The sequence below is a fragment of the Pelobates fuscus genome, chromosome 6 (assembly GCF_036172605.1).
Source record: "Pelobates fuscus isolate aPelFus1 chromosome 6, aPelFus1.pri, whole genome shotgun sequence".
NCBI classification, from domain to species: Eukaryota; Metazoa; Chordata; class Amphibia; order Anura; family Pelobatidae; genus Pelobates; species Pelobates fuscus.
Window position 1 is genome coordinate 117,514,548 of NC_086322.1, and position 288,358 is coordinate 117,802,905.

The following is a 288,358-nucleotide window of genomic DNA, read 5'->3' on the forward strand; positions in this document are numbered from 1 at the left end:
CTCTGTGTTACTTGAGTGTGCTGTGAGTAACACTGGAACAGTGAGATTTTACTGCTAAAGGAACATATATTGAACGTAAATAAAGCTTCTCTGAGTGCCTACTCCAAAATTCTTGGGTGGGATCTCCAATATCACTTTCACCCCAGACTGTCACCTCCACGCCTGTAACAATTGTGTCAGAACTTAGGTTTAGGTATCATAATTTTTAAATAAAATATAAAATGTTTAAAAAATAACAATAACAGGGCGGGACCTGACAGGTTAACTGAGCAGACACACGTTGAATGAACTCCTGGGCCAAATCAACGAAAATCACGATTAGCGGCAGCTAAGCAGCGGATTTTACCGCAAAACTCACGGGCTAAACAGAGGGGATCGCGGTGATCCGAACGACACCAAACCCGCTGGGGCCTACAAGCTTCTTAGGCGTCGGAGAGACGGCCGCTCGCCAGGCGCTGATGCTGAACCCCATTAATAATAGCGGACACCTGCATCCGCCCCCCCCCCCCCTTTTTGGACCGGGGGGGGTTATCCCGGTCCCAGGAGGCCCTCCACGACTATACTCGCTACCTCTTGGGCTACACTGCAGTGTAGCATCCAGGATGGCAGAGTGCACAAGCAACTTCACAACCGAGGCCTACCTAGCAGCCTCTGAAGCACGGTTGAATCTGATATTTGACAAATTTTGGGCACAATTGGCAGCACGGCAGATGGTCACACCACAACCTGTCCAACATACAGCCGAACCTGAGAACTCACAGACCTACCTGCACAGCCCTGACAAGCGCCCAAAACCGCCAAGCACCCAGATAAACCTGCAGCGCCCCCGCAAAAAGCTACGAAAGTTGAAAATACATACATTGCAAAAACCAAAAAATAAAGTGCACTGTGCCTTTAAGACCATCAACAATATAAGTGAATAATTTTCACACAAATGTTAAATAATAATAATTTTCAAAAGTTGTATAAAGTGCACTGTGCTTAAACACACTACAAATCAACTTAAGTGATATGAATACCACATACATATGCAATATCATAAAAGTGCATTAGTGACAAAACACATAAGTGCTAAATGAAAGATAAACTCACTTTTAAAAGTTTTGAGGTTGCTTCTGTTAACACTTCAGTGATATACTCAAAGAAAAAAACTGAACAAAAAAACTCATAGGGCAAGATGCTTGCAAAACCCGGGGGAAAGCACATGGCGGTGAATAGCACAGACAAGGGCCAAGCTAACGGGACTCTAACACCCACAACCCCACAAGAGGGCAGACCTATGTGCAGGAGCACCACAAAGCACTCAGGTGCAGTACAGCCTCACACCCTCAAGAAAGGTACAGACCCGCAAGACACCTACCCATAGCAACCTCCCCACAGACTGGGCATCGGATGAACAGGTGAGAAGCCGCGGACAGTCTTTTGGCATGTCCCAGCAATGACCCTGGCACGGACGACAATACAGACCCTGTTTAACCAGACGAACTCTCGTTACAACTATGCTTTCTTTTTTGGTCCCATACATACCTCTACTCTAACTTTGCCTCTGAGACTGATACATGGACGCATTCTCTGCCTAACACCCAGAACAACAAATTTCTGAGTTTTGCATGCTAAACACCAAGCCTTGAGAAATATGCATTTTGTATTACTTTCTTCTTTGCACACTCTCCATGCTCTAAATGCTGTCACGGCAGTACACCTTTCCACTGACAGTGCGCCCACCATAGCTTGTTCACCTAATGTACCATCTGCTATATTGCCAAGTCTACCTGACCGCATAGATTATCAACAGATTATCAATAGATAATATATAATGTACATATCGGGTTTATCCCTCTGTAACAGCTACTATTAAGATTCACAGCTGTCTACTCCTGTAGCTAGACATCTTAGTCTAATCTACAGATCTTCTTGTTCTTATAATACCAGAATAGATATATTCTATATGTCTAGAAGTGTTCCCGCCAGACAAGCATATTACGCACTGATCGCTTTAAGACAGGAACACTTAATCTGAACATGTTGCTTGAAAAAATTGTGCTGTTTTTTCACATGCTGACCAACTGTTAACAAATGTTTTGCCATATACTTGTCAATGCTGTTGGGGCATGACGAGATGCGTCTGGTGCGCATTCTGGTGCGTCCATTCGGCATTTCTGTTGAAATGTACTGGGGGAAGAAGATGGCTGTGGGGAGGCATGTACTGGGCGAAGAGAGTATGTACTGTGGAGAGGTATGTACTGTTGAAAAAATGTGGCTGCGGGAAGGCATGTAATGGGAGAATGATGTGGCTGTGGGGAGTTATGTACTGTGGGAAATATGTGTCTGTGGGGAGTGAAGTACTGTGGGAAAGATGTGTCTGTGGGGAGCAGGGAAATAAAATGCAGCCCTGGAAAACATTTTTTTTACCAGCCCTATAATGCTTTGCTTCAGTAAAATACGCAGATATACAAGTGGAAAGAAAAACTTGGCATTGAGAACTTGTCCTGCAACTTGAAGGACCCCCTAAAGGACTTCATCTTGCTAAAGTGCTATAGGGGTGAACTGCGTGCCTCCCAATTCAGAAAACTGGCGATTCATGCCTATGAATAAATTTGGGAACACCCGGCCAAATAAGGGAGCTATCTGCTAAACAGCTCCCTAATTTGTCATCCTGCATAAGGGTACCAATTTAGGAAGTTATCTACTAAACACATAAAAGATCAATTTAGGAAAAGCAATCTTCTTAATTTTAATCTTTCAGCAGCTTCAGAGTCACTGACCTTCAAGAGCTTTTAATTCTATTTCCACATGATTCCTGACTGAAGTAGCCCATGTGCACCCACGTACTAACTGTGTGCCTGTGCAGATTACAGGACTCCCAGACCCCAGGTAGTAGTGATTCACGTATGGGTCCCAGATCAAGCAATATAGCAACCGCCATCCTGACAAATACAAAGTAAAAAATAAATAAATACATATGTCTATTCACAAGGTTCCAAGAAGCTTTGGGCTAATTTCAAGTGTCAAAAATCCATCAATAGGTCATGTAAAAAGGAGATACCATGTCAGTTTGTGGTCAAATAGTGACAGTATGCTGTCAGCACTGGAGGGAAAAGAAGCAAAGAATTCCCATAAAAGGGCAAAGATTATTCACTTCTGTGTCTACGATAAGTGTGTATAAGTGTACATACACCCACCACACATACAGTTAGACAGATTGTGTTTGTGTTTACTAACCTTTCTCTGTAAGTGTATATTTTATATAATTAAACATCAAAACAAACAAAAATACTGTTATATTTAGCACTTTAAAAGCTAAAATTCTACTTCTTCTCCATGTTTAAGAGAGCTGGTTTAATGCATGTTTCTAAAGACATTTGTGTAGCAAATGTGACTACAAACAACCGGTTTCAAGCCGCGATAGGTGGGTTTCTGATGAGCTAGATCACATAAATAATACTGTGCTTCAAAGCAGCACAGTTTATTTGTTTTAGTCAACCTATGCTCATTATATGAGGCCTCAATAGCATTTGTTGAGGCCACATACAAAGTCTAACTTTGCATATTACAGAATTTTATTGTACCCTGTTATTTATTTATAGTACAGATTGTGGAAATCTGCCAATCTTGCCAAAATATACTGATTTTATGGGAAAGAAGTATATGTACGAACACATGATTTTGTATTTGATAACTTACTAGTTAGAGATGGGCATACAGGAACACACTGTTTATTTGACTTGGAGATATTCTAGGGTTACTGTAAGCACAATAACCACCTTATCTGATTGCCTAGAACCATGGACCAAACATGCATAAATGACTGCTCAGCCAACACTTTAACAAACCCCAGTTCATTAAAAGCAACACTGTTACGATGTACTTACCTTTCCCCAATCGTTTCCTCTTCCTACTACTTTGTAGTATGTACTTTTCCTACATCTTACTTAGAGTTACAGTGTCAATCTCGACAGCCGTCAGAGGTGCGGACTGCAGGGAATTGTCTGTATCTATAGAAGAACTTGTGGTCTCCCGAGACACTCTATAGACCTCAATAGTGTACTCTCGCACATGCTTGCAATACCGCAATGATGTCGGCTCCTGGCACCGAAGCGCCAGGAGCTGAACAGGACCCACCAGAAGAAGATAGCAGCACCTATAGGGACAGGTTGAGGTAAGTAGGACTCACCTTTCGCTGCCCATATTCTGCAAAGTATGCAAAGTCCTCAAACAGTGACAGTGTCTCTTTAAACTGATAGCAGACACAGTATGACAAGTTTATTCAGCAGTTCCACTCATCCTAAATGATTATATGATAAATTTCGTATATCAGTGGAGAACCCAATAAGCAATGCACTGAGGGACAGTTTCAAGGTGTATTACATTTTTAATTGTAATTGTAATATTTTTTACAACTTAAAGAAATAAGGAGCCATATTAAACTGTTGTTTGGATTATATTTTGTAGAATTGTAAACAAGTAATCTGTCTCCAATCTCTTTCATTTTCTGGGATAGCATACACTAGATCTTATCCCATTAAACCCATTCCAGCAGGGATTAATAAAATGTGTAGTTCAGCCCCAGGCTGCAGCTCCAATCATCACATGAATTGAACTTCTGAATAACCTGGTAGCAGCCATATAGTAACTTCTATCCATTTATTGACACAAGTGTTCTCAGATTACTGAGGGTAGCATTCATTGTTTCTGAGTAGGGCTGGGCCACACTTTGTGCACACACATAACACAATGCACAAATACTTGCATGTGCAGAGGATAACTAATAACTTCCTCCTCTGACTTTTGGAAGAAAATGGATTTATTGCTGCAGTTTTAACGAACTGTGTGGAGGGGACAGAGACAGTGGACTTTGGTGCCACATACCCTACATCGCCATGTTGTTTGTATGGTGCTTGGAGTGTACGTTTAATATGGTGGTGGGAGTGGTAGTGATTACGGACTCTACATCATTTTATTTTGAGGTCATTGGAACCTCACGTTTTTTTTTATTATTATTTATGCCGGCTAGCTTAACGTGCTGCTTAAGGGACTTTTTACCACTCCATAGAAAGATTGAGAGCTCAATGGCTCCCTCCCTGAAATATATACAAATTGGGTTTTAAATCCAGGTCAGTAAACCAGCTCAGAGACAGCTGGTGATTCATGGTGAGCTGTGCTGCATGCATTGCATTACACCTCAGGGGAATTATTGCAGTGTCTTACTTGGCTATATCTGTATTGTTCTGACCTGGCCAAGTATGATACGTTAACATTCTAGTTTGCTTTAGTGAATCCGCAAGTTGGTCTTTTTCTATTTTTAAGATGATTTTGGTCACAACTGTTGAACATAATTGTGAATATTACCTGATTCAAACACTAGTTAATCACCCCCACCCCATATAGTATAAAACTCATACTGCAGATTTAGAGCAAAGAGCCATATATTATTAAAGGACCACTCTAGTGCCAGGAAAGCATACTCGTTTTCCTGGCACTAGAGTGCCCTGAGGGTGCCCCCACCCTCATGGACCCCCTCCCGCCGGGATCTGGAAAGGGGAAAGGGGTAAAAACTTACCTTTTTCCAGCGCTGGGCGGGGAGCTCTCCTCCTCCTCTCCGCCTCCGTTCCTCCCCGTCGGCTGAATGCGCACGCGCGGCAAGAGCTGCGCGTGCATTCAGCCGGTCACATAGGAAAGCATTCATAATGCTTTCCTATGGACGCTTGCGTGCTCTCACTGTGATTTTCACAGTGAGAATCACGCAAGCGCCTCTAGCGGCTGTCAGTGAGACAGCCACTAGAGGAAATAGGGGAAGGCTTAACTAATTGATAAACATAGCAGTTTCTCTGAAACTGCTATGTTTATAAAACAATTAGTTAACCCTAGCTGGACCTGGCACCCAGACCACTTCATTAAGCTGAAGTGGTCTGGGTGCCTAGAGTGGTCCTTTAATATCATGTAGGTCAGGGGTAAAGTCAACCACTTGGCATTAGGCATTCTTAAGCAATTCTATATACATCTTCCTTTTTTACAGCATTTCCCTCCATTCACAGATGTCACGCATGAACTTTAAATATTACAGAAAACTAATTGAAGAAATAGTGGAAACACAGTTTCACAACTCACTATCTTCTACATTGCGAGTCTGTTGAATCTATGACAACATCCCTTCCCTACAAGATGTATATATATAGGGTATATATATGCCCAAGTACTTAGAACACAAGTTGACAGATACAATAGTTCAAAAGGGCCCGGCTTAGATGAGCTTAGAAGTCATACATCTATTTCCGAATACTCTTCAGAAGAGGACACAGTGATCAGGATAGACCGGCAAGGGGATGGAGGGAGGGTGCTGCACTCAAACTATCTCTAAGCTTATCTCTAACCAGTACAACTTAGCGCCTGAAACATGAATGGATGAAATTGGTGTATTACACAGTGTTACATTATACTAGAAATACTGAAACTGATCGCAATGGACCTGCGCGTCCTTGCAAAACGGTTATGATGGTCCTACGCGACCTATGAATAGTTGCTGATTTGGACCTGCATGTCCACGAGTGTTACATCGGATGCTTTCCTTTGCAATAAATAAAAATCTTATTCACAAAGAAGAGGACACATTGAGTCCAACCTCAAAACTAGCAATCACTACTCCCAACGTGAATCTAAAAACGTAACTTGCAATTCAAAATCCATTTCAGAGGGGCGTGTCCGGCAGCCGAAGAAGATGGCCGCTTAGATCCTGAGCTCCTCGTGGCGCCCGCAATAATAAACCGCACATCGGCGAAACCGGCTCTCACACACACCGCAGATGGGCCGCACAAAACGACAGGCAGACCCTGCCAGCACCCCAAGACCCTCAGGACACGGGGGAGACCACACAATCCGGTCATACCTCCAAGCTGCGCCCCGTGCACAGTCGCCGCAACGGGAGATGGAGGCTGCAAGCCAGTCTAACGAATCACCCCCATCCACACCTGCCAGATTCTCCCCAATGCTCTCAGAACCCCAGCAGAGGCAGCAATATGGTGAGTGGAGAGAAATCCTACCTAATCTACTTACCAAGTCAGATTTTGACGCCCTCTCAGACCGACTGGGCTGCGTGGTCCGCGTGGAAGTGGCCCAACTACGCATAGACATGGCGAACATGGAGGCCTGAATGGCGGTGACGGAAACTGAGACCAGGGCACTGAGGACAGACGTGGAGCAGACAAACACGGCAGTGGTGAGCCAGGAGGCAGATATAGCCTACCTTACCACATGGGTCGACGACCTAGACAACCGTGGCCGCAGAATGAACCTGCGGGTCCGCGGAGTACGGGAGGGAGGCCCCTCGGAGAACATACCAGACCTCCTTAGGCAAATTTTCAACCAAGTCTTGGGCGGCCAGCAAATACCCAGAATAGGCCTGGTCCGAGCACATAGGGCCCTGAGACCGATACCAGCACCAGAAGAACAACCCAGAGACATAATATGCTGCCTAGACAACCACCACCTCAAAGAAGAAATATTACGCACAGCCCGCCGCATGGGCACTGTCCGCATGGCAGGCCAGGCCATTTCCATTTACCAAGATTTGTCCAGATATACCCTACAAGCCAGAAGAGCCCTACGCCCAGTGACATCAGCCTCCCGGGAGCCCTACGCCCAGTGACGTCCCGGGATTCCTACGCAGCCTGGGCCTCCCGCCACAAGAGGTACCAGACTGGTTGGCGAGATCGTTCCTCCAACAACCACCGGGACCACAACAACCACGCAGACCCAACGCTGGCCCGCAAAGACCCCAGCAACAGCAACAACATGACGGGCACCAGAGCCCAGTGAGGAGGGAGCAGTAACCAAGCACCAAGCAGCGCAGCCGGGGCACGGGATGGGGGACTTAAGCACTACCGCACAGCGCATCGGAACCGTGAGTACTGACAGTGGGGATTAGCCCACTCATACCGCACATACCAACAAGAATTGGGGTGGGGGAAGGTGAGCTACGGGGCACGGGGGCACCAGCCATATCAGCCGCACACCACGGGGGACTCCACGCAAGGATAACCCCGGGGAAACGCCTAAACCGCCAACTAAGGCGAATGGGGGGCAGACAAGACACTTTGGGGAGGGGGACGGGCAGGACCATCATGGAGGGCAACGTGGGGGGCAAACGGACGCATAAACGGACACGATAGCACCCATGCAGAACTGCCACCGGAGGTGCAATTCGGACAGGAGATTGGGTCCCCACGCTTCAACACTCAACCAGAAAGGGGTGGGGGGAGAGGGTGAAATATATGGGATGACACCTGAGGAGGATGGGTAAGGGGGGCACCATACCCGCAACACCGGGAAGAGAGTAGGACAGGATAAGGGAAAGGAACGAAGGAAACGCAGCAAAGGCAGGCAGATGGGACACAACCAAGACAGATAGGTGAGGGAGGGGAGGGGGGAAGAGAGGAGGGAGGGGAGGGTTGGCGCAGGGAGCAAACAACAATATATGTTAAGAGGGGGGTAGAGAAAGGGGTAGGGAGGGGAGGGGGAGAGACAAAAAAAACAAGGAAAAAAAACAAACAAAAAAAAAAACAGGAAGTTAACATAAGTACCCTCAGCCCCCTAGATGAAGGTACACGAGTCAGGCAAAGCGGATGGGAACCCGTGTCGAGGCAAGAGGAGGTCAGGTCAGCCACCCAACCCATATAATCTGGGCCACAAGACATACACAAACGGGAGAAGGGCAACAAGAAATTGAGTATGTAATATGTGTAACTATTGTGTGTCATTGCAATAAGATATACTGCACGAAATGTTTTATCCCTGACAAAACTGAGATAAGCCAGAGCACCTGCCTCGCATAGACGTACGATATAGCAGAGCACGACACACGTCTAGGGAGACAAACACGACGATACGCAAAGCTCAGAGGCCCAGACTAAACACAACCACAGCTATAACAGAGGAAAAGTCAATACCGGGCGGCACAACACGGGGAAACCAGACCACCCACACGCCAAATAGCGGCCAGCGCCAAGACATGGTCAAAGATTTAATGAGGCCCCCCCCACACCGCATGACGTCCCCCCATAGACCCTAAGGGACACGCACAAGCATTGAATGCCAAATAGCGACATACCCCCACTCCACGATGACGATTAGCCCAACCCAGACTGATTTTCAGCTAAACAGTACACAAGACCCACCCCACATGGCACAACAGGCCAACGGCAACGCGACTTCAACACAGAGCAGATGTAGGAATGCGGCAGGGAAAACACATATACTGCCTAGCACATCACGCACTCACGGACAAAAGCCCAACACACAATGAGAGACTAAACGGACGCTACAGCTACAAAGCCACTTAGGAGACGAAGGACCACAGACTACCAATAGTACAACTTACTATTTACGCCACGCGGAGGGAAAGTCCACCACAGACGAGATACCCGACACCCCCACAGGTATAGGACACAGAAACCCCCGATACAAAGGGGACGTACAACTCCTGGGAACAACCCGAGCCCACCAATCGGTTGGGCTGACCGGTCGATCTACCGGGACGATTGTCCATTCACCAAGAGTGCACAGTTACTCTACAAAACGCACAGACCCGAGCAACACTAGCCCCTGACAAGGCCAGACACGGACCAGCACCACGCTATACAATTTCACGACCCACAGCCTTACCCACCGCCCCTCCTTGTTCCTACCCGTCTATCCACCCCCTGCGGCTGCCCAGATGATGCCGGCTCCGGGCCCCAGCGGGTTCACCCGGGAAGACCTGAGCATAGTCTCCTACAACGTACATGGCCTCAACGTCAGAGAAAAACGCACAAGACTCCTGAGGGACCTGAAACACTACAGGACATCGGTGGCGTTTATCCAAGAAACGCACTTCCAAGAAGGCAGGGCACCAGCCCTGAAGGACCGCAACTTCCGAACAGGGTACTTCAGTAACAACCCAGATAAACGCACACAAGGCGTATGCATTCTTTTTTCAAGCAGAATCCCATACACAGAACTAGCCACCCTCAGGTGCAAACAAGGCAGGTATATTTTCACTAAAGGCACAATTGTAGATCAACTCTACACATTCGCCAACGTATATGCCCCAAACACGAAACAACACCACTTCCTTCGGGACGCCCTAAGCACCTTGATGAAATCCGCGGAAGGTACCCTGATCATCGGGGGGATCTGAAACTGGCACTACACCCGGACCAGGACTCCACGTCCCCGCACGAAGAGACACCACACAACAGACACGCCAACACACTCCGCCTTCTACACCTCCACCAATTAGCGGATTGCTGGCGAGCACTACACCCAACAACCAGGGATTACACCTTCTATTCACACTCGACATACACGAGACATACACTCGACACACTCGACATATACGAGATTGAATTACTTCCTGATGTCCCATTACAATCTAAACCTGCTTCAAAACGCGGAGATCCTGCTGATGACTTGGTCTGATCACAACCCGATACGAATAAAGCTGAAATCGCCGTTGTACAGACCCAGGCAGATGTCATGGAGACTAAACGAATCTATCCTTTCAGACGTGGTGGAGACAGACAAGATAGGCAACACTATAAGGGACTACTTCCACAACAACGAGACGGGGGACGTGACGCCGCTGACATGCTGGGAAGCGCATAAAACGGTGGTCAGAGGCCAGATCATTGCCATATGCGCAACCCACAAGAAGGCGGTAGTGCAGGAGACGCTTGAACTCAGCAAAGACATAGCGGCCCTGGAGGCCAGACACAAACGCACCCTCGACATACAGACGTACAGAGAACTAACGGCCAAACGAACACAACTCAAAACACACCTCAACCGAGCAATCCACGGCTCATACCAACACTACAGACACATGATACATGAACATGGAGATAAATGCGGGAGATTGCTGGCGAGCCTTCTGAAACAACGTAAAACCCAACTATACATCCCCAAAATAAAAGACGCGCAGCAACGACTTAAACACCTCCCAGACCAGATTGCGACGGAATTTCACACCTACTACCAGGGCCTATACCACCTCCGGCGAGATGAACCGGGAGACCCGCAACCACACAAACTTCAGGCCATACATAGTTACCTGGATTCGGCTCATATGCGAGAAATTCAGGAGGCCGACCGAGAAGCACTTGAAGCCCCCATCGCGCCGGAAGAACTGGCACTCGCAATTAAGAAGGCAAAAACAGGCGGGCTCCCCCTTCAATACTACAAAGTATTTGCACAAGACATCGCTCCGAAACTACTGCAAGCCCTGAACTCCATTCAAGAAGGGGCCACGCCGACAGCCCAGTTCACCTCGGCGAACATCACCCTACTCCCAAAGGAGGGAAAAGACCCGACACTGTGCCCAAACTATCGCCCGATATCGGTGCTAAACACAGACATCAAACTCCTCGCCAGCATCCTGGCATCGCGACTAGCGCCCTTACTACCAGCCGCGATCCACCCGGACCAAACGGGATTCATCCCAGGCAGGGAGGTGAGGGACAATACAATACGGGCCCTAAATATCATAGCGCACGTCAGAACCCAACGGCACGGAACCCTTCTCCTGTCTACAGACGCTGAGAAGGCGTTCGACAGGGTGGACTGGGATATGTTAATAGAAACCATCCATACCATAGGCATAGGGCCGAAATACGGAATTTGGGTGAGGGCACTATACACCTGCCCGATGGCACGACTCAGGATCAACGGCGCACTGACGGACCCGTTTCGGATCCACAACGGGACCAGACAAGGCTGCCCACTTTCACCATTACTATTCGCGCTGATGCTGGAGCCATTCCTAAACAGGATCAGACGCAATGCAGACATCCAGGGGCTCAAGATAGGGAACACACACCACAAAACACTAGCGTACGCGGATGACATGCTATTTGTGGTCACGAACCCACAAACCTCTCTACCAGCGATACAGAAAGAATTTGAGGACTACGGGCGGGTGTCAAACCTAAAAATTAATTACTCAAAGTCGGAGATACTGAACTTAACCATCACACACGCGGATAGACTGACTCTTCAGAGGCAACACCCATATCGCTGGTGTGACCACCGCATGCGATACTTAGGGGTTTGGCTCACCCCCAACCCGGCAGACCTGTACACGCAAAACTACCTTCCCATATTGAAAAAAGCAACGGAGGATCTACATAGATGGAACGCCCTATACATCTTGTGGCTGGGAAGGATAAATGCGGTCAAGATGACACTACTGCCCAAGCTGCTGTTTGTGTTCCAAGCAGTACCGATACATGCCCCACAAACATTCTTCAGGGCACTGAAGGCAGAGGTCCGCTCGTTTGTCTGAAAAGGCAAGTCCCCACGCATAGCACACACCCAGTTAATCCTACCTAAGCTTCGAGGAGGCCTGGCACTCCCCGACTTTGAGAAATACTATCACGCAACGCACCTGACGAGAGTCGCCAGCTGGACAATAGCCAGCGGCACAAAACCATGGACCCAACTGGAATCGGACACCATTAATTGTGACCTCCGAACACTACCCTGGATACCCGCGGCAGCATACAGACGCAAACGCATCACCAACCCCTTCGTGGCAGCGACCATGAGGATCTGGCACAGGCAGGGCCACAAACAATACCTGACGACAGACCCGGGCCCGCTGCTGCCACTAAAGGGAAACCCGGACTACCCAGCGGGAGACCTTGGCCCCACACCGAGCCCAGCAGGACGCCCAGCAATCCCTCGCATGGTGGACGTCCTCGTGCACCCATTTAATATTCGGCCGTTAACAGACCTCTTCCCGGACAGACCACTCACGTTCTCACACACACTGGCCAGAGCACAACTCTCCCAATACGTCAGATCGATCCCGCAAAAGCCATCCCTGTTGAGGGAACTGACACAATTCGAACGCCTCTGCACGCAAGACGCGGAAACACCCAGAGCCATCTCACAGATATACACTATACTGATCACCAGTAGATACCTACTGGCACCGCCCTGCATAAGGAACTGGGAAGAAGACCTCGACGAGGCCATGTCAGAAGCAGACTGGGACAAATGCCTCACCCTGATACAAAAAACGCCAAGCTCAGCACGTCTACAGGAAAACTCCTACAAGATACTTACCAGATGGTATCTGGCACCAACGGCACTACACATCAGGAACCCAGACATACCAGACACCTGCTGGAGATGCGGGGAGGAAGCGGGCACATTCCTTCATGTCTGGTGGTCATGCACACGGGTACAGCCATTCTGGGACACGGTCAGAGGCATCATACATGAAGTAACAGAAGAGATGCTCCCGAGATCCCCGGCAGCCTTTCTCCACCATCACACCAGCATGGCCACACAGTTATACGGCAGATCCATAATACCGCGGTTGCTGAACGCAGCCAAAGCGATCATCCATGTCTATTGGAAGGAGGCAAGCATACCTCCGATATCAAGATGGGTGGAAAAGGTAGATAACACCAGGAAATACGAAGATATAAAGGCAAACACTCCGAAACTCAGAGACAGATACACCAAACGCTGGTTCCACTGGTTGAGAATAACCACATCAAACGACTTCCATCGACGCTTGGCCCCGCAATAGCCAGACGGGTCAAGAGGAGGGAGAGGGTGACCGGGGGACCAGACGGGGAGTGGAGAGATGTGCGAAGGGAGGCAGCAGCAGCGGATGGAGACATGCATAACCCCCCCCACCCAAACCACACTACCCACCCCCCATACCGACACCAGACCAGACGCACCACACAAGACGGACACAGAAGCAAATCTAGACTGACAGATCTAAACAGGACACCCCCGCTCAACACGGCGGACGGGAGACACTATACGTCGATACAACCCTACATAATGTCACAAGGACCCCAACCCGACGTAAGTACACAAACAACCGAGACACAGAGAGGGACACCAATGTAAGCCACCCAGGGGAGAAAAACGCACACAGGGAACAGAAACCTAACACTTCGCAACGATACACACGCACATACACTCAACTAAGGCCCGTCGAACCTAACAAAGAGAGATACCAAAATACGGGAACGGGCACCACTCACCGAACACCAATAGGCACAAGACCTCGGCTTAGCCAAACAGGAAACAGCACACGGGAACCGAATCAGCCACACAGATAGACTCACCACATTAGATTGCCATCCAGGGCCGAAGCAGCCAGCCTTAGCGGCGGAGATACCAATTCGGCTAAAGCTCGCAACGACAACCAGATACCCAAACAAGCTATAACGAAGCAGAACCTAGAGTCCCGCAGCGCCCAGAGCACACGAACTACTGAGACACTCATAGCCGTAGGTAGAGCAACATAGCCAGACACACACACAAACTACACCTATTACAAGACCAAACGAGGTTAGGGAATAGCCAAACACGACCACAACACGACAAGATACACAAGGCAGTGGATACTCAGCAGCACGGGTAACATACCAAAACACGTACTAGAGCAACACAGCACACGGTAAAAAGTTTGATACGAGCCCCTCAGAAGAGAAGGCACTGGGTAGAAACACTCTGCCAAAGATCACCAGAGTAGACATGACAACGTTGCGCCACAGGCACTAACGGGGTCAAGTGCGAACAACTGATCAAGCATAAGCAAACTGTTTTACACCTGCATGAACCAGCTGGCCTCTGCGTAGGCGACGTAATGCAAACTGACATATGCACCGAATATATGCACCCCTGCGTGGGCAACCCATGCTTAATCATACACGAAGAAGCTACACGCACATATGCTACGGCAACAATAAGAATACAAAAAACTAAAACACACAGCCATAAAACCTAATTAAGTGCATAGACCAGTTGACAATATGAACCAATATGTTATGTCTTGTTATACAGGCTAAGACTAATTCGCTTCTGCGTAAGCGACAAACTGTTTACACCTTTACTCACCAATGCTTATGCCCCTGCGTGGGCAAATAATTGCTTTACTAAGAATCAGTTCGATATATGCGTTTATATTGTGACAACAATAAAAATATTCAAAACAAAATCCATTTCAGGTGATGCTCTTGGATTATATGTCTCCAGAACACTGTTCTTAACCCCAGGAGTATATGCACCACATACAAGGGGTGTGGAGAGCTAGTACCCTGCAGCCCAGCATTCAGTAGGGAAATCTAAAGATTCCTCTGCTTGGCACAGCACCACCTAACTATAGTAAGGGAGCAAGTGGTCTGCAAATTCAGGATGTGCAGATCACTGTCACCCCCCTCACAGCTGCAGGACTTACTGAATGACTTAGGTCATTGCCATTAGGTTACCATTGCAATTCTCTGACTCATTCACTGAGCACTGTATTGGACAGCTGCAATAACAGTCATCTGCACCCAGTGGATATGCACACCACATGCTCTGCCCATGGGACCACCAATGGTGACTGCTCTCAACAGACAATGATGGATTAAACTCGGGGCAGCGGATATCTGGAAACCACAAGGGATCTTACCCTGCCCTCTGAAAGGTAAGCAGGAGGGGCAACAAAATTATATATTTTTTAATCAACACAGCCTCCATATACACACACACTCACTGCCTTTCAAACACAACACACACATTACACACCAACACACACAGCCTTCTCACACACAACACACATACAACTCTATACACATACACACAACAATACAAGCATCTGTCTACATCAGCAACCTCCAACACTCACAGGCTGGTGGAGAGACAGTGGCAAAGATTAAAGAAACAGAGAAACAAGAAACAAGAAACTATAAGAGAAATAGCTGAAAAGAGAGAAACGTTAAAGAACAGAGACATGTGTGATTTGGATAGAAAGACACAAAAAATAAACTTGGAAAAGAAGGAAAATAGTTTTGCACAGAGGGTAAATAAATGGGAAAAAAGATAGGAAAATAAACTGAAAGGAGATGTGGGCTGCATGAGGGGGCTTCAAACAAAATGTTTTACTAGGGTGGTAAAAACACATGCATCAGCATTGTACTTAGGTTATCTTTTTCAGACCTTCAGGGGTACTTCTACTCAAAAGATTGAGAAACACTGGTCTAGAGGATAGAGTTTGCTCACTGTAAGGGTCCGTCGCTCAATAAATGCCATAAACCTGTTTCCATCACAAAGGCTGGCATTAGGTGTTTCACTACAACTACTGCAATCTACGCCAATCTTCAGGCCAGCTGAGGTATGGATAATGCAACCTGTAACTTTATCCTGGTCTAAGGTGCACAATATCCCATGAAGAGCGCCAATGAGAACCAAACTCTTTGGTTTAGCCTGCCACCATCAGCAATCTTCCCTGCAAGAAGGTCTGCTACCATTCTGGGAATAAACCAGGGAGGATTGATATTTTATGGAAAGCAATATTAGCTTCTAGAGATAACATTTGTTTAGATTGCTGGATATTGAATTGGAAGATCAAAGGGAAGGAGAAATGAGAATCCATGGGTGAAAAGATTTTTCATGAATAAAGTCCTGATAAACAAATCCAATGACATGGCTGCGTGAAACTATAGAATCAATGCCAACGATTGCTAGTAGCAATGAAATGGAGATGACTTCACAAAAACTCAAAAACTCAACCAATAGTTCTGCTGTCTACCTGTGTGTGGATACTTTTGCTTATTATTATTATGTAATTATTTATGAAGCGCCAACAAATTCCACAGCACTTTACAGAGGGTGGACGAACAAAGATGTAGTTGTAACCATAAAAGTTGGACACACATGAACAGAAGGGTTGAGGGCCCTGCTCAATGAGCTTACATTCTAGAGGGAGTGGGTTAAAGTGACACAAAAGGTAAGGATAGTATTAAACTAATGACAGTTGCAAGATAGGAATCAGTCGGGAGCAGAGGCGGCTCTAGACTTTATGAGGCCTTAGGCGAAACGCAAACATGAGGCCCCACTAACAAAAAAGTGTCACATATACACATTGACGCACTGTCTACCTGTGTATGTGCCTGAGAGTGTGTCTGACAGAGAGTATCCTTGTGTGTGCGAATGTATGTCTCTGTGAGCATGTTTGTGTTTTTGTCTGAGACCCTATGTGTATGGGGTAGCTGATGGTGAGAGGGAGCGGGGGGTGTGATGGTGAGAGGGAGTGGACGGTGATGGTGAAAGGGAGCGGGGGGTTGATGGTAATGTGAGAGGGAGCAGGGGGTGATAGTAATGTGAGAGTGAGAGGGGGTAATGTGAGAGTGAGGGGGTTAATGTGAGAGTGAGGGGGTTAATGTGAGAGTGAAAGGGGGTAATGTGAGAGTGAGAGGGGGTAATGTGAGAGTGAGAGGGGGGTAATGTGAGAGTGAGAGGGGGTAATGTGAGAGTGAGAGGGGGGTAATGTGAGAGTGGGGCGCGTAATGTGAGAGTGGGGGGGTAATGTGAGAGTGGGGGGGTAATGTGAGAGTGGGGGGGTAATGTGAGAGTGAGAGGGGGTAATGTGAGAGTGAGAAGGGGGTGATGTGAGAAGGAGGGGGTGATGGTGAGTGGGGGGAAGCTGAGGGTGGTGACGGAGGGTTATGCTGAGGGTGGTGATGCTGAGGGTGGTGGGGGGTAATGCTGAGGGTGGTGAGGGGTGATGCTGAGGGTGGTGATGCTGAGGGTGGTGGGGGGTGAGGCTGAGGGTGGGGAGATGGTGGTGGGGGTGAGGCTGAGGGTGGGGTGATGGTGGTGGGGTGAGGCTGAGGGTGGTGATGGTGGGTGATGGTGGTGGGGAATGAGGCTGAGGGTGGTGATGGTGGGTGATGGTGGTGGGGAATGAGGCTGAGGTTGGTGGGGGTGATGGTGGTGGGGGGGTGAAGCTGATGGTGGTGGTGGATGTACCTGAGGGTGGTGGGGGTGATGGTGGTGGGGGTGAGGCTGAGGGTGGTGGGGTTGATGGTGGTGGGGGGTGAAGCTGAGGGTGGTGGGGGGTGATGGTGGTGGGGGGTGAGGCTGAGGGTGGTGGGGGGTGATGGTGAGGGTGGGGGTGATGGTGGTGGGGGTGAAGCTGTGGGTGGTGGGGGTGATGGTGGTGGGGGGTGAGGCTGAGGGTGGTGGGGGGTGATGGTGAGGGTGGGGGTGAGGCTGATGGTGGTGGGGGGTGAAGCTGAGGGTGGTGGGGGTGATGGTGGTGGGGGTGAGGCTGAGGGTGGTGAGGGTGATGGTGGTGGTGAGGCTGAGGGTGGTGGGGGTGAGGCTGAGGGTGGTGGGGTTGATGGTGGTGGGGGGTGAAGCTGAGGGTGGTGGGGGGTGATGGTGGTGGGGGGTGAGGCTTAGGGTGGTGGGGGGTGATGGTGAGGGTGGGGGTGAGGCTGATGGTGGTGGGGGGTGAAGCTGAGGGTGGTGGGGGTGATGGTGGTGGGGGGTGAGGCTGAGGGTGGTGGGGGTGATGGTGAGGGTGGGGGTGAGGCTGATGGTGGTGGGGGGTGAAGCTGAGGGTGGTGGGGGTGATGGTGGTGGGGGTGAGGCTGAGGGTGGTGAGGGTGATGGTGGTGGTGAGGCTGAGGGTGGGGTGGTGGGGGTGAGGCTGAGGGTGGTGGGGGTGATGGTGGTGGGGGTTGAAGCTGAGGTTGGTGGGGGGTGATGGTGATGGTGGGGGGTGAAGCTGAGGGTGGTGGGGGGTGATGGTGGTGGTGGGGGGTGAAGCTGAGGGTGGTGGGGGTGATGGTGGTGGGGGTGAGGCTGAGGGTGTTGGGGGTGATGGTGGTGGTGGGGGGTGAAGCTGAGGGTGGTGGGGGGTGATGGTGGTGGTGGGGGGGTGAAGCTGAGGGTGGTGGGGGTGATGGTGGTGGGGGTGAGGCTGAGGGTGTTGGGGGTGATGGTGGTGGTGGGGGGTGAAGCTGAGGGTGGTGGGGGGTGATGGTGGTGGTGGGGGGGTGAAGCTGAGGGTGGTGGGGGTGATGGTGGTGGGGGTGAGGCTGAGGGTGTTGGGGGTGATGGTGGTGGTGGGGGGTGAAGCTGAGGATGGTGGAGGGTGATGGTGGTGGTGGGGGGGTGAAGCTGAGGGTGTTGGGGGTGATGGTGGTGGGGGGTGAAGCTAAGGGTGGTGGGGGTGATGGTGGTGGGTGAGCCTACCGTTCCCTGGTGGTCCAGTGAGCTCCCTGGTGGTCCGGTGGCCCCTGCTCCCGGTCTGCAGCTCCACAGAGCTGCAGGCCGTGTAATCTCGCGAGATTCAGAGCGTTGCCGTGGTAACCCGCGGCAACGCTCTGATTGGCCAATTCTCGCGAGTCACATGGTCTGCAGCTCTGCACACTGCGGAGCTGCAGACCAGTGTCTGCGGTGGCCGGCCTGGCAGCCAGGAGGGGCCTCGCACCCGGCGGCATACCGGGCAAGGCGCCGGGCCCCCTCCTGGTGTCAGGTCTTCGGTCACTGACCGAGGACCTGACATACTCTGCTAACAGGCGGTTTAGGCGGCCGCGAGGCCCCCGCCAGCGCGAGGCCTTAGGCGGCCGCCTAAACCGCCTAATTAGAGAGCCGCCTCTGGTCGGGAGCTATTAACAGTTTAATTGATATGCTTTTATGAAGAAGTGGGTTTTTAACGATTTTTTGAAAGAGTGGAGACTGGGTGAGCATCTAACGCAGGAGGGAAGTGAGTTCCACAGGAACGGTGCACCCCTCGAGAAGTCTTGAAGGCGAGCATCAGAAGTGGGAGTATGGACAGAAGATAGATGTAAGTCTTCAGCAAAGCGTAAGGGCCTAGATGGGACATACTTGTGTATGAGGGAGGATAGATAGGTGGGAGTAGCATTATATAGAGATTTGAAAGCAAGAACCAGAATTTTAAATTGAGCCCTATATCTTACTGGAAACCAATGTAGGGACTGCAGAAGGGTGAGGCATGGAGGTGCGGGCGGACAGAAAGGTGAGCCTCTGCGCCGCATTTATTATGGACTGTAACAACGCAAGTTGGGAGCACGTAAGACCACTGAGAAACAGATTACAGTAGTCAAGACGAGAAAGGACCGTGGAATGGACCAGCACCTTAGTCGCATCTGATCGGATGCACGCAATGTTTTTGTGATGGAAGCGATAGGATTTGGCGATAGACTGAACATGAGGCGTGAAGACGAGATCAGAGTTAAAGAGAACACCAAGGCAGCGAGCCTGCGTGGCTGAGCTGATGGTAGCACCGTTGACTTGGAGGGAGACAGACACAGGAGTAGCAACACTTGAGGGAGGAAAGACCATAATTTCAGTTTTGGTCAAGTTGAGTTTAAGGAAATGGGCAGCCATCCAGTTAGAAATAGCAGAGAGGCAGTCAGAGACTCTAGTCAAGAGGGATGGGGAGAGATCAGGAGAGGACTGGTAGATTTGCGTGTCATCCGCATATAAATGATATTGGAAGCCAAAGGAGCTAATGAGTTTACCAAGGGAGGCAGTATAGATAGAGAACAGTAGGGGACCAAGGACTGAACCTTGTGGGACATCAACAGAGCAGAGTTGGGGAGAAGAAGCAGAACCAGAGAAAGAAACACTGAAAGAGTACTGGGAGAAGTAGGAGGAGCACCAGGAGAGAGCAATATCTTGTAGAACGATATTGCGGAGGATGAGAAGAAGCTGTTGATGATCAACAGTGTCAAAAGCCGCAGACAGGTCAAGGAGAATTAGAATAGAGTAGTGACCACGGGAATATGCAACGAGTTGATCATTGGATTAATTAAATAGTCATGATTCTGTTTTAAACATCATGACAGGATTTATAGCAATATTTTTAGAGCAAAAAAACGGAAAAACTGCAGTTTGGGAGAGGCAGAAAACCAATTATCTAAAACAGGGGAAGGCAACCTTTTAGCAGCACTGTGCCGATATAGGATTGTGATGTCCCGTAGCGTGCCGGCCCTATTTTTTTAAAATTGAGGTGTGTATGCGACCGTATTCTACTTGTGTTATTTTTACTGCAGTTGCTTTGTATCATTGTATTTGTGCGTATATGAGCTATTATATTGTATATATTCATTAGTAGTTTATGGTATTGTGTATGATACATATGCATGTGGGCTGTGTATGAGGGCTGCTTGTGGAATTGTGTGTGAAAGGATATGTCACATTGTGTGTTTGGTAGTGTTTGTGGGCTGTTTGGGGTATTGCATGTGAGAGGCTGCATGTTGGGTTGTGTGCATGTATGTGGATTGTTAGCGGGTTACGTTTGTGCAGATTGTGTTTGTGTGTGGGCTGTTCGTATTATTTGTATAAGGGGAGGGTTATTCTTCATTTCTGTGTTATGAATGTAAATTAGTGATAGTAAAATGTCTATTTACTGTGTATACCTGTATTCAATATCTACTCAAAATGGCTGCTAGAGCACCCCCTCCCACCGACTAACTACCACGTGTAACAAGATGGCGCCTTCATCCGGAGTAAAATCCCGGGATGATGGTGACATCACGCCTCGTAGGATGTGCATTAGATAAGATACTTAACACCTAACCAATTAAAGATGGATTCTCTCTGTTATCTACATTTTTGCATATGAAGTATTTTTGCCTTTATACGGGGCTTGCTGCCCCCTGATTAAACATTCCAACCTGTGTCTCAGTGTGATTTACTTCAGAGCGTGCACGCATTTATTTTAACAATTTGGAAACGAGCAGATACTCAGATAAACACTTGGTTTGATCCACAATATCTGTGTATATCTAGCAGTATGGTTGGGTTCCAGTGGGGACCAGGCTGGCCTGGTACAGGTCAAAGACAGTTGCTGCAACAGCAGCTGCAGGCTGCTCTACTACAGTGTGGTTTCCCATTCATAAGTGCTTGGAGGAAGTGATCTGAGATGATATGATCTATGTGATCTATGTGCTGCAATGCTTAAATTGAGGATTGTCCTTCACCATCTTTTCGTATTAGCAGATATTTGAAGTTTTACTGGGACTCCTGATAGGCCAGAGCCTGTTTGGCTCTAGCAGCCTTGAGTGCCATGCAAAGACAACTCGAGTGCCATGTACGGCACTAGTGCCGTAGGTTGCCTACCCCTGATCTAAAAGGTAAAGTAGATTATTAAAAAGAATAAAACACCCAGAACAACTAACAGTTGTCTAAACGACACATTGCAGCTAACAAGTGTAGCTTTTTGGAGTGACCTTTTAAGCAATTGTTTTACCACTTTTTAACTACTGTGATATGGCCCTAAAGCAGCACTATCGTGCCCCTTGAAAAAATATGAATTTCATAAAGATAGATTCTTTATGAAATACTAATTTCTCAATTCTTTGTGTTTTCACTGAAATTGCAACCCAGTCAAGATATATACATATTCTAACAGACACCAGTTTAGGAGGTTTTTCAGCCGCTGAAGAAGGAAGTAGTCCCTACTTTGTCTAATGTTTTTAGTTGTAAATAAGTTGTGCTTGGGAGAGAATTGCGTTAAAGACTGGTTAGCTAACTATCAGGACCAGCCAATTTCCATCATGCCAAATAATTCTTATTGATTTTTTTTGATTGGATAACTAAAATAATAGATCAGGGTGGTGTAGTAGGCATTGCTTATCTAGATTTCAGTAAGGCTTTTGACACTGTTGCACATAGAAGGCTTATCAATAAACTGCAAGCTTGAAATTGGATTCCAATATTGTTGAACGAGTAAGGTAGTGGCTGAGTAACAAGCAACAGAGGGTTGTAGTCAATAGTATATATTCGAAGAATGTTCTTGTCACCAGTGGGGTGCCTCAGGGATCTGTACTTGGACCCATTCTCTTTAATATTTTTATTAGTGATATTGCAGAAGGTCTTGATGGTAAGGTATATCTTTTTTGCTGATAATACTAAGATATGTAACAGGGGGGATAAGCCAAATGGCAAATGATTTAGGTAAAATAGAAAAATGGTCAGAGCTGTGGCAGCTGACATTTAATGTGGATAAGTGCAAGGTAATGCATATTGGATGTAAAAACCCAAGGGCAGGGTATAAAAAATTTGATAGAGTCCTAACCTCCACATCTGAGGAAAAGGATTTAGGGGTGATTATTTCTGATGACTTAAAGGTAGGCAGACAATGTAATAGAGCAGCAGGAAATGCTAGCAGAATGCTTGGTTGTACAGAACACTGGTGAGACCTCACTTGGAGTATTGTACGCAGTACTGGAGACCGTATCTCCAGAAGGATATTGATACCTTAGAGAGAGTTCAGAGAAGGGCTACTAAACTGGTTCATGTATTGCAGGATAAAACTTACCAAGAAAGGTTAAAGGGTCTTAACATGTATAGCTTGGAGGAAAGACGAGACAGGGGGGATATGATAGAAACATTTAAATACATAAAGGGAATCAACACAGTAAAGGAGAAGACTATATTTAAAATAAGGAAAACTACCACAACAAGAGGACATAGTCTTAAATTAGAGGGGCAAAGGTTTAAAAATATCAGGAACTATTACTTTACTGAGAGGGTAGGTAGTGGATGCATGGAATAGCCTTCCAGCTGAAGGAGTTTAAGCATGCGTGGGATAGGGATAAGGCTATCCTAACGGTAAGATAAGGCCAGTGACTAATGAAAGTATTTAGAAAATTGGGCAGACTAGATGGACCGAACGGTTCTTATCTGCCATCACATTCTATGTTTCTATGCTTCGCGCATAAAGCACACCAGCAAGGTAACATGCTTTATGGGTCTGCAGCAAGGGTCAGCAACCTATGGCACGTAGCCATGCACGGCACTCAAGGTTTCTTTGCATGGCTCTCAAGGCTGCCAGAGACAAACAGACTCTAACCTATCAGGAGTCCAAGTGGGACCTCAGATATCTGCTAGTGCAACCTGAGCAGTCCTCAATCTTCAATATCACTTTCTTTCTCCCAGCATTTGTGAATGGGAATCTGCACTGGAGTAGAGCAGCCCACAGCAGCTATTGCAGCTTCTGCCCTTGACCTGTACCTGGCCAGCCACCCACACTGCTAAATATACACAGAGCTTCATACCATGTCTCTCTCTTATACAAGTAATACAAACAGCTCACACACGAACACATACACACAGTCCCCACAAACACAACACTACTGACAATCAAACATGCACACAACACCAATCACACCATGTGACATATCATACACACACACACAATTCCACAAGCCTTCGCCATACACAGCCCATATAAGCATCATATACAATACCCTAAGCTACACTGGAACAGCCCACATACGCACAAATATAACACTACAAAGCAACTGCAGCCCCAATAAATCATGGAAAGCAAAATACGGCAACATACATACCTCAATTTTTAAAAATAGGACCGGCACTCCAATATTAATATCTCGTTTTGGCACAGTACTACTAAAAGTGTGCCTACACCTGGTCTAGAATGTCCCTTTAATTTCATATTAATTTATTCACATCTTTTTGTGGAAGCCTCAGACTCAGCAAACTTTTTTCATAGTCTTTTCTCTATAAACTCCCCCTTGTCAGATAGTCTCCTTTAGCCTGTCAAAAGGCAGAGATAAAACTCTATTAACTTGGTCTATAACACTGAAAGCGTATCACTGTTATACTGTGGCACGTGATGAGACATCTTCCATAGAACTACTTGTGTGGTGCGAAATTAGAAAATAAAAAGATCCTCCAGCACAATCTAAACAGGTGTTACTTTATTACTCTCAAAATGGCAGAAAGTATTATATCAGGTTTTTTTTTGTTTTTTTTTAAACTTGTGATTTATTTACAATATATTTTGAAGTGCTCTTGTGGCAAGGCTTATGGAGGAGTGCCTGTCCACAGCACAAAGGACCGCATAGTAAGTCATAAATCCACTATTAGGACCGCTAATGTGGATTTACCTGTCCATAAACATTTAATTGACGTTCGACATAGTGTTGCTGAAATGTGCTTCCATTTGATTGAGCAAGTCCCAGTACCAAGAAGAGGTGGTGATAGAGTTAAACTTTTAATGAAAAGGGAACTCTTCTGGATACATAAGCTTATTTGTCTTGAACCCTGTGGCACGAATAGGGACTATGTTTTGTGAATATTCCTTTAATCTTTTAATCTTTTTTACTTTTTTTAGTTTTTTGCTCTACGGATTATTTCTGATATACGTGTCACTGAATATTACCAGGGAGCCTGGGATCAATGGCATGTTCTGGGATTCCATTACTGTCAAAGTATTTTCCATCTTTAATGCCATCTGTTATGCTAATTTATTTCAGCATTGTTTCTCAGATCTAGTTTTGATGTTACATATATACTACACAGAATTATGTAGAGTATCATGTTTAATAATATAGAAAACATTGTATGCAGCATTGTTAGCACAGTATCATATTGGCTCATTGTAGCATTTCTCACGTAGCACTTTATGTAATATTTTGCACTTTTCATATTTGATATGTAGATTTGCACTTACATTTACATGATGTTTGTCATGGATTTATGTATTTTTTTAAGCAGTTTTGAGCTCCTCCCTCCTCAATCATGAGCCTATTTATATGCAATAGATACGTTTGTGTGTTAGTTTTGATTAAGGCCCTTAGGGGTGGAATCACCACCCATTGTAATTGGCACTCCAATAAAGGAAGACCTACTTTAAATAAGGATTGTGCTGGAGGATCCTACATTGAACTGGCTGTTGGTGGAGCTGTGGTCCGTTCACCCCGGGGCTAAATTGTGTTCCCTTCCCTTATCATACATTGGGAATAGACAAAATGTCATGGTAGAAGCTCTGCTTTTTATCAAATTTTGTCCATTTTGGCATTGACCATAAGAATAAAAGGGTTATTTACTAACCTGAAAATGGTTCAGGGGAATTTCCAATTTAAAGCCAAAGTAGCTAAAAGAAAACATAGTTGACTTGGAATATATTCACAGTTTCGCTATTTTGGACCTAAATTGGAAATGAATGGCAAATTTATGATAATTCTCAATTTAGTAAATAACCCTCAACATAGTCCCTACTTTGTCTTACAGTAATCGTTTATTTTCATGTTATAAAAATACTAAATCACAACAGGCTTTCATTTCAGTAGACAGTACACAAAAGCTGTGTGATAAATAGCTCCTTGAAATATTTTTGGAGAATATACATTTAGCAATATCCCAAAATACCATGTATATTATACATGGTATATGGTATATCATACATGGTATTTGTACATGGTATATGGTATATTATACGTGGTATTTATACATGGTATTTATATATGGTATATTATACATGGTATTTATATATGGTATATTATACATGGTATTTATACATGGTATATGGTATATTATACATGGTATTTATACATGGTATATGGTATATCATACATAGTATTTATACATGGTATATGGTATATTATACATGGTATATCATACATGGTATTTATACATGGTATATGGTATATTATACATGGTATTTATACATGGTATATTATACATGGTATTTATACATGGTATATGGTATATTATACATGGTATATTATACATGGTATATGGTATATTATACATGGTATATGGTATATCATACATACATGGTATATGGTATATTATACATGGTATATCATACATGGTATTTATACATGGTATATGGTATATTATACATGGTATTTATACATGGTATATTATACATGGTATTTATACATGGTATATGGTATATTATACATGGTAATTATACATGGTATATGGTATATTATACATGGTATTTATACATGGTATATGGTATATTATACATGGTATATTATACATGGTATATTATACATGGTATATGGTATATTATACATGGTATATTACACATGGTACATGGTATATTATACATGGTATATTACACATGGTACATGGTATATTATACATGGTATATGGTATATTATACATGGTATATGGTATATTATACATTGTATATGGTATATTATACATGGTATATTATACATTGTATATGGTATATTATACATGATATATTATACATGGTAGTTTGGAGATATTGCTAAAATATTTTCTGCTTAGACAAGTGCAAGACTGATTTCTTTGTAATCTAGATACAGTATGAAATGTTGTATCTGGATGAAGAAGATAAGATTTCACATACATTTGTACTATTGTTCACGCTTTTTGCTTATTTTTAGATTGTCTAGTAGAGACGTCACTTGCTGAACACATTCTTTCCTAGAAAATAAAATTGTCTGTTTCTGTTCACACTAGTTAAAGAAAAGGAGGTTGTCAAGGTAACAACTGATTGTACTGAAATAATTCATAGGTGAAAATGTAGAAGAAATGCTAATTTAAAATAAAGGGAGTGAATGGGTTGTGAATTGATTACTTAAGGGGAAAATATCTCTTTAAAATTAGTCACGCAAAGAGTTAATAAACCCATCTGTATTCTTTGCTTTAAAAAGGAATATGTTTTTTAATGCTAGAGGTGCCTTTGTTTTAAATCAGTGTTTATTTAGACAGATATAACAGTCAAAAGAATAACAGCCAAGACAGATATTATCAAATCATAGATCAGCCTATATAACACAGAGAGCTCAACAAGTACAAGTAGTAAGGAACTCTTCATAACATACCAGGAATTCTTAATACAGAAAACTAGACATGGTGCGTCAATTCACATAAAGAATTGATACCGGAGAAACTGACGGAAGCCAAGCACAGAAAGATGGACACAGGTTTCTTCAGGAAGGAAGAGATTCTTTATTCGGTTCACCGATCGGGACTCAGAGGGACTAATGTCACCAAAATACAACAAGTTCTGAGCCCCGGACAATAGTGCAGGCTCCTTATATAGGCACATAACTCCTCCCATATTAAGCTCCACCCGCACATTCTCTTGACCAATCAATACAAATAAGAATTAACTTCCTGCTTGACCGCATGGCCTGTCCAGCACAATGGAGGAGGGGAATACTACATCCTGTATTCTTGCACATGCTCCGTACACTACTGATCGTATCTTGCCGCGGGCAACTAACTGATCGATACGTCAGCATATGTACGTACACATGCCACGTGGTAATCTCGGCCTACTAAATTTATTTTTACCGAGATTCCACCACAGAATAATCAGCATCCGAAGGAGGCTTACAAGATTCCAGCACTCAATGGGACAACAGTTATCTCAAAAGCCAACTGCATCTTGGTTCAAAGAGAGTGAAATGGGCAGGCTTATAAACAATACAAATGGAGGTGCCTTTCTAATTTTAGATCTGATTGGAAATATTAGTAGGTGCCAATACTAGTAACCCATTGAAAATATATGAGCTTTTCAGTAAAAAGTAACAAATAAATTAAATTTATACAAGAGAAGTCAGCAAATACATTTAAGGTGGAGGATGATTAAATTAGGTGGCCTGGGGTATTGGCATCAAAGATACCCAAATATGTTTGACAAGTGCTCTGATATCAAAATGTATACACCGGGGGGCGGGGCCAAGCAGCCGAGCTGAATGGTCGCACATTCTCTGAGCTCCTACCACGGAACCCACAAATAAATCACAATAAAACCACAAAAGACCCTAAAATCGAGCTATCCGCAACTGGGGAACCCCCCACGAGACATAAAACTTAATATGGGTCGCAAATCTAAAAAGATTAAGCCTGATAAGCCTCGGATGGGCTTGGATATCGGAGACATGCTGCGGCAGGTGAGCGGAACGACAAGGCCAAAGATGGCCGACCACCCGGTACTGTACTCTGACCTCTCAGATGATCTGTCCCCTGATGAGGAGAACGAGTATCCCCCTACGAACCCAAGGGCAGTACACAGGCACAGCGAACAAGACGGGACACCAGTGACGGCGGCAGTGTGTAACGAGTATATACCCCTACACGCAGGATCCAGCCTAACAGAAGACAGTACAGAGGAGAGATACGTCTACCGGACCTTAGAGTGGCCGGACTCGACGTAATAGGCTAAGACAGAGTCAGGAACGATCCGAGGTCAAGGGCACAAAGAGACAGCGTAAACGAAAACTAGCCGGGGACTGGTACACAGGAATCAGCAAGCCGGCAAACAGTACAGAATAGGATAAAGCGAAAACGAAGTCAGAATACAAAGCCAAGGTCAAATACGGAGAAACACAACTGAACACAACAAGCACTAAAGGGAACTGTAGCAGAAACCACGATAGGGCAAGGAACTAAGGGAAAAGGGTAAGTATAAGTAGCCTTCAAACTAATGTGATTGGCTCCTGTCACTTCCACTCCCCCAACAGGTAAGTGTATGGGGTGATTGGCATGACAGGAGCCAATGGGAGCCTTTTTGCAATTTAGGCTCCCACTGTCTCTTTAAGAGCGCGCCCGAGATTCGCGGCGCGCTCTTAGCTGCAGGCGGGACACGTGACCGCTTCCCGCGGTCACTGCCCGCCTTCCTGTCTGAACAGTCGGACGAGCCGCGCGCGGCTCGTGCAGCCGCAGGACCGCGCGCGGCTTGAAGAGAGGACCGCGTCCGGCCCCCGGATAAGGTAAGTACCGCTACAGTACCCCCCCCTGAGGACACGCCCTCCGGGCGGGCAGGACCAGGCCTGGCAGGAAAACGCGAATGGAAAGAACGTACAAGGCGGGGAGCATGAACAGCATCCGCAGAAATCCAACTGCGCTCCTCAGGCCCATAACCCTTCCAATGTACCAAGTACTGAAGCCGACCCCTAAGAAAACGAGAGTCAATAACAGCAGATACTTCGAACTCCTCATGACCCTCCACAGAGACAGGAGGGGGAGGGGGAGTATGCCGGGTATAGCGGTTGCGTACGTAAGGCTTCAACAAAGAGGTGTGAAATACATTGGGTATACGCAGATTCTTAGGCAGACCCAAGGCATAAGAAACGGGATTAACCTTATGTATAATGCGATAAGGACCAATGAAGCGGGGAGCCAATTTCATAGAAGGCACCCGGAGGCGAATATTCCGTGTGGAAAGCAAAACCCTGTCCCCCACAACATAGGAAGGAGCCGCTCTGCGATGCTTGTCAGCCTGAGCCTTCTGGCGGGCAGCAGAGTCCACCAAAGAACGCTGAACCTGCTCCCAAGTACTACGCAAACCAGCCAAATGCTCATCCAGAACTGGCATGCCCTGAGAGGAGAATGCAGCCGGAAGAACAACGGGATGCTGGCCATAGACAACGTAAAAAGGGCTTTTGCCGGAAGAATCATGAGTGGCATTATTCCGAGCAAATTCAGCCCAAGGAAGCAGGTCAGACCAATTGTCCTGATGGTGAGACACAAAACAACGGAGGTACTGCTCAAGAGACTGGTTGGCACGTTCAGCAGCTCCATTAGACTGGGGATGGTAAGCGGAAGAAAATGAGAGGGAAATACCCATCTCCGAACAAAAGGCTTTCCAGAACCTGGAAATAAATTGGCTACCCCTATCGGATACAATAGATAAGGGAATACCATGTAATCGAAACACTTCTCTAGCGAAGATAAGAGCCAATTCCTTGGAAGTGGGCAACTTGCGAAGAGACACAAAGTGAGCCATTTTGGAAAACCGATCTACTATCATTAGGATGACCGTGTTACCATTCGAAGGGGGTAATTCAACAATAAAATCCATTGATAGATTAGACCAAGGTCTCTCGGGAACGGGCAACGGATGCAACAGCCCACAAGGAACTCTACGAGAGGTTTTCATACATGCACAAGTAGTACAAGCACTTATATAGTCAGTAACATCCTTACGTAAGGTATCCCACCAGAAATACCGAGAAACGGCTGACACTGTTTTGGAAATACCAGGATGTCCAGCAGTCTTAGTATCGTGATAAAGTGACAGAATATCCCGTCTCTCGGGAATGTCAACGAACAATTTATCATTAGGCCTCTCGCTGGGTGCCATGCCTTGTTTCGCTTGTATGGCCTGCAAGAGGGACGAGGAAATAGACAATATAGTAGTTGCTATTATCCTGTCTGGGGGAATGACAGGAGTGACATCAATCTCCTGTTTGTCAATAGTCTCGAATTGTCTGGACAGAGCGTCCGCTTTGGTGTTCCGGTCACCTGGCCTATAGGTGATTATATAATTAAAATGAGACAAGAACAGTGACCACCTAGCCTGCCTTGAAGACAATCTTTTAGCTTCGCTAAGGTAGGATAGGTTCTTGTGATCTGTAAATATGAGAATAGGATCCTTAGTTCCTTCTAGCAAATGTCTCCATTCTTTGAGTGCTAAAATGATAGCAAGGAGTTCGCGATTACCCACATCATAATTCCTCTCTGCCTTGGACATTTGTTTAGAAAAGAAGCCACAAGGATGCAATGGCTTGTCAGGAGACTCTCTTTGGGATAAGACAGCACCTACCCCTATATCGGAAGCATCAACCTCAAGTATATATGGCAATGAGGGGACAGGATGCTGTAAAATAGGGGCAGAGGCGAACGTAGTTTTAAGAAAGTCAAAAGCCTGAAGTGCCTCAGTAGACCAGACACGTGTATTGCCATCCTTTTTAGTCATACGAGTAATAGGCGCTACTATAGACGAAAAACCTTTGATAAAACGTCTATAATAATTAGAGAAACCCAGAAAACGCTGGATGGCTTTCAGACCTTGCGGCAGAGGCCATTCTATGACTGCAGCGAGCTTCTGGGGATCCATCCGAAAACCCTCGGCGGAAATCAAATACCCTAAAAACTGGACCTCGGACTGGTCGAATAGACATTTTTCTAATTTGCAATAAAGACCATTAGCAAGAAGGGTCTTCAGAACTGTTGTAACATGTCTGTGATGAGCGTGAATGTCAGTAGAATATATTAAAATGTCATCCAAGTACACAATAACAAATGAGTGAATAAAGTCCCTTAAGACATCATTAATAAATTCTTGGAACACTGCTGGGGCATTGCAAAGCCCAAATGGCATGACGGTATACTCATAATGACCTGACCGAGTGTTAAAGGCTGTCTTCCATTCGTGGTCCTTTTTAATACGTATCAAATTGTATGCTCCTCTAAGATCTAATTTGGTGAATACCGTAGCATGTTTGAGCCTGTCAAACAATTCTGTTATTAGAGGTATAGGGTAAGCATTTTTGATGGTGATCTTGTTAAGACCTCTATAATCAATGCAAGGTCTTAAATCACCTTCTTTCTTTGATACAAAGAAGAACCCCGCTCCAGCCGGAGAGGAGGATCTTCTAATAAATCCCTTGTCTAATGACTCTTTAATGTACTCCTCCATGACACGGTTTTCTTGAACCGATAGGGGGTACACCCTGCCCTTAGGAGGTATAGTACCAGGCAACAAATCAATAGCACAATCGTAGGGTCTGTGAGGCGGTAATTTGTCAGCCTCTCTTTTATCAAAGACAGTCTTTAAAGTTAAATACTGAGAGGGTATTGTCGTAGATAAAGGAGGAACAGTAGGAACGTTAATAGAATTCACAGGCGTGACTTCAATAGTACATGACTCATGGCAGGCTTCACTCCATGATTTTATCTGCCCTGTCTCCCAGTCAAAAATGGGATTGTGGGCACGTAACCATGGATACCCTAACACCAACTGTGAAGAGGGAGAGGTGATGACCTGGAACCGAATGGTTTCATAGTGTAGAACCCCTGTGTACATGTGTAGCGGTGCAGTCTCGTGAGTAACAACAGGAGATATCAATGGTCTACCATCTATGGCCTCAACGGCCAAGGGTATCTCCTTCTCTCTGATGGGAATATTGTTTCTCTTTACAAAACCAGAGTCTATAAAGTTCTCGGCTGCCCCAGAATCAACCAGGGCGTCTATGTTTTCAACTATACAACTCTCTCCCATATGTAAAGAAACAGGGAGAAGCAGTCGGTTAGGAGGCAATGTAGGAGACTTAGAAATCACACCCAAGGCCAGTCCCCTATAAGGTCTTAGGTGCGAGAGTTTTCCGGGAGCAGAGGACACTCCTTTACCATATGGTCTCTCTTACCACAATATAGGCAGAGTCCCTCCCTTCTCCTATGTAATTTCTCAGTATCTGAGAGTTTGGCAACCCCTAATTGCATAGGTTCCTCTTCAGATACTTTAACACTCTCCGGTATATTAACTCTGGGTTGAATAGGTGTAACAAAACGTCTATTCCTGTTCTTAGTATAGAGCCTGTCACGAATCCTATTATCTATATCGATGAGGTAGTCAATAAGGTCCTCTAAGGCAATAGGAAGCTCCTTAGCTGCTACCTCATCCAATATAGAGTCTGATAAACCTTCCATGAAGGCCGTAGTTAACCCATTATTGGTCCAATCGACCTGTGAGGCAAGGGTACGAAACTGTATAGCGTAATCAGCCACAGACCTAGAACCCTGTTTAACCCTCATTAATGCTCTAGCGGCATTCTTAGACCTTTTCATAGTATCAAAAGTTCTGCGAAAAGCTGTTAGGAAACTGTGAAAGTTATGCACCATAGGTCCATTAGCCTCCCAAATAGGGTTTGCCCATTCAAGTGCTTTGTCGGTAAGTTGGTGCATAAAGAACCCAACTTTAGACCTCTCTGTGGGAAATGAACGTGGATACATTTCAAAATGAAACTCTATTTGGTTAATGAACCCTCTGCATGTCTTAGAATCCCCTCCATACCTAGGAGGAGGCGTTAAATGTGCTGTAGCGTTAGGCATAGTCGATACTTCAGGAAGCAGGGGTGCAGGAGGGTTAGGTGCGGTTGCTGGAATGGTTCTAGCTAAGAGCGTCTGGAGAGCCTGAGCTATTTGATCCATACGGTGATCCTGCTCTACAAATCTAGCCTCATGGGTCGCCATCTGTTGAGCTAAATCTGCGGGGTCCATGGCCCTATCGTAATGTAACGAGTATATACCCCTACACGCAGGATCCAGCCTAACAGAAGACAGTACAGAGGAGAGATACGTCTACCGGACCTTAGAGTGGCCGGACTCGACGTAATAGGCTAAGACAGAGTCAGGAACGATCCGAGGTCAAGGGCACAAAGAGACAGCGTAAACGAAAACTAGCCGGGGACTGGTACACAGGAATCAGCAAGCCGGCAAACAGTACAGAATAGGATAAAGCGAAAACGAAGTCAGAATACAAAGCCAAGGTCAAATACGGAGAAACACAACTGAACACAACAAGCACTAAAGGGAACTGTAGCAGAAACCACGATAGGGCAAGGAACTAAGGGAAAAGGGTAAGTATAAGTAGCCTTCAAACTAATGTGATTGGCTCCTGTCACTTCCACTCCCCCAACAGGTAAGTGTATGGGGTGATTGGCATGACAGGAGCCAATGGGAGCCTTTTTGCAATTTAGGCTCCCACTGTCTCTTTAAGAGCGCGCCCGAGATTCGCGGCGCGCTCTTAGCTGCAGGCGGGACACGTGACCGCTTCCCGCGGTCACTGCCCGCCTTCCTGTCTGAACAGTCGGACGAGCCGCGCGCGGCTCGTGCAGCCGCAGGACCGCGCGCGGCTTGAAGAGAGGACCGCGTCCGGCCCCCGGATAAGGTAAGTACCGCTACACAGTGCTGAAGGCTCTCCTGGCGGATGTCCAGAAGAGCATCCAAGCAGACGTCGCCTTGCTCCGCACGGACCTGCAAGGCCTTACGGGCAGGCTAGCAGTAGTGGAGGTCTCGTCCGACAGCCAAGCCCAACAGATAACCGCACTACAGGAGGCGGTCAGGGGACTCCAGCGACACAGCGAGCAGTCGGAGCGCCGCTTCTCCGCCTTCGAGGACTGGAGGAGGAAAAATAATATTAAAATTAGGGGCATCTTGGACGAAGTGCCGACAGCGGAACTACTCCTCCTAAGGCGCCTATTGGGCACTATCCTCAACCCACGACAAGGCAAACTAGTGGGTATAGAAGGATTCTTCCGGGTGCCAAAATCCCCACGAGCACCAGAAAAAGTGCCAAGAGACCTGGTCCTCCAACTGATGAGCGGGAAAGACAAAGCAGCGGTGATGGCGGCAGTTAGAAACCACACGCCATACAAATTCGAAGACATGTCTCTTACCTTCTTCCCGGACCTGTCGGGGAGCACGTTGGCTTGGAGAAGATCACTCCGACCGTTTACGTCAATCCTCCAGCAGAAGCAGATTCTATACCAGTGGCGGCAATTCCGTACCCTACAGTTCCAACATGGAGGAATCAAGTTCCAGATAAGGGACCTCGAGGAGGCAAAGGCCGCACTGCCCACTCTTAACTTGCCCCCTGACGCTCTGACACCGGCCGGGGCAGGAGCGGCGACCCGCACTCCACACCAGTGGAATCTGGAAACGGTGATCCCCTTCTCCCCCAGACGCCTAAATAAGGGAGGATACACAGCAGCCACCACCTGAAGACACAGCTGTCCGATGCCAGGTCCACAAACACTGCCTAGGGCAGCAGCGAACTTTTCTGACTCCTCTGTTCATTCGTTATATTTAACTTTTTACAAGTTTTGGTTTTAGCATAGATAGAGCATACACCTATGGGAGCTCACTCATATACACATATATAGCGTACCCAAAGCTCGACAGGCTACCTTGAGCCGCACACATCCCCCCCCACAAGCCTCTGGCACCCGGTAAACGCAAAATACCTCCCTGATTAGCGCTGGGGGCACACAACAGTGAACCATGCAACATCTCTGCACCCGAGTTAGAACCAGGGCACAGCACTCCAGTGACAAATACTAGGGTATGGAGATCGACAGCCAGCAAGGAATCATTACACATAGCCTGCTACACATAATTCTCTACCACAGCGATAATACCAAAAAATTTAAAATGTGCTATAAATATGCAATTTATGCCAATGTTGTTCTTTGAATGTTCCTCAAACGTTTGGTATAGCTATTGTGGCATACCGAATTTATCTGTTAATATGTGCACAACATAAATAAAGAATTAAAAAAAAAAAATTTATACACCCAATACCATCCTGTGCTGCTCTTATAATTCTTCTTTCTACATAGTTTATTACACAAACTCCCTAATTCCAGTTAATCTGGAATTTGGGCTCTTTATCACTGGCTGACAATACCGAGTGTTGTCTGCAACTCAATGTGAACAGGATTCCTTAGCTCATCTCACCACCTCAGCCATGTCAGCCTAAAATATTAAGGCAGAAATCAAAGAGGCAGAGCTATTTCCAAAATAGGTGATCCCAGAATATATAGGACTTATTCTTCAGACCTCAGATGACACCTCAAGTCTCAAGATGACAACCACTCCAAGATGACACCTCAATGGGACAACCACTCCACCATACCAAATGAAAGAACCTTAGACATGATGGACAAAGTTCTGCAATGTGGAAGATTACACCAAGAGTCTTGTGATGAGGTCAAAATGATTCATTGAACATGGTTTTAAGATGATATATCCATTATATGGAAGGGTATACCTCTTTGGCGGTAACCTAATGTACTGTAATTTGGCTACAAAGATCCTCTCATTACACAAACATTGCTGTCAACTAAGAATATTGTTGGAAGTTCGTAAGAACAAAATATTAGCAAAGCGGACTAAGTGAAATTTGTATTTTAACAACCAGTTAATGATAGATGTATTAGGTGTCAGTATGATAATGTATGAGTTTAATGTGTTTGTGTTTTTAAAGGACCACTAAAGGCACCCAGGCCACTTCATCTTAATCAAGTAGTCTGGGTGCAGTGAAGCTGTCGTATTAACCCATTAATGTAAAAATTGGCATTTTTACATTAACTTCTGGGGCTAAGCTCTGTTATAACAAACTGCCCTTTAAATATAATAATGATATTCCACAATGTATACATTTAAAACATTACTACTAGCAAGTTGTGTTTTAGGTGTCCCCATTAAACAAGGTGATGCTGACATTACACTTTATCTGTTTGATCACAGAAGCATTAAAGGGACACTCCAGACCCCTTAGCACTTGAGCTTGCTGAAATGCTAATGTGAAGAGAGTGTGTCTTTCATTTTACAAAAAGTGCAGATTTCAACAGAAATTGGCACTTTTAGAAATGAAGCTTGTTAATCGCACCGAGCGGTCAATCAGACATTCAGTCTTGTTACTTCCTGATGCTTAAGCTAAAGTAGTGGAGCTAAACTAAAAAGTCAGATAATTGCTTCAAGTACCTGCCTTGCAAAGACTTTTCATTGAGCTGCATTGGGAAGTCTGTGATTGAAAAGCCGCAGAAAGTCTGGGCAGGAAAAGAAGAGCAGGGCCGGACTGGCCCACAGGGATACCGGGATATTTCCCGGTGGGCCACGGCACATGGGGGCTCCGCATGTAGGTGCCACCGGGTGGCCGATCCAGTGGCACACTCTGAGGGGGCCGGACGCGTTCCATGCTGGTGCCGCCGGGCCGAGTGGCCACCTAGCCGGTCCAGTGGCACACTCCCTAATGCTGACAGCAGTGAGCTGTCAGCATAGGAGGACTGAAGGAGGGAGCATGTCTCTCTATGATGCTCCCTCGTGGTTCCCACAATTCCCATCATTCAGCATTTAACATTCACAGTTACCACGGCAATGCTCCAAGGATCTTGTGGGAGGACTGAACTCTGCCTGCAGCCAGAGGAGCTGCAGGCAGAGTAGTGCTGCTCAACTCCACCAGACCACCAGGGCAATGTCCCCTCTCCCTGGGGAAAAGGTAAGAAGAGGGGAGAGGGGACACACAGTTTATTTATAAATTATTATTTTTTTATAGTATTTTTTTTTTATGAATTTCTCCTATTCCCTCGTAATATATAGGCACCCACGCCCACACACACACAATGCCCATCACCCACACACTGCACCCCTCACACAGACACACAGCACCTCTCACACAGACACACAGCACTCCTCGGAAATTCAGCATCTCTCAGAAATACAGCACCCCTCACACACAGCATCCCTCAGAAATACAGCACCCCTCACACACACACAAACACAGCATCCCTTTAGAAATACAGCACCCCTCACACAAACAAACACAGCATCTCTCAGAAATACAGCACCCCTCACATACACAAACACAGCATCCCTCAGAAATATAGCACCCCTCACACACAAACACAGCATCTTTCAGAAATACAGTACCCCTCACATACACAAACACAGCATCCCTCAGAAATATAGCACCCCTCACACACAAACACAGCATCCCTCAGAAATACAGCACCCCTTACACACACAGCATCCCTCAGAAATACAGCACCCCGCACACATACAGCATCCTTTAGAAATACAGCACCCCTCACACACACAAACACAGCATCCCTCACGAACACTGCACCCCTCACACACAAACACAGCATACCTCACGAATACTGCACCCCTCACAGACAGCACCCCTCACACAGAGCACTCTTCACACACACAGCGCAATGGGGGGTGGGGGCCTAAAAAAATGTGTGTGCACACACAGCACCCCTCACACACAGCTCCCCTAACACACACACAGAGCACCTATCACACACATAGAACATCCCTCACACACAGCACAGTGTCTGTGACAATGTGTGTGTATCTCTGTGTATCTGCATGTGTGTGTTAATGTGTGTATCTGTCAGGATGTGTATCCTTAAGTGTGTCATTGTATGTATCTATGTGTCTGCCTGCATGTTTGTCAGTATAGGTGTGTGGGTGTGTCTCTGTGTATGTGCATGTGTGTCTGTGTATCTGCATGTGTGTCAGGGTGTCCATCTGTGTGTCAGGGTATGTATCTGTATGTGTGTCAGAGTATGTATCCTTAAATATGTCAGAGTATGTATATATGTGTCTGTGTTTCTGCATGTGTGTCAGTGTATGTATCGCGGTGCATCTGCATGTGTGTCTGTATTTGCATGTGTGTCTGGGTATGTAAGGGTATCTGTTTGCAAGGGTGTGTATCTGTATGTGTGTCAGGGTATGTATCTGTGTGTATCTCTGTGTATTTGCATGGGTGTCAGAGTGTGTATTTGTTTGTCAGTGTGTCTGTGTGTCAGGGTATGTGTATGTGTCAGTGTATATATCTGTGTCTTTGTATCTGCATGTGTGTCAAGGTCTGTATCTGTGTGTCAGGGTGTGGATCCTTAAGTGTGTCAGTGTGTGTCTATGTGTCTGTGAATCTGCTTGTGTGTCTGTGTATCTGCATGGGTGTCAGAGTGTGTATCTGTTTTTCATTGTTTCTGTGTGTCAGGGTATGTGTCTGTATGTGTGTCAGCGTATGTATATATGTGTTTTTGTTTCTGCATGTGTGTCAAGGTATGTATCTGTGTGTCAGAGTATCTCTGTTTCAGGGTGTGTATCTGTCTATGTTTCAGGGTGTGTATCTGTATGTGTGTCAGGGTATGTATCTGTGTGTCTGACACAGTGCATAATTACAGTGTAAAGGAAGCTTGGCAAAATGATACATACACACACACATATATATATATATAGTGCAAGGGTAGGCAACCTTTGGCACTCCAGATGTTGTGGATTACATCTCTCATAATGCTCCTACAGACATAATACTGGCAAAACATCAGGAGGTATGTAGTCCACAACATGTGGAATGCCAAAGGGTGCAACTTTTGGGAACTCCAAATGTTGTGCACTGAATTACCCATAATGCTCTACAGTTAAGAACCTGTGACGATGTAGTCCACAACATGTAGAGTGCCCAAGGAGTACCTACCTTATATATATTTAAATAGTGAAATTGTAGTGTAGCGCTTAAAAAGTTACAAGATTAAATAACCAATGTGCAAAATTTTGCTCTTAAAGTGTTGCAGTTCCTCGGGAGATAAACTGCAACAGGTGAAACGCGTTTTTATCAAGGAAGCTTCCCCTGTGGACTTTGTCACATTAATTAAGGACTATTTTATTACATATTTATGTATACTTTTTAAATTTTGGATCTAATAAATAATACTTTTAATTTGTATCCGGTTTGGCTATTTACCTTCATTGGAAGTACTAGGGTGGCATCCCCCCTATAATTAGGTGCACTGCGATAAAAGTAGAGCCTACTAAAAGGCTCTATAACACGTGAGTATATTTTTACATTTTTACATCTTTTCATGTTGTTTTGATATACTACATGAGATTGTGTTTTCTATTTGTTTTATTCCTGGAGGTTGAATTTACCAGACACAAGAGGGAAGGAGTCCCCCCATAAGAGAGACTCCGAGGCGCACAAAATAGAGCCAAGTCTTAGGCTCTAGTAAATGTGAGTGGAGGTCTAAAGGGAAAGTTTGGGAAGTCACCTCATATATTGTTCTAAACTGTCTTCACTATTGTGTGTTTTTCTATTTTTGAGGTATCCTTCATCCAGAAAACTGCTGCTAAGTATTTATAATTTTGGCTTTGGCACAGAAATTGAATTGATTCGCACTTTGGTCACAAAGATACGTTTGTAACATCTTTATAAATTTGCACATAAAAAGTTTTTTCCTCATAAGTACACTAAGCACTTTAAAATATTTTACATCACGTTTTAATGTTTTCTAAGTGTACACTATTATCTGCATATTTTGCACGAGCACATAAAAGAGTGTTTTGTAAGGATTGATATGGGTAACTAGACACTTTAAGAGCTAAATTTTGCACATTGGTTGTTTATTTAATCTTTGGATTTTTTAAGCGCTACACTACAATTTCACTATTTATGTGCGTTTGTAAGTGTTTAAAGGTTTTACACTAAGTAGTGGTCAGCAGCTAAGGAAATTTTATTGAACTAAAATTTTAATTTTTTTAATCTTTTAAACTTTTATAAGCGCCTTTATACACACCAACACTAGAGCCTACCTTATATATGTATAGTGCAATGTGTCCAGGTGTAAGGTAGCTTCGGGACTCTCTCAATATAGTGCAACATGGGACGTGACTGGAGGAGCGTGGGATAGGCGCTTGTAAAAGATCAGTACACCCACAGGCAGATTAACAGGTGGGGCCCTGGGGAAACATGTTCTCAAGAGGCCCCTGTAATATTTATGTAATTAGTCAGCAGCCGAGGTGCTTGAGTGTCAAGAGCTTTCACAAAAATGTGAACATTGGAAAAAATACTCCTTAGTGTCTTTTGGCGATTATTACTGTTCAGTGTGAATACCTAAGCAAACACATGTTTATACTGACAGACAGGGAGCAAATGTTTCACAATATAGAAAATATGGGATACAGCTGAATGCATAGAAAAAAATAACAAATAATAGAACAACACTGTGTATATTGGAGAGCAGTGTCCCACTTAATATGGAACTCACAGACTCCAAGTATCAAAGTGCATTAAATTTGCCTTCCCTATGAGGGAGGTCAGGATCCTCTGTTTGCTCATACCACTCCGGATTGAAATCAGGAACCAGGTCGGCAGGTATAAACGGATTTATTGACTTCAAATGGATAAAAAGTATATGAACTATCAAAGCAATAATAGATCACTGGTCCTACGCGTTTCGTTTCATAGAAACTGCCACAGGGACCAATATTGAACAGTTACAGTAATAAAAACATTCTCAGTAAAAATCAGTTGTTACTTTGATACTTGGAGTCTGTGAGTTCCATATTAAGTGGGGGCACTGCTCTACAATATACACAGTGTTGTACTATTATTATTTTTTTTTCTAAGCATTCAGCTGTATGCAGTGGTGTATCCTGGTTTTGTGCTGCCCTAGGCAGGACAAAACTCAGGCGCCCCCCCTCCCCCCGCGCCACCCCTCCCCCCGCGCCACCCCCACCCAACCTTTCCCCCTGCCCCGCATTCTAAATACACACACACACACACTCGCTAACAGAAACACACACACACTAACAGACACACTCACTAACAGACAAACACACTCACTCACTAGCAGACACAAACTAACATACACACACTCACAGGCAAACACACACTAACAGACACACACACTAACAGACACAGACACACACTAACAGACACACACACTAACAGACACAAACACTAACAGACACAAACACTAACAGACACACACACTAACAGACACACTAACAGACACTAACAGACACAAACACTGACACACACACACACACTAACAGACACACACTCACCCACCCACATTAACCCTTTTTTTTAAATTTATTTTTAACACATTAACACATTTTTTTTTATTTATTTTTAACAAATTGTTTTTTTTATTTTATTTTAACACGTTTTTTTATTTTATTTTTAACACTTTTTTTTTAAATTAATTTTTAACACGTTTTTTTTATTTTATTTTTAACACTTTTTTTTTTAAATTAATTTTTAACACATTTTTTTTTTTTTAATTTAACACCCCCCTCCTTACCTTTGGGAATGCTGGGGAGAGGGGTGTCTCTTCCTCCCTGGTGGTCCAGTTACTGCTGGGTGATCGGGCGGCACTGCCTGGCGGGCGGGCGGGCGGCCGGCTGGCCGGCGAGGGAGCACTTCCCCTGAGCTGTCTGCTCAGCTCCCTCGCCAGCCGCAGAGTGAGGCTGGGAGGCGGAGCCGGAATATGACGTCATATTCCGGCTCCCAGACTCACTCTGCGGCTGGCGAGGGAGCTGAGCAGACAGCTCAGGGGAAGTGCTCCCTCGCCGGCCAGCCGCCCGCCCGCCAAGCAGTGCCGCCCGATCACCCAGCAGCCCGCCGGCATGTCTGTTAGCCGCAAGGCTAACAAGACATTTGCCTTGGGCATTTGGGGGCGGCTTTTTTTGCCGCCCCCTGGAAAATGCCACACAAGGCAAATGCCTTGTTTGCCTCGCGGGTAATACGCCCCTGGCTGTATGCCATATTTTCTATATTGTGGTATATTTGTATGAGGTCACCAACAGGAAAGGGACCTTGGGAAGCTGCACTTTCAAGCTAAGTAGCTTTATCCTTATTATACACTTGTGTGGTGTGAAGAGATAACCTTCACAAATGTTGTCTGTGGCTAATCATCCACGTGTTGTGGCCATTCCAGCCATACAAGCAAAATGACTGTCTAGACTTCAGGCAATACCGTTGTTGGATACTGTAGCTCTCTAGTAGTTAATCATTTACAATTCTCATAACCCCAGTATTGCCTGAGGGCGATAATATTTGTTGTTCATCTACTGATGAAGTAGAGAAAGATCCTACTCTCAAATCTTTGCACAACAAACAGGTTTTATTCATAATGTTAAATTTTGTGCAAAATAGCTGGTAAAAAATAGTTTAGTCAACTTTTTGGTCTTTGTGTTCCAATACAGTTGTCAATAATGCTATTGATAGCACTGATATATATATAAAATCTTATAAAGCTGTGTGTCTGTATTAAAAATAGTAAAGAAACCAGAAAAAAAAGAAAAAAAAAAAGGGTCACTCTGAGTGAGGGGAAAAGTCTGATTATCGATATAAGTATAATTATAACATAGTATAAGTGTGAGTCAAATCATCCCTAATGTCAACTCCGACATGAGTCCCCTTGAAGAGCCCAGTATCGGGTGTAACGCACATCGGGACTGTTGTCCCTGTGTGTGTCAGAGCTGACATTAGGGATGATTTGACTCACACTTATTTTATGTTATGATTATACTTATATCGACCATCTGACTTTTCTATTTTTAAGCTTTAAATATTGTATTCAAATAGGGGTTACCCCCAATATCTTTCCAGAATTACACTTTCTCATTTTATGTATTTTTTTTGTTTTATATTGTATAAATATATATCTTTCCGGGGGCGGGGCCGGACCGCCGTACTAGCTGGTCACACGCAGGACCAGCTCCTGCAACCCAAGAGGAAATAATCTACAAACCTCACGATTTTTGCCTCGAAACAGACCAGCAACGGCGGCCCCCACCGGGCGGAGTACCCTGGGACCAGGGCGAGGCTGGCCTGATAGGCTTCAGTCCCCTGGAAGGGAAGGCCGATCTGACTTCATTGCGGCCTATCCCGGAGGCGAGTGGGGCGGACGGCCGCTGCCCTGCCGCACACCATCCAGCACTCAAAGTCAGACCCACGGAGACACCGGCCCCGTACCCCCCCCTATGGACCGGGGGGGTGATCCCAGTCTACACCCTCGGGACCCGACCACTGACAGGTACAACCGGCGAAACAGCAGGGCCATTACAGCCAGCGCCCCAGTCACAGACACCAAGATGGCGGAGGCCACGCGGGATGGAGTCCTGTGTACCTTCCCAAACCGCTCATCCACAGTGGCAGCACCTAACAGTCACATGTCCTTGTCGAAATCGCACGCTTGCAAGCACTCCTTTATGTGAGGCTAAACTTGACACTCCACATTGCCGTCGTCAGAAAGCTCTCCACGAGCAGATCGGGCACAGCGGAGGTCTCGCCCAACATTACAGCCTGTGCGCCCTGATACCACACACCAGTGGCTGCGGAGGTGAGACATATCCTGACAGTCCGAAGAAGGACTTGTGATAACTGACAGACTTACCTTTCGCCACCTCTCCCTCAAGAACTCTGTACCATCAAGGCCTGAGATATGATGCCTGGAGCTATACCCCAACACTTAGCCTGCCTATGGACCACACCATAATTAACACCCAGCTTGTCGATCTCGCTGGCTTGCCTCTAAATGACTGTCACTAATTGCAATCACAAAAGCATGTTTAAACGCTGTTCAACCAGATAAATGACAAATGCACTTGATTGATCTACGAAACGCGACTTAACTAGAGACTGACACAGTAATCAACACATGACCAGCCTGTTTCTTTTCTTTACTTTAAGACTAGAATGGTCAGACCGCCTGTCATTTTCACTGCCACGTGGAACATACACGCCATACTAGAGCACAGTTAAGCGAGAAAAATCAGACTACACTTAGGGCCTGAGGTTAAAACGACGACATTCAACACATCTATTACACTTAAGCTACTGTAACTAAACGACTGACATATTCACTATTGCTAACCTGCTTGCACCCAGCTTGACTCTGCTATTATTATTTGACAATCACATACCTACTCTAGCTTACACTCTCGCATGTTTCAACCACAACGTAATTTCATGATAAGAAATGTCTCACTTTTAATTGCGTGTATGCCCAGTGGTCTCATAGCTCACTGGTGTACAGTTGTAATTTAGCTTGTTGCTCGCACTACATAGAATTAACGTGTTTTATCAGCATAACTTAGACTGCCTCTACCGTGAAATTCTGTTTAAAGCTGTTAAACCTTATAAGCTCCTGACGTTAACTAAAATGTCTATCCTACCTTTTAGTAACTATCAGCCTGATTGAAACTAATGTTGTAGACATTTATATCTAGCCTGACTCCTTTTAAAAATTGTGCTGTCAATGTTCGCCATGAAACTGTTTATTCTTTGTTATACCATCGACTTGTATCTGCTGTCGTGGCGATATAAGCATGTCTGTAACTCTAAGCACTACAAAAATAAAGAATTAAAAAAATATATATATATATATCTTTCCATCATCAATTTATGAAATGAACAACTGTTTAAAGATACACTAAAGTCACCAAAACAACTTTAGCTAAATGAAGCAGTTTTGGTGTATAAATCATGCCCCTGCAGTCTCACTGATCAATTCTCTACTATTTAGGAGTTATATCACTTTGTTTATGCAGCCCTAGTCACACCTCCCTGCATGTGACTTACACAGCCTTCCTAAACACTTCTTGTAATGAGTCATCTAATGTTTACACTTTCTTCATTGCAAATTATGTTTAATTTAAAATCTCGTGTTCTGTTAATAGATTGCTAGAACCTACAGGAGCCTCCTGTATGTGATTAAACTTCAGTTTACAAAGAAGGAGATAAAAACATCTGGAGAAATGTAACATCTAGAAAAGAAAACATTTTTGTTCATGCAGGCTGTGTCAGTCACAGTCAGAGGAGGTGTGGCTAGAGCTGCATAAACAGAAACAACAGTCATTTAACTCCTAAATAGCAGAGAATTAGGCAGTGAGAGTTCAGAGGCATGTTCTGTACACAAAAACGGCTTCATTAAGCTAAAGCTGTTTTGGTGACTATAGTGTCCCTTTAACAAACAACTTGTAAACCAGATTTCCCATTAATTTATCCTTATACTGAGCTTTAGCCCTATCTGTCCAAGACAAACTGAATTCTCAAATTGTTGCTGACTTACAGATAATCTATACAACAAGAACATTGTATAGTATAACACATTTAATGAAGTTTAAATACACATTACTGTGAGAATTATTGCTGTGAAGCTCAATTATACACTCAGACACACGAACAATAAAGAGTTCCTAGAAAAGAGGGACATTAGGACAGAAAAGAGGGACAGAGGGATTTGGGTCCAAAATAGGGACCATCCCCCCTATATAGGGACACTATGGGAGATATGTCCTACGGAGTGATATCAACTCTTTATACATGAAAGGTTTTTTAAAATGTGCCTTCTTCAGGAGTTTAGAAAATCAGAGGTAGGCAGTCTTTAACAATAATCCCAGCCCCACATAGGCATCATACATTAAACCAGACAATTTTCTGTCCTGCTTTTAGATGGAAAGTCTCTTTTTTGGGGTTCTGTCTCAGGCAGCACAGTGCAAGTACATCATTACACTGGCACTACGACCATGCAGAGAGCACTTCAGCTGGGTTGTCGGCATGGTCCTGTATGTAGGGGGCCAGACAGAATGCTGTCTGTCAGTCTAGCACGCCTGCAGCCCATTATTGGAATAGCCAGTGAAGCAAGTTGCATCGTTGCTGACACCCCCTGAAAGCCTTAACACCCTCCCGATTCCATACCTCCCAAAATTGGGAGGTATACTACAGGCAAAATTATATATTATCACTAGAAGACCATTAGTGGAATGGGATAACCAACTCTTTTAACATATGTTTTGTTTTTCTTATCTTTTCTGAACAGTGAAACATATGATTTAAAAAGCTGCTTCAGGTTTTCTGTGGTGGATTTGCTCCCCCACCACCCTGTTTGATTTCCTACACTTTAATGTCTTTAATAGTGCAATAGTTTCCATAGAGTCTCGATCTATGCATTATGTACAATCATCCCTGATATATATTGCCATATCTGCAGCTTGTTTTATCTGTGTTGTACATATTCTTATGATATTTGTATCTGTAGCTTGTTTTATCCATATTGCAAATATTATTATTTTACCCAAACAGTGTTTTATCCAGGTTAAGCATATATATATTTTTTCTATTATTTTATATTTACTGTCTGTGATTGTATATCTTTTTAAACGTGAGATGGCTGTTATTACAGTATTTTATGATTTTGTGCAAATTGTATTATGTAACACCATTGCTAAGTAAACTTGTGTCAAAGGACAGATAAAAAAAAAATATGTTGTGGCGAAAGTAAAACATGATAAAACTGTGGAATATCCTGGCCCTTTATACATACTATTAAATAATAATAATATTAATTCACTAGTCTGGGAATTGTGGACAATTGACAGTAGAATTGCAGCTGGAAAAATGCTGACATGAACAATTTTCCGATTCAGCAACTACAGACTAAAATGTACCATTCCCTTGTCAATACTATTAAAATCCCAGTTTAGTACATTAATTGAATATAGTAAACGGTGTAGTAAAATTTACGCTATATTACAGAATTCCTCTTTTACAAGACTACTTAATTAGGCATAGTTTAATTTGACATACAATTGATTTATTTATTCAAAATCATCAAGAGCTATCTCTGGACTGTAAGCTGATTTAAGCAGGGTCCTCATCAACCCATTGTTCCTTTAACGTTTTGTTATTGTCTCATTTATTGTTACATTTCCTACTTTTATTATATTTTAAAGAGCTACGGAATAAGTTGGCACTATAAAAATGCCAAAAACTATAATATTCTATTGACTACTACAGTGTTTATTTCTTCTTAGAACTATTTTTTCAGCATGGCTTTAAACTTTGTATATATATATATATATATGTATTAAGGCCTTTTGGCCTGTAATTGTGGGAGGGGCGTATGACTCACCTTCTACCTACTTAAGGGACACCCCTTACCTGGCTCCATACCGTCCGAGGTCAGCGCTGCATCCTGAATCCACTTCCGGTTCACGGACGGCGCCATCTTGCTTTCGGGAAAACTCCGCGTTTCGTTGGTGTTAGCTGTGTCCAGGAACTCCTTTCAGGTCTTTCCTCCCGGCCAGCCACGCACAAAAACCCGGTCTTCATTGTTGATTGAGTCCTCAGGACTTCAAAAACGTAAGTCCGTCGCCCGGATCACTTCCCACGGCGTCGTGATTTTTCACGGCCTTACTTTACGGCCGCACGCTTTACGGCCAAGTCACAGGCGAATTAACCCTCTGGTTTCCGGAAACCTATGTACCGTGTATGTAGCAATCGTATGCATCCTTATTCAGTATTCACAGTATGTTACCATGTTTCTATTTATCCTTATCAAATTTTCTGTCAATTATCCTGGTAAATAAGCTTAATTATAGTCTTTTATTAAGTACCTCTGTATATATATTTTCATCTTGATACTTCATCTATTTTATACATACACAAACACACAAACACAGACTGTATTTTATATACATATGATGTTTAAAGCATATCCTCCCTATTTCATGTGTTATAAATTATACTTAAGTTAGGGCTCAAGATATATTATTAAATTGGGATATATTAGTATAACATCCTGTTATACAACAGTTATGGTTAGCCTACATTACGACTTCTTTTTTCTGTCATGCTCGTACAACATACCACGAGCTCAAGGACACGGTCCTATTTTCTAAGAGTATAATGGAGATATGATGTTATTACAACCATGTACATTACGATTACATGGCACTAACTATTCAGGCCATTTCTTATCATACTCATACGAAATACCACGAGTATATAAGAACACGGTCCTACCTTCCAGGGTTTCGGGTTGAATCACACGCATTGGTTCAACCACTCATACGTCACAACATTTTCTGCATAGATTGTCATTTCACATAATTTCACATGGCATTTACAAACTCAGGCCTTTTCTTGACACACTCAGACGACGTAACACGAGTATTCAAGAACACGGCATATACGTTTCACAAGACTTTCGGTTTTGAATCACACGTTCTGGTTCATACATTCATACGTCACTTTACAGCAACATTTATGATTCTGCATATTGTGATTTTCACATTAAAAAGTCCCTTACATTCCCAGATCAGTTTAGTGACATGCATATCATCTGATCACCTTCCATATATACACATTACACGGCCAATCCCCTGCTGCCAGGTATCGGACTCAGCGTAACGCTTGTCACCAAGCATGGGCAGTCATGTCACTATCCTACTCATAGACTTTTACACCTCCCACACATACTGCTAGAAGCCCTAATCCCAGCCTATACAGATTACAATGGTCTCACGGGATCCATTCTCACTCTATCCCTTTTTAGGTTTATCCAGGTTTTCATACCTGTCGATTCTTAAAACTTTATACATACTACCAGGTACGTAAGCCTGCTCACGTTGTAGTTCACATACGTTTCATTCTTCTAGGCCATAGAGTACTCGCAAGTTAGGGGTATAGGCCCAAATAGGTATCTCCCTTCTTGGCATTTCTGCCTATCGTTTAGTGGTCCGCGAGGCCAACACCCCGCCTCAACGTTTCGGAGGCAAACGCCATCGGGCCACACGTGAGTTAGCCGCCTCGCAATATTTATAGAGAGGGCCTCACCTGTCACTCCCTCCCCCTGTTTTCTTTTACTATCACCGAGAGGCCTACGATTCCTGCCACTACGACGGGTGGCCTCAATAACCCCTCGCGCCAACTCATAGACAGAGCCTCTCATAGCCACTTGGCAACTAGCAGGGCCTCACCTGTCACCAAAGAACAAGATTAATGGTTTCGCTTTACCCGGCATAATTAGCCTGCCAGTACATCCCCTAGGATTTTTCCAAAGTGTCTGGCGCATTCTCACAGTACGGGACAAGGTCCAACTGGAGCAAGATTGATACAGTTATTTTCTGCAGACACTTTGCAGGTCTGAGAACACCGGCCCGTGCATACTGCTCCTCCATGGCCATACTGCCAATTTTTGTCCTACCACTGCAAACGAACCTACTACCTCACAGGGCACTGGTTCCGCTGGTTCAGCAGAGGAAATGCCCAAAGATAAACTGGGTCGTCCTATCAAGTTTTTGGGGAAATCCCAAATATGTAATAATTTCAATGTCTGTGCATGTAATTACAGTGGATGTAGGTTATTGCATATATGTTCAAACATGCTTTAGAGCACAGGCGAAAACTATGTGTCCGAATAAAATGTACCCTAAGCAATACTTAACGGATATAAACATTTCTGTACTCACGGCATTACTGTCACAACATCCATCTAGACATCTGGTAGACTTCATCATCACTGTTCTATCACAAGGATTCCATACTGGTCTAATACACATGCCTACAGAAATCATTGAATGCCTTAATTTGCAATCTGCCCAACAAAACTCTACAGCGGTTAGCACACTTATTGCCAATGAAGTGGCAGAGGGCTTCTTATTAGGACCCTTTCAGTCCCCTCCTTTTTCCACATGGAGGACAAATCCCATTGGTATTGTCACAGGGAAATCTTCCCACAAACAAAGACTTATCATCGATCTGTCTGCACCTCACACCTCTGCCACACCGAGTCTGAACTCCCTCTGAGGAATTTTCTCTTCACTACTCCACCATAGATCACGCTATTACGGCTATCATGCAGGCAGGTGTCGGAGCACGGCTCAGCAAGACTGACATAACACATGCTTTCAAATTATTGCCTATCCACCCTACACTATGGCACCTGCATGGCATTAAGTGGGCCGGGCACTACTACTTTTTCTCACGTTTAACGTTTGGTTCAAAAGTAGTCCGGCCATTTTCGACGTATTCGCCGAAACACTATGCTGGTTATTGTTAAATGTAGCCAGATGCCCTACAGTTATACACTACTGGATGATTTCTTACTGATCAAAGAGAATATTTCTCCACCCAGTAGCCTCATAGAAACCATCAGTCTTTTTAAACAGGTGGGCGTCCCAGTTTCCCCCACCAAAACCGAAGGACCAGATACAGTTATCACTTTCCTAGGAATCATACTAGACTCAGTCACAGCCAGCAAGCCAGCAAGCCAGCCTGACACACACCAAGATAGAGAACATTCTTACCAACATCAACCTTTACTTACACCTCGGTACTTGCAACCGCAAGAATTACAATCTCTACTTGGGTCACTAAATTTTGCCATGCGCATTATACCCCAAGGCCGGGCTTTCATCTCACGACTCCTAAACATGTTCCCACTGTTTAGCATGATGCACACAGGTTACCCCTGGATACCCAGGCCACGGCAGACCTACTTATGTGGAGAAACTTTTAACCACCTGGAATGGGAAGCATGTTCCCCCCTGAATTGTCTGACTCTTCACCTACCATCTGGTCAGACGCGGGTCTACCACAGGTTTCGCAGTAATTTACGGGAATGAATGGCTTTGGGGTAGTTGGCCTCCAGAGGTTCAGGACCTGGAGAGTTTTTCAACTACTTCAGCTCTATTTGAGATATATCCCATTGTGGCAGCTGCCGTGACATGGGGGCATCTATGGGCAGGTTCATCAGTACGTTGCTACTCAGACAACCAAGCAACGTACCACATCATAAACAAAGGTCGATCCAAATCACTGACCATTATGAGGTTCTTGAGGAAACTTACCTGGCTGGCCGCGTGTCACAATTTCTTCTTGTTTTGTGTGCATGTCCCAGGTGTATGCAACACGGCTGCTGACCATTTGTCTCGTTTCATTTACAGGCTTTTCGACAAATACTTCCGTCAGCTGCACGCACAGCCACGACCACTCCACCTTTCCACCAACTAGTCATGGACTAGACGCTATAATGCAACATAGCAGGACATTGTCACAATTAGCGCTATCCGCCAATACCCGGAAGACCTATGACAGGGCTTTCCTTCTATTCAAAAGATTTCTGTCATCACACAATATCGCACAACCTTTCATTATGACATCATTGTTGGGTTTTGCTTCCTTTTTGCCACCTCAAACTCAAATTATCATACAACACAATCAAGCTATATCTAACAGGCATACAACATCACATGTTAACATTACAACCAAACAACACAAGTTTCATGTCCTCCTACCAGATCAAAAATATCCTTAGGGGTATTCAGAGATCCGAACCCCCACGTACTGCGCAAAGGCTACCCATAGACGTCAATATTTTCAAAGATCTATCCAAACTACTAGATTTAAAACCCTTTGCCAACAACACAAACCTTGTTATTAAAACCGCCATCTATATGGTTTTTATGGGTTTTAAGACCAAGAGAATTTACCGCCATCTACACAACCCAGTCCACTCACATTCTGCTTCACTCACACTTAACAAAACACATGGATTACTATATCTTGCCTCTGCATCACTCCAAAACCAATCAACACGCACCTCCGGTAGAGGTTAGATACTATCCTACCCACAACGAGTGGTGCCCCGTCACATTACTGGACACATATACCCAGGTTTTACAAGCATCACCATCTCAACCACTTTTGTCTACAAGGTTCGGTACTCACTACCACCACCTTCATGACCCACGTCAGGTCATTACTTACACAACTAGGCCTAAAATCAAATAACTATTCAGGCCACTCCTTCCGCATAGGAGCAGCCACTACAGCGTCCAGTGCAAACATTCCAGTACATGTTATCAAGTCACTAGGGCGCTGGAAGTCCTCTGCATACTCTAGATACATACCTAACCCAGTACAAGAAGTTAGAAATGCCTTTCAAGATATGTCTGGTTAAAGTATGTATATTGCTCGTTTCGTAATAAATTTTGATTTTCTACTTTTGCCCTCTTTATTTACAGGTCTACCTCATCGTCGGTTCCGGCACACCACAACCGACTTGCTCTTGTAATACCATCCCACACCTAACAGTGTTTGTATCTTCTGTACTATCAGGAGCCCTTAACACAAGTATTAAGGCCTTTTGGCCTGTAATTGTGGGAGGGGCGTATGACTCACCTTCTACCTACTTAAGGGACACCCCTTACCTGGCTCCATACCGTCCGAGGTCAGCGCTGCATCACCCTCCCACCCACTCCTCTTTATCAACTCCTTTTTCTTACATTTCTTCTTGGTGGGCCCTCTTTATTTACAGGTCTACCTCATCGTCGGTTCCGGCACACCACAACCGACTTGCTCTTGTAATACCATCCCACACCTAACAGTGTTTGTATCTTCTGTACTATCAGGAGCCCTTAACACAAATATATATATATATATGTATATGTATATATATATATATATATATATATATACATATATATGTATATATATATATATATATATATATATATATATACATGCTTGCAGGCACAATTTCTATCTCAGAGCCAATCTTCCTCCATTTGCTCCAGGTTAGCATTGAGTGGGGGATGCGTGAACGGGGCCTGATTTAGTGTCTCCTCCCTGGGGGACTTAGTAGAAGGTCAGTATCTAATAGGGATGCAACTCATTGCTGCCACAGGCACTCCTGCTGATATAGATTTCCGGCTGGAGTCATCTCATACAAATTCATGATCTCCTTCCACTTGGGTCCTGCAACCTCCAGCCTAAGATCTGAATTAAATACATACATAACAATTAGGTGCCCTGGGAACTAGAGGAGAATAAGGCAGGAATTATTGTAAAAGTGCTCAGTTGTTAATGTCACCTCTATTCCTTTCCAATTTCCTGCTATGCCTTATCCTCCCTTCATTACACACTCTTATCTCCCCATCAAATTAAGGTTCCAACTAATTATGTCTTAAATCCCTCCTGCACCTTTTATTCTCTGCCACCATTGTTATTTAAGGAGACATTCATGCAAACACAAATTAAGGTCATTTTTATCCATTCAAGGGCAAATCCCACATCCTGTTTGTTTAAAAAAAAAAAAAAAAAGACAAAACAATAATTGTTAGCTAAGAAAAATGGCAACAAGAATGGATGTATTGTTTAGCAATTATTATTAGCCTTTATGTAGCACCAACATTGTCTGCCAACTTTGCAATTTTAAATAAATAAAATGAGACTTGTCAAATCAAGTGATTATTAATAATTAAAATATTTTTTAAATAACATTAAACGTCTATTTTTCTTATTTTTATTCTTTCACAGAAATTAAAGTAAAAAAACACACACACACACACACACGGTACACGCAAAGCTATCAAGCCACTAGCTGTCACGTTATTTTTGTATCAAAAAGAGTGTATTTAACTCCACAGACGTTTGTTCAAGGCAGAGAACTACCAGTACATATGTACCAACACACTCAAACTATACTAAAAGAAACCAGTCACATAGTATCTGCTTGCATGTGTTGCTGGTTTTAAACACCCCTTTTTATTATAATAGTATTATTTATAGAACACTACCATATTCTGCAGATCTATAAATAGTCTTAAACATATCCCTGACAGACTGACCTGAAGTTCACCCCCGCGCTAGCAGTGCCCATGAGGCACGCTTCTAAGAGGCGCTGGCAATCCATTTTGCAGAACAGATTGCGCAGTCATTTAATGTAGGTATTGAACCATTTACTGATATCTTTATCAGTAAATATAACGTGCTGTGCCCTGTGCTGTTATGACCATATTGCACTATTCTGATCTGCAAGACTGAGGTCTGATAAGCACTGCATTGCAGAAGGACATCCAGTATTGCAATAGTGAATATATTTATTGAGAGAAACAGAACGACTAATAATATGTACCCCGAGTTTTAGTAAGGTTTGACAACTTACTCTGGTCCTACCAGAGGACTGTGTCACAGCCAACATTCTCCAGAATAAACCAAGCAGAGCTGACATCGGACAGTGAGCACAGTCCTGCATGGCCCTGCTTAGCTCCGTGGCACTAACTTAATTAGCTCTACTGCTGTGCCGGGGCACTTGTCAAACTATACTAAAAAGGTTTTACTAATTATCGTGGAAGGGATTCCTGTCACCACAACCACTGCATCATGCTGTAATGGTTACAGTGCTGAGAGTGTTTGCTTAACTTAGCTATCTTTATTTTTCTTTCTTGTCATTTATCCTACTTGCTACCGTCTTCCTATTTTTTTCTAGTTCTGGGTATAATGTTTTTACTCTCTGATATTTTTTTCTTCTCTTGGCTTTTATCTGGGGCTACAAAAATTATTTTCTGCTAACCCCAACCAACCAATCAGAAGAAGAAACTCATCTCCTTTTTTACTCTTACTTTGCGCCTTTTCTGATTCCTTAAACATGTGACGGGGTCCTTCACTTTCTTTGTTTTGCCTGTGAATTTCTAATATTGATGAATATTAACGGAACATTATTGCATTAGTAACACAAACCTGTATTGGTAACTTTATGTGTTTCCTGTATACATTATCCCTCCCATAGCCAGTAACCTGTGTTTATTATGCATTATCTCCCCCATAGCCAGTAACCTATGTTTATTATACATTATCCTCCCATAGCCAGTAACCTGTGTTTATTATACATTATCCTCCCATAGCCAGTAACCTGTGTTTATTATACATTATCCTCCCATAGCCAGTAACCTGTGTTTATTATACATTATCCCCCCCATAGCCAGTAACCTGTGTTTATTATACATTATCCCCCCATAGCCAGTAACCTGTGTTTATTATACATTATCCTCCCATAGCCAGTAACCTGTGTTTATTATACATTATCCCCCCATAGCCAGTAACCTGTGCTTATTATACATTATCTCCCCCATAGCCAGTAACCTGTGTTTATTATACATTATCCTCCCATAGCTGTGGTGGAATCTCGGTAAAAATAAATTTAGTAGGCCGAGATTACCACGTGGCATGTGTACGTGCATATGCTGACGTATCGATCAGTTGGTTGCACGAGGCAAGATACGATCAGTAGTTTACGGAGCATGTGCAAGAATACAGGATGTAGTATTCCCCTCCTCCATTGTGCTGGACAAGCCATGCGGTCAAGCAGGAAGTTAATTCTTATTTGTATTGATTGGTCAAGAGAATGTGCGGGTGGAGCTTAATATGGGAGGAGTTATATGTCTATATAAGGAGCCTGCACTATTGTCCGGGGCTCAGAACTTGCTGTATTTTGGTGACATTAGTCCCTCTGAGTCCCGATCGGTGATCCAATAAAGAATCTCTTCCTTCCTGAAGAAACCTGTGTCCATCTCTCTGTGCTTGGCTTCCGTCAGTTTCTCCGGTATCATTTGGTGCATTGGCCGGGAAGCTCATCGTTCAACGGTAGCTGAGAGGCAGAGGCGTGAGACGGTCTATCTTTGCCCATGTTCTCTATGGCTGCACCCCTGAACTTCTGCGTGGACCTCCCTTCGTCTCGGCGCCACTGGTCTGTTGTCCAGGAGATCATCGGCCTCTACGTAAGAAGTGCTGGGGTGTCCCCGTCGATGAGTGTGAACTCAGGTTCAGGAACGAGGAGGTAAGACAACTGCTGTTTTAGACGGCAGACCCACTAGGGGTATACCGATTGTGCGGTAGGCCCATAAGGGGTTTGAATTGTGTATGGAATCTGCCCCCTCTGTCGGAGGGAAGGAGCGAAGGCGCACCGCTCAATCGAACGCTCTTTAGTAAGACCGTTTGATTTGGTTAGTCAGGCGGGGTTCTGGTGTAAATAGCCCTAGCCCAGGGGTAGGCAACCTTCGGCTCTACAGATGTTGTGGACTACATCTCCCTTGATGCTTTGCCAGCAATATGGCTGTAAAAGCATTATGGGAGATGTAGTCCAAAACATCTGTAGAGCCGAAGGTTGCCTACCCCTGCCCTAGCCGGACACCGGTGTCTTGCCTAGACTAGCGTTCTAGGGTGTATATTTTGTTCGCTAGGTCGGAGGGACCGGGAGACTAAGCGGCGTCTGTGTAAATTCGGTTCGCTAGCTCTCAACCTATCTTGGCTAAGTGGGAAGGCGTGTAAATTTGGAACCCACTAGATTTTTGATAGTAATCGACTAAGAGGCGTCTGTGTAAATTCGGTCCTCTAGCTCGCTATATGTGGTGCTTGGGCAGTGTGGCTAACCAAAACGGATGTAGATAGTTTTAGGTAGTCCATTCAAGGTACTGGCCAATAGTTTAGTTGGGAATTGTAAATGTGTTAAAGATTGTTAGTAAAGTGTATATCTTGTTAAATAGCGCGAGCTCAGCCGTCTAGCGAGAGTGTTAATAGTGTGTTGCTGTATCATAGTGCACGGTACCATAACCCTGTATATTTACTGACACTGTATATAAGTACTAATCACTGTCGTCCATTGCATGTTTAACACCATAACCACTAATAATTGTATTGTGACCTTAAATTGTGCTTTGACCTATGCTAACCGTACTGTAACCGCTATTTGTAAAAGACGATGTTACTGGGGTGTGTTATAGACGGGTAATTCATATATAGAGAATTATAGCGTGGGTGACTGTATAGTTTCGCCAAAGGGCATAATATTGATTATCTAGTGACTGGTGTAACAGCTGTGTGTGTACGGGAATTCCCTGAGTGTTTATTGTGTTAATGTGTACGTTTCACTTGGTAACCGTACCACGTGGTGCTGTTGCCAGAGGAAACGGGTGTGACTGTTGAATAGTACGCGTGCATAGTATTCGTTGTCAACGACGTTCCATTGATAAGTATGGGCGCGTCGGAGTCAACGATTCCGGATCCCTTAGGTTGTATGGTAAAGAATTTTAAAAAGGGATTCAAAACATGTGATTTTGGGGTTAAAATGTCTCCTGTACGTTTGGTTACTTTGTGCACTAGGGAGTGGCCTACTTTGGTTGCGGCATGGCCGCCACGTGGTAGTTTGGATCCAACCCTGATACAGCGTGTACACGTGGCTGTGTCAGGTAGGCCTGAACTTTACGGGCAGTTTCCATATATTGATTGTTGGAGACAGGCCGTAAACGACTCGCCAAAATGGATTCAGATATGCCACGAGGAGCAATGTCGCCTCATGGTGGCCAGGACTTGTTTGTCCACTAGGACTGTGGTTAGGCCCATTTTGGACATGCCCCCTGAGTCCGAGATCCCTTTGCCGCCCCCTTACTTCCCTACAGGAAGAGGTAACGCGAATGCAGGAAGTTCTATACCCCTCCCCTCATTGCCCTCATCCACTTCCGCTTCCTCCTCTAGTACAGAATCCACCCCCCCTCGTATTAAACCTCCCCTTCCGGAACCAGAACCAACCCCCGTTAGATCTAAATATCCTGATTTGGCACCACTTCAAACTTCCGGTCAAGCTTCTTCTAGCTCGGCTGGGAGTATTCTATTTACTAACTTTTCCCAAAATCAAGCTCCCACATCCTCATGCCCTATTTCCCCCCGACTGGAACCCATAACTGACGCCCCTTCACGTAGCCCCATACTAACCCGACAACTGACCGGAACCCAACAATTAAAACATTATCAGATGCCTCTTCGTCTGAATCCCGGGTCAGCTTATATCGATGCCGCAGGTCAAATGGCACATGCTGACCCAGTCTTCGTATATGTCCCGTTCACGACTACCGATCTCTTGAATTGGAAGACCCACAATTCCTCGTACACTGAGAAACCACAAGCTATGACCGATCTGTTCACCTCGATAGTTCAGACACATAATCCGACATGGGCTGATTGCCAGCAGTTATTAATGACTTTGTTTAATAATGAGGAAAGGACAAGGATTAATCAAGCGGCCATTAAAGCGCTAGAGGATAGAGCCCGTGCTTTAAACCAAGCCAATCCAGCAGCATGGGCCGCAACACATTACCCTAATACCGATCCCGACTGGAATGTAAATGGCGCAGATATGGTTCAACTCAGAGCCTATAGAGACGCTATAATTGCTGGCATGAAAGCCGGAGGGAAGAAAGCTATTAACATGTCGAAGACAGTTGAGGTGATTCAGAAAAGTGATGAAGCGCCCAGTGTCTTTTATGACCGATTATTGGAGGCATACCGCTTGTATACCCCCTTTAATCCGGAAGACGCAGATATTTCCCGAATGGTGAACTCCGCCTTTGTCAGCCAAGCTTACGGAGATATTAAGCGCAAGCTACAAAAGTTAGAAGGGTTTGCAGGTATGTCTATCACCCAACTAATGGAGGTAGCGAATAAAGTGTACATGAACAGGGAAACAGAGACGAAGAAAGAGGAATAGCGCAAGATGCGTAGAAAGGCTGATATGTTAGCGGTAGCGATCGCAGGCGTAGATAGACGGGGCCCAGATAGAGGCGATAGTAGATGGAATAGGGAGCCTTTGAGTAGGAATCAGTGCGCGTATTGCAAGGAAGAAGGGCATTGGAGAAACGAGTGTCCGCAAAGAGAGCAGTACGAGAGAGACTTACCCAGGGCAGGTTACAGAAACTTTAGAGGCAGAGCGAGAGGTAGAAGAGGCCCCGGAGGGAGCAATGGTAATAGAGGGAGTAATGGGAACAGAGGAAGTGTAAGGGAAGATAGGTACTATCCAGCAGCGCAAAGGTCCCGCGATAGAGAAGGTAGGGACTTTGTAGGATTGGCTGACACGGTCATGGAGGACTATTGATACCGACCGGGCTCCATCCCCCTTGGTCGAGCGGAGCCTATGGTCGATGTATCAATAGGGGGAAAAAGGAGTGCGTTCATGATCGACACTGGTGCTGAACATTCGGTGGTGACTGACCTAGTTGCTCCTCCATCTGGAAGAACTATTACTGTAATAGGAGCAACTGGAAGAAGTGCTGCAAAACCGGTTCTTAAAAGTCGACTCTGTACATTGGGAGGCCACGTAGTAAAACATAAATTCCTTTATATGCCTGAATGTCCAGTCCAATTGCTGGGACGTGATATGCTATCTAAGTTACAAGCGCAGATTACGTTCCTACCAAATGGAACAACATCCTTAAAGTTTAATGGACCTTCAGGTATTATGACATTATCCGTACCAAAGGAAGAAGAGTGGCGACTTTATACAGCGTTGACTAGCCAAAACCCTAGGAGTGATGAGTCCTTATTCAACATACCAGGAGTTTGGGCAGAGAACAACCCACCACGACTGGCCCGCAATATTCCACCTATTAAAATCGAACTAAAACTTGGGGTTTATCCAGTGAGCCTAAGACAATATCACATCCCGCAGAAGGCTAAGAAGAACATCCAATCTTATCTGGATAAGTTCATACGGTATGGTATCCTAAAATTCTGTACTTCCCCCTGGAACACCCCATTGCTGCCTGTTCAAAAGCCCGGTACAGATGAGTATCGACCTGTGCAGGACTTGAGAGCAGTCAATGATGCGGTTGTTAGTATACATCCAGTTGTGCCCAATCCATATAACCTGCTTGCTTTAATTCCGGGCGGGGCTACCTATTTTACAGTCTTAGACCTCAAAGATGCCTTCTTTTGCCTCCGAATTGCCGCAGAAAGTCAATGTATCTTCGCTTTCCAATGGGAAAACGCTGTAACGGGCTCAAAACGCCAAATGACCTGGACAAGACTGCCCCAAGGGTTTAAAAATTCACCTACCCTATTTGGTTCAGCTCTAAGTCAAGATCTACTGGATTTCGAGTCCATCCCAGGAGAGTGTGTATTGTTACAATATGTAGATGACTTGTTGATAGCAGCAGTTACAAAGGAAATATGTCAGCAAGCAACGCACGATCTACTACACATTCTCTGGAAGGCAGGATACAAGGTGTCTAGAAAGAAGGCTCAGTTGTGTTTGCCAACTGTCAAATATCTGGGATTCCATATCTCTGAAGGTCAAAGAATCATGGGGCCAGAGAGAAAAGAAGCTGTGTGCCAAATACCGATACCCAAGAATAGAAGACAAGTGCGAGAATTCTTGGGGGCAGCAGGCTTCTGTAGGATATGGATTCCCAGCTACGCGATACTGGCAAAACCTCTGTATGCAGCTATCAAAGGTACAGAGCACGACCCCTTCTTATGGACTCAAGAACAGCAAACGGCATTTGAAGATGTGAAGAAGGCTTTGATGAGTGCCCCAGCATTAGGTCTACCTGATCACACACGACCATTCTACCTGTATGTACATGAGCAAAGAAGAATGGCTGTGGGAGTATTGACACAGTACTTGGGATCATGGCAAAGACCTGTCGCCTACATGTCTAAGCAACTGGATGCAGTGGCCAGCGGACTTCCACCTTGTCTAAGAGCCGTAGCTGCAGCCGCCCTGCTAGTAGCTGAAGCCGATAAACTCACTCTGTGTCAAGAACTTTATGTACGAGTCCCACATGCAGTACAGACGTTGTTGGATTACAAAGGAAATCATTGGTTTAGTAACAGCCGTATGACCAAGTATCAAGCAATGTTGTGTGAAAACCCAAGAGTGCATTTAGAGACTGTAAATACCTTAAATCCAGCTACCCTTTTGCCACAACCTACTGAAAGTCAACATGATTGTTTGGAAGTAATGGATGAAGTATTTTCAAGTAGACCAGATCTTCGTGATTTTCCCATCCAGAACCCCGATGTTCAATATTACACCGACGGCAGTAGTTATGTGAAAGAAGGGATCCGCTATGCAGGATATGCAGTAACAACAATAGACAAGGTGATAGAAGCTCGGCCACTGGCAAAAGGAACATCAGCACAAAAGGCAGAATTGATAGCACTGACACGGGCGTTACAATTGGCTGAAGGTTTAAGAGTGAACATCTACACGGACTCCAAGTATGCGTTTTTAACCACTCATGCCCACGGAGCTTTGTATAAAGAAAGAGGACTATTGAATTCAGAAGGCAAAGAAATCAAGTACGCAGACGAAATCCTACAACTATTGGAAGCAGTGTGGGAGCCGAGAGAAGTCGGTATTATACATTGTCGAGCGCATCTGAGAGGAGATGGTGATGTAACCAAAGGAAATCGGATGGCAGACAGTACAGCTAAGCGTGCCACTGAATCGGGAAGACAGGAGTATGTGGGGCATATAGCTGCTCTTATACCAACTCCACTGTCCCAATGGACTCCAGTTTATACAGCTCAAGAAGAGGAGTGGTTAAAGACTGAACCAGGAAAGTATTTGGAGAACAAGTGGTATCAGCTAGAAGATGGAAGAATAGTCATTCCAGCATCACTAGCGGTAGAAATTGTCCAAAACTATCACAACGGGACACATTCTGGGAGAGACAGCACAGAAGAATCTCTCAGAAAACATTTCTACATACCAAGATTGTCCAACTTGACTCAGGCCATTGTACGAAGATGTGTAACATGTGCTAAAAATAATGCAAGGCAAGGACCAGTAAAGCCACCAGGAGTCCAGTTTATGGGGGGACTCCCCATGTCCGATTTACAAATTGACTATACAGTAATGCCTAAATCTGGTGGACATCGCTACCTGCTGGTGGTTGTGTGTACCTATTCAGGCTGGGTAGAAGCATGTCCTACTCGTACAGAGAAAGCAGGAGAAGTTGTGAGATTTCTGTTACGAGAAATAATACCCCGATATGGACTACCCTGCTCTATAGGATCGGACAATGGTCCAGCTTTTGTTCATCAGTGCCTACAACAACTGACTCATATGCTTGGTATAAAGTGGAGGCTTCATACGGCATATAGACCCCAGAGTTCTGGTAAGGTAGAGAGAATGAATAGAACTATTAAGAATCAGTTGGCTAAAATGTGTCAGGAAACCCAACTTAAGTGGAATGTTCTCTTACCCATAGCTCTATTGCGAATCCGCAGTACACCTACCAGAAGGATGGGCCTCTCTCCTTTTGAAATCATGTATGGGCGACCACCTCCCGTACTTGGTAACTTAAGGGGGGATTTGAGTCAGTTGGGAGAAGGAATTACCCGGCAGCAGGTTGTAGAGTTGGGTAAGACTATGGAGGAGGTACAGAAATGGGTACAAGATAGATTACCTGTGAATATTTATCCCCCAGTTCATAGTTACCACCCAGGAGACCAAGTGTGGATTAAAGAGTGGAATAATGTACCGTTAGGGCCCAAGTGGAGAGGTCCTTATGTTGTTCTTTTGTCTACCCCTACAGCGATAAAAGTATCCAAAGTGACTCCGTGGATACATCACTCCAGGGTTAAACCAGCAGCAGTCGATTCTTGGCAAGTTACAGCAGATCCAGAGAATCCCTGCAAGATCCGGTTAAAGCGCACGACTCAGTCGGAGTGACGAGGAACTTTGTGGATTACAAATTTTATTGTTTCAGGGATTTGGTAAGTGAGTGAGAAGGCCATAATAAAGCCTGTCCGCTCACCGACGTATAGTATATAAGCCAGGAAAAGTCTCGAAGGGACCCCTGTGAAGACAAGCAGAACTCCATTCCCTGCAGCCCTTACATCCTGGAAGCTGAGGTGCCTTCGCACGGACGAAGACTGAGGATGACGACGAAAGATGTGTTTATGATAATGTTTTTATATGTGTATTTTTATATTCAGGAAGGTAGAGGTACCGACACTCCTAGCTGTGAGGTATGCATTAAGACTACAAGAACAGGTAACCATATTTCCCAAACCCTAATTTGGCATTCGCAATACGAGTGTAAAGGAGATGTATCAAGATGTAGATACCTAAATATAGAGTATAGTGTGTGCCATTTAGGAGTAGGAGAACCTAAGTGCTTCAGTCCAGAGTATCAGCCTCGTACAATTTGGTTGACTCTCAGGAATGGAGATCCTCAGGGGACCCTAATTAATAAGACGGTATTAGAATCCGTACATTCTTCGGGTGTTCTGCTATTTGATGCGTGTAAGGCAATATCAAGTGGTAGAAAGCCGTGGAATGTATGTGGGGATCTTAGATGGGAGAGGACGTATGGGTCTAACGATAAATATATTTGTCCCAGTAGTAAAAATAAATATGTGAGTCCTAGATGCCCAAATAGAGATTATAACTTTTGCCCATATTGGTCTTGTGTGGGGTGGGCAACTTGGGGACAGACAGCAGACAAGGACATGATTGTGACTAAGTTGCCTACCAGCCCATATTGTAAGTCTATGGAATGCAATCCAGTCCATATACTTATAAATAACCCCGACAAGTTCTTAGATAAATATGGTAATTTATAAGAATAAAAAGGTATAAACAATATACCAGCAAGTGGAGCGCTATAATGAATATTAATATAAATAATGAGGGGGTATACTCACCCCTCCAACATAGTGATACAATGTGTCCAAATGTACATACAAAGTAAAACAACAAAAAGAGAGAATATAGTGCAGATGGTTTACAAAAATAAAAAATGAATAATAGTAGCAATTGGTTGAAACCACTCACGTGGGTTGGAGCCTATAAGCTATTGGTAATATGGTAATTTATTTGGGTTTCAAATATATGGGACGGGTTTAGATCCTGGGACAGTATTGTTTATAGGGATAGAGACTGATACGGTATCCTCCCAGACTCATCAAGTATACCATTCCTTTTATGAAGAGATGAGCATAGATAATAAAATCCCCCATAATGCTAAAAACCTGTTTATTGATTTAGCCGAAAGTATTGCCGGTAGTCTTAATGTTACCAATTGCTATTTGTGTGGAGGTACTAACATGGGAGACCAATGGCCTTGGGAAGCAAAGGAGGTAATGTCCGGTTCTGAGGCAATTGACCAATTAATATCTACACAAGCCGATTATCATATGAGTGTTAGAGGTAAATCTGAGTGGAGATTAAAGACCTCCATCATAGGTTATGTTTGCATAGCAAGGAAAGGAATGATGTATAATACTTCTGTAGGTGAATTAACTTGTCTAGGGCAAAAAGCTTATGATGATGATACGAAGAATACAACTTGGTGGTCGGCTTCAAATGTCTCAGAACCATCTAACCCGTTTGCTAGGTACGCCAATTTAAAGGATGTGTGGTTTGATCTATCCATCACATCTACCTGGAGAGCCCCAGCAAATTTGTACTGGATCTGTGGTAAGAAAGCCTATTCGGAGTTGCCACAGGACTGGGAAGGGGCATGTGTGTTGGGTATGCTCAAACCATCCTTCTTCTTGTTACCTATTGAAACAGGTGAGACTTTAGGTGTTAAAGTGTATGATGTGAATCATAGGAAGAAAAGGGGACCCATAGAGATAGGCGCCTGGGAAGATAATGAATGGCCTCCCCAGCGTATTATAGATTACTATGGGCCAGCCACGTGGGCAGAGGACGGTACCTTTGGTTATAGAACCCCAATTTATATGCTCAACCGTATTATAAGATTACAGGCGGTAGTTGAGATCATTACTAACGAGACATCACAAGCGCTCAATCTTCTAGCGAAGCATAATACCAGGATGAGGACAGCAGTATACCAAAATAGATTAGCCTTGGATTACCTTTTGGCAGTAGAGGGAGGTGTATGTGGGAAGTTTAACCTGAGCAATTGCTGTCTTCAAATAGATGACGAAGGGCAAGCAATAGCTGAGCTTACTAGCCATATGGTTAAACTAGCGCATGTGCCTACTCAGGTATGGAAAGGGTATAATCCAAGCAGTTGGTTTGGTAGCTGGTATGAGTGGTTTGGAGGGCTTAAGGCAGTGGTAGGTGGAGTCCTACTGATTTTAATGTTGTGTCTACTCCTGCCGTGTCTTATACCCTTAGTAGTTAGGTCTGTGCAAAGCCTGATAGAAAATATAGCAGAGAGGAAGGCTGCTGCACAGATAATGGCAATTTATAAATATAAGGCTCTAGATCAGGGAGAACCAATGCAGGAAGATGAGTGTTGAAGATTCACATCATAAGATAAGTCTGGTCTGGTTCAAGGTAACTTGCGGTGTATGCAAACTAAGGTTAAGTGATGCCTCAAGTAATTGTGAAATATCAAGAGGCATCAAAGGGGAGAATGTGGTGGAATCTCGGTAAAAATAAATTTAGTAGGCCGAGATTACCACGTGGCATGTGTACGTGCATATGCTGACGTATCGATCAGTTGGTTGCACGAGGCAAGATACGATCAGTAGTGTACGGAGCATGTGCAAGAATACAGGATGTAGTATTCCCCTCCTCCATTGTGCTGGACAAGCCATGCAGTCAAGCAGGAAGTTAATTCTTATTTGTATTGATTGGTCAAGAGAATGTGCGGGTGGAGCTTAATATGGGAGGAGTTATATGTCTATATAAGGAGCCTGCACTATTGTCCGGGACTCAGAACTTGCTGTATTTTGGTGACATTAGTCCCTCTGAGTCCCGATCGGTGATCCAATAAAGAATCTCTTCCTTCCTGAAGAAACCTGTGTCCATCTCTCTGTGCTTGGCTTCCGTCAGTTTCTCCGGTATCATAGCCAGTAACCTATGTTTATTATACATTATCGTCCCATAGCCAGTAACCTGTGTTTATTATACATTATCGTCCCATAGCCAGTAACCTGTGTTTATTATACATTATCCCCCCACAGCCAGTAACCTGTGTTTATTATACATTATCCCCCCACAACCGGTAACCTGTGTTTATTATACATTATCCCCCCACAACCGGTAACCTGTGTTTATTATACATTATCCCCCCACAACCGGTAACCGAAGTTTATTATACATTATCCCCCCACAACCAGTAACCTGTGTTTATTATACATTATCCCCCCATAGCCAGTAACCTGTGTTTATTATACATTATCCTCCCCATAGCCAGTAACCTGTGTTTATTTTTTTTTTTATTTTTTTTTAATATAGTTTTTTATTAGAAAATTTTTTCCTTTACATATACAACAATATACTGGTCTCATATTTTGTTTAACAGACAAATACAGAATCACATAGCATTCTATTAAATCATATATCATCAAGATTTGTCTTGTATTCAATTATAGCACAGTATATATCACATACGGACATAGTCTACAATCACAAAAGAGAAACAAAAACACAGACAATAAAAGCCCCACACCAAATCTAGAGCAACATGATCGATTAGTTTCAATACTCGCTTATATGTATTTTATTATCACTTATCTATATTCCTCGCTTTCCATATATCAACTGCTAAATTTCGAATAATAGTATAATCAAGAAGGGCTATTGGAGGAGCAAAATAATATCTTATATTTATACAGCCAATCACCATACCATTGTTTTTTCTTCGAGTTATCATTGTTGATCATCTCGTGTTCCATAGATATTTGGAACAGGACCTGATCAATCAATAACCGTTTATTATACGGCTTAGATGATTTCCAATGTCTCGCTATGATAATTTTAACAGCAACTAAACAATGAATAGCAAAACAAATGTCTTTTTTTGCATCAAATGACAAGTTTAGATGTAAAAGAGCAGAAGCGGCATTCTCCGTAATTCTATTAGTAGTCACAGTTGTAAAAATATAAAAGGCCCAAGACCATAGATATTTGACAGCTGGACAGGCCCACCAAATATGTATGTAAGTACCTGGATGAGAACCACATCTCCAGCAAGTTGGATCGGAATTATGGAACATTCTCGCCAATCTTGCCGGAGTATAGTACCATCTGTAGAGGACTTTAAAGTGGCATTCAGACAGATTCAAACAGTGAATATATTTATTCACCAGGCTCAAAGAGACATTCCAATCATCCAGAGAAATTTGCAGTTCTAGTTCTTGTTCCCACGTCTTAATCAAGCTGTGGGGAGACTCCTTAAGAGCTTCCAACATTGATGCTGCAGCAGACATAATCTTATTAATAGATTGGGAATTAAATATGACCTCTAACTTTTTAGCAAAAATGGAAGATGATTTAATCACGTTTTTGTGAATAAAGTTTTTTATGCGGAGATAAGTAAAAATTTCTCTGCGCGGAATATGCAGAGAATCAATAATATTCTGGAAGGGTAGGATATTGTCTCCCTGCATAATTTCTGCAATTCTTATTCTATCCGCGCAGACCCAATTCTTTAACGAAAAGTCTTGTATAAGTAGTTGGAATATATCCAAGGGACATGTCTTAGGTATCATATTTATTAGGCCTAATTTTTTTTTAATTAGTATCCACTCTTCTAATATTTGCGATAGTATCGTTGAGTTATTTATAGGCGAATTTACTAAATTTTATAACCTGTGTTTATTATACATTATACCCCCATAGCCAGTAACCTGTGTTTATTATACATTATCCTCCCATAGCCAGTAACCTGTGTTTATTATACATTATCCTCCCATAGCCAGTAACCTGTGTTTATTATACATTATCCCTCCCATAGCCAGTAACCTGTGTTTATTATACATTATCCCCCATAGTCATTTATCGTTGGACCTAGGCAGCATGATGTCTTAGGCCGGCCTAGAGAGTGAGTGAGTGAGTGAATAATATAATATATATGTTAGTAATATATGTAAATCGGGTTCATGCAAAGAGGGTGAAAAGGTATTAAAGAAAAACACACTTATTGCATCAAATTTACAAAGCCAAACTTTTAAAAGCTTTCCTCATTTCTTTCTCGGGATGAGGAATATATCGGTTGTAGACTGAGGATTTCCATCTGCCCAATCTTTTAATAATATGCACTGGAGTGTCAGTGTTGAAGGAGACCGAAGCTGCCCCTATTCTAAATGAAAGACCCGAGACATGGATACAACCCAATCTTAGGAGTAGTGTTCTGATGTAGAAGATGAATTTATCCGTAGTCAGAGGGATTCACTGAGAGTAGTGGTGAAATGTGTGTGGCATGACTGAGTGTGGGTAAGTAAGAGTCAAGTATTTTAACTGGGCACTAGTTCTAGGTGGGATAAAGTGGTATAGCGGATGGATGAGTAGTTTGATTCGTTTTAGAGGTTTGTAGAGAAAGTATATAGTGATCATATAGCAAAGCCTGATAGAAAATATAGCAGAGAGGAAGGCTGCTGCACAGATAATGGCAATTTATAAATATAAGGCTCTAGATCAGGGAGAACCAATGCAGGAAAATGAGTGTTGAAGATTCACATCATAAGATAAGTCTGGTCTGGTTCAAGGTAACTTGCGGTGTATGCAAACTAAGGTTAAGTGATGCCTCAAGTAATTGTGAAATATCAAGAGGCATCAAAGGGGGGAATGTGGTGGAATCTCGGTAAAAATAAATTTAGTAGGCCGAGATTACCACGTGGCATGTGTACGTGCATATGCTGACGTATCGATCAGTTGGTTGCACGAGGCAAGATACGATCAGTAGTGTACGGAGCATGTGCAAGAATACAGGATGTAGTATTCCCCTCCTCCATTGTGCTGGACAAGCCATGCGGTCAAGCAGGAAGTTAATTCTTATTTGTATTGATTGGTCAAGAGAATGTGCGGGTGGAGCTTAATATGGGAGGAGTTATATGTCTATATAAGGAGCCTGCACTATTGTCCGGGGCTCAGAACTTGCTGTATTTTGGTGACATTAGTCCCTCTGAGTCCCGATCGGTGATCCAATAAAGAATCTCTTCCTTCCTGAAGAAACCTGTGTCCATCTCTCTGTGCTTGGCTTCCGTCAGTTTCTCCGGTATCATAGCCAGTAACCTATGTTTATTATACATTATCGTCCCATAGCCAGTAACCTGTGTTTATTATACATTATCGTCCCATAGCCAGTAACCTGTGTTTATTATACATTATCCCCCCACAGCCAGTAACCTGTGTTTATTATACATTATCCCCCCACAGCCAGTAACCTGTGTTTATTATACATTATCCCCCCACAACCGGTAACCTGTGTTTATTATACATTATCCCCCCACAACCGGTAACCTGTGTTTATTATACATTATCCCCCCACAACCGGTAACCTGTGTTTATTATACATTATCCCCCCACAACCGGTAACCGAAGTTTATTATACATTATCCCCCCACAACCAGTAACCTGTGTTTATTATACATTATCCCCCCATAGCCAGTAACCTGTGTTTATTATACATTATCCTCCCCATAGCCAGTAACCTGTGTTTATTATACATTATACCCCCATAGCCAGTAACCTGTGTTTATTATACATTATCCTCCCATAGCCAGTAACCTGTGTTTATTATACATTATCCTCCCATAGCCAGTAACCTGTGTTTATTATACATTATCCCTCCCATAGCCAGTAACCTGTGTTTATTATACATTATCCCCCCCATAGCCAGTAACCTGTGTTTATTATACATTATCCCCCATAGTCATTTATCGTTGGACCTAGGCAGCATGATGTCTTAGGCCGGCCTAGAGAGTGAGTGAGTGAGTGAATAATATAATATATATGTTAGTAATATATGTAAATCGGGTTCATGCAAAGAGGGTGAAAAGGTATTAAAGAAAAACACACTTATTGCATCAAATTTACAAAGCCAAACTTTTAAAAGCTTTCCTCATTTCTTTCTCGGGATGAGGAATATATCGGTTGTAGACTGAGGATTTCCATCTGCCCAATCTTTTAATAATATGCACTGGAGTGTCAGTGTTGAAGGAGACCGAAGCTGCCCCTATTCTAAATGAAAGACCCGAGACATGGATACAACCCAATCTTAGGAGTAGTGTTCTGATGTAGAAGATGAATTTATCCGTAGTCAGAGGGATTCACTGAGAGTAGTGGTGAAATGTGTGTGGCATGACTGAGTGTGGGTAAGTAAGAGTCAAGTATTTTAACTGGGCACTAGTTCTAGGTGGGATAAAGTGGTATAGCGGATGGATGAGTAGTTTGGTTCGTTTTAGAGGTTTTTAGAGAAAGTATATAGTGATCATGATTTTTAGCGATATCCAATATTTTTAAGGTGGTCCCAGTGCCACCACTCATATCTGGTGTCACAATAGCTTGCATTTAAAAAAACAACAACTTTTTTGACTGTAATATAATAGCAGTCAGTTTCCATCACACGTGTGCGTTTCAGGGCCTACCAGGGCAGAGTGTCACACCAGTGCAACTCATATCTGGTGTAACAGTAGTGTACATAAAAAAGGGTTAAACCTAGCTGGACCTGGCACCCAGACCACTTAATTAAGCTGAAGTGGTCTGGGTGCCTATAGTGGTCCTTTAACCCCTTAAGGACCAAACTTCTGGAATAAAATGGAATCATGACATGTCACACACGTCATGTGTCCTTAAGGGGTTAAGTGCACCCACACTTATTATATATCATTTTGTTCAGGAGAAACAGGGCTTTCATTTCAAATAAAATATTTATATATGAAACAACTGAATGTGAATAAAATCTAAAAAAGTGTGAGAAATTAAGAAAAATTGTTCTTTTTCAATGACATTTTAACTGTGAATGTCATAATTCTGTTAAGTTTTACTGCAATAAAATACACATATTTGTATTTTGGAAACTTACAGGGGTCAAATATAGTGCTTTCCCCTTTACCATTGAAATTTGCCAGATTGATTTGCTGGGCCTATGTTGCCTTTGAGACCGTATGATAGCCCAGGAATTAAAATGAACCCCATCTTGGTATACCATTTGTTAAAGTAGACAACCCAGGGTATTCAAAATGGGGTCCAGTCTTTTTTAGTCGCCACTTAGTCACAAGCCCTGGCCAAAGTTAGCATTTATATTAGTTTATTTTTTAAATTTTTCACAAATAAACTGCCCTTTCAACGATGATATCATCAGTATTATACATTTTACTGCTCTAAAACACTCATATTTGTGTAGAGTAATGTCTCACGAGTACAACAGTACCCTCCATATACAGGTTTTATGGTGCTTTGGAAAGTAATAGTGTCCAATATAAGATCTGCCAATCTCTGTTTTTGCTGATTGAAATTTGCCAGGTTGCCTTTTGAGACGGTATGGCAGTCTAGAACATATCCAATATCTATACATATCCAAAAATCACCAAGATCAGTTCAGGGGTTCAGGAATTTCCTGGAAGTCATAATTTGACTGACCACCTGCATGGTCCCATGCCCAAAACAGTTTCAGAGAGTCAGGGCTTGCAGTCGGTCTAGTTTGGTAGCTTAAAAACGAACAAACTACCGAACATATTCAATAGAACAGAGTTCCTAAGTGCTATAAAACAGAACCCATTCGATCATGGAAGCCCAGCGGTGTTTCAGTGTCCGAAAATATTTCCATGAACTCGACGACTAAACACCGCTGCCTGTTTTCATGTGAACAAGATGGCCACCACCTCTTGGTTGTCCATAGGAAACGAGGCCACCCAGACGAACACTTAGAACACTGCAGTGGAAATTGCTACAAAGTAGCAATTAGGCATAACAAGCTCCAGTGTTGTCTCCGGTTCGTATGGCTGTTCGGTTCCTGAACCAAATATAAGATCCCACAAACCAAGTCTGTTCACATGGGTTTTTAAAGGGCCCATAGTCATTTTGGTAAGAGGCTGGCCAGCAGGCCCCTCCAAGAACATGTGATGAGGTTCAGTTCGTCACAGTTATTATTTATATAGTGCCAGCTTACTCCGCAGCGCTTTACAATAAGAGAGGAATTTACCAAATGAGACAATAACAAAATGTAACAGGAACAATAGCTAGTTGAGTACCCCGCCCAAACCAGCTTACAATCTAGAGGAGGTGGGGTATAAAAACACAATAGGAAGGGTATTGAGGGAGACAGCAAGTAGACATGGTGGGAAAGCAGCACACTGGAGGTGAGAGTGGAGTGTGGCCCTTTAGGAGAGAGCAAGAGGAAGGTTTGAGAGATAAGCAATCCTGAAAAGATGGGTTTTGAGGGACTTCCTAAAGGATTAAATACTAAGGGAGAGTCTGACAGGGTCAGGCAGGCTGTTCCAAAGGAAAGGAGCAGCCTGTGAGAAGTCCTGCAGGCATGAATTTGCAGTAAGGGTGCGAGCAGCAGACAGGAGAAGGTCACCAGTAGAGCGGAGAGACCGAGAGGGGGCATACCTATAAATCAGTGAAGAAATGTAAGAGGGGCTAGAGTTGGTCAGGTAAGGGTTAATATTTTAAATTGACACCTGTAGGGTACAGTAAGCCAGTGTAAAGATTTACAGAGGGGTGAGGTGTGAGAGGAGCGACAGGAGAAAAAGATCAGCCTGGCAGCAGCATTCATCACAGATTGTAGGGGGGTAGTACGGCTTCTGGGGAGACCAATTAGGAGGGAATTACAGTAATCCATGTGAGAGATTACTAGAGCATGAACAAGCTCCTTGGCAGCATCTTGCGTAAGAAAGGGGTATATGCGGGCAATGTTTTTAAGCTGGACATGAGGCACAAAGGTGAGGCCAGAATCAAAAAATGACACCAAGACAGCGAGCTTGAAAGGATGGGGTGAGGCAGGTACCGTCAACCTGCAGGGAGAGTGAAGGAGGATGACCAGTATTATGAGGAGGAAAAATAAGAAACTCAGTTTTAGAGAGATTGGGTTTCAGAAAACGGGAGGACATCCAATCAGAGGTAGAAGAGAGGCAATAGGGGACACGTTGTAGGACAGCAGGGGAGAGGTCAGGGGAAGAGCGGTATATCTGGGTGTCGTCGGCATACAGGTGGTAGTGGAATCCATATGAATTAATGAGTTTGCCAAGAGAGGCAGTTTAGAGAGAGAACAAAAGGGGACCAAGAACTGAACCTTGAGGGAATCTGACTGAGACAGGACGAGGAGAGGAGGTGTCATTGGAAAAAGAAACACTGAAGGAGCGTTGGGAGAGATAGGAGGAGAACCATGAGAGGGCTGTGTCACAGAGACCAAGAGATTGAAGAGTCAAAGACAGCAGAGAGGTCAAGAATAATTAGTATAGAGTAGTGGCCTTTGGATTTAGCTGCAATTAGTGTCACTAGAGTGGAGGGTGCGAAAGCCAGATTGAAGAGGATTGAGGAGGGAGTTGGAATTTAGGAAGTGAGTCATACGAGTAAAGACAAGTCTTTCTAGAAGTTTTGAGGAAAAAGGAAGCAGGGATATGGGACGATAATTGGAAGGGGAAGATGGGTCTAGGGATGGCTTTTTTAGGATGAGTACGACAGTAGCATGCTTAAGAGGAACAGGGACAACACCAGATGAAAGAAAGCAGTTTAGGATGTGTGTTAAGGATGGTACAAGACAAGGGGAGAGAGATATGATAAGACGAGAAGGTACTGAATCAAGCAGACATATATGTAACTCCATAATAGACATGTGCAATTCGTTTTGGTCCGAATTTAAATTCAGATGAATTTCGGCAACTCAGACATTCGGACATTCAACATTGCCCCCCCACCCCCCTTTCTTGGTGCTGAGTACTTTACCGACATCAACTGAAGGGGGGGACCTAATGCGCATGACCGGCTAACGCATTAGGATTTTACCATAGGAAAGCATTGAATGAATCCTTGCCTATGCGGTTTTAGCTGATGCTCGATGTCCTCATGCAGAGCGTGAGGACGTCCAGCATAATTTTGCGGACCTGAAGTCCTCCTTTAGTGGTAGACAGCAACTAGAGCCATTAGAGTTTCTCAGTAACTGCAATAATTACAATTGCAGGGTTAATTGAACAGTGACACTCTACCCAGGTCTCTTCAATGAGCTGAAGTAGTCTGGGTGCCTATAAGCAGGCACAAGAGGGGAGATGGAAGACGAGACCACAAAATGACCAGGGGAAAGAAAGAGACACACAAAAGGTGTTGAAGAGTGACAAGGAATCACTCAGAGAGAGTGGGGGGAGAGACACACAAGGTGGTTGAGGAAGGGAAGAAAGAGACATACAGAGGGGCTGGGGGATGAAAGAGTGTGGCCGGCCACGTTGCCACCTGTCCTACTCAGAAAAGGACACCAAGGAACAATATTAGGACAGCAGGACTAAAGCCTGAAATTAGGACAGTCTTGCCTTAATTGGGAGAATGTAATGCTTGTTTTATTGAATAACCCTGGCATGTTAGAGTTTTAATATTAACTGCAACTAGTCTGCAATAGGACAAGCAAGGGCACGTTTATGAGAGTACATTTTATACCACTAAACAGGAAAACATGTTAGCATTGTTTTGCATTAGTTCAAAATGGTTTTTGATTAAGCTTATCCTTTTAATGTTAAATGAAGGTATGTTACCCATGCAGTGTTATTTCTCATGAGAGCAGAATGTAAAATTGTAAAATATATTACTGAGCAAATTTTATGACCTCCTGCTCCTGTTTTAGTGTAGCGTAAGGGTCTTAAATTGACCTCTGAACAGCTAACAATATACTTTTTGTTCTCTTCCACGAATATAACTAATTGCACGGATACTGAGGTCTCTCATTCACATTCTTCTTTCTATTTTTTTTTTATTAATTGTGTAAAATATATATATATATTTTTTTTAGAGGAAGTCCTTTTAGGAAATTAGGAACAGAGAAGAGAGGTTAGAATCACATATTGTATGTTAAGTCTATTCACAGGGTGGTCTTTACAGGCAATGGGACTCCAGACAAACTTCTAAGTTAAACTTCTACGAGACATAAAGTTAATAATAAAGAGGGTTATTCACTAGAAATGTGGATTGACTGGATTTTCTCCTTTCATACCTTCCAATATAAGTGTGGCAGTCTTTGGGCAGGAAGGGCAAACATACATGGTTTATTTATATAATGCTAACAAATTGTAATGGGGTATAATAAGCCATTTAATACTGATCCCTCTTCAAGACGGTAAACATCAAACTTTGTTGTAGTGGTTATGGTGATAGGGGTGTCCTGGCACACTCCCAATGTAGCCAAACCACTTAAGAATAGTCTGACAACTAACCTGGGCTCTGCCAGATTGATTCCCTATCTGGAGCCAGAAGCTCCACTGAGTGTCAGCTGAATGGCGTCAGACAATATGAACCTTTCTGCATTGCTGGGCTTAGGTCAGTGAAAGGTGTTTCCATGCTGCAGAGGAAGAGACACCCGGCCGACCTCAGTTAAGTTACAAAACCGTTTTTATACAGTTTGACTACTTGCCCTGGTCGAATGCAAGGGCACTCCTGGCACCATAACCACTACACTGGGCTGCAGTGATGATGGTGCTTTGAGTATTTCTTTAAATGAGTCAAATAAAATAATGAACTTACGTTTAAGGGACACTTTATGCACGATAACAACATGTCCCCTACATAGGTTATGGAGCAAGGAGGTTCATTGCCTCTGTCCTTGCACAAATTTCCTTATAACTGCAAATTTGCTGATAACACAAATTGCTACAACGGTAAGACCAATCTCTTATGTACAGATTCCACAAGATTCCCTTATGTACAGATTCCACAATCCTCCTCTTCCCATCCAAATATTTGAATGGTATCTTCATTGCCATACAAATCCACAAGTGGCCATGTCGTATAGCTTCACTCACAAAGCTGTGAAATAAGCAGCAGTCAGCCCTTTGTGATTAATAGAATTGTTAGAGGAAAACACTATTTTAGTGTTATAAATAAATACTTTTTGTTATAATACTGGAGTGTTGGTAAATCTCTTGGACCCCCTCTCCCTTTTAAATATTGGGTTAACGTTTATCTATTCCGGAGACGATGCTGGTCCCTATTGCTGCAGCTTTGCTTCGCCCTGTGAAATGATCATTACTGATGATCTCCTGGTAAATTGAAAGCTGAAGTATTGCGAGGTAGGGCACATGCGCAACACTTGTAGAGAAGCATTTACTCCAATAATTCTCTACTAGAAGAAGTGTTTTTCACTTTGTGCACAAAGCAATCTGAAATAACACCATCCCAGCCAGTGGTGAGCCAAGGTTTAAGCACTCATGGTGTGTCTGTGTCAGTGTATGTATATACAGTATTTATGTCTTTGTGTGTCAGTGTATGTATATATATTATGTATATGTCTGTGTGTCATTCATAGTGTATGTATATATATGTATATATAGTATGTATATGTCTGTGTGTCATTCATAGTCCAAAACTACACACATATACACCCCTGCATACAAACACAACTCTACACCCAAATATACCTTACACACACCCTACATTCAAATGCCCACACTAAACCCCAATAAATCCCTTCACTGAAAAGCCAACACTGCATACAAATACACACGTGCATTCACACAGCTTCAAGGAACACAGCTTTATGTGCTGCTTTGTCTCTGCTAGATTGACTTTGCAACACCTCTATAATATTGCACGAACATGTATGTAACTTATAGGTGACACAAAAAATTTAAATAAAAATAAGAATCCTTAAAGGTTAATGTGCAGGGAGAACAAGCAATGTATTCAAATGGCCCCCTGCTACCATCAGAGTTATTCACTAAAGTATGAATTGTTGGGAATTCAAAATGTCTTTCAAATAATAGGCCGGAATATCCAACAAAAAATGTAGCTCACATGTGGCCTAAATTTTACTTTGAATTCCTGACATTTCAAACTTTAGACAATAATTACACGATTTTGCTATTTCATGACGAAAAGTCATGATTTTCTGAAAGACACTGAGGCGAGTATTGCTTAACCGTTTGACACTGCCCCTTGGTTGTCTCATGGGAATTTTACTTCCCCTTTGCTGTCCAACAGTGCTTGCTTGGCAGGTGCATGCTCCCTCCATAACTGGAGAAAGTCCATGGCCATGTTTATTCATGGTTGGAGATTTGAGAGATTGCTACACGCAGCTCCATTCATAAAACTGGAATGAGTTGATAATAATTCATAAAACTGGAAAGAGTTGATAATAATTCATAAAACTGGAATGAGTTGATAATAATTCATAAAACTGGAATGAGTTGATAATACCCATGTTATGGCTGATTACAACTTGTTGCAAGATTCCACTCAGATATGGATTCTTAAAGCGGATCTTTCAATTCTACAAAGACCCATGAAGATGACAACTCCAGTTAGGGAGCAGTGGGGTCGCCACCATCTTATTCCTCCTTCCGCAAGAACACAACACTCTGTGGAGGATCACGCGAGACACTCTATAGATCATGTCTCGTGATAAGTGAGACGATGCCTGCATTCAACAACTGTCACTTGTGATGGCTGCTCTCCTACCTAAAAATGTCTGCTGTACATGAGTTTATGGGATAAGAAAACTTATAGTCTAGATTAAAAATATTTGATTGGTGGAACCTCTTCCGCACTGGGACAGATCTGTCTAGCTTTAAAAACTTTAAAAGTGAATATTTCCCTTCATTATCTTTTTCACTTATGTTTGCATATTTTTATAGCATTATCTATATAATGTATTATAAGATGAGGGGAATACTTCCAACTTTACAGTGTTCATTTTAACCCCTTAAGGACACATGACATGTGTGACATGTCATGATTCCCTTTTATTCCAGAAGTTTGGTCCTTAAGGGGTTAACACTGTAGCGTTAGGAATACATATGTGCGTATTCCTAATGCTAGAGTCCTGATGCCCTTTACCATTTTGTTATGACTCTCTACAGCTGTCCGTGACGGCACTGTGCATTTGCGCGTGACGTCACAGTATGTGAGACGGGAAGTAAGATTTCCAGCTTTCATATAGAGATGACTCTGAGGCGTGGCTCCAAGCCACTTCCAAGGCTTCTATTTAGTTTAATATTGGATTTTGGGGTATGACGGGTGGCACTATAACCACTTCAATAGGATGGCATTGCTATAGTGCCTACAGTGTACCTTTTAAAGCAATACTAATGCAGTCCTACGGAATCTGCTGGCGCTATATATAAATAATATAATAAAAATAATAATGCAAGATTCACTAAATTGAGAATCCACAGTGAATTTTCTCCATTTGTCCAATTCGGCAACTTTCACCTTAAATTTTAAATTCGCTTTGAATTCAGCTTGAATTCTCACTTTAGTAAATAACCCTGTAAAAGTATAGCTTGTGACACAGGCACAATCATTTCTGTAGTGATCGCTCCACTTTTAGAACGTTTCACAACTGCTCCTCACACAGAACACCTGAATTATGTCTACATTGTAGCACTTGAACGAGCGAGCTGCCCCATACATTACTTCATTCTGACAATGTACTCAGGTGCCATCAGATAACATAAGCCCAGGAACTTGGCACCATATTCGCTATTATACACTTAATAAATTATAAATCCAAGCTGCAGTAAGAGTGCCGGATCGTGCACCCATTCACCTCTATCTGGCCGCAGAAAATGTCAATAAATGTAAATGTTATTGTTCACCCCCACTCTCCATTCATTAGGAGCATGCCAATCAATCCCTGCCCCTGCCCCTCTCCCTCCTACATCCTTACCCCTCCCCTGGCCGTGACGTGCCTCCTGTCGGATGGCAGGGAGGAGGAGGAGGAGAGTCCCTGGGAGAGAGACACACAGGCACACACATAGACAGGCAGCCCGAGCACAGACACTGCCTCGGGGACAAAGGCACCAGTGACCCCCACAGCCCACTCCCTGCTTGGATTACACCTCCGCTGGCCCGGCTCCACATGCCCTGGACAAGTCTGTGCTGAGCTGGAATGTCCCTGTGCAGGTCAGTACTGTTTCGCGGTCTGAGTGCCCTGGGTTGGTATAGGATCAGGGCAGATAGATGATCAGCAGGCAGGAACTCTTGTGAATGTAAAATCAGATCCCCAGTTACGTAGAGCTTTCTGTGTGTATGTGTGTTAGGTGTAATGATGTCAAGCCGCATACACTGTTTGTGTGTCAGATTGGGTACTGCACGTTCCTGTGCTTGGCGCTGCATAATTTCTGTGCAGAGCACGTATTAACTTCTAGGATGTATCCTGTAAACACACTGTGTGTGACTTCACTCTGCGTCTGTAGGCAACACTCGGAGTATGGGCTTTATAGCTTATGTTACACTGTCTCGGGGAGTTAGATGAGAGAATCGCTCTCTCTCTCTCTCTGTGACTGTCTAATGGGTGTCAACTAGAAAGATTCATTCTTGAACAAAGTTCTAAAAGTGTAGCAGTCAGCAAGAACATTCCATTAGTTTCCATGGTGATTGCTCCATTTTAAGAACTTTGTCCCACAAATGATCATTACACATTACCCCAGTTGTATCATATTTATAAAGGAACAGCTGGGGCTATTCTTGTGTATGGTTCTAAATGTGGAGCTGTTGCCATATGAATCCATGTATTTCTCTGTTGTTTCTTCTATATTTACAATTTTGCCAGAAATGCTCTCATATTGCCTTGATAACTAGGACCCAACGTTAGAAAGGATGTTTTAGTTAATGTATAGTTTTTTGACACTACTGCATCTACCAGGAATCCTTCATCTTGTTTTCTTAATGGAGAGGCTGGTGTTATTATGCCTGTAATTCACCATGTACTGCAATGAGTGTATATATCCAGTATTATAGCAGGAAGTGTTAATTATGGCTGTCTAATCTGCACACAGATCAAAAACAAAACAATATCCACCTACAATTCAATAGGAAACCTCAATTTTGTAAAAAAAAAAAAATTAAATCCATGGGTAACCCCTCTGCTACCTGAAGGGGTGACGATTGTTTGCCAAAATAGTTTTTGATAACAAAATAATACAGAATCCATGAGTATTTGAGTAGTTGTATGGAATGTTAACAGCATTTGGTCCATCTCCTTTTCTTCTGAAAGTGGAAGACACAAGAGACACTATGTTCCCCTAATTTACAATCAGGGTATGGTTGCTTATTGTACTTAGGTGTTGGGAGAAGGGTCTTTTTTATTCGTACTGGGAGGCCTGGCTACAGGAATCCTCTTTCCAGCAACTGATTGCCATGGAAACAGCTAAATGCATTTATCTAGTCATTCTGTAGAAGCAGGGCCTATTCTCCCCCTGCCCCCATCCCATGTCGTTTGATATTCGTGTTCCAATCAGTGTCAGTCTTGGCTATGGTTTTGGCCACTGTTTTTTCCCCCACTCTCCGCATATGTTATAGAACAACACCTATCATAAATCTCAGCCAAAATTTGATTGGCTGAGAGTAGTAAGATTTTTAGTCAGGCATCAACTAGAAACAGGTGCCTTATTTAGCTGTAAATTGGCCTCAAAGGCACTGCGCTAGTGTTCCTTGGATCGCTCAGTAGTTCTTTTCAGCACACTTCTAGCTGCAGTTTGTCAAGTGTTCTGGTTTTGGAATTTGCCGAGGACCCTAATTTGGTTTTAAAATCTAACTTTGTTGTGACTTCACTATAGATAAAATTAAATATTGCAGTTTGGGAGCACACTGGGACTTTGACAAAGAAAGAGTTAAGTGTCACTGACAATACACAACGGAAACGTAAATGAAACATTCCGGGAAAAGCTGGATAGTTTAAAGAATTTAAGAATGTTGAGAGAACTTGTTGAAATTTTGCCAGAAGCACTTAAAAAAAAAAAACCAACAAAAAAAAAAAACCAACAATAAAAACCAACAAACTAATATATAATTTAGATATGAAGGTTTTATGTAATACACTGTAAATTTTTTATATTTTTCTCCTTTTTAACTAAACTGAGAATTGAGGTCATTTAAAATTTTAAGCCTACATAACCCAAATAAAAAAATGACAAAATATAGAATTATTTACCAATTGCTCCCAAGTCAGTTATTTTGGCCCAACATGCAATTTCTTTGTCAGTTCTCCACAATTCCCAATTTAGTGAATATATCCCTTAATCTCTGTTCTTGATTTGCATCTAGTCATAATGAGTTAGCCCTATCCTTGGTTTATCTACAAGATAACTTCATATAAATGTCAACCAACTTTGCAGGCTGATATTTAGATTCCTATTAACGTAACATGTTTGCTTTTTATCTCCATGAACCCAGTCTATACAATGCCACAGTGTGTGTTGTGTGTTTTGCTGTTGGCTAATAGCTGCTGTAGTGTTTGGAATAGGCCACATTAATCGCCAAGGACAAATAGAGATAACAATGACAACTGACTTGAGTATAGTTCTGTTGCATTTTTAAAATCTTATAGGTGAGCAATTGTTTAGCTTATTATGCTTGCTGTAGTCATATAGCTTCATAATCATCAGGTCATGTCTGAAATCCCAATCGCATCGCAGAGGCCTTACCACAGTGTGCATGTATTCAGTGGACCATAACTTTCTGACCAGATTAGTCATTCTAGATTTGCCATCATGACTGCTGAAAGAATTGTAATCGTAATTGTAACAGCAGGAAATACACACATACCTATGTGGCTTTAGATCAGAATTTAGAAGGCCTTAAATCTTACTTTTTTTTACAGGCAAGGCTGGACAATGAGCCAATGCTTAAATTCGTGTTTTTAAAGGCTGGCAAAGCATCATGGCAGTGGTAGTTCTACAACCTCTGAGGATCTACTACCTCTTTAACTTTTGATTCTTAAGATTCTGATGAAAAAATGGTTAGTGCAAGTGTAGGTGTCTTTCAAAGTTTTATTTAATTGTGAGGAGTTTTATTCAATTTTTAGAAGTCGTTCCCCTTTGAAGTGGCTCTGTCAACCCCACCCCCAAATAAATAGTATTTCATTAAGGTAAAATCTTTACAGAATACTAACAATGACTGTGTGGGAATTTCACAAAATGTTTTAAATCAGTCAAAATATATCATAAGACAAAATAGAGATTACTTTGTCTTATGTAAAAAGGCAGAGCTACAGCTGTCAAGCCCTCAGCTTTGTTAATGGAGTGATCCCCCATAGACATCAGTGTTGTACTCTCACACATGCACAAGAGTACAGCACTGACGTTTGGTCCTGGCAGATATAATGGCAGGAGTCAAAGAGAATCCCATGGAAGTCCACTGCACTGCCACTGGCAGAGTAACCATTGAGGGTTTTTGCAAAATGTGCAAAGGCCTCTGGAGGTGACACAGCTGCTTCACATTAAGAAGGTTTTATTTGGGACAAAACAAAAGAAGAAAATACATGCCAATATCTGTTAAGACGCTTCAATAATGCAAGCCAAAACGAGCCTTAAAATTATTTAAAGAACTACTTTTTAACTTACAGGGACTCATCTGGCATCTAAACAACTTGAATACATTTTATAGCTTTTGACCTTAATAATCACCTGCATTTTTTGCATGCCTAATATCTATACTTAGATATCTCTACATGGTACATGGTAAACCAGTATGGGACATTTTTTTTATTAAATAATTGCAATGGGATGTAAACATGCAGGAGTAGCAGTGAATTGCATTGCTTTTGACAAATGCAAAATCAATATAGAGCAGTAAGGATGGATCTAGAGTAGTCCTTTGTGTATTTAGACTTTTAAAGAGTTTATTCACTAAACAGTGAAATGTTAAAGGGTCATGGAAAGCCCCCAAAAGTCTTAGTAATGTGTATTAGTTCCACATAATGAAACCCAATGGGCACAGAAAGATTTTTTTATGTTCTGGCTGGTGTGAATTGTCTCAGATTAACAGCGAATTAAAACTTTAGTCAACAATAACCAGATCGGAACCATTCTCCATGTCTCCAAGTCAGAAATGCTTTTAGGTCAGCTATTTGGGGCTAAAATGTAAAAAACAAAATCTCTTTGAATTCCTGTCAGTGAGCAGGAACTATTTTCACTATTTCACTCTGTGAAATTATGGGACATAGAAACATGAATTAAATTCTGATGCCAAATATTTGAGCCGTAAATATACCTAAATTGTTGATTTTGTTTAAAACTAATATATATTGACTTTGCAGTTAGTTTTTAAGTTCATCACTGTTGTTTGCAGGCCCTACAGTCTATCCATGACCTGTGTATTAGAGAAGTATTCATGTAACTACCACAATGCTCTTAGATATTTTAACACTTAATTTAGCAAATGTTTTTGAATGCAATGCTGGAGTTTTGCTACAGTAATTTTGCCAGCCATTGAAACATGGCGGTGGTAATCATCTGGGAGTGTATAGAACTGAGTGTGTTTTTACTCTACTAAATGTTTTCTGACGGGAATAAATGTAGAACTGTCTTCAAGTAAAAGTTAAAGTTACCGTACTTTTAGTGTAGACTGAACCAAAATTAGAGAATTATGGCTGGTATGATAAATGTCTGTTTCTGATGACTGATAATGTATTTTCTGATCATCTTCCTTCTCTTGTCTTATTGAAGGTAAAGAATAGAGGCATGGATATCACATAACCCACACTAAGTCAACGAGGTGAACTGTGAAATTTTTACAAATGCTTGTTTCACTGCAAAACAGTGTTGACAAAACCATGGATGAGTCAGCCTTGCTGGACCTTCTAGAGTGCCCAGTGTGCCTCGAGCGACTTGATGCCTCTGCAAAGGTTTTGCCATGTCAACACACGTTCTGCAAGCGCTGCCTTCTTGGCATTGTAAGCTCCCGGAATGAGCTGCGTTGCCCGGAGTGCAGGACTTTGGTGGAATGCGGAGTGGACGAACTTCCTAGTAACATTCTACTGGTGAGATTGCTGGATGGGATCAAGCAGAGACCTAGAAAGCTTGGGGCAGTGGGCAGCACAGGAAATAGCACAAATGCATTACGAGCACAAGGAAACGTTACTACTAATTGTGGCATTGGGGAAACGCAGAGTACTGCAGGTGGACAGCAAAGAATACAAGCACGGAGCCCTCCGGTAAGGGTAAGTACTTAATTTATTTATTGTCAGCACTTCCAAGATGGAAGATTATCAGATCTTTTTGGAGAACATCAAACACAGATGTTCTAAAGAAGTATATTTGGCTATGATTTCCTCAACCTTTGAGCCAAGATATATTCCTAAAAATAGTCTTGGAAAACCAGTTATGGATCCCGACTGACAATTTGCCCTTTAACCTTTTTAGTCTACAAATGGTGAATCTCAGATCCGAATAATGAACCAAACGTCGCGTACTTTCTTTTTGCCAGGTGTGCATTTGTGAAAAACCTTAACTGTTGTTTTAACGTCTGCTTAAATTTGGAGTGGTATGATGCAGAAACCATGACATATGTCCCTCTGGGATGTTACTCTAAGATTTAGTTTAATCCATCCACCTTTGACACAGTTAATCTTGCTTCAGATATGTTTGAATATGTAAGGATTTTCTGCTAGAATGCTTTGTGAATATTGTGAGACTTTTTTTATTTTTTTTTGGTGATGCCAAACATCTGTCTTTCAATTGCACGAAGCAGAGTTTGATTAAGGTTAGCAGCTGTCTATAAATACTTTGCTGTAGCTGCTTATGTTGTCTTACGTGCTACATAATAATTTTATTTTATTAAAAGGACATTCAGGTGCTTTCTCCACTCCCTCCCCAATAAAATTAAATTTCACTTTGTGAACTCGTAACTTAGAGGTACACTATAAGCAACCATGCAAATCTTATTGAAGTGGTCTGGGTGCAGTGTCCCTGTCCACTTATACCTGCAATGTAAACACTGTAGTTTTCGAGATACTGAAATATTTGACTTACAGTGTTAAGACTGCTACTAGTGTTAAGACTGCTACAGAGTTTGACTCCATGAAATGACGATGGACGTCCTCTCACTTTGCATTAAGACATCAAGTGCCTTATAAACCCCCGTAGGAAAGTATTGAGGCAATGCTTTCCTATGGGGAAGGTCTAATGTGCACGTCACTTGCCGCACATGTACATTAAGTCCCTCCATCAGTTGTCGTTGGCGGAGGAGGAGCTCGACCTTGCGCCGTGGGTCATCCATGTTGGAATCAGGAAAGCCGGGGAGGGGGGGAGCAAGGGCAGAGGAACACTTTAGTGTTAGGAATACATATTTGTGTGTTCCTTTCACAAATCTTATAATTACTTATTTAGAAAGTACTACATTAATTTCAGTCATGCCTCTTTAAAGTGACAAAGTGATAAATGTAAGCAGGCAAAAGGCTGACCTGACCTTTAAAAGTCAGATGACCTTTTCAGTTATCCTCCTGTAAGACTCATCAGACAAAGGTTTGTGGTCTTAGTGTTTGCTGTCTTAGACTTTGAACGTCTTTCTGATCACCTTGTTTGGTCCAAGTCTAGTTATCCAAGAATATTTAAGTAAACATTTTACTGCTTGGAATCTACTATAAAATAAAAAAAAACTACAGTAATAGAATAAAAAAGGGTATACTTGTGTTGTTTTGTCTGGCACATATATGACATTTCTTAGAGGGAAACTATAGTGCCAGGAAAATAAACAGATGTCACTTACTTGGTTCCAGCGGCAAGCCCACAATCCAACCTCCCTGCTGGGGGAGACCTAATGTTTAAAAAAAACTGCAATAATTACATGCTCAGGGTAAGGGCTGAGCTGAAGTGGTCTGTTTGCCTACAGTGTCCCTTTAAATGTTCATTGCTGGCTTATTGTCAGTTAGTGGTATGTGATAGGTTATGATATTTTATTGTTATTGCCCTATAAAGGATCAACTTTTGAACTTTTCTCTGAAGGCATTCTAAACACTGTAACTACTACAACCAACTGCTGTATTGCCATAGGAGTCCCCTGGTGCCATCCTATTGTCAAATCATTTTCAAAAGGTTCTGCATTCATTAGACACTAATGCCACCCATAGCTTTTCATCTCAATGAAGTGGTCTTAGAAACTGCAACGTTTACATTGCATGTTTAATTCCTCCAGCAGTGGCTGTCACACTAACAACCACTAGAGGCTGTTCCGTTGAATTGGCCGAGTAAAACCCGATCATGTGATGCGGAAGGCCATAGGCAAGCATTGAATACAATACTTTCCTGTGGGAAAGCTTGGATGCCATCTGGTCCCCAATGCTCCTCTGTGAGATTAGGTGGGTTGGAACATCGCGGAAGAGGCAATGCCTCCTCAATAATGTTGCAGGAGGCGGAGAGGTGAGCAGCACAGGTTTTTATTCCTTTTTATTACCTTTAACCGTGGGTCTCCTAGATGAGTGCACTTCAACCGCTCATTAGAGATATTGCTAAAGTGAAAGTTACCCTTTCGTATTAGCCATATCTGTTTTGTTCAGGTGTGCAGATCTCAGTCTAAACTAATTTTGAAATTTATTGAGGGACTGGAGTGCAAGTGCCTTGGACACCAATGGTTAAAGTCAATCTGTATGAAAACTTTGACTACCCCTTTAAGCCAACATGCTTTGACTGGATGTTAACTCTTGCATTTAAAAGGGATTTCTTAGAGAGGATAAGATGCTCTTCTTTTAGGCTGTCTGTTCCAAACTATTTCAAATGTAACTGTTCACAAGTCTTCACAAAAAATATGGCAAGACTGTCATAAGTTTGTATTTGACAAAGTGTCCTTTAATTCTAAGCCCTCTTCTTGGTACAGCTTTAAAGGGCACTTCCCCATCCCTGTCTTCCTGCATTATTCCTATAGATACAGTGATTTGCCAATATTCCTGTGGCTTTACTCTTAGTGCTGGGGTTTGGTAAGTGGAGATGATGGGGAACAAGGACTGTAGTTGTGGTCAGAACGGAGTCAAAAAGACAAAGACAAGAAACAAAGACTTTTAACAATGCATGTCGCAATGTGAATGGATAGAAGTGCAGCATCAAAGGGAGTATTGTAACGGTGAATAGTAAAATGCTAAGAAGGGGTAGAAATTAATAAGAAAAAGATCTGAAAAGTATACATGATTTCATGGTGCATCAGCGTCAAGGAAGAATCTTAGAAGCATGGATTAATAAATGACCATGGCTAGATGGATTAAAAAATTAAAAAATTTACCACATTCCTGGATGGAGGTGAGCTTTAGCTTAATGGCAGGGGGAGGGGCGGGGGGCAGGGGTTCCATTAAATAGTAATTATTTAGTATACATCAGAGTGTGACTATAAGAGGTTGAGGTGTAAAGAAGAGGCCAAAAATTACATAATCTACTAAAATCAATAGTAATCAATAGCAATCAATAGTAATATCCTAGGAGCAGATATTAGGAAATTAAGTTAAGATAGTTGTAATATCTCCTGAAGTCTGATGTAAAAAGATTGCAATCTATTTGCATTTACCCTACGTGGCAAGTCTAATCTAAAACTCTGTGTATTATATTTGTGGTCCATGTGAATCCTAAGTGATTACCTTGGAATAGCAATTTGAGTTAGACCACTGCTCGTAAATGGTTAAACCGTAAAGTGAAGGCAATTGAAAAACCAGACTAAGATATCAGGGAATTTATTAGGTGCAAATAAGTTATAAAACTAATTTGTAGCACATGACTGTAATCGAGAGTGCATCTTCTCCTTTAGACAGTATAGCCATTCACTTGATGCAGACTCCGTTTAATAGTCACTTTTGTTCTGTACGCTACATTCACAGAAACACGTTGTCTGGGAAAAGCTTACTGGTAATTAGCTCGCTGATGTTTTCAACAAGGTTTTATTTTTGATCTGTTGGCTCACAAACTGCCACCACATTGTATTTTATTATCTGATGCTTTTTTTTAATGTTTTGTCCACTTAGATATTTCTGCAGCTTTTGCTGTTATACAGATATCCTGTTCCCACATGTATCCGCAAAGTGATAACATCTGAAAGGTTGTCTTGAGATTGTGTGCAATAAGATTTGGTGTTACGCTTTGCGACATTCGGAATGGTGACCATGTGTCTCCCTCACCGAGAGATCATAGCTTCTCAGTAACATTAAGAACAGATTTATAATATTTTGGAAGCATCTGTTTTTTAAAAGTTTGGCCCTGTGTGCGCGACATGCACATAGAATTGTGTTTCTCAGCATTACATGTAGGAAATTAAGCTACTTATTCACGTCCTACTACAACTGCACAAGATTAAAATTTGGCTGGAAACAAATCTACATCTAAAACAGTTGCATGCCCATTGAATATTGAGTTGTAGGCCAGGCTTGTGTTATGGGAAAAGAAAAGATCAAAGAGGAAATGGAAATTTGAACAAGAGAGCCCATTCAAAGAGAATTTAAAATTTTAGGTAAAAATCGAGAAACTGGAAACATTTTCTATAAGTCAGCTATGCTTCCAGTTTGGCTACTTTCTATATTAAATATTAAATTTACTTAAAGTTACTTTAGTGAATACACCTGTAGGTTTAATCACCAACACAGAAAGCGATAAAATAAAGTGAGATAACAAATTAAGCCCAGTCTATATAAGGGTGCTAGCTGTTACAGAATTATACCTTTCATGATGCTTTGACAGCCATTGACTTGAAAAAGAAATACAAGAGATGTGATTCTACACGTTCTGGAGAACTGCTTTAGGCAGCCCCATTTTGTTCATATCATTTGAATTTAGTGCAGCAGTGTACTAGTCAGGGTTATATACCTCGGTCTGCCCTACAGAAAAGTCAGAGTCAGGGCTATATACCCAGCTGTGCCCAACTCCAATACACTAATCAGGGCTATATACCCAGCTGTGCCCAACTCCAATACAGTAATCAGGGCTATATACCCAGCTGTGCCCAACTCAAATATAGTAATCAGGGCTATATACCCAGCTGTGCCCAACTCAAATACAGTAATCAGGGCTATATACCCAGCTGTGCCCAACTCAAATACAGTAATCAGGGCCATATACCCAGCTTTCCCAATACAAATATAATAGTCAGAGCTATATAACCAGCTGTGCCCTAAAAATATATATACAGTTGCAAGAAAAAGTATGTGAACCCTTTGGAATTATATGGATTTCTGCACAAATTGGTCATAAAATGTGATCTGATCATCATCTAAGTCACAACAATAGACAATCACAGTCTGCTTAAACTAATAACACACAAAGAATGAAATGTTGCCATGTTTTTATTGAACACACCATGTAAACATTCACAGTGCAGGTGGAAAAGGTATGTGAACCCTTGGATTTAATAACTGGTTGAACCTCCTTTGGCAGCAATAACTTCAACCAAACGTTTCCAGTAGTTGCAGATCAGACGTGCACAACGGTCAGGAGTAATTCTTGACCATTCCTCTTTACAGAACTGTTTCAGAACAGCAATATTCTTGGGATGTCTGGTGTGAATCGCTTTCTTGAGGTCATGCCACAGCATCTCAATCGGGTTGAGGTCAGGACTCTGACTGGGCCATTTCAGAAGGCGTATTTCCTTCTGTTTAAGTCATTCTGTTGTTGATTTACTTCTATGCTTTGGGTCATTGTCCTGTTGCAACACCCATCTTCCGCTGAGCTTCAGCTGGTAGACAGATGGCCTTAAGTTCTCCTGAAAAATGTCTTGATAAACTTGGGAATTCATTTTTCCTTCGATGATAGCAATCCATCCAGGACCTGACGCATCAAAGCAGCCCCAAACCATGATGCCCCCACCACCATACTTCACAGTTGGGATGATGTTTTGATGTTGGTGTGCTGTGCCTCTTTTTCGCCCAAACAACTCAACTTTGGTTTCCTCTGTCCACATAATATTTTGCCAGTACTGCTGTGGAACATCCAGGTGCTCTTGTGCAAACTGTAAACGTGCAGCAATGTTTTGTTTGGACAGCAGTGGCTTCCTCTGTGGTATCCTCCCATGAAATCCATTCTTGTTTAGTGTTTTACGTATTGTAGATTCGCTAACAGGGATGTTCGCATTTGCCAGTGACTTTTGTAAGTCTTTAGCTGACACTCTAGGATTCTTCTTCACCTCATTGAGCAGTCTGTGCTGTGCTCTTGCAGTCATCTTTACAGGACGGCCACTCCTAGGGAGAGTAGCAGCAGTACTGAACTTTCTCCATTTATAGACAATTTGTCTTACAGTGGACTGATGAATAGCAAGGCTTTTGGAGATACTTTTATAACCCTTTCCAGCTTTATGCAAGTCAACAATTCTTAATTGTAGGTCTTCTGAGAGCTCTTTTGTGCGAGGCATCATTCACATCAAGCAATGCTTCTTGGTAAAAGCAAACCCAGAACTGGTGTATGTTTTTTATAAGGCAGGGCAGCTGTAACCAACACCTCCAATCTCATCTCATTGATTGGACTCGAGTTGGCTGACATCTCACTCCAATTAGCTCTTGGAGATGTCATTAGTCTAGGGGAACACAAACTTTTTCCACCAGCACTGTGAATGTTTACATGGTGTGTTCAATAAAAACATGGCAACATTTCATTCTTTGTGTGTTATTAGTTTAGGCAGACTGTAATTGTCTATTGTTGTGACTTAGATGATGATCAGATCACATTTTATGACCAATTTGTGCAGAAATCCATATCATTCCAAAGGGTTCACATACTTTTTCTTGCAACTGTATAAGTATACATAGTCGACTGCCTCTTCACATTCTGTTTCTCTGTTACTGAAAAACTGTGCATTACAAATTTCCCTAGTAATGTCTATTACTGGTGGTGGAATTGTCGGTGGAATACATGTCTTCATTCCCACTCCTAATCAGTGTAGGACCCACCCATGTTAAAATTAGTGTAGGACCCACTGATAAGGGGTACAGTGATGTAATGGCAGGCTTAACACAATATGGCCATATGGTGGAACTGAATCTCCATATTTATTTGCTAAGATAGGTGATTTTAAGTAGCCTTCTTAAATGTAAAGCTGTATTTTTGTTTGTGTGTGCGCTGTTCCTTTAACTTCATTCCCACTCCTAAACACAATTTTTGTTTTTTTGTGCTTTCAGCTTCGCACTCTAAACCATTTCCCCCATTCCTGTGGGTAGAAGAAGCTGGCATTTCTTGTCATTTAAATAAAGTTCCCCTGATAACAATGCCACCTGATATGATATTTTTTCATGCCAAATGTTTACAAATGTCACTTTTCAAATGTGTGTGTGCCAAGTCACTATTAAGTCATTAAGCTCCCTGATCTTTTGCCGTTTTTGGCGGGTAGAGCCACATCATTTTGTGACAGTGGCACCTTAGTGCTAATGGGTTTCTCTGATGTTTACCTGAAGTGTATGTTTTTTCAAGGCAACCTGTAAAAGCTAGCTGTCAATAATTGCAGGTAGTGTAGAAGTACGTGCATGCGAGCCGCCAGACAGTATGAAATGAAGCCATTACTCATTAACTAGTACAGCTTTGTGCTAAACGTCAGCAGCCTTTCCATGATTACGTGACTGTAGAGAGTTGGATGTGTTAATGGCATTTATTCTTTTTTTTTTATAGATTAGGGACAAATGGCAAAAAAAATAACAAGAAACAAATAGAACATTTGCAAATAACACTTTCTAAATAATATGTAAAAAAAGTTTTATTCTGTGAATATTTATTCACAAATTAAAAACAAAACAAAAAAACACCCAAACCCATCAGTTTAAAGGAACACTTCATTGGATTGAAGTTGTTATGGTGAGAGGAGGTCCCTGTTGCCAGTTTATAATTAGGACCTAAAGGTGCACTAATGATTTAAAACCCAAAATTCAGCATCCAGCACCTGACCACTCTTCCAAAAAAAGTAGGTATGGTGCCAGAAGCGTTCCTTTAAAAATAAGTGTTTTTTTTTTTTTATAGACAGTTAGGGGTATGTTTACTAAAAGTCCACAAAAAAACAACACAACAATATTAAAAAATACCACGTGAATTTCTTGAAAGCTGAATTACATTTGCCGTAATCCCACATGAAGGCAAGAGTATAAAATGTGTGTGTGTGTGTGTATATGTGTCTGTCAGGTCAGCATGGAGTGTCTCTTTAAGGGATTCATAACCTCTGCCTGTGAATGTCAGCCTTTCAGCCCCTCCAGACATAAACTATTCTCCTTTCATATGCAATTAATGTGCCAGCTATGCAGGAATAGTCAGTTTCTTGTTTTACATAGGAGATTTAACGTACCTCGATGAGAAAACACAGTTCTGCTCAAGGCAAGTGTGTTAGAGTAACAGCTGAGAATGTATGTAGCAGGAATAATAATATCCTAACTAAAAATAATCTACACCACACAGTGATACACCTACTACAGCTCAATGCAAATGTAATAACAGCAATGTGAAAGGCCTCTCTATCTGTGGATGCCAGACCTTTAACAAGGAAATAAAAGGCCTCTATCAACCTCTGCTTTAAAGATGTGTATTTATTAATAATGCGTAGAGGACACACAATTACCCTCCTATTGTCCCAGAAGTGACATCTGAGTCTCTTTGTGTCTCTTACGCTTCTTGGAATAGAGCCCTGTATGTCTCTGTCACTGTTTGTAATGTTGTTTCTGCCCATTGTCCTGTACTTTAGCTGCACATTTTGATAACTTTATTTGTTTTTCATTATTGTTCAATCATTGCCTGTACATTTATGTGATTATTTTTTTTCTTTCATCAGCTGACTTGCAGATTTTGTAATGCTGTGCTGGCTTAGAAGGGTTAACACAAGGAGCTTAGGTGAACAAAGGAGAGGACAGACCAGATTGTGTAGATAATTATAATCCATTTTAATGTCCCTAAAAGACGAAAGTTGGTCTCACACGGGAACTTTGTCAGAGCTACCTTGACAATCGATGGCCCAGCTACTGAATCTCTGAATCTTTTGGGAAATTAAAATTCATGAACATTTTGAATGCAATCTGCCGTTTTTTCCCGTTTGTAACAATTCTTCTGTATTGTTGGCTGGCATTCAGATATTCATGTTCTGCCCATCTATTTGTAATTTGAATTCATTGCAGTGTTTCACTAGAGAGCCTCCAATGTTTATACGATGACATTTGGCACAATTTAGAGCGGCTGCTCCGTTTTTCTAATGTTAATAAATGCATTGTTAACAGAATGAATGGTGTCTGTTACCTTTTTAAAGGTCTTTCAAGACGAGTTAAACCTAGAATTAGGGTAAAGTTTTTTGTTTTGTTTTTCCAGGTTTCAGCTAGAAAGAGTTTATTTAGGTTGTATGAGAGATTAAATGTAGGTTTAGGAAAAAGGAGTGTTGGTGAAAATGTTACTAGCAACGTACTCACCCCCCTTACTATTGATAGTAGAAGTGCGGACACTGTTATACAGTAGGCATCACTCGGTGCCGTCGCTGCTCCTCTTGTAAGGCATTTCCTGTGTTAGAGGCTGTTATTATTTTATTATTTATATAGCGCCATCAGATTCCGTAGCGCTGTACAATTAGCGGGCATATGAAATTGAACCCCTCCTCTTCCTGTCCAGGCAGACACACACACACATACACTGAAATGGGACTGAACTGAATTTTACAACTGTTCCTGCAGCTCTGCTAAAAAGCATAGGCGGCTGGATAGACTACACTGCACAGGGCTCCTTGCGTTTATCTTCCTTCACCAGTCCACCTACCGTATATACTCGTGTATAAGTCGAGAAATTTGAGTTGTAAACTTCATTTTAAAACGCAGTCAACTAATCCACGGGTCAGTGCTAGTTTTGTACATTGAATGCGGGGCAATGTCAAGCTCCTGAACGCCGTTCTCCTAGCTGGTCGGGAAGTCGAACGGGCAGGTGTACAAGTTTTAGCGGAGTTTGCGAACTTGTGTAGCTGACTCAGAGATCCATGCCGTCGATGACCATGTAACGCTGCTTGCATTCGGGAGACAAGTTTGTTTCAACACGTGCGTTTGTATGTACGGATGGTGGCCACCCAGGAAATGCTTGTTTGTGGTTAACAGCCAGGGGTGGTCGGTGATTACGAGTTGTTAACAAGGGGTATAACACAGAGTCTGTTCGGTAACCGAACAGAAGGGCAACAATTTCATTCGAATGCAGGGGGATATCAGATGAAACAATGTACAAATAAGGTAACACATACCCTCGACTTATCCATATTTCATAGCATATTTCACATTTATTGGTCTAAAAACTGTATTCGACTTATAGACAAGATCGACTTATAGACGAGTATATATGGTAAGCTCCAAAAGGCGCGTTGTAAGAGCTGTAAATAGGCTCCCCCTGCAGGGCAGGTGTCTTCTCTGCCTAATAGAAAAGCCTTCCCTAGCTCTAGCACAAGGAAGAAAAGATTATAAATATAAATAAAGGCAAGCAGTAAAGGGGAAAGTAGAATAATTAGGATGTGGGTGAAAAAAAACTTGACAGGGCCAGTTTAAAACAAAGATCTAACAGTGCTCTGAAAGAAATCATTGGTTAAATCAGATTTTCCCCATGTGGTGGCAATTTTTAATTTACATGGAAAAAATAACATAAATAAATAAAATTGCTTATCAACTTTTTGTTCCTTGCATAGGTTATGATGCCAAGAGGTCCCCCTCTCCCTGCACACAAGGTCTTAAAACATTAGCCATTTGCAAAAAATTGCAGCACCTCTAAAACCAGCACCTTATATGGCTTATGGTTAAGGTATACTGAGCTGTGCTTCTCTCAGTTTTTACAAGTATATGTACTGTGGGAAAAAATATATTGAATTGCAGACAAATGATTTATGGTTTGATTACTTGCACTAACAAGTACGACCATGCATACCGTGTGTGTTTGTGTGTATATATTCTGCATAAAAAGGCTACATGTATAGTTACGCAGCCTAGTTAAGCAAATCTTATTTTCCTTAAAACTTTGGATAGGACATTTGTGTTGAGCATACATGAATTTGAGCAAGTCATTTGTTTACTTCCTTTCAGGGTGTACCTTTCAAGGTAGATTAAAGAGTTTTAGTTTTCAGACTTGCTAGGTGTACTGTCATTGACCTTTTGAATTGAAACTTAGAGTCTGAATACATCCTTTGTAAATTGATGAAGCAATGCATTGTTGTTGCTCATTGTACGTATTCCAAGCACACCGAAATGAAGATTTGGTTACACAGTTGTGGTTTATCGACGGTATCCTTTACCACCATAACGTCTCGAGATTGGCCTAAAATGTAAACCAATGCCTGGGAAGAAACAAAACTGCTCTGCCAAAAAAAACAAAAAAACTTCCAGTTTCGATTTTTTATTTTTTTTTGTGTATTTCTGTCTAACACATTACATCATAAATGATTGCATTTAAAATATTTTTGAATGTCTCATTCTGAACTCTATGGGTGGGTCACTCAAGGACCAGTCATTTCACTGATTTGAAGATATAAAGAAATCCTTTTGTCTGACTCTAACCAAAATAATGTTGATCTCACAATAGCCTCATGAAAGCATGAAGTTTGTAGGAAAGCAGGTGTGTCAGTCTGCATTCCAAAATGGCAGCCAGAGGGCACCATTTAAGGAATTATTTACTCTATGATGTTACTTGTAGCACCTGTGTGTCTTCAAACTCTGTTATGTTTGGTATGCAGTTTGGCCATTATAGGTCATTTACAAATAAAATCCTTCCCTTGATAACAAGTTAGGGCTTATTTGTATTTTTTTCTCCAAATGAGACATTATTAGATACTATCACCATGTAACATGTTATTATGCTGGTAAAACAATGGCTTATTGAAGCAAACATAGAGACTGGTTTAAAAATTTTTTTTAGTTGATGTGGTGTTTTTTAATGTTTATAGGCATAATTATATGTGATCTTAAATTTATGTTTGCCTTAGCATACTGAAAGAAAATGGCGACTTGCATAACTTTTACACTTAAAACAGTTTTAAAGACAACCATAAAAAGTAGTTTAGAAATGATTCTATCAAATAGCTAGGGAGTAGGACTGATCATATTGTATAGAGCAACATAACATTTATTTATAAAATTTGAAGGCTGCCTGTCAGTTGGTGTGTTGGCCCTGGTTTTGCCCCCTTTTTGGATGAGGCCACCCATTGTGGGTGTCACTAGTGACGTGTCTTGCGTAACTGGAGGTGCCCCCTCAGAACTCTGCCTACACATGCCGATTAGTGGAGGGGAGAAGTTGGTCTGTTACTGAGAATAAAGGGAGTCATTCACTAAATCCTAACAAACCATGTACCTGTAACCCTGTTCATTAGATTGGGGATACTAAATACTTGAAAATTTAGATGAAAAATTTGGATTCTGCTACAGTCAGTTGTAAACAAACTATGTAGTAATTGATACATTTGGGAACTTTAAATATTGTTTCCAATATTACCTTCCGGCTTTCCAGACCAATGAACCCTCTCAGCAAACAGATTAGTTTGTTTTTCTAAAAGAAACCAGCATTGATCCATGTCACTGATTCACTTTTTAAGTATTTAGTTTATCCAGGTGAGCTGACATAGGCCTAGATTTAATAAGCCTTCCAAAAAAATTCCATACTGCTAGAAAAACCTTTCACCAGGTTTAGCTACAAAAATTCCCATACACTTTAACAGCGGCTTCTGTAGCTGAATGGTTTGGAACGTTTTACTAACATTACTGATTCATTTGGAAAGCTTATTAAGTCGAGGCCACAGTGTGCTATATACCTGGTTTCCTGGTATGATTGTTTAGACCACTCCCTATATACATTTTTCTTCTTTCTGCTTGTAAAATAAAATTTTACAACCTACATCTGCATTAAAAGCTCTAGTAAACCTGCAGCCAAATGCATGTGACTATTGACAATAAGACATGGGCGCTCCTGGATTGGAACTGACTTTTGTTTGAACAAAGAGCCATTCTCCTTGTTAGTTTTTCAGTGTTGTTTAAATAAGTTCACATGAGGTGGATTGGGCCAAGGTACATTATCTTCCTGCTCTGAGTTAAGTGATAGTAAGCTTTCTGGCTCTGAATAATCAGCATGCTTAGGCATTCTTAAAGAACCCTCCCTATTTGCTGACAAATAAGATGCCTACTTCCTGAAAACAACGTTATCTCCCTCTACCACTGCACAACAACATATGCAATAATCACAACATGAGATCCCTTTTACAGGCACACTTTAAGAACAGGAAATTATCTGACAGCTTGATTGGCTCGTGTAATCACCACGTTTGAATTCTGTATTTCTTCATCATTGCAGAGATAGTTTATTCCGACAATAATGTGAAATGTTATAAATAATGTTCTCCTTACATTTCCTTTTTTAAAAGGGACTCTATAGTCACCATATAAAAGCAAGAAAGACAGGTCCCCCAGCCTTCCTTCTTGCTTTTATATGAACTTTCATTAATTAAAAAAAAAAATTCGGTGTTTTTATATTAAAAACTTACCTCCGTTCCAGCGCCGAGCTCCCCGCAAGGCCGCGCCCCCTTTTTCGTCAAAATGACGAAATCGCGGGGCCCAATGGGACGGCTTCGCGCTGCACCAATCGCGTTCTTCATAGAGCGGCATTGAATGCCGCCCTATGAAGAACCTGAGCGCTTTACCGCGCATGTGCGCGGAATGCGCGTTCGCAAGCTGAGCTGTCTGACTGACAGCTCAGCTCGCTTTCTAAAATTATCAATAATAAATCCATCCAATCACAGTGCTCTGTGTCATTTTACAAGCGTGGGAAAATTCCAAAGAACTTTCCCACGCTTGTAAAATGACAAAGAGCACTCTGATTGGTTTAAACCCACCAATCAGAGTGTTCTTAGCCTAATTGCAGGGCGGGGCAAGGCTTTATAAGCCTTCCCCACCCTGCGGAGCTCAGTCTGCGCGGAGCCCTCCATGGGTGAAGATGGATTATTTTTTTTGGCGCTCGTTTTTTTTTTTTTTTTTTTTTTTTTTAATTGCGTCGGTTATTATGGATTTTTATTTGGCCTTTTTTGGGCTGAAGAAAGAAGATTTTAGAAGAAAGAAAACATCGAATGGTAAGTTTTTTTTATCTCTTTTTATTTTTTTTACAGGTTTTTAGTTAATGTTCCCCCCCTCATTATTTTTAGGGTGAGGGGGGTAGGTAGGGAGATAATTTTTTTGGGGGGGGGGGGGGAGGGTTAACTAGGGTCCCCCCCCTTTGTATTTAGGGCCCCCACCCACCGCTCAGGGGTGGGGGCCGGGGGGGACAGTAGGTCCCCCCTTATTGATAATTTTAGGGCCCCCACCCGCCGCACAGGGGTGGGGGCCGGGGGGGACAGTAGGTCCCCCCCCCCTTATTGATCATTTTAGGGCCCCCACCCACCGCTCAGGGGTGGGGGCCGGGGGGGACAATAGGTCCCCCCCTTATTGATCATTTTAGGGCCCCCACCCACCGCTCAGGGGTGGGGGCCGGGAGGGGACAATAGGTCCCCCCCTTATTGATAATTTTAGGGCCCCCACCCGCCGCACAGGGGTGTGGGCCGGGGGGGGGGACAGTAGGTCCCCCCCTTATTGATAATTTTAGGGCCCCCACCCGCCGCACAGGGGTGGGGGCCGGGGGGGGACAGTAGGTCCCCCCCTTATTGATAATTTTAGGGCCCCCACCCGCCGCACAGGGGTGGGGGCCGGGGGGGGGACAGTAGGTCCCCCCCCTTATCGATAATTTTAGGGCCCCCACCCGCCGCACAGGGGTGGGGGCCGGGGGGGGGACAATAGGTCCCCCCCTTATTGATAATTTTAGGGCCCCCACCCGCCGCACAGGGGTGGGGGCCGGGGGGGGGGACAGTAGGTCCCCCCCCTTATTGATAATTTTAGGGCCCCCACCCGCCGCACAGCGGTGGGGGCCGGGGGGGGGAAGGAGAGTAGGTCTCCCCCCCCCCCCCCTTCAACCACTATTGTGGACAGTAAGCGTCCCTGTGGGTTCCGGCTTCAGCTGTCAGCTGAAGCTGTCAGCTGAAGCCACGCCCACAGCAGTGCTGACAGGCTATCAGCACACAAAGCGCGTTCACAGTGCTTTGTGTGCTGATAGCCCGTCTGATGCATTCACCCAGAATGCATCGGACGAGAGGCCTTTTTAGGGCCTCTGAACTCGGAAGTCCCTCTGGGGGCCGTCTGATTGACTGCAACAAGTGTTCCAAGCTTCCAATGTAAACACTGCATTTTCTCAGAAAATACAGTGCTTACAAGAAAAAGGCTCCGGGTAGCTGTAGCACTCACCTGAACAACCTCATTAAGCTGAAGTTGTTCAGGTGACTATAGTGTCCCTTTAATGTTTGCTGCATTTAAACACTTTCTGATAAGCATTAAATATATAAATGGTTAATATTCTAGTAAAACATTAAAGGGACTCTCTAAGCTTCATAATCACGGCAGTTTGTTATAGGGGACTTCAGGTGCTGTCCTCCCTGTTTTTGGTAGCGGTTTGGCACCTCTAGTGTTTCTAAGATGACTTCCACATCATCAATCCAAAGCCATGTAACCTTGGATAACAATGATAGGCTAGGGGACGGACCAGGGTTAGATACCATTCGATAGATTAGGCAGAAGTGAAACGTTTACATTATCTGAGTGACTGCAAAGGGTCTTGAAAGGAGTCTGACAAAAAAATGTATAATCTCGATTTTGGTGTTTTATACTGCTCTTTCTATGAGTGCTCTTTGTAATTATTCATGGTGCTCCATTTTCACATACAAATCCTTAAGCCAAACCAACATAATATATTTATAGTGATTATGGTATTTAGAGTGCCATTTCTATGAATACAAACTCAAATTATTCAAGTGGCTCAGTTTTATATGCTCATTTCTAGTTAAAATGTTTAAAGTCTTTTTGACATATTCAGGACCATCTACATTACACTGGCGAACCTCATCACGCTGGTACTAAGGAGCTATCTTATCTGTTACACCTGTCAAACAAGGTGTTCGCTACTTAAAGAAGCAATTTTAAATTTGATTGTTTAAAACATCTGACGAAAGGACCTAAGTGGTCCTGACATCTTGCACTTTAATCCCAGTTAGCCAATAGATGTGTCAGTTTTAATCTTTGGTTTTCTTACGTTTCTGAAGCTTGCACAATACGACTTAGATACGTGTTGTTTCTATTCACTAGATATAAGAAATTATATAAACCTTGTCAATTTTTCTGTTTAAAAATATATTTTTTCTGTGCCTTGCCAAGAGTTGCTAGATTTTACAATATTCTGAGTATGCAGATTTAGGCATGTTCATTATTGGCCTCTCTCTGTTGATTCATTCTACAGTCATCTTGCTGATGTGCACGAAAGGTGAAGCCTGACAGATTAGCAGTCTGAAATGTGGGCATGTCTCAACCAGATGATGAACGTCAAGTGACCCAGTGCAGGCAATGAAAACATGGGGCAGTAATGGGCCTCATAACGTCCCCAGGCGTTTCTCATTAGTGGTGTGTGGGTGTGATGAATATCTCTCGTCAATCCAGATGAAATATTTAGGATGACATTGGGAGGTGGTGAAGTTAAAAATAGTCCACCTTTTAAATGTAACCTTACACTGGAGGATATTATCATCATACTTTAATGATCCTATGGACAAAACTGTATAAAATCTGTGCTAGCATGCCTGCGCTCATGCCACATTTTCCAAAAATCACCCATTTTTATGTTGCCTCATTGGTAACATTTCCGTGAGAAACAGCATTAGGTATAATTCCGTGAAAAAGCAAGTTGTGCATAATACCAAGTAGCAGAGCCATGTTTGGTAAAACGGTACTGTAGAACCTAATTTATATAGCGCCAACATAATCTGCTGCGCTGTACAATAGATAATCCAAGACATATTTAATTCTAGCAAAACACATTTGATATATGAGAACAGTACCCCACAGGGGCACTTTAATATAGCACATTGTACTTCCATTCTATCCCCTGTTATAAAGGTGTAAAATCTATTGGACTGCAGGTACTTTTTATCAAGTGGTAATTGGTCTTTGTTGCATTTTATATAACTCACAATCATTTTGTCACTGGCATTTTGTTTTGTAGCAACTATACATCATATGGTGCTTTTTAATTAACTAATAGAACTTGCAAAGCCAGTAAAAAAAATATACAACTTATGTTGATAAACATTTTAATAGTGTTTTTTTCACATTCATTTTTAAAATGTTGTTTACCTAACATAGATTGTATGTTTAATATATCACTATTCACGATCGTCACCCATAATACACCTTTCTTTCTCTCTCTCTCTGTAATATAACCATGTTTTAAGCAATCTGTTTTACCCTCACTTTTTGTATGAAGGTATGAATAAATATCTGATATTTGTTTAAAGTGCTGATTTCAGATGACGCACCTTTATAATATTTCTAATTGTATAATTGTATGTCTCTGTAAATGTTAATTATATAAATTTCTAATAAAGATTAAATAAGGAAAATATATATATATATATATTACTATTTTAATATAATTGTGTTTTCATTAGTGCAATCAACAAACAATACGATGTTATATATTCAATTTATACTTTGCTTTTCTTGTCATTTTTATACTACTAGTGTCCTAATGCAATATTTATCTACTTACCCAGCATGCCTTGTAAACCCCGTAAAACCCAACCCCTTTAATTGGTTGAGAACTCCTTTGTTTCTCTATTCTATATAGACTTGGCATTAGTCCTCACGAACCATAGTCTTTGCCAGCTCTCCGGGGAAGGAAAAAAGCTGTGAATATCTGTCTTTGTTATTTGGTATTTTAAATAAAGCATTGGAATTTCTTTGTCATCAAAAGTAAATAATTCTTTGTAGAACAGCTCAGAGTAAAACTTTAATTTGCTTTTGCAGATTAAAATTTTAGTTTATTTTCCTTTTGCCTCAAAATAGACCTGCTATTTTAATTTAAACCTGAATAACTATTTAAAATTAATTTATCGGTACCCCTACCTATCTGTATCCGTATCCGTAAATTCCTGTGACTGCTTTTTTCTTCCTGTTATTGAAATCAGACACATTTGCCAAGGCTTGTGTTAGCACCAGGGGGTTTTCTGTATTTTTGTGCATGCAGTAGAATCAAAATATGCCTCGATAGAAGTTCATGCAAGCCGTCACTCGTATCTGAAGTAACGTTTTGTTGTACATTATGTCAATAAATGTATGCGGCATTAGCCACCAACAAATAACAGCTGACATTAGAAGGAGGTTATTTTAGCCAGAAGGGTTTCCTAAGAATTTCACAGCTCTACAAAAAGATATGCTTAAGGCCAATAGCGTGGATGTCAAGGTAATTAGAATGGTTACCAGAGATGTTGCCATGTCACTTGGAGTGGAGCTTCAGCTGTGGTATTGTTTGTTTTTACTCGTATAGTGATAAAGAACAAGGAGGTTGTCCTTTTTTGGGGTGGGGAATGATCTTTGTAGAGGTCTTCTCTCTCTCTCATTTTCCTTTTCTTTGTTCTAATTAAGCACACTTAAGATGCTTTTAATGAAGACTTTCAAGAGAAAGCAACTTAAGTTGAAAATGAGTTAAAAGTGCATGTGCTATTTCGACGTGAAACTCCCCCCAGTGCCTTCCCTCCAATAGATGTATCAGATGAGCCTTTCCTCCAATAGATGTATCAGATGAGCCTTTCCTCCAATAGATGTATCAGATGAGCAAGTAGTGTTTAACTCTTATTATTTGCCCACCAGTTGCCCTTTAATATCAAACCCATGTCTCACAATTCTATTTTCACCGTAACCCCGGGGTCCCATGTTAGGCATGACAGCTTTAGACCTTGGACTTTTTTTTTTTAAGTGCAAACTGTGAAAAGTTCCATATCAAACTGCCACATTTGCCCCAATCGCCATACTCACCAATGGAATAATATGGTGTTGAGTATATTTTGTAATCCATTCCACATGTATTGTGTGTGCTATAATTGTCAGCCCTTGGGATTGTACACAGTGGGGACATATACATAAGATTAATTCTGGCTACAATAGAGTGGCATTTAAGGGTGGAATTACCACCAATCTGTATGCATTTTATAGATGATACATAAAAATGAAAAGTACAATAATCTTGTGAATGACCCTCTTTTGCATGTTTTACAAGAGATCAAATCTGACTCTTCTGAAGCACACTTCACCTAGGAAACAAAAGATTCAGAAATAAGTTACGTCAATGCTTAACGTTAGTTTTACAAAAATCCTGCTGCTGATGCATTTAGTGCCAATAGCCCAAATCACTTCCTCTCAATGGGGTAATCCAAGTAGTGGGATACAAAAGCACACAGTGGCTCAAAAATAAAGGCTCACAGGTGCATCCCAGCTTGACACTAAGAAGAGCTAGTGTGCATTAATATTTCTTGTCTGTTTGTTTTCATGAACTGAACAACTTTGAGTATGCGTAACTGTGTTGGTTGAAAACACCCCCACCCCCACCCGCCCAGTAAGGCCTGGAATCTAGTTACATATGTAGTTAGCTTTTTCTGAGCCATTATTTTTAACACTCAGGAGTGTAATTGTGTAACATCCGTGTAATGTATATGAATGGCATAAAACACGATGTGTGACGTGAATCTGTACTTGTATAAAGGCCAATTCCCTCCTCATTGAATTGTTATTTTTATGCTTTCTGTACATGCCAAACACTAAGCCTGCTCTGTAAAGTTTTTTGTTAGTTCTATACTTAAAGAAACACTATCGTGTCAGTAAAACAGACTGTATTCCTTACCCTATGGTGTTAGAAATGCAGTTTAGCCACTTCCTCCCCTCCCCTCCCTCCCCTCCTTTACTTCCCTTAAAAATTGTTAAAACTATTCCAGCCTACATGGGTCCACCGGAACTGGCTCTTCCCCTGATCCGCTTCCTTGGCTGACATAATCAGAATTAATGATTTCAACCAATCTAATGCTTTCCCATAAGAAATGTGCAGCACTGACCCAGGATGCACCTCTAGTGGCCCTTTGAGTGACTGCCACTGGAGGTGTCCCTAAGGAGCAATGTAAACACTGCCTTTTCTCTGAAGGCAGTGTTTACATGAAAATGCCTGCAGGGACAGACTAAAGACACCAGAACACTAAGCTGTAGTTGTTCTGATGACTACTGTGACCCTTTAATTTAGTAATAACCACTTAATTCTTCACCCACATCCAAGTATTACATTAGACACTACTATTGAGTATCTGTTCAGATATTTTTTTTCTATCTCTGAACAGCAGTCTATATGCGAAATAGTTATTTGCTCAAATGTGCACAACTCACTTGTTTTTTTTTTTTGTAAATCTCTGGAGAATTGGTTGATATCCTGATGTATCCCTTCACAAGTCACTCTTATTTGTGTTCTTTAGCAGACAATATCAGATGCCAGTGTGTGATGTGTATATTATTTATGTTTAGAATACAACTTGCCTGTGTCTATAAAGCAATATTCTGTGTACTGAGTAAGTTTTTCTGCCAATGTGTATAAGACAGCTTTCCTTTTAGTATGTTATTTATGGCTTATGTCCAATGTGAGCATTTTTCCAATAGCATGTTCTCATTCCAGTCATGTTTATGACCTGATAAGTGAAAATATCACTTTAAGCATGGATACCTCATAACCTAACCACAACATCCTGTGATGATGTCATTTAATATTTAAAAGATAACAGCTGCACTAATTATTGTGGAGGGTCTGCAGTTTAATTGATAAGATACATTTAAGACAAATGGTTTATTATCAATTTATTTATCATAAATGTTGATTCTTTAATTTAATTGCCCCAGCGGAAAATAAAGGGCTCAAAAATCCTTTTTACACTTACCCCATTGTCCTTCTACCCTGGCTCTTCTGCCGACTTCTGCCGCTGAGGCGTTCTAATGCATTAGGCCTTCCCCATAGGAAAGCATTGCCGCAATGCTTTCTAATTGGGATTGTTAACATGCTGGACATCCTCATGCAAAGCGCCTTTGGGGGTTTGGCGATGATGTGGGGAGGATGTTGCCTTTGCGTTCCCCGGAAGGCCCTTGTCACTAGGTGCCGTCGTGGCGCTAGAGTCTTGTGTCTACAGTGCGTTTTGTTTATGTGGAGACCTTTCACCCTAGGGTTGGGAAAGGTCTGGATGAGAAGTGTGTGCCAGAGGCAGTTTTAACTCTTTTAATGTAAACATTGCAGTTTCTAAGAAAAAAAAAAGGGTTAAGAGAACAAGGACACTGTCCCCAGACCATTTCAATGAAATGAAGTGGTCTGTGTGCCTATAGTGTCCCTTTAAGTTGTCTCTCCTTTTCTCATGCATATCAATTGAGTGTCTGGGATTTTCAGAGAAATTTTATCACAGCAACAAAAAAAAGCTCTTTGTAATGATTTTATCTGTCAGAAGTGACAGATTTTTAAGCATTGTAACTTTTTGTTTTTTGGTACTGAGATGGAATAAATTAAAGGTTCCTTGTTGCAGTACAAAACACAAGGGCCTGGACTTGCATTAATAACAATAACATTGAGATTCTAATGTTTACAGTAAAAATATTACCCCCCAGGGATCACTTGCTATTACCCCTCCCCCATTATTCATATTACAATTTGGAAGCTTAAAGGATCACTATAACTATAGTGTCAGGAAAACAAACTAGTTTTCCTGACACTATACAACCCTTAGGTGTGTCCCCCTCCCCCCCCCCCTTACCCTCAGGGCCCCCCTCCCTTGGCGCTGAAGGGGTTAAAACCCCTTCAGTTACTTACCTTAATCCAGCACTGGTGACCTCTCCTCCCACTCCCACATCGGCTCCCTTGTGGAGCGGAATGCGCATGCGTGGCAAGAGCAGCACGCGCATTCAAACATTCTCAATGCTTTCCTATGGACGTTCTGCACGCTGAAGACAGCCACTAGAAGACAGCCACTAGGGGTTGGATTAACCCTGCAATGTAAACATAGCAGTTTCTATAGAAGTTTCTATGACTATAGTGTCCCTTTAGTTATGTTGGGTATCCACTACCAATATGTTTGAAAATATTTTGGTGAACAAATATGTGTCTTTTGCACTATTTATAGCACTTAATTTGACTGTATTTTGTACTACCACTGTTCATTGTTGCAAAGTTATCAGCATTTAGGAACGCTCTAGTGTGCTTGGAGGAACGTTTATTGTTTGCTAAAGTTGAAAAACTATTCTATAGTTTATTATATTTTAATAAATTATTTTAATACAATAAATAAAATGTAATAAAAAATATATGAGCTGCCCCTACAAGTTAGGAAGTTGCATATATCTGAGAGCAAATGTCAGACCCTTCACTGCTATCCAGTAATGTAGATGCAAAATGAGGAGTTATTTCAGTTTCTTTTAATACTTTTTTTTTTTTTATTGGACTAACAGAAATGCAGTGATGAGCTTTCGGGAGTTTTTGAGAGTTGCCATTAGAATGAGTCCTTACTAACATGCTGTAACGGACTGTTTTGCTCACCAGAGGTTAAAAAACGTTTAGGCGATATTCCCCTTTCCAGATGCACAGGCAGCTACTGTAAGCACCAATCTCCCGAACTGCAAACTACACGAATCCTGGAAACAGCTGAACAGGAAAAACCATACGAAAGGTTTACACTCCTGGCAGTCAGCATACAATCAAATTCCCGCAATAACGAGACGACACTTCGTTTTGAGGGTTAGGCAGAATCTGACTATCCTGGCACATACAGCCTCTTTTTTTCCCAATACACAACCACAGTATTTCTCTTGGTTAAAAAGTTAGATGGGGGGGCGGGGCCTGACAGCCAAGATGGCCAGACGTGTTTGCTACTAGCTCCTGGTAAACTACGCTCAAACAACTAAAAACTGTGGCAAAACCTGAGAAACTCGGCCCTAGGCAACCAAGGGAGCACTCTTACTACACTCAACTACTCCCTAAGCTTGAATTTGGGTGACCCGATGGAAGCACATGGAGCCTCAGCTTGCGGCCTACTACGGTCAACGGTCAGGGTGCTGGGGGAGACGGCCGATCTCCCGACCCCGGACTCCAGGCGGCCAAAAAAGTCTGCACAGCCCTGTCCCACCCCCCCCCCCTTGGACCGGCGGGGGATATCCCGGTCCCCTCTGAGTGTTATATTTCGTTTTACGTTGCCCTATCTTTTATTGTTGCTTTCTCAGATTAACGCATCATTCTATAACATATTCAAAAATGTGCATTGTTTAACCATTCCCTACTGTATCTATTGTTGAAATAAGCATGTGGATTGCCGTTGGGGTACCGCATGTTCCAACTATATGGACTACAAAAATAAAGAATTAAAAAAAAAAAAAAAATGAAGATGAATCAATAAACAACCTTAAAAAAAAAAAAAAAAGTTAGATGGAACTGACCGCAAGCACATTTTCCTGCCCAAAACAGTTCCATAGATTTGGGCTGTGCGGTCGGTCTATTTCAGGCTGAAAAAATGACTAAGTCCCATTCGAACGAGCGTTCGAATCTTCGAACGGTACTTAGTCTCTGCGGCTGCAAAATCATTGTGGGAGAAGGTAAGGCTCAGCGGTGTTCGCAGAACTGTGTAGCTGATTTCAGTTCCATGAATTTGGCTACACATACCGCTGACCGCATGGAATGAACCAAGATGGCCGCCACGTGTTCGTTTTTCGAATGGCGGCCACTTCGACTACTTCGGCACTTCGACGCCATTCGAAGTGCCAATTTGAAAGTACAAACCCTTTCTCTGGGAGTTAAAGGGCGAGCAGCAGCACAACAAAAATGCCCATTATGCCCAAATCTGCTATTTCAAGGGCCAAACCTCCTAGGGACCATAATCACAGGGCAATAGGCTGGCAAGCAGTCCTCTCCAGACACATGTGGCAGGGCTGGTTCCGCCACACATGCTAAAGTGCTATTTGAGAATGGCCAACCTTTTGTTTTTAACTCTATCCACTGTTAAGTGTGCAAAGATTGATGCGTTTATGTAGTTTGATTTATTCTCCATCAAAGAAGCATAAAGTTTCTTTTTAATTAAAAACAAATTAGACCTGACAAACCGTAATGAAAAGCAACCATTCACAGAGAAAATGCACAAGGGCCATTTCATTTAGTGTATTTATTGCACAGGATGCGATGCATCTTCATGGCAGATCTACTATCTGTTGGCTTAAGTAATTTGAAATGTTGTGTGTCGTGATTCTTTAGGTGAGTATAGCCATCCTTTTTTTTTTCTTCTCAATTTAATTTTACACATCAGGAGACTGCTGGGGGCAAGTTCTAAGGATTGGAATGTTCATTTCATTCATGCACGCATTTTTGTGAATTGGGCCTTTTTCTATGCTACATGTGGGGTAGCTGCTGGATATGGCAGTCTGCTTAGTAAACCAGAACAGCTATAAAATGCAATATTTATAAGAAACTATGTGCCCAGCAGCTGTAAAGCCCTTTTCCCCATTTATATTGTAATGGATTCCTTTCAATCCTGCCTTCTTACTAGCCAAAGAAATGCATTAACACTAATGTAGGCTCCCTTTTTTATTTTACCATCAATATAATAATTTATTGATCCAGTTGCATGGTAATAATACATTTTACTTTATTAAATTGCCCTTTTTTTTTTTATTAAAGGGCATTTTAATGTTTTTATTCATTGAATGCTTTTAGTAGCTGTGAATTAACAAAGAACATTTAGTATAAAATCTGGTTTTCTTTAGGTTTCTAAGACCACCATTAGTAACATAACAGGCCTCTGAATAGAAAATACATTAACTGAAATGAGCAACCAAAAATAATAATTAAAACTATGTCTTTTCATTATTACTGTACAGTGTATTGCTTTTTCCACGTTTGGATTTTTTTAAGGGCTCATGATTCTTGTGTGCTGTTTCGTAATCATATAAAACCTTTCAGCCATTAACTCACTGCATTCCAAGAAAGTGAGATCATATTGTAAATGTTCTCCAGCACTGCAGAGGTTAAGTGTCGACTCACATGCCTTTTTGATAAAGACGCAGATCTGAAAGATCCGTGGGAACATTTGTAAGGACTGTACAGCATTCAGATTTTGTTTCTAAGGAATGCGGGGGAATTGGTGTGTTAATTGCACTGAAATGATGGCTGAGATTAGTGAAACCACAAATGACCGAACAACCCTCTACTTATAAGTACGCAGCAAGTATATAACATAGGCTGTGTTGTCAGTTGTGGAACGCAGACATAAAGATGAAGAACATTCTCAATAATCTGGTTCTCTTTGATAACAAAAATGTGACTGTGAGATTAAAAAAAACAACTCTTCTTCAAAAGATACTCTCTGTGAATAGATACATTCTAGAAATCAAAAGATTAAGTTTATAGTTCGAATATACTTCACTTTTTGTCGCTGTTAAATTCCATATGTTACATTTAATTCTTCTTGTCAGATATCCCCATTTTATAAAGTGTTGCAGAATTGTTTGGCGATATATACATGCTAATAATAATATGGAAGATCGAATGACTGTCTAAGAACTTTTCTACAATCTGACTTCTGTACTTAGAAGTAGCAGAACCACAAATGTACTACTGTACTTTACAAGGGCGTCTGTAAAGTTAGCAGGGCCTATAGTATCTTTGACTTTGCCATTCGAAAAAAAAGACTTTTGCATATATTTTACTAAAGGAGAAAGTGTATGGGGGACTACATGTTGACAGTATTCCTTTTTTTTTTTTTTTTACTATTTCTAAGAGCATTGTACACTTAACGAATCATGGTAGCATTTCAATTTGATATTGCGAGGTACGGAAAATCTTTGTTGATGTAACTTTTTTTTAATGGTGTTAATGGGGTACTCAAGATACAGACTGTGGATTGAAGTAATGACTTCACACAGTCTGTCAGATATTGACAGCCCCTGGGTTAGCTCTTAAGTTAATAGTAGTGTATCTGTCTGTGATAAGTTGGGCCCGAGCTGATTAGCGCTGATTAGCGACATCCTATTTAACTTACAGCTGATCTCACACAGATCTCCCCATGCTTTGCGGGTTTGCCTTCCTATGGGATGTTTACTGCTCGGTGGCCAAAGTTTGATGTATGCCATGCGGCTCTGACAGCTGTGTCGGAGAGGATGCTTTGTGATAAGAGACTACAGGCTAAAACAAGCCAGTGTTTGAAAGTAAGAATATGTTTTGACATGGATGAAATGTTTCTGATTACAAGCACACAGTGGTAACAAACACATTTTGTTAGCTTACGTTTTAGTAGAGAATTAATTTGATTTATCATCTCCCATCATATCCATAACCAGCATTGTGCAGGTACGATATATTTCTGCTTTGTCCTCCTGTCTGTCTGTCTTCTGAACGCTGTTACCGCTCTGATTTTACATTTGTAAGTAATTGCCCACATGCTCAGACGTGTAGTGTAAAACTGTTGGAACATGTGAACCATCTCTATGTAATTTAACTTCAGTTCTCTCCTTCCACCATCTCTGCTTATTAAATGGAGCAGTCTTGCCTTGCAGAATGCGTTTTTCATTAACATCCCTGTTTAAAGAAAATCTCTGTTTGTGAAGATTCTACTGCTGGTGTTTCCGCATGTCTATGAAACTTGAACGGTTGTTTAGCCAGGTAATCTAAGATACATTCACTTAAGGCATCGATAGCTCTTTTCACAGTAGCTATGGTACATTTCCTGTGTTGCTTACCCTTAAAGGTTATTTACTAAACGGAGAATTGTTGGGAATTTAAACTAAATTTCAAATTTAAGACTAAAATAGCTGAACTGTAATTTTCTTTTTATAAGCTATGCTTCCAGTTTCGACTACTTTGGCTTCACTTTGAATTACTGACAAATCTTACTTTAGTGAATCACTTTGCCAGTGTCTAAGTGCCCCTTTCACAACACACACAGACACTCAAACCTTCACAGATTTATGATGATAAATGAGGGAGGACGATGGTGTCCAGTTTCTGTCCCTGGTGCCTAGAGGCTGAGTGAGAAGATGCAGTGCAGTGGGCAGCAGAGCCTTCCCTCCCCCTCAGCATATGGTACATTAAACAGGCAGCAGGCACCGGGATATAACATCGCATCAGAGCACTTGCTGCCTGTCTAAAGGTACATTTTGATAGAGGTTACATAAAGTATAATACTGACGGGTAGAATACAAATGACGGTATGTTTGGATATATAGTGGCTGCATTAAAAAGCAGCCGCCTGATATAAAACTGACAGCTAAGGAAAAAAGAAGTCTCTCCCCCCAGGGAACCACCACTGCCAACTTGTATGTTGATAGTAAATAGACTTTGGGCTAGGTGAAAAGGGAGAAATAACTCACATATTATTTATAGAACATCCTTTTAGAGGACCACCTGGCTCTCTGTGTTGGTAGTAATAGTGAGTAGTGGAGGCAAGGAGCGGCACTAAACAACTAACTATAGTAGTTTTGGTGCTTGGCGTGTTCATTTAAGTACACTAAGTCCAAAACATGCATTTGTCGGTCTTCTTGTACTTTCACTGACTGCTTTAGGATCCTATGGTTAAAATAGCAAAAAATTTCAACCCTGGATGATTTGCCAAGGTAAAACTGACATTACTGTGACAACACATTATTTATTACCTGCTGGTGCCGGTTGAAATTAGTGATTGTGTAAAAAGAATACACATGGCATGGGTTAGGCAAAAGACTAATTAAGTTCCACATATTTAAACAGCAAGATAAACAACCCAGGTAGTGTGAAGGACTATTTCAGAGGTGTTTCAAGAATTGGCTCAGCTGGATTTCATTTTTATTGCTGCACAAAACCCCTCTTGTAACTCGAATTTCCCTGTTTAACCTTATCTGCCTCTTGTGGAATTTCTCTGCAGATCTGTTATCAGAGGGGCAGTAAAACAATGTAAATATTCAATGTACTCAAACACTTACAGCAATTGTGATTTTAAGGCTAGGGCCGGGGCGGTATTGGGAGTGGGAACAAAATGCTAATGTGTATGCCCATTAGAGTAAATGCGGCTTGTGTATTTATGGCTTTTTTTAAATGGTTTCTTTTCAATATATATATATTGCAGCTGCTCTTTGGTTCCGCTAATGTTTGTCCAATTCATTGAAGAAGCATTGGGGACATCTGCCTCACAGTGTTCCTCCAGTCCTGTGCTTCTATTCAGGAAGCATTGGACGTGTCCCCCATCACCATGTTTTATGTGATGATGCAGAACGTGAAGACCTTCAAATATTGATAGTCTTAAATGAGCAGGTGACAGTCACTAGAGGTGTGCTTTAGGCTTAAAGGACCACTCTAGTGCCAGGAAAGCATACTCGTTTTCCTGGCACTAGAGTGCCCTGAGGGTGCCCCCACCCTCAGGGACCCCCTCCCGCCCGGCTCTGGAAAGGGGTAAAAACTTACCTTTTTCCAGCGCTGGGCGGGGAGCTCTCCTCCTCCTCTCTGCCTCCGTTCCTCCCCGTCGGCTGAATGCGCACGCGCGGCAAGAGCTGCGCGCGCATTCAGCCGGTCACATAGGAAAGCATTCATAATGCTTTCCTATGGACGCTTGCGTGCTCTCACTGTGATTTTCACAGTGAGAATCACGCAAGCGCCTCTAGCGGCTGTCAATGAGACAGCCACTAGAGGAAATAGGGGAAGGCTTAACTAATTAATAAACATAGCAGTTTCTCTGAAACTGCTATGTTTATAAAACAATTAGTTAACCCTAGCTGGACCTGGCACCCAGACCACTTCATTAAGCTGAAGTGGTCTGGGTGCCTAGAGTGGTCCTTTAATATTAAAATTTTCTCAGAAATGGCATTGCTTTAATAATTCCCATAGTGGTTAGTAACTAAAAAAAAAATACACAAATAAGAATAAACTAATGGAAGCCACCTAGCTGCCACGAAGTATAGAAATAAAACTAAAATAGATGCTCTGCTTGGACTCAGCACACAATAAATGAACTATAGAGATGGGCTATCAACCATATAAAGGTGTTTTCGTCAAATAGAACAGCAATATCTCTAGATCGTCGAGATACAGAAAGGCCCAGTGCAAACCATGGTTTCTTTGCTAAACTATATAGAAGCAATATTAGACAGGAGACACAATAGTATGGTTCTTTATTTAAGAAGGAGGAAAAAACAGAAATGATCACCATTTTAAAATAGCTGCTCATTCAGGTAATGTGGATCTATGGTTTATAAAGAATACTGAATTTTTCAGTCAACCTTAAAGGGACATTATAGTCACCTGAACAACTTTAGCTTAATGAAGCAGTTTTGGTGTATAGAACATGCCCCTGCAGCCTCACTGCTCAATCCTCGGCCATTTAGGAGTTAAATCCCTTTGTTTATGAACCCTAGTCACACCTCCCTGCATGTGACTTGCACAGCCTTCCGTTAACACTTCCTGTAAAGAGAGCCCTATTTAGGCTTTCTTTATTGCAAGTTCTGTTTAATTAAGATTTCCTTATCCCCTGCCATGTTAATAGCTTGCTAGACCCTGCAAGAGCCTTCTGTATGTGATTAAAGTTCAATTTAGAGATTGAGATACAATTATTTAAGGTAAATTACATCTGTTTGAAAGTGAAACCAGTTTTTTTTTTTCATGCAGGCTCTGTCAATCATAGCCAGGGGAGGTGTGGCTAGGGCTGCATAAACAGAAACAAAGTGATTTAACTCCTAAATGACAGTGAATTGAGCAGTGAAATTGCAGGGGAATGATCTATACACTAAAACTGCTTTATTTAGCTAAAGTAGTTTAGGTGACTATAGTGTTCCTTTAAGTCGATAATTCATAAAATTCTCCAATATTTGACCATAGAATTTGAAAGCAATGTATCCAATCACTGAGAGATATCAAAGTGATATTCCTGATCTAATGTAGCATCTGATTTCCGGGTGACATTGTAATACTAAAAATGTCAGTTTTGTCTGAAAGGCAGCAATTTGGACTGTGTCATGCAAAGCAGAGAGTTTGAGTGGAAGTTAACATTTAATTGCTTCCAGCTGTACAATATAGATAGCTCAGAACTGGAATTTGGAGGGCTGGCTACATACGCTGCAGAAAACTGATTTATAATCAAAAAGACAGACAACTAGGAATTTAACCTGTAGAACCTTTGATTGTTAATCAGTTACTGTCTCTATATTAACTATCACTGAATATGAATTTTGGTTACTGAGTACATGTAATGTTTCATTTTCTAGGGACTTGACAAGTTTGTTTTCTTTTAATAAAGAATATTTTTTCTTGTTTGTAGTGTTCCTATTCTTGTGAAATTACAATTAGAATTATTTATACAGTGTCAACATACTCAACAGCGCTGTACAATCGGTAAACAAGACAAAGATTTAATTCTAACAAAGTATGATTGACATACTGGAACAGTAGATAAAGAGGGCCACTTTTAGAAAGGTCTAATGGAATTTTGTCATTCTAAGCAGCAGGCAGAAAAAAGTCTGATGAAATGATTTAAGCAATCTTAGCGAAGTAAATTAGTGTGGTTCCAGAGTCTAAATGTCATGTGTAGAGTTATAATCACCAGTGAGGGGATTGTGAGGTCGGTTAATGTAAAAGGAGCCAATCACCTGAATGGGTGAAAAATCCAACTTGGCAGTTTTACCATCTTGGTTGGTGAGGGACACCAGAAAATATCTATCAAATGTGCAGCAGGCAAACGTCAGTGAGTATGCTCTGGGCTCTGTGAAAACACCGGCAACATGCATGAGTGCTTCTGCAGTATAACTGGGTTCCTGGTTGGTTTTCTCTGAGAATAAGTGGGTACCTGGTTGGTTTTCTCTGAGAATAAATGGGTACCTGGTTGGGTTTCTCTGAGTGTAGTTGGGTACCTGGTTGTTTTTCTCTGAGAATAAATGGGTACCTGGTTGGGTTTCTCTGAGTGTAGTTGGGTACCTGGTTGTTTTTCTCTGAGTATAAGTGGGTATCTGGTTGGTTTTCTCTGAGTGTAGTTGGGTACCTGGTTGGTTTTCTCTGAGTATAAGTGGGTATCTGGTTGGTTTTCTCTGAGTGTAGTTGGGTACCTGGTTGGTTTTCTCTGAGTATAAGTGGGTATCTGGTTGGTTTTCTCTGAGTGTAGTTGGGTACCTGGTTGTTTTCTCTGAGTATAAGTGGGTATCTGGTTGGTTTTCTCTGAGTGTAGTTGGGTACCTGGTTGGTTTTCTCTGATAGGTGTCAGATAAATAATTTCTTAGAGATGAATGGAGGAATGATGGAAGACGATTATTGTTGTAGAGGGGATAGATTAACTGTTAGAAACTTCAAAAGGAAACTCTTACTTCCAAATATAATTAATTTCCTATTTGGATTTTTTTTACCCTTATATAACGCGTGACCAGGCCCGGACTGGCCATCGGGCACAACGGGCAAATGCCCCGCGGGCCGCGGTGGCCATGGGCCGAGGCCGGCAGGGGAGGTCCCAGGATCTCCCCTGCCGGTCTATGCAGGGCCGGCACTATCCGAGCGCCCGCCCCGCTGTTTGTCACGACGGGCCGGTGGGGAGATCAAATATCTCCCTCACCAGCCCACTTGAATAGACCTGCGGCTGGGCAGGGAGGGAGAGGACCCGGCGGAGCTCTAACTTGCAGCTCCGCCGGGTTCCTCTCGCGACATCCGGCGCATTGCCACGGCAACGACCGGATCTCGCGAGAGTGAACTCTAGCCTCGCAGGCTAGAGTTCACTTACCACTGGACCACCAGGGATGAAAGAGTGCCTGAACCCCTCACCCAGATACCACAATGCCGGTCCCCCACTCCCAGGCTAAAGGTAAGAAGGGATGGGGGGACATTATAACTGCTTAATTTTATTTTTTACCCCCCAAACACACACACACACAAAATCCCTTCTAATATTCACCCACAGCACTATCACACACATCACTCTCACACATAGCACTCTCACACCCCATCACACACAGCACTCTCACACACAGCACTCTCACACCCCATTACACACAGCACTCTCACACCCATCACACACAGCACTCTCACACCCCATCACACACAGCACTCTCACACCCATCACACACAGAACTCTCACACCCCATCACACACAGCACTCTCACACCCATCACACTCAGCACTCTCACACACATCACTCTCACACATAGCACACTCAGCACTCTCACACATCACTCTCACACCCATCACACACAGCACTCTCACACCCATCACACACAGCACTCTCACACACATAGCACTCACACCCAGCACTCTCACACCCATTACACACATCACTCTCACACCCAGCACTCACACACATCACACACAGCACTCTCACACCCAGCACCCTTACACACATCATACACAGCACCCATCACACACAGCACCCTTACACACATCATACACAGCACCCATCACACACAGCACTCTTACACACATCATACACAGCACCCTCACACACAGCACCCTCACACACATCATAAACAGCACCCTCACACACAGCACCCACACACACATTACACACAGCCCCCACACATCACACACAGCACCCCTCAAACACAGCATCCATCGCACACACATACTGCGCCCTTCACATACACACTACATCCCTCACAGACACCCACTGCACCAAACACACACACACAATACTTCCGAACATATTTATATTATATATATATATATATATATATATATATACAGGGCTCGAGTCCTGCAGGAACGCGTGGGAACGTCGTTCCTGCACTTTTTCCACAGCAGGAACGCCGTTCCCATTACTAGTCCTGCAGGACCCAGGGCTGGCACAAGCGGCTGCCAGAGCAGGGGGAGCACAAATCCGAATCCCCTGTCTCTGACTGGGGACTCAGATTTTTAAACTCACCTCTCCCCCTGCAGTCAGTGGAGTCGTCCGGCCTCTCCTGATGATGTCAGTAGGAGAGGGCGGGACTTTCTCTGCTCTTCTCACAGGACCGCTGGGGAGCAGAGGAAGTCACGCCCCCTCCTACTGACATCATCAGGAGAGGCCGGCTTACTCCACTGACTGCAGGCTGCATGTTCCAGATACAGTCCCACCCTTCCTGGCCCAAGGTAAGCCTCAGGGAGTGGGGAAGGCACTTTAGTTGTTTTGTTTGTTTTTTACCCCTTTCCTCAGTACCTGTCCCCCTATTTAAGGCCCTGTCCCCCTCCCCAGTCCCTGTCCCCCTCCCCAGTCCCTTTCCCCCTCCTCAGTCCCTGTCCCCCTATTTAAGGCCCTGTCCCCCTCCCCAGTCCCTGTCCCCCTCCCCAGTCCCTGTCCCCCTCCCCAGTCCCTTTCCCCCTCCTCAGTCCCTGTCCCCCTATTTAAGGCCCTGTCCCCCTATTTAAGGCCCTGTCCCCCTCCCCAGTCCCTGTCCCCCTCCCCAGTCCCTGTCCCCCTCCCCAGTCCCTGTCCCCCTCCCCAGTCCCTGTCCCCCCTCCTCAGTCCCTGTCCCCCCTCCTCAGTCCCTGTCCCCCCTCCTCAGTCCCTGTCCCCCCTCCTCAGTCCCTGTCCCCCTCCTCAGGCCATGTCCCCCTCCCCAGTCCCTGTCCCCCGTCCCCAGTCCCTGTCCCCCTCCCCTGTCCCCTCCCCAGTCCCTGTCCCCTCCCCAGTCCCTGTCCCCTCCCCAGTCCCTGTCCCCCTCCCCAGTCCCTGTCCCCTTCCCCAGTCCCTGTCCCCCTATTTAAGGCCCTGTCCCCCCTCCTCAGTTCCTGTCCCCCTCCTTAGCCCTTTCCCCAGTCCCTGTCCCCCTCCTCCAGCCCTATCCCCCTCCTCAGTCCCTGTCCCCCTCCTCAGTCCCTGTCCCCCTCCTCAGTCCCTGTCCCCCTCCCCAGTCCCTGTCCCCCGTCCCCCTCCCCAGTCCATGTCCCCTTCCCCAGTCCCTGTCCCCCTATTTAAGGCCCTGTCCCCCCTCCTCAGTTCCTGTCCCCCTCCTTAGCCCTTTCCCCAGTCCCTGTCCCCCTCCTCAAGCCCTATCCCCTTACTCAGTCCCTGTCCCCCTCCTCAGTCCCTGTCCCCCTCCTCAGTCCCTGTCCCCCTCCTCAGTCCCTGTCCCCCTCCTCAGTCCCTGTCCCCCTCCTAAGTCCCTGTCTCCCTCCTCAAGCCCTGTCCCATTACTCAGTCCCTGTCCCCCTCCTCAGTCCCTGCCCCCCTCCTCAGTCCCTGCCCCCCTCCTCAGTCCCTGCCCCCTCCTCAAGCCGTGTCCCCTTACTTAGTCTCTGTCTCCCTCTTCAGTCCCTGTCTTCTTACTCAGACCCTGCTCCCTTCATCAGCCCCTGTCCCCCTCCTCAGCCCATGTCTCCTTCCTCAGCCCATGCCCCCCTCCTCCTAAGCTCCTGTCCCTTTTCCACAGCACTGTCACCTTACTTAGCCCCTGTCCCCCTCCTCAGCCCCTGTCCACCTTACTCAGCCCCTGTCCACCTTACTCAGCCCAGTGCTCTTACTCAGCCCCTGCATACAAGCACCAGCCCCTGTCCCCCTCCACTGCCCCTGCCCCTCTTCCTCAGCCCCTGCCCCTCTTCCTCAGCCCTTGCCCCTCTTACTCAGACCCTGCATACAAGCGTATCATTTTTTTGGGGTGAGGGGGGGGGGGGGGAGGGGAGTGGATCTTGGGTGAGTTCCTGCACTTTTTTACCCAGGACTTGACCCCTGTATATATATATATATATATATATATATATATATATATATATATATATATATATATATATATATATATATATATATATATATATATATATATATATATATATATATACACTACAGCACCCGTCACACACATACTGCATTTCTAAACATATTACGTTCCAGACACACACTAGATCCCTTACCCAACTCTGGATCATATACGCACACTAGATCCCTTTATACACTCTGAATCCTTATATACACACAGTCACTAGATCTCCTACACATTCTGGGTCCTTCAAACACACACTAGACTCCTGTATACACACACACTGCGCCATCTACACACACACACTACATTCCTAAAATACACACTATGGATCCCTTATAAACACACTAGATTCATTGTAAACAAACACATACTACACCCCAAAACACACACTCTCTACAACCCCTACAAACACTACATCACCTATACACACACACACACTATAGCCTGTATGCACACACTTACTACATCCCCTATACACACATTCTCTACAGCCCCTAGCCATATATGCATTACATTACACCACAAACACAACACGACTAAAACCAACCTTGTTACACAATACCACACCACAATCAGCTCACTCTACACACACGCAATACCACAAGCAGGCTCCAAACACATGCACAATACTCTTTCCTGGCCCTTTTGTCTCCTGGTATCCATTTATAGAGACACCAGAGACAAATTGCAAGGAAACACAGTGCAAGCATGTTATTAAATTTGCTTGCGCTGTGCAGAACAAATACAGGGCTTTTTTTCTCATGCTAGAGCTCTTTAGCAGGGCTCTGCGCATACTCTGCCCTGGAAGAGCATTGAACCAACATGCTCACTCTGAGAGGGGGCGTGTTTGTCATTGGTGATGAGGAAACACACCCTCTCTGCCCCGCCCCCTTCTTAGTGGGCAGCTGTGATAAAAAAATGCCTGGGCCGAATTTTTCTCCCAGTCCGGCCCTGCGTGTGACATACTGTTTTCAGCACCTACACGTAGTCCTTGCAGCCACCCTCTCCGCCTCCTATCTTGTCTTCCTCCAGGTCGACGCCTCTTCCACTTCTCGTCCAATCAAATGCGTATCATAGAGAAACATTGTGGTCAAGAAGCACATGCATGGCAAGTGCCACGCTCCTTTAATTAAGTACTTTTCACCATTGAATCCAATGCTTCTCTACGAGCAACACTGTGCGAATGTTTTACATCCTCATGCTATGTGAGATTACATCGACTGTCAAGAACCATCTGACTTGGCTATCACAGCGGAAGCAACATCTAGTATCTGTTAGTGTGACAACCACTGCGGTCTGTTTAGCACCACAAGGTAAACAATGTATCTCTAAAACGACAATATTTTACATTGCAGGAGCTAAACATCAGGGGCACTGCACACAGACCACCTTGTTAAGATGAAGGGGTCTGGATGCCTATAGTGTCCATAATTTTTTTATATTATTGAAAATAAACCATTTTGTAAAATATACACAATAAACCGAAACACATTCTCTGTTTTTCTATCATTTTAACTCCCCTTTGTAGCTGTTCCAGCATTACCTAAAGATTTTTTAATAAAGGTAGTATATATTATTTCTGATTGAAGCTCTCCTATTTCCAGAAGGGGACAGGTACACTTGTTAATTACCTGCAAAACCTATGTTTCTGTTTTGTATTTGGTAGGAAGGGAGAAGATTGGCTGCTGATAAGAGTCAGTGGTCACTAATTATTTCCCGTTGATGTTGGTGTGTAGAATACGAATATACAAATGATGGGCAAATCCACTAGAAGATATAATCAGCAGCCTCCCTTAACCCCCAAGGCCCACTAATGAAAAATCACTGCCAGTTTTAGCAGCACACTCTAAAGATAGCCTCTGGAAAAGCCCTAATAAAACACATTGTTTTGCCTTACTATTTTTAGCAGAAAGGATTTTGATGGAAAGTATGTTTACTGGCTGGCAAATTTAGGCCCAAAATAACCCCCCCTACAGCTATGTTGCTAACACCATGAAAACACAATGCATATTGCTTTCATTAAGCATAGGTTAGGGGTTAGTCAGTGGCCTCTAACTAAGGCCTCAATTTAATAGTTTTGCATATGCTTTTCAAATGATTTAATATGGTTAGATAAAAGTTCCACATATTGTAATGGTGACTTCTGTAGATATTCATTGGAAATGTTTATCCAGGAATATCAAAATCATTTGAAAAAATGATGCAGAAATATTTAAATCACGATCTTAAAGGAACACTATAGTCACCTAAATTACTTTAGCTAAATAAAGCAGTTTTAGTGCATAGATCATTCCACTGCACTTTCACTGCTCAATTCACTGTCATTTAGGAGTTAAATCACTTTGTTTCTGTTTATGCAGCCCTAGCCACACCTCCCCTGGCTATGATTGACAGAGCCTGCATGAAAAAAAAACTGGTTTCACTTTCAAACAGGTGTAATTTACCTTAAATAATCGTATCTCAATCTCTAAATTGAACTTTAATCACATACAGGAGGCTCTTGCAGGGTCTAGCAAGCTATTAACATAGCAGGGGATAAGAAAATCTTAATTAAACAGAACTTGCAATAAAGAAAGCCTAAATAGGGCTCTCTTTACAGGAAGTGTTTATGGAAGGCTGTGCAAGTCACATGCAGGGAGGTGTGACTAGGGTTCATAAACAAAGTGATTTAACTCCTAAATGGCCGAGGATTGAGCAGTGAGGCTGCAGGGGCATGTTCTATACATCAAAACTGCTTCATTAAGCTAAAGTTGTTCAGGTGACTATGGTGCCCCTTTAAAGGGAGATACAGTTTTTCCAAAAACTACATTTTCCCCATTTTTAATTTTTTTATTTTTTTTCTTCTCCTGTTTTTCTGTAGCTAATGTTATATGAAGATTCTGTATTCAAATACCAGAAGTTTTCCAAATAAAATTGTTCCTAATAAAGGTTCTGTATTTAAATACCAAAAGCTTTTCATAATCAAAGTAATTTTTATTCCGCCCCCCAAAAAAACTCTAAATGTCCTTCACCCTGACATGGCTAATGATCCTGAGGCATGTTTTCGTTGAACAAAAGTCAGGACAAGTTGATATTTTAAGAAGAGCAAAAAGCTTTTCAGCTACTTATTTAGAAAAAAAATAAAACATCATAACCAGAGTCAAAATTCTAATGTTAGATCTGGGTTCTGACACTCCAGTTATCTGCAGATAATGGGAGTAATAGTTTCAAACTTTCTTTAGAACCCTTGCAGGTCTATGAAAATACACAGGAAGTCACTGCAGAACATTAACTTTTTTGATTACTACCAAATATGTTGGTATCGTTTTAATGAACGCTGAGAAAATCTCACTTATTTTACAGCCCCACATACTAAAATGTAATTGTGAATAATTGATATTTGCTAAATATAAGTCAAAGTAGTTGTCTGAAAATCAATTGAGTTCAGCAATTTTTCTAGTTTTGTAATTTTGGCCAAAATGTTTCAATTCCCTTTCCTGTTTGCCGTAATTCTAGGTTTACTGGATACATTTCTAGAACTGTACCCCAGACTCTCTCTTTAAATACAACGCCCATCATATCTCGGAAAATTGCAGCAGTCTTTCTAGAAACTAATTCTAATGATGAAGAGTGAATAGAAATAAATGTGCACTTTGTTTCAGTTGATTACTCCATTAGTTACCATTGCACACAAGACAGACGCAGTAATTGACAGGCATTCCGGTAAGAAATGTTTATAAGTACATAATAGGGTTGTTTACTTGGTAGAATCTCACTTTTTGGATGAGTGCAAAGCATCTGTTTGCAGTTAGAGAAAGAAAAAGAGAAATGGATCCCTCGAGGCATGAATTACTATGAAACTAATGTGTTATTCTCTGTCCTCTCAACACCTTTTCACCTGCCTAACCTAGACATTATTTCGCTATTTCTGATATTATTCTGTCGTTGAATTGTACAAATCACTTCTACTTTTCTTTTTTGATAGATACCAGACCAGCGACCCTGTTGTTAACATTATCTTTTTAATAATAAAGTGCAGTGCATGTCACAGACCTGCTTTCTCATCAATATGACTACATCCCTTGTTGTTGCTGAATTATAATTCCCATACCTCTCAGCCAGCCAACTGTAGATCACTCAAGAATCATGGGGGTTTAAAACTGGAGACAACCTCGCTCTGGTCATGCCAAACCTGTATTCTACTGCTGGTCATGCCAAACCTGTATTCTACTGCTAGTGTTGGTCCCATCCCCCAGTTGAAAATCCTGGACGTGTTTGTGGTTGGCTGCCCAAGTTAAATGACTTTTAATCCAATTGCAAGGGAGATTTTGTGGTTGTGAACTTTAAACAACAGAAAGCCTACCATACAAAAAGTATGCAAACAACATGAAATTAAAAGACATATTAAATGTTATTTTCTTAATCATCTCAAATCCTGTAACCACTGGACGCTGTCTTCAAATATCCAAGTCTAAGTAATGTAACTGGTGTATTATTTTTTATAAAGATTTAACCCTTTAGTGGCAAGGTTTTAGACAAACCCTGTTATATTCTGACAATCTCAACGAATAAGTTTCTAATGTTAAGCATAATAAAAAATATATGCATGTACTATATCCTAGGTTGAAATTATGTTTCTTATTGAACTGTTTTTTATTTTTTTTATTTTTTTATTTGGGGGACTGTTAAAAAAAGAACCCGCAAATGAATTGCAATCAGGGCCGGCCTTTGGGGTGTGCGAGCTGTGCGGCCGCACAGGGCGCCATGCCAGTAGGGGGCGCCATGCTGCTGACACAGCTCACACATGGCCCCAGTGAAAGCTGTGAGTGAATGCTCAGAGTCAGAGCTCTCCCCTAATGCTGGTCACGCTGCACAGCAAAACCAGCATTATAGGAGTGCTCTGAGCACCCCTAACACAGCACCCGGATTTTATTATCCTCCACTCTAGTGTATTAGAGAGTCGGGGGCGGAGCTACACGACCGGCGGGGGCAGAGCTACACACACTGAACCCTCTGCCTGGTAAGTGAGAGGGGGAAGCAGGAAGGAGTGCCTGCTCCCTCACATAGCTTCACACTGCCCTGCTCCCCCCCACCTACCCACTGGGCTCCTGCTCCCCCCCACCTACCCACTGTGCCTCTGCTCCCCCTTACCTACCCACTGGGCTCCTGCTCCCACCTACCCACAGTGCTCCTGCTCCCCCCCACCTACCCACTGGGCTCCTGCTCCCCCCCACCTACCCACTGTGCCTCTGCTCCCCCTTACCTACCCACTGGGCTCCTGCTCCCACCTACCCACAGTGCCCCTGCTCCCCCCACCTACCCACTGGGTTCCTGCTCCCCCCCACCTACCCACTGGGCTCCTGCTCCCCCCACCCACCCACAGTGCCCATGCTCCCCCCACCTACCCACAGTGCCCCTGCTCCCCCCACCTACCCACTGGGCTCCTGCTCCCCCCCACCTACCCACTGTGCCTCTGCTCCCCCTTACCTACCCACTGGGCTCCTGCTCCCACCTACCCACAGTGCCCCTGCTCCCCCCACCTACCCACTGGGCTCTTGCTCCCACCTACCCACTGTGCCCCTGCTCCCCCTTACCTACCCACTGGGCTCCTGCTCCCCCCCACCTAACCACTGTGCCCCTGCTCCCTCTTACCTACCCACTGGGCTCCTGCTCCCACCTACCCACAGTGCCCCTGCTCCCACCTACCCACTGTGCCCCTGCTCCCCCCCACTACCCACTGTGCCCCTGCTCCGTCCACCTACCCACTGTGCCCCTGCTCCCCCCACCTACCCACTGTGCCTTTGCTCCCCCTTACCTACCCACAGTGCCCCTGCTCCCCCCACCTACCCACAGTGCCCCTGCTCCCCCCCACCTACCCACTGTGCCCCTGCTCCCCCCCACCTACCCACTGGGCTCCTGCTCCCACCTACCCACTGGGCTCCTGCTCCCACCTACCCACTGGGCTCCTGCTCCCACCTACCCACTGGGCTCCTGCTCCCACCTACCCACTGGGCTCCTGCTCCCACCTACTCACTGTGCCCCTGCTCCCCCTTACCTACCCACTGGGCTCCTGCTCCCACCTAATCACTGTGCCCCTGCTCCCCCACCTACCCACTGTGCCTCTGCTCCCCCTTACCTACCCACTAGGCTCCTGCTCCCACCTAACCACAGTGCCCCTGCTCCCCCCCCCCACCTACCCACTGTGCCCCTGCTCCCCCCACCTACCCACTGGGCTCCTGCTCATATATGACACAATACAACCATTACAAATATTACACACAACCTACACGCCTATCGCACACAGACACCACGCACACTACATAATATTATTATGCACCTGGTAGAGGCGCCAACCAGATTCTTAGCATACTGAATCACCAGAGATCATCATGCCCCCCTCCCTGCAAGGTAACAGGGAAGGGGGAATACATTTTTGTTTTTAAATAATTATTAATTTAATAAATATTATATATAAACATAACAAATATTGACACACACTACACATGGATGATGGGGTATGACTGGCGGGGGGGGGGGCGCTGTGATGAATTTTCGCACAGGGTGCCTAAAGGCCTAAGGCCGGCCCTGATTGCAATGAATATATTATGTGCTCCTGTGCCCCACTGATTTAGTATCGTTAAAATGGCCATGCCAAGACATGCTTAATTATGAAAGTACAAAAATGAGGAGAGGTGACCTTTATATAATAAAACATTTAATCAATGCAGCTTGCTGGCGAATTCATCTCTCATTACAATATGTTGTGACAAGGGACTCCATTTTTTTTCCATTGCAGTTTATGTATTTCTCCAAAGTGTTCATGAGGAAATTTGTTCATTAGTAACCTGTCACTCCTAGCAGCATCAAAATCATTCATAATTTTAATAATAATTATTTGTTCTATATATTGTAGCTTATGGTGAATTAGAGACTCCTGGATTTTATCTTTTGCCTTTCATTCCTAGTGCTTGGGATGTGATTTTATCTCATAAACCACTGTCTTGCATGAGTATATGGGATATTTTTAACCCAGGTTTCACTCATGTGATCTGATGAGTGAAACTGGCAAATAAGATGATAAGCACATAGTGGTTGCTATGAAATTGTTCACAGCGGAGCCACTTACCACTTCATATACTTTGTTGTGAGAGGAAGGGATAATGGCATGCACCCTCTTTTTCTACAACATTTGGATGGGTTTGGACCACAGGTGATGAAAATTTACTTCTACTATGTGAAAGTAAAGATGCAGTTTCAAAATGGCAGTGATTGACGGGGGGACACAATAATAGGGGGGCTTCTCACTTTTTAACAATTATCTTAAACAGTTATGGTGCTTACCTGGGGGTTTGGTTTTTCATTAGTAAATAGGTGTTCAAGGATGCAGTTTTGAGGTAAAGTTATGAGCAGAATTTTGAGTAAAGCTATTTTGAAGGCTTAATTGTCAGCACTTAAAATATATTTGGATATAATATCCCACATTAAATGTCTGTCTATTCACACGCTCTGCTGCCTTACACTAATTAAACATCATACTTTGCAGAACAAATCTTACTAATTGCAGTAAATGACGAGCAGTCCTTGACAAAAAAAGACATCGGTTGTCATATTATGTGACAGCCTATTACACGATAATATAAATGTAATGTATATATGCTACAGATAGATGTCAGACATTAACAAAAAATTGGGTTTGCCTGACCTTTGACAATGATATTTTCTTCTAAATGATTTACCTACCTTGTTACGCCTCTTCAAAGCAATATAAAAATCTGTATTCTAAGCGCTATAATGTTTATTGTTGTTAAAATCAGTATAATGTATGGGATTCTGAAAACTGCATCATTTAGAGCTGCTGAGGGTATTATACACCTATTGTTTATTAATACTAATGTGTTGTATTTTGTTTTTACAAGTCATACTTGTTTAAATTAACATCTAACAAATACATTTTGGTAACAACAGGATAGGCTTTCATGTCCTGCATCATATTTTGCGCTATTTCTACTATATATCGCTCTTAATAACACAAGTCTTAAATGAAAACTCCAAGAACCATAACAACTTCAAAATAACCCCAGGGAAATCCAGCTTCTGCAGTGGGTGCTACTGATTGGCTAGAGCCGTTAACTCTAAGACAATCAGTAGCTTCCCATTCATAAAAAAGGAGCACATCTGAAAGTCTGTTGCAGAAGCTGGCCGCTATAGGAATTAGAGATCTGGCACTGTAGACAACCTTTGAGTGTTTGCTATTGATTGCTGGTTAATTAGGTATTGTTTGCAAATAAGCATAGGCCCAACCAGGTGTTAAACATTCCTAGTGGATGGTGCTTTTAGGAGTATATAAGGGTTGTGGTCATTAGCTTGGCTAATATAGCTTGGTTGCTACTTCTAAATGTTGCTTCTAAGTGTGTGATTGGAGATATTCTGGAAATAAACTGGAGGTAATCTGAGGTATACAGGAGGACATAATTAAAAAAAAACATTTTTTTAAAGATAAGATTTTCTTACCTCATTAAAATGGCAGACTTAGTTCAGTGTAATAGTTGTGCATTTGTTTCACGTTTCACTTTTTGGAGATTTGGATGCTGTCTTATCTGTAGACAGTTCTCTATATTGAGGCAGTAAATTGTATTTTTGAAGTCTGAGATTTGAAAATGATCCAGTAAACAAACTCAGGCAGGATCTGTTGCAAAGCCACTGCCTCAGAGATGTCCTAGGAATGGCGGATGGATTACTGTAGGATCTGCTAGACTTAGAATTGTGGATAAAAGGCATATTGCACAGTCTGTTGTTCTACATAATTCATTTTCAGCACTTTTTAGAGCGTAATGGTGTTATGGAGACAGGCTCAGGCACCAAGTGCAGTGGTGTTATGGAGACAAGCTCAGGCACTGAGTGTAGTGGTGTTGTGGAGACAGGCTCAGGCAATGAGTATAGTTGTTTGGTGGAGACATGCTTGGAGACTATGGTGAGGTCTGATAGAAAGCAGTTGTTGTTGGGGGATTCTATCATAACTGATGTGGAGCTGGACAATAGTGGTCTTGTGAGATGTCTTCCTGGAGCTACTGCTCACAGAGACAGGAGACGTATTTGTAATATTGTTAAGCGAGCAAAGCAGGAAGGGGAATTGGATGCACTTGTCCATCTTTGGACAACAGACTTTGCTTGCAATGAGGTGTCAGAGGTAAAGGAAGTTTTTTGTGTTTTTGACAATGATATATGGCAGGTTGCTTCCACACTGTCATTCTCTGAAGTTCTGCCTGTGCATAACACTCAGAACGACAGGCGAATTCGTATTAGGGACTTTAACTTGTGACTTGGTGAATGCTGTCGGGAGCAAGGATTTAGCTTAATTTCTCATGGTAGCTCTGTTTGGAATGGAAATAAACTGTACATAAAGGATGGTTTGCATCTTTCTCAAAAGGGAACAAATGTTCTCAGCAATACCAGGGTAGTCTTTATATAGAAAAGACAAGGAAGGCAAGAAAGGGGGCGGGGTGTCCTTGTATGTAAAATATCATAAAATCTAGCCTAATAAAAGTTAGTGAGGCAAACATAGAGTACGTTTGGGTTACGTTAGAATTTGGTAATCACACAGTAAGTCATGTAGGTGTGATTTTTAGGCCCCCGGGACAAATAGAAGAGTTAGATAATCTACTAGTAGAGGAAATAACTAAAATGATAATGAAGGAGGAAGTTACTAGTTGAGAAAATAGCTCAAATGTCAATGGAGGGGGACGTTATCATCATGGGTGACTTTAATCTTCCTGATGTGAACTGGAAAACTAGATTTGTATATTGGTTGTATAGGGAGAGGAAAACTAAAATAGAGGCTTGTGCCAGTAGCAAACATATTCTAAACTCCCTACTGGGATTGTCTCTAAAACAAGTTGTTGAGGAGGCAACTCGTAAGGAGGCCATACTAGATTTAGTGTTAACAAACGGAGATTGGATATCAGATATTGCTGTAGGTAGACATTTAGGATCCATTGATCATCAGTCATTGTGGTTTAATATAAGAACAGTGACTGAGTCACACCACACAAAAACAAAAGTTTTAGACTTTAGAAAACCAGACTAAAATTAGAATATGTGTAAAGGAGTCATTATCAGACTGGAGCAGTTTAAATGGAGTCCAAGAGAAATGGGATTATTTAAAAGTTGCACTGCTGAAGGCAACAGAAAATTTAATTAGGCTTGTCAGTAAAAGCAAAAAAATGTAAGAAACCACTGTGGTACTCCGCAGATGTGGCCAAAAAAGTAAAAAACAAAAAGTTAGCATTTAGTAATTATAAAAACACCCAGAGTGAGGAAGATAGACAGATCTATAAGATTAGGCAGAAAGAGGCTAAGCAAGTTACAAGAGCTTCCAAATAACACACAGAAGAGAAAATATCCCAGTCAGTAAAAAAATAATAAAACAGTACAAAACATTTTTTAGATACATAAATGAGAAAAGGAAAGTAAAACAAGGATTAGTTAGATTAAAAACAAAAAAGGAAAGTATGTAGAAGAGGATAAAGGTCCAGCTGACTGCCTCAATGAATATTTTTGTTCAGTATTCACAGATGAAAATGAAGGAAAAAAGAGTAATTTGTTACATGTGAGTTTACAGAGGAAGAGGTTGTATTTCAACTGTCAAAAGTAAAGACAAATAAGTCAATGGGGCCTGATGGAATACACCTAAAGTTATTAAAAGAGCTTAGTGGTGTTCTAGAAAAACCATTAACAGATTTATTTAACCAATCATTGTTAACAGCAGTAGTCCCAGAGGATTGCAAGTTAGCGAATGTTGTGCCCATCCACAAGAAAGGTAGTAGGGAGGAATCTGGCAACTATAGGCCAGTAAGCCTTACTTCAGTAGTGGGGAAAGTAATGGAAACCATGTTAAAGGATAGGATTGTTGAACATCTAAAATCACATGGATTTCAAGATCAGAGACAATACGGGTTTACTTCAGGGAGATCATGCCAAACTAATCTTATTGATTTTTTTTGATTGGGTAACTAAAATAATAGTTCAGGGTGGTGCAGTAGACATTGCTTACCTCGATTTCAGTAAGGCTTTCAACACTGTTGCACATAGAAGGCTTATCAATAAACTGCAATCTTTAAGTTTGGATTCCAATATTGTTAAATGGGTAAGGCAGTGGCTGAGTGACAGGCAACAGAGGTTTGTAGTCAATGGAGTATATTCGAAGCATGGGCTTGTCACCAGTGGGGTACCTCAGTGATCTGTACTTGGACCCATTCTGTTTAATATTGTTATTAGCCAAATAGCAAATGATTTACGCAGTACAGGAGACCGTATTTTCAGAAGGATATTAATACTTTAGAGAGAGTTCAGAGAAGGGCTACTAAACTGGTTCATGGATTGCACGATAAAACTTACCAAGAAAGGTCAAAGGATCTTATGTATGTATATGTATAGCTCGGAGGAAAGACAAGACAGGGGGGATATGATAGAAACATTTAAATACATAAAGGGAATCAAAACAGTAAAGGAGGAGACTATATTTAAAAGAAGAAAAGCTACCACAACAACAGGACATAGTCTAAAATTGGAGGGCCAAAGGTTTAAAAATAATATCAGGAAGCATTACATTACTGAGAGGGTAGTGGATGCGTGGAATAGCCTTCCAGCTAAAGTGGTAGAGGTTAACACAGTGAAGGAGTTTAAGCATGCGTGGGATAGGCATAAGGCTATCCTAACTATAAGATAAGGTCACGGACTAATGAAAGTATTTGGAAAATTGGGCAGACTAGATGGGCCGAATGGTTCTTATCTGCCGTCACATTCTATGTTTCTATGAAATTAAACCTTTGCATAAAACATTGACAATCACCTAATATCTTAGCTAACCTTTTTCATGGCATACTTGCATAAAACATTGACAATCACCTAGCTTGAACATGTGCTTTTAAAATATTTTTCTGACCTGCTTAATGGTGGCTTGTAACAATAATGCATTTCCATTTATTGTTTTTTGTGTATTACATGAAAATGCACTATTTCAAATTATGATTTGAAGCTAGTTTAGCATCGCTGACTTAATTTATGTCACATCTGGATGAATGAAATTCTTTTGGGAAACAGGGTAGGTGGGAGGTCAGAGGCCATTTAAACTGTGCACAGTAGCTGTGATTGTCCCAGTCACCCAAAACAAAACTCGTTTCAGTTTGGGACAAAAGAGGCATTGTGCACAACAAAACACAGATCCCACCCCCCCTAAATTTAGTTTCATAATAATTTGTAGACCTTTTATATGAATCAGAACCCTGCCGTTAACACTTTTCATGTCAGAACATAAAGCACAGTAATTTCACTTCTGTGACCTGCAACTTCATGTAAACCTCAGACTTCCTCCGCTGTCCCTGGTAGTTTATACCTTACATTGATTTTCACTTGGCCTCATTTAAATGGACTACATGTTTTAATTGGCGTACTATTGTAAAGTGTTGCAGAATATGCTGTTGCTTGAAAATACAACTCAATACAAGTGACTAATGGGCACCGTGTTAATATGATGTACATAAAGAGATTAAAGTGGCACAGAATTTGCAAAGGACCCATGACGGTGATAGTGCCCCTGGGGGTCTGGTGGCCAGGTGGCTCAAACAAGGTGAGTTCTACTTACCTTTCTTCCAGCGGGTCCTTTTCAGCAAGCGTGAGAGTACAGCATTGAGGTCTATGATGGATCCTGTGAGACCATGATTCCTCCATAGATAAAGCCAATTCCCCACAGCCGTCACTGGAGATGGCTGGGGATATTGACACTTATAGACAGTGGTAGCGCAGCACAGTGTCTAGAAGTGTTAAGCATAAAGATATACAGAGACAAAGTAGTCCCTACTTTATCTCAGTAAATCTCCTGACTGGTTTGGAATTCCAACCCAGTCAATATGAGTATTTTATAAAGATTCTGTCTTTATGAAATACTAATTATTTCAGGGTTAGGGTGACGGTGTCGCTTTAATCCTTGGACTTCCAATATGCTAAAGGAACACTATAGGCACCCATACCATTTCATCTCATTGAAGTGGTCTGGGTACAGTGTCCCTGTCCCCCTAACCCTGCAGTGTAAAACATTGTAGTTTAATAGTAAGAGCAATGTATAAATTGCAATTTAAAGACAACCTCTAGTTGCTGTCTTAGCATGAGGCTTTTTCAAAATCCCCGTAGGAAAGCATTGATTGAATGCTTTCTGATGGGGAAGGAGGAGTCTTATATAGTGACGAGGGACTTCGGCAGTGGAAAGAGGTAAGTGAAACTTTTTTTTTTTAACATTTTAATCACTGGGTGGGGGGAAGGCACGGAGGCAGAAGGACATTATGTCGTTAGGAATGCAGTTTTGTAGCGTTGTACACTGTAGAGTTCCATTAGAGTGTTTTTTCTGCTATTCAGTAGATTATTGATATGACATAAAATTAAAATAAAATGACAGCAATGCATTGCCATTTTTACCTCTTGTTCAGTTATGTCTAATTTCCTGTTTTCCTTGTTTGTTCAGTTCAAAATCTACCACAATTCTAAAACAATTATTTTTTTTTTATCTTGCTAGCAACTTATTAAACAGAATGTCTGCCTTTTTTGTGTGTAAATCTTTAGACTTTTAGAATGAAAAAATAAAAACAAACTGCTTCTGTTTCTATGTTTGTAGTTTACACACTGGTGATGAGTATATAGACTAACTGCTAAGACTCCTGAGCCCACAGTTACAGTGCCGTGAGGATTTAATACGTAAGCCGCATGGGCCGCTTCCTTGCACCACATCCACAGCTTGGATTTTCCCTTTAAAGTTATCCATTCTAGAGAACAAATGGAGATGTCACGGTGACAGAATGCATGTTTGAGTAGATCTTACAAACCTTCTCTGTTGGAGGTGCCTGATGACTTGAGTTGAAAATACCTCTCCCAAAATCCCACAGTTAGGATGTGCTCATGCACCCTCCTCATTCTTTGAATAGAAGTGAAAGTTGCCCATGTCAGTCTGTTGTGTAAATCTAGTTGATGACCCATTTGTTTTGTTTAGTCATCCAAACGCACCCCCCCCCCCCCCCCTTCCCCTCCTGAAACGCTTATCAAATTAAAGGATGTGTGAACAGAATGCATTGGGTATATACAGCTGAACCAAAGTGCAACCATTTGCAAAAAAAAAGTAACATCCCTTTGAAAACCATTTACTTTTCTTTGATGTTTTGCAGTCTAACTAAGGAGCTCAGCTATGTCAATCAGTAGAAGATTAGCCAGGTGTCTTCCTTACTGTTTGAACAAATGTGTGTGCATCAGAAAATCTCCATTGATCTCTTCCTTAAATGGTTAAATAGTTTCTTTCAGTTTTCTATCCTTCCTATCTCACTTGCAAAGTATAACAATGGCATCTAACCCCTTGTAATGCATTCCTGTGCTCAAACAATATACTTTGACAAGAATGGGGTGTTCATTTTAAAAAAACTCCTGCAAAATATTCAGATTTTTCCAAATGGTTATATATGATTGAGTATTTCACTTTCTCGTTTTTAGATGGACTTTATGTTACATTCTTTTTTACATAATGACCTGATATGACTATGGAGAAATGCCACTACAAGGCCACATGAATATAATGTTACCTAGTATGTTGTCTTAAAGGGAAACTATAGCCACCCAGACCACTTCATCTCATTGATCCCTGTCCCTTTAACCCTGCAGCTGCAAACATGACAGTTTCAGATAAATCTTTTTCAGGGTTAAGACAGCCTCTGGTGGCTGCCTCCCAGACTGCCACTAGAGGTGCTTTCTGGCCTTTCACAGAGTTTGACTCTGTGAAACGATGCTTTGCATGAGGACGTCCAGCGTCTTCTAAAACTCCATAGGAAACCATTTGGTCAATGCTTTCCTATGGGGAAGGCCTAATGCATGTGCAGATTATCATTACTTACTAGGGAGAATGCTCTGAGGGCGGGGGGTCCAGAGGGACATTTTAGTATTAGTTAAGAATCTTAACGTTTTCCTTTAATTGTTTTTAATCTTTGAGGCTCCAGTTACAGGACAGACCTGTTGTCCGTATCAACTGTAATTTAATAAGATCTCAGTCTACATGATAGTGCCATCCTTGAACAGTCTCAAGGTTTGTTTATACAGTAAACCAAGAAAACAAGAAAGAGTATGGAGATCTGACAATGGGATTCCAGAGTTTATTTATAAATAGTCTACCTGAAAAAGGATTGTAGGAAATCTTTTTTGAGTTCAGCTAGTTTGGCCTAACATTTGCAGTTTCCGTATTCTCACGTATCCCCCCATTATGAAATAAACCTTACACATTTTGTGATAGCAGTGATAGTAACATAGTTATTTACAAAACTTTGACAAAGCAGAATTTCACCAGAAAACTGTAAATATTTGGCCCAAATAGCCAAAACTGAAAATTCTCTATATATGCAATGCCCTTGTAAATTCTGGACAATTCATGGTTTAGTGAAGCCCTGTAAATAGACCTGAGGCCTGACTCTGACAAGTACAGACAGGAAGAATCTTAGAATGGCCTTTGTTTTCCCTGTGCTCACAAACAAATCACACAGTATAAATACTCTCCTCTTTAAGACGGTCTTGGGAGGTCTGTTAACCTCTGTCTTGCCAGTAGGTGCCTTGTGCTCATCTTGCAGTGTGTGCAAGTCCTTCAGTGTACTTTCCCTTTTTTAGTTCTAGTTACATGGGATATTTATTTAGCTCGTCTAGTGTAACTCACAACATATACCATGCTGTGGCGAGAGGCCAGATGCTATGGTGCTGTGAACCATATGTGCCTCCTGCCATTGAGATTTCTATAGCACATTGATGAGAATTTTAACTTCTCAGTCCTACTTTTAACTTGTGAAATTCATAGGAAAAGAGATCTGTACTTTACCAAAACGCCTCTGAAATGTTACATATGTAATGCAGCTTTCCATGCTGAGAAAACCAGATACATGTCTCCTTTATACTTAATTACCCACCATTATTTTATTATGATATTGCTAATTATGCTGACCTGTCTTTGTCTTAAAGGAACACAATAGCGTTATGAATACAAACGTACTCCTCATGCAATTGTAATCTGTTACCACCCTCCCTTCAAGGGTCTCCCATGACGGCCACCACAAGGGTCTCTCGACAGCCACCATTCCTTGGTTGAGACCATTATTCTGTGGGTTCTAGTGGTTATGGTGGTTGAAGTGTTCCTTTTAAGGTTACACTTTCCTTTAAAGGGTTAATATTCTATACTTCCATGCGTGACACGAGTTATTTATGAATGTTTAATACACAAATCAAACCTAATTTGTTATGTTGTTATAGATATTCTTAATTTTGATAGTACTCTTGGAATGCACAATGTTGCACAATGCAGTAGATGGTTGTTTATCTAGTGATCAATATCTGGCTTTTCTTCATTACCTGCCAACTGGATTGGGTCTTCTGTCTTCAGTGATTTGTTATGTTATGTGTATGTTTGTTCAATTCAAAATTACTGTCATGACCAATAATGATCAATACTCTAGCAATCACCTCTTGCCAATAAACAATTCTTGATCCTACTTCAGTGCTTGTCAGACTTCCTGATGTATGATGCTGACAATTTATTTTCCGCCTCCCTATCCGTCACTTTGTGACACTTACACGACTTATGGATTACTTACTCGTGGGAAATATTTCTTCCCCTTTTACCAATATCTCTTCTGTTTGCAATGTAATGGTTGCTGTGGGACTCGCAACCAGCAGGTCATTGTGAAGGCCACCATCAAGGGAATGCAGATAGTTCTCTGGTAAGGTGCCCAGCAGAGCACTGGGATCCTCAATGTGGCTCAGTTTTAGGAGATATCAATATTTCCCCTAACCACACTACAGTGAGTATCTTTCGCAAACCAAGACCCATATCTGACTGCACTCTCTGCCACCATTCTACTATTGCATGACATCATTGGGAACATGTGATGTTAAGGCCTTTCCTCCCAGTGCATGATGGATGCCATATGGTAGTGACATGTCAAAGTCTTGGGGCATTCCATATTTATATTGTTTTTTATTATTGAACAGGTTGGGACATCCCATTGGGTCAGAGGGGGAGTATATGGGATTCATTTGGCAGCCTTCATAAGTACAAGATGAAGTTTACAGTAATAGGGTCAGAGTCAATATCCAGTATGTAGAGTCTAGTACCTGACCATCTTAAAAACTAATCAGCTATTAACCTTTAATGTCCACAGAAATTTACAAAAAGCTGTATGTCTTTTTCCTCCAACACAGGGGTGATAGTGCTGCTCTCTAACAACAATAATGCTTTATTGCATGACATTTTGCAAACATGTTTAACCCCTTAAGGACACATGACATGTGTGACATGTCATGATTCCATTTTATTCCAGAAGTTTGGTCCTTAAGGGGTTAAATTACATGTCTTTATTAAAAAACAAAAATATATATTTCTAATTATTGCTATTATTTTGTAATCATATAATCACCTGCTTTATTCATCTAAGGTCTGTAGTTACAGAAACAAAATCTCCTTGCAAATCTGTTTCATATGAAAAGAGCAATATTTTTTTTATTTTTTTTATGGAGTTTAACAGGTAACATTTTCCTGAAATTCTTATCTTGTGATTTGTATTCATCTGTTCAAGGTAGACATATTAATAGGTTGTCAGCAGGGCTACAGGGTCAGTCTGTCAATCTGCATTATTGAAAAAGTGACCAAGCAGTCCCCTTTCTGGGTGTTGTGAGTTAAAATAACCTTTGTGGGATTTTACTTATTTATATTATAAATTTGAATATATATATTCTAACACTATAGAGTCCCTTTAACAGAGGAGGAGATAATCACGTATAAAGTAAACACACTGTGCTGTCAGATCTAATTGAAAGTGAAACCGATTTTTTTCAAGCAGATTGTGTCAGTCACAGCCAGGGGAGGTGTGGCTGGGTCTGCATAAACAGAAACAAGTGACTTAACTCTTAGATGGCAGAGAATTGAGCAGTGAGAATGCAGTGGTGATTTATAAACCAAAACCGCTTCATTAAGCTAAAGTTGTTTCGTGCTTTTAGTATCACTTTAATATATTTGGGACATCGCTGTTTCAATTGTGAACATTGTGAGAAGGATAATTATGACAGCCTAGATGTTTGTGAAGTCACTTCCTTAAAGGATGGATGAACATCATGGGTCACTGTAGTCACGGTTCACGGTAAATTCTGAGCAAAATAATCCACAGGCAAATAAATGCCTGCACATGAGATGCAGTTGGCACCCCATCATGTGGCGCTAGGCAGTTTATGTTTGGATAGATTTTGTACTAAATCTGGATTGCTCCAAAGATCATGCTGGTGACTTTATAAAAAAGACCATACTAATGTTTCCTTTCTGAAACTAAATAAAATAACAGTGCTATTTGTGAAAGATAGTTTCAGTAATCTTGCGTGGTTTATCCGTCTTGTTTTTAGCAACAGTGGCCCACTGGTACTCGGATATTTAGTGTTTTGCTTGTCAACGTTTATGATCCTTTATGATCCAAGCATCTCTCCCTTGAGCAATAGAAAACATGCAATGACTTCAGAATGTACCATAGTTGTTTCCTATTGGATGACCCCAGTGGCCGTTTTGCTTTTGCTTTCTTTTTACAAGCCCCTGAAACAAGGAAGAAGAGCCTAGGACGGTTCAGCTGTGGGACACTATCTGCTTCCAATTACGCAAAGGGAAAAAAAAATGTGTTCTGGTCTGTATGTGCGTTTATTAGTAAATGTATGTTACATCAGCCACTTTCATCATGAAACTGGTCAATAATGGGAAGCGGAAACTATGTTTTATTAACTCATGCTTGGGTTTAGATATTACATATATTTGAGAAAGATCGGGTGCAATATTCTTTGCTTTTGGTTAATTGAAAATATGCCTTGTATGCAGACTTTTAATGTGCTCGTAGTAACACAGATTTTAGGTTGAAGGATGTCTATATGATTTGTATCTACATTGGAAAGGTACACTTCACTTTGTAGTCTACAACGGTCTGCATTACCTAGCTAACCTGAGCAATGCTTACCAGTGTGCTCAGCCAAGGTTATAGCTGCTACTTGTTCTTATTCATTCATACCAAATCTACTTTCCCAAAAAATCCTGAATTTGTAAACCCACCATGTTCATCTATTTTCAAAAAAATAAATAAAAAGGTTGCATTTAGGACTTGTATTCTTTATTAAATCATTTATGTTCAAGCCAATGTTGGACTAACACCACATCAACGTATATAGCACATGAAAGAGACAGCTCTAGACTGTTTGACCACAAGGTGTTTGGATTGTAGGAAAACAATGAGTTTCATTTTCAAACCCCAAGGGGTTTCCAAATCTACAAATCCTGAATGTATAACTGAATATACCCCAGGGACCTGGCCTCTTGAACCTTAGCGCGCCAGAGCGAAGGGAAAAATAGAATCAGCACCGAATGGGCTGTTATTGCAGTTATTGAGCATTTCTTACATGGCTATAATAATGTTGTTATGGCTCACCAGAAATATTTTTATTTAAAGTCAATAGGAATACTATGTTAGCAGCTCTTATATACCTTGTGCTATTCTGCATTGCAACATGCTTTACAATGCTGGGAGGAAATTATACCACGCCACATCCTTCTGGGCACTGTGAGTCAAAATATCACACAGTAAAACACGCTAATTAAATAAGCTGGCTCTCTAGAATTGCAGCATGCAGCAAAAACTAATTCTCCTCAGAGCTAAAGTGTCAGACAAGCGCCTTTTGATTCACCCCTGACCAGTAGGGAGACCAATTCCTACGCCAAGTATGACTTTTGTGTTGACCAGGCGACTTGGAATTGTCCAAGTCCAAGCATAAAGTGATATCCATCTGCATTTTATCTGGTATCCTATGTGAATGGTGTTTCAGTATCCTTGTTTTGCAAGAGCACATATTTCAATATATAATGTTTATTATTTTCCATATATGTGTCACCTCATTTTCCTTATTTTGGCCCTGAGTGAGGTCTGTGCTGACAGAATCTTATATGATGAACTCATACTTCAGAGCATTAAAGAATCCTTTGGAATAGTTTTCCAATCGTTTTTTTGTTTTTTTTATTGACAAACTGTCTGCACAAGGCCTGGACAGCCCTGGTTTGGCTTGCTGGCAGAGCTGCATGTTACCTAAGTACATGTGTGCTGACCTAACACACCTTTTTCATGCATACCTGCCACTTATCGTACTCGGGGACACACCCTTGGCATGCCTTCTCACCATCACTGCTTATTTCTGCCACCCGCCCATTTTGTTTTCATACGAGCTGTGTGCTCCTGCGATGCCAGTGCAAACAAGTAGTTAACAAACGGTTTATTCAGATACCAGCCTTTACATTTATTTATTTTTCATGTGCATTGCATGTGGGCTTTTTATTATTATTTTTTTTATTATTGGACTTGTGTGTCCCAAAACAATGAAGCAATACCAAAGTAAGCAGCACGGCACACACCCATTTTTTATTAGATTATGCTATTGTACACTAGTAATGCCAGCTTATTTTCCCCTTGGTGGGAAGAAGGGTTTGCCAGTATGACTTGTGAATACTTGTGTCATGTTGTGTTTGTGTAGGTTGATGAAAGGAATGGCCAAAGTAGAACAAAAACACAGGAATGCTGCACAGTTCAGTCAGAAAGCAAGCCTGTATTTTACAAATGTAGCCACAGGGGACAGGCTGGAAATTTTGTGGGGGCGTTCTGAAATGAAGTAGATTTAACTAGGCCCATTTTAGTCTTTTCATGTGCCTGTGGAGCTAAGGGGCTGGGGGGGGGGAGGGGAGGAGGGGGCGGTTCCTTTTATAAAGAAGTAATGGGGGGGGGGGGGGGGGGGGGGGAATGCCATCATGTCAGCTGGAAAACAAAATTATTCTGTTGCTTCCCTTGCAGTGTTTTGTATTTGTTTGTAGAATGAATAGAGCCTGGCACAGAGGTGAGAAGTGAAGCACATCGCTTGCGGCATTTTTAAAGTCTGTCGCTGTGAATCTATAAACACATCTCATCCTCTAATGCATTTTGTCGTGAAATAATCTGTATGTATGTCCACACCTAGCGAGCAAGGCTACTACTGAATTTAAAACATCCAGCGATATTTCAAAAATGACAACAGTACAAGAACAAATTATGTAAAACAAATAAAATCAAACAGAAAATCCTTGTTCTGTGACTATCTCTGTTCCTGTCAGAACAGTGAAACAATCTCTTCTCCCCCAGGATTGTTGGTATTATGTTTTCTTATCTCTATATTTAACAAATATGTATTTGTGAGTTTTGAAAAGTAAAATAAAATGTAGAAATCCAGCCCTCTTTCTCCTACAACTGGGGGCTTCCATCTTGGCTCTCGGTCAATCATTGTTACAAGTTCTGCCCTTTGCACCTGACAGTAAGTGTAGGGAAAGCGTACAGAGAAGAGGACAAATTAAACAATGGAGGTTATGTTTAAAAGAGGCAGTGCTATTTTCATGAAAGTATGTTGTTGAATTTTCTATTTGCGCCAACATTTACCTTTATCTGCGTCACATTTTTCCCGTTTGTGCCCTTTTTAATCAGTTTTGTTAAGCACCTCTTTTTTGTTGTTATGAACAGTGCAACTGTGTATGTATAAAAAAAAAAAAAAGAGGTGCAAGAGTTCTCCTTTTGTTCATAATTTATTTCTGCCGCTGTCAGAGTAACAGCTTTCTTTTTTTTACAATCTTCATTTTTGTTCTAAGGACTAAAAAGCCCTCAGATTGTGAATGTTACTTTTTCCCCAAGTTGTATGTATCTTTTTAAAAAATAAAAAAAAACAATATTTATCATTAGTTTTATTTTGTGACTTTAATAAATCATCAGAACTGGTTCATCACGTCATTTGCTGAAACATTTATGTTACAGAACACTTTACGAAAAAAGTTTAACACAAGTTGTAGGTGATAATCAATGTTAATTCAGCGGTGTAAATCCTAGAGAAATGATAGTTCCTCTTTAAATAGTGTAATTATCATCACTCTCACCTCACGAGCATCCGTAGCAATTGTACATGTATTTCCCATTAAATAGAAACTCCTGCTCATATCAACCCTGATGTAAATATTGCATTCCCATTGAAACGTAGCATATTATTATTTTATTATTTATTTATATAGTGCCAGCAAATTCCGTAGTGCTGTATGATCGACTCCCCTAATATATGTGGTATTTTATCTTATTGCAGGGTCAAAACAGTCTTCTTTAATTTGAGCACAGACACAATGTTACCTTTGACTGACTTTTGTGACATAAGGTCCCCTATAATATCCTCTTATTTATCCCTTTATTTATATCTTTACATTTCTTCTGTTTATCCGTAGCCACAGCTCTCTATACACTCAAGCCAATTGTCAGGCACACTGTGATCCGGAACCGTGCCAGCCCATTAACAGAACAAATTACTGTGATCCGTATCCTGTTCATTTGCCAAGCTTCCAATGGGCAATTAGGATGAGAAGCAAGAGGCTAGCGTGCTAGTTTGCAGGAAAAAAAAGAGAAATAATCCCCCGAGACCACTTGTACCAAGTACGCAATGTTCATGTGATAGTCCATTCAGATCTTAAAGAGACACTGGTACTAATTATACAGCCCTATGAACGTGCTGATTGGATGCAGCATCCCCATCAAAAAGGCCATCCGGTATGTTAAAACATCTGCTGTACAACAAAGCTTTACTCAACCACTCAATTAACCCCTGCAATCCCTTCTACACTAACCCCCTAGTACACACTTTACCTCCACCACCAAGACTTTTAAACCCGGGTGTCTTAGGTTACCCCACACACAGGAGAATTATAGAATCACAATTCTACTTTTACTGATCAAACACATATAATTAACCCGTTTTGGTAACGTGTTACCTGCTTTCCTCTGGAGAGTGAAGCTCTTATAGAACAGAGACACAAGCTGATTAAGTAAATATTTAATCTGACAATAAAAGATTCACAGTGCTGAGTACAAAATACAGAAATAAATGACACACAGATAACAAATTGCAAAACAGTACATCAAATAAAATAGGAGAAAACACAAGAAATTCCTTACATATATTTACCCCATATAGAATTCTTGTGGGAGTCTTAGATGGTATTGATCTCCTAGAAGTTACTGACAAAAGAAAAATGAATAACTGAACTCCCTGGATAGTCCAGCACCCTCATTATATATCTAAACTAGTTGTTTCTCAGTGGGCAGACCCCTGGGGGGGATCAGAGGGGGTTGGTCTGGCAGTCTATTGCCCACTCTATGAAATTCCTTGTGTCCAGCTCTGGTGATGGATATCTAGATGTTTTATGGTCTAGGCCTGGTGCAAGATCAAAGACCACAATAAATGTCATCCCAAGGTTTACAAAAAAACAACTCTTAACATATATAAACACACATCAAACACCAACTCATGATTTTGGCTTGACAGTGTATAACATAGAATCGTGTAAAATAGATTGCAGGATTATGACATGTCGTCTACACAGTTTACGTTACAGCATTTAAGTCAGATATATTATCTAGTCACTCATTCTTCATGTATGTCATTAATATTTAGCTTTTTACAGATCTATTAAGCTATTTACAGATCATCAATCTATTCTTCATAGTGTTACTCCGACACTCACTCTTAAAAGGTTCTAGATTAATGTAAATCACATTGGGGGTGTTCATAAAAAGTAATTTGGTCGGTATCCTGTATAAAATCAAGTTTTAATACACCTGATAGCAAAAGGTGTGGCTGAAATAGTCAAACCATTAACATGAAGGTGCGTCTGCATACTTTGGCAGTCAGGTGTACTCAGTTCTGTGTTTGCTAAAATTCCTTATTGATTTCTGAGGATGAATAGCTTTTGTTCAATCCTACAATTGTTACCTTAGTTCCCCTTCCTATGTACTTTTCAGGCCATGTACTGGTTAGTAAGGAATGTGCATTATTGATCCAATAAAATATGGCCTTTAAATGGAAAAAACAAAACAAACAAAAAACAGAAGCTGGCAAAATTTCAAAGCCATTATCAGGACTTTAACATATCTATTTAAATGACATAATAACGCATATCCATCAAATAGTTTTTTGGGGGGGAAAAAGTCAGGGCTGGACGCTTATGAGAATCAGAAATTCTCAGTTATATTGGATTTATTTAGTAGCAAAATACCATCCGCCTAAATTTATAGTCTAATAACCAAATTTATAATCTTGAGTACGATTGGAATGACAGATTGTACGTTGACATTCAGGCCAGTATATAGCATTATTATTTGTTTTCATTTTCGTTTTTACAGTGTTTTTGTTTGTGTAATACAACCAAATTAATATATTCTATATTATCATTGCACACCCACACCTTTACAAACCTCAACAGCTACATCACTAACACTGTTGAAAAAGGTACCAATTAATAATTAATCACAGCACTTGATCTATTTGATCCTGCTGAACATCTAAAGGAACACTATAGGGTCAGGAACACAAACATGTATTCATGACCCTATAGTGCTTGCCCCCTCCCCTTATCCTCTTAAAAGCATGAAAAACTCTTATTTCCAGCACCGTGCGGGTCTGATGGCCCTGCCCAATTGGTGACATCATCAGAATGGCCAATTGTTAGCCAATCCAATGCTTTCCTATGGGGGCAGGGCCAAACACAGTTTTGGCCAGTCAACACCTCCTCACAGAGGTGCATTGAATCAATGCATCTCTATGAGGAAAATTCAGAGTCCATATGCAGCGCGTGGGGACGTTGAACGGCAGAGCTGCTTACTGTGCAGCACTGACCCAGGAAGCACCTCCAGTGGCCATCTGAGCAGTGGCCATGTGAGGAGTGGCCACTTGCAGGTGTCCCTATGGGGAAATGAAAACACTGCATTTTCTCTGCACGTTTGAGAGTGATTCGCTAATCAGTATATGTATGTTGACTGGGAAATTAGATTTGTGTTCATTAACTAGCAGGTTTGGTGGTCCATATTATTTTTTATTATTATCATCATCAGTGGGAGAGTGGAAACTGAGTATCAATTTACCAAACTGTTATCAGTAACTGTATCTATTTATTTATGTATTCAGTTTCCCAGAACTGGGCAATTTTACACTGCTTGCGAACATAGCTGGTTATGATGCAGCACACATAATCTAAATGTTACATTTATTTGTCCACCCAGCTAGAATTCCATCATGTATTAACAGAATGGCATGTTAAAAATGCACAAAAAAAATACAATGAAGTTAATCTGCGGTGCCTTTATGGTTATTGTATGCAGCCTGCTCCCTTCAAAACACCTACCATTATCCTAATAATAATAATACCAATCTCGTCCATGTGTATATATCCCCAATTTTGTGCCAATTTGTGTTTGTTTTACATTTTTAATACATTTGGCACTGTAATAGGTTTTAAAGACGTTATTACAGTAAAACCAAAGATTTTGTATATCCTGGAAATCTGTTTGCTTATTTCTGTATGTAGGCCCTTTTGCACAGGGTACATTTGTTAATGTCTTAAAAGAAATAATCGGATAGCATTAAAACAACATGGAACACCCCTCTCTCCCAGCTAAGCTCACAATGTGACCAGACAGGGCAGATGGGAAGGACCACTATACAGAAGACGATGCTGTGCATTGTTATATGTGATTGATGATAATAGTATTATAACTGATCTGTTACATATGATTGAGCTTATTTAATGAGCATCTGTGACTCCGCAGCACGAAAACATTAGAGCATGAAATGCAAACAAATCAAAACAGGGTGAAATAGAGGATTGTCAAAGTCTGCGTTTTCATGAAATTAGAAAAATTGGCATAATGTTTTTTTTTTTTTAGTATATATTGTGCAGTCCTTTTTTTGGACCTTTGATGTCATTTGAAAGGGCTTTAATTGGCAGCAGCATTTCTATGACTATTATTGTAGATATGTAAAATCCTACAGCATGACAGCTATTTCAATTCCCTTGAATGCCATTGTATATATATATTTTAAGCTGACTCTTGTATACTAGCGCAGACATAATCAGCTAAGGCACATTAATAAATAAGTAGGAACCGGTGAGTGTACAAGTGATTTACAGATGTGTTTCCCTGGTAATGCTGATCATACTGTGTGCGCAACATATTTTACTGTCAGTGTAATATATTATTCATAAATGTATGAAACATCAAGATATCCTCAAGGTATAGCTGGCAGGCTGCATCTTTAAGTATACAAGCAGCCAGAGAATGGTTTAACACCAACATCACCCCAAACACCCCTCGCATGCAAGAAAAAAAAAATTAAGAATGCCACGGTTTTATTAATGTACAGGTTTGATAAACATTCTAATATATTTGGGATTAAAATATAGGATCAGACTATAGGATACTGTACAAATGGTTACATCATATAATTAGTTGGTAATAACTCACTGATTTCCTCTATGCAGTTTTGGGGTGCTAATTTCATTTAGAACCTACATGACCCATCTGCCGAATATTAGTAGGAGTTACACTCCTGAATGACACATGCCACCGTTTTAACATAAAAATAACATGTAATATAAAATATACATATCTCTAATGGCAAAGAAATCTTGTGGGTTCTGGAGACATTAGACATATATATTAATTATTTTCCTGTTGTAAAAAAAAACCTAATATAATCTCATATAGAAATTTATAGTATTCCTACACAACCTCATGTCAGTAATTTTGTTACCAGTTATTTAATAATAATCTTGTTAATGAACGATTGTGGTAGAAGAAATGTCTATAATTACTTTGTCATTTGTCTTCGTCTTTGGAGCAAAATATAAAGGGGTCAGTTAACAGTGCTCTGTCCCAAAATTGCCAACCTGGGAAAATTTTGGCAAACACTAAGCAGACATACCTTGGTTTTTTTGTAGCAGGTAAGCCCCTTCGTTGGTAGACTGACTACTCATTGCTGCCTCCTCCCTGGCCACCCACCACCGAATCCCACAGCCACTCCTCCCAATTTTGTGAGATATGTAACTTGTAAGGGGATTTTCTGTTAAAAATACAAATCTTAAGACTCCCATATCTGAGAGGCAAAACCTTGAACTCTTTATCATGTTCCTCAAACCATCCCTGAACAATTTTGCAATATGACAGGGTTCATTGTATTGCTGAAATACGCCACTGCCGTCAGGGAACACCATTGCCATGAAAGGGTGTATGTGGTCTGCAACAATCTCTAGGTAGATGGTACATACCAAAGTAACATCCACATGAAGGCCAGGACCCAGGGTTTCCGCCGACCGGCCTTCTTTTCATTGGGCGTCTTGCGGACATCTCTTTCCCAGGTAAACTACGCACATGCCCCCAGCCATCCATCTGATCTAAAAGAAAATGTGATTCATCAGACCAGGCAACCTTCTTTGATTGCTCCTTGGTCCAGTTCTTATGCTCCATTACTACATGGTCCCCATTGAAGGCACTTTCGGTGGTGGATGGGTTATCATGGGAACTCTGACCGGTCTGCAGCTACGCAGACCTATACACAGCAAACTGTGATGCACTGTGTGTCTTATTCCTTTCTAAATTCCTTTCTAAATCATTAAGTTTTTCAGAAATTTGAGCTACAGTTTGCTTTTCTGTGTCATCAGACTAGACAGGATAGCCTTCGCTCCTCACATGCATCCATGTACCTTGGCATCCATAACCCTAATGCCGGTTTATCGGTTGTCCTTCCTTGCACCACTTTGGTAGGTACTAACCACTGCATGCTGGGAGCACCTCGCAAGACTTGTTATTTTGGAGATGCTCTGATGCAGTCGTCTAGCCATCACTATTTGGCCCCATGTCAAAGTCACTCAGATCTTTTCACTTGCCCATTTTCCTGCTTCCAACACATGAAATTCCAGAACAGACTGTTCACTTGCTGCTTAATAAATCCCACCCCTTGACAGGTGCCACTGTAACAATATAATCAATGTTATTCACTTAACCTGTCAGTGGATTTAATGCTGTGGCTGATCAGTGTACCAACTATCTTTGCAAAAGTTGTTACTTTTCTTACACTCCTTACCATTAACTTAAAGTTATAACAGAGCGGTTTTAACGTGTAGAATGGAATGCATTTGTGGCATTTTGATGGACTTTACTATTTTCACATTATTACTGTAATGTACTACACTGTATTTGATTTTATGATTGGCAGAAATCTCTTAATAATGCAAGTTTTCTCTTTTTAATTTGTTTTGGTTTTTCACTTGTTTGGGTCCTATGTTCTAGGACCCAGGTGTTGTTTCTCCATTTTCACCATTACAGCCTAATGATTCCTGTTGGCTATTGGTGCTCATCTAATGTTTGTCCTGCATGCTGATTACCATTCCCAAAATTCCCAGGGTTGTGTTGCTCAGACTCCGGCCCTGATCCAGATATGGATTTGGGCCCTACGCAGCTGTGCTTGCATGTAGATCTTGTTCATTGAGCTGTATTAGTCATTGCTGGAATAACCACTCTCAATTTGTTTCACTGTCCTCCCCTGCCCAGCAGATGACAGATAATTGTCACAGCTCCAGTTCCTTATATTACGTTTTGGTAGTGTTTTCAGATTGTTCTAAGAACATTATGTGAACCAATTTTTATGCATTTTCCTCATTCTCTGGGTTTTACACATCTTCTGATCTCACAATAGGAATTGATGCAATGTTTGGGGATGTGAAACATATGCCCTGAGGTCAATTTCTTATGGGCAATTACATTCCAAAAATCAGGCTCAGTTTGGGGTACATTGTTCAGATAAGAATCCTGAGAAATGAGACCAGGAATTTTGTCAAGAGTTGTACAGAAACGTACTATAGTCCTTTTTAAGCATTTGTCGTATTTGGTGCGTGAATTCCTCTGTTCCGGCTTTGTTGCTCTATGATATAAAAAAAACAACAACAAACAAACAAACAAAATACAGTTTATAGATTACAATACTTCCCAAGTTCCAGACCTAGCAGGAATAGCTCTTTGCGATTTGATAAAAGAAACAGTTTTACTCACAAGCCAGGGATCAAATTTGCATTGAAATTGCTTTTGTTTTGCCCAACTGAAGCAGCGCTAGTCTGATGAACCTGCTCAAATTTGAGTTACTGTCTAATCATTAATTGGTGCCTCGGAAGAGTAAGGTTTTCTAGGCTTTGAATGTAAATTTTAGAGCCCTTTTGGCAAGCTGTACCTGGTAGGAGGGGGAGCTTGCTCCTTTCTATGCCATGATTTAGAAAACATTGCAGCACCAATTGCAGTTTTCCATTCTCTTTTTTTATATTTGTTTTGCCACACATAACCTCATGGGACATGTGGAAGCACACACACACACACACAATTTTAGTTATCACAATTCAATACCCACCAAGACTAGTAGATGCAAGAGTCTTCATTAGGGCTAAAGATAGGACTTTTAGGAGCTGCTATTCCACTATACCAACCACCCATCCAGAACACAACGAGTGTATTCTACTGAAGTGATGGTTATATTTGTTTAACTTACACAGTTCAACTTAATTTGTCTCGCTAGCAATTGATTTGGTTTTGGAAATAAAAGAAGGCATTGTAGCAAGACAGTTAAACACATTCTTTTTTGTCTCAGTGAGCAGTAAAATTTGAAAAATTCTTTCTAATAATCACTGTGGACAATTGGACATGTCAAGCATGTCTATTTTTGGACAGCTCAGAAGAACTTGTTCACCATTCATTCTTTCAAGATCCCTTGCAACTAACGGAAATGAGTATTGTAGTCTGATTTACTCAAAGTGAAGCCCAGCAACCAATTGTAAATGTAATCCATTTAGGCATGTAAACACATGGAGGAATGTACTCATTAAAAAGAAGCACCTTTTTAATTTTATCTTCTGTCTTATGTTCCTTTTGTAACACATAAAACAAGTCAATAAATATGTCTCCATATAAAATCTTAATAAAGCCAGCTGAAGTACCAAACTTAAAGGGAATCTATACTGTTTGCAATACAGAGTTGTATTCCTAGCACTATAGTGCTTTCTGGGTTAAAACCCCCCTTTTTAATCATCCGATCCCAGTGCCGATGTCCTTCAGCTTTTTGCCTTCTCCAACGTCATCTGATGGTGGGGACCTAACGCGCATGCACGTCAAGCGTTGCTAGCGCATTACGCCTTCCCCATAGGAGGCTAACATGTTGGCCTACAGAATGTACCCCAGTGCTTTTGCTGTATGCCACAGCTGGACATTTCTGTTTATATTTCCATAAAATTATAAGGTGGGGTGTATTTTTGCAAACTCAGCAAAGTAAGTTTAACCACATTACTTTAGTACTCAGAGAAAGAGCTCCCTGCATATAAATACATTTAATTAATTTTAAACATGTTTAATTAATTTATTTTACACTACCTACCAGCAGGGGGACTGTCTGATATTTCAGACCGTCCCCCTGCTGGCAGATCCACAGCCAGCTATAGGGGGCCATGTGATCGCTCTTTGTGAGCGATCACATGGCCCCCGGGGTCTGATTTGCTGGGGAGGGCTGTCTGGGCTGTCAGGCAGTCCTCCCGAAGAGGATCGCGGCGGAGGTAAGTTTCTCCTGGCTCCTGGGGGCTTAAGCCGTTACGGCGTTCTATGCCGCCGCAACGGCTTTAAAGCTCATTTATTATGGGGACGACATAGAATTAATTTATATGTTTTTGCCAACAAGGAACCAACTGAGCAACAAAAGAGAGGGGAAATTACCAGAGTTTAATAGGGTTTGAAGGGATAATCCCTAATCATTGTCTTCTTGATGACATAGAAGCAAGCTTCCCCAAACTCCGACCCTCCAGATGTTGCTGAACTACAACTCCCATGATTCTCATCCTATCTATTTCATTCATAGAATCATGGGAGTTGTAGTTCAGCAGCATGTGGAGGGCCGTAGTTTGGGTAAGCCTGACGTAGAGGATATAATTATGACAGCCAGAGGGGTGTAACAAGGTGAAAGGGATTCTACAGGCATCAAAAGACCTATAACTTTAACTCATTCTCTGCCATTTAGGAGGTATTTTTTTTTTATGTTTATGTAGCACTTAGCCACATCTCCCCTGGCTTTGCTCTGTAAATTGAAATTTAATTATACACAGGAGGCTCCTGCAAGGTCTTTGATTCACAGAGTACGAGATAAGATATTCTAGATTAAACACACCGTGCAAAACAGGAACCTAAATCTAAAATATCTGTTATTTTTCAGGAAGTGATTAGGAAGGCTATGCAAGTCACAGGGAGGGAGATGTGTATAAACAAGGTGTGTACCGTGTATAAACAAGGTGGTGTATCTCTATAATGACAGAGAATTGAGCAGTGAGACTGCTGGGGCATGATCTATACACCCAAACTGCTTAACTATGCTAAAGTTGTTTTGGTGCATAGTGTCCCTTTAATTTATATTCAGATCTGCACTTTTTTGTAAAATTAAAAAATAGGACATGCTCTTCACACATAAAGCATTTTATTCAGCAAGCAAACGTTTTTTAGGGGTCTGAAGTGTCTCTTTAATACCCTAGTTAGTACATACCCTCTGACTGCTGGCTGGAGCTAAAGATAGCTAGAAACAAATTGGAGATGGAAAGGCTGTATCTACTATTGTAGGATATTTCAATGAATCATCAAGATGGCGGTCTAGATTACTTTTTCCTTATGCATTTTAAGAGGGGCTTCTTTGGCAAGGTGTTGACAAAGCGTCTGTTAGATTCTAAATGCATCCTGTGGCCCTTGGGTTTGTATTTTCCCTATCTTCCCCCCTCCTGCAAGCTGACAACATTTTCCTATTATGTCTAATTGTTACTTTAATAAGTAGCATTTTTAATTTTACTTCTTTTTTTTCTCACGTATCTGAGTGCCATGGGAACGCCATACAGAGTTCTCTTTATTCCTTTACTCACTAATTTCCAAAGCAAGGCTATAAAGTTGCACCCACTTCTGGAATACAACAGGTTAATATAACACCCCAGGGTTAAAATAAACTAGCTGCTTGTGTGAATGGAAGAGATATCCACAACATCAGAGATGATTTAAGGAGTTAAATAACTGCAGATATCACCATGCTTAATCATTTCAAATTTAAATTATTACACGTTATATATTTCAATTTTTTTTCCACTAAGAGCATTTTGCGCTGCATATCCCTCTGAACGACTTTACGTAGCACTCTGAATAGAAAATCCCTGAGAATTCTAAACACAAATGTAACATTATTTCTAAGCCAAAGATAATAGACACAGATTGCAGGTCAGGACACCAGACTCCAGTGACGGAGAAGAGGATGAGATTCCATTTTTAGCTCACATTGTCAGCTTGATGTTATAAGTTTACCACCGGCTGCCTTTCAGAGAGAATATGTAATTGCTGTTGTGTTTTTCTTTTCCTCTTTCTGCTGAAAAGCTCCCTTTGTTTTGCTTACGTTTTCCCTTCACCACAATTCCTCTGTCTCTGGAGCCCTCCTCCAGTATTCCTGCAGGAGATTAAGTTTCAAAGGCAGAGGATGTTATGCTATACTGCTAGCTCAGTGCTCCTAGTCTTAGCTCGATGTCTCAATGAAATGTTAGTCCCATTCATTGAAAGCCCAACAGTTACATCCATATTAGGTGACTCTGCTTGGATATTTCTGGAATAGCAACTGTAGTTGGGCTTTAGTGACCTTACAAAGCCCAGTGCAACTAATCACAACAAACCGTATACCTAAGGGCATAAGAAAATATTTGGGAGAGTGGTCCTGCATATTGATGATTGTGTTAATTTGAAGTTGGTGACAGACAGTGGCCCATAAGACGTGATTGATGTGTTGGCAATTGCTCCTTTTACTTACAGGGTTACTCTAAGCATGTAGCTGTAGTGGTTATGATGCCACAGGTACCCTGGCCACGTTTCCCATTAATGGGACAAATCATTTTGTAATGGTTTGCCTTCTTACCTGGGTCCCCGATGGCCAGTGATAACATCCGCCTTCAGCAGAAGCCAGAAGTCAATCTTGCTGGCCATTGGCTTAGAGTGTCAGTTGATTGCTATCGGCCATTGAATTAAATATTATGCGTAGGAATATATTGATATTAGCTAGCACGGAACTCTTGTTCCTGCCATACTAATTAAACCTTTATGATGCTGTCGGAGGTGGAGTCACATCTTTGACAGTATCTCTGGCACATTTCAAAGCAAACTCTGCACATACAGGCTCAAGGCACCATGCTTTTTTCAAATGATGGTGCTCGGAGTAACCCCGTGGTATGCACGTGGTGCATACAGGCGATGTAGGCCTGTTTGTTTCAGGAACAATGCAGCCACCATACCCTAAATATTAACAAACCAGCATATTTGCCCATCGTCAGAAAGGAGGAGCAGTGCATGTTTTGTAGTGGTATTGGTGCATTCACTCCTGCATTGGATTGTGATAAATATACGCACACCGACACATTTGTAACAGTTACACATTGGCACTCACATTAACAGCCTTCAGCATCTAGAGAAGAAATATATGATGCAGTCAGTTTCTAGAGGGAGAGAGACATACTGCATTCACTAACTAAAGCGACAGAATGAGATGTGATGTAGTCTGTAGCCAGAGGGAGAGAGACATACTGCATTCAGTAACTAAAGCGAGAGAATGAGATGTGATGCAGTCTGTAGCCAGAGGGAGAGAGACATACTGCATTCAGTAACTAAAGCGAGAGAATGAGATGTGATGCAGTCTGTAGCCAGAGGGAGAGAGACATACTGCATTCAGTAACTAAAGTGAGAGAATGAGATGTGATGCAGTCTGTAGCCAGAGGGAGAGAGACATACTGCATTCAGTAACTAAAGTGAGAGAATGAGATGTGATGCAGTCTGTAGCCAGAGGGAGAGAGACATACTGCATTCAGTAACTAAAGTGAGAGAATGAGATGTGATGCAGTCTGTAGCCAGAGGGAGAGAGACATACTGCATTCAGTAACTAAAGTGAGAGAATGAGATGTGATGCAGTCTGTAGCCAGAGGGAGAGAGACATACTGCATTCAGTAACTAAAGTGAGAGAATGAGATGTGATGCAGTCTGTAGCCAGAGGGAGAGAGACATACTGCATTCAGTAACTAAAGTGAGAGAATGAGATGTGATGCAGTCTGTAGCCAGAGGGAGAGAGACATACTGCATTCAGTAACTAAAGCGAGAGAATGAGATGTGATGCAGTCTGTTTCTAGAGGGAGAGAGACATACTGCATTCAGTAACTAAAGCGAGAGAATGAGATGTGATGCAGTCTGTAGCCAGAGGGAGAGAGACATACTGCATTCAGCAACTAAAGCGAGAGAATGAGATGTGATGCAGTCTGTTTCTAGAGGGAGAGAGACATAATGCATTCAGTAACTAAAGCGAGAGAATGAGATGTGATGCAGTCTGTAGCCAGAGGGAGAGAGACATACTGCATTCAGCAACTAAAGCGAGAGAATGAGATGTGATGCAGTCTGTTTCTAGAGGGAGAGAGACATACTGCATTCAGTAACTAAAGCGAGAGAATGAGATGTGATGTAGTCTGTAGCCAGAGGGAGAGAGACATACTGCATTCAGTAACTAAAGTGAGAGAATGAGATGTGATGCAGTCTGTAGCCAGAGGGAGAGAGACATACTGCATTCAGCAACTAAAGCGAGAGAATGAGATGTGATGCAGTCTGTTTCTAGAGGGAGAGAGACATAATGCATTCAGTAACTAAAGCGAGAGAATGAGATGTGATGCAGTCTGTAGCCAGAGGGAGAGAGACATACTGCATTCAGTAACTAAAGCAAGAGAATGAAATGTGATGTAGTCTGTAGTCAGAGGGAGAGAGACATACTGCATTCAGTAACTAAACCGAGAGACTGAGATGTGATGCAGCCTGTAGCCAGAGGGAGAGAGACATACTGCATTCAGTAACAAAAGGGAGAAAGTGATGTGATGCAGTCAAATTGAGAATGTGTTTTCCAGTTACATGATTTTGTCCGGCATATCTGCAATTCTACTTCCAGTTCATCAACTGATTGTAATAAACTCCCTAAGATGGAGCACTACAATAAATCAAATGAATAGGTCAAAGTTTCTCTATCATAACTGTAATCATATCTATGAACAGAACTCCCATTTACGTGTGCAATATGTTCATGTAAATCAGGAGTGCACATGTTTCTTTTAATTTAGAATCCTGTTCTCTTTCCTCTGCTGTGTGCAGATAAACTACATAAGCCAATAAGCAACAGCTATTTAAACAATTTGGCAAAATGATGCATGTTTTCATTAACATTTAAAAGCAGTTCTAGATGTAAATATGTCTTGCTTGCAGATAATTCTGCTCTAAGACTTTCTCGTGTTGCTGGCAAAATGAAAATGGCAGCTGCAAACCTGCGGTAGACTGCTGGGAGGGATTTTTTTTTATTATTGTTTTTCTTTCAAGTGAAGCCAAGTATAAGGCTTGAAGTTTAATGTAAACTCAGCAGATCTTTAGGGGCCTGTTGCCTGATGAACAGACTCGGGGCAGGAGGCTGCTTCGTAACTGACTGTGAGAAAAGAACAAGTCCAAACAGCTTGGCTCTAGTGAGCTGGTGGGCATCTATGATCAACTAGCAAACTCATCATTTATAACTTACCTTGATATTTGTAAGACCTGAGCATTTTGTAGAACATCTCTTATAATAGAGCTTGGATCCTCTATACTTCTTTTTCTCTAGCCAGGGTCGGCAACACATTCACAGGAGATTTGACATTTCTGGAATTCATTGTAGCCTCTTCTCCTTTTGCTGAATTTAGGCATACTTCATGGGGGGCTAGTTGTTAATGTGGCCACCCCCAATGACAGATCCACAAGACAAGGGAAGACTGGAGATATGGAGTTGGCTAGAGGCAAATGTGGGAGTTGATCAGGCCTTGAGTAGCAGGAAAAACAAATGTCTCTGACTCCTGATGTTGTTAAACTGTATCTCCCACAAATAATGGCCAAGCACTCGGAAAAGAACAACTGATTCCTAACACAGACCTGAAAGACCCATGTCAGTCTAGGATTTAGAAGGTTCTAATTTCTGTTTTAATGGTGATTGTGACAAAACTGGTGAGTTAAGTGTTGCTGCCTTAAACATACGTGGCCCAAAAATTACATAACATTGATTCCATTAGCATAACTGGAAAGCTGTAGTCAATTTTATTTTTAAATGTCAATAGATGATTCACATACACACTGAAGTAATGACTATCACACGTGCGGTTAACATGTTTGGGCACAAAATGCCTTGTTCACTTAATACATACATCAGGCATTATGCTATGAAGGTTTATGAACGTACAGTGCCTGTTTTTATCCCCTCGTAACATCTGAAAGAGACCTTTTTATGTTTAATGCATTAAAATAAAGATTGTTTACAACATTTAGTATAGCTTGGCTGCTCCCTTGCAGGTTGAACTGTTTTACATTAATACCTTTCTTTTTGCAATCTCCTATTATAAACTGGCACTAAGCCAACAAACTTTCCTCTTTTGAATTTGTGTTGTAATTTGCTTAAATGATTAGAATAGAGATAGGAACACAAACATTTTAGGGTAACTACAAGCTAATTAGGGTACTTCTCCCACCCCTGCGTGAAGGAGGAAGCGGAGCTTACTTACCTTTCTCCCTCCCGTTGTGCTTTCTCTCTTTGTGTCTGGCCCCACCACCTTGGCTGAGATCATCAAGACCCCCAAGAAAGCATTGGTAGGCTAGTGCACGTTCTCAGCAAAATGCTGCAATGTTCCAATTAAATGGTATCTATAAGACCAATCCTATTGATTTTGACATAAGCACTACTAGTGGCAGTCAGTGTGACAGCTACTAGAGGCATTGTAACCCTGCAATATAAACATTGCCAGTCCTGTAGAATGTCAGTGTTTTCAGTTGCAGAGTATAACTACAGACACCCAAACCACTGTGTAGAGATGAAGTGACTTGGATGCCTATAGTGTCCTTTTAATCATGCATTGCCTCGGATTAATGTCTGTGCTGTACTTGGAAACATAATCTGCAATGCGTTATATGTAAATGCAATTATTACAATGCATATATTGACACATTTATATGCGGTATATCTCTCAATTTTTAACCCCAGGTGTATGTGTAAAATATATAGAACTGGGATTTAATATTGTGGGATCTGATCAACTCTTATTGCCATATGTCTTCATGTGTTTGCCATCATTTCCTTGTATGTTGTATTCTCATGGCACAGCACAGAGGGATAATGAAACATTTTACCAATAATTTATTCACTCCACTCAGTCTGCTTTTGTAACATGATTTGTGTGACTAGAATAAGTTTGCAAAGACTCTGGAAAGGGAATTAACATAATTTGATAAATATAACAAGTGCTGGTGCTGTGAATAATACACCCCCCGCAATACAGCAAAAGAAGGGAATAAACAAAACAAAGGAAATACACAATATTAATCATATTTAAAGAAAATAGGTTCTATTATGTTGAATTTCAAATAATAAAAGAACATTTTCTTTTCATCATGTGGAAAATCTGCAACGTGGTTTTCCTCTCCATTGTTTGTACTTTATAAATCAATAATGAAAACAACGAGACCTGGATTTTTTTTACTTCTCATACTGCGGTTGTTTTTGATAGAAATTCGCTGTTGTTAAAAGCAATATTCTACACATTGGCACAACAATCCCATGTAATACTGATTAGGGGCTCTGTATCGCCATTGGATTGCTCCACAGGCTCAATGCTGTATTAATAACATACACTCATAAGAAGAACACCCTTGGGGATACATTGACATCAAGTCTGTAGCGACATGTGACAAAAGTACGCTGAACTCTTTCGCTGATATAAATTGAAAGCTAGTTTCATTTAGGGGTTTATTTACTAAACACTAAGTTGCATGGATATGGCAAAAATCTGTTTTAAAGGTGTATCTGTTATGCTACATTAAATTAAACCAAGTTAAATTAAAGGACCACTCTAGGCACCCAGACCACTTCAGCTTAATGAGGTGGTCTGGGTGCCAGGTCCTTCTAGGGTTAACCCATTTTTTCATAAACATAGCAGTTTCAGAGAAACTGCTATGTTTATGAATGGGTTAAGCCTTCCCCCTATGTCCTCTAGTGGCTGTCTCATTGACAGCCGCTAGAGGCGCTTGCGTGCTTCTCACTGTGATTTTCACAGTGAGAGCACGCCAGCGTCCATAGGAAAGCATTATGAATGCTTTCCTATGTGACCGGCTGAATGCGCGCGCAGCTCTTGCCGCGCATGCGCATTCAGCCGACGGGGAGGAGAAGAGGCAGATCGGAGGAGGAGAGCTCTCTGCCCAGCGCTGGAAAAAGGTAAGATTTAACCCCTTTCACCTTTACAGAGCCGGGCGGGAGGGGGTCCCTGAGGGTGGGGGCACCCTCAGGGCACTCTAGTGCCAGGAAAACTAGTATGTTTTTCTGGCACTAGAGTGGTCCTTTAAAGATAACTACGGTATATTTCACCTATACATTGTGCTAACCCAAATGCTTTAAAATAAATAGATTTTAATTTTAAAGATCTTTAAAGTAGGCCCATCCATCACCTGTCTATCAATTTTTCAACACAGAGTTGGCATTGAACTTCATGCCCAATAATTGAGTGACAGCAGAGAGCAGGGATGTTCTCTCCCAGGCCTGCTGTCCAGCACAGCTATTCAGCTAGCAAGCACTATACATTTTCTTGGTGTAAAATAGGAACACAGTGACTGATGTTACTCCATCCCTTGCATGGGGAAGTATCCACAAGAAGAACTAATCAATGTGGTGATTGGAAGGTGGTGTTAGTGATGAGCGTTAGTGTAATGGGCCCTCCAGGAATAGCTGAGTGAGGGCAGCAGGTCAGTAAGTCTTTAACAGATTCCAAAGCAACCATATTTATCATTAATAGATCATCTATTGTAATGGCATGGCATGGAAATGACAGTTGCAGGCCGAAATAGCTGAATTAAGATATAGACAGCTGAATTTTAATAGATTGGTAATTTGACAGGTTAAACTGGAGTAGCTATGGTTTTATTAAATATGCCATACATTGATTGTTTTTGTGTATTCTAATCATCACTCTGCAAATAACATCAACAAAAACTAATTTTGGTGAAGGTTCATGATGTAGATGATGGGTACACCCTATTTTTTACTGTGACAGAGCTAGCGTACTCTGACTATTACTTTCACCAGCTTAGCTACTAGTTGTTATCAGGTGCCCTGGAGCACTAAAACCCAGTTGCCGAAACTTGACTGGGGTCTCTCAGGACCTTTTCCATCGGACCAGGCTGCAAATTTTGGAACAATTCCCCCAGGATCTTTTCCTTCTGCAGTGACACCTATATAGATCAGTAAGGCAATGGTTGCAATGTCTTAGCCCATTGCTTTCCACCAGGACATTGTATATGCCCATATAAGCTGTAAAAACGCTTTTCTTGTAGCTGATTTAATGATCTAATAGATAAATTAAATCCTGTCTAAAATCAGCTTGTTAATGATTCCAGTGGTGGATGAGTCTCTTCAGAGTCCCGCCGAGTCTGATTTCTAGTGCAAAGGTTCTGGAGATGATGAGACCACCAGCGTGAATGGGGCAGAGGTTATAAGCCCACTCTCCAATAGATGCTGCAGCCTTATTTTTACCACATGTATTGTACTCCAGTCCTTCTTTCTGATTCCCTGAAAGACTCTTTGAAATCGGGAGAGGGAATATGCATTTCAATGCTTCCATTCAGCTCGATTCAGCTCAAAAAGGGCAAATTCGTAACAAGGGTATAAAAAGCAGTACAAGCAGTTATCCATACACTGACCTGTGAACGGTTAAATGGATCTTGGCTCCCATGTCTTTCTTTATTAGGCATGTCCCAGTGAGCTGCAACAGAGCAAAGGAATCTCTCCCCAGCCGTGCAAGTCTCCCTGTCAGTAGAGCAGGTGGCTTACATATAAAACTGGTGTTCTAGCAATTATTGTGCTAATCTCAGATTTAAAACGAGGACAAAAACGTATTGCATTGACGTACAGATCTTAACAGCAAACATTTAACCTGATTTCATATCATTTTGTTTATGCACGTTGGTATTTGTTGTTGTGTTTCTTTTCTTACGTGGGTAACAATAGCTGCTTTTCCATGATTTTTTTTCCATGCATTCTCACCAAATCTTCACTGTAGTAATGACTCCACCTGGTGCTTATATTCACTGATATGTAAAATGAGACAAGGGATCAAATTGTTCTTTCATTGGCATTGTCTTAGATACGAGATAATATAGATGATAACTGTTTAACTCTATTGGTACCACTGTTCACTAAACAACTGATTTGTAACATTAAGACCAACATTTCAAAAGTAAAAAAAATCTCCTATTCAGCTGTTTCCAAATTTGGCCTAAATGCACCTGTGAATATACCCCCTAACTAAGCAAAATTGTATGTTTTTGGAATGATTCCACTGTTAGTGTTCCTGCTTGTTACTATGGTTAATTCAGTTAAAGGAACCAGAACTCCTAAGGTGCTAGGAGTCCCTTGGAGTTATCCCACAAGTAAAGAGTAAAACAGTTTTTGAACTTTTTGACATTTACCTGTACATATAAAAAAAAGGTATTGCACTTAATAAAAATAAAATGAAACAATGAAGGCATGTTTTATCCTTTTAAGAGATGAGCGAGAGAACCCGTATGAGGGTTTTTATAAACACCCTTCTATAAATTGCCTCATAGCCTTGTTGTTAGTATTCTTTGAAGAATAATTTGTGTTTTACAGATGGTAATTGTTCGTGGATAAGTAATCTCAAGACAGCTTGACGTGAGCCAATAGGAGTAATTGAAGTGGTATGATGGATGCAAGTTTCAGTACTCTGGGAAGCGTGGAATGCATACACATGCTAGCTTTCCAAATGCAAAGCGTTACGCTGGCTGCCCCATCACATGTGGGTATTCACATCTGTTGAGTTTGGACGTCTTTGTCAGATGCAGTAAAATTAATGAATACGGGAAGTGTGTATTATTATTTCCTTTTATGTTTCTGCTCAAGAACAAGTCTGCTTCATATCTTTAGGTCATTAGAAATAAGCCTTCTACTGCTGAAAGCTAGCAGGATATTCTAGCTTCCAATCATTTGTTTGACATAACCAGCAGAGTACTGGTGATACGAAGGTTTTTTGAGCATATTTAATTGTAGGTCCTTCTGCCTCACACATTGTGATGGCTTCCACATGGGAGACTCATTCCCACTCAGTGCACACACATAACTCACAAAGTGCTCACTCGTATGCACACATAAGCAGTTTGTAAAAAAAAAAAAAAAAAAATGATGCAGAGCTGTGCTGACTAGTGTCATCTATTTACTAAACAGTGAGTTATAGTCAGTTGACATGCAAAATGTAAATCAACTCGGGAATCAGGAACTGATATTTCAGTAAATGGGGAAGATCCTTTCCTATAACACTTAATATGTTATATATTTATTAACCCAGATCATCATGATACCTGTCATGTCTTATTCAGTGAGATTTATTATTTTACTAAACTATTTTATTTGATATTTTTCATATTCTTCCAACTGAGATGCTTCTTTTTCTGCTAATCACTTTTCTTTAATTAAGCCGTTCCTAATGCAACTAACCTTTTCTGTAGTTGCGTATCAAAAATAAATAGTATGTAATATTTGTGTAAGAGGAAGGGTGCAGATTTCCCAAATAAGATAATATCAAGTGATAGTGTATGATAATTTCAATAAGAAATGATGCAAAATAGAAATCATAGTTACATAGTTGCAAAGAGACTTGCGTCCATCAAGTTCAGCCTTCATCACATATGTTTTTGCTGTTGATCCAAAAGAAGGCAAAAAAAACCCCAAAAACAGTCTGAAACTCTTCCAATTTTGCAACAAACTAGGAAAAAAATCCTTCTTGCCCCCAAAATAGCAGTCAGAGGTCTCCTTCGATCAAGCAGCTATAACCCCACTAATTCGAAATTATATCACTGTATGTTATGTTTTTGCAAGTAATTATCCAATTGCAGTTTAAACATCTGTATGGACTCTGCTAAAACCACCTCGTGACCTCGTGTCTTGTGTATAGCCCTGTTTATGAGTAGATTTCCAGATAATGGTTTGTACTGGCTCCAAATATATTTGTATAATGTTATCATATCCCCTCTAATGCACCATTTTTCCAAACTAAAGAGATTTAAAAATGTATAACCTTTCTTCGTAACTAAAATGCTCCATTCATTTTATACATTGTGTAGCTCGTCTCTGCTCTTTTTCTAATGTCATGATATCTTTCTTTAGAACAGGTGCCCAAAATTGCACAGCATATTCAAGGCGTTGTCTTACCAGTGATTTATAAAGAGGCAAAATTATATTTTCATCCTGAGAATTTATGCCCCTGTTTATACATGACAAAACCTTACTGGCCTTAGCAACTGCATATTGGCATTGCATATTACTGCCTAATTTGTTGTCTATAAAAAATTCCCAAATCCTTCTCGTGTGTGGTTATCCCTAATTCACTACCATTTAGGGTGTAAGTTGCTTGTGCATTCTTGGCCCCGAAGTGCATAACCATGCATTTCTCTACATTAAATTTCATCTGCCATTTTAGTGCCCAGTTCCCCAATCTATCTAAATCCCTCTGTCCCTCTGCAGCAAAGCAATATCCTGCTCACATTTTATTACTTTACAATGTTTTGTGTCATCTGCAAACACTGACGTGGCTTTCAATGCCTATTTCAAGATAATTTATAAATATGTTAACTAGATGCGGTCCCAAAACAGAACCCTGAGAGACACCACTTACCACCTTTGTCCAGCCCAAAAATGTACCATTAATGACAGCTCGTTGTACTCCATCCTTAAGCCAATGTTCTACCCAAGAACAAAAATATTCATCTAGACCAATTTCTTCTAAAGACTTGAAGACTAACCTATTGTGAGTTACCGTATCAAATGCTTTGGCAAAATCCAAGTAGATCACATCCACTGCAACACCCTGAAATATACTTCTGCTTACTTTTTCATAGAATGCAATCAGGTTAGTTTGACATGATCAATGTTTCATAAAACCATGCTGATTATTGTTAATAACAAAGCTTTTCCCAATGAATTACTGAATATTATCCCTTAATAACCTTCAGATATTTTCCCAGTCACAGAAGTTAAGTTCACAGGTCTATAATTTCCAGGCAAGGATTTTGAACCCTTTTTAAATATATGAACGACGTCTGCCTTCCTCCAATCCTCCAGTACAATACCTGAAACAATAGAATCTTGAAAGATTAAATACAGAGGTTCTCTTATTTCCCCACTTAGCTCCTTAAGTACTCGTGGGTGAATAGCGTCAGGCCCAGGAGCTTTATTTACATTAAATTTATTTAACTGCTGTAGCACCTTGTCTTGAGTTATCAAATCACAAGTTATCTACAAGTTTTTTGCAGCAACCATTTGCATATCTCTTGCCATAGGATCCTCATTAATTAATTAATTAATTAATTCATTCATTCATTAATATACAGAAGAAAAATAGTTATTTAAAATTTCGATCTTTTCCTGGTCTTCATTAACTGACAGACCCATCTCTGTTTCCAGTGTACCTATACTTTCATTTTTAGTTTTTTTTAGAATTAATGTACTTAAATCATTTTTGGGGTTGGTTTTGCATTCTTTGGCTATCAATTTCTAATTTTCTAGTTTAGCCACTTTAGTTGCCTTTTTGCAAGTATTATTGGCTTCCTTATATCTTATATAGGATGCCTCTGATTTGTCTGATTTAAATGCTTTAAATGCCCTTTTCTTATCTTTAATATCTTGTTTTACTTCTCCACTAAGCCACGTTGGTTTCAATTTGTTTCTTTTATATTTATTACCCAATGGTACATACCAAGAAATGTACCTTTCTAATATTTGTTTGAATAGTGTCCATTTATCCTCCATGTGTTTTTCACTAAGGAGTTTATGCCAGTCGATAAGTTGTAGAGCTGCCCTAATTTTATTGAAATTGGCTTTTTAAGAATTATGCGTTTTAGTATACCCCACGTGCTTTATCTTTTTTGAGTTTATTTAAGAAATTATCATATTGTGATCACTATTTCCCATATGCTCCTCTACTTGAATGTTGGTCAAAAGATCAACATTGTTTGTTATAACGAGATATAGACTGTAAGCTCATTCTATAGACTGTAAGCTCGTTTGAGCAGGGTTCTCTTCAACCTATTGTTCCTGTAAGTTTTCTTGTAATTGTCCTATTTATAGTTAAATCCCCCCTCTCATAATATTGTAAAGCGCTACGGAATCTGTTGGCGCTATATAAATTGCGATAATAATAATAATAATAATCCAGACAAGCATCCTTTCTAGTTGGTGCTTGTAAGAGTTGTTACTAGTCACTCTATCCCAAATTATGTCCGGGTAATTAAAATCTCCATTAATTAATGTGTTACCCCAATTTGCAGCTTTCCCAATTTACTCTAAAAGCTGTTCTTCCTCATTAATATTTACATTAGGTGGTTTATAACGTATCCCAACCAATAATTAATTTCCCTTAGTTTGCTCCAAACAGACATCTACCCATAAAGCTTTCACATTTTCCTCGTCACACTCCACATGCCTAAGATTTGACTTTAACTCATGGTTGACATATAAACATACCCCACCACCCTTCTTGTTTTTCCTATCCTTCCTAAATAACGTGTACCCATTTAAGTTAACTGCCAGTCATGTATCAAATCCCACCATGTTTCTGTTATGTCTATTATATCATATTGTTTAGTGTATGTTATTGCCTCTAGTTCCTCCATTTTGTAATATAGGCTCCTTACATTAGTAAGCATACATTTAATATTATCATTTGTACTTTTTGTGAATTTTTATCAATATTACATACCTCCTCTGTTCTTAGCTTGCCCCTCCCCATCACCACCCCTCTTATACTGAGCTAAAGCCCATCTCCTTTCTATCCTATCTCAATTTTCTAGATTGTTTTGATCCTCCCCTCCTCCTACTAGTTTAAAATCTCCTCCAACCTTCTAGCCATCCTATCCCCCAGCACAGCAGACCCTCTTCCGTTTAGGTACAATCCATCACAGCTACACAGGTTGTACCCAAGTGCAAAATCCCCGTGCTCTAAAAACCCAGTAGTAGAGAAATATATTTTAGGCACAGATGTATAAGCAATCACTAGAAATGTCAATTGTTCCTGCTAATTGCTTCACATTTAGGACTTTACCCCAAGAATGACCATTGTTAATAACCCCTCTATGTATGTTTATAGTCTTGCATTGGGAATTAGTGAGCAAAGGTATATATGAGAAGATGGTATGGAGATCCCATGGCACTCAAACAGATACTTGAAAAAAACACAACATTTCTAAATTTAAAGTGCTAATAATAATAATGAACCCAAGGCATTGTGATCGCTGCACCAAAATGGAGATTATATTTTATGTAATGGGTGGTTAACAGCTTCATTTTGACAGAGTAACTTATCTATACTTACCAAATCTGTCTCTCGCTCTCCTAAAAGAGCCATACTCCACTCTCACCTCCAGCTCTGCTTCTTTTCCACATTGTTTGGTGGCTGTTTCCCTTGCTGCCCTGTTGTGTATTTGTACCTCACCTGTAAGCTTGTTTGAGCAGGGTCCTCATCTACCTATTGTTCCTGTGTCACTGTGTAATTGTCTCATTTATTGTACATTTTCCCCATCTAATAATATTGTAAAGCGCTGCGGAATTAGTTGGCGCTATATAAATACCAATAATAATAATAATATTGCATTTTTAGGTTTGGTTATAAATAGTGCTGAACTTGTCACCCTGTAATCACTTTAATGAACTCTGAAAAACTGAATTGAATGTATCTTAGGAACGGACATTTTGATATGCTAGTTTGTCCTATATATTCTTAATCAATTAGTCATTTTTACAGTGTTACTAATCCAATTCAACCTTTTTTATTTATTTATTTTTTAGGGTGTACCTCAATTACCCTGTGCCAAAGCTTTGTACAACTATGAGGGGAAAGAACCTGGAGATCTCAAATTTAACAAGGGCGACATCATTGTCCTCCGCAGACAGGTCGATGAGAATTGGTACCATGGGGAAATCAATGGAGTCCATGGATTCTTTCCAACTAACTTTGTGCAGATCATAAAGCCTTTACCTCAACCTCCACCTCAATGCAAAGCACTTTATGACTTTGAAGTTAAAGACAAGGAAGCAGACAAGGATTGCCTACCTTTCTCGAAGGTAAGAAAAGTACTGGCTCAGTGTATTGATGGCACTTTCAGTGGCTGAAGCCCTACTAAATCAAATAAATAAAGCTGTCAAGATATTTAGATCAGAGTGGATAAAAAGTGCACATTATACTTCGTGTTTCTTTTACTTTAGCTGCTGTTTAGTAAACCAAAGAGCAAAGAAGAAGTAAAGATTTTACCCGTTGTCCTGTGTTAACTTATAAGCTTCATGGCTCCCATGGTTCACGTACATTACTCGTTATAGGCAATCAGACACCACTCCTGTACCCTCTGGTGGAATGGCAATCGCTGTGGGCCCCACTTGACGCAGCCCGACTCCTTCCTAATCATCCTCACCCTCCCCCCCCCTTCACTTACTCCTTACTCACCCTCTTTCATTCCCGCAGGTACTGGGCCAAAGGGTCCTGGGGGCAGGGGGACACAAACTGGACCTTAAGGCACATAAAAATATTCACACAGCCTACTACACCTTTAGGACACGTATACTTTTAGCACTCGCGGGGCTCGGACATATACCCATAAACTGGGAACCGCGAGCTATATTTAGTATTACGCACTATCACAACGTACTCTGTGATATAGGACAACTTAGGCCTACAGCTCACGGTACTGAACCACTTAGACCAGTACCACATTCAAACTGCGCTCATACGGATACTTACGCTACCCTCTGGTCATATGTACCAACATACGCTCACTACGCTGTCAATGAGGACAACAGGTCACTTGCACATTGGGACACCCGCGAACCTCAGGCTCTGCAGGGAGGGTCGGGGATAAGGACCGTAATCAATCCTGCCTACATTACAGAGACTGAGCTGCACACCCTGGGTGCAATTAACGCAAATCTCGACTCTAGCTACCCCTTCTCCCCTACCCCCCAGGGTCCGACCTAAGACCCTAACGCAGACCCGCGAGTTCACATTCGAAAGGGACCCGCGAGACCCCTGCTAGGCTAACCCTTAGACATCCCGCTCTAACGCTCTTGCCTTGCCCTGTACCTTATGTATAGCCTACTCTACGTGTGTTATTATCAAGAACCGAGAATGACATGCCTAATAACAATCTGTATCCGTTTGCAATATATAATTGTATGGTGTGATACCTCCGGCCTGCTCTAATCATGTCGGTCGTCCTGTATGATACCATTATCTCGTAAACCGTGTACTTATCCTATTCACCACACATACACGGTATCCTCCCCCTACTCGGAGACATGCGAGTCTCCCTGCTGAAGCTAATGTTGAGATCTGCGCATCTCGATTTACTGTTTGCTTTACTAATGACAGGAACCTGCGAGTTTCACTTGATTTGCTATATTGCTTGCCGTTTATAACTTGAACAAACCTAATATAAAAGATTTACAAAAAAAAAAAAACTTATAAGCTTCAAACTCTGGAGGTTTTATAGGTTAGATGAAAACTACAGTCAAAACAAGGATTCAATTTTTAAACTACCCCTGTCTTAAAATGTATAATAACACTCTCTGTCTTTAGGATCAGGAAAGGCTACTTCTTCAAATTAAAGCTCTCTTTGGCAGGACAAAGGGAAAGATGCATGTGGCATCTGCCCAGATATGTTGATTATGCTTGGCAGATACATTATAGATTTTCTGTTAACATTACTTGCTGCCCAGCTTGGATGCATTGACTTTTAGGATAAGCCTTTTTTTCTATGTGTTACGTTAGTTAGCTAAATGAATAAAAAAAACTATTTAAGTTTCTTTATGACCATCCAAGTGTGAATGCCAAAGCAAACAGAATTTTCTAAGCTTGTGGCAAAGACAGAAATTTATCTTGGAAAATGTGCATCAGTAAATCCGTAAAGAAGTGAGCTGCTCCACCTCTGCCTAGAACTACAGTCCTTTCTTCTTTAGCCAGGTTTCTGTCCCCCTGAGATCATCTAATTATGTGACACTGTAAATGCTTGAAAGCAAACTGCTGATTCCAGATCAGATGAAATACTCGCTTTGGTTTCTACACAGTATTTGTGAGCCGGTGCCTACAACCATCATGTCGATGATTGACCTCCTCCTTCCACAACTCAAATCTCATCACCTTCCGAGGGTATACCACTCGCCATTAATGGTGGCCAAGGAAAGATACTGTACTTTAAAGCAGTTCTACCTCTTCTGAGTATTTCATAAAGATAGAATTTTTTTGAAATATTCATGCTGACAGCTTTGGAATTTCATTGAAATTCCAATGTAATTCAAAGATTCCATTTGACAAAGTACTTATGGTAAAGCCCGAGGATGACAAAAGGCAGAGAGAGCTCCTCTGTCAACTTTTGCCCAGTCAGAGCAGCCTTCACAAATGACGCTTGTTGGATTCATTCATTGTCTCCCTTATTTATAAATTGTACTTCCTCCATATACCTCAGTGTTGTACTCCCATATGTGCACGAGTACAACATTGATGCAGCTCCTGCAACATGAAGCACCAAGAGCTGAAGAAGGTGCCTGGAAGAAGATAGCAGCGGGTACGAGGGACGTCTTCAGGTAAGTATACCTACATTCCACTGTGGCCCCCTGATCCTATGCAAAACTCATCAAAATATGCAAAGACCCTGAAAATAACAGACCTGTTTTAAAGAGGAACTGTCACTTCTCAGGGCTTTACACCATTGAATAGAACATGAACATTAAAATTTAACCTTTTTTTCATAGGATTCTACATTTTCTTTTTAATTTATATTAAAGAAATAACATAGTGTCAGGAACACAAATGTGTATTAAAAAGGTTAAAACTCACCTTTATTCCAGCGCCACTCAGCCCTCACTCTGCCTCCTTGACTGAGATCATCAGAATTGAAAAAACACTGTGCTACGCCAATCACCATCTCCTCATAGAGATTCATTGAATCAGTGCATCTCTATGAGAAATGCTCGGTGCTTCCATGCAGTGCGTGGAGACGCTGAACAGGTTTGAGTGACTGCCACTAAAGGTGTTACTAGGCTGTATTGTAAACACTGCCTTTTTTTAAAAAAAAGGCAGTGTTTTAATTAAAAAGTCTGCAGGGACTGACTATATATACCAGAACAACTACATTAAGCTAACATAGTTCTTCTAGTGACTATAGTGTCCGTTTAACCCCTTAAGGACACATGCCATGTGTGATATGTCATGATTCCCTTTTATTCCAGAAGTTTGGTCCTTAAGGGGGTAATACTTACAGAGTAATAACTCTGTAAGTATTACCCCCTTAAGGACCAAACTTCTGGAATTCACTAAACTTCACTAAAGTATGAATTCAAAGAGAATTTACAATTTCAGGACAAAGTACCTGAACTGAAAGATCATCTTAATAAGATAATTTTTTCCAGTACGGCTATTTTGACCGTACATTTTAAATTCACTTTTAATTCTCACTTCAGCAAATAACCCTGTTAGAATATTACATCATAAGCAAGATCAGACAAGACATAGCAGGGCAAACATTGGAAATGAGAAAGAGAATAATATACATGTATCATTTCTCCTCTTAACTCAATACTCTCTGCTAGGTGCTTATAAAAAATATTGACACGGAGCTAAGACAGAGGCGCCCAGATGCAGAATAAAGAGGTGATGGTTTTGCAGTTAAGTTTATTTTTCAAACTTAAATGCATATTTTTAACCCCTTAAGGACCGAGGACGGTTCAGGACCGTCATCGGCATTTTTGCGTTGCCGACCGATGACGGTCCTGAACCGTCCTAACGGTCTTAGTTACTTACCCGATCGCCGTAGTTCCCCCGGCGGCGATCGGCGTTGCTCCCGGTGTGGGGAGACTGCCTGCAGCCCAGACAGTCTCCCCACGGCAGATTAGGACCCCTGGGGCCATGTGATCGCTCAACAGAGCGATCACATGGTCACAATAGGTGTCCATGTGTCTGCCTGCAGGGGGACTGCCTGTGCTGACAGGCAGTCTCCCTGCTAGTGTAAAATCAGAAAAAATAAATAAAGGTACATGTTAATAAAAATAAAAATTATTATATATGTGTGTATATATATATATGATATATAGACATATATTATATATATAATATATGTCTATATATTATATATATAATGTCATACTAAGTGTATTTTTATATTAATATGTACATATATTAATATAAAAATACACTTATAATTAAATTACACACGTGTATATATATAATATATATAATAACTATATATATTGTATATTTATATTATTATAAAATACAAATAATAAGTAATTTAAATTAAATTTAAAAATTTAAAAATAATAAAAATGTAAAATAAAATGATATATCTATATGACATTTTATTCTAACTGTGTTTTGATATTAATATATATATATTTATATCAAAATACACTTAGAATGAAATTGTATATATATCTATGTATATATAAATAAAGAAAAAGAATACGAACTATACATATGTCCATATACAAAATTACATAAATAATTATATAAATATACACGTAGACTTCAAATATATAAATATGCATATATATTTAAATTCTACGTGCGTATTTATGTAATATTTTTACATAATTAAGTAATTTTATTGATTGCAATTTGAGGGACCTGCCTGCCAACCCAGGTCAAAAGTCCAGAGAATTTAATTTGCTAGCACTGTATTTTACCCTGTAACGTTCTACGACACCCTAAAACCTGTACATGGGGGGTACTATTTTACTCGGGAGACTTCGCTGAACACAAATATTAGTGATTCAAAACAGTAAAACATATCACAGCGATGATATTGTCAGTGAAAGTGACTTTTTTTTTGCATTTTTCACACACAAACAGCACTTTTACTGATGATATAATTGTTGTGATACATTTTCCAGTTTTGAAACACTAATATTTGTGTTCAGCGAAGTCTCCCGAGTAAAATAGTACCCCCCATGTACAGGTTTTAGGGTTTCATAGAACGTTACAGGGTAAAATACAGTGCTAGCAAATTAAATTCTCTGGACTTTCGACCTGGGTTGGCAGGCAGGTCCCTCAAATTGCAATCAATAAAATTACTTAATTATGTAAAAATATTACATAAATACGCACGTAGAATTTAAATATAAATTCTCCTGAGTATAACAGTACCCCCCATGTACAGGGTTTATAGCGTTTTTGAAAGTTACAGGGTCGAATATATGGGTCAAATATTTCTACGTTGAAAATGGCCAGGTTGGTTACGTTGCCTTTGAGAGCGTATGGTAGCCCAAGAATGAGAATTACCCCCATGATGGCATACCATTTGCAAAAGAAGACAACCCAAGGTATTGCAAATGGGTTATGTCCAGTCTTTTTTAGTTTTTGTTATTCAGAGATTTATGACAGATAATAGTGTTACAATGTCACTATTGATACATTTTAAAAATGTATGTTTTGAAACTGCAATATCCTACTTGTACTTATAGCCCTATAACATGCAAAAAATAGCAAAAAAGCATGTAAACACTGGGTATTTTTAAACTCAGGACAAAATTTTGAATCTATTTAGCAGTTTTTTTCATTCGCTTTTGTAGATGAGTAAAAGATTTTTCACATAAAAGTCAAAAAACATGTATTTGTTTTCAATTGTTCATCATATTTTTTCATTTTTTTTTTTATTAAATTACATGAGATTATATAAATAATGGTATGTAAAGAAAGCCCATTTTGTCCTGAAAAAAACAATATATAATTTGTATGGGAACAATAAATGAGAGCGCGGAAAATTGCAGCTAAACACAAACCCCACAAAAGTGTAAAAAGATGCCTGGTCGCAAATGTACAACATCGCAAAAACAGTCCGGTCCTTAAGGGGTTAAACATAGGGATAAGTAAATATTATATTAAAATTCTGGGAAGTGAGAGTTGCCCTTTAATGTGAACTGACATGCTTGTTCTTGCATTCCCATCCTATATTGTTTTGACACAGTGATAGGAAAATAATATTAATATGTTTTAGTTTGCATTTGCATAATATATCAAACAGAGATGGCGTTTTATTCAGTGTTCATAATGAAGTTTCCACTGATTCCACTGATTCTAGTGCTTAACCCAAGTACTGTATTTGTCTTCATTATTACTATATACACATTTACTGTTAATGTTTTTTTAGTGTAAAATAAAAAAAGTGATGATTTGCATAGATGTGAACAAGGCTGTAGACACCAAAGACAAAATAAAAACATTATCTTTGTTAATGCAAGAAAGAAATACAGAACTAGAAACCATTTAAATGTAAAGCAGCTACCCTCTCCAACAAATTATATATAAATATAAAATAAATTGCATTCATGAGTCTGCAGTGTATATGCAATAAAAGGATAAATAGATATACATACTTATGTACAAATATGATGTTAACGATGCATTGAAAGATATCAACTACTGCCAAAAAAGGAATGTTTGTTAAAGGGAAGAGGAGCAGATAGGATTTTAGGACAAAGAAATACATTAAAGTTAAAGCACATAAAACACACTTGGGGATAATCTAAAGAGAATATTGTGTTCTCATGTCCTAGATTCCATGCTTTCTTCAAGTCCAAATTAAACATTATTGTCAAGTTTGAATATTATTTTTAGAAACCGTTTTATATTGTTATTAGAACTCTTGGAATAATTTTTTTGCATGTTTTGTTTTCATGCTCATGGTAACCTAATCCTTGATTGTATGCCCTGGGCCCTCTCATGCCTCACGGCAATGAACGAATGAGTCACACATTTCAAAGTAGCATTTCTTTAAGAAATATGCACTTATTCTTCAGATCAAGATCCTACTTATCATCAGCTACACAGGAAGTCATTGCTCATAAGAGTCACACAGACTGTTAAGGTTTTTCTATCATTCCACAGTCCGGAAAAAACAAACCCGCGTGTTGACATCACTGATGTAATTTGGGGATTTGTGGCATGTAGTATCCTGTAAATGATTAGTAGTAACTTGATTATCATGATGACAATATGATGGGCCTACTACTTAACATGTATACCAAGAGAAATTCCTGTTTGGCCTTGGGAGAGAATCCCGGTGCTTTCTGCATTTATTGACGCAGTGCATTGAATTAAATTGCAGAAGATAAAGATGGAATGGGTTTTCCAGTAAGCTATATTTAGTTTGCACACTGTACTGTTATCTTTGTCGTAGTCTCTGGGTGGATTATGCGATCAGAGTACCTGGCTGCACATATTGCTGCAAGAACAAACATGTTTTACTGTTCAGGATTCTTCTTTGCCTGCGGCTACTGAAACTTGACTTAGTGTGTGAAATGCGAATGGAAAATACAAAAGCCTCTGTGGCACTAACGAGGCCTCTCATATGCATGAGATCAGCGCCTTGCTTGTGTCCTTAGAACCAGTGTTTTTTTAACCAATTCATTTGTGTGACTGTCACTAAGAACAAATATATGTTTAACATAAAAGCCAGACAAAGTAAAAGCTATGATAGCTTTTAAAGCCGCATACCAATCACAGGAGTCATTTTTTGGGATTCATGTTTTCCTGTGTCCTGGGACATGTCCAGCCCGAGTTACTCTCAGAGAATGGACCCCAATATATAATTTACTTAGAAGTAAGTAAAGTGTTTGGGGGATTTATTCATTAAACAGTAACTTATGGTGTATGGGAAATGTAATTGTAAAATTAAGGCTAAAAAACAGCTGTGGTTATGACCAATTTGGAGGATTTCTCCAAATGAGTTATTTTGTCCTAAATTTTGTAGTTTCTTTTTCAGTTCACCACTGATTACTTTACAGTGATTAAACCCTTATGTTTCTCTTGTATGCAAGAACCATTTCCTAACATCAACAACAATCGTTGAACATAAAAGTAAATGGGAAAAAAACAAAACAGAGTTTACATTAGTCTGCAATTGCTTAAAAAAAAAAAAATCATTATCTGCAGTGTTCTAATGAGTTTAGCCAAACCTTACAAGTTCCCAGTGATCTTTGTGATCTTAAAGTGAAGTCCGCCAAAATGCATTGAATACGTCATGTATCACAAGGGTAGTGATATACACACCTTGCCTCCGTTCCAATGCTCCATGTTCTGTGCTCCATGGTGTCACGGCTCCCGGCATCTCAAGTTAATGTCCTGATCGAGATAGAAGGTCTCCTCCGTGTGTCTCACCGGCGGAAGATCGCCGCCTAAATTCCCAACCCGTGGTAAAATGTACTCAAGAGGGCAAGGGGGTGTCCGAGGACACACGAGTGGAACCTAGTTATATCGGTAAATTCCCGATATTCGCGCCCCTTTTGGGAATAATGCAGATGCTAATAGATGCCCCCTTTGGGGCGCGAATATTGGGAATTTACCGATATAATTAGGTTCCACTCGTGTGTCCTCGGACACCCCCTTTCCCTCTTGAGTACATTTTACCACGGGTTGGGAATTTAGGCGGCGATCTTCCGCCGGTTAGACACACGGAGACCTTCTATCTCGATCAAGACATGAACTTTTAATAGCTTTATTTGACGAAAATACCTTGATTACTTTACCCTCTAGTTAGGGATCTATTAGCATCTGCATTATTCATCTATTTCTTTCTACCTATCCTATATTGAGTGCCCATGAAGGCACCCTTCCTACTTCTCCTCTATTAAAGGGTCTCTATACCCTTCTGACAAATGAACAACAGGACCAGCTGGAGGTGTTAACTGTTCCATCCCTTTTTCTGACGATAGTGTGAATCTTATTTCAGCATCAGTCGCAGCTCACCATCCATTTGATATTATGTGCCCATGTTTGCACAGGAAGATTTAAGACATCTCTTTTTTGACGATATTGTTTATCATGGTATGGGATTAGCTGCAATTATCTCTTACCACTTTTAGACTGATGCAGGATTATATGAGACTAACATACTATGCCGATGCGATTTAGATGTACTGAGATATTGTCAAACTGATACTTTTTATCGCTATTATTACAATAGATTGAGCTTGCATTTTGACTATACAGAAATATATTGTGAATTACCACATCGATACTTTGTATTATATTTCTCCTTCTGACACACTGTTACTAGTATTTCTAACGACAGTGAGCAGACTTGCCCTGTGGGATTTCTCACATTGTATCTTATTATTTTCTTGATACATATGTGTATCACGAAGAGTGTTAAACTCATCTATTGATTTACACTGTTCTTTTTAACTTAACATTGGATTGCCGCTAGTGACTTTCGTCTAGTTAGGCAACCCTTGCTGGGCCTTACCTTGGATAGGTGTCCTCTATCGATTAATAAAGTATTTGTTATTTTTTTCTTGTTCTTTAGTTACCCAAATAAAGGCAGTGGGAACAGATTCCTTGCTTTCCCTTTTTCAAATTTGTCACTAAATTTCTGAGGGTTACCCCCTCCCTTTCTGTTCCTCCAAGACCCAAGACATTCATTCTGAGGCTAATTTCTTCTTTTAACTATTTAAATAGGTTATAACATAACTAGTACAGCCCTCCCAACTTAGGTAGTCAAATACTTGACAACTTACCTGATGTCCATCGAGTGCCCGTTAAATCCTCCTCTTGAACCCAGTTCCTGTTAAGTTCCGGTTGGGCTGGCTCAGTATAGGAAGCTTTAGTGCCCAGAGTAGGAGGCAACAGGCACGTGGCCAACCCGTAGGTAAGTTGTCAAACTGTTCTTTGACTACTTACCCTGGAAGTACGTGCAGATTGTAGTGGTTTTTGTGCTTGGCGATTTTACGTTTTCCTTGGTCGAAAGCACAGCTTCTCAATCCATAGACTTTTCAGTTAACTGAGAAATAGTGTATGTTCATGAAACCTGACTGTGTGCATTTTAAAAACAAACAAGTTTCATTTGTTCATATTTTGTTTGGCATTGACCAGTAAGTGTTTCCTCTGATCAAAGAGAAGTCAAAGATGGCGGATCCCATAGAAAAGGGTGAGCCTTGTAACTCACTGAAAAAAATTGTTTGTTTATATGTATGTATTACAAGATAATACACACAGACAATTTATTACTTCTACAAACCTTTATTTAAAAAAAAACAAAAAAAAAAAACCTTTTATAAAATGAAATAATAGATTACCAAGTTTCTATAATCAAAAATTATTTGTATTCTTTGCATGGCTTTCAGATCACTGTCTGTTAGTATTTATAAACAAAATGAAATTAGTAAGAAATATTTAATTCTAATGTCATATAATATATATGATGTAATATATAACTACCCACAACCCATAGAATGTCTCAAGTTTGTTTATTATAGTAACATACTTCCCAAACGTTGTGTAAAGCAGGCCTAAAGCTCTGGTGGCACGCAAAATGGGCAGACCCACCTATGGATAGGGTGCGATGCTCCCCAGAGAAAGGGTGTTTTGGCCTGGTATGAACAGCCCACTGACTGACTTACAGCCTGCTGGCCAATGTCACTCTAGCTCCTGAGTCACTCTCTTCATGGTCCTAGAGCTCTCAGCACAGTCAGTGCCAGCGCAGCTAATGATCTAATGATGCACTTGCACTGTTCAGGAGACAAAATTTGAATGACAGGAAAAAATCCTGAAACCGGGAGGCCATTGCCAAAAACGACACAATCCTGCCAGAAACAGGACACTTTGGAGAAATGTAGCAACCTGACAGAGGTAACATCACATAGAGGGTTCTATTTAAAAATTCTCCAAAATTTGTGCCGCAGAAGTTACATTTTTACTAGCTGGGATATCAGGTTATAAATGTTGTATTGATAGGTAATTTCTAAGCCATATCGGTTGGCAATTTTTTAATAACCATAACTCTTTACATTCATGAAGGTTTTATTATAATAGCAAATGAACAAAATTGTGACAAATGCAGACCAACTGGCGTAACTAAAATGTAGGGACTGTTCTTTAAAATAGGGACAGTCGGTAAGTCTGCAATGACGACCAGACCCAAAAATGTACAAATGTACAATTTCTGACTTTATAATTTAATGTAATAGTTAAGTAAGGACGTTTCCTGATTTTGTCTTATTGTGCGAGAAACTGTTTATTGTCATTGCCATTCAGTCTAAATGCTCCTGTAACTTACCAGTAATGTTACAATTTACTATCATTTCAATTACAATTAGTACAAGGAACTTTACTAAAAAAAAATGCAATTTATGTTTTATAAATGCAGCTGTAATAAAACAGAATAAGACAAAGACCAGATGTTCCCATTTATCTGGAGATCAAAGCAAATTTCAGGCCAGACCTTTTAACTTCTGGAGTTTTGGATTCAGATTGAAATCAGTCTTTTTGCCTACGTAGTAATTTTCCATCATAAAACATCCAAAATATATAATCTTGCCTTTTAGTATTCCAATTATCCTGTCATGTCCACTGACTCTGTATCCCATAGCACTAATAGATTAATGACTAGGTCCCATCTGTTTCATTGGGGGATTCATAATAATCACCCTTAGGGACATGTCTAAAGGGCAGTTTTAGTTTGATGTAAATTGTAGAACATTGAATAACTGGTTCTACTGTTGCGGTTTGCACTCAGTTACTTGTAGTAAATACACTTTAGACATAGGCAAGTAACACAGGAATGAAAGAATATTAATTGCAATACATGTAATAGTAAGTTAACTTTTTTTTGTGTGCACGAGATAACAGACAGGCTTGCGGTACCACGACAGTAACAGCAAGCAATGCAAAAAAAATTCTAGTAAAACAGTGGCATGGTATCAGGAAAATTGTTTACTATATGATAACATGGTAACAAAGAGGATTAATGGCAGGATAGACGAGTTATGTTAAAACAAGCTGATATTGGTAGCCTAAAATTCTATGCTAAACCACTCACTTTACAGGAACACTATAGGGTCAGGAACACAAACATGTATTCCTGACCCTATAGTGTTAAAACCACCATTTAGGGTTCGATCCGGGCTGACTGCTCCAGATGCCCAGTGTGGGTGGGATAACCCCTACCGGTCCAGAGGAGGGGTGGGGGGAAGGGGGTTGGAGGTGAGAGAGCTGTGGGATCCATACTCGGGTTTGCCATCAAGGAGAGTGGCCGCCTCTCCTCGGCTTGATCGCCGGTAAGCCTCAGTCTATTATTACGGGTTCCCAGTTAGTGGTAGGCTTGAGTCTGGTGTCAAAAGATGCACCTGACTTGTCTGCAGCCCTCCAGATTGCGGACGTGACAATTGTCCGGGGTTTTGAGTCTCAGCACGTCCGGTCAGCCTGGAAGCTAGGCTCCACCCCCTTGTTTTGTTTTTTTGAAAAGCAGATTATGACTTCACATCTTGTATCTGTCAACATTTTTTTGCCTGCCGATTACTTACTTTTATATATCTGTATAGTTGTAAAGCACTACAGAACTTAACTGCAACTCCCATACTAATTTGTCTGGCCAAGTTCTGTAGTGCGTTATGGGTGTTGAAGTCCTGCTACTGCTGGACATGTACCTTTTGGCCAACCTTAACCCCTTAAGGACCAAACTTCTGGAATAAAAGGGAATCATGACATGTCACACATGTCATGTGTCCTTAAGGCAGGGGCGGGCTGGGGCAGGGAGGCAATTGCCCCCCAGGCCGCCCGAAATTATTTTAGGACCGGCCGCGGTGGGCCGGCCCTTTAAATGCTGCAGCCGCCGAGCGCTCTATAAAGAGCGCTCAGGCGGCTGCAGAACAGATTCTCCCCTCCCTCCCCTGTAGGTGGCCGAGCTGCACTCCGGTCCGCGGTCCCGGCCGGAGTGATGGGAAGGTGCACACTGAGTGTGCACTTCCTGTCAGTCCGGCCGGGTACAGGAAACAGAAACTCCTGTTCCGCGCGGAACAGGAGTTTCTGTTTCCTGTACCCAGCCGGACTGACAGGAAGGTGCACACTGAGCACCTTCCTATCACTCCGGCCGGGACCGCGGACCGGAGTGCAGCTCGGCCACCTACAGGGGAGGGGGTAAGAAGAAGGGGGGGGGGGAGAGAGTAAGAAGAGGGGAAGGGGGGGAGAGTAAGAAGAGGGGAAGGGGGGGAGAGTAAGAAGAGGGGAAGGGGGGGAGAGTAAGAAGAGGGGAAGGGGGGGAGAGTAAGAAGAGGGGAAGGGGGGGAGAGTAAGAAGGGGGGGAGAGTAAAAAGAGGGGAAGGGGGGAGAGTAAAAAGAGGGGGGAGTAAAAAGAGGGGGAGAGTAAAAAGAGGGGAGGGGGGGAGAGTAAAAAGAGGGGAGGAGGAGAGTAAAAAGAGGGGAGGGGGGAGAGTAAGAAGAGGGGAGGGGGGAGAGTAAGAAGAGGGGAGGGAGGAGAGTAAGAAGAGGGGAGGGGGAGAGTAAGAAGAGGGGAGGGGGGAGAGTAAGAAGAGGGGGGAGAGTAAGAAGAGGGGAGGGGGGAGAGTAAGAAGAGGGGAGGGGGGAGAGTAAGAAGAGGGGAGGGGGGAGAGTAAGAAGAGGGGAGGGGGAGAGTAAGAAGAGGGGAGGGGGGGAGAGTAAGAAGAGGTTAGGGGGAGAGTAAGAAGAGGGGAGGGGGGAGAGTAAGAAGAGGGGAGGGGGGAGAGTAAGAAGAGGGGAGGGGGGAGAGTAAGAAGAGGGGAGGGGGGAGAGTAAGAAGAGGGGAGGGGGGAGAATAAGAAGAGGGGAGGGGGGAGAGTAAGAAGAAGTTAGGGGGAGAGTAAGAAGAGGGGAGGGGGGAGTAAGAAGAGGGGAGGGGGGAGAGTAAGAAGAGGGGAGGGGGGAGAGTAAGAAGAGGGGAGGGGGGAGAGTAAGAAGAGGGGAGGGGGGAGAATAAGAAGAGGGGAGGGGGGAGAGTAAGAAGAAGTTAGGGGGAGAGTAAGAAGAGGGGAGGGGGGAGTAAGAAGAGGGGAGGGGGGAGAGTAAGAAGAGGGGAGGGGGGGAGAGTAAGAAGAGGGGAGGGGGAGTAAGAAGAGGGGGAGTAAGAACAAGAGTGGGGAGTAATTAGAAGACGGGGGTAAGAAGAAGAGGGGGGTAAGAAGAAGAGGGGGGAGTAAGAAGAAGGGGGGTAAGAAGAAGAAGGGGGGTAAGAAGAAGAATGGGGTAAGAAGAAGAAGGAAGGGGTAAGAAGAAGAAGGAGGGGGTAAGAAGAAGAAGTAGGAGGGTTAAGAAGAAGAAGGGGGGTAAGAAAAAGGGGGGAGTAATAAGAAGGGGGTAAGAAGAACAAGGGGGGGGAGTAAGAAGAACACAGGGAGGAGGGGGTAAGAAGAACACAGGGGGGGTGGAGGGGGGATGAGAAGAGCACAGGGAGGGTGGGTGAGTGTGAGAAGAGATCGCTAGGCGAGGGTGGGGGAGAGGAGAGACCACTAAGGGGCAGGGGAGAGCTCTAAGGGACAGAAGGGACAGCTCTATAGGACAGGGGGCAAGACAGGGAGCTCTTTAACACTACGCGCACACACACAATGCATCCCTATACATACACAGAAACACACAATGCACCCCTATACATACACAGAAACACACAATGCATCCCTATACATACACAGAAACACACAATGCATCCCTATACATACACAGAAACACACAATGCATCCCTATACATACACAGAAACTGAACATGCTTCCCTTACACACAGAGAAACACAATGCAACCCTTACACACAAAGACAATGCATCATTTGCACACATACACAGAAACACACAATGCAAACCCTTACACACACATGCAAACACACACACTGTTTTTCTTACATACACACAGAAACACAATGCATCTCTTACACTCAATGCACACACAAACAGACTGTCAGGATCGGGACAGGGATCCAACACGCAGAGTACAAAGAGTGGAAAGGTACGTATACCGGGCCTTAGAATGGCCGGACTAACGTACCGAGAGTAAAGAATAGTCAGAGACAAGCCGAGGTCGAGGGAACGAGAAGACAGATAAGCGAGAGACAAGCCGGGTCAAAGGATAACAGAGAAACAGGGTAGTACAACGAGCCGAGTCAAAACCAAAAGAGCAAACTAGAATACCAGAGCACTGAGTGACTAGACAAGCTAGAACCACGACAGGGCACTGAGCTGAAGTAAGGAGTAAGCTTAAATACCCTGGCTCTGGATGGAAATCACGCCTCTGACAAGTACCGATTGGATATCGGACACTTGAGTGACAGATTGCTCGTGCTAGCGTCATGACGTCACGTATTGAGCGTCCTGCTAGAAAAGGACGTGGATTCCTCGCGGCCGGTGTTTAAGTGACTGGATGAACCGCGAGGAACGGAGGAAACAGCTCGCCTGGACGGATACACCACCAAGTCTCTACCTCCCTTAGAGGTAGAGGCCTCAGGTACCCTGACAGTACCCCCCCTCTCAGATACGCCCACCGGGCGGAATGAACCGGGGCGAGATGGGAAGCGGAGGTGAAATGCTCTGCGAAGGCGAGAAGCATGGACGTCCTCCTGAGGTACCCAACTCCTCTCCTCAGGACCATATCCCCTCCAGTTGACCAGATATTGCAATTTTCCCCTTGAAATTCTGGAGTCAATGATGGAGCTGACCTCGTACTCCTCCCGACCCTCCACCTGAACAGGACGAGGCGAGGGGACCTTAGAGGAGAATTTGTTGCAAATGAGGGGTTTCAACAAGGAGACATGAAAAGAGTTAGGAATGCGTAAGGCAGGTGGCAGAGCAAGGCGATACGCAACCGGATTGATACGAGTGAGAACCCTGTAAGGGCCTATGTAGCGAGGAGCAAATTTCATGGACGGAACTTTTAGGCGAATATTCTTAGTACTCAACCATACCCTATCCCCAGGAACAAAAACAGGAGCCGCTCTTCTATGTTTGTCAGCGTGTTTCTTGAACAGCGAGGAACTATGTACTAGAATTTGTCGAGTCTGATCCCATAATTTCTTCAGGTTGGCGACATGATCATCAACCGACGGTATCCCCTGAGAAGAGGAAACCGAAGGAAAAATCGAAGGATGAAAGCCATAGTTCATGAAGAAAGGGCTAGAGCGAGTTGAATCGCAAACAAGGTTATTGTGTGCGAACTCCGCCCAAGGAATCAGACCGACCCAATCGTCCTGGTGTTCGGAAACAAAGCAACGCAGATACTGTTCGATCTTTTGATTAGTACGTTCAGCAGCTCCGTTAGACTGAGGGTGATAGGCAGAGGAAAAGTTCAATTTGATGCCCATTTGAGAACAAAAGGATCTCCAGAAACGCGAGACAAATTGAGAACCTCTATCAGAAACAATCTCTGAAGGAATCCCATGTAGGCGAAAAACTTCTCTCGCAAAAATCTCCGCCAATTCAGGAGAAGTCGGAAGTTTAGGTAATGGCACGAAATGGGCCATCTTAGTAAATCTATCCACCACCGTGAGAATAACAGTCTGTCTTTTGGAAGCAGGCAAATCAACGATAAAGTCTATGGACAAACAGGACCAAGGTTTCTCAGGAATGTCCAAGGGGTGTAACAGGCCACATGGGGATGCATGAGGTAGTTTAGTCTTGGCACAAGTCTCACAAGCTGCGACGAACTCCTCAATATCCTTTCGAAGTGAAGGCCACCAGAAATCCTTGGATATCAGAGAGTATGTCTTGCGAATACCAGGATGACCAGCTATTTTACTTTCATGAAAACATTGTAAGAGCTCCAGTTGAAGTTCAGGAGGAACAAAGTTTCTTCCCTCAGGAGTATTTCCGGGAGCTAGATGTTGTGACTTCAAGATCTGGTCCAATAGCGGAGAATGAATTTTGAGACTGGTATTAGCAATAATATTGCATTTGGGTACAATGGAAGACAAAAGTGGTTCAACTGAAGCAGAGGGTTCATATTGGCGAGATAGCGCATCGGCTTTAGAATTCTTTGACCCAGGTCTGTAAGTCAGAACGTAATTGAAATGGGTAAGAAACAACGACCAACGAGCCTGCCTGGAGGACAGACGCTTGGCCTCTCCGATATAGGACAAGTTTTTGTGGTCTGTCAGGATGGTAACAGGATGTAATGTACCTTCCAATAAATGTCTCCATTCTTTCAAAGCCTTGATAACCGCTAGTAATTCTCTGTCACCAATGTCATACCTGCTTTCAGTACCGGTCAATTTTTTAGAGAAAAATCCACATGGATGTAATGGTTTATCAACACCCAACCTTTGAGATAGAACAGCACCTAAACCAGTCTCTGATGCGTCTACCTCGAGCAAAAAAGGTAGAGAAGTGTCAGGGTGAACTAAAATTGGAGCGGAAGCGAAAAGCTCCTTGAGAGTCTTGAACGCAAGGAGAGCTTCAGTAGTCCAATTCTTAGTGTCATCCCCCTGTTTGGTCATGTTAGTGATAGGTGCAATAATGGAAGAATAGCCCTTAATAAAGCGCCTATAATAATTGGAAAAACCAATAAATCTCTGTATGGCTTTAAGACCTGTGGGTAAAGGCCACTCTAGAATGGATTGGAGCTTATCCGGATCCATCTTAAATCCCTCCCCAGAGATCACATAGCCGAGAAAGGTTACCTGGGTTTGATCAAAGCTACATTTCTCCAACTTGCAGTACAAGCCATGCTGGAGAAGCTTGTGCAAAACCCTCCTGACTTGCTTGTGATGAATCTCAATGTCACTAGAATGAATGAGTATATCATCTAGGTATACAATGACGCACTCTTGCTGAAATTCCCTAAGAACCTCATTAATCAGATCTTGGAATACCGCTGGCGCATTGCATAACCCAAAAGGCATGACAGTATATTCATAGTGACCATATCGAGTATTGAATGCCGTCATCCACTCATGTCCCTGCTGGATTCTCACCAAGTTATATGCCCCTCTGAGGTCTAACTTGGTGAAAATTGTAGAGCCCTTCAAACGATCGAAGAGTTCGGTGATCAAGGGAATCGGGTAGGCATTTTTAATGGTTATCTTATTCAAGCCTCGATAATCAATACAAGGTCTCAAAGAACCATCTTTCTTTTTAACAAAAAAAAATCCAGCCCCGGCAGGGGAGGAGGACCTCCTGATGAATCCCTTGTCTAAATTCTCGTGAATATATTCCTCTAGGACTGAGTTCTCCTTTATAGATAATGGGTATACATGACCTCTGGGAGGCATGGTACCAGGGAGTAGGTTAATTTTGCAATCAAAGGACCTGTGTGGGGGTAAGGTATCGGCTTTCTTTTTGTCAAAGACTGCCTTTAAATCTAGATACTGAGGCGGAATTTGTGTCTCTGTAGGATTGTCAGAGGTATTCGATGTATTAGTTAATCCAAGAGGTAAGACCTTCCGCAAGCATTTTTCTTGACAATTCTCTCCCCACGAAACTATCTCCCCTGATTCCCAATTAATAATAGGGTTGTGTCTCCTCAGCCAGGAGTACCCCAGGACTATGGGAATAGACGGAGAAGAAATGAGCATTAAGGATATATCCTCTTTATGCAGGATGCCAACAGTCAAGTTAATCGGTATGGTCTCATGGAAAATAACAGGCTCAAGTAACGGTCTACCATCGATGGCCTCGACAGCCAGAGGTGTCTCTTTTAACTGGGATGGAATAGCATGCTTGGCAGCAAAACCCTGATCTATAAAGCTCTCAGCAGCTCCAGAATCGATTAGTGCCATAGTCTTAACTACTCCCTTCTCCCATTTTAAAGAAACGGGTAACACAAGCCTGAGCTCCTTGTAGTTGTGAATAGAGGACAAAGTAGAAACACCCAAGGCCTGTCCTCTAGAGGAACTTAGGTGCGAGCGTTTCCCGAACGATTGGGACAATTTAGGCGTAAATGACCCCTGACTCCACAATACATACATAAACCCTCCCTTCTCCTGTACTGTCTCTCCCTTTCAGTGAGATGAGTACTGCCTATCTGCATAGGTTCAGGAATACGTAAGTCTTCGAACTCAGAGATTTGAAAGGTAGGCGCTAGTTTAAAGGAGGGTCTACGGGTCCTATCTCGAGTGTTCTGCCTCTCTCTTAAGCGTTCATCAATACGAGATATAAAAGAAATTAAATCCTCCAAATTTTCAGGGAGTTCTCTAGTAGCGACCTCGTCAAGAATTACATCTGATAACCCATTCAGAAACACATCTATATAAGCCTGTTCGTTCCACTTAACTTCTGCCGCCAAGGATCTGAACTCTAGTGCATAATCCACAAGTGTTCGATTGTCCTGTTTAAGGCGCAACATTAATCTAGCTGCATTGACCTTTCTGCCAGGAGGGTCAAAAGTTCTTCTAAACGCAGCTACAAAGGCATTATAATTATAGACTAGTGGATTATCATTTTCCCATAAAGGATTGGCCCATCTCAAAGCTTTTTCAATGAGCAGAGTAATAATAAATCCAACCTTTGCTCTATCTGTAGGATAAGAGCGGGGTTGTAATTCGAAATGGATGCTAATCTGGTTTAGAAAGCCACGACACTTCTCCGGTGACCCGCCATAACGTACTGGTGGGGTAATACAGGAAGAAGCACCTACAGTGGCTACCTCTAGACCTGAGACTGCAGGAGAGATAGAAGGAGTACGTGTCTCCTCAGGTGGATTACTAGCACGAGACAAAAGTGCCTGTAGTGCCAAAGCCATCTGATCCATCCTATGTTCCATGGCGTCAAACCTGGGATCCGAAGAACCAAGCTGACTGTTTGTACCTGCAGGATCCATTGGCCCTGTCGTAATGTCAGGATCGGGACAGGGATCCAACACGCAGAGTACAAAGAGTGGAAAGGTACGTATACCGGGCCTTAGAATGGCCGGACTAACGTACCGAGAGTAAAGAATAGTCAGAGACAAGCCGAGGTCGAGGGAACGAGAAGACAGATAAGCGAGAGACAAGCCGGGTCAAAGGATAACAGAGAAACAGGGTAGTACAACGAGCCGAGTCAAAACCAAAAGAGCAAACTAGAATACCAGAGCACTGAGTGACTAGACAAGCTAGAACCACGACAGGGCACTGAGCTGAAGTAAGGAGTAAGCTTAAATACCCTGGCTCTGGATGGAAATCACGCCTCTGACAAGTACCGATTGGATATCGGACACTTGAGTGACAGATTGCTCGTGCTAGCGTCATGACGTCACGTATTGAGCGTCCTGCTAGAAAAGGACGTGGATTCCTCGCGGCCGGTGTTTAAGTGACTGGATGAACCGCGAGGAACGGAGGAAACAGCTCGCCTGGACGGATACACCACCAAGTCTCTACCTCCCTTAGAGGTAGAGGCCTCAGGTACCCTGACACAGACACACACCTTGCATCCCTTATGCATACAAACATAGATTCACACAATGCATCCCTCACACACAACCAGAAACACATAATAGATCCCTTATACACAAATACACACTGCTTCCACTACACACAAACACACTGCATCACGTGCACAAACTGGTATCCCTATACACTACATACCATAAGCACACATATTAGATAACACATAACACATCCCCTACACACTCCACTCCCTGTGAGCGAGCTCATGGGTGGGTGGAACATATAAGTGGACTTATGAGTGGGCCTTATGGGCATACTCACCGTCAGGCACTGGGGCCCAGACCTTGAGCTGTGTAAGAGGCCCCCAAAAAATGGAGCTGCTTCCAATTCTCCCAGAACGTTGAATTTTGTGACCACAGTTGCAAACAGCCTCCAGAGGTCCTGTTCTACACCAGACCAGTGGAGCCAAACTGCAGCCCATCATCCTCATCTAATTGTAAGTAGGCAATCTAGTATATTATTAGTGACACTAATCTATAATTTACCTCACATTAAAGGGACACTATAGCTTAATGAAGTGGTTCTGGTGTCTATAGCTGGTCCCTGCAGGCTTTTTAATGTAAACACACACTGTGTGCAGCACTGGCGTTAGTTCATATGGCAGATCATATGGGTGGGGCATTGTGATGTCACATGGGGGGGGGGGCGGCAAATTTATATTTTGTCTAGGGCGGCAAAAATCCTTGCACCGGCTCTGATCCTGGGCAGGTGCACCAGTCTACTGGGGACCCACAGGAGGGGAGTGCACTGATTGCACTGCACTCTCCTCCTGCCCAGACCCGTCTTGACCGCAGTGCAAGTGCCCTCTGCCCCTAATTTACAGTGGCTCACACTCACAACAAGCAGTGCCTGGAGCCCTTTGCAGAGACGGAAACAAAGAGGTTCTGCGGCAGCTGGCCGTCCTGCAAGCATTACATTAAACAGCTGTTCCCCATGCAGCCACAGGTGGCGTTGTGCCGGGAGATTGTGATTACTCTTCACTTCCTCCCAGCCTACAGAGCAGCGCATGGGGGAGAGAGGAGGAGGCATGATTTAATCTTGAATAAATCCTCTAAGCAAACCTTTGTAAATTTGGGGGGATCAGCTCTGTTTCCACAGTTTATTGGTGTTTACTCTCATCTCTGTATTAATATTGAGGGATGTCTAAGTAGTAACATCAGTGTGTGTCAGCAGGGCCAGCCGTTGGGGTGGGCAAGCTGTGCGGTCACGCAGGGTGCCATGACAACAGAGGCACCCGGCGGCCAACACAGCTCACAAGTTGGGTACACCTGGCACCAGCATATTTAATTTAAACGATTCGCTGGTGGTCCACTGGTGCGCACCAGCAGTAGGTGCAGTCAGATCATATCCTCTCCCTCGTGGTTCCGGCACTCAGTTAGTGAGTCATAGCACAGGCTCAGAGATTCTCAGCCTGTGCTCTGACAACATTGAAAGTCAGAGCCGTGAAGGAGCGGGTATGGCAAAGAGCTACTGATTAGCATAACATCAATATCCGTTATAAAACCAGAAAAAGGTGGGCATGGATGGTGAACTGATTTGGTGGCGCAATGGGCCACTTGACTGGTTTTGCCCCCCAGGCCTAAGGCTGCCAGCCCTCCCCTGCCTTAAGGGGTTAAACACCAGGCAATAGCTACAGTCTGGTCACCTTGAGTTCACCATGCTGTATGCAGTATTTCTCAAGTTACACAGATATGTCTAAATAGATAGATTTCTAATAACTTCAGTGGGGGTTAAAACTGAATCTGGCAGCATACGGTTCTATTTGTGTTCCACTTTATCCCTAGCAGCCATGCCCTAGTCACCTAAATGGTGACTAGGACACTGTATCATTAGGAATACACATTTGTCAGGGTCTAAGTAGACAACAAACTCCAGCGGAATGTATCTAGGAACACTTTAGTAAACACCCAAGCAAGGGATTTTCAGATTTGTATCTAACACTTTGTAGATTACTGTTTCTAGACAAAAGAGAGCCAATGTATTCTTAACTGGAGCCTTGTAGAACGAGCTCACATTATTTACTTTGTTATAGGTAGTTGAGAATGTAATAACAGTATATTGTAATTAGTAAGTTCAATATGAGGTGTTCATTCTTCAGTAAGTGGCAAAACAATAATGGAGTGCATTTCAGTTACCGATCTGTCATTATCTAAAGTAATGTTTACATTTATGCTTGTATATATTTAAAGGTTTAAATCACAAACACAGCCAAAAGTAAAATGTGTCAAACTGTGCATTATGTTTATAATACATAAACCAATAGTAGTGATAGAGTGTTCTTATTAGTGTTTAAACCACTGTTCCCTCCATTGTAAATTTTTATTTATTTTTGTTAAAGAAATTTAATTAACCTTGGTCCGGGCATATTGGTTTTATTAGTTCATTTATGATGACTATTGAGGGACATTAGGCACATGTGCAACAATTGCCGCTCTCTGCAAATCAGATTCATTGGATGTGTTCAGAGTCGTCATTCTCTGCTTAGAGTTTTGGTTTTGATGCTTAGAGGGTACCATTAAATCGTGATACAATCCTTGTGTTTCAAAAGAAGCAATATTACAGTCCTTAAATTAGTAACATTTTGTAAATCTACATTCCAGAATTAATACAGTGTTATAAAAAAATGTTTATATATTTAATGATAAACTACATGATTAAAGTTTGTATCTATTAAGTTAAATGATCATTACTGAAAAGATCCCTGCATCTTTTAATCTTGCTCTCCAAAAGTAACGTTATCTCCACACTTGGCAGCTAATCTTTGGTTGCCAAAACCTAATGCCAGAACCCATTATTATGTAACAGAAATAATGTTTAAACAGCAGTATATTATACTGAATATCTCATAAGTTACACAAGCCCACTTGGTAAATCAAGTAAACATACAATGTAGATGTGGGGGCCTCTTAACGGTACATCTACTTCTATTGGTGAAATTTAAAATAAGATTGCACGGTTCATTTAAAACATCTGGTTGTAAAGTGTCCAGTTGGTAAATCCATTTCTTTTCTCCGTTTGCTAATAATTACACCTGATTTCCCATCATTTGATTGAAATCTTTTGACTTTTTTTTTTTATTCCCCATGAATCTCAACCTGAATAAATCTGATCCTAGACCCCTATAAAATATTCAAAATATGTGCTCTTCTATTCTAACATGAAGGAGATGAGTTGTCTTTCCAATATACGTGAGCCAAGTAGACATACCAGAAAATAAATAATGTTCTTGCTATGATTTCTGGTACAATCTGCAATATTACCGTATGCTCTTTCCATTAAATTCCATACATTTGGTAAGGCATTGTTTAGCATGGTAAAAAAAAAAAAAGATTTGTTAACAAGGTTTTTTTTTTTTTAACCCTCTCAACGTTCAGGAGTTTTCCATCCAGAGAGCAATCCATACGTGCATGTGCATCCAAGCATAGTGAGAGTTAAAATGATTTTTGTACTCCAACTGTGCCAAGATAATGAGGCACGCACTGTAGGAGGTGAGAGTTATAGACAGTTTTGAATTTACTTAACAAAGTAGCAGCTAACTTTCATATAACTTTTAGTTAGCTGTCAGGTTTGCCAAAACGAAGGCACAACAGTCACATTTTGATAGTATCAAGGTCTAAAATTGTTAAAACATGTATTAACACAAATTTACAGTAAGCATATGCATTGCTGAGTTGGTTAAAATATATCTGCATACAGGGCTTCAAATAGAATGTTAAAGTCCTAGTAGTTATCAATGCATCCAGTTCCCATAGCTACTATATCACACATCTTTAATTACAGGACTATTTAGGCTATAACATTTTCAAGTAGTTCTGGTTTATGTGTTGTACTGTGAATTAATTCTGAACACACAAGACCGGAATAAATCAAGTGTCCCTTTTGCTTTGTCAGACATTATCCTGGTGACAGATGGTCAACCGTCTATACGAATGCTGAACTCTCCATAACTCTGCCCATGGGGAGAATTTGTTTGCCACTTCTCAATTCCTGACGCTCTTCACTTGAGACACATTTACATATGCTGAATTATTGGAGGAATTATTTCATTATTATTCGAATCAAGTTCACTTTAATATATAATACAGAACACTCTAATGTAAAAAAATATATATACAATTTTCGAAACATAACTTTAGACACATCATAAAACTAGTAGATATTGGTGCGGTGCAAGTGACAAGGACCTACACCTATAAGTGGAGCGCTCAAACACAGATAAATCTTACCAAAACGTAGTCTCATTCAATGGTAAAATATGGGGTACATGTCAAGGTAAAATACAGAAAATACAATATAGTGTAGATGGTACTGAAAAATGGCTTCACAGTGATTATAATGATATCGTGCTGAATATTACACTCACATTTCAAGGAGCCTGTATGTAGAAAACACTGGCTCCGTATAAAGGCTTGTGTGCTGTTATGGTAGCACCACCCTCCTACCTCGGCTTGAAGAATTTCTCGGGAACACGAAAAAGAAGGGAAGAAAGCAGACCAATGTGTAGACTTATGGTGATAAATGACACAGATATGTGTTCAATAAATGGGGTGCTCACCTGGTCCTGAGCCTACGAATCCCGGCTCTAGGTGTGTAGGTTTTGTGCCAATTTGAATGGGGATGGCACTTCCCCTGTGAGGATTCCTTGGAGGCTCCAAAAAGGACTTGGATGAGGTTTTGAATAAAAATGGTGAATGTATTAGTTTAAAATAAACATAAAAACAAAGATGATAAAAGTCCTCAAATAAAAGTCCTTTAAAAATTTCTCTGAAAAGACAGTTTTTACTACAAAAAGCCTGAAGGGACTGATTTTTCTCACCAGAACAATAGGCTGTACAATAGTGTCCCTTTAAGTTTGAAATTCACTTTGAATTCTCTGTGAATTCCCAACATTTCTCACTTTAGTAAGGGACCCTGTCAGTGTCTGGCATCAGCATACTTTTCAGGACTGATTTCAGTTATCAAATAGATTCAGTAATTGGATCTATTTCAGTCTGGAGCTCCAAGTGCAAACTATAAAATGTAAACAGTACCGGTTCTCAGAAACAGCACTATTTATAACATCAAAGCTATATGGGCAGCATTTGCGCTATAAAATCACTTGATTAAGATAAAGTTATTTTAGTGCCAAGTACTTAGACTATACTTTTAAATGGGCACAGAGAGAAAACGATGCTTAATTTTTGATGATTGGCTTAGATACAGCATTTAGAAAATATGCAAAACTATATTTAAAAATATAAAGTGAAATAGATATTCATTCGTAAAGTTTCTAGTGTTTGTGTGAATCCCAGGACATTACATCTTCATCCATTAGCTTTATGTTTATGAAATCTGATAGTTGGACTAAATCTTCTGGACACCTTTGGTCTACTTCCATATGTTGGTACTGTTGCTATTATTATCTTGTTAAAGAAACAATGCAGGTTAGGAAAGATAACAGAAATGGTGGGTATGTGTGGTTATAATATTAAATAATTTTGCAGTTTTGCTTTTTAGTTTTGTAAAATTATTTAATGTTACAACCACACATACCCACCATTTCTGTTATCTTTCCTAACCTGCATTTCTCTGCTCTGCAAAACTAAACTTTTTTATTGTGGGCCTATAGGGATAGCCCATTTGTACACATCCTGATGCCCTGATTTAAATAGTATCTATCCAATTAGGTTTCCCTGCCAACCTGTCTCTAAATTGTCTTTTACTTTTTTGTCCTGTTTGTTATTTATTTTATAGTAAGTTTTGATAGTTAGTTATATAAGAATCTCTGTCTTGAACTTTATAAGAAATATGGTAAAATGTATTACTACTTTTGAAGTTTTGAAAATATATGTAACCATGTTAACGTAAATAAAAAAAAATAGCATTCAGTAATTTTGAAAAAAAAATTTAAGTGGAGATGGCACCAAACAAAGCACTGTTGCTGTCCTCAGAACCTGTCCCTTTTTAATACTGTGTTCAGATGAGGAATTGCAGTCTCCTGCACAAGATACAAACTTGTAAAATAACCATGTGTTAGGATTCTGACACCATTATGAATTTTGTGAGGTCGGTGCTGTTTAAATTACCCTGGTGGTAAATTCATATATCTGTGACTATGGTGTACTACATAATCTACACAAAATATATAAAGGCAAGATATGGTGTTAGTTGGGTATTGTTCAGAATTGTGTCTATTTTCCGTCTCACGTCTCCAGAATCACATATTCAGTGAGTGTAACTGTAACCGTATTATGCTACACAGTAATATATGTCTGTCTGTCTATCTATCTGTCTGTCTGTCTGTCTGTCTGTCTGTCTGTCTGTCTGTCTGTCTGTCTGTCTGTCTGTCTGTCTGTCTGTCTGTCTGTCTATTGTGAAAGAGATAAGTACATTTTTATCTATTTCTGATCCAGTTTAATAATAGACCTTAGCTAGTATAGGTGATTGGACTTAAAGGACCACTATAGTGCCAGGAAAACAAACTCCTGGCACTAAGTAATATCATCATTGAGCTGAAGCGGTCTGGGTGCCTATAGTGGTCCTTTAATGAGTAATTCCCACTTTATGATCATCTTATCTCAAGCATAATGTAAATAAAATGTATTTCTTATTTATGGGTGATTTGTTTCTTCACTTATCTTATTTTTGCTACTTTAAATTTGTTTAGTGAAAAAAAGTAAAATTCGCAACAATGTGTGCATGTGTCAAAGAAAAAAATAACACATTTTAATTTGGGCCAGTTTAAGGAACTCTCTATAGTGTTAGGGATACAAACCTATATTTCCAACACTAGAGTGCCCCTTCCTCCTGCAATGGCCCAGGAAATGTAAAACTTTCCTATGAGCTACAACGCCACGTGAGTGGCTCTTTAGCTGTGTTTTACCCTGCACTGTAAACTTTTCAGTTTCTACAAAGCTGAAACATTTTACATTGCAGGTTGAATGGCAGGGACATTGAGGTGAAGTGGTCTGGGTGACTTTAACGGTGCTTTAATTTGTGTACCAGTCTTTTGTGTGCCATGAATTAAAGGTAAAAAGGTAATGTGAAATAATTACTGGATTGTGCTCTAGCAGGGGATATGTAACCCATGAATCAGGACTCATAATGTGTTTCCTATAGCTGAATATGTTGCAGTGGAGAACACTTTGAAACAGGAAAAAAATAATAATAATGCAGGATTCCTTCATGGTTTATACATAGAATGTTGACCCCTTTCAGTAATTCCTTTATAAGCCTCAGGTGACAATATTTCCCTGATAAAGCAGCGTACTTGCTAATTACTCTCTCTATAGGATAAATATAATTTAACTGTATCCCACAATGTCTGGATAATAAGCTCTTTATAGTATATTGTGGGTAACATTGTGCACCTACAGACGCGTTTTGCCCTATTTGTCCATACTTCGTATTTTTTAATAACTTGGTGTGAATTAACACATCTGCCAATTTTGTGAGTGCTTCCCTCAGCTAATTACAAAATTTGTCTGCATTACCAGCTCATTGAGACCTATTAAAGGTCTAATTTGCATGAAGACAATATTGTCATATAATTAAAAGGAAGTCATATGGATGTACTTGTCAAACCACTGAAGGAAAGTAATGTGAATTCCCAGTTTGAAATGAATAGTCAGTAAGCGTTGAAGGCTTATTCAGACGTTCGGGGTGACCTTGAGAGACTCTAGGTATTTTCACTTTTCAGAAGAGATTTATGAGGAGATTTTCACCTTCTTGGGTTCTACACCCAGAGAGAATAGTCGCTTTGATCTTTCTTAGGATTTTTATCGGGTGAGACACTCACGATCAGTGAAACGGACACATTGCCACAACACATATGAACTTCGTTATGAATGTAAAGATTGCCATCGAGTGTAAGAGGCCCAGTTACCTCATGCTTGCTCTGTTCTTGTGCTACATATCAACGAGCTCACATGGTTTGAAATAATCATTATTCTATCTGCAGGATGACATCCTTACCGTGATCCGCCGGGTGGATGAAAACTGGGCTGAAGGAATGCTAGGAGACAAGATAGGAATATTCCCCATTTCTTACGTAGAGGTAAGACATAACGTACTGTTAAACAATATGTGTGAATGAATTCTTCACAAATCATACCAGTGTACATCACTTTCTTATTAATGTTTTACTAGCAATAATCCATAAGTTTGACCTGGTTCCTATGATTCATACAGAACTGTGAAGCTGTTTTTCGGTTATTAGTTCAAACATAAGTGTTGAATCAATAATCAATTTAAAAAAATGTAAAAAGAGCTTTAACCCCATAATGACACATGACATGTGTGACATGTCATGATTCCCTTTTATTCCAGAAGTTTGGTCCTTACAGGGTTAACCCCTTAAAGACCAAACTTCTGGAATAAAAGGGAATCATGACATGTCACACAGGGGTTAAGGAAGCACTCTGGTCCTACCTAATTAAGTTTGAAAAGTAAGTGTAGCAGAGCATGTGGCATATAAAGAGACATGAATGCTTTACTATTAGTTGCTTTTACATATAGGATGGGCCAAAATATGGAGTAGGATTTGACAGGTAAAAACTTATTTCTAAGTAGTTCAATTTTTTTGTTGCAGGTACATATTATAACTTGAGTCTTGGGAGATTAATCATGGGCAATTTCATTAAGGAACAACGAGTAAAAATAGTTGAATTTTATTTTCAAAACTGCGACCAGCGAGTGGATAATTTCAAGAAATTCCCAGATTAATTGACCGCCACATTCGCCTGACCTTTCAGCTCCCAATTACTTCCTGTGTGGATATCTGATGGAGCGGGTGTTCATTTATAAACCGTGTACACTTGGGCAGCTCAAGGAGGGTATCTGTGCAGAAATTCAAGCACTAGAGCCTCAAACAAAAACTAATGTTCTGAAAAAGGCAATCGAAAGAGCCCGAAATTGTCAGGCGCCAAATGAAGCTCATTTAAAAAATGTCATTTTCCGTATTTAGTCAAACTAATCTCCATACCCTAAGAATTCATTGTATGCAATATCATTTAATTTGGTTAATTAATAAAACAGTTATTTACTCCTCAAACCCTACTCTGAATTCTGGCTCATCATGTGCAATGGCAAATTCAGATATTTACACAAATATGTTACAGAAAGTAAAAAAAAATATTTTAACCCCTTAAGGACCGAGGACGGTTCAGGACCGTCATCGGCATTTTTGCGTTGCCGACCGCTGACGGTCCTGAACCGTCCTAACGGTCTTAGTTACTTACCCGATCGCCGTAGTTCCCCCGTCGGCGATCGGCGTTGCTCCCGGTGTGGGGAGACTGCCTGCAGCCCAGACAGTCTCCCCATGGCGGATTTGGACCCCTCAACAGAGCGACCACATGGTCACAGTACGTGTCCATGTGTCTGCCTGCAGGGGGACTGTCTGTGCTGACAGGCAGTATCCCTGCTAGTGTAAAATCAAGAAATAAAAAATAAAGGTACATGTTAATTAAAAATAAATAATAATTATATATGTGTATATATATATGATATATAGACATATATTATACCTATATAATATATGTCTATATATCATATATATAATGTCATGCTAAGTGTATTTTTATATTAATATGTACATATATTAATATAAAAATACACTTATAATTAAATTACACACGTATATATATCATATATATATCATATATATAATAACTATATATATTGTATATATATATTATTATAAAATACAAATAATAAGTAATTTAAATTAAATTAAAAAATGTAAAAATAATAAAAATTAAAAAAAGAATTATATATCTATATGAAATGTTATTCTAACTGTATTTTGATATTAATATATATATATTTATATCAAAATACACTTAGAATGAAATTGTATATATATCTATGTATATATAAATAAATAAAAAGAATACGAAATATATATATGTCCATATACAAAATTACATAAATATACATGTAGACTTCAAATATATAAATATGCATATATATTTAAATTCTACGTGTGTATTTATGTAATATTTTTACATAATTAAGTAATTTTATTGATTGCAATTTGAGGGACCTGCCTGCAAACCCGGGTCGAAAGTCCAGAGAATTTAATTTGCTAGCACTGTATTTTACCCTGTAACGTTCTACGACACCCTAAAACCTGTTCATGGGGGGTACTGTTTTACTCGGGAGACTTTGCTGAATACAAATATTACTGATTCAAAACAGTAAAACATATCACAACGATGATATTGTCAGTGAAAGTGACTTTTTTTTGCATTTTTCACACACAAACAGCACTTTTACTGATGATATAATTGTTGTGATACATTTTCCAGTTTTGAAACACTAATATTTGTGTTCAGAAAAGTCTCCTGAGTATAACAGTACCCCCCATGTACAGGTTTTATAGCGTTTTTGAAAGTTACAGGGTCAAATATATGGGTCAAATATTTTTACATTGAAAATGGCCAGGTTGGTTACGTTGCCTTTGAGAGCGTATGGTAGCCCAGGAATGAGAATTACCCCCATGATGGCATACCATTTGCAAAAGAAGACAACCCAAGGTATTGCAAATGGGGTATGTCCAGTCTTTTTTAGTAACCACTTAGTAACAAACACTGGCCAAAATTAGCGTTCAATTTAGTTTTTTACTTTTTTCACACACAAACAAATATGAACGCTAACTTTGGCCAGTGTTTGCGACTAAGTGGCTACTAAAAAGTCTGGACATACCCCATATTGAATACCCTGGGTTGTCTACTTTAAAAAAAAATATGTACATGTGGGGTGTTATTCAGCGATTTATGACAGATAATAGTGTTACAATGTCACTATTGATACATTTTAAAAATGTATGTTTTGAAACCGCAATATCCTACTTGTACTTATAGCCCTATAACATGCAAAAAAATAGCAAAAAGCATGTAAACACTGGGTATTTTTAAACTCAGGACAACATTTTGAATCTATGTAGCAGTTTTTTTTTTTATTTGCTTTTGTAGATGAGTAAAAGATTTTTCACATAAAAGTATTTCACATGTATTTCATTCAATTTTTCATTATATTTTTTCATTTTTTTTTTAAATTAAATTACATGAGATTATATAAATAATGGTATGTAAAGAAAGCCCATTTTGTCCTGAAAAAAAACAATACATAATTTGTATGGGAACAGTAAATGAGAGAGCGGAAAATTACAGCTAAACACAAGCACCACAAAGTGTAAAAAGATGCCTGGTCGCAAATGTACAACATCGCAAAAACAGTCCGGTCCTTAAGGGGTTAAACCTGCATATTGTACCAGACTGGAGCACCAGGCTGTTTATTCTATACTTTGCATTTTTTGGTTACCAAACACAGTTTAAATGTCACTTTTGTTTCTGACTGGCTGAAAACACAAATGAACCCTTAGAAATCCAGCTTTGCTGCTTATATTTTTTTTTAGCTTGTTTTGGTTTCTGCATCCCTGCACTTATCATGCCTGCTTTTGATACACAGAGTTTTGCAGAATCAAAGGTAGTCTTAAAATATTGTTAACTATATCTGTCCCTTGTTCTCTGCCAGGAACCCCTTGTATTCCTTCATTATGTTTGGTATAGTGCCAATATATTCACAATTCATCTCAGTTCTACGTCCACCAAACATCTCTGTGTGCTGCAACTGTGCATGCGTGGCTGTGATTAGATTAATTCTGAAAATAAAACCCATAAAACTATTCTGTAAGCTATTGGTGTGCTTGCTCATGTCTTTTCATAAATGAAACTGTTAATTAATTCTAAACTTCATTTCCATGATTTTTCTGTGTGCAGATATAACAACATTTCACAAACACAGCATTAAAAGACAGTTTTATATATACCAGTGCATAAGGTATAATCCTAATGGACCAAGAGGAAGGGGAACCTAAAAATAAACTAGGCTGTTTGTACTTATTTGCATATTCATAGTGATCGCTCCTATTTTTGAGCCATGTTTTCTTTTTTTGAGGTTTGCCTTGGTATAGGTACCTGATGCACAGCACAGCAATGTAAGAATTTGCTTAAATTAAAGATAATTTTTTGATAATCTCACCATAACTTTAATATATTGAGACAAACACAGAAATGAGAAAGAGCGATCAATATTTTTTTTGTTTTACACTCAGTGGCTTGCTATTTGATTAAAGTATAATCGGAAGAAAGTATTTCATTATTAGTCACACTGTTCTTGCAAACCACCATTAAATCGTAGGACATCTGGACTCAACTTACTTGAGTTCACATCGGCTCCTTACTTTCATGCAGAAGGTTTGGGATTTCTGTAATACTTCTCAATCCAGCATCGCCACCTCTTTAACATAACAGGGGCCAAAGTCAACTGTGAGCATTATTACGTACATTACAATAGTAATTGCTCCAATAAAACTTTCTGAATGAAGTAAGAGTTGGACTGCAAAACCTATTACCTTTAAATCCCTGGCAAGTACCTCCATCTAGTTAAACCAGTTATCTAGTTAAATCAGTGATAGTTTCCTATGACACCTGCCTGTGCGAACTCTAAGTTAAAAATGAAAGTTCTAATTTCTGAATGATGTGTTTCATCAAAATCATGTATTAGACCTCAATCATTGGTGATTACCTGGATAAATATATGTATTTATTTTAAAGAAATAAATGTATGTATTTTTCGGTTTGTGAATGACTATGAATGACTACACTAAGTATCGATTAAAATACTATTATTTGAATTTTAAACCAAACAGGTATGCATGACATTTTTCTATTTATCCAGTGGAAAGTTTCTCTAAAAATCAGCGATAAACTATAGCTAAACAAGCATTATTTCTAAAATCATCAGTTTGTCACTGAAATACACCTATATATTTTTTCCTCTTTATTTATTTAAGTTGATTTTTAGAGGCACTACTTGTCATAGTGTGACTTGTGTCATGATGATAATTACAGTGGCAAAGCATCAAGGAAGTTGTAGTTCTGGGGATTGTGCGATGGCTACTTCTGAAATTCAGCATCGTGGATTATTATATACGGTATATACACAAAAGTAACGAAAGGCTTGTCATCACAAGCATCATTCAAGATTAGTAGGGGCCAACTGTGAGGTGGTGTTAGGAGAGTGTTAGGTAAGCTATGCACTTATTTGCAGTGCTCTGATGTGACAGAATTTTGACAAGGTAACAGGCTGCCATTTGTGTTTTGACAATGTTCCATTTCCCAGTGTGCACCTGTTTTAACCCTTTCAGTGCAATCTATTTTATAGTCTCCCTAAGCTCAAATTATACTGCCAGCTGCTATAATTCACTTGGAAGGTACATACCTTTCCACCAATTGCTATATAACCCTTGGCATCTTCATTTGTCCATGTTCGTGTAGCTAATTAAACAGACACGAGGACATCTGCTTAGTCTCTTTGCAGACATCTTTTAGTTTGCCTACCAGAAGGAAATGCCACATTGGTCCTGTGTCAAATCGATCCCATGGGTAAACGGATAGCATTCTGAAACCGAGCTTTGCCCAATAATCTGCAGGCATATCCTTTCGTCTATAATGGTTTCAAGAGATAAACAAATATCTTAATTAAGTGGAAAAACAAGCCGAGAGGAAAACTGGCAAAACTCAAGGGTAATCACTTTGTTCTCTTTAATTGCTCTTCCCTAGCAGGCTGTTTTATTAAAAGAGCTAAGGAATGCTTCGGGACATGTTAAAATAACTGCCTCTCATATGTCACCAGAGTGAAGTTTGTGGGAAATCTTCTTAAATGTCTAGGATTATATGTTGGACCTGAATGTTGCTGTTCCTTTATTGTTAACACAGAGTCTTTTTTAATTGCCTTTAAATTGGGTTAAGTTAATGCTTATAAAGTGTTGAAATCGCGTGGACTTTAGTGTCTTAGTTGTATCTCATAAAAAAGAACATCCTACAAGCATAAACATCCTGTGAAAATTCTCTTTTCCTCTTGTGTATTTATTTACAAATGTTTCTGCAGTTTTCTGTGAAGCAGAATGAATTCCCTCACCCAGCTCTGCTCTCCAAGTTTGGAGTTGTTTTAGTTGAAGAGATCTTTAAACACCCTCCAGGTGTTACATGACCTTAAATTACAAGTCCATGCTGTGGGGATAATGAGCATCCATAGTAGCCATTGGCATCAAGAAATTATTCTAGTCTCCGCAGCTTTGTCTTATATTCCTGAGAAGTTTTGAATGGGAAGCCTTTACTGATAGTTTATAGAAGACTACTTGAAGTAGATGCAGGTAGTTTGTAGAAGATAACTTGTATTCTATACTTAAGCACAATAAAGCTGCTTACCAAGATGGTACTTGCTACCCATAGGGGAATGGCTCAAGGTTCAAATGTTGTCCTCAATTTCATCATATTCAAAACATTCAGGTCTTAATTAACTGAAATGTTCTGAGTCATAGTTCATGGCATTAAAAACCCAAATATATTGGGGGGCGGAGCTTGACCATCAGCCTGCACGGACGCCATGCTTGAGAGCTCCTCCACACAAAATCACAAAAATGCAATTGACCCCAAATTGAGAACCCATCCTGACCCCAAAAGTTACCAGCTACAACGGGCACCGACTCCCGAGGCGATAGATGCCCTTCTTTCAGCAAAAGACCCAGCCAAGACGGAAGCGGAAAACCGGGGCCTACCCCACGTTGTCCCTCTCAGGCCTGGAGACGCTACTCACGAGGCAAGTGAACGACGATTACCCTCAAACCTTGCCCGATAACCTGGTCCACATGCCAGCCATGGGCCGCCGGTCGCAGAAGACGTCGGCGATGGAAAACAGGGATATCGGGACTATGTTCCAAAGGCCAGCACAACCCCAACCCGCTCTTACTGAGGCTCCGCGGTCGGTCACTACCCAGCGGCCTAATGCCCTCACCCACCAAAACGAGCACACAGGGGCAGACCAACTGGTAGCCACTCACCAGATGGCGCCCGCAGCTCCCAACGACTGCACACCAACGACCAGACATGACCTGAAGGTCCTACTGTCAGACTTCCACAAAATACTAGCAAACGAACTCGCTCCTATAAAAACTGACATGAAGGCCATCACAGACCGGGTACAAGCCTCGGAGAGAGACATTGCAGATGTCCAAATGCAGATGACAGAGCTCCAGAACACGGTGCAACAGGTCTGGTCCCACCAGAGAGCAATCACTGCACAACTCACGGCCATGGAAGACCGCCAACGCCGCGCCAACATCAAAGTAAGGGGCATCCCGACGACAGTCTCAGTAGATGAACTACCCCATTATGTCAGACGACTGATGACCTCCATCTTATCCCATGCGGTGGCCAAAAAATTAAACATAGAAGGAATCTACCGCTTACCAGGGCCCAAGGGGACATCAACCACGGCGACGAGAGACGTCATTCTCCGTTGCGCTACAACCCATGACAAAATACTAATAATGGCGGCAATAAAGGGAAAAACACCCATACAATTTGAAGAAGCCTCCCTGTCATTCTATCAAGACCTTACGAAGGCAACCCTCCTGTGGCGTAAAACGCTCACTCCTGTGACCAGCATACTACACTCAGCCAACATGAGCTACAGGTGGGGAATGAATGGATCCCTGACAGTGACCCGAAATGGCAGCCTGCACACACTCACCTCGGTGGAAGACGCAACTCCGTTCCTGACGGCCCCCGGCCTGGAGCACCTTCCGGACAACGCACAAGCGGGAACCTCCACCTCCACCTTGGACCCGGCACACGCACAACCATTCGTCCCGAGGTCCGCAAATGCGGGTGCGGCAGCAACAGGACTGAGCTCAAAAGACAACCCGACATGAAGCACTAGTTTCCAGACCGGGGACCCATTTGCCCGGCTTTCCGGCACTAACCCCACGGGACTGTCTGTCCGAGACTTTAAATATGGCTCTCATCTGACAATGTTTACCCTAATGTTATCCCTATCTTCCCCCTGTTTATGATTTACTTTTGCGCTTTTATATTCTACGCACACAACCACTGGGGCGACACTAGCCACCAGGCACAACAGCACAGGTTGGGGTCCCAGTAAAGACGACCCTCCTCAAAATGGGGAACGTTAACCTACCACCATGCACAGACCCTGGGGCAACCCTGAACCACCACACACGCCTCCCCCCCCTCCCCCCCCGCCACTCCCTCGGTCAGGAGTAACCAAACCTAACACATAGTGTGACTGGATGCCCCACGACCACCAAACCCTAGATTATCCCTGAGCGGGATACACAGCACCTGGACCAGCACATGTACTCACCAGAACCACCTCACACATCAGTACATATACACATGCTGATCACTCCAACCACGGGACCCTCTAACTGCAACCCTCAGCATAGCGAAAACCCACACACTTGACAGTAAGGTACAACACACCCAACCTCCCAACACCATAAGGGCGACTCATCAACTGTCCGGACTTACACAAATTCGTAATTAAAAACGAAAAATGGTGCACGAATCTAAAAGTGATCCTAATTGTTAAATAACTACATACCACTCATCTATGAAACACTACAATGTTTATGCCTTGCACTGAAAAAATAAAGAATTAAAAAAAAAAAAAAAAACCCAAATATATTTATTAAATTATACTTCCCATGTAAATAGACATTTGTGATTCTTCACTGTTTTCTGCTATTGATGGGAGCACTTTGCAATCTAAACACCTATTTAATTTGTCCAGTGCTTCTTTTTTTTTTACTTTTTGCTCTACATTTTGCTTTGCTTTCTTTTATTTCTGTTGAAATTAAGGGATAATTAAATTTTAGAACATGGTTCCTCTGTAATTAAGCCATTGCATGTGATGTAACAATTTAGTTGTAGTCTTTTTCTGTTATACAGGCTTTTTATCAATGCCTTAAAATAAAAAGATTCACATTATGGTAAATAGGATGTAACATTGTTTACATTGACATACAGATAAATAAAATGGGGAGAACATGTTCAAACAAGTTTACAGTCTAAGTAAGTCATTTTGATTTATTTACATTTATTTTCAGTTTAATTCAGCGGCTAAGCAACTGATAGAGTTGGACAAGCCCTCAAGCTCAGGAGGGGATTCTGGGGAAGGCTCTTCTGGGATAGCACATAGCAGCAATTCTCAAAAGCACACTGATTCCAAGAAGAACACCAAAAAGCGTCACTCCTTTACTTCTCTCACCATGTCCAACAAGTCCTCACAGTCTGCCCAGAACCGCCATTCCATGGAAATCAGCCCACCTGTACTCATCAGCTCCAGTAATCCCACCGCTGCCGCCAGAATAAGTGAGCTCACCGGTCTGTCTTGTAGTGCCCCATCTCAGGTAAGATGACTGTGCAACCCTTTTTCATTCTTTGTTCTATGTGACTGAAATTCAATTATACCTTAGCAACGGCATGCCCTGTGTGGTTTAATATGAAAGTATAAAGCTAACAAAAAATACCCACAGGGCTGCGGAATTTGTTGGAGTTTTTTTTGTTGTTTTTTTTTTAAATGTCAATAATAGTATTTATAATAATATTGTCCTTGTTAGAGGAACTGTCTTTAACAATGTCACAATGTAGTATGAGACGTGTGAAGATGAAGAGTTGTGCGCAGGCAGTAAAACAAGGCTTTTCCTCAGGAAATCTCCTTTTAAACAGCACTGCTTTATATCAAACTCTGCTTTCAAATAATCATGGCTCCTGTTTCTTCAACCACAAAATGCTTTACAATAATATTTATATTTAAACACTGTTTTAACTAGACTTGGTTATTTTATTTTTCACATAGATGCCAATTAGCCTTCATTTTTGTTCTCATTTTTAATGTTATAATACACTTTAATGGCCTGTAAATGTGCGTTCAGTTTCACTAGTATTGTATAAATCTTTTTTAAATGCTGCATTGATACGTGAATTGGTATTCTTAAACAGAGCCAAAATGCCTGCTTCTATCTTGCTGGTGGTTGGAACACAGTAGTCATTGGAGTATATCCACAATTGTCTAGTTGTACATTTCCCAGTGTTTGGAACACAATGTTGCTTCTTGGGAACTGGAGTAGTAGTGGCAAATCTCATATTTACTAAAGCCAAATACGATCGCAATTCGATCAGTCATTTCGATCATTCAAGCAAATCTGCAGCAATCATCCGGATGCATTCTGTCTGGACTAAAATCATTGCATTTGCATCCGACTTCTATATGAAGTATAGGATTCGGCATAGTCAAAAAGCAGCGGTTTAGCTAATATCTGGAACGTACATTCGCAAATTATTGTTCACATGTTTGTTTTGCAATTTAATGTACTATTTGCCCAATGGCATACCTCAGCAGCCAGAGGAAAATGGTTTTAAAAAAACAACAAAAAAAACCTTGGCAGTGCAATTGTTAATTATGTGGACGTTGTTTGCTAGCCAGCTGCCACATTAAAAACAGTTTAGAAACAAATAAATAGAAACCCTATGGAGGTGAATAAGTTCCCCATTTTACTCCTAAACCGGCCTATACCCAATTTTAAAACTAGTGACTGGGCAGTCATTGGGCAGGCCCGATTGCCCCCACCCGCTGACTATGGGTGGTGGTGGGCAGGGGGGACTTTAGGATTCTCCCTTCCTCCCCCTCGCTTTTCTTTTATTAACTATCCTACACCCGGGGATGGGGTCTTTTTAGCACTGGAAATAAGGGCTGTGTCAATATTTTAAAATATTTAGTAGATATGGCTACACCTGTTGCATGATTTCGGCAATATAGTAGTGTTTAGTCCGGCTAAAATCCAGATCAAATTCTGGCCTGTTTGAGGCATAAATTACAAAATCCAGACATTCATGAATACTGGGAACAATGTCCAGGTTTTGCAGTAACATGCACAGACGGATTATTTTGCCCTATTTGGTACGGGGCCATTCAGACTTCAGTTAATAACCCCATCAGTATTATATTTTAAGCGTCCAGGTGGCTGCACATGCAGAAAAAGGCAATTTTATAAAAACCTACAAAAATGAAAGCTTGATTGATACCTTCTCTTGTTGATGTATAATTTAAGCATGGGGGAGTGCTATAACAGTGCTAATGTTCTCAGTGCCGTAATGTTCCAGTAACCATTTGGAATGTTCAGATGTTCATTTTCTTTTTGCATTTTAGTCATAGATAGCCTTGCAGTGTAGCCTGTTGTATCCTGATTATTTTTTTAGAGGGGATGTATGTGTTTTCCTTTTCACTGAAGGATATAAACGTGTGAAGATATAGTGCAATGCACAGTAATTACTCTCACAGTCTTGCACTTACCAGTGAGCACTGAAACGTGAGGGAGCCATTACTGTGGCTTCCACCCGATGGATGTGTAAACCACAGACTCCCAAACAAAGGTGTCCAGGGAATTTAAACTACTGCTGAACCACCAGGGAATTTTAACACTCCCTCCTCCCCCCTCCGCTGGACCAACAGGGAGTTTTAATCCCTGCTGAACCACTGGAAAATTTGTACCCCTACTGGATCACCAGGGAATTTTAACCCCTGCTGGACAACCATGTTATTTTAACCCCCGCCAGACTACAGGGAATCTCCCTGCAAGAAAGGTAAGCGGGGGAGCACCCTTATTACACCAGTAAGGTTTTAACCTAATCCATTTTGTCAAGCTAACGGAGAAATTGAAAATAGTATCAGCCCATTGGTAGTCATGTGCGGTACTTACAGGTAGTTCCCCTAATCAGTATGAGTCATTGGCATTACCACTGCAGAATGGTCTTTCAATACACCTGCTGCTGTGTGCTGTGTTGGAGCAGCAGTCATCTGTGCTACTGCAACCGGCTGTACTACTCCATCACGGTGCAGACTGCTAATGCACCAAATGATGTTATATCCCTGCCTCCTCCATCAACAACATTTCACATTGCGACAGTAATGGGGCAGTAACAGCATCAGTGAGAATGGAGGCATGGATTGCTGCAATTCACATACTGCTCCTTTCTACAACACCAGGGTAAGAGCAAGGTGGGAATGGAGATAAATGAGATCCGGAAGAGATGATGTGGGCCAGTCTAACAGGTCATTAAGGATGTTCTAGATGTTTGCTCACACCAGATATCATGGCCAGTCCCTGCACTTGATTTGCCCAGCCAAACACATTTTAAGGTCTGTTTTGGGAATCCATGGTGCCTGCACTCCCAGTCCCAGACATTGACTGTCCTTTGTCTAACAGATTTAGTTTCTATTGTTCTAGGACTTTTTATCCTCACTGAAAGCCATTATGGCCTTATTACATTTTTATAACGATACAATACTTTGTTAGCAGCATAGAATAGGTTTTTGCTGATTGACTGGATGGATGGACATTTTTAGACCTTTTTTGTTTGATCTCTATATGTTTGCAAAGAGTGTCAGTTGTTTGCAGTTTGACATTTGGGGTTATCAATGTGGTTAAACTGTGTCAAGTATGGGTGACTGGTGGATCCAGCTCTAACTAAAGACGTATTAAGGCCATATATAGAAATGATAAGTATATTTTGTTATTAACTTTTTTGTTTTGTTTCTTTTCATTCCTGTTAGGTCCATATCAGTACTACAGGGCTCATTGTGACCCCACCCCCTAGCAGCCCTGTTATAAGTGGGCCTGCATTTACATTCCCACCGGAAGTCACCTACCAAGCTGCTCTGGGAGTAAGTAGCAGGCCTGTCATCTCTCTGATACAATTTGTATCACTTTTCTGTCCTTGGAATAGTTAGCAGGCCTAGCTCATCATACTTTGTATCTGTCCTTACACTAAGCAGGGGAGTTTGTTATACATAGCCTTAGCTATAGGTAAAAGGCCTGATGTCTATCATTACATAACATTTCAGTTATTTGGTCAGATATTGCTGGTCTAAGCCATTTCTTCTCCTGGTGTATCTGCCTGGCACGACATCTCTGTGCTGTGAATATTCGTTGCTGGTTTTAACATCAGTCTAAGCTTGGGATAGAATAACATTGCCTCCTGTTTGCTGTTCCCAGTATTCTAAACCCTGCACTCTAATCATTTCTGACTAGCGAGGCCATTCTCCAACACTGCCAATCCAAAAAAATAAATGCATGGTAGGAGAGTAGCCATGCCTTTTGGTTAAATAAACAATTTATGATGCCTCTCCGCCTACTGATTGCCCAAATTTCTCCAGTATTTATGTTATTATTTTTTCCTCCAGTATTTATGTTATTAGTTTTTGTGCATATGTTATGTTTTTGACTTTTTAATATATATAGTGTCTGGCACTTTAACTAACAAATGCATGTGCTGTTAAAGACTGATAGTTGTGTAATTCAGGGGGAAATGGATGGCATTTAAAAGCAGATAGAAAGTAGAGTAGTAACCTCAATTTATACTCAATAACATTACACATTCTCCAAGATTTCCCTGGTTACTTGGTGAATTAGCACTCTTTTTTTTTACCAGTGTTAATTTTGTTGACTAACAATTTTAGTCAAATTTTAGTCGACTAAAATTAGACTAAAACTAAAACAATTCAGATGACTAAAATAAGCCTAAAACTAAAATGGCATTTTAGTCAAAAGACTATGACTAAAACTGAATTGAAATTTGCTGCCAAAATAAACACTGTACAGAGGGACTGGGGAAAGGGCAAAAGAAACAGACCAGGGCTTGGAAGAGATACATCTAGAGGGGCTGAGAGGAAACAAAGAGACACAGAGGGTCTGGGAGGAAACAAAGATACACAGAGGGCCTGGGAGGAAACAAAGAGACACAGAGGGACTGGGACAGAACAGAGAGACACAGAGGGGCTGGGGGGAAACAAAGAGACACAGAGGGACTGGGACAGAACAGAGAGACACAGAGGGGCTGGGAGGAAACAAAGAGACACAGAGGGACTTGGACAGAACAGAGAGACACAGATGATCTGGGAGGAAACAAAGAGACACAGAGGGCCTGGGAGGAAACAAAGAGACACAGAGGGCCTGGGAGGAAACAAAGAGACACAGAGGGACTGGGACAGAACAGAGAGACACAGAGGTGCTGGGAGGAAACAAAGAGACACAGAGGGACTGGGACAGAACAGAGAGACACAGAGGGGCTGGGAGGAAACAAAGAGACACAGAGGGGCTGGGAGGAAACAAAGAGACACAGAGGGGCTGGGAGGAAACAAAGAGACACAGAGGGACTGGGAGGAAACAAAGAGACACAGAGGGACTGGGACAGAACAGAGAGACACAGAGGGGCTGGGAGGAAACAAAGAGACACAGAGGGACTGGGACAGAACAGAGAGGCACAGAGGGTCTGGGAGGAAACAAAGAGACACAGAGGGACTGGGACAGAACAGAGAGACACAGAGGGGCTGGGAGGAAACAAAGAGACACAGAGGGGCTGGGAGGAAACAAAGAGACACAGAGGGACTGGGAGGAAACAAAGAGACACAGAGGGACTGGGACAGAACAGAGAGACACAGAGGGGCTGGGAGGAAACAAAGAGACACAGAGGGACTGGGACAGAACAGAGAGGCACAGAGGGTCTGGGAGGAAACAAAGAGACACAGAGGGCCTGGGACAGAACAGAGAGACACAGAGGGGCTGGGAGGAAACAGAGACACAGAGGGCCTGGGACAGAACAGAGAGACACAGAGGAACTGGGACAGAACAGAGAGACACAGAGGGGCTGAGAGGAAACAGAGACACAGAGGGCCTGGGACAGAACAGAGAGACACAGAGGGGCTGGGAGGAAACAGAGACACAGAGGGCCTGGGACAGAACAGAGAGACACAGAGGAACTGGGACAGAACAGAGAGACACAGAGGGGCTGAGAGGAAACAAAGAGACACAGAGGGACTGGGACAGAACAGAGAGACACAGAGGGGCTGGGAGGAAACAAAGAGACACAGAGGGCCTGGGGAAAGGGCAAAGGGGACAGATAGAGGCTTTAACTAAACCCATTAGTGGAGATATTTAGTTGACTAAAACTAGACTAAAACTAAAACAATTCAGATGATTTAAATACGACTAGAACTAGTCAGGCCTGAGAAAGGTGCATTTCAGCTGCAATGCCACCTAAGTGGGTAGAATAAAGACACCCTATTATGCCCCTTGAGTGCCTAGTCTAAAATGTAAGTAGTGTGTTAGAGGTGTCGTTCTGAACATGTACCTGTTGGGTATTGAAGCAGTGTGTGTAATTTTTTTTTGTGTATTGACTGCACTTGCAGTCACAACATTGGCATGTGCACAGCCTGTAGCAGAAACTATCAGGTGTCCATCCTCTTTTTTTTTTTTTTTTTTGAGGGATTAGTAAAGAAATCCTGCTGTATTATTTCTTATTCCTTATGGCCTGACTAATAAAAGAAACCATCAGTGACTCATAAGCAGATAATTTACAGGGGGAGTTCAATGCAGCTAAGAGACAAAATGAAATTAATATGCAGAGAGCCTGAATGCAATTATTGTATTACATAGACTAAAACTATCAAAGCCGGCTACAAAGGGGTCATAAAAAGATCACAGGGCTAAGCAGTTTTAAGCTACAAAGCCAGCATGAAATTGCAAAATGAAATGTAAAGTTAATCTGAAAAATACTATTTAGTGTATTGACTAAATGTATAATTTTACTTGTATTTTTTTGTTTTTGGAAGCTGCAGCTAAAATGTGCTGTTCTATTCTGTTCCTTTTCCCAAATCTGTATAATCTCTATCATATAATATTAGAAATTATGACCTACAGCAGTGACAATTCATATTGGCAATAAAGATGCTGGTGAAGTAGATTTCCCATGATGCTCAGCCTACCATTAGGAGCGATAGTTAGCGTGGGCGGCACTGCAGATGTTAGTTTACTACATTTGCCTTTGGTTCCTGGAGCATCATGGAAATCATCTGCATTACAAAGTTAAGCTGCCAGATCAGTGCATAAATCAGGCGTGCTTGTTAAGAATTTCAGTTTTCATTGCGACATAGGGAAACAAATGAACACTGCAGCCAACACTTACCGACTACAGCCCAGATTAATATGTTTTATAAGTATCTTTGATTAAAGTGGCGATACGTTAGTCTTAAATCAATGGTTGACCATCACTGGACATGAAAGCTGATCTCCAACCTCACTGTGGAGAAGTACTGTTATAGGGGGACTCTGAAGAAGCCACCCACAAAGAGTCCGGACACAGGTCAGTTCAGGAAGCAAAGGTTTTTACTCTCACCGATCGGGTGTCAGCTGAACTTATGTTCAAAATGTCTGAGCACTGAACACATGGAGAACAGGCTTTTTAAAGCTATTCATCCCCCATCTGTACCCTTACACCAATCAACAAACAGTATTTACAGCATTACCCAAATGGATAGGCAGTATGGCACTAGGAGAATGGAATGTGGTTTTTCAAATCCAGCAAATGCTCAGTACATTGATGACAGTATCTTAGCTACATGTAACTAACTAACTAACAGATACCTGTACTTTTATATGCCACATGGAGATTTTAGGCCTACTAAGTGTCAGGATCCCGCGGGCGGCTGCGAGGGGAGGCTGCAGTCCGCTCGCGGCACTCACCCTCCAGCCGTCCGCGGTCCCCTTCTCCTCGTGCGCTCGGCAAGTGGCATCCTCCCAGCCTCGGATGCCGCCCGCGCCTTCCTCTTCGTCCCCCAGCGGCAGCATGCATGACGCTGCACGCTGGGAGACCCCCCATTTTTGTAAACGCCGGGGTCAGCCACCTGTGTGCTTAGCCCGGCCACTCTAAGGTCCGGTACTGCACCTGTTCTGTGTGTGTGTTAGTGTGTTTTGGTTCCCAGAATCGTGACATTACAACAGGGCCACCATGGAACCTGCTGACATTCCACAGCTGTTAGTGAATCAGGAGGCTAGAATGGATGTTTTAGACCACCGTATGGACCAGTTTGCCCAGGCTTTACAAACCATACTGGCTTGTACAGCCCACTTGCAACCTGCCGTTCAAGAAGCTGTTGCTGCTGTGCCAGAACCCATTCCCGATCCAGTACCCGTCCCGGCTCACGTAGTTCACATGACGCCACCACAGCGCTATAGCGGTGATCCAGCATATGTCGTGGTTTCCTCAACCAAATTGATATAAATTTGGTGATGAATCCTCGTTCCTACCCCACTGATAGAACCAAAATTGCTTTTTTGATTAACCACCTGTCCGGGAGAGCTTTAGCATGGGCTAATCCCATGTGGGAAAATGCTTGCCCAATGTCCTTTGCTGACTTTTTGACCGCTTTCAAACGCACATTTGATCAACCCGGCAGGGTTGCTTCTGCTGGCAAAGCTCTGCTTAGGGTCCGACAGGGTAATAGGTCAGTAGCGGATTATACTATTGAATTCCGCACTCTAGCAGCTGAAGTGGTTTGGAATAACGACGCCCTCGTAACAGCCTTTCAGGAGGGTTTGGCCGCTTACATATTAGATGAGATAGCATCCAGAGAATTGCCTGTGCTTCTGGATGATGTAATAGATTATGTCATTCTTATCGACAACTGTATTAGAGAGAGGCGTAGTCAAAGACAGATGAATACACCGGTGCTACCTGCTTTACCCAGTACCGCATTACTAGCCTTACCTCCTCCTAGACAACCATCTCCCGAACCCATGCAATTGAGTGCTATAGGGTTAACTGAAGCTGAAAGGACATATCGCAGACGGGAGGGGTTATGCCTTTATTGTGGGAAGAGGGGGCATTTCCGAAGAACCTGCCCTAATCTGCAGGGAAACTTCAGCACCTAAGGCCTAGAGAGGGGTCGGCCTCGGGTGTTATGACCTTTACCCCTCATGTGTCCATCTCTAGACTGTTTATTACGGTTACTCTTTTGGTCAATCAAACCACTATAACAACCAAAGCCTTGATCGATTCAGGTGCTGCAGACAACCTTATGGATGAGAAATTTGCTAAAATCGCAGCCTTGACTCTGATCCAAAAGGGTTGAGGCCATAGATGGTAGACCACTTAAAAAAAAACTGGTGAACCAGGAAACCCAAGAAATTGTTATGACCGTGGGTGCCTTGCACAGGGAAAGGTTAACCTTTCAAATAATCTACTCTCCAACAGCCTCTATCATTTTGGGCTTCCCCTGGTTGGTTAAACACAACCCCGTGCTTGATTGGGGTTCTTTGGAGATTCTCTCCTGGGGAAAATCTTGTCAAGGGGATTGTATGACCCATGTTTGTTCTGTTGGCTTGCTTAACGTGCCCACAGCCAAACCACTTTCTGTTTCTGTCCCTCCTGTGTATGCAGACCTAACAAAGGTTTTTGAAAAAAGGGAGGCAGATAAACTGCCCCCACACCGTGAATATGATTGTGCCATAAACCTCTTACCGGGTACTATGCCACCTAGGGGTAAGGTATATCCTCTTTCCGAAAAAGAGAACCAAGTCATGGAGGAGTACATACAGGATGCTTTAAGTAAAGGTTTTATCAGAAGGTCCTCCTCTCCTGCTGGGGCTGGTTTCTTTTCCGTTGCCAAAAAGGAGGGTGACCTTAGGCCATGTATAGACTACAGGGGTCTGAATAATATAACGGTTAAAAACGCCTACCCTATCCCCCTCATCACTGAGTTGTTCGATCGTGTTAAAGGGTCTAAGTACTTTACTAAATTAGACCTCAGGGGGGCTTATAACCTTGTCCGTATTATGGAGAATGACGAATGGAAGACAGTGTTTAATACGCGTAGTGGGCATTACGAATATCTGGTCATGCCTTTTGGATTGTGTAATGCTCCTGCTGTGTTTCAGGACCTCATAAATGACGTCCTTAGGGATCTATTGCATGTCTGTGCCGTGGTGTACCTTGACGACATACTTGTACATTCTCCTGATTTGAAGACACACCATAATCATGTTAGGATGGTGCTTAGAAAATTCTTACAGAACGGACTTTATTGTAAGTTAGAAAAATGTTTGTTCGATCAGACCTCTGTGCGATTCCTAGGTTATATAATTTCCGAACAGGGTTTCAGTATGGATCCTTCTAAATTGAAAGCCATACTGTCCTGGCCACTTCCCCAAGGACTTAAGGCTATCCAACGTTTTATAGGATTTGCCAACTATTATAGAAAATTCATTAAAAACATTTCACCACTTATCTCCCCTATCACGAAGCTGACTAAAAAAGGTCTACACCCCAGGGTTTGGACGCCTGAAGCCCTTAAGGCCTTCGAAACTCTCAAGAAGGCATTTGCCTCTGCCCCAGTGCTACACCATCCTAATCCTACTCTTCCCTTTGTTATGGAAGTAGACGCTTCTTAATCAGGTGTAGGAGCAGTGCTGTCACAGAGGTTATCGTATAACGAACCCCTCCATCCCTGTTGTTACTTTTCAAAAAGGTTGTCTGATTCAGAAAATAATTACGATGTTGGGAACAGGGAACTATTAGCTATTGTGTTAGCTTTTAAGGAATGGAGGTACTTATTAGAGGGTTCTAGACACAAAATTATGGTTATAACAGATCATAAGAACCTCTCCTATATAGCAGATGCTAGAAGGTTGTCCGCCCGGCAGGCTAGATGGTCTCTATTTCTTTCGCGCTTCCAATACGTTATTACATATAGACCTGGTTGCCGTAATGCCAAAGCTGACGGATAGGTTCTCAAAAATGGCACACTTTATTCCGCTTAAGAAACTGCCTTCTGCGGTTCAGCTTGCTCAGGTGTTTGCCAAGGAAGTGTTCCGCTTACATGGGGTACCTCGGGATATCGTATCTGACAGGGGCCCTCAATTTGTCTCTCGGTTCTGGAGGGGCTTTTGTGCTGAGATTGGGGTCTCCTTGTCGTTCGCTTCCTCCTATCACCCGCAATATAATGGTGCAGCGAACGTGCTAATCAGTCTGTGGAATTGTTTTTGCGCTGCTTCACTAATGCGCACCAGGACGACTGGTCTCGCCTCCTTCCGTGGGCTGAATTTGCCAGGAATACGGTGTCTCATTCGTCTACTGGCTTAAGTCCTTTTGTGGTTGCTTATGGGTTTCAGCCTTCTGTCCTTCCCGGTGCATTCTCCGACAGGGGAATGCCCGCCTTGGACCAGCATGTGGGATCAGGTCCATGTTGCGCTGTCTCGTTCGGCAGATGCTCAGAAGAAGTTTGCTGATCGCCGTAGGGGTGCGTCCCCTTCGTATGATCCGGGTGATAGGGTTTGGTTGTCCTCCAGGAACCTCCGTCTCAAGGTTCCCTCAATGAAGTTTGCTCCCAGATTTCTTGGTCCCTACAAGGTGTTACGTAGGATTAACCCCGTTTCATACTCCCTGGACTTGCCTCCCTCCATGCGTATTCCGAACACGTTTCACGCCTCACTTTTGAAGCCCTTGCTGTGTAACCAGTTCTCTCGTCCCCTCGGGCGGCCCGTTTCCCCTCGCACTGTCCCTAGTGACGTGTACGAAGTGGCTGCCCTCCTCGACTCTCGTGTTTCTAGGGGTCGGCTGCAATATCTGGTGGATTGGAAGGGGTACGGCCCTGAGGAGCGGTCTTGGGTTTCGAGCTCTGATCTGCACGCTCCCTCTTTGGTCCGCTCCTTTCATGCCCGGTTTCCTTTGAAGCCTTCTGCTTCCCACCCTCCGGGCGGTCTTCGAGGGGGGGGTAACATCCCGCGGGCGGCTGCAGTCCGCTCGCGGCACTCACCCTCCAGCCGTCCACGGTCCCCTTCTCCTCGTGCGCTCGGCGAGTGGCATCCTCCCAGCCTCGGATGCCGCCCGCGTCTTCCTCTTCATCCCCCAGCGGCAGCATGCATGACGCTGCACGCTGGGAGACCGCCCATTTTTGTAAACGCCGGGGTCAGCCACCTGACTCAGCGTTAAAGGCACAGTGCCTCAATCACAGTGGGAGGTATAGATATCTCCCACGTGTGATTGTTAACTCTGATTGGAAATTATCCAATCAGAGTTAAGCAATGGGTTTAAATACTTACCTTTCCTGTCTCTCTCTGCCCTGTTGTGGTCTTTGCTTTCTAGTATTGCTGTTCTACTTGTGTTTCTCTCTGGTTACGTACTCTCTGGCTTGTTTATCCGACCTTGTGACTTTCTCCTACCCTTTGACCTTGGCTTGTCTCTCGTTATTCTGTCTTCTGGTTCCCCTTACTCGGCTTGTCTCCTGACTATTCTTTGTGTGCTTAGCCCGGCCACTCTAAGGTCCGGTACTGCACCTGTTCTGTGTGTGTGTTAGCGTGTTTTGGTTCCCAGAATCGTGACACTAAGTTTTGGGCCTAGCTGAAGTCCCATCACAGTACCTTGCCAGTAAGCTACCTGGAGTCAGGTAAAGAACCCTGTTGATTCTCTACATTGTCATACCACCGAGATGCTAAATGATTATATACAGGTTTTTTTTATGAAGTGTTTTACAGAACATGCATATCTCCATGTTCTGCTGTCCCACGTTGCCTGTTTGTTGTACTTTATTTGGGGTTACAGTCACTGGAATTACAGTTAGAACGTTGTTTCATTATCCATATGTGAATTTCTATATCTTCAAGTTTAGTGCTGCTTTAAGTTAGCAGAAACACAGGCATTCTGTGTATCACATAATATTTGGCAAAATGTTCTTATCACATCCCATAGCACATCCCATAAAGGCCAGGTAGTGATCTAGAACAGTTTATGCTGAAGGTCCATGATTGATCACTTCTACTATTATATATGTATTGATGATTTTTCCAAACAATGTATTAGTATTGCTACCTTATGAATACGTCCTCATTTTTTGTTTTTTTTCTTCTTCTAAATGAATGAACTTCTTCTAAATGAATGAGTTTATAGGAATTATATAGCTGACCACGCTTTATGCAGCGCCACGAACATATTAAATTTGATAAGGAATTATTGAAAGAATGTGCTCGTGGCAAAAATGTTTCTTATTGTAAGATAATGGGATATCTTCATATTGTATATATTGATATTTTGTAAACGTGTAGCTCTCCACCATGTCCCATGTTCCTACCTGCAGGGTTATTGGGATATAAGCTGGTCAATTTGAATTAGTACAGTTTGAGGTTAACCCATACTAACTCAATGTATGTCACTTTGAATGCAATATATATATTTATTCAAAAAAATGGTTTCAGGATAGAGGGCTATTTATATTGGGCAAATGTGGGCTTCATTTCCAAAAGTGGAGCAGTCACCATAGAAACCAATGGTATATTTCTGCTGATTACTTGCCCTCTGGAACATCGCTATTAAAAATATTTGTTCTAAATAACTCATTGTATGTGATGATTGTTCTCAAGAGATGCCGGTATCTGCCTTGTATTTGGGTTTGATGCTGGCCGCTAATAGAAAAAGAAATGTTATTCATACCTTTTGTAAATTGCTGAACAACATTAAATAGGCAAAAATGGGACCATTTGTCAATTCTAACAGAAAAAAAGAGTTGCAAATAGGATCTCTTTGTTAAAGAACTCTTTGATATGAGCGCCAGATCTGTCTTCAGAGAATGAATGAAGAAACACCACCAACCTTCCAGGACTGCTTCAATTTTGACTGAAGAACCATTGCAAATGTTCCCAACAAAATATACATGAGTGGGGCTTTGCAGGGAGTGTAAAAACACTGCGGTATTTGGTTGAAAAAAATCACTATATGTTTTATAATATTTTTTTTTTTTTTTTTTTTTTTTACTATTACTGAGGCCAGATGGCTGTCTCTATCACTGTGACTTAATTAGGCAGATAATAAATCCTCCCCTATCTTTACCAAATGAAGAGTTTATATGAAAGTATTAGATACGCATGCTGTCGTGAATGTGTGGTGTCTCCTCCTTTCTGCAATGCTAATTGCTAAATAATCAAATCTTTCTGTTAAAATAGAAATTGTAAAATTCCCACTAGAAGACAGGAGGGAAAGCAAGCGGTGTTCTTTCTGCAGATACAAGCATCTTACCATTTCATGCATTATAGGAACATAGCCGCATATACTGTGTGTATAATGTTTTCTATGTGACATTATGTTTATCTAGATTCCTGCTGTATACCTGATTTCCATTTTTAGAATGTCTTTTTTTGTTGTTGCTTTAAATCTGTAGAGTACTAGAGACAGCCTTTGGTCTTTTTGTTTTCTCTCGAGTTTTAGTGTAAAAACAGCGTCTGATGTTTTATGGATTACAAGCTTACAATGTCATCCCGCGTTTTCAAAGGGAAGCGAATGTGCTTGCCCTTGGTGCAGTCAAAGACTGATTGTGGTAACGCTTTACACAAAGTAGCAACAATACAAGAGAGCCGAGCTGCACATCAAAAGGTTTTATGTAATAGCCTCAGGTGTGGTACAGCCTTGTTTGGTGTTTCAGATTACACGATGAGGCGTGATTTAATGTTTACTTGTTCGGATCAGTTTTGGCTAACTGTTGCGTACTAGGTATTTGTTAGCAATGTTTTCCATGATGATGTGAAATGTGGTTTCGAAATATTTGTGTTACCAGGTTACCACTTTATAAATGGATTGTGAATGTGGGCTTAACTTGACATGCACAAAACAGAGCGTTTCCTACTTTCATTGATATTTCTTCATTGCATTCTCATGGGTAATAAATGTATGCATTGGCCCTACCATGTTTGGAATGTCTGGACTACATGGGTTTTACACATTTTTGAATATTTAAAGCTAAAATTGGTGAAGCAAGCTGAAAACACACTCCCTATTACTGTGGTATATGGAATTACCTTTGTAAATAATGGGTAATAGTAGGGATAAACCATGCAATAATTTCTGCTAGCCTGGCTAGCCTTGCTTTCTTGTACGGCTGTGCAAGCCTTTGCTTTAATTGTAATGATGTAAGGTTCATAATAAGGCAGCAGCTTTTTATCACAGATATAAGCAATGCCCCTTGTGTTTTTTTTTGCAGGATCTGAACCCCCCTCTTCTTCCACCTCCACCCTTGGCTGCTGCTGTTATTAACCCTGCACCATCTGGTGCAACGTCTTCTACTGCTGGCCAGAGAACGGCTAGTGGTCCTGTGGAGCAAGTTACCCACTTGAGGCCAACCAGTCGTCCAAGTGTGTAAGTATTATTCATTCATATGTACATAGAACCTGTCTGATACAGGTAGCAGCTTGCATCCTTTGGGGAATTACTTTGCCAATGTTAGTGAATGACCTTTTTTTGATAACAGAATCCTCCTACCAAAACGTAAAAATAAAAATATGCATATATACATAAAAATATGAAATGTATGCATTTTCTCTGTGGCAGCAGGGGGGCAGAGTTTTAGAGGCCTTAGATCCCAGTTTTTGTGTAGTATCAGTTGATAACAATATTAATTAAATGGAGATACTGCACCTATAGACTACTCTCTCCGTAACCACTACAATAAGCTGTTTACATTAACCTTGTATGGGGTTGCACAGGTAGACTTCCTGTAGAGAGTTACGCAAAGCGGCTTATTTCTGTGCCCCCACTGGCATTTGGGAGCAAACACTGAAGATAGAATATTAAATTGGTACCCAGTCTCCATGCTGTCAGCACATACCTAGAAGTCCCAATACCCATTGGCGGCTTAATTTCAATAATCCACAATAATGAGAGATCCCAGGTGATCACAGCATATGTTATGACTGAAGAATGTATTAGTTACCCAGACAGCATTGTGTCCTATGTGTGCATGAGTAAGATGTAAAAGAGCTGAGATTTTTATGTTGTGGCATTCAGATACCAAAAAAAACTTTGACACATGGAATGGATTGAAAGCACTGTGCAAAATAAATCAGTGTCAGCCCTTTATATTATTTCTTTGAAAGCAAATGAAAGGTACCTGGTTTTTGGCTGGCTGATATTGAAACTCGGCTGTCTAGCTGAACAGATGAAATAAATTGTTTGAATAGGCTATAAGAGAGTCAGCGAACAATCAGCGCCACATGTCCACTTCCAAATTCATAATGTGTCCTCTATGTATGTGAGATACATCACCAAGGTCAACGTGCCTTAGAAAATTATCTCTCAAAGTCGTGTTTTGATTTCTCACGTTGGAAGGGTGATAATGGAACGATATTCACTCCGTGGTGCAAGGCTCTGCATGCTTGTCAGGCCTTTAATCAGGTATTTTAGAGATATTTCCTTTCTTACGGTTTTTCATGTGTTATAGAACAAGCTAATCTGCAATTCATTGAAGCCATATCCGTTTACAGACTACGACTTGCCACATGTTTGGCTGTTGCTCCAACTGCTGGCTACTTCTCCTTTTATTTCTCTGGTCCAGATGTGCAGTTGGAATTAAATGTTTCCCAATTACATGCACTACTAGTGATTGATCAGCCAAGCAAATAGTGTTATGAAATGTGGGTTGATGTTGTTATACCTATATAAGATATGTCCGGAAAGCAGATTATCTTGATTGGGTGAGCATTCACAATCCATGTGGTTATCATTATGGATCATGGGCAGACATCAAAGTTTGGATTTGAACGGAAACATTTGGACTTACAGTACAAAACCTTTAACAAATGAAAATGTTTTCATTTAAGAAGTGAGACTTATTGTGTCTGGTGTTTTTAGTGCCAGACAATATACGGTTAGTGATGAAAGACAAAAGTTGGATTTTTGTAGGCAAAAGTTTCCACGGCTAGCATTTCCAGGTGTCTTTCTGATCTTGCAAGAGTTTTCATATCTATGTCCCAGCTACATGCTATGTAATGTATATAAATGTCTGCATCCACTGCAGACCGTCATTAATATGCATGATAATAGCCAGAGAAATGATCTGTTCATTGTTCTAAATTGTTAAGGATTCTCGCAAATTAATAATATGGGGCTATTCAGGACAAAATAAATCTTTTGATTGGATTAGACACACAATATTTAGCCATAGATTATTGTCTGCAAGCCTGGGGGAATTTTGAAGAAGTAGGAATGGGAAGAGATTTACTTATAGGGGTATTACAAGCACACAGGGTTATTCACAAAAGTCTGAATTGTTAATGGAATTGCTCAATTAATGCACAGTGGAATTGCTCAATTAGTAGCCACACTTGTCCAAAACTAGTTACCATTTCATTATGAAATGCAAATCTATGTATTTCAATTCAGCTAATATCCTTAAATTTGCATATTTAATATTTTCCATGAAAGTGTAAGAACGTCAGCAGTTTCTCACAATAGGTTTTGACATTTTGATGTATTAAACCAAAACCCTGTGTTAGGAGGAACCAGTGGCCCATCACGCATAATTAAGTCAAACACGTAACAAAAAACAAACAGTAACGACGTATTACCGGGCCTTAGAATGGCTGGATTTAACGTAATAGGATAACCAGTCACGATCCAAGAACAGGAATACAGAAAATAACAAATACTTTAAGAACAAAGCCAAAGTGTCAGGGCTACCAGAAATACGAGAAGTCAAGCCAAGCCAAGATCAGTAACCAATAAACAGTATCAGGAACGTGTTCTCAGATAACCAACAGGATGGAAACCACAACAGGGCATTGAACAACTGCAGGTTTTGGTTTAAATTACCCGGTAAACCTTGCCATTTGCCAATTTGAATTACATGACCACAGAACGTGCGTGTACGCCAAAAATGTGACCATGCATGCACATTCAAGTCACTTGTGACGGCATTGTGGGCGACGCTCTCATATTGCGCTGCCTTGCCGCGGCCGGCGTCCTTACTAATGCTGGACCCGGCCGCTGTATTAGGAGCTGCACGGAGGGAGAGGAACTAGAGAGGTAAGATGAGTAACCTCTCCCTCCTTTAGTGTGACCGCACTGATCAGATGACACCCCGATCTTGAAAGTCTTGCATGAGGAATTGCATTTGTATATTTTATTTATTTTATGCTATGTGTCCATTCTCAGCAAATCTCTTTCTCTCTGTATTTGGTTGTTTTATTCTTGAACCTGCAATCCATCCAGGGGATACAGCAATTTGTCATATGTCTTGACAGGTATGTTGCTATCTATCCTTATTTCCCGCGTAAGGAAGATGAACTGGAACTACGGAAGGGCGAGATGTTTTTGGTGTTTGAAAGATGTCAAGATGGCTGGTTTAAAGGAACATCCATGTACACGAGCAAGATTGGAGTGTTCCCTGGAAACTATGTAGCACCAGTCACCAGGTGAGTCAAGGTCCCCATGATTGGGACATTTATCATCACATTTTTACTTTTTAGACTTACATGCTGTAGTTATATTTGGTTCATGTGCCAGACTGTGTACAATAAAACATCCATGTACCTTTGTTTGAAACAGTATGTAGTCTTCACTTTTAACTGTTGTACAATGCTAGGTTCTCTTATGTTTACTAATATTCAGAGTTATTTCCTAAAAGAATGAGCTGTCAGGTATTCAGATTAAATGCATAGTGAATTTCAAAATGTAAACTAAAATAACTGAACTTTAACCGAACTGACATGGAGATTTGTTTTCCTATTTGTCCTAAAATGTAATATCAGGTTAAATAATATCAGGTTAAATTGCCTGATTTCCTGACAGTTGAATGTTTTGAAATCCCTTACCTACTGAACATATATCAGAAGCTAGTCTGTACACTGATTGTCCACAAACATTGTCATTTGTTACCGGACAATCACCTGTTGTAAGTATTCTAGAACAGTGACATTTGAAAAATAAACCCACCGAGCATGCTGTACCTGATCTGCATGCGAAATACATCACGCTTTTGTATTTTGCTTGTTAGTATGTTTTCTGGTTAGGGATGTACTACAGCAATACAGCTTATAGTAGAATTTGTTGGATTTAACAATTGAAGTTGACTGTCTGAAAGAACCAGGAAATAACTGATCCTCAGTATGCTAGGGTTACCACTGTCCATTGGCTATAATAGGAAACCCTCCTCTATAGTATAGTGGACCGGTCAATGTCCAGTCCCAAGTGTATTCATGTTTTATTGATGAGAGTGGCTTTAACGTCTTGAAAGAAAAGTACGTACTTCTGTTTTGTTGATGTCCACATTGTAAAGTACTTCGTAAAATATTTAACATGTGTTCAGTGACATTGCTTATTTGAAAATCAAAATCTCTGTTTGCATCAACTTTATCAATTCTTTTGAAGGGCGTTAACAACTGGCACACAAGCAAAAGTTGCCGTATCAACTGCAGGTGCAAGTGCTCAGATAGTGAGTATGGCCACTCCTTCCCCTGCTGGAGCGCCCGGCCAGAAACTACAAGGCAATGGTGTTGAGTTTAACAAGGCTGTTAACTCAAATGGCATGCCACCTGCCATCACATCAGGATCTCACATCCAGACCAGCCCACAGTCTAAGGTCCTGCTGCACATGAGTGGCCAAATGACTGTTAACCAAGCCCGCAATGCTGTCCGGACAGGTAATAAACTGAATTGTAGGTGATACAAAAGACATTTGTATGCATTGTGTGCAGTGATTAATGCAATGACGGTGCATGTGCACCTTACTGTGAGTTAGGTATTTACCTCAACCAAAACCAGAAACTGTGGATTGCTGCAAAGGTGTTGCTAACAGAAAGCTGAGGCAAAATTTTACAAGTAGTGTGTTTACCATGAAAAACAACTGAATCAGCAGAAGCATACCCCATTACACCTTTATTCAAAAAGAAAAACACAATTGCTCAAATTTACCAAATTACAACACATGCAAAATAACTTCAAAGAGGAAAAACGTGGGACAGTAAGATGAAATCTCAGAGGGTAGAGCTAATACAGTAGAATATGGAAACAACGAATATATTGGTCTGTATGTTTGTGTTTATTTTTTTATTTTGTTTATTAAACTGAGTTACTGCTTAGGAGGCAGAGTCCTTTGTAGTTGTAAAATAAAACGTATCATTTTGTATTGGAAACTTATATTTTTTTGCAGAAAGTGTAGTTAAAGGGACACTATAGTCACCCAGACCACTTCAGCTTAATGAAGTGGTCTGGGTGCCAGGTCCCTCTAGGGTTAACCCTGCCTGCTGTAAACATAGCAGTTTCAGAGAAACTGTTATTTTTACATTTGGGGTTAAGCCAGCCTCTAGTGGCTGTCTTGCGGACAGCCACTAGAGGCGCATCTGTGACGCTGGAGGCTTTTTTTGCCTCCATCACGCAGAGCGTTCATAGGAAAGCATTGAGAAATGCTTTCATATGGACACTTTGAATGCGCACGCGGCAGTGCCGCGCATACGCATTCCGCTCCACTGACGTCAGGCGGGGGAGGAGAGGTAAGGGAGCCTGGCGGTGGAATAAGGTGAGTGACTGAATGGGGTTTTAACCCCTTCAGCACCACGGGAGGGGTCCCTGAGGGTGGGGGCACCCTCAGGGTGCTATAGTGTCAGGAAAACCGATTTGTTTTCCTGACACTATAGTGATCCTTTAAAGTTTGGAATTTTATTGAAACTGTCATGAAAAGTTCACTTTCACTGAAATGCTGCCTGCACAGTAGTTGTTATATTGTAGCATAGAAGTAGGAGGACTCACCTGTAAGAAGGCCTTCCTGCTCTCCCGGTCAGTCAATTCTCTAGCATAGAGGCCTGTGCCAAAGAATTAATTGACAGGTGAGTGAGAGGCCTATTTTTTTTTCACTTGTGCAATGTATAGATAATGTTAAGTATAGTTTTAAAATAAGCAGTGTGTGACATGACAGGTACATTTTAACTGCCAAATTCAGTTGTGATGGTATTCAGTCATTTCCTTTAGAATACAAATGCATTGTAATGTTTTACAATCTACAGGTACACATGGTATTTTTGGAATGCCCAGTAACTCTTTTAAGGCTTATAATCCTGCCAGAAAGTGTAGATTTCTGATATTAACATTTATTGAAATAATTATTCATGTGTGTCATCAAGCAGTAAATGCAAAGTATTAACATATAGCACACTTATTGTTTATTGAGACAGACCTTGTTTATATACTATGGTGTAGTTATTTAAAAAGAATAAATGATAATCTCAGTAGGACCTATTATAAGCTACAACTGGTCATATGTGACTTTTATGGATAATTACTAAAAAATAAGAGATAATTAGCTAGCTAAGTTCTAAATATTAGACTTTAGATTCACTCTGGTTTCTAAAGCGTTCCTGCACCCTTACAAACCTCTATTTTAATGGAAGTGTTAGGGGTACAAACCTGTATTCCTTACGTTTTAGTTTCCCTGTCCCTAGTAGTGAATGTCTCCCTACCCCATTTGTCCCATAAAAATAAGAAACTAAAGCTTTTTACTTACATTTTTTTAGCATTCACTGCTTACCTCTTTGCGTTCCACAACGTCATAGAGGAGGAGAGGCCACCACTGGCATTGTCCAATAAGGGGCCTTATGTGCCGGAGTTGATGGACATACATTAAAGTTCCTGCTGATTGGGACCGTTTGTTTTCAGTATACAACAGCTATTACCTTGGCAGGTGCCAAATCATGAAAAGATGCCAAGTTTTCTATAATGGATGCCTGCTAATGGTAATGGTTTTTTTAGTGAACCTACTGCAGGTCTCCCTGTGTTTGTCCTATTTACTGGTTTTCCACATGTGCTTTTTAATTCTTTGTGAAGCTAGAAGTCCCTTTACGGCCATTGGTTTAAACTTCCGACAAATCTAGAAAATACATTATCCAAAGTGAAATCATCAAATCCGTTTTACTGCTCGAATGGGAGTTTTTGCGTTAAGAGAATTTCATTTCAAGCCAGGTAGTATACATCTGTTCCAATGCGTTTCATTTACAGAATACTTTAATAAAATCCCAAACTACAAATTGAAAAATAGTAAAATATATATTTTTACCATGGGTTTGTTTACATTTGTTGTGAGTTGAGTCAAAGGCTGTACTAAATATCAGATTTTACAGTTCTGCTGAATATTTGAATGATTATCCAACCAGAGGCGAGAATGAAGTCAGCAAAGAGGGGCCATAAAACAAGCCTTAACAAAACAGCGTTATTTTCTCATACGGTCATTTAAATTTATTAGACTCCCTTGCACTCCTCAAATAGGACCGAAAGGCATGCCGTAATAATATAAAGAAAAACAAACACTAATGTTTCTGGTGCAGGTCTGTAAAAACAAATTCAATTAGATTAAGCAGCTGCTGAATAATACTGCTCCATGTAAACTGTCATATTTGTCTAAGAGGGAATATTAAAATGCAAGCAAAGGCCGTTCAGAGCATTTTACGTCTGTTTTGGGGCCGATAACATCTTGTATGAGAATTTTAGGGTCTTGAGCGGTTTTATTTGGATTCCTAAGCTGTCTCAGCACTATAGAAAACTACACTCCAATACATTTTCTTGTTTCTTATTTATTTTGTTAATATTCATATTGCATATGACATCATTATGAAAGAAGAGACCTTTGTTGGTCAGACTGCTTTCCCCATTCTACATGCCTCTTCTTTTTTGGCAAAATAATGTATGTTACGGGGAACTGGGAGGGGAGAAACTGGATTAGATTGCAAATTCTTCTCAGCAGAGTGTGTCTTGTATCCAGCTTTTATGCTGGATTACTTACCTTTACAGTATCCACCATCTTTGTCTACAGATTAATTAAACCCTAGCAAGATAGGTCTGCCACAATAATATATTTCCTATAACCCGATCCTGAACGATGAGCCAAAGGATACACAGTACAATAAGAAACTAGGAACCTTTTCTCCTTTATTGTAGGGGCTTGCTGAAACCACCTTTATTACCTTAATAAAGCACTGCTTAGCTTTGTCAATGCTCTAATATGACCAGCCCTCATTCACCTCCAAGTTTCGGGTTTATCAATATCTTTATTGAATAGTTTCTCGGAATTTAGAAACATTTTAAACCAGTTTAAACCACATTTTCATTTTGCTGGAGGGCTTCTCTTAAAATTATCTTTTAAAACTAGATTATGTCACTGTGTAGATTAATTTACTGTACATGGTTATTCACTAAACTATGGATTTTCCTGAATAAATCCAAATGAAAGAGTTGAAAGAAAATGTATCCACCTCAGCCATAGTCGTAACTTGGTTATATTTGCCTCAGTGTTACCATTTGAGTTAAGTTTAAAGAGTTTAGCAAATAATCCTTTTAGTGTACTGTTTTTGTGTGACTTTATAATTTTTTGATATCTATGCTATTTCCCAGCCGCTGCACACAGTCAGGAGCGACCGACAGCCGCAGTGACCCCTATCCAGGCTCAGAATCCTTCTTGCCTTATCCCAGCCGCTGTTGTCATCCCCCACCAAACCGCACCTTCTCAGCAAAATTCTCCTCAGCTTTCTAGCGCTGCTTCCTATGTAAATGCCGCCATGAATATCAGCAGGTCAAATGTGCCAATGTCTACATCAAACTGTTCCAGCATTGCCACTGCCTCTTCGGAGGGAGATTGGAAGCCAGGGTGTGGAGTATCTGGATTATCGACAACTCCTGATAACTCCTCCGCTGCTTCGTGTTCACCCGCTGCTAGCAAGCAAGATAAGGACAGCAAGGTGAGCCAGCAGTTGTAGTCTATCTCACTGACTTAGTCTATCTCACAAACACAGACAACTCTAAATAGACCAACCACAAACCACAAGAAGTACTTTGTTTTAAAATGATTATTTAAAATATGCACATGGCTCAAAAGCCCCATCTGTCTACTTACTTACTCTCCACTCTTTCTGATCATCAGTCTGCAAACTAGATCAAACACAGTCAGATTGAAGAGGTAATGAAATACACAAGACTTTCGAGATAGATTGACTGACCTGCTCCCAGTAGTGTTTAATTTTTGAATTATCACCAAATGGGGGGTATTGTAAAAATGTCCATGTTAGTTCTCCGACATAACTTGGTTAACAAAAGGGAATATCAAATTGAGAACTTTTGACAGCAATTTGTAGTTGGACACCCATAGAGATGTCATGTACTAAATGAAGGTTTGTGGACCATGCCTCAGTGAAACCCAGGAGTAAGTGATAGGTGTTCTAAGCTACCTGATAAAAAGTGGCGGTGACCAGGCCTTTGAAGAAGCATTTGGAACAGGTTTGGGATTTTTTGTGGTTAAGATGCAATAGCTGCAATTTTTCATATATTTTGCATGGGTATTTGTACATATTGGTGGTAATTTCTGATCGCCACCATATATTAGTGTCTCTTTATCAGGGTAAAAAAATCAGAGAAATTGCTGTCTGAGTTTTGGCTGGTAAAGGTTCAGGGTGGGGGAGGTTTTGATTCACTTACAGAAGGGCCATATTTGTTTGTTTTTGTTTAATCACTGTAATATGTAATTTTGTTAGTGTGTGCTCTGTTTATTAATAAATTAATTTAACTGTAGTGTTTGCTCTGTTTGTTTCAGAAAGAGAAGAAAGGTCTACTGAAGTTGTTGTCAGGAGCATCTACCAAAAGAAAACCTCGTGCTTCTCCACCACACTCCCCTACTCAAGAACTGGAACAAGCAACTCCAGAGGCAGCCCTTGAAGGTGCTGTAGGTCCTGACGTTCTCTCAGCTACTAACAATGGCAGAGCAACTTCCTGCACTGTGGACAGTGAAGCGGTATCTTCTTCTCTAGCACCAGATTCACGAAAAATAAATATGGTGGATCCTAATGTTCCTATAGCTCCACCACCAAGACAGCCATGCTCTTCTCTGGGGCCTGTACTAAATGACTCTCGACCTGTTGTTTGTGAAAGGTAATTTTTTCAGATCTGGATACATTCTTACAATAATAAAATACTATGTAGCATATATTTTTATTAATTTTAGCAGAGAGATGATAACCACAGATTTCTAAACAGTTGAGATTTAAAGACGATATAGACCATTTTATGTGGTTTGCACATTTAAAAAAAAAGAAAAAAATATTTTTGTTGCTATTTACTTTTTTATTGAGGTAATGAATAAATTTACAGCAAATTTTCTAACAAGGTAAACGCAGATAATAAACCTGTCAAATTGTCATGTAGTATCTATAACATGAGTTACATAGATTGAGGTGCAGCTGCTTCATGAATTAGAACAATGGCTCCATTTATAAATGTAGAGAGCGTTAAACATTTATGTAACGAAATAGAGATCAGTATAGTAGATTAATGTAACGTAACAGATGAAATGAACAGACAGGTAAACATTGGAGTGCATAGCCACATATGATTTGGCCCAGATACAAATTATAGGTAACAACAAAAGAAAAGAAACAAAAATGGCTACAATGGCTACCTAGACTTTCCCAAACCTATACACAGAAAACATATACACTTACCCCTCAAAGTATTATGTACCACCCCCGAACACTTTGAGGGGTAAGTGTATATGTTTTCTGTGTATTATCTTTGTAAATAAACAACTATATAGTGCTGCACTCTGACTAAGTGTTTGGAAGGTGGAAACACTAACCAGACTCTAAGTTGTGTCTTTTGGTGGTTGTGTATTGTGGTGGGTTTTTGGAGTAACCACAGAGTGTATTCAGCAGCTAGACCAAATAACAATTGAATATTTTAAAGCGCCACTTGTGCCACACTGTTAGTGTTTTGTATCTCCCAAACCTATGTTACCTGATACCCAACTCCTGGACACTGCTCAGCTGTACTGGCCTGCAAAACCACTCCGCTGACTGTTGGGTGCCAGCATGCTCCCTCGGCCCCAGGCAGCAACGCGAGCCAGTACACAGTGCTCATAGATCCGTTCACTTTCGGTGTGCAGATCAGTATTACCAAAGAGGCAGACAGAGTTAATTCCTCCAGTGTGTGAGCCGTGTGGGAGATACCGTATTTCCATGGCACGCGGCCTAGGTAAGCATCCTCTAATTTTAGTTATCGACTTGGCCCAGGTCTTATTGTATCTCAAAAAAGAGTTTTGATCATTAGGCTGGTTCAGTGTAATGGCAGGAAAGTACTGAGCTAGTTGTGCCAAGTCGTGCATATGACATCAAAAGCTTGATTAAAGGCCTTCATCCATAAGGTCCACTGTGGTGACGGTCGCTGGATGAGAGATATGGCAGCCAAATTGTGTAACGTCAGCTTTTTAAAAGAAACGCACTGCTTGCCTCCCTCGTGGTAAACAAGCTTGTCTCCACAGGGGATCGGGATAAAACCCACCTGTCCAAATGGGGAAGGGGACAGGATTTCCGTCAGTGCAAGGCTTACCCAGAACGGAAAATCATCCACTTTCCTCACCGGAATAGACTAGTAGGCCCCAGCTGAACTTTGCTTGGGATGAAATGGAAGGACTGGATGCAATTCCAAACCTAGCTCAGTAGGATAATTTTTCCACTTGCCTTAAATGTTACAAGTCAGTTCTCATTGCACAAAAAAAAGTGTTGCTGTTGTATCTCACTGAGACTAATGTCCTGAAAAGATGTTTCTGGAAAAGAAAATGTATGTGTGAAGTATAATAACCTTGTCTGGGTTGGCCGCAAGGCCACCAAAGTCATGGCATTGGGGCGGCAGGCAAGAGAGAGGCGGCATAGCTGATGGGAAGATCAAAGATCTTCCTCACCGACCTGCCTATTTTCCTCCCGTGGTTCAAAGTGAGATGACAGGAGAGATCTTCTGCAGGTCAAGACTCAAGTAAGGAACACCCTCTATTCTTCCAATGTATCAGAGCATTGCCACGGACTACTGCTGCAACGCACTGATATATTTCCAGGCACCTGCCGGAAGGAACTGTCTTCACCCACCGGTGTGTAGACAGCAACATCTTCTACTGCACCAGGGGTGTTTTAAGCAGCTCTCAGGCCATATCCCCCACACTACAGTCCCAGTCTGCCCACTACAGTCACTGTCCCCACACTATAGCATCTGTCTCCCCAATGACAGCCCTTATACACCTATTGACTAATAAATAATCAAAACAGACAAGAAGTGAATGACAAGGGAATAAATTAGGGCACAGTTTACCTGGTAAGTGCCTATAACTGTAAATATTCTATGCTCAATCAAAAAGGCTAAAGTGCATCAATCCTTAGGAAATGCCTGAATTAGGTATCTAACGAGAAATTAAAACTCTATAAAGATTCTTTTAGACTCTTAATTCTGTAGATCTCTACAGCACACCATTAGGAAAACCTACTAATTAAGTGTTATAACAGTTCCTTAAGTGCTATAAAGAGAGAAGAAAGCTAAAAGAGACTGCTCAGATGCAAATAAACTCAAGAAGATACCGTTATCCAGAGGTTATATGAGTGAGACAGAAGACATTTGAATCTTTACTGGAAAATAACTGTAGCCAGTAAGGGTAGTAAAATACAAGTACTGTATGTATAACAGGCTGCTGTGGGGTCATACCCAGATAGCACACAAATAGCGTAGCCAGTGTACATAAAGGGCATCAATCATATCTATTAAGCCTAGGTACTAGTATCTTGACTTATTTTCTGAATTACTAGGTCAATCTATAATAGCCTATATACTTCAGCTACCACTAAAATGGGAAGTCTACAGAATGTCCAGATACTGAGAACCATATGACCTAAGGCTAGAGTACAACAAAAAATAATCAAACTCTCTGTATGCACCTTTGTCTGGACAAATTGTGAATTATCTTTCTTAATTTAAGTGTTTGTGAACCGACCAAAAACCTTAGTTAGAACTGAATTTTAATTTGCAGAAAATGTAAACCATACGAACAAGCTGTGGTAGAACACATTAACCTCCTATTTGCCAGGACCTGTTACAGCATTTTTATTTTGAAGTACTCGAGGCCTGCTGGTGGGAACGTTATGTAACAAGAATAAGCTACTATTTCAGTTCTCCAGGAGCGAATTAGTGTTTGTGGTGAGTTGGCAGAGAACCGCTGAGTTTCTGAATGTGCCTCTGTAAGTAACGCAGTGAAAGGAAGCAGTCATAACATTTGCACATATTTATGTCCTTTCCAATTTTGGTTAGTTTCTGGCCAAAAGTAATTATTTCCGTGTTGATCAAAATGTGGGTTCTGTAAACAGACAACTTCCTGCTCTGGAAAATCACAGTTGATATTTCAGGCCCAGATGTCAGATCTACAGAGGTCTGTGTGCAAAAAAAAAAAAATGGAATTCAAAGTGTTATTTTCTCTTTTCTAGATACAGAGTTGTGGTGTCATACCCTCCTCAGAGTGAGGCAGAGCTGGAATTGAAAGAAGGAGACATAGTATTTGTTCACAAAAAACGTGAGGACGGCTGGTTCAAAGGCACTCTACAACGAAGCGGCAAAACCGGATTGTTTCCTGGCAGCTTTGTGGAGAACGTTTAACTCTTTAGTTGCCAATAGAACACAAACATATCAAAGCTCACAGTGCAGCTGGAAGACATTCGTTAATCCCTTCAAAGCGCAAACATACAGTGGCCCTGCTGGACTTATTGAAATACACTACTAGAACCTAAACACCACCCTCTATCTAGTCAAGAACAAGCATTTTGGACATGATTGCAGCATTAGCCGACATTTTTTTTCTTGCAATCATCCCCAGTTTATTTTTAATTTTTTGTTTCGCTCCATGTATTTGTGCCTTGTATTGTTAAGTTTATAAGTCTACCCCTTTAATAAGAAATAAAACATTGTTTACAAGGTGTTAGCTAATAATTTATTTGCTTCCTTTTGTACTGTACATTTTAAATCCCTTTTAAGATAGATGAAACATTTTAAATTCTAAATGGAACAGTTTATTAAATTATGGAATGGAGCCGAAAGAGAAGCTGGATTCTTTTCTCTTATATCGAAGTAGGCACCAACGTTCTCTCCTTCTTTCTTTTTCCCTTTTATACTTCCTGCTTTTAGTAATGATTGTTCCTAGTGGTTTAATGTAATGAATGTTGTCTGTAGCATAGCAGTGTCACATTGTAAGATTGAACCTGGGAGAACAGGAAGAGGATGTAGTATGTGTTTGTTTTCCATTGTGTGTACATGTTGTATAATTTAGTGTGTACATGTTGTTTAATTTAGTTTCTGTACCCGTAATATAATGTATTCAGGTAGTATACCATTAATTGGCATGACACAGCACAATAAAATGTATAACCTCTGGGTATAACAAATTACAATTATGTCAATAACGAGCAGGCTTTAAATCATCTTATTATCTTGGCGTCTTAACCCCTTCACAACTAAAATAAATAAATACAGGCTCAAGGACAGAAAAAGACTGTTTATTTGAGGATAGAAAAAGACTGTTTATATTTGTATCGGAGCCTGCGTGAGTAGCCACCATTAACTGTCTGAAATGAGGAACAGATAAAAGTTGCTCAATATTACACAAACTATTTAAACGCTTTGTTGCGCAGACTTTATCAGGATATTCTAGATTGCGATCAACTGTGAGTTAACACATGTTAAAAAAAGATTCCTATTGGGTAGTGTTCTGTATAATCATTTTGGCAAATATCTTTTAACTATAGAAGAGTTTTTAGTTTTAAAGGTGATATTCTGTAACAAAAAATGTCTTTAATAGACTATTCTGTCATGTTTAAATAAATTAAGCATATCTGCCATTTATGGGCTTTGCTCAATAGTGTCAAATAGGTGAAGATGCTTCTTCTAAGCCTTTTAGCATAGTTCTCTTTTTGCGCCACATGCCTGTAGATGTGCATTAACCCCTTAAGGACCAAACTTCTGGAATAAAAGGGAATCATGACATGTCACACACGTCATGTGTCCTTAAGGGGTTAATCAGACCCAAATAAAATAGAATTGGGGTGATATTTCACATGATTAAACCCTTCATGGCAAAGGTCTAGGCACATCCCGTTATAGATTTATAAATAAAGGCATCTTGCAAAGGTTAAAGAAGCATTTGTGCCATAATATTCTTAATGCAATATTTCATAATAAATATCTATCCATCAGAGCATGTGGTGCAACGCCTTTCAATTAAGTTATTAACAAAATGTATTACAAATAAACACAAGTTACAGTATACGCAAACAATGCAAGGGTTCTAAATGCAAAGCTAAATATACCAGAGAAGCACATTTTCCAGCGATTATTCTTATCACAGATAGTATAGAACTCTGTTTTAAAATGTCAAAATGTTATGTAATGTTTTATGTTAATTTTAAGCTCATTTGTATAACTTGTATTGTGTTTTTTATTTATTTTGCTGCTCAATAGCAAATTTGTAGTCGTAGATATTTCTAAAAGCTGCAAAGCACAATTTGTAGATGAATTGAAGGCCTCGACCAAGGTTGTCAAAATGTGGCACTGTATTTTGTTGTTGGACTCTGATCAGCATTGTTCTTGTCGAGTTTCTAGTTGGATACATTAAGGATTTCAGTCCAAAGCAGTTGGAAAGCCAAATGGAAGGCAACCCTTTCCAGCTTTCTTCAATGATCACTATGTCCCTGGGTATAGAGTGTGAAAGTGTTGGCCACATAACATAAATTGCTTCCAGACATGGAATGGCTCTTTAGCAACATCATTGTGTCTGGGACCCCTTCTGCAGCCACCTGACAGGCAGGAAATAATTGGAACTGTAGTCCAAAGACAGATGGAGGGGCATAATTGAATATTCATCTTTTATCTTTGTGTAGGCCTGTGAGGTGAAATGCACATTTAATGAAAAAAGATGCAGTCCTGTTACTTTAAGATAATAAGATAGGGGTTAAAAGAAATAACTGTGACTTGTTTGTAATAAACAACCTGTTTGGAATCTAGACTTATTCTTCTTTGTGCCATATGCATGGATATAAGTATGGATCTCCATGGCAATGCTATGGTCCATGAATGAATGGTTAGCTATTTCAAGAATGTTTTGACAGCCTTAATGGGTTACGGTAACAATCATAACCACTTCAGCTTGCCGAAGAGGGTATGGTGCAAGAGCCCTGTCGGTGCAGTGTTTAGCTGCAGAAGCCAATCCTGCAACCAACGTATGGTAAGATTTAGGTGTTAGAAAATGGTTATAAAAAATAAAAAATAAAAAAAATAGTATGTATTGCAATATACAGCTTTAGCAACCTAGAGTTTCCTATTTAGACTTTCAAAGATTCATGGAAATTTGAATAGTTTGGGATCTACATCTAGGCTATCCTTGTTATGGAAGATATACATTGTTGCTACACAGTGTAAGGTTGTATTTACATCATCAGCATTTTGGGACAGAAACCTACCTTTCCATGAATCTTAAACAATGTAAGAATTTAAACCAAATAGGTGTAAAGTAGACAATACATGCATTTATGTGTTGGATATAGTTGAGCTATCACCGTGCCAGAGCCATGTGACTCCCGTGAACTACTTTTAAAAAGTATTGCTTTTCTAAAACAGTTTTATAATCATGGCCCCTTAGATACTTTATTTTTATTATTCTTTCACTTATAGAAAGATAATTACATTTCCGCATGAAACATAGCTTACTGTGTAACGCCACTCACTCCTGAGATGTGGGCTGGCTAGTGTCAATTCATTGCATAAAGGCCATCAGTCGTCCGCACACAAAACATGATGGAGCTGAGCAACCAAATCCACCTCATGCTGTAAATGGTACTTTGACAAGAGGCAAGTCAACAGCGTTGTATTTGCATCCAGTGTGAGTGCTTTATATGTATATTTCAAAGTTAATAAATATCACAGACACCTGCCGAAACTGAACAGCAAGAGCTGTAGTTGAAGACGTGACTCATAGGAGCTTTTATATAATCAGACCGTATATGTTTTATGTTCTCTTTGCAGAAGGCACCTGCTAACTAAAGTCTTACTTTTTCTGTTCCTTGTAGCTATAATTTAGCAGGGACATCCAGTTTGCATATTGTCCTACTTAGTGTAAAACTATCCAATGTCAGCATAGCTGACCTGAATATTGCATACACGTATGTGGTGTTTTCTGAGAGAGACTGCGCAATCTCAGCACTCCTTTTAACGGAAAGCAGAAGTGCAGAACTGTAGGAGAAATACAAATAGGACATCTGCCAATGACAATGCCATAAATTTAGAAACACAAAAATGCCCATTAAAGGAACACTGTAGTATTATGAATACAAATATGTATTCCTGACACTTTAGTACAGGTATTGCTGTTTAGGTCCCCAGCCCCCTCTGCGTGGAGATTCACGGTTTAAAACCTACCTTATCTTCATGGCCGCACCTGGTCCAGCCTCCATGTCTGAGATCATCAGCCTTGATGATCTCAGACAATTCAATGCTTTCCTATGGGAAAGCCCTGGGAGGCTATTGTGCATGCGCATCAATGTGCAGCACTGGACTAAGAAGCTCCTCTAGTGGCTGTCTGAGTAAGTGCCACTAGAAGTTTTACTAGGCAGCAATGTAAACACTATAGCAACATGCTATAGACTCCAGAACTACTACATTAAAGGACCAATATAGTGCCAGGAAAACAAACTTGTTTTCCTGGCTCTATATGGCCTTTAGGTCCCGTCCCCCACCGGCCGGAAGGGGGAGGAAGGGGATTCTCTGAAACCGCTATGTTTACAGCTGCAGGGTTAACCCTAGATGGACCTGGCACCCAGACCACTTCATTGAGCTGAAGTGGTCTGGGTGCCTATAGTGGTCCTTTAAGCTGTAGTGATTCTGTGACTATAGTGTCCCTTTAAATTCTCTATATTATAGAATTGTTAGATTGGAAAAGCAATAGTTTTGATTAAATGCATGTAACAAGGTGAGAGGTTAACGGAGATGACTACACAGCACTGTAAATTTTTACCATTTTGTTTAGATTGAGACTTTAAATATAAAAATAGCACAATGGAATCTACTCTTTAAACAGAGAGATGCGGTTTCTTGAGAACTGACTTACAAAAAAAGGATATAGGCCTCAAATTAATATTTTCTGGATACACTTTTTAAATTATTTCATATTTTTCGATAAATTTTCAAATGATCTTTTCCAAAATATTAAAATAAATCAATATATCAAAATATTAAGTAATTTCAAAAGGTTATCCAACATTATTAAATGGAAGCCATAATGGCCAAAGTGAGATTTTTTTTTATTATTATTAATTTCAGCATTTAGCATTTTGATTTAGATTTTGTCAGGTATTTAATAAATAGATCACAGGACATATTGGAAAATGAATAATATTCCCCCAAGCATTTACAAATCAATTTCAAGCACTTACATTGATTCTACTACCCCTGCTGTGTACAGCACTATGTTTTGTTTTATATCCAAACCAGGTACTTGATTTAATTTTACAAACTGTCTACAAAGGAATAGCTCATTTTGTGCAGTAATAAATAGCAGATAAATATAAAATGGAGCCATTGCCTATCTTCTACCTTGCGATCAAGTTCCCTTAATAACAGTTTTATGTCAGTGCTCCAAGAATCCCACTCTTTTGTTCTAAACTGTTAACAATGTATTAAAACAGCCAAAAATGTTTTACTATAGAACTATACAGAATTCTTCTGAAAAGACGGACAAATAGCATTTATCCTGCTACGGGTGCGCATAATATTGTATGTGTACGTATGTGTGTATTTATGCAAATACTATGCACGCATTATATAAAAAAAGCAGACACTCAGTTATCTTCTGATAAGAAAATATATTTGGTAATAGAGTTGATAAATTGCGTAACCATCCGCATGTAAAATCATGCCGTTAAGGGATTATTTCTATCAAACTTCCATTTTCTTTGTAATAGTTGTTTGATACACAGTCTGAATTCTCACAATTATTTGTTATACAGAAGATATGCCAAGTCTCATACACCATTTTTTTGTCTTGTTTTATCTGTGCCCCTCATTTATATATATATATTCATCAGTAAAGTTAACTATATAACTACATACTCGGTAGTATTCACAAAAGATGACATTTACACAACTTTATCCTTTGCAAGACAGAAATTGTTTTGGGGACACTGAATCCATTCCAGTCACACTATGACTTCACATGATCTGAGATAGTTTGTTTTTCCAGCACTTGAAGGTTATATGTGATCTCTGTTCCATGCTTTGCCCACACTGGCTTGCTTGATCATGTTGTGCACAGAGTTTCAAAAAGAGTTTCAATATGTCTAAGGATTTGTGATCATGAGATGCAGTATGGATGAGTGTGTTGTTCTGTTAACCTGTGTGCACGCAATGTGATGTTCAAAAATGTGTTTTGTTTCGTTTTTTTGTTTTGTTTTTACCATTTGATTTTAAACTACAATGTAATCAGGACTTTTTATCTCAAATGTCAAGGATCCTAATGAAGATTGGTTATTTAACTTTATTTACAGTGTTGAAATGTTGACCTAAAGTGGGATATGCCATGTATGTAACTAATTAAGTGTTCAAAGATAGTGTTTTACATTTTAGTTCTAAATTGAAATTGTAAAGAATAACATAGTGATTGTATATTGTAGGGGAAAATAGCCAAACTTAAAAAAAAACAAAAAAAACTTTTGCGTCATCTATAGTTTCATTTGACTATTGTGTCTTAAAATGTGTCATTCACATTGAATTATTGACATTTCGCCCAGAGTGGGGGATTGTGAAGAATGACATTGGGATGGGGATTGTATTTTTGTCTAGAAGAACTAAACTGGAATAATAATAGTTGTGGTGAAGAATGTTTCCATTTGAACTATTTTGACCTAAGCTTTGCATTTCTCTTGTCATTGTCTGCAATAAATACACAATCCAAAGAACTAAAGCGCAAACACTAACTCTGCAAACTCAGCTTGATAAATGCATTGCGCATCCTACTGCAAACATTCCAATCCAGAATCTAGGTGAATGGAAAGGTATGAGAATCATTTGAACCGCAAGGTGCGCATTTCTAGTAGCATTTCCAATAAAATGCTTCTTCCTTTCAACATCCAGAATTAATTTACTGCTAAGAATTATGTTAAAGGGACACTATAGTCACCAGAACAAATACAGCTTAATGTAGTTGTTCTGGTGAATACAGTGGGACTCCGGTTTACAAACGCCTCGGTTAACATAATTTTTGGTTTACAAATAAAAATCCATTGAAAGAAATGCCTCGGTTTACAGAAAAATTTCGCAATACAAAGCAAGTTCCCCCAGGATGCATTGCACCTGGGAGGTTTATAGCACCGCCCCCTGCATGCTGGAGCCTGTGGGTAGCACATGGCATCGAGTGTGAAGGTGTTGGAGTGGCTTTTGCATCGGGTTTTGGAGCCATTCTGGAAATTGTTTGCAGTTGTTTTGGGACTTTTTGGTGCATTTCTCAAGCCGTGGAAAGGTAGGGAGCTGAGCTTCATCGTTAGCATGCCTTTTATTGTGTTTTCTGCATTGTGGGTTGGCTTCCATGCCAGCTCATTTTGACTTTTTTCTGACCTCCAGAATGGATTAATTGGTTTTCAATGCATTCCTATGGAAAACCACGTTTTGGTTTACAAATGTTTCTGAATAAGAAACGTTCCGGAGAACGCATTAAATTCGTAAACCGCGTTCCCACTGTATAATCGCTCCCTTCAGGCATTTTCATGTAAACACTGCCTTTTCGGAGAAAACATTACATTGCCCCTAGGGACACCTCCAAGTGGCCACTCCTTAGATGGCCACTGGAGGTGCTTCCTGTCTCAGTGCTGGATAGTAGGCAGCTCTGCCGTTCAGCGTCTCCACGCTCTGCATGGGTACGGTGAATGTTCCTCAAAGAGATGCATTGATTCAATGCATCTCTATGAGGAGGTGCTGATTGGCCAAAACGATGTTTGGCCCCGCCCCCTTGCTGATTTCCCCATGGAAAAGCATTGGATTGGCTACAAATGGGCCATTCTGGTGATTTCACAAAGGATGTGGAGCTAGCGCTGGAATTAAGGAGAGTTTTAATTTTTTCTAAGGTTATGGGGCAAGCCACCTAAATGGTGGGCTTAGCACTATAGGGTCAGGAATACATGGTTGTGTTCCTGACCCTATAGTGTTCCTTTAATTCTTGCCACAAAAATTGTGTAGCTTTAGATTTCCTTTTTTTTCAATAAACGTAATTTTTTTAGGCAAACTTTGCTTTAAAAGCACAGCACAGACGCAGACCATTTAAAGGACCACTCTTGTGCCAGGAAAACATACTCGTTTTCCTGGCACTAGAGTGCCCTGAGGGTGCCCCCACCCTCAGGGACCCACTCCCGCCGGGCTCTGAGGGGAGGAAGGGGTTAATCTTACCTCTTTCTCCAGCGCCGGGCGGGGAGCTTTCCTCCTCCTCTCCTTCTTCTGTGCGACGTCATCGGCTGAATGCACATGCGCGGCAGGAGCCGCGCTCGCATTCAGCCGGTCGCATAGGAAAGCATTTACAATGCTTTCCTATGGACGCTTGCTTGCTCTCACTGTGATTTTCACAGTGAGAAGCACGCAAGCGCCTCTAGCGGCTGTCAGTGAGACAGCCACTAGAGGTTTTGGAGGCTGGATTAACCCTCAGTATAAACATAGCAGTTTCTCTGAAACTGCTATGTTTATAAAAAAAAAAAAAGGGTTAATCCTAGAGGGACTTGGCACCCAGACCACCTCATTAAGCTGAAGTGGTCTGGGTGCCTAGAGTGGTCCTTTAATATGGATACCCCAGCATTGTAAAAAAAAGACATTAAAGAAATTAAAGCTTTTTTTTGAAGACTATTGCAGATGATGGTTCTCATATATATCTGATTCCTTGATCAAAACAGCTAAATCTAAGAAATATATTTTCTTTTAGGGAAAGGCAGATTGTGGCAATCTTATTATAAGACCATAAGACCAAGGTCCAAGCAACCATTCATTTAATGACTTGATAAAGGTCTTACCAGGGCCTAAATATTGATATGGGTCTTTGTTTTGTAAATGAAAAAAAAATCAATCTAATTTTCACTTAAATTCTCTCAAATGCTTATACATACATACATACATTGTGCATACAAAAATACCTTAAATCATTACATTAAAATATTGTTGATTATTGCATAACTATGGTGTTAGTGGGATTTATTACCCACAAGAGAAGAAACCACTTTCATTACTGTGATATTTAGACCTCTTGTTTAGTCGGAACACAATGAGTGATTTGCCAGGTCATTAGGGACTGCAAAATTCTATTAGATCACAAGGTTAAAATTATATAAAGTCTGTGCAGACAGAAGTGTTGATACATATAATTACTTTGTGTGTTTTTCTTCTTTTTAAAATGTACTCATGGAACATGCATACGATATACAGTTTTTGCCTATGTACCACTTTTTCATAAATCTGTGTAATTTATTGCTTTTCTTCGGCTGAACTATCTACATAACATACTTGAATTTTAATGTAAATATAATGGTTTTGTAAAAAATAAAAAATTGAAAACATTTCTTATAATGAAACTGGCTTTATCTTTCATCAGCCCAAATCAGCTGTAGCAAAAAGGTACACCTTCAAATGCTGTAGGGTGCCAAACCATTGGGGTTCTACAACAGCTAGACAGCTACAGTTTGGCTACCCCTGAACTAACTTGTTAACTGTAACACTATATGATTTGCCTCTGTACAGAACTGTAAACATGGAAGTCCTTTATACACGAGGGCACATAATATTTTAGGATGAGTAAAGGGTTCAGAAACAAATATTTGTTCTAACTTTGATATGACATGTAACACATTTATATGCTACAAAATATCAAAATCGAGTCCTTAATTCATTTAGGAAATGCCTTGTAGTTTTCATGCTTCTTTTGATTATTTTTATTTCAAAAGACTAGATGTTTTGTAACAAGAATTTGTTCCACAGCAGTACAACATTTCTAAGAGACAATTCTTTTTCATCAATAATAAAACTTGTTTTAAAAGCTACAAAACAGTTGAATGTGTTTTACTTTGATATGTTTAAAGTATTTAGTTTTTCCCTTTGGCTTTCACTATTATTATTATTGCCATTTATATAGCGCCAACAGATTCTGTAGCGCTTTACAATATTATGAGAGGGGGGATTTAACTATAAATAGGACAATTACAAGAAAACTTACAGGAAAGATAGGTTGAAGAGGACCCTGCTCAAACGAGCTTACAGTCTATAGGAGGTGGGGTATAAAACACAAAGGGACAGGAAATAGCAATCAAATAAGGTGGGAGTGAAGCAGAGCTGGAGGAGAGAGTAGAGTGCTGCCCTTCAGGAGAGCGCAAGAGACAGGTATGTGAGGTAGAGGTTAGTCTGGGAGGCCATAAGCTTTCCTAAAGATATGGGTTTTGAGGCACTTTTTAAATGATTGAAGACTAGGGGAGAGTCTGATGGTTGTAGGCAGGCTATTCCATAAGAAAGGAGCCACCCGCGAAAAGTCCTGCAAGTGCGAGTTGGCCGTACGGATGCGAGCAGCGGACAGGAGAAGGTCATGGGCAGAGCGGAGAGACCAAGAAGGGGCATACCTATGGATCTGTGATGAGATATAAGAGGGGCTAGAATTGTTCAGTGCTTGTTAGCACTTTGAATTGACTCCTATAGGATACAGGAAGCCAATTTAAGGACTGACAGAGGGGTGAGGTGTGAGAGGACTGACTAGAGAGGAAAATCAGTCAGCATTCATTACAGACTGTAGAGGGGCAACACGGCATTTGGGAAGACCAATCAGGAGAGGGTTACAATAATCCATGCAGGGAAAATTACTAGAGCATGGACAAGCTCCTTGGTAGCATCTTGCATAAGAAAGGGCCGGGTGTGGGCTATTTTCTTAAGATGGAATCTACAGGATTTGGCAACATACTGGATGTGAGGCTCAAAGGTCAGGCCAGAGTCAAGTATGACGCCAAGACAGCGCGCTTGCAAGGATGGACTTAAGTGGATACACTAACTTGAAGGGAGAGCGAAACAGGAGGATAAGTATTAGGAGGAGGAAAGACAAGGAGCTCAGTTTTAGAGAGATTGAGTTTCAGAAGGCGGGAGGACATCCAGTCAAGATCCAGGAAGATAGGCAAGCAGTTACACGTTGCAGGACAGCAGGGGAGCGGTCTGGGGGAGGAGAGATACACATGGGTGTAATCAGCGTACAGGTGGTAGCGGAATCCAAAAGGAGGTAATAAGTTTGCCAAGAGAGGCAGTATAAAGAGAAAACAGAAGGGGACCAAAGACAGAGCCTTGGCGGACTCCAACCGAGACAGGATGAGGGGAGGAAGTGTCATTAGAAATGGAGATGCTGAATGAGCATTGGGAGAAATAAGAAGAAGGACAGAGTCACAGAGACTGAGTGATTGTAGAGTTTGAAGAAGGAGAGCATCATCAACTGTATCAAAGGCAGCAGAGAGGTGAAGAAGAATTAGAATGGGGTAGTGGCCTTTGGATTTAGCTGCGATTAGGTCGTTAGTAACTTTTATAAGAGCAGTCTCACTAGAGTGGAGAGGGCAGAAGCCAGATTGAAGAGGGTCAAGGAGAGAGTTGGAATTAAGGAAGTGAGAGACACAGGCAAACACAAGTCTTTCCAGAAGCTCTGAGGAAAAAGGGAGCAGAGATATGGGACGATAATTAGAGTGGAAAGACGGATCAAGATATGTTTTTTTCAGGATAGGTACTACAGTGGCATGTTTAAGGTCATCAGGGACAATGCCAGAAGAGAGAGAGCAGTTGAAGATGTGTGTTAAGGAAGGCAAGGGGAGAGAGATCTTATAAGGTGAGATGAGACAGAATCAAGCAGGGAAGTGGTGGGGCGAGAGGAAAGGAGAAGCGCAGCCACCTCTTGTTCAGTAGCCAGGGAGAAAGTCTGAAGGGTAGGAAAGGCATGATCTACATGCGGTTGAGAAAGAGAACGGCAAGGTGGGGAGAATTCTTTCCTTAGCTGTTCAATCTTGTCGGTAATGTAGCATGCAAAGCTATCGACTGTAATGTTAGTTAGAGGGGTGGCCACAGCAGTGCGAAGAAGAGAGTTAAAGGTGTCAAAGAGACGCTTGGGATTGCAGGAGCATGAACTAATGAGAGAGAAAAAGTATGACTGTTTGACGAGGGCAAGGGCTGCGCTGTATGAACACAATATGAATCTATAATGGAGATAGTCTGCCTGGGTGCGAGACTTCCTCCAGGAGCGTTCAGCATATCAGGAGCAACTTTGCAGATAGCGTGTTGATTTAGTATGCCACGGTTGGAGGGTATCCTCCTCGAGGTGCATGTTTGGAGTGGGGCTGTGGCGTTCAAGGCCGAGGTGAGGGTAGTGTTATATGTGGAGATGGCCAGTGAGGGACGGGAGAGGTAAGGGATGGATAGCAATTGTGAATCAATATCAGCTGACAGGTGCTGGAGGTCAATACAATTAAGGTTCCCCCTGAGTTGAGGGGAGTTAGGCTGAGATTTTTGGGTGAGGGGGTACTTGAGAGCAAACGATAAGAGGTGGTGATCAGAGAGAGGAAATGGAGTGTTGCAGATATTAGATACTGTACATGCATAAGAAAAAATGAGGTTGAGGATATTGCCAGCTATTAGCCCACTGCGATAGCCCAATGGAGGAAGTAATTTAAAGTAGTTTAGAGGCTGATGAGGTCAAAGGTGGGTTAATTGGAATATTGAATTTCCAAAAAATTAGGGAAGAGAGGAAGTAGGGTAGCCAGGCAGCAAAGTGGTCAAGCAAGAAAAGAGGGGAACCAGGGGGGATGATAAATAACGGCAATGCTAGCAGAGAAGGGTTTGAAAAGGCGAATTTAATGAATTTCAAATGATGGGAAAGAGAGGGAAGGGGGGGAGGGCAGAGTTTTAAAGGAGCAGTGGGGTGAAAGCAGTTATCCTACACCGCCACCTTTACTCTCAGCTTGTCTTGAGTTGTGGGTAAAGTGAAGACCACCAAAGGACAGTGAGGCAGGGGTAGCAGTATCAGAGGGAGAGAGCCATGTTTCTGTTAGTGCAAGTAGGTTTAGGGAGTGTGAGATAAATAGGTCATGGATGGAACTTGAGTTAACAGTGCTGCACACATTCCAGAGGGCAGCTTTAAAATAAGAATTATAGTGAGAGTTGGAATGGATATGAGATTGTTGTGGTTTCTGGTGTTAGCACCAGGTGGCTTAGTAGAGGAGGGACCAAAGTTTGGAGAGACATCACCAGCTGCCAGGAGTAGTAGGATGGAAAGGAAGAGAAGGTGGGAGTAAGATTAAAATGTTGGGGACGAGAGCTTGTATTTAGGGGATTTGGGAGGAGTTTGTGGAGAAAGGCTGGATAAAATTAGTAAAGTGAGTAAAGTAAAGTGAGTAAATGAGTAAAGTGCATATGATGAAGACAGAGATAATGTAAGCAGAGAGGGAGCAATGAAGATGGTGTCAGCAGGAACAGGTAAGTAAAAGGATAGAGAGATTTTAATGAGGGAAGTGAGAAAGAAAGTGAAAAATAGAAGGTAGAACATTATTAGGAGAATCGGTGTTTTGTTTTTAAGATACGGAGAATTGAGCTGTAAAGATTGTAGGTGAGGTTAGGAAGGTTAAAAAGGTATTCATTGTGTGAATGAAGCTATTTTAGGTGTGGAGGACTTGGTGGACATGATTGGGTTGTCAGGAAATCCAGGTAATTTGAGCTATCTATAAATGTAATGAGTACCATGGGGAGGGTGGGAAATGAATACCCAGAAATGCTACCTCTGCTTAGGGCAAATTCTGCAGGGTTAGGTGCTGTGAGCTCTGGGTGTAGCCGCTTCAATTGTGCATGGGACCCATGCTATAAGAGAGAATCTAGGGTTAGATAATACACAGATTGTGGGTGGGGAAGCTGTGGGTGGGGGTGTTAAAAAGAAAATCAAGGAAAAAGCAGATGAAAGGGAATTTAAATTTAAGGATATGAGGGAATGGCAGAGATCAGATAGATAAAAGTCATAAATAGGGAACATCATAAATTAACAAGAACTAGCACTAGCAAAATAAACGTTTAACTAAACAAGAGTTAAGCATGGAGGGTGCAATAGTCATCAATTAAGCAGTAATACTGTGGGGGATGAATAAAATGTTAAATAGAAATAGGAAAAATAAGAAGTCCAGATATTCTTAATTGATTTTCCAGAGATGCTCTGCTTACGGCAAACCCTGCAGGCTTAGGTGCTGTGAGTTCTGGATGTAGCCCTTTCAATGGTGTACGTATTATAACGTCGGGATGGATCGATGGATGGATGGATAGATAGATCAAAGACATAGGGTGGGCCAAAATTCAGAGTCGGGTTTGAGGAGTCAATAACTTGTTTTATTAATTAACCAATTTCAATGATATTACATACAATGGATGCATAACATTTGGAGATTTGTTTCATTAGGTACAGAAATGACATCTTTTAAATGAGCTCCATTTGCCGCATCGCAAATAGAGCTCATTTAAAAAATGTAATTTTCCATCTTGCAAAGTTGGGCCCTTTCGATTGCTTTGTTCATAACATTAGCTAATGGTTGAGGACCTACTGCTCGCATTTCTGCCCAGTAATGTCTTGCAAGGACGGTGCATTTGGTAGGGTGCAACTGGCACTGCTGAATTTTCCGTGGATTTTCTGTACCCCAGAAACGACAATTTTGCTTATTGACAAAGCCATTTTAATGAAAATGAGCTTTGTCAGACATCATGACTTGATGAATAATATAATTGTTTTCCCTGTCTAATTCATTGTAAAATTACCCATAATGAATCTACCAAACCTCAATTCTAATCTGTACCTGCAACAAAGAAATGGAACTACTAACAAATAAGTTATTTACCTGTCAAATCCCACTCAGAAATTTGGTCCAACCTGTATATTTGTCTAAGAAGAGAAAAGATAATGATTTGTGTCTTTTCACAGATTGTGATATCCAGTCCAGTCCTCTCAATAATGCAAATCGTTTTTCTCAGTTTCAGACCTTCAAATGATGCATGTTATGAGGGGGGGCAGAGCTAGCTCTCAACGGCTTCGGACGCCTATCCTTTGAGCTCCGACAAACGGGAACGAAAAAGCCTGAAAACAGCTAAAATACCGGGGATATCACCCCCCAATAAGCACCGGAGAGCCCTGCAAATGATGAGGAGAAAGAACAAGAAACCCCGTCCGGATCGACCCAGGTTCTGTGCTGATATTGGCGACCTCCTGAGAGGGCCGCATGGCGCGGGGAGATCAGAAATGGCGGCGGAACTAGGAGATTTCTCCGACGACTCAGAGGACAATTCCCTCCTCACTACAGAGGAGCCAAGCATGAAGACTCTGAAACCTGCCCAACCTGCCCAGTCAGCAGCCACAAGAACCGCTCACCACAGGCATACTTACCAGCCTCCTGGCGGACCTCCGTCAAAGCTTATCCTCGGAAATCTCACAGGTGAGAGAAGACCTCAAGGGGTTCAATGGGCGCCTAAGCGCAATAGAACAGATCACTACAACACATGCAGCCCACATTCAGGAGCTGCAGAACCAGATAGACACCCTCACTACAGCTCACACCACTCTGAGCCACCAGATTGCAGCAATTGAGGACAAAAGAAGGTGGAAACACCTGAAAATAAGAGGCCTCTCAGATACTATCACACAGGCAGAACTACCACACTGCCTGCGCAGGCTCTTCACAGCCCTGCTCTCTACCAAACAAGCAGGGCTGAAAACCATAGGCGCTTTTTTTTTTTTTTTTTTTTTTAAGAAGTGCCACTAATGTACTAAGAACATGCATATTATTTTTTATTTTAAATTCTTTATTTTGACAGTCAACATGATATAGACATTGCGTGTGGTACATTCGATAAGGCATATCATTACTTTTAACCATTCGCTTGCATTTGGTAAGTGATCGATGTTGCCTGCAGTTTTTATTATTTAAAGTGATGTGGCTTGATACCGAGGGGGTGTTTCGGCTCCCTAAGCCTCCTGCAGCAGCAGCCTTTAACACTAGCGACCTACTGGCCAAGTTCCAAAATGGCCAAGATAAAGCAGCCATCATGAATGCAGTGAGGGGGAAACCTCCACTCCGCTTCGAGGAAATGGACATTACCTTCTACTCAGATCTCTCCCGCCCGACCCTACAGTGGCAGAAGACACTACGACCACTCACATCCATACTATCAGCAAAAGGAATCAAATATCGCTGGGGTCCACCACGAGCGCTGATTATACAGCACCAGAACATGGAGATCAAGGTGGCGGAGTCATCGGAGATAGCGGCAACCCTGACCACCCTGGGCCTGGACCACACCGCAACGCCTGCACCGACACCTTGGGACCTGGCTAACACTGTCCCGTTTATTCCGGCAACCCAGAGCTTACCCAGCCGGGCAACTACCTGACTCTAGCAATTCACAAGTTCCTTTTCTTTTATGTATTTTTATTTAAAAACTTGCTTCTCCTTTTTTCAAGGCACAGGCACCACACAGGGCCAGCCTCATGCAAATATCCAGTTGACAAAGTATATGTTATATATATCTACGTAATATTGTTTTCTAATGCAATACCGTTTATATTGTTTACCCGTATGTTTATGTTTTACACACCACGCAGACAACATGCTACAAACCACGGAGTACACCGACAATGGGGAAAAACAATACCCTTAGCCACCACCTCCCAGGCCTAAATGGGCCCAGACCGGGAACACTAGCTCCTTAAGGACCACCTACCCCCCCAGCTCCACGCTAGTAACCACATACACCCACTCCACTACGGGGAGCTGTATCCTCACAGCATCCAGTCCGCTCTTGACATACAACACAATACGTCTCATTCTCTGCTAACACACAGCCATACCTGACCTTAACACTTACACCCACTACAACCACCGCCCGAGGCAGGATTATGGCGGTATCAAGCCACATCACTTTAAATAATAAAAACTGCAGGCAACATCGATCACTTACCAAATGCAAGCGAATGGTTAAAAGTAATGATATGCCTTATCGAATGTACCACACGCAATGTCTATATCATGTTGACTGCCAAAATAAAGAGTTTAAAATAAAAAATAAAAAAATATGCATGTTCTTAGTACATTAGTGGCACTTCTTTAAAAAAAAAGAAATAAAAGCGCCTATGGTTTCACCCACAAAGCAAAGGTAAGTTAGGAGAAATCCTAACAAAAGGTATTCTATGTACTCATTAAAAAATAATGCACTGAGTACACTATATTAAAGGGCATTTCAAGCACCATAACCACTATTGTTCCCTGTAGTGGTTATAGTGCCAGGAATGTCTTACACCTCACCCTTTTACCTCATTGTAAGTAGTCAAAGGGTTTTTAGTTTGGCTCAAGAGAGGTAATGGAAGTTCCTTCTTTGGTACTTCTTGCTCTCCGCCTTTAGTAGCATAGGCAGGCATCAGCGTCTGGCAGACCTCAGGTAAGAAGACAAATTATAAAAAAATGGTTTGACCACTTACCATGGGGGTCGCCTGGGCATACCTGGCACCATAACCACCACAATGAGCTGTAGTGCTTATGGTGCTTGGAGTGATCCTGTAATATAGCCATGTACATTATTTTCTAAAAAGTACATAGAATACCTTTTTTAGACTGTCTCCTAGCTTACCATTGCTCTGTGAGGGCAACCGTATGCTCTGTGTTTTTTTTCCAGAAGCACCACTTATCTACTAAGATCATGCATCATTTAAAGAGTGTTCCAGAGTGCAAAATTGAGAGGACTGGTGCTTGCGCATGATATCAGAATTTGTTAACAAACATAATCCATGGAAGCATTACCTTTTATCTCCTAAGTGTATTTTTTTCCATTTTTGGTAATCACAAATAACAGTTTCCCTTTTGTAAGGTACTGGAAAAAAAACCGTCAGGTCAAGATCTGTACATAAACTGCCATGTGGGTGTTCATGACCACTCTATATTTTAGGTATCACATTTTGGATCCTTAATCTTCTACTAATTAAAAAAAAAAAAAAAAAAAAAGGTTATAAAATATGCCTTGTAGTAATAGTACTCATATTTTAACTGTTGACATTATACAGGTGATACTCGAAAAATTAGAATATCGTGCAAAAGTTCATTTATTTCAGTAATGCAACGTAAAAGGGGAAACTAATATATGAGATAGAGGCATTACATGCAAAGCAAGATAGCTCAAGCCGTGATTTGTCATAAGTGTGATGATTATGGCTTACAGCTCATGAAAACCCCAAATCCACAATCTCATTAAATTAGAATATTACATGCAATCAATAAAACAAGGAGTATACAATATCGGACCTCTGAAAAGTATAAGCATGCATATGAACTTGGTACTTGGTTTGGGCCCCTTTTGCAGAAATTACTGCCTCAATGCGGCGTGGCATGGAAGCTATTAGCCTGTGGCACTGCTGAGGTGTTATGGAAGACCAGGATGCTTGAATAGCAGCCTTCAGCTCTTCTGCATTGTTCGGACTCATGTCTCTCATCTTTCTCTTGGCAATGCCCCATAGATTCTCTATGGGGTTCAGGTCAGGCGAGTTTGCTGGCCAATCAAGCACAGTAATCCCACGTTCATTGAACCAGGCTTTGGTGCTTTTGGTAGTGTTGGCCGGCTGCCAAGTACTGCTGGAAAATGAAGTCAGCATCCCCATAAAGCTCATCTGCGGATGGAAGCATGAAGTGCTCCAAAATCTCCTGGTAGATGGCTGCGTTGACCCTGGACTTAATGAAGCACAGTGGACCAACACCAGCAGATGACATGGCTCCCCAAATCAACACAGACTGTGGAAACTTCACAGACTGTGGAAACTTTTACGTTGTTTGTTGTTCAGGAGGGGCTTGACAAGAGGAATACAACATGTGAAGCCTATGTCCAGGATCCGTCTGTATGTGGTTGCTCTTAATGCACTGACTCCTTTTGAATGGCCTTTTCCTGACAATCCTCTCCAGGCTGCGATCATCCCTGCTGCTTGTGCCACTTTTTCTTTTTTATTTATATTCTTTATTTTTGTTGTGCTCAAAAGTGACAAATAGCCTTGGTGCGTCACAACGGCGACATCAGGGTAAGTTGGAATACATTTGCAATACAGGTTGTGGCATTCGTTAGTCAGGCACATTTTTAAGTAATTGCGATCATAATTTCAACAGTGTAGGTTCTCGTTTATGTAACTATAATGTAAAATTATTAACACGCTAAAACATTACTGAGGCCACGCTTATAACAGTACGGTGAATATTGTAGCAAATTGCTAATTCTTAGATCAAGCTACTGCTGTTAGATTATTTAACTTCTCAGTATGTAGTAATATGCTAACTTGCTGCGCCTTAACTTTTTGTGGACCCAGAAAGCGTTAAATATGCTGGTAAAGTCTGGTGTAGTTGTTGTCTAGTAGTCCATATGAGTGTATATGCTTGCTGCAGCAAGGTTAGGCTTAGTAGAGTGTGAGGCTTTTCCCATGCAAACTATGGCTACCAGTTACGTAGGCGATATGAGACTAGTTAGCCATTGAGTACGAATTAACCTGTTGTATAGAGTAAGTAATTTATAAACTGTAACCTGGTGCAGGTATTTAGTGAAGTAGCTGCATAATCATTAAAATTGAATGCTAAGACCGCACATGCTAGTTATACACGGGTACTATACATCGCTTAAGGAAAGGAGGCCATCAGACATTTTAGTAACTGGGTGCTGAGGGTTAGTGGGATCCGATGGAATTGGAGACATACGAGTATAGGCATAAAACAGATTTTAAAATCACATGCAGTAGCTAGAGAGCAGTGCTGTTTATGAGAGGGGACGACAGGCTAATGCTTTGGCATGTCTAGTGACCCCCAGTGCCTGTCATACTCAGCCTATGCCCATAGCTGTCGGACACAGTCCAGACCCATTTGCAGGGTAGCGTGTTTCTTCCCGCATGCCTCTTCGGCGCACCGCGTCAGTGTGGACCATCTCCCAGTATCTGCAGGCCGTCCTCTCTGTTTGTGTACATAGGTGTGTGGGCCCGTTTGATGGGTATGGACAGCAGCTTGGTTTACAGTCCAGGCGGGCCCCTGGCCCAGCAGAGCAGCGGGAGGCTGGTGTAGCTGTGTGCTTTGGTGGAGTACCCGGAGAGGTGTCCATTTCGCCTCCGACCCATTGCAGGGGGTCGCTTCCATGACTGCCTGTGCTACAGAGGTTAGGATCCTCGGTTGCTCATCCTGCCGAACCCTTCCAGGAATCCTTGTGTGGTTTTCACCCCACCGGTCAGTCTCGCAGCCGCGAGCGGGAACTTAGCTTAGTTCCCCTTTCTCCCTTGCCATGTGGGGCAGTTGTGTTGGCGGCCATCTTAAAGGGTGAGCCAGTTTGCTCCGGTGTTGCAGCTCCGGATCAGCCAGGTAGCCGTCTCCCTTGTGGGGACCGGGATATCCTCCCCGGTCCAAAGGGGGGGATGAACGGAGCCGTGCAGGCCTCAGGTCAGTCGCTTGGTAGTAGTGGCCGAGACGGAAAGCGAGGCAGCGGCCGTCCGCCCCACTCCCCTCCCGAGTAGGCCTCAGTCCCAAGTCCCCGAGCATCTCACCAGGACCCAGAATCACCCAGTATCAGGAGCTCCAGCTGCACTGGGACACTTCAGGGTCTTGTTCCACGGGTTTCAGGGTGTTACCAGCTTTAGAAGGCCGGTTTCTAGCCATTTCCCTCAGGAGCCGTGGTGACTTGCAGCCTGCCAGCATGGCCGCCTGGCCCCGCCCCCCGTGCACCTTTTTCTTCCACACTTTTCCCTTCCACATAACTTTCTATTAATGTGCTTTGATACAGCACTTTGGGAACATCCAACTTCCTCCGCAATTACCTTTTGAGGCTTTCCCTCCTTATGGAGGGTGTCAATGGTGGTTTTCTGCACAACTGTCAGGTCAGCAGTCTTCCCCATGATTGTGATTCCTACTGAACCAGACTGAGAGACCATTTAAAGGTTCAGAAACCCTTTGCAGGTGTTATGGCTTACTTAGCTGATTAGAGTGGGACACTGTGAGCCTAGAATATTGCACCTTTTCACAATATTCTAATTTACTGAGATTGTGGATTTGGGGTTTTCATGAGCTGTAAGCCATAATCATCGCACTCATGACAAATCACAGCTCGAACTATCTTGCTTTGCCAGTAATGCATCTTTATCATATATTAGTTTCCCCTTTTACGTTGCATTACTGAAATAAATTAACTTTTGCACGATATTCTAATTTTTCGAGTACCACCTGTATACTGAGCTTCCCATAGAACCTATACTGATACATCCATTGAATCTTCAAGTTGAGTGCTTAGAGCATTAGAATATCATCAGACAACGTTTTCTGGCCTTTTAACTGGTTTATTCCTAAACTGACATAAGAAACACATTAAGTAAATGTAGAAATACAGAACAAGAGCAGTAAAGGAAAGGGCAAAAAAATAGCTCATTATTTTTCCACAAAAAAAAGCTAAGTCAGATGAAGATAACAGAAAAGTAAAGATAATCTTTTCCATTTCTAAACACCAAAGCATAGTGAACTGAAAAATACATTCCAAGTTTCATTCCTAAATAGTCATGCGTGACTATATATCCGAGTCTGTACTTTTTAAATAACTTTGTAATTCTGTTTTCAATTCACAGCAGCTTGATGTTTATCGAACATATCACTATAGATTGCATTATATGCAAACGAAAAGTTTTACATTTCTTAAATTCAGCAATTCTTCCATCAGTAGCTGACAAGCCAGTACATTGATTTATGCTCAGTATTGTCAGAAGTCAATTTACTTTTCTGCGTTACAAGTTCATGTCACACTTAATTACTAGCTTTTTATGAAACAGTCACAACGTGGACTGTGAAAATGCAGTCAATGTGATATACCAGCATTTTGCAAAAAGTAAAGAGTAAATCCAAAGATTATGTATAAATTCTAAAATAAAACTGATTGAAAAAGTTGTGCACATTTTGAAATTCCTGTCCTGGATATTATTCATTTTAATGTATTTACTAGTGGTCTTTGATAGCACACCAAATGTGATTTCTTGTATGTTTAGGGATGACAACATTATGTAGCGAAATTAAATAATATAATAATTGTTTTTTCTTTCTCTGATGGGATCCCTACAACATTATTCTCAAGGCAATTAATGACAGCTGCGTTTCAGTGTAAAAAGCAAACGATGGTGCATTTGGAGAAAAAAATAAACAAAATAAGCACACTAATTATGCACTAAATGTCTGCGTAATGGGGAAATTCTCTAAGGAGAAGGATCTGGGAATACTTTGCGAAAATAGATTTTTCCAGCTGTGCACAATCTCAGACAGTTTGGCAAAGGCAAGCAAGTTGTTACCATCTATAAAATTGGGAATATGCTCAGGATGTGATATTGCTTTTCTAGAAATTATCCTGAATATGCAGTGCAATTATGGACACCTGTTTGTTAGAAAGGTAGAAATGTTTCAACAGATTGAATCAGGCACCCAATTGCTCGGTCCAACTATTTCCATCAAGTCCGAGGCTTCCTGATCATGCTGTCAGCCTAGCTGTAGATGCCTATTCAAAAAACAGAACAAGAAAAATAAATGTGTTTCCCAAACTATTTTGTAGATGGGGAGCTACTAATAGTCTGAGAGCATCAGCATCAGCTACTAATAGTCTGAGAGCATCAGGCTTCCCCAAACTCTGGCCCTCCAGATGTTGCTAAACTACATCTCCCATGATTCTCAGTCTATCTATTTCATTCATAGAATCATGGGAGTTGTAGTTCAGCAACATCTGGAGGGCCGCAGTTTGAGGAAGCCTGCTCTAAGTCTATCAACTGCCCCCGTTGTCAAAGCATCCTGATTTAAGCCTTGGACTGGGGAGAAAATGGCTGGCCAGAGAGTGATCAGGTCAGGGCCGTCTATAATATGATTAGGACCCTGGGCAATGCATTTTCTTGAGCCCCCAGGGCCCTGCCCCTCCCACTGCCTCACCCCCCAATTACGGCCAACCCGCAATCACACTGACAGACGTACTGGCACATACACACACAGACAGACATTAAAATATTCACAGATACATACTGACACACACATTCACTGACACACGAATATATACTGGCAGATACACTGACACACACACATACATACATGCATACACAGACACATACGCTGACAGATACACTGACACACACAGACACTGACAGACGTATTGACACACACACACACAGACATGCTGACACACACACAGGCATACTGACATACACACTGACACACACACAGGCATACTGACATACACACAGACAGATGTACTGGCACATACACACAGACATACATTAAAACATTCACAGATACATACTGACACAGACACTGACACACAAATATATCCTGGCAGACATACATAAACACATAGACATACTGACACACACATGCCTACTAACAAACACATACACACACAGACACATACACTGACAGACATACTGACACACACACACACAAACATACTTACATACACACACACAGACATACTGACACACAAACAGACATACTTACATACACACAGACATACTGACACACACACAAAATTAAAAATAAGTAAATCAATAAAAGATAATTAATAGTAATAATAATATTTTTTTATTATTACTATTGTTTATCTTTTATTGATTTACTTATTTTTAATTTTGGCGCAACCTTTCTTTGTTTTTACTTTAAAATTTATTTTAATAAGTGACAGTGTAGGCTGGTAAAGTTTAAAGATGGCAGTAAAGATGGTAGCATGCTAGATTCTGCCAATGGAATTTGACTCTACACTCTGTATAGTTTGATTCCACCCACCAAACCCTATGCACTTTTCCCATGAATTAATTATATGATAGGTCCAGATAAACATCATAAACCTATAGATACATGTATTTTGGAAACAACAACCGATTTAAAGAGGCTTGGCTCCACCTTCTGATTAGGTTACCCAAAGACAGCCCTAGAAAACAGGGCAAGAGTACTCCCCTGTCTACAATTTCCGAAGACATCTGGCGGGCAGCTTTGGATTGGTTCAGTATGCAGGGCATATCTCAGTTATTTGAAAATCAAAAGGAAGATGTAGACTATATTTCCAGTGACATTGTTCTAAATAAACATGCTAATATGTGTCCTGCTTTTTAGACACTACTGCTATCCAGATGTTTTTCTTGGCTGCTTCTTTACATAAGGATATAAATAAGAATCTTACAGAGGTTGTGTATTTAACTCGTGCATTGAAAAAAGTGACAAATCCACAAAAAATCAGCGACTACATTCATTTAATTTTTGCGGTCGCTTGCATTTTTTTTGAAGGGTTTTTAGTTTATGTCAAGAAATGTTTTTATAAAAAAAATAAATATGTTGCATATGTTATGAAAAAATAATCTGTTTGAGACAATTCAAAATAAAACACTTTATGAATTGTGTAAAGGAATTGCAGTTTAATGGTGTTTACGTATTTGTTAGTTGCATCCAAAACTAATACTTTTAAACCATGATAATCTGTTGTATGCTAGAAGGAATTGTGTATCAACTGGACCCACGATTAAATGAATACAATTGCATTTGTGAAACAAACACGATTCTAGGATTCAAACTAATATAAAAGAATATGTGTGATGTTTGAGTTTTCTGAAGGTATAAATAAACATTGTGTATGAAAAATTGTTTCTTTATTATTATTATTATAGTTTTTTGTAAATTGCAATTGCAGTTTGAATACATTCATAGTACAAATAACAATTCATTACGGGAAAAAAAATCTAAAAGTAGAACAATCACCATAGAAACCAATTAAATGTTCCTGATGGTTGTTTTAGAAATGAGAAGATAGCTTGCCACCAGGGGCGGACTGACCACTCGGGCACAATTTTCATGGACCGAGGGAACGAGTCAGTCAGAGGGCCCGAGTCAGTCAGGGGGCCCGGCAGCACAGTCGTGCTTCTGATGTGGATATCAGAGATCTCCACAGCAGAAGAAATTTATGCAAAGAAAGTGCTGTAAGAGGGTTGCAGGGGCCCATAATGATTCGAAGGGCCCCTGCAACCCATCACTCTGTAAATAACCTCTCACTCCCCCACCCCCCATCCAGTGAGAGATCTGGCAGCATACCTGCTCTCACTGCCAGGTCTCCTCTCACTCTCTCCCTGCTCAGTGCTCCGTGTGAGGATGGGAGGCGGGACAGGAAGTGACATCACACCCCCTGCTCCCCTCTCACACGGAGCACACTTACAGCGTGGATGGAGGGTGAAAAGAGGATCCTGTGTGCAGGGGAGGGCTGGCAGCCTTAGGCCTGGGGGGCAAAACCAGTCAAGTGGCCCATTGCACCACCAAATCAATGCAATGGTGCCCACCTTTTCCTGGTTTTATAACGGATATTGATGTTATGCTAATCAGTAGCTCTTTGCCATACCCGCTTCTTCACGGATCTGCCTTTCAATGTTGTCAGAGAGCAGGCTGAGAATCTCTGAGCCTGTGCTCTGACTCACTAACTGAGCGCCGGAACCATGAGGGAGAGGATATAATCTGACTGCACCTACTGCTGGTGTGCACCAGTGGACCACCAGCGAATCATTTAAATTGAATATGCTGATGTCCCCAACTTGTGAGCTGTGTTGTCTGCCGGGCGCCTCTGTTGTCATGGCACCCTGCGTGACCGCACAGCGTGCACACCCCAACGGCTGGCCCTGCTGTCACACACTGATATTACTACTTAGACATCCCTCAATATTAATACAGACATCAGAGTAAACACCAATAAACTGTGGAGAGCTGATCCCCCCAAATTTATAAAGATTTGCTTACTGGATTTTTTTTAAAGATTAAATCATGCCTCCTCCTCTCTCTCTCTCTCTCTCCCATGCGCTGCTCTGTAGGCTGGGAGGAAGTGAAGAGTAATCAATCTCCCAGCACAGCGGCACCTGTGGCTGCATGGGGAACAGCTGAATTTGCCGCCCCCCCATGTGACATCACAATGCCCCACCCATATGATCTGCCATATGAACTAACGCCCGTGCTGCACACAGTGTGTGTTTACATTAAAAAGCCTGCAGGGACCGGCTATAGACACCAGAACCACTTCATTAAGCTGCAGTCGTTCTGGGGACTATAGTGTCCCTTTAATGTGAGGTAAATTATAGATTAGTGTCACTAATAATATACTAGATTGCCTACTTACAACCAGATGAGGATGATGATGGGCTGCAGTTTGGCTCCACTGGTCTGGTGTAGAACAGGCTGTTTGCAACTGTGGTCACAAAATTCAATGTTCTGGGCGAATTGGAAGCAGCTCCATTTTTTGGGGGGCCCCTTACACAGCTCAAGGTCTGGGCCCCAGGGCCTGACTGAGTATGCTCACAAGGCCCACTCTTAAGTCCCCTTATATGTTCCACCCACCCATGAGTTTGCTCACAGGGAGTGGAGTGTGTAGGGGATGTATTATGTGTTATTGTAGAGGATCTAATATGTGTGCTTATGGTATGTAGTGTATAGGGATACCAGTTTGTGCAGGTGATGCAGTGTGTTTGTGTATAGAGGAAGCAGTGTGTATTTGTGTATAAGGGATGTATTGTGTGTTTCTGGTTGTGTGTAAGGGATGCATTGCGTGAATCTGTGTTTGTATGTTTAAGGGATGCAAGGTGCGTGTCTGTAAGTGTGTGCATTGAGTGTGTGTAAGAGATGCATTGTGTTTCTGTGTGTATGTAAGAAAAGCAGTGTGTGTGTTTCCATGTGTGTGTAAGGGTTTGCATTGTGTGTTTCTGTGTATGTGTGCAAAGGATGCATTATCTTTGTGTAAGGGTTGTATTGTGTGTTTCTCTGTGTGTAAGGGAAGCATGGTGTGTTTCTGTGTGTGTAGGGATGCATTGTGTGTTTCTGTGTATGTATAGGGATGCATTGTGTGCAGTGGCGTACACACACTCCATGGGGCCCCGGTGCGAAACTGATCCGTGGGCCCCCCTACCGTGAACCTCTCCCGCCTGACTGTGGGCCCCTCCCCCCGACACATATATACAGACACAAACACATACCTCCGACAGACACATACATACATACATACACACACACACATGCAGACACATACATACAGAGACACACACGCAGACACATACATACAGAAACACACACAGACACATACAGAGACACAGACACACACATACATACACACATACAGAGACACAGACACACATACATACACAGACATACAGATACACACATACAGAAACAGACACACACACAGAGACAGACACACAATCATACACACATACAGAGACACAGACACAAACATACATACACAGACATACATACAGATACACACACACACATACAGAGACAAAGACATACATATGAATACACACACAGACATACATACAGATACACATACACATACACAGACATACACACAGATACAGACACAGACATACACACATACAGAGACACAGACATACATACACACATACAGAGACACAGACACAGACATACATACACACATACAGAGACACAGACATACATACACATATACAGAGACACAGACACAGACATACATACACACAGACACACAGACATACACACATACAGAAACACAGACATACATACACACATACAGAGACACAAATACACAAAATGTTTCCTACCATGTGTGGGTCCAGTGGTGGCTCAGCCTGATGGAAGTCAGAGTTCCAACTCTGACTCCCTCCTCATTTCTGTTTCCTCCCGCGCGGGCTCTCAGTATGCTGGGAGGAGTGACGTGCGGTCACTTCCTCCCAGCGTGTGATGATCTCATCACAGGGGGCCCGGTTGAGCACTTAAAGCGCCCAGCGCAGACCGGGCCCCCTTAAAATCCATGTCCATCGGGTGGCCCTGACAGCATGGGCCACCCGATGGACCCCTTGACATGCGGCCCCGGCGCTTTGCTGCATGGGCCGGGGCCGCAAAGCATGGCAGCTGCTACCCGGTCGCGGGGGGGCCACAGGGCGGCCGGGCCCCCTGGAGTGCCGGGCCCGGTCGCAGCTGCGACCCCTGCGACCGCGGTACGTACGCCACTGATTGTGTGTGTGTGTCTGCGCGTAGTGTGAAAGAGCTCCCTGTCTTGCCCCCTGTCCTATAGAGCTCTCCCCTGCCCTCCCCTAGTGGTCTCTTCTCACTCTCACCCACCCTCCCTGTGCTCTTCTCATCCACCCTCCATGTGTTCTTCTTACCTCCCCCTCCCTGTATTCTCCTCAGTCCCCCCCCTTGTTCTTCTTACTCCCCCCTCCTCCTGTTACTCCCCCCTCCTTCTTCACTTACTCTCCCCCCTTCACTTACTCTCCCCCTTCACTTACTCTCTCCCCCCTTCACTTACTCTCTCCCCTCCTTCACTTACTCTCTCCCCTCCTTCACTTACTCTCTCCCCTCCTTCACTTACTCTCCCCACTCCTTCACTTACTCTCTCCCCTCCTTCACTTACTCTCCCCCTCCTTCACTTACTCTCCCCACTCCTTCACTTACTATCCCCCCTCCTTCACTTACTCTCCCCCCTCCTTCACTTACTCCCCCCTTCACTTACTCCCCCCCTCCTTCACTTACTCTCTCCCCCATCCTTCACTTACTCTCTCCCCCATCCTTCACTTACTCTCTCCCCCCATCCTTCACTTACTCTCTCCCCCATCCTTCACTTACTCTCTCCCCCATCCTTCACTTACTCTCTCCCCCATCCTTCACTTACTCTCCCCCTCCATCCTTCACTTACTCTCCCCCTCCATCCTTCACTTACTCTCCCCCTCCATCCTTCACTTACTCTCCCAGTCCATCCTTCACTTACTCTCCCCCCATCCTTCACTTACTCTCCCCCCATCCTTCACTTACTCTCCCCCCCATCCTTCACTTACTCTCCCCCCCATCCTTCACTTACTTCCCCCCTGTAGTTGCAGATCAGACGTACACAACGGTCAGGAGTAGTTCTTGACCATTCCTCTTTACAGAACTGTTTCAGTTCAGCAATATTCTTGGGATGTCTGGTGTGAATCGCTTTCTTGAGGTCATGCCACAGCATCTCAATCGGGTTAAGGTCAGGACTCTGACTGGGCCACTTCAGAAGGCTTATTTTCTTCTGTTTAAGCCATTCTATTGATTTACTTCTATACTTAGGGTCATTGTCCTGTTGCAACACCCATCTTCTGTTGAGCTTCAGCTGGTAGATAGATGGCCTTAAGTTCTCCTGCAAAATGTCTTGATAAACTTGTGAATTCATTTTTTCTTCAATGATAACAATCCGTCCAGGCCCTGACGCAGCAAAGCAGCCCCAAACCATGATGCCCCCACCACCATACTTCACAGTTGGGATGAGGTTTTGATGTTGGTGTGCTGTGCTTCTTTTTCGCCACACATAGTGTTGTGTGTTTCTTCCAAACAACTCAACTTTGGTTTCATCTGTCCACAGAATATTTTCCCACTACTGCTGTGGAACATCCAGGTGCTCTTGTGCAAACTGTAAACGTGCAGCAATGTTTTGTTTGGACAGCAGTGGCTTCCTCCCATGAAATCCATTCTTGTTTATTATTTTACATATTGTAAATTCGCTAACAGGGATGTTAGCATTTACCAGTGACTTTTGTAAGTCTTTAGCTGACACTCTAGGATTCTTCTTCATCTCATTGAGCAGTCTGCGCTGTGCTCTTGCAGTCATCTTTACAGGACGGCCACTCCTAGGGAGAGTAGCAGCAGTGCTGAACTTTCTCCATTTATAGACAATTTGTCTTACCGTGGAATGATGAACAGCAAGGCTTTTGGAGATACTTTTATAACCCTTTCCAGCTTTATGCAAGTCAACAATTCTTAATCGTAGGTCTTCTGAGAGCTCTTTTCTGCGAGGCATCATTCACATCAGGCAATGCTTCTTGTGAAAAGCAAACCCAGAACTGGTGTGTGTTTTTATAGGGCAGGGCAGCTGAAACCAACACCTCCAATCTCATCTCATTGATTGGACTCCAGTTGGCTGACATCTCACTCCAATTAGCTCTTGGAGATGTCATTAGTCTAGGGGTTCACATACTTTTTCCACCTGCACTGTGAATGTTTACATGGTGTGTTCAATAAAAACATGGCAACATTTCATTCTTTGTGTGTTATTAGTTTAAGCAGACTGTAATTGTCTATTGTTGTGACTTAGATGATGATCAGATTACATTTTATGACCAATTTGTGCAGAAATCCATATCATTCCAAAGGGTTCACATACTTTTTCTTGCAACTGTATACACACATACACTGTCCCCACACACATACACTGCCCACCCATACACATACACGGCCCACCCATATATACACACATACACTGTCCACCCATATATATGCACACACACTGCACACACTGTCCCCACACACATACACTGCCCACCCATATATTCACACACACACACACACACACTGCCCCCCACACACATACACTGCACACACTGCCCCCTCACACATATACTGCCCCCACACACACACACACTGCACCCCCACACACATACACTGCCCACCCATATGTACACACACACACACACACACTGCCCCCACACACATACACTGCCCACCGATATATACACACACACACTGCACACACTGCCCCCCCCACACACATACACTGCCCACCACACACACACACAGTCCCCCATTGCCCCACACAGCCCCCATTCACACACTGCCTCCCACACACATACACTGCCCCCCCACACACATACATTGTCCCCCTATACACACACACTGCCTCCACACACACCATACACATACACACTTTGCCCTGTGGCCAACACAGCTCACACATGGCCGGGTGACAGGGGAGCCCAAAAAAAAATTTGTGGCGGGGTGGGGCTTACTTAGCAGTGGGGGCGGGGCTTATACCTACCCAAAGTCCCTGGTAACTGCTGCACAGGAAGAGGGAAGCAGAAAGGAGTCCCTGCTTCCCCAGCAACTAACTGCTTCCACTCTCCCTTCCAGCCATAATGGAAAGAGGTATGTCTGTGTGTGTGTGTGTGTGTGTCTGCCTGCCTGTGTGTGACTGTTTGCCTGTTTGTGTGACTGTCTGTCTTTGTGTCTGCCTGCGTGTGTGTGACTGTCTGACTGCCTGTGTGTGTGTGACTGTCTGACTGCCTGTGTGTGACTGTTTGCCTGTGTGTGTGTGTGTGTGACTGTCTGCCTGTGTGTGTGAGACTGTCTGTGTGTGTGACTGTCTGACTGCCTACTTGTGTGTGACTGTTTGCCTGTGTGTGAATGTTTGCCTATGTGTGTGTGTGACTGTCTGCCTGTGTGTGTGTGACTGTCTGCCTGTGTGTGTGTGTGTGTGTGTGACTGTCTGCCTGTGTGGTGTGTGACTGTCTGCGTGTGTGTGTGTGTGTGTGTGTGACTGTCTGTGTGTGTGACTGTCTGACTGCCTGCTTGTGTGTGACTGCCTGTGTGACTGGTTGCCTGTGTGTGTGTGTGAGACTGTCTGCCTGTGTGTGTGAGACTGTCTGTGTGTGTGACTGTCTGACTGCCTGCTTGTGTGTGACTGCCTGTGTGTGACTGTTTGCCTGTGTGTGTGTGTGTGTGTGTGTGTGTGTGTGTGTGTGTGAGACTGTCTGTATGTCTGACTGCCTGCCTGTGTGTGTGACTGCCTGCCTGTGTGTGTGACTGACTGTCTGTGTGTGACTGTTTGCCTGTGTGTGTGTGACTGACTACCTGTGTGTGTGTGTGACTGTCTACCTGTGTGTGTGTGTGACTGTCCGCCTGTGTTTGTGTTATTGCCTCCCTGTGTGTGAAGACTTTTCGCACAGGGCGCCTAATGGCCCAAGGACCATACACATTCACACACTGCCCCCCCCTCCCCCCATACACAGTAATGCTTTCCTATGGGCGGTTTGAATTGAGCGTTTGGCTCTTGCTGTGCATGCGCATTCAAATCTGACGTCGGCAGAGGGAGGAGAGTTCCCCAGTGTCGAGGGAGCCCGGCGCAGGAGAAAGGTAAGTGGCTGAAGGGGTCCTGAGGGTGGGGGACACACCTAATGACCCTATAGTACCAGGAAAACGAGTTTGTTTTCCTGGCACTATAGTGCTCCTTTAATATTTTGTCTTCGAAGGGCCCCGGATCTAATTTTGTCCGGGGGCCCAGAAGGCTGTCAATCCGTCCCTGCTTGCCACATAAAGACAGGTGTAATAAATATTTGGCCAATGCATCTGATCTCAACAGCATAATTTCTACCACTTGGTGTGTCCTGATTTGAACAATTTGACTTTACTAACCATTGAACCATAGTAAATTTCGATTCAGCATTGCAAAATTTAGGCTAAAGCAGTTAAGTTGTGGCTACAACTGCTATGCTTGCTTAAATTTAGCAATTTGCTAAAGTTAGAATTCAAAGTGAATTTCATACTTGAGGCTAAGGTAGCTAAACTTCAGTTTTTTTCTATTTTGGCCTTAAATTTGAAATTGACTTTGAATTCTCACTTTAGTTAATAAAGTTGTTGGTTTTGAATGCCGCAAAATGTGGTGCTTGGTGAATAAGCCCTGTAGTGTAAAAATGTGCAGGGTCAATTAACTTTGTAAAAATCTGCTTTGCTAAAATAAATATATCCCTGCATCTCCTACACTTTAACTCTGTTTACCTAATTCTACAGCCCCAGGGGCTATAAAGGCACTTTATAAATAAAATATAATAGTACCATGTTAGAACGTTAAGGTGACAAGCCGTTATTACTGAGCTGGCTCACACAAGACCGAGCAGTTCCTTCAGTGGTTTGTACCTTTAACCTTAGGGAAAGAGGCAGGAGATCAGAGGACTGAACTGTACGAAACAGCTGACATTGTTCCTGTGAACTATAATTATTGTAACCATCATTCCAAGCTTAGGGATTGTGTTCCACAGCAGTACATAGTCTGTTCTATGTGGGTGGAGAACAGCTGGAAGATGTGCGGGAGCAAATGAAAACCACCCTATGTAACCTGGGTTCGAAAATCACATGAAACCAAAGGTATCATCATAGACTAACCACTTCCCTTTGTACAAATTAAAGACACTGTGACGGGGAAGAATACACAGTTGTCCAAGAATCACTTTACATTTACCAAAAATAAACCATTAAGTGAGACCATTACTGCTCTGGAAATTAAAGCCATTGACTAAAACATTGAATATTGCCTACTTTTTTAAATATTAATGTAAAATGCTCCAACTTCTTTTAAATGGATATTAAAAGTGTAGCAATTGATATCACAATTCAGTTCTGTCCTGGCACAGCCAATGCACTAATTCAATTAGATGAAGAGAAAAACACATTGTTTCTACAACTCTCTTTGCTGACTGTCAGCCAAAAAGGGGGCACTCAGTTCCAAGACCGAGGTTAATAGAGCAATGTGTTTTTTTTTACATTTTATTTTCTGTATTTCATGAACACATATCTGTAAAATACAGAAGCTAAGTTAACGTAACATTTAAATCGTGGAAAATGGTCCCCTTTAAGCATTACGTACTCTGGACTTTAGATCATGATTTGCTTCTTTCTTGACTATATGTTTTATATTTTTGTAGTAGTACTTTACACAGTTTAGATTGGATTTTGAAATGATATTTCCAGAATATTAAAAGCTTCCACGGCTCAGGCAACTGGAAGGACATTAATAACACTTTGACATAGTAGTCATCATCGGTATATAAATACCACAAGGATGCTATTGTATCAATAAACAAAGTGTGGGTTTTATACCCAGTAATTAGGGACACAATTCTAACTTTATAATTTAAATGCAACTTTTTGTATTACGACACTGCACCATTTTGTACATAGTACAGTTAATAATGCAATAGTACAGCAAAATATTAAAGTACCGTATTTTTCACTCCATAAGACGCACCACACCATAAGACGCACCTAGTTTTTAGAGGAGGAAACCTAGACAAAAAAATATTCTGAACAAACTGTCCCATAGTGTTTCTTACTATTGGAAAGTTTGTTCAGAATATTTTTTTTTCTCCCTTGTCCCATAGTGTTCCTTACCACCCACTCCCCTCTCCTGTCCCATAATGATTTTTAACCCTCTCTCCCCTGTCCCATAGTGATTTCTAACCCCCTCTCCTCTGCCCCATAGTGATTTTTAACGCCTCCTCCCCTGTCCCATAGTGTTCTTTAACCCCCCTCCCCTTGTCCAATAGTGTCCCCCCCCTCTCCTCATCCAATAGTGTTCTCCCCCCTTCCCATAGTATTCTCCCCCCCTCCCCTTGTCCAATAGCGTTCCCCCCTCTCCTCATCCCATAGTGTTCCCCCCCCTTCCCATAGTATTCTCCCCAGCTTCCCTTGTCCCATAGTGTGCCATAATTACTTACCTGTCTTGTAGCGTTGGACGGCTTAACAGCGCGCACCGCAGTACTGGAACTTCAATTTCAGGTTCCGGTTTTCGGCGGAAATGAAAGGAAGTGTGCAACCGGAACCTGAAATTGAAGTTCCAGTACTGCGGTGCGCGCTGTTAAGCCGTCCAACGCTACAAGACAGGTAAGTAAAGCTTCATATTCGCTCCATAAGACGCACAGATATTTCCCCTCACTTTTGAGGGGGAAAAAAGTGCATCTTATGGAGCGAAAAATAAGGTAATACAAATACAAATACACTCATTTTCAAAAATGTTCATTCATCGCCTAGCTGTGACAAATCTATTAGATTCTGTGTTCTAGAGCCAACATAAAAAATGCATGCATACTTTTCAGTTTATTAACTTCCCTCTTAATTGGTCAAAATTGTATAGGCTTTACCAGAGCTAAGACACCTATCAATATTATCGAGATCTGTAAGATGACAAGACAAGTAAAGACAGTTTTTCCTCCACCAAGGTACATGGCTACTCCGGTTACCAGGTTGGTGATATCATATGCTGACCATTATAGCTATGACCGTTCAAAAATGATTTTTCATGGGAGGCGGAGCCTAACCGCCATGCATAGCATGGTTGCTTACTCACGGAGCTGACCGTTATTAATCCTCGCATCATTAGTAGGGTTCTCGTAGCAGCACAGCTGGGGCAGCGGAGACTGTATCCCTGCTGTAGTGATGGCTGGAATGTCTTGTGGCCTAGATAGTAGCGAGGGTGAAGCGGCCGATCACCCACCCGAAGGTCTCTGGAACCGGAACCCGAGACTGCAGCAAACCACCCCAGATTACCTCTCTCCCTCCCCGCGCCGGTGAGGGATATCCCGGCACCAGCAGGATACCAACCACAGAGTCCTTCAAAGTGTCTGAGGACACTCACAGCAGCAACCAGCATTTCCATATGGCGGATGCCATGCTTCAGTCAGCAAGCCCCTCAGCCTCTAGTGGTCTGGATTCTCACACTCTGACAAAACTAGACGATATTTTTGCTGCCTTTTGGGCCCAAATTACAGAGAGGATGCTGGCCTCTGTGCCAGCAGAGCAGGCCATTCCTGCACCTCCACTTCTGACTGTTTCATATCACAGGAGCAGACGTAAAATGGCAGTCATCGGCAGCTCTCAAAGGCGATGGTGATAGCGGGGCCGGTTACACAGGCTGAAACGAAGAGCCATCATTCAATTGTGAGCCAGAACACCACAACTCCAGACCAGGCACAAAGCTGTATATTCTTATGCACTGATCCGATCCTACAGCGACACAAACCTCTGCCAACACCTGCCTGTTACCTGGTACTCACTAATATCCAGGCCTCCTGTGCCAAAGAAGCCTGTTGCTCTAGGGGACAGCATTAGGTGTCCAGTAAGGATCGGCTGATGGTGACCAAGGGCCTGAAGTCTTTCAAGTGACCCTTACTCCTGCTGCTGGAACTCCCCACTACACTTTTACAACCCAGAGATGTTTTATTTTGTTTATAATGTTTTTTGGCTGTGATACTAGCTAAACATATATCTGCAGTCTTACGCTTGTAATATCTCCATTTCCAAGTTGATATGATGTTCAGCAGGTGTAATCCCTTTTACATTTAGTTTATTCCACATTTCTAGAAGGCAATCGAAGCATATGAGCTAATATCTTGTTTTTAGTTTAGTTTTTTTACTGTGACACGCAAGCCTAGCCTAAACTATTAAGTCCACTCTCATACTCTATATGTCTTGATGGTGTTATTAAACCTGATGTCAATAGTGAAGAAGCTCTTTCTAGATTTGACAGCCTAGCATGTTGTTAATATACTATAAAAAGGTGCATGCATACTCCTGCCTACGATATTGCTTGCCATTCGCTGTTGGGGCATGATGAGCCTGTATGTTTTTATTTGCACTACAAAAATAAAGAATTTAAAAAAAAATAAAAAAAATGTAAAATTATCGTTCATGGAGAGTGTAGTAAATCGAAAAAAAAAAAAACCACAACCAGGACATAAATTTACATAATTTAACATAGTTACAATCCCTCTTTATCAATATCTCTAGTTTTATGGCTATTTATGCCCCAAGGCGTTGAGTGTATGATCACCTATGTCGAGGTAAAACACAAATTGCCAGACTAGCACTTTCTCAGTAACATGCCATTTGGATAGAGGTCAAAAAAGAAATTAAAACCACTGAACCAAGCTTCTCTCAAAATTCATTTTTTTTAGTTGTAATGACTTTTGCATGAAGCATCAAACCAATATATTAATTTTTTTTTCCACTGTGAGATATATTTCCACTTTCAGTCAGCATTTTTACAGGCACATCAGTGCCAATGGGATTAAAGTGCCAACGCCCTCTCTGGTGTTACACATTTTCATTATGGAGAGGTCTGCTGTCTGCAGTATATCAAGTGAAGCACTGAAGGTCTTGGAGGTAGTCAAATAAATACTAAGAAACATACATTCAGTATCCTGTGCAGTGACGGAACTAATGAACAAAGGGATTCGGTGCTAGAATTTTTCTAGCCCCCACTTTTCTGTCAATATGTGGTGCTCTAGTGGTTATGGTACAAGAAGTACCTCAGGCATCATCAAATAATAACTGTCAAACTGTTTAAAACTGGTTACAAGTAGTTGATAGAGGCTCTCCCAAACCTGTACTATATCCACTTGGGGTACAGACATGCTGAATCTCCCACCAGACCAGCAAGGAACTGGTTAGCAACCACAATAGTCCCTAACCTACAGCCCCAATTGTCCTCCACTATAGACTCTATGTCTCCCATTATGCTCTCTACCCCCCCCCCCACCATAGCCCATCTCCCACTAGCCCCTATCTCCCCACAAGCAACCACCCCAGACATGCAACCCCACAAACAGCAATACCACAAACATACAACACGACAAGCAGCCTCTGCACACACACACACACACTCTCTCTCTCTCCCAGCTCTGTTCCACTTATCATCCAACAACCCACCTAGTCACATTCACCATTCAATCATATCTCAAATTAGTTAATCAATGGATCCAATTGATTACTTCAAAATATGTAGGGCTCTGTTGACCCTTCTGCACCGGGTGCACCATTGACAATTCCACCCTGAATTCTGTGTTTAAACATGATCCCTCTGGAACATTAGGGACAAACCTAATTAACCTTATTCACTTCCCCCTTCGTATGAGTACACACAGGGTGAAGAATTAGTAATTGCAAAGCCCCTTCCTAGTAAATGATAAAACACACACACATAAATATATATATATATATATTTTTTTTGTGCTAGGTGCTTATGATAGTACAGTGTGAAATACCATAAATAAATGTAGGATAATAAAAAGAGCAAGTCGGTTGTGCTGTGCCGGAACCGACGATGAGGTAGGCCTGAGAAAGAAGAGGGCAAAAATTAAGTAATCAAATTTATTACAGACAACCAATACATATACATTTTATCAACCAGACATGTTTTTGAAAGCATCCCTTAATTTTTGTACTGGGTTCGGTATGTACCGTGAGTAAGCGGATGACTTCCAGCGCCCCAGTGTTTTGATAACATGAGTTGGGATGTTGACACTGGAGGCTGTGGACGCGGCTCCTATACGAAAGGAGTGCCCTGAGTAGTTGGCTGCGTTGAGGCCCAGTTGTGTGAGCAAGGACCTGACGTAGGTCATGAAGGTTGTAGTAGTGAGTACTGAACCTTGCAGCTGTAGTAATGGTTGTGAGGGCAGTAAGTTATGATGCTGTATGTAGGCATCAAGAACCCTGACGGGACACCATCTGTTGTGCGTGGGATAGTATGGAATGTTTACGGGTATGTGATGACTGGTTTTAGAGTGAGGTAAAGTCAGGATGTAATGATCGATATGTTTTGTCAAGTGGGAATAGAGGAGGAAAGGAGTAGTTTGGGTCGTGGAGGTTGTAGTGAATTCTCTCGGTCTTAGAAATCCATAGAAAGCTATGTTTTCTGTTGCATGATGTTATGTTCCAGAAGGAATCTTTTAAATAGTGTGTTGTATGTGTGTTGTATGTTGTGTGTATTGTTTGAAAGTGCCAATTGGGACAATGTCCTGCTATGCTGCATGATGGTTTCTAGTCCAGTATGAGTTGTTGAAATGTTGGAGTGATGGTGGCTGTGGGCACCGCTGACGGGAGTGCTTGATGAAACGCCTGAAATTTAAAGCGAGACAAATTGTCAGCAGCTGTGTTACATACACCTGGAAAATGGAAACAACATAGGAAAAAATTATGACAAGCTGCCAACCAAGTGAGTTTCCTCAGAAATCTCATGATCGTAAGGGATTTGGAACGACCTTTGTTGATGATGTGACAGGTTGCCTGGTTGTCTGAGTAACAACGCACTGGCATATTAGCCCATAAATGACACCATGCTATGGCAGCCGCCACGATGGGATAGATCTCAAAAAGAGCTGAGGTAGTGGAAAAACCTTCCAGATCCTGAACTGCTGAAGGCCAGCTGCCCCAAAGCCATTCGTTCCCAAAAATTGCTGCAAAACCAGTGGTAGATGCCGCATCTGACCAAATGGTAGGAGATGAATCAGTCAATTGAGGGAGGAACATACTTTTACCATTCCAAGTGGATAAAAATCTTTTTTTTTTTTTTTTAAATCTTTTTATTAGGTTTTCAGAAGGAAGAAGAATAATCGTTGCGAAATACAGTACTTTTTGTAAGAAAATAGTATGTCGGACACGCAGGTCCTTGAGACTTCAAAATATTACATGGAACATATATACACATTCTGGGACATAACTGACCGGGCTGTGTTAGTTTAATGGAGACCAGCCGTATCACATCTAAGCACATGGGTAGACAGATAATATGCAATATTACTCATCAACACCTAGCATTCCCTAATAACGACATGCATAACCCCGTAGAATTCACCAATGGGTTGCTTGTCGCTGGTATATCCTGCTATCCAGTGTGTTTTAGGCATTTTAGCGGTGGGGATGTCACATTCATATCGAGAGGTCGGGAAGGATTGTCACACTAGGGTGTCGCGGTATACATCAAGTATAGGTATGAGCTTGCGGGTTAAGTTACTGACATATCACCGTGTCTGCCAGGGATACAGGCGTTAGTGTGAGAGGTATCTGCCATGTCGTCTGCCCATGTGTCCTCCGGCCAGTTCCAACCAGGGTACATGCTTTGCAACAGCGTGGTGTTATCGTGTCTATGAGTGTGTTTATGTAATAGGTGTGTAGTCGAATATGACAGATATTGTAGAAGAAAAGTAGATGGAGTTACGAAGATAAGGAGAGTGTGAGGGGTTCAAGAGGGGAGAGGGAAAGAAAGGTTGAGGGGGGGTAGGAGTTCCATGACCTATCCCAAGCCAGGTCCGGGGTCTGGGTCTCCCCTCCTCCAATTACCGCTCCGCTCGCCCGCCTGTGGTCCGGTCGCCACCCGAAACGAACATGAACCATGGCTGCCACATTTCCGCATGCCTGTCTTCCCTGCCCGTCAAAGTGGCTTGAATTGCCTCTGCGGCCTGAATGTCCTCAACCCTGTGGATCCACTCCTGGACTCCTGGTGTCTCTGTTTTCTTCCAGTAGAGCGGGATTAAGGCCTTGGCCGCGTTGAGTAGGTGTCGGAGGATGGTTCGTTTGTACTTGGATCTCGAGAGCTGCGAAATGTGTAGGAGGACAAGAGCCGAGGACCATTCCAACTCGTCTCCCAAGATTTCCTCCGTCTTATCTTTGATGAGGTCCCAGTATGGGGTTATCAAGCGACATTCCCACCATATATGGGTTAGCGTGCCCCTCTCTTCCAAGCATCTCCAGCATGTGGGGGATGTTGTGGGGAAGATTCTATGGAGCAGCGTTGGGGTCCTGTACCAAAATGAGATTAATTTATAGTTTGTTTCCTGGAATTGGGTACTTGAGGAGCTTTTATGTTGCCAGAACAGAGCATTTTCCCATTGCTGGTCCGTGAATTTGGTGTCCAGGGCTGTCTCCCATTGTCTACGGAATGTGTTGTTTTCCGTTAGATGTCCTACTAGTAAGTGTTGGTAGAGGGTGGATACCGGAGTGCGAAGTGTGGAGCCCCTATCGCATCTCTTTTTGAACCATGTGAGGTCCCTGTGCAACCGTGCCCTACCTTGTGGATAAAAATCTCTTCCACATGTTTAGATCTGCCGTAGCTTGGGTATCTAAGGACAACCTGTGCGTGTCAGGTAGGAAAAGTGGAAAAAGATGCAATAGTCATGATATAAAGGAGCGGCCTTGAGGTATGATGCGCATAGCAAAATGTAGTGATCCCAGCAGGGACTGTAGCTCTTTGCGGTTGCAAGTACCGAGCTGAAGGTAGCTGTTTATGTAAGTGAGAATATTCACTATCTTATCGTGTGGTAGGCTCGCTTGCATTGTGGCGGAGTCTAATTGGATACCCAGAAAAGTGATAACCGTGTCTGGCCCCTCTGTTTTCTTAGGGGAGATAGGTACACCTAGTTGCTCAAATAGCTTAGTGGTAGCTTTGAGACTAGTAGGAGGGAAAGTATTCTCCTCGACCAGTAGGAAATCGTCCAGGTAATGTAATACCGTAGGGCATCTGGCTATGTTCAATAGTAACCAGCATAATGCTTCGGCAAATGTGTAAAAAATAGCTGGGCTACTTTTGGACCCAAAAGTTAATCAGGAGAAACAAATAGTAGTTCCCGGACCACTTGATGCCATGCAGGTGCCACAGTGTGGGGTGGATTGGTAGTAATTTAAAGGTGTTAGTAATGTTGGTCTTACTGAGCCAGGCTCCAACCCCTGCTTGTATGATAGCGGTAATGGCGTGATCTATGGTGGTGTATTGCAGGGAGAATTCCTCAGAGGGTATGAGGGAATTAAGACTGGGGTTGGCCGATGAGTGGGGTGCCGATAAGTCAATGATGAGGCTCCGTTTTTGGGAAGATTTCCCTGTGACAATACCAATGAGGTTAGTGCGCCAGTCTATGAATGGAGGAGTTTTGAAAGGCCCCAATACGAAGCCCTCAGCCACTTCTTGGGCTATGAGGGTGTCAACTGCTGTGGGGTTGTGTTGGGCGGATTGTAGATTAGGGCATTCCAGAGTTCCGACTGGTATGTGTAGGATACCTGCATGGAAGCCTTCTGTTAAACCAGAGATAAGAAAGTCTACTAGGTGTCTAGATGGGTGCTGAGACATAAATGCAGTGAATACTGGCATATTAATGGACGTTAGGTAAGGCTTGGAATACATTTTATTTGGACACATGGTCTTTGCATGTGCCCTAAAACATTTTGAACAGACATGCAATAGTCTACATCCACTGTAATTACAAGACCCAACATTAAAATTATTACATATCTGGGACTTGCCCAGAAACTTGATTGGGCGTCCCAGTTTGTCTCGTGACAACTTCTCTGGAACCCCAGAGGAACTAGCTCCTTGCGTGGAGGCATGTTCGTCCGCCGTGTTGGGACAAAAGTTTGTAGTATGGGCTGTGGAGGAGCAGTATGCACAAGCCGGTGTTCTTAGAACTGCAAAAAATTACGGTATCAATTCTTCCCCAGTTGGATCGTGTTCTGTTCTGGGAGAAGGCTCCAGACACTTTTGCAGAAAAAGACCTATGGTAGTCATAGAAGGCTGAACCACCATATTTGTTGCCCAGGTCTACCAGCTTGTGCATATAGAGATCAAACTCCTCTCTTCTGTTGGGATAGACCGCACAGATGATATCCCTGTAAATACCAAAGGCTAGTACAAATTCAGGGATAGTCAGTTTCCTGTTTAGGCGGGCATCCTTAGACCTGACAACAACAGATACATCATCATAAGCATACGTCTTATTCTCAACAATATCCTGGGAGGCAATCAACAGGGAAGCCAGGTTGACGTCTTTACCTTCCATGATATCCCTTTTTATGTGCTCAGGTATCATATGAGCCGGGCTAACTTCCTGGTCAGGGTGATGGCTGGAGCAACTAATGGCAAGTCGGCTGGTGCTTGTGAAGCAGCAGCGGGTGGCCCTGCTAGAGTAAGGGCCGTAGTGACCGACTCAAGTTTCTCCAGCCTGGAGTTGACCTTGCTCATGGACGCCATGAGTGAGGATAACATGGCATGTATGTCTCCTGGGTTGGACTGGCTAGGTCCTTCCACGGCATCCATGTTATTTGTAGATGTGCGTAGTGTGAAAAGTTCTGCTTTCCTTGCTGTAGCGCGGTAGGGGATTTGTCGTCTCCTCAATTCCGTGGTTATACGCGGGATCGTCCAGGATCTTGAGAGGCTCTATCTATGCGTTGGCGCGAGGGGTTATTGAGGCCACTCGTCGTAGTGGCAGGAGTTTTAGGCCTCTCGGTGACTGTAAGACAGAAAACAGGGGAAGGGAGTGACAGGTGAGGCCCTCTCTATGCAACATGCGAGGCGGCTAGCTAACGTGTGGCCCGATGGGTGTTTGCCTCTGAAACGTTTGAGGCGGGGTGTTGGCCTCGCAGGACCACTAACTGATGGTGATTGCCAAGACGGGGTAAATACCTATTGGGAAGCCTGTGACCCTATTGCCAGCACTCTAACCTAGGGGGACGAAATGAAATGTATGGTAGAATACCATATGAGCAGGTGGACGTACCTGGTAGTATGACAAATTCACAGGAAAAACCGTGTGGAGCAAATATATATAAGCTTGACAGCCTGAAATGGGTAAAAGAAAGTAGTATGATGAGTGTGGATTGTTGGAAAGAAAACAGACTTATAGCCTGTAGCAGCAATGTTTTTATGGTTTGCTGGCGTATGATTGAAAATAAAATGTTGATACCATGGGAATAGATATGTGTTACTCAGAAATGTTGTCATGGCTTTAATAAGATATCTGAGGGAGGCCGTGGCCTATGTACCAACAACATATGTGTTATATAATAATGGTGTGTAAGGGAAACATAAAATGTAAGTTATATATATATGTATATTACTGTGCAGGAAACGTATGATTGGTTGGATCAGTACGTGTGATTCAACCCAAGTATGCATGAAAAGGAATTAAATCCTTATGTGTCATGGTTAACAACAAAGAAATTAGGCCTGTGACGTAGGCTGATTTAATTGTAATGAAATGGATAATTTATGAAAACTCCTGTAAGCGTGGGAGTCCAATGATCCATACAGAAATGTTAGCTGGTTTCATGCCCTTGATGTAATAAGTGATACCTTAAAATAGCAATGAAAATGGTCTGTCTATTCAAACTAGCAGCTTTTTAACCGAATGTATATACATGAAATGATAAAATGTAACTCACGAAACAGATCTATGTGAATACATAGCAGAATAACCGAATCTTAGTATGAAGGGAACCAGAAGTTAGCATGAATAGCTTAAACGTATGCACTTTAATGCGAACAGCAATCGTGCATGAATATAATATGAATAAGTGCCGAAAGGAAAACACAACCGAAATGATAATCGTTTAAATGAAGCAAGGGAAAACAGTTTGTGCGAAATGATCGCTTCTCTAATACGCATGATTTAGCCGAACAATTTGTACGAAATGAAGCCGCGAGAAAGGCTTTGTAATGCGACTGTGCAGAGAACACCGTAAAGCGAGGACCCGTGCTATACCGTGCGCCGTGGGAACCGATCCTGGCGTGACAGGTAGGTCTGACTTACGGTTTAGGAGTCCCTGAGATGCGATCTACAACGAAGACCCGGTAAGAAGCTGGACGGACGGAAAAAGCCTGCAAGAGGATTCCTGGACACCGCTTGCCACGGAGAAACTCGTGGGTAAGAAAACCAAGATGGCGTCTGAGAGAACCCGGAAGTGGATCCTCATTCAACGCTGACCTCGAACGGTAAGGAGCAAGGTAAGGGGAGTGCCTTAAGTAGGCTAGAGGTAGCAAACCAGCACCTCCCACAAATCCAGGCAAAATTGCCATATATATATTTGTGGTCGTGGCAATATAGCCGTATATGAGATCATAGCATATAATAACATAAATACCAATTAGTTGGAATTAGTCGGTTGTGGTGTGCCGAAACCGACAGAGCAGTAGGCCTGTAAAAAGTGGGCAAAAATAAAATACCATAAGACATAATACGTTGACCAAAAACTTTATTTAGATAAGTCACAGAAAGCTAGTCTTAATTCTTTAACAGGATTGGGTATGTAGAGAGTATAATCGGAAGATTTCCAGCGTCCCATTGTTTTGATGATGTGCGGAGGTATGTGGTTAGCAGAGGCTGTAGATGCTGTCCCGATTCGAAAAGAATTACCTGAAAATTGACTAGGGTTCAAGCCGAGTCTAGTCAACAGCAGTCTTACATAGAGCATAAACCTTGCTGTAGTTAGAACGTTACCGTGCAGTTCTAGCAAAGGTTGTAATGGTTGTTTGTGGAGTGATTGCAGATAATTGTCAAAATTTTGTACCGGGCACCATTTGTTATGAGTAGGGTACAAGGGGATCGTAACGGTATGACCCATGGTGCTGGTTTTTGCGTGTTTAAGTATGAGTAGGTAATGGTCGTTTTGTTTCTCTAAGTCCATGGTTCTTAAGTAATCGGGGTCGTAATAGTCCTAGTTGTGAATTCGTTGGGACGGAGGAATCCATAAAAAGCTAGATATATGGCTGTCTTTATTACCGTGTTTGTCCTGGGCTCAAAAGGAGAGGAATCTAACAAGTTGACTAGTGCATGAAATATATGGTTATCTATAGGTAGTCGTTTTGCGGGGACATGTGTGTCTAATTTTTTAATGCCTCTAAGAACTGTCTTGATTTGATATGAGGACAGGAAACTCGTGGCTTTGGGTTGTTGAATAAGCATGCGGTGTTGAATTCCCCTGAGGTATAGTTTAATAGTGTTAAATTATAGTTTTAGGTTGATGTGGCAAAAAGAAGTGAAACCCAATATTGATTCTATCGTGAACATGTCGTGAATGTGAAAATCAGTGATGAATTTCCTGAATATGTGAAATGCTCTGTCGTAAGTGTTTCTAGTATTTACCTAAAGTGCCAGGTGAGAAATGTGACGTGCGTGATTTAACAAAGCTTTTAATCCATTATCATGTCTGTGAAAAGTGGGGCTGGAGTTGCCCGTCTGGAGGCGGTGGGTAGTGTCGTGAAGAATTCCTGAAAACGAAATCGAGACAAGTGATCAGCACTGATATTTGTGCACCCTGGAACATGAATACATGTTAGAAAGAATTGACAAGTGGCTGCTACCCATGTGAGTCGTCTCAAGAGCCTCATAATTACCAGGGATGATGACTGGCCTTTATTGACAATATGGCAAGTAGCCATATTATCAGAATAGCACCAAACCGTGTGACCGGACCACTGGTGGCCCCAGGTAACGGCCGCCGCCACGATGGGGTACAACTCGAATAAAGCTGAGGTCTCTGTGAATTTTGTGAGTGATTTGACCTCAGTTGGCCACGGCCCCCCAAGCCATTGGTCTCCCCATATGGCTGCGAACCCTGTGCTTGCTGCAGCGTCTGTCCATAGTGTAGGTGAAGTGTCTGAGTGAGGTGGTAAAAACATGGCACGCCCGTTCCAAGAAGTGAGGAAAATTCTCCACATGCGCAAATCGGATGTTGCGTGGTTGTCTAATGAAATGTAAGATGTGTCTGAGGTAAATTGTGGAAATAGTGACAGCAAATGTGAAATAAATGATCTCCCCTGAGGAATGATTCTCATTGCAAAATTAAGCGATCCCAGCAATGATTGTAGGTCTTTTTTTGTGCAACAACCTTGCTGTAGGTAATGGTCAATGCTTGCCAGGATACGCTCAATTTTCTCATGAGGGAGGCTAGCCTGCATGTGTACTGTGTCTAGTTGTATCCCCAGAAATTGCATCTGAGTGTCTTAAACTTGTGGGTGGAAGTGTGTTGTTCTCAATTGTGAGGAAATCGTCTAAATAGTGAATCACTGAGGGACATTTGCATACATTGAGTAACAACCAACATAAAGCCTCTGCAAATGTGTCGAAAATACGCGGACTGCTTTTAGAGCCAAAAGTGAGACGGGTGAAGAAATAGTATAACCCTTCCCATTTAATGCCGTGAAGGTGCCAAAGTGTAGGGTGCATAGGAAGTAATTTGAAGGCATTCACTACATCCGTTTTACTTAACCATGCCCCTGGGCCTGCTTTTATGATAGCCCCAATGGCATGGTCGATAGTGGCGTAATGTAGTGAAAACTCTTCCGATGGTATGAGGGAATTTAAGCTAGGGACCGTGGAGGAATGTGGTGCGGATAAATCAATGATCAGCCTGGGTTTAAATGAGTTTTTCCCTGTGACAATCCCAATGGGATTGGTTCTCCAAGAAGTGAAAGGTGGTGAGAGGAAAGGACCCAGCAAAAACCCTTGGTTCACCTCGGTTGTGATAAGTTTATGTACCAGCTGTGGGTCATCTCGTGTGGAAAGTAAGTTGTCACATTCCAGTGTGCCTGTAGGTAAATGTATCAACTCTGTGTGAAAACCCTCCGATAGTCTTGTTATGAGATAGTCACTGAAAAGTCGTGATGGGTGTAGATGTAGCAAATCGGTGAATAAGCTGAGGTTCACGCATGTGAGATAGGGTTTTGGGAAAGCTTTATTTGGGCACATTGTCTTGGAATGAGCCCTAAAACAGTGTGAACAAACATGCATTAGTCTACAAGAACTAAACCCACAATTGCCAGCATTAAAATTGTTACATACTTGGGATTTCCCTAAGAAGACAATATCTCTTCCTAGTTTGTCTTTCAAACCTTTATTTGATCTTGGGGGGTTAGTTGTTGCTTGGTTTTGTTCTACCTCAGCTGTATTAGGGCAGAAATTAGTGCTGTGGGTTGCTGATGAGCATACTGCACAAGTTGGGGGCTTGAGGCCTGCAAAGTGCCTACAGAATAGCTCAGTGTCCAACTTGTTCCACTTAATGCTTAAATTGAACTGAGCCAGAGCTGCGGCCACCTTTGCAGAGAAGGAACGGTGGTAATCGTAAAACGCTGTACCACCGTATTTGTGCCCCAGATCCACCAACTTGTGCATGTACGCATCTAGCTCGGCTCTTTTCCCTGGGTATACAGTGCAATATACATCCCTATAGATGCCAAAACCTAACACAAATTCTGGTATGTTCAATTTTTTGTTCAGGCGAGGGTCCCTAGCTTTTAGGACTACAGAAATGTCCCCACAAGCAAAGGTCCTGTTCTCAAGGACATCCTGGGAGACAATGAGCAATGAAGCTAGGTTAACGTCCTTGCCTTCCAGAATGTCCTTTTTAAGGTGAGCTGGGACCATGTGTGAGGGATCAATAGATTCTATGTCAGCCGTGACTGGTAGGGTATTACCGGGTAAGGTATTAGCAAGAGGCTGAGTGGTGACCGTTGTATTTGTAGTGGAGTGAGTAGCACTACCGGCCTCCAATTTGTCCAGCCTGTCGCTGATTTTCCCCATGGATGTCATAAGGGACGTCATCATAGCATGAAATGCTGGTACTTGAGACCCGCTAGGGCCTTCCCCTGCCTCGGAGTTGTCAGTGGTAGTGTTCAGTAGCCTATACAACTCCGCCTTTCTAGCTGTAGCTGGGAAAGGGATGCAGCGTCTTCTTAGTTCAGCTGTAAGACATGGTATGGTCCACGATCTAAGGGATGCCGGGCTATTCACATCTGTACTTGGACCAGGAGTGGCAGGCCTAGCGGGTGTGCTAGGTAGTGACAGTTCTTCAGGAATATCTGGCGTTAGTGACATAACTGAAATTATAAATATATATAGTCAGTCGTATGAATTGTTTTGTGGGTGGGTACTGGTGGGCTAGCAAAATACCAAGCGGTGAAACAATTAAGCTTTTTTGAACGTGACAGATGAGGCCCTGCTAGTTGCCAAGCAGCTTGAGAGGCACTATCTATGCATGGGCCCGAGGGGACGTTTGAGGCCACCGAACGTTGTGGCGGGGTATTGGCCTCTCTGTGTCATTTAAAGCATAAGAAAGATTGGGAGTGACAGGTGAGGCCCTCTCTTTGCATTGATGCGAGGCGGCTAGCTATGATTTGGCCCGAGGGACGTATCACCTCCGAGTGTGAGGTTAGGGATGTTGGCCTCGCGGGACCACAAGCCTATGGATTAAGACCAGAAAATATTTATCTAATTGGGCCACCTAACCTAGGTCCAGTACCCCTCAAATAATATTTTTAGGAAATAGTGGGATCTGGCGTAGTACCTGAAAAGTGAGTCAGGCTTGACCTCTCAATTGAAGAGTAACTGTGATTTTGTCGGGTGGTTAACCTGTGGGTATAAGATGATATATAAATATCTGAATCTGGGGTAGTGGTTAGGCCAGATCGTGGACCTTGGAACCAGAACCTACCCGATAACTGCAGAGGAGATATAACTGAGAGAAAACCGGCTTCTTGCTTGCAAAAGCTACCGTTCCGCTGACTAAGCCTAGGAGAGTAAATAATATATTTAACCTAATATCATATGTTATATGGCCATTACATAAATCATATGACAATATTACCAACCTATAAATAAAGTATAAATGGTACCGAATCAGGTGCCCAATTCTTAATATAACCTTCTGATAAGGAAGCCTGTGGGAAGATGTCAGAAATCACAATTTAGGTGTAGCATAATTTTATGTATATATAATGAGAGAAAGAGAGAGGAAAAAAAATAATATTTTTTTGGGGTGTAGTATCGTTATTGACCGGTAGGGGGCGAGATTCCACCTAAGAAGTGGGTGCCGGATCGTGTTTAAATTCGTTATTAAAGTGTGAATTTAAATAGTGTTACTACAGTACATATTAAACCGTTTAGTTTGGTAGCAAAAATTTTTAGTATGTAGCCGAATGCAGCGTTCGTTTAGAAGTTAAAAGGACATGGATTACTTTACTGAGCGGCGGAGTGATTTAACAAAAGAAGTACCGAATGCGAAAGGGCTCCGCCGTGTAAGCCGTGAGTAAGAAGCAGTTTGCTTTACGGCGGGCCCCACTTACGTTTTTTTCGGCGGCAGCGAGTACCGGAAAACTGTGCGGACGGCGGCGGCGGGAAAAAGAAACCCTGGGGAGACCGGACAACGCAGGAGAGCACCGGACCAGGAGACCACGAGGAACAGGTAAGACGAAATCCAAGATGGCGTTTAGAACCGGAAGTAACGTTTCTGACTCGCCAGACCATTGACGGTAATGTGAGAGTGGATTGGTAGCCCTTTTATAGGGAAACCAAGCCCCTCCCACAACTACAGGCCAAGCCTTCATATATATAAAGAGAGATAGTTTAGGCACTGACCCTTTCATAGCTTTTGATTTTTCTTGCCTTTGGTGCTGCCAGCGTCAAACATATAACCAGAGATTAATAGGAGCACTCAAAAGGACTTTTTTCTGTGTATTTAATGTGGCAAAAAAAGTTGACATCAAAGTGTAACGCATCTAATCGACGTTTCGACCCCTAAGGGTCTTTTTCAAGATCGAGATATATATATTTGTAGTCAGGGCAATATAGCCGTATACAGAAATCTTGCATATAATAACCATAACATCAATGAGTTGGAACCAGTCGGTTGTGGTGTGCCGGAACCGACAAAGCAGTAGGCCTGTAATAAAAGTGGGCCTACCTTAGAGGGTGTTTATGAATAGAGGTAGTGGTGGGTGGGGTGACTCGCTAGACCAGTAACGGTAAGGTGGGAGTGGGTTGGCAGCCCTTTTAAAGGGAATTCAAGCCCCTCCCACAACTACAAGCCAAGCCTTCAAATTTGTAGTCGGGGCAATATAGCCGTATACAGAAATCTAGCATATAATAACCATAACATCAATGAGTTGGAACCAGTTGGTTGTGGTGTGCTGGAACCGACAAAGCAGTAGGCCTGTAATAAAAGTGGGGAAAAATAAAATACCATAAGACATAATGCGTTAACCAACTTCTTCTTTATTTAGATAAGTCACAGAAAGCTTGTCTTAATTCTTTAACGGGATTAGGTATGTAGACTGTGTAAGCGGAGGATTTCCAGCGTCCCATTGTCTTGATAATGTGCGGGGGTATGTGATTAGCAGATGCTGTAGATGCTGCCCCGATTCGGAAAGAATGACCTGAGAAATTATTGGGGTTTAAGCCGAGCCTAGTCAATAGTAGACGTACATAAAGCATAAACTTTGTTGTAGTCAGAATGTTACCATGCAGTTCGAGCAAAGGTTGTAAAGGTTGTTTGTGGAGTGAAAGAAGATAAGCGTCAATAACTTGTACAGGGCACCATTTATTATGAGTAGGATACAAGGGGATTGTAATAGTATGACATGGCGCTGGTTTTTTATTGTTTTAAAATTAGTAGGTAATGGTTGTTATGTTTTTGCAAGTCCATAGTTCTTAGGTAGTCGGGGGTTGTAATGGTCTTAGTCGTGAATTAGTTGGGTCGGAGGAACCCATAAAAGGCTAAATATATAGTTGTCTTTATTACGGTATTAGTTATGGTCTCGAAAGGAGAAGAATCTAATAAATTGATTAGTGAATGGAATATGTTGTTGTCTTTGGGTAGTCTCTGTGAGGGGACATGTGCGTCCAATTTTTTAATGCCTTTAAGTACTGTCTTAATTTGATATGAGGACAGGAAACCTGTAGCGTTGGGTTGTTGGATAAGCATGTGATGTTGAATGTCAGTAAGGTACAATTTTATCGTGTTAAATGATAGTTTAAGGTTAATGTGGCAAAAGGAAGTGAAACCCAATATTGATTCTAATGTGAACATGTCGTGGATGTGGAATTCAGTGATGAATTTCTTGAATATGTGAAAAGCCCTATCGTATGTGTTTCTAGTGTTTACTGAAAGTGCGAGGTGAGAAATGTGACGTGCGTGATCTAACAAAGCTTTTAATCCATTATCATGTCATGGAAAAGTGGGGCTGGAGTTGCCAGTCTGGAGGCGGTGGGTAGTGTTGTGAAGAAATCCTAAAAAAATGAAATCGAGACAAGTGATGAGCACCGGTGTTTGTGCACCCTGGAACGTGAATACATGTGATAAAGAATTGACAGGTGGCCGCTACCCATGTGAGTCGTCTTAAGAGTCTCATAATTACCAAGGATGCTGACCGGCCTTTATTGACAATATGGCATGTAGCCATATTATCCGAATAGCACTTAACTGTGTGACCGGACCAATGTGGTCCCCAGGCAATGGCCGGCGCCACGATTGGGTACAGTTCAAATAAAGCTGAGGTCTCTGTGAATTTGGGTAGTGATTTGATCTCGGTTTGCCATGGTCCCCAAAGCCATAGATCTCCCCAGATGGATGCAAAACCTGTGTTTGCTGCAGCATCTGTCCACAGTGTAGGTGAAGTGTCAGAGTGGGGTGGTATAAACATGGCTCGCCCGTTCCAAGAGGTGAGAAAAACTCCCCACATACGTAAATCAGAGGTTGTGTGGTCGTCTAATGTGATACTTGAAGTGTCTGAGGTGAATTTGGGAAATAGGGATAGTAGGTGTGAAATAAAAGATCTGCCCTGGGGGATGATTCTCATCGCAAAGTTGAGCAATCCCAGCAATGAATGCAGTTCTTTCCTGGTGCAACACCCTTGCCGTAGGTAGTGTTCAATGCTTGCCAGGATACGCTCAATTTTGTCCTGAGGGAGGCTAGCCTGCATATGTACAGTGTCTAGTTGTATCCCCAAAAATTGCATGTGGGTGTCGGGCCCCAATGTCTTGTGTGGGGAGACTGGGATAGTGAGTGATTCAAACAAAGCCAACATGTGTTTCAAACTACTTGGGGGAAGTGAGGAAATCGTGAGGAAATCATCTAGATAGTGAATAACCGAAGGACATTTGCACACATTAAGTAATAACCAACACAAAGCCTCTGCAAATGTATCAAAAATACGTGGGCTGCTTTTGGAGCCAAAAGTGAGACGGGTGAAGAAATAATATAATCCTTGTCATTTAATGCCGTGAAGGTGCCAAAGTGAAGGGTGCATGGGAAGTAACTTGAAGGCATTTACTACATCCATTTTACTTAACCATGCCCCTGTGCCTGCTTTAATGATAGCACCTATGGCATGGTCGATAGTGGCGTAATGTAGTGAAAATTCTTCAGAAGGTATGAGTGAATTTAGGCTAGGGACCATGGAGGAATGTGGTGCAGATAAATCAATGATCAGTCTAGGTTTAAGTGAGTATTTCCCCCTGACGATCCCAATGGGATTGGTTCTCCAAGAAGTGAAGGGTGGTGAAAGAAATGGGCCCAGCAAGAACCCTTGGTTCACCTCGGTCATGATGAGTTTGTTTACCAGCTGTGGGTCATCTAGTGTGGATAGTAGGTTGTCACATTCCAGTGTGCATGTAGGTAAATGTATCAGCCCAGTGTGAAATCCCTCAGTCAGTCCTGTTATGAGATAGTCACTGAAATGTCGTGACGGGTGTAGTTGTAGAAAAGTGGTGAATAAGCTGAGGTTAATGCACGTGAGATATGGTTTAGGGAATGCTTTATTTGGGCACATTGTCTTGGAATGGGCCCTGAAACAGTGTGAACATACATGCATCAACCTGCAAGAGCTAAAACCACAATTGCCTGCGTTAAAATTATTACAAACTTGGGATTTGCCTAAAAAGACAATATCCCTGCCCAGTTTTTCTGCCCAGTTTGTCTAGTAGGTCTTTGGAGGTTAGCAGCCGGTTGGTTTTGTTCGACTTCAGCCGAATTCGGGCAGAAATTAGTGCTATGTGTTGCTGATGCGTACACTGCACAAGTTGAGGGTCTGAGGCCTGAAAAGTGCCTGCAGAATAGCTCCGTGTCCAATTTATTCCAATTTATGCTTAACCCCTTAAGGACACATGACATTTGTGACATGTCATGATTCCATTTTATTCTAGAAGTTTGGTCCTTAAGGGGTTAAATTGAATTGAGCCAGAGCCACAGCCACCTTTGCAGAGAAGGAACGGTGGTAATCGTAAAAAGCGGTACCACCGTATTTGTGCCCCAGATCCCCCATCTTGTGCATCCAACTCTGCTCTTTTCCCGGGGTAAACTGAGCAGTATACATCTCTATAAATCCCAAACCCCAGTACGAATTCAGGGATGGTCAAATTTTATTCAGCCGGGGGTCTCTAGCCCTTAGTACTACCGAAATATCCCCATATTCAAAGGTCCTGTTCTCTAGGACATCCTGGGAGGCAATGAGCAATGAAACCAGATTAACTTCTTGCCTTCCAAAATGTCCTTTTTAAGGTGAGATGGGACCATATGCGAGGGATCAATTGATTCTATAATTGCCGTAGATTCCAAGGTATTACCGGGCATGGTATTAGTGAGAGAATGACTGGTGACCGTAGTATTGGTAGTGTACTGACTAGCACCACCGGCTTCCAATTTATCCAGCCCGTCACTTATTGTGTCAATGGATGCCATTAGGGAAGTCATCCTGGCATGAAAAGCTGGTAATTGAGTCCCACTAGGGTCTTCCCCTGCCTCGGAGTTGTCGGTGGTAGTGTTCAGTAATCTGAACAACTCCGCCTTCCTAGTCGTAGCTGGGAAAGGGATGCAGCGTCTTCTGAGTTCTGCTATGAGACGTGGTATGGGCCATGATCTAAGGGATGCAGGGCTATTCACATCTGTACCAGGACCAGGGGTAGCAGGCCTAGCGGGTGTGCTAGGTAGTGAAAGTTCCTCAGGGATATCAGGAGTTAGTGACATAACTGAAATGTTAAAATGGTATAATCAGTCGTATGTAATGAGTTTTTTGGGTGGGTACTGGTGGGCTAGCTAAATACCAAGCGGTGAAACAATTATGCTTTTGAGCGTGACAGATGAGTCCCTGCTAGTTGCCAAGCGGCTTGAGAGGCACTATCTATGCATGGGCCCGAGGGGAAGTTTGAGGCCACCGAACGTTGTGGCGGGGTGTTGGCCTCTCGGTGTCAATTAAAGCATAAGAAAGAATGGGAGTGACAGGTGAGTCCCTCTCTTTGCATTGTTGCAAGGCGGCTAGCTATGATTTGGCCCGAGGGGCATAGTACCTCCGAGTATGAGGATGGGGATGTTGGCCTCGCGGGACCACTAGCCTATGGATTAAGACCAGAAGAATTTACCTAATTGGGCCACATAACCTAGGACCAGTACCCCTTAAAACCTGATATGTGAGTCAGGCCGAGCTGTCAATGAAGAGGTAAACAGTGACTGTAATAGTATCGAGTAGTTGACGTGTGGGCATAAGATGATGTATACATTTCTGAATATATGGTAGTAGTTTGGCCAGATCGTGGGCCCTAAAACCAGAACCTACCCGACACTCTGCAGAGGGGATTTAACCGAGAAAAGGTGATGGCTTCCTTGCTTGTAAAAGCTACCGCCCAATGAATAATAACCTAGAAGAGTAAATTACACACTTAACTAATTTCATATGTATTGTTGGCCTTTACATGAATCATAATTAAATTCCAACCAACCTAGAAAGTAAATATAATTGATACAGGTGTCAGAATTCACAAATCCTAGTACGAATCCCTGGTAAGAAAAAACCTGTGGGAAAAGGTCAGGAAAATCAGGACACCAATCTAGGTTTGAACATTTATATACGTTTTAGTAGAATTTATAAGTGACTGTAATACCGTTTGTGACCAGTAGGGGCAAAATTCCCCTGGAGTACTGGTTGAAATTCGTGCTTATTTCGTGAGTAGTTGTAATGAAACAAATGAACTAGATGGAGTATAGATACATACGAATAGATAAATTTTAATTGTAATTTGAACCAAAAAGGAAATGTTATGTGTATAACCGAATGATAGCGTTCGTTAGTTTAAGTGATATGAAACATGCGAGTGGCTAAGGGAATTTAGCCGAACGGCGTAACTGTATTAAATTAAAAGTACTGAACGCTGGTTGAAACGAACGGGGCTCCGCCGTGTAAAGCCGGGAAGTTTGCAGCGGTTGCTTTACGGCGGGCCTAAATTCCGTTTTTTGCGGCGGCAAGTAACGAACGGGCTGTGCGGATGCCGGCGACGGGAAGGAGAGCCAGGGGAGCACCGGACCACCCAGGAGAGCACCGGACCAGGAGACCACGAGGAAACAGGTAAGAAAAATCCAAAATGGCGGTCTGAACCGGAAGTAAAAGTTTCATACTCGCCAGACCAGTAACGGTAAGGTGGGAGTGGATTGGCAGCCCTTTTAAAGGAAATTTAAGCCCCTCCCACAACTACAGGCCAAGCCTTCAAATATATATGTGTGTAAATATAAAAAATATTGAACAAACCATTGGTTGTTTCCAATAGCATAATATAGTTAAGTGATCCACTGCAGACCAGTGACATCCAAAGGGTTACAATAATTTAATACTTTGTAAATGACTATAGCTCTCCTTTTGTATTGGGTACTATGCCTGACCAGGCTATTTGTTACTAAATAACTACATCAATCATCAAAGGAAGAGACCAAGTCATCACAAGAATATGCTTCAAGGAGCCTTAGCCAAAGTTTGTACAATATACAACGTCCACCTATTCACCCCTGGAAAAAGAAGTTAACTTAACTTTTGGATACTTGCTTTCCTCAAGTTACCTCCCAACATTGGTAACTATATACAAGATATTATAGAATGCAAATAGGACTGGGATCCAGCTTGAATCACTAAAACATAAAAGTAATATGCCAAAGTTTACCTAAACAATACAAACATTAATTCTGGACATATTATTGCAGCTTAGCCTGTGCTGAATGAGAACAGATTTACCAATATTCAGAGTCAATATTTAAAAAGTTTGTATATTTCATGTTAAGTAAAATGAAAGGGTACTTCTGCCAAGTGGGATATTTTATATGTATGTGGTTAGTTCGAAAAATCAATCAAATCTCCAATTTGTATTTGTACGCCACCAAAAGATCTTCAAATTGTTCTGCTTGCCATAAAATAAACCTTGTGGTGTGTAATAATTTGTTGAAGTCTATAAGATTGCTTGCTGCCTCTTTTAACATAAATACTATTATCTATAGAGTCGCCATGTTTCATATGGTTATAGGACAGTCATACACACATACATTATTGGTGAATTTACATGCCTTAAATATGCTTCCAAAATAGTCTGCATTTTTTACCTCCTTTGTGTATACTTATGTGAGCGTACTCATTAGAGTATTTTTCCAGCCACTTCTGCACAAGTGGGAATAAAGTAGTACTGTTTTAAAAAGATGTTATACCTGGAAGACTTCATCGAGATTTTGCTTGCTTGAATGTATACTGTGGAATTTCTACATTGTTATTTTCATGCATAACATGCTTATCATTCCACTATAAAAAAGGAATTAAAAGATATACATAAGAGGGGCGGACACCGACCATGTGCCATCAGTGCAGACGGCGAACTCGGACGCCATAACTAAACAAGCAGACCAACTCCGAAGATGGCTTACCACATCGAAGACCTCGACAACAGAGGCAGAAGACAAAATATTAGAGTACGGGTATTCCCGAGAGCACATCAAATTCAGAATCAGTGAAGGAGATCCTGACAGGCCTCTTCAACAAAATACTCGGAAGACCAGAGGCCTCCACCATAGAGTTCATTAGGGCACACCGAACTCTCCGCCCTAAGGGGACTCCAGAAGATCCCCCAAGAGACATTATATGCTGTTTGGCCAGTTATCAACTTAAGGAGGAGGTCCTACAACGGGCCAGGGAGATGGACCGGATACATCTGAACAGAGCACTGATTCAACTATTCCCAGACCTCTCCCCAGCGGCACTGGCCTACCGATGGGCCATGCACCCACTTACAAGGATCCTACAGTCAAACAAACACCGTTACCGCTGGACTTTCCTGACTGGCTTACAAATTTTCACGCCGACAGCCCCCTTCCTGGTGTGGGAAGCAGACGATCTGCCGGAGCTGACCCGGGAGCTGTAACTTCCCCCGATCCAGATGCCATGGCCGGACCCACTGGCCTTTTACTTACCAGCTACGAACGCTCAATTACTCCAGCCGATACCGCAAAAACAGCGACGGGGCTGACAACAGGCGATGCGCCCGTCCGGGGCCTCAGTGTAGACCACCAGGCATGATGCTCAGGCCCCCGCCTTGGTCCAGGGCCCATCCACCACTCGGGTAACACCGCCCCTTGACACCCAGACACCATGCTCCAGATAATCCCAGCACCCACCAGGTTCTCCCGATGCCAACCTGGCACAAGAAGGAGGGACTGATCTGGCCTGACCCCCGGTGACTCTATGCCCCCTGGACTTACAATGCTTGCGGACCACCGGAGCTCCACATATGCACCCTGGGGACTGAGACGGGCTGTCCCGCCGGCGGTAATGTTTTCCCTGGTAGCCAGAACTGTGAGGGCCACGAGGCCATGTAGGGGGGACCCGGGGCAGTGGGAGGAGGGGAGGTTGCTAGGGGGGCAAGCGGGGGTCTGTGCCCGGCCAGGTTGGGTCGGGGGTCCCCCTCCCTGATGCGCGACGACCTGTGTAGGAGTGGGCCCGGGCCCTCGGGGAGGGAGATGTAGGCCGTAATGGCTGGCGCATATGGGCAAACTTAACAAGGGGGGTAAAGCTGAGGTGGGCGGGGGAGAATGGGTCCATCGTGCTTGGCAGAGATAAGGCTCTAGTGTAATACCTGTTTTCTTTTCTTTTTAAGCAAAAGTTCCAATGTTTAAATGTTACCTGGTTACTATATATCCCCCCACAAACTCATATCTCCTGAACCACTAGAGATTCGACACGCAACGTGGGTAAATGGCCCTAGGGCTAAGTTTTATGCAGCAAGGAACACATAGGCTACTGATGCACACGACGAGCCAATAGGGGACGGCATAGGAAGTGAAACCCAGGACTCAGGGGACTGGTGCCACAACAGTCCTCACACTCACGAGCGCAGTTAAGAGGCTCGCGACCTCCCTCGACCCCCGACAGGAAGGGGCAACCATCTGTAACGAGTATATACCCCTACACGCAGGATCCAGCCTAACAGAAGACAGTACAGAGGAGAGATACGTCTACCGGACCTTAGAGTGGCCGGACTCGACGTAATAGGATAAGACAGAGTCAGGAACGATCCGAGGTCAAGGGCACAAAGAGACAGCGTAAACGAAAACTAGCCGGGGACTGGTACACAGGAATCAGCAAGCCGGCAAACAGTACAGAATAGGATAAAGCGAAAACGAAGTCAGAATACAAAGCCAAGGTCAAATACGGAGAAACACAACTGAACACAACAAGCACTAAAGGGAACTGTAGCAGAAACCACGATAGGGCAAGGAACTAAGGGAAAAGGGTAAGTATAAGTAGCCTTCAAACTAATGTGATTGGCTCCTGTCACTTCCACTCCCCCAACAGGTAAGTGTATGGGGTGATTGGCATGACAGGAGCCAATGGGAGCCTTTTTGCAATTTAGGCTCCCACTGTCTCTTTAAGAGCGCGCCCGAGATTCGCGGCGCGCTCTTAGCTGCAGGCGGGACACGTGACCGCCTCTTGCGGTCACTGCCCGCCTTCCTGTCTGAACAGTCGGACGAGCCGCGCTCCGGGCGGGCAGGACCAGGCCTGGCAGGAAAACGCGAATGGAAAGAACGTACAAGGCGGGGAGCATGAACAGCATCCGCAGAAATCCAACTGCGCTCCTCAGGCCCATAACCCTTCCAATGTACCAAGTACTGAAGCCGACCCCTAAGAAAACGAGAGTCAATAACAGCAGATACTTCGAACTCCTCATGACCCTCCACAGAGACAGGAGGGGGAGGGGGAGTATGCCGGGTATAGCGGTTGCGTACGTAAGGCTTCAACAAAGAGGTGTGAAATACATTGGGTATACGCAGATTCTTAGGCAGACCCAAGGCATAAGAAACGGGATTAACCTTATGTATAATGCGATAAGGACCAATGAAGCGGGGAGCCAATTTCATAGAAGGCACCCGGAGGCGAATATTCCGTGTGGAAAGCAAAACCCTGTCCCCCACAACATAGGAAGGAGCCGCTCTGCGATGCTTGTCAGCCTGAGCCTTCTGGCGGGCAGCAGAGTCCACCAAAGAACGCTGAACCTGTTCCCAAGTATTACGCAAACCAGCCAAATGCTCATCCAGAACTGGCATGCCCTGTGAGGAGAATGCAGCCGGAAGAACAACGGGATGCTGGCCCTAGACAACGTAAAAAGGGCTTTTGCCGGAAGAATCATGAGTGGCATTATTCCGAGCAAATTCAGCCCAAGGAAGCAGGTCAGACCAATTGTCCTGATGGTGAGACACAAAACAACGGAGGTACTGCTCAAGAGACTGGTTGGCACGTTCAGCAGC

General features: G+C 41.9%; 1 protein-coding gene across 2 annotated transcripts; it reads left to right on the forward strand.

Annotated features, from left to right (window-relative positions):
* Positions 1-78,672: 78,672 nt before the first annotated feature.
* Positions 78,673-230,529, forward strand: SH3RF1 (SH3 domain containing ring finger 1). Of its 2 annotated transcripts, XM_063458186.1 has the most exons (12): positions 78,673-78,842; positions 83,387-83,880; positions 164,131-164,406; positions 192,416-192,511; positions 201,431-201,733; positions 204,937-205,047; positions 216,184-216,338; positions 219,221-219,391; positions 220,347-220,618; positions 224,355-224,698; positions 225,547-225,881; positions 229,247-230,529. In XM_063458186.1, exons 2-12 carry the CDS (start codon positions 83,458-83,460, stop codon positions 229,413-229,415), a joined length of 2,655 nt encoding a protein of 884 aa, XP_063314256.1. In that variant the 5' UTR covers positions 78,673-78,842; positions 83,387-83,457; the 3' UTR covers positions 229,416-230,529. The 2 variants fall into 2 exon arrangements, with proteins under 2 accessions (XP_063314256.1, XP_063314257.1); XM_063458187.1 differs by lacking the exon at positions 204,937-205,047.
* Positions 230,530-288,358: the final 57,829 nt, after the last annotated feature.

Coding starts and splice junctions, on each gene's coding strand:
- SH3RF1 (XM_063458186.1), top strand. CDS start 83,458: ATGCTTGTTTCACTGCAAAACAGTGTTGACAAAACCATGGATGAGTCA. Junction 192,512..201,430: donor TCCCCATTTCTTACGTAGAG/GTAAGACATAAC, acceptor ATTTATTTTCAG/TTTAATTCAGCGGCTAAGCA. Junction 219,392..220,346: donor TATGTAGCACCAGTCACCAG/GTGAGTCAAGGT, acceptor ATTCTTTTGAAG/GGCGTTAACAACTGGCACAC.